This window comes from Stomoxys calcitrans, chromosome 4, assembly GCF_963082655.1.
Source record: "Stomoxys calcitrans chromosome 4, idStoCalc2.1, whole genome shotgun sequence".
Lineage (NCBI taxonomy): Eukaryota > Metazoa > Arthropoda > Insecta > Diptera > Muscidae > Stomoxys > Stomoxys calcitrans.
This window is the reverse complement of record NC_081555.1, coordinates 125,339,577-125,627,934: the sequence shown is the minus strand read 5'-3', so window position 1 is coordinate 125,627,934 and position 288,358 is coordinate 125,339,577. Positions and strand designations below refer to the sequence as shown.

At 39.1% G+C, this 288,358-nt stretch overlaps 2 protein-coding genes across 2 annotated transcripts; one reads left to right on the top strand and one right to left on the bottom strand.

The window, feature by feature from the left end:
• Positions 1-74,256: 74,256 nt before the first annotated feature.
• Positions 74,257-282,524, bottom strand: LOC106081994 (transcription factor Sp9). Its single transcript, XM_013244285.2, has 3 exons — positions 280,610-282,524; positions 76,703-77,118; positions 74,257-76,605 (listed from the first exon to the last, which is right to left on the bottom strand). The coding sequence occupies exons 1-3, from the start codon at positions 280,721-280,723 to the stop codon at positions 75,156-75,158; spliced, it is 1,980 nt and encodes a 659-aa protein (XP_013099739.2). The 5' UTR covers positions 280,724-282,524; the 3' UTR covers positions 74,257-75,155.
• LOC106081995 (cytochrome c oxidase subunit 5B, mitochondrial-like) lies at positions 142,282-143,064 on the top strand. The gene is made up of 3 exons (XM_013244288.2): positions 142,282-142,449; positions 142,513-142,686; positions 142,752-143,064. The coding sequence occupies exons 1-3, from the start codon at positions 142,368-142,370 to the stop codon at positions 142,856-142,858; spliced, it is 363 nt and encodes a 120-aa protein (XP_013099742.2). The 5' UTR covers positions 142,282-142,367; the 3' UTR covers positions 142,859-143,064.
• Positions 282,525-288,358: the final 5,834 nt, after the last annotated feature.

Here is a 288,358-nt window from a genome sequence, read left to right as displayed (position 1 = left end):
CGTATACAAGATACTCTCGAACGTACTGTGTAAAAGATTAAAACCTTAAGTCATCGAAATAATTGAGCCCTATCAGTTTGGCTCTAGAACAGATATTTACACTACGCCTAATCCTGGAAAAGACCCGACAAGGACAGGTCAACTCCTACCTTCTTTTCGTTGACTACAAAGCCGCCTTCGACAGCCCTATACGTTCAAAGCCATGTCTGAGTTTGGTGTTCCTTCAAAACTAATACGACATTGCGGGATGACGCTTGCAGATACACGTTGCTCAGTTAAAATAGGAAAGAACTTTTCCGTGAGGTTCAATACCAAACGAGGTTTCAGATACGGAGACAGCCTATAGTGTCATCTCTTTAATATTTGCTGGAGAAGATTATAAGAGATGCAGATGTGGAAAGGCATGGCACACTAATCACAAGAGAACGCATGCTACTTCTCTTCGCCCGCGACATCGATGTCATGGGTCGGTCACCGAAAATAGTAACTGCAGCATTTGAACGAATTGAACGGGAATCAGTGAAAATGGGTCAAGCAGGAAATGCAGATAAAACGAAATGAATGGTATCAACTCCCACAACGTATTGTACACTCGAGCAGTTAAAGAAAATGGAGAATGTTGGGAACTACAATTTCGATAGTCAGCAACTTTATCTATCTCGGCACTGCCATAACCGAAACGAATGACACCAGTTTTGAAATAAAGAGAAAAATAATACTGGCAAACAGATGATACTTTGGATTAAGTTGTCAGTTTAGAAACAAGGCCATCTCTCGACAGAAGAAGATTACCATGTACAAGACACTGATATTGCCCGTGTTGTTATATGGTTCTGAGGCATGGGTACTTGTGAAAGCAGATGAGGCAGTGGAGTATTTGAGAGATAGATTCTTTGTAAAATATATGGACCAGTTTGCGTTAATGGAGAATATAGGCGACATATGAACCACGAGCTGTATGAGCTGTGTGACGACGATAGCATAGTTACACGCATCAAAATACAACAGCTGCGTTGGCTAGGTCATGTTGTCAGAATGAATGAAGAAGCTCCAGGAAAGAAGTCTTTTGAAGGGAAACACGGTGGTACACGCAAACCGGAAAGACCAAAAGCCCGATGGAAAGATCAAGTTGTGGGAGACACCCCGAAACTTGGTGTCAGAGATTTTAGAATGAGCGCAGAAGATTGAGGCGCTTGGAACGCTATTCTACGTTCGGCTAGTGGAACAAATATTCTGTTATAGCCAATTAAAATAAGTAAAATAATGGCCAACAAAAGTAAAGTATATCTTCTTCCCAAAACACTAGTGTTTGCCTTAGTGTCTTTTGGATGACTGCGGTCTCGGACCGAGTCATATATAACTTCCACCATAGATCGCATTTCCCAAGTTCTTTACTGGCAAACAAAGGATAACGGATAAAAATTGTTATGCTATTGGAGCCTTATAAGCTTGGAGCTTGTTTGGATGACGGAAACCATAGTAGATGTCATTGTGCAAACCTTCAGCTAAGTCGGATAAGAACTGCGCCACGTAGGGGTTCAAGAAGTAACAAATAAAAGCGTCACGGCCGAACGGGCCGAATCTTATATACCCTTCACCATGGATCGCATTTGTCAAGAAGTTCTTTAAATAACTTTTTTCAAAATAGAAAAATACCAGTCATAGAAAAACGCCACCTCCAAAATTTCAGGCAAATCGAGTAATAATCGCGCCCTTCAGTGGCTTAAAAAGTCAAACTAGGAAGTCGGTTTATATGGCAGCTATATCAGGCTATATACCGATTTAGACCACACTTGGAACAATTGTTGGAAGTCATACCAAAACGACATATGCAAAATTTTAACCATATTGAATAAGAATTGCGCCCTCTAGAAGCCCATGAAGTCTAATCGGGAGATCGGTTTATATGGCGGCTATATCAGTATATGGACTGATTTAAACCATACTCGACAAAGTTGTTGTAAATCAAAATAAAACACTTCATGCAAAATTTCGGCCAAATCGGATAAGAATTACGCCTTCTAGAAGTTTAAGAAGTTAAGACCCAAGATCGGTTTATATGGCAGCTATTTGAGGTTATCAACCGATGTCAACCATATTTAGCACAGCTGTTGAAAGTCATAATGATAGAAATTACGCCCTCTAGGGGCTTAAGAATTCTAATCGGGAGATCGGTTTATATGGCGGCTATATCAGAATATATACTGATTGAGACTATACTTGGCACAGTTGTTGGGAGTCATACCAGAACACTTCATGCTAAATTTCAGCCAAATCGGATAGGAACTTCTCCCTCTATAAGCTCTAGAAGTCAAGACCTAAGGCCAGTTTATATGACAGCTTTATCAGGTTATCAACCGATTTAGGCCATACTTGGCACAGTTGTCCAAAGTGATACCAAAACACCGCGTGCAAAATTTCAGAATCCAAATCGGATTAGAATTGCGCCCTCTAGAGACTCAAAAAATCAAGACCCAAGCTCGGTTTATATGGCAGCTATATCAAGACATGGACCGATTTGGCCCATTTACAATCCTAACCGACCTACAGTAATAAAAAATATTTGTGCAAAATTTCAAGCGCCTAAATTTATTCCTTCGAAAGTTGGCGTGCTTTCGACAGACGGACGGACGGGCATGGCTAGATCAACTTAAAATGTCGTGACCATCAAGAAACAAGTAAAAGCGTGCTAAGTTCGGCCGGGCCGAATCTTATATACCCTCCACCATGGACCGCATTTGTCGAGTTCTTTTCCCGGCATCTCTTCTTAGGCAAAAAAGGATATAAGAAAATATTTGCTCTGCTATTAGAGCGATATCAAGATATGGACCGGTTTGGACCACAATTAAAGTATATGTTGGAGACCTGTGTAAAATGTCAGCCAATTCGAATAAGAATTGCGCTCTTTGGAGGCTCAAGAAGTAAAATACAGAGATCGATTTATATGGGTGCTGTATCAGGCTATAGACCGATTCAGACCATAATAAACATGTATGTTGGCGATCATGAGAGGATCCGTCGTACAAAATTTCAGGCAAATCGGATAATAATTGCGACCTCTGGAGGCTCAAGAAGTCAATATCCCAGATCGGTTTATATGGCAGCTATATCAGTTTGATAACCGATTTGAACCTTATTTGACACAGTTGTTCAAAGCCATAATAAAATACGCCACGCAAAATTTCAACTTAATCGGATAGGAATTGCGCCCTCTAGAAGCTCAAGAAGTCAAGTCCCCAGATCAGTTTATATGACAGCTATATCAGGTTATGGACCGATTTGAACCATACTTGGCACAGTTGTTGGATATCAAAAAAAACACGTCCTGCAAAATTCCATTCCAATCGGCTAAGAATTGCGCACTCTAGAGAGTCAAGAAGTCAAGACCCAAGATCGATGTATATGGCAGCTATATCAGGTCATGGACCGATTTGAACCATACTTGGCACAGTTGTTGGATATCAAAAAAAAAACACGTCGTGCAAAATTGCATTCCAATCGGCTAAGAATTGCGCACTCTAGAGGGTCAAGAAGTCAAGACCCAAGATCGGTTTATATGGCAGCTATATCAAAACTTGGACCGATTTGGCCCATTTACAATACCAACCGACCTACACTAATAAGAAGTATTTGTGCAAAATTTTAAGCGGCTAGCTTAAAACGGGCGGACGGACGTACAGACAGACAGACGGACGGACATGGCTAGATCGACATAAAATGTCGCGACGATCAAGAAGGTGAAGGGTATAATAAAATCGGTAGCCAAATCGGATAAGAATGCGCCATCTGGAGGCTCAAAAAGTCAAAAACCAACATCGGTTTATATCGGAGCTACATCGGAACATAACCGATTTGGACTTTCTACAATCCCAACAAAAATGCAAAACTTCAAGCGCTTAGCTTTATTCCTTCGAAAGTTAGAATGCGTTCGACAGATGGACAGATGGGCTAAATCGACACAGAATGTCAAGACGATCGTGAATATAAAGGGTGATTTTTTTGAGGTTAGGATTTTCATGCATTAGTATTTGACAGATCACGTGGGATTTCAGACATGGTGTCAAAGAGAAAGATGCTCAGTATGCTTTGACATTTCATCATGAATAGACTTACTAACGAGCAACGCTTGCAAATCATTGAATTTTATTACCAAAATCAGTGTTCGGTTCGAAATGTGTTCAAATTTTGACAAATTTTGTTCAGCGATGAGGCTCATTTCTGGTTGAATGGCTACGTAAATAAGCAAAATTGCCGCATTTGGAGTGAAGAGCAACCAGAAGCCGTTCAAGAACTACCCATGCATCCCGAAAAATGCACTGTTTGGTGTGGTTTGTACGCTGGTGGAATCATTGGACCGTATTTTTTCAAAGATGCTGTTGGACGCAACGTTACGGTGAATGAACACATTTCGAACCGAACACTGATTTTGGTAATAAAATTCAATGATTTGCAAGCGTTGCTCGTTAGTAAGTCTATTCATGATGAAATGTCAAAGCATACTGAGCATCTTTCTCTTTGACACCATGTCTGAAATCCCACGTGATCTGTCAAATACTAATGCATGAAAATCCTAACCTCAAAAAAATCACCCTTTATATACCCTCAGATCAATATTTCGATGTATTACGAATGAAATGACAAAAGCTGATCCCGCAGTATGACAATAAGCTACTAGGGGTATAAATTTGGTATGTGGTTTATGGGTATACTGTTAGAATGTCAAAGTATGCTTTTCATTTGGTTGCATTGAGTTTTTGAGTTCCACATCTGTAGTCTAATAAATCCACATAAGGAATTTCTTAAATTTTACCTTAATTAATAAATTAATTGAAGCCTAGCTGCTGGACACTTATCGGCTCTCATTTACGCAATCAGTGGGATATATGTGAGATATCTTTTGAAATTGATATAGGCCTAACTGATGTATAGAAGTGTGTATGCAAAAACCTCACAATTCATAATTCCTTATTGTTCAATGAAACTGACAAATTGATCCCTTCGTCAGAAATGAAAACAAAACAAAGAAACACATTCGCACAATCATATGGATGCGAATCGTTTAACATTGGCAGATATCGATGGCAAAAGTTATTATCAAAGTCATCATCCCTTTTGGGAATTTCCTATACAGCCGTCTCTCGGTCTGTCTGTCTGTTCGAGGCTTGGTTGTGTGCCTTACCATATGATGTTGATGATGGTAATTCTGCCTTGCCTCACCGAATGAATGCTGGCTGTGAGTTTGATTTCTGTTGACTTTTGTTTGTATTTAAATGTAAATGATTAATGCTTAATGGATTATGTCAAATTGCGTAAATGTCAATTTTTGTGTGATCCCTTTGTTTGCTATTCGGGCCTTGTTCGTTCTCTTGCTCTCTGGGGTATTGTTGACTTGCTTCATGGTTGGCACATTCATACGTAGCACATTCAATGCGGTACGTACGACAAATTACCTCAAGAGAGCATTACAAATAAAACAACAAAATCCGCTTTGATGAAATTTGATTTGTTTGTTTGTCACTTCACAAACGGTGGTTGGGATGAGAGCGAGATACAGAGCGGCGACTGAGTTTTTCTTTGTTTGTGAACAAACCGTAGCGAATGAATGAATGAATGTAGTGAGGAACAGGAAACAGCAGGAAATAACCAAAAATGTGTTGACGAATGTCCTCAAAGTGATTCGGGTCTCTAAAAGGTAGACGATGAATGTGAACAATAAAACTAAATCAATTATCATAATTTTGCATAAGAGTGTTAAATACCTAACAGCAAGATCTTTGTGCAGATATGGAAGAATTGATGTTGTTGTTGCTAGGGAAGATTTTGTGAAAGTAGATGAGGAATATTTTAAAAGGTAGTTTGGGAATTGGGGCAATTTAAAAAACAGAAAATATACATCTGAAGGAATGTTTCTTCAGAGCAAATATATTTTTTTTATAGAAGACTAGATGATCCAGGCCCGCTCCGCTGCGCCTTCTTTTACTTTATATGAAACAAAATTAAATTTATTTTTTTTTAATTATTTTCATATTTATTTTCAACAATTAAAGAGCTTTTAGTGAAATATTATGCTCCGAAAATAGTATTTGTATGTACAGCGGTCAAAAAAAGTATTCATCATTAGGAAAATTGATAATAAATTCACTTATTTTGGGTAATTGAAGAAAATTTAAAGTAAACAAATAATGCAGTTTTATGCAATAGTTTATTTTTCGTAATATGTTTTAAAATAAATTCAAAAAATAAATTTAATTAGCGCAAAAAATGCAATTTTATATAATAACACCAAAAACAGAACAAAAAAAGTATTCATCATTGATGTGCTATCATCAAAGTCAAATTCAAATATTATTTGGGAATCCCCCTTTTCTGTTTTATTTAGTAAAGGAGGCTTTGCCCTTGACAGCAAATATTTAATTTCATTGAAAATATAGTTTTTGTCAAAATGGGTCGTAAGCAAAACGAGGTTTCTGATGAGGTAAAAGTTTTGATAATAAAACACCACAGGAATGGTTTAACTCAAAAAACTATCAGTGAAATATTAAATAGACCACGATCTACTATACAATCCATCATCAGAAAGTGGACAGAAACGAAAACTGTTGACAATAAACCAAGATCTGGTCGACCAAAAGCACTTTCAGTTGAAGATGTGCGTTGGCTAGTGCGGCAAGTTCAGAAAACTCCGAAGACAAATGCGACCATTCTTCGTAAAAACACTATGGAATATTTAGGGAAGGAAGTTACTACACAAACAATTCGAAATACACTCAAAAGGCATAGTTACAGAGGAAGAACTGCACGTAAGAAGCCCTTTATAAATAAAATAAACCGAGTGAAAAGGCAAAACTTCGCAAAAATGTATGTAAAACAGCCCGAATCATTTTGGAAAACAGTCATTTTTGCAGACGAGAGCAAGTTTAATCTTTTTGGGTGCGATGGAAAGGTCATAGTGTACAGAAAACCAAATACAGAGCTTGAAGAACGAAACACAGTTGCTACTGTAAAACATGGTGGAGGTGGTTTAATGGTTTGGGGGTGTATGGCGGCTTCAGGAGCGGGAAATCTTGAAATTATTAATGGAGTAATGGATCATAAGTATTACATTGACATTTTAAAGAGGAATTTAAAAGATAGTGCTGTAAAACTTGGGCTTGGTAATAACTTTCAATATTATCAAGATAATGACGCCAAACATTCTGCTTTAAATACCAAGATGTGGATGCTGTATAACTGCCCCAAAGTCATTAAAACTCCTCCTCAAAGTCCCGACTTGAACCCAATTGAACATCTTTGGGAACATCTCGAACGCAAATTGAGAACGCGCAATTTTTCGAGCAAGAGTCAAATGCAACAGGTGATAATGGAGGAATGGACTAATATAGACCAAAATATAACCGCTAAATTAGTCCAATCGATGTCAAACCGTTTAAAAGAAGTTATAAGACGCGGTGGTCGAATAACAAAGTATTAATTTTTTTAAATTATGTTATTTATTTTTTTGTTTTTTTGCAATGATGAATACTTTTTTTGTTTAATTTTTTGTGTTCAGCTGTAAAATGGCCCTTTTTGTTCCAATAAATACTATTTTTTTCTTTAAAAACAATGAAATTGTGTACATATATATCACACAAGCACTACTGCATCATTAGTTTAATATGTTTTTATTCCAATTGTCTTTTGTAGACTTATTAAAAAAAAAACATTGAATGATGAATACTTTTTTTGACCGCTGTATATCGCTTGGCCAAGAGTAAACCAATTTAAATGCCTTTATCTGAATCCCATATGGTCTTTACTGATTTATGAATTCTCGCAAAGGGTTTAGGGTCATTTGAGTTTGGATGTTATATGTACTCCATTCCTAAGAGACTTTGTTTTAGCCCGATATTCTCATGGGGATTTTGGGAGTAAGAAGTCTTCCAGGGTGGCGGTTGGTGGGTTTTAGTGGGTGGTGTGCACTCCTAGAAATGTGGTCCCCAAAGTGGCTATGAATTTCGTGATCTACTCCCAAAAACCTTTCATTTGAGTACCATATTACCCGGAACCGTAAATTTGTATATCCGATTTATGGGTGTTTTTGGGGTGAGTTTGTCTCCAGACACTTGGCCCTGAAAAAAATATCCGCATCGTGCTCTTCTCTCAAATACCATTTATTTTAACCCCATAGCGATTGGTTAGACCGAAGTTTATGGGATGAGGCGTACCCCAAACACTTGGCCCCAAAATTGGTTATCATATTCGTTTTCTAGTCTCAAATACCTTGCATTTGGTAGGTAAATTTGTACCCTTGGGGAAGGGGTGGGGGACCAAATACATGGTCCCACATTTGGATATCAGATTCGTATTCAACTCTCAAATACCTTTATGTGAGCCCCATATTACGATGGTCAATAAATAATTGCTGTTTGTGGGGTGTTTTTGGGAAGGGGTTGACCTCCAGAAAAATATGTTCGCTTTGTGGAAAGCTTCACTCTCTTTATGGGCCAAATTGCCATGGTGAGCAAATACGTCCTATTTGGGGGTTGTTATGGGGGTGGACCGTCCTCTAGACAGTTGGTCTCGAATGTTGATAACAGATTCGTGCCCCATATTACTATGCCCATTTGAGCCCCATATTACTATGCTCTTAAATTTGTGCTCTTGTATTGGGGGTGTATTTGGCGAGGGGCGGCCCCCAAAACACTTGGTTCCACAGTTGGATATCATATTCGTATTCTACTCGCAAATACCTTCTATTTGAGCCCCATATTGCGATGGTCAGTAAATAAGTCCTGTTTGGGGGTGATTTTAGGGAGGAGCGCTCCGCCCCCCAACACTTGGTCGCACATTTTGATATCAGATTCGTATTCTACTCGCAAATACCTTTCAGTTGAGTCCCATATTGCCATGGTCGGTAAATATGTTCGATGTAGGGATGTTTTGGGGGTTGGGGTAGTCCCCCAAACACTTGGTCCCACATTTGGGTACCAGATTCGTTTTCTATTCTTAAATGCCTTTCATTTGAGTCCCATATTGTTGTGATTGGTCTATATATATATTTGGTCAGTTTTAGGGTGGGGCGTCCCCCCTAGGTACCCCATCGGAAATTTGTATACCAAATTTTTTGTTATTAGGTTACTATAAGAGAGCACACAAAATTTCGCTTAAATCGCACCACCTATCTCCGAGATCTGGAGTATCTGAAAACAAGGGTAAGAGGGTGGGTCCGTTCCCCCTTTGGATATCAAAAAATGTAGTACCCTATTTTCACCATGGGATCATCATTTTTGAGTCTATACGGAACAGACAAACCAACAAACAAATACAAATTGATTTTTATATCCTCCACCATAGGATGGGGGTATACTTATTTCGTCATTCTCTTTGTAACACCTTGAAATATGCGTCTAAGACCCCATAGAGTATATATATTCTTGATCGTTGTGACATTTTAAGTTGAACTAGTCATGTCCGTCCGTCTGTCTGTCGAAAGCACGCTAACTTTTGAAGGAGTAGAGCTAGCCGCTTGAAATTTTGCGCAAATACTTCTTATTGGTGCAGGTCGGTTGGGGTTGTAAATGGGCAAAATCGGTCCATGTTTTGATATAGCTGTTATCCGATTTGGCTGTAATTTTGCACGTGGCGTTTTGGTATCACTTCCAACATTTGTGCGAAGTATGGTCCAAATCGGACCATACCCTGATATAGCTGCCATATAAACCGATCTTTGATCTAGAGTTCTTGAGCCTCTAGGGAGCGCAATCCTCGTCCGATTTGGCACAGACGGCTACTCCCATGGCCTTCAACATACGTGTGCAATATGGTCTCAATCGATCTATAGCTTGACACAGCTCCTATATAAACCGATCTCCCGATTTTGCTTCTTGAGCCCCGAATCGGACTAAAACTTGATATAGCTCCTCCTCCTCCTCCGTCCAAATTAATTATTCTTTGATTGCCTAAAAAGAGATACTGCGCAAAGAACTCGACAGATGGGATCCATGTTGGAGGATCGCATCTGTCGGCCCGGCCGAACTTAGCACGCTCAAATCGGATGAAAACTGAGGCTTTAAGGGGCTAAGAAGTCAAATCCGGGGATCGGTCTGTGCGGAAGCCATATCAGTTTATAGATCGATTCGGATTATATTGGACACTGATATCTAAATTCAGAACCCAAGTGCCAAATTCCAGCCAAATAGGATGAAAATTGAGGTCTCCAGGTGCTCAAGAAGTCAAAACCTTAACCGATGTGACCCAGTTGCAAACCCCAACGATTGGAAGTCTCTGTGCAAAATTGCAAGTGAATATCTCTATTTTTTCGACCACTATCATGATTTCGACAAACGGAGAGACGGAAGACATAGCTAGATAGACTCAGAATGTCAAGACGATCAAAATATATGTACATAGTTTAAAGAGTCTCAGTTCAAAATTTCGAGGTATTATAAACAGAATGACTAGATTACTATACCGCCCATCCTATGGTGGTGGGTATAAAAATGCATTAAGTTTGGTTCAGCCTATCCTATGATAACCATCACTTCGGGTATATAGGTATTTACAACATTTCGGTAAAATCCGATGAAAAATGTACGATTTTGAGTTTATAGCAGCTATATCTGTAGTCTAATGTCGCCACAATTTAATGTTAAAAATTTCAGCATAATTTGATAAAAAAAAAGAGTCTTATATGGGTTCAATACCATTAATCGGGAGATCGATATATTGAGCAGCTATTTCCAAATATGATCCGACCTGCACCATATGCACCAAATAGTCTGCTCTTCCATTTCCCCTTACTTTGCTATGGCTCGAAATCCAAACGATGCGGATCGTGCCATCCTCGGAGAATGCGTTAATCTCCTTCTTGCATGCGAAGAATGTTTGCGATCTTATCGTCCGGGTTGTTTTTGCCCAGATGACCAATTTACTGTCCGTAAAGATGTTTACACTGAACGTCCTCGCGTTAACACCTCAGCACCTCTCGGATTCTGTGATCGCTCGGATCTTACCTTCAGTACCGTATTATGGTACGATTGCGTCAAGTTCAGTTTTACCGAAAAAAGGCGATCATTTGCTTGGAAGTGCTTCGTGTGCGAGCAACTTTTGTTGGATTTGGCTGATCTTAAACACCGATACAGTTGACTGCTGTTTACTTTCAGGCTCATACGCGTAAATCCACGATTCATCACGATGTCATAGACTTGTTTCGAAGCACCGCGATCGTATTTTTGGCGCATTTTTTTCGATTGACAAATTGGGTGGGATCCAACGCGAAAAAATTTTTTTGACGGCTCAATGTTCATGCAATATTCAATGTATGCTGGTGCCACTGACGCCTAAGATTGTCTCAATCTTTCAATAGGTGACAAGACGATCTTACAATATCAGTTGGCTCCCAAGATCAATGGTTTTTGGAACAACAACTGATTTTGGAGGACCTTCAAGAAAATTCATTTTGGAGTGAACTACGACCTCGGTTGAATTCACCATACCATCGATAAACACAGGTCCTTATGGAGATTCATCGCCAAAAATGGAATTAAGTTCATCGATGCACTGTTGTTGAGTTAATCCACGTCGAAAGTTGTAAAACATAATCGCACGAAAATGTTCACAATTTAATTAGACTCTGGCGAAATTAATCTTTTAAGTTACTGTAAACAACACAAATAGCGCTCGTATGTCAAAACGTTCTGAGTGCGTATAAACTCAAAAATGTCAAACTTTACGAAAGAGTTGTCAGTTGGCAGATTGCAATACAAGGGTTGTCCAATCCCAAAATATAAAAGGCAACCCTCGAACTAGTTTTTTTCGATTTTCTCCCACTGTGCGTCTCCTCGATTATAGCGCGATTGCATGAACTGCTCCTTTCCCCTATCCATTCTCATAGGCGCAGTGCCTCACATTTAATCGTTATGTCTATGGGCCGGATATCTAGAATAGCCTCCAGTGCCCTTGTGGGCGTGATATGGTCTCTGGACCTTTTATGTTATCCTTACGTTGTACGCACTATTAAGGCATTAGCAAGTATTGGTGTAATCATGCTCCTGTAGAGCCAGTGAACTGTCCTCGTATTCAGGCCTGATTTCGAGTTCACGGCCCTTTTTCATAGTGCTTCCGATTCAGTTTCTTGTACAAGATCATTCCTAAGTATTTGACCTTGTCAGACCTCCATTTTAGGAAACGTGGTGCGTCAAATTGGCCCATCTTCATGTTCCTCGTCAACAGGCAGATTTCAGTGTTCTCTGGGTTAACATTCAGACACCTAAGTCTAGTCCAGTCGTATACCATCTTCCAGACCCTTTAGTCCTTCGGCATAGCTGATTCGGATCCTAACTCCCAAAACCGGTGCATTATTGCTTCCGAATTTGCTTAAAATTGGAACAGTGAGTTGAATATCTTTTCTCAGCAGCTAAACCCCGTATAATCCAAATTGATCCGTATTTGAATATGAATACGTATTTGAATATGGCACGGGATAGCGGTGCTTCATACGGAGTAGCTGCATCGGCAGTCGCGGACAATAAGCGGTCTCAAGCGGAGAGTCTCAGTGCGAGTCCGGGCGGCAACGGCTCTTGCACAAATACTGAGTGCCTATGATGCTCGATATGACAAGGCGAGTTATTGGTGCCTTCAAATAACCAATAGCCACTATGTTCCCGCGGCGATCTGTTCTTTGGAGCGGAACGAGCTTTCTCACCTACAGGAGCTTGACGAGGATCGCCACCTCCACATGAATATGTGGCTACAACAACAACAACCAAGGATATAGTGAAGTTATATTTCAATGGAATATTCTATTTATTCTTAGTGGTAGGTATTCAAAGTTCGCGATGGCCAAACTTATTGCGTTTTTACTTTTTTCACCAATTCACACCATTTTGTCTGAGCTATGCAGTAGAAAAAATGTTGACAGGCGGAGGAAACATTGAACATTGCCAGGCATTACGCTTTTTCACCATTTTCTTTCTTTTCATCATCGTTTTCGGCGTTGGGAACAAACGCATTTTCCCATCATTGCTATGACCTATAATTTGCTAAACAAAGCAAAAAAAATCAGCTTTGACTCGAGACTGGGGCAATAATTTTCTACTACAATGGACTCAAAATTTTTTTTCGCACACTCTCTCACAGACACACTCTCCACCACCCTCACGCACAATGGTTGGCAAATTTTTGGATTTTAGAATTCACCCAAGCATACAATCATAATCAAGTCAATTATGTTTTTGTTAACAATCTTAACAAGGATGTTTATAAGGGTGTAGAGGAAGTGAATCCTAAAATCTTATGGCCTAATTGTGTACCATGGCCCATAATAAAAGTAAGATTTAAAAAAACTTTTAGTAGGCCACAGTTTTTTTTTAATGAATGTTAAATTCTGTTCAACTTTCTATGAAAATCAAATTAAACAAACTTTTTTGATGAAATTTTCAATGCATTAAAAAATCTAATTTCGACGAAAACCCCTCACAAAATCTAATTTGAAAAAATGTTCTACACTCAGAGAAATTTGTTGGTAAAAAGAGAAAAAATGTTTGCTGAAACAGCAGAAAAACTGCTCTAAAATTTTTAATTTGATATTTTTTTTATACACTCAGAGTAATTTGTTAGTAAAAACAGCAAAATGTGTGCTGAAACAGCAGGCAGCCTGCTGAAAATGGTACTGCAGCAATTTTTTTGCTAAAACAGCAAACATTTTCTGTTGTTTTCAAACGGTAAAAATTTCAAAAAGCTCAAAAATCTCATAAGTATTACAAATATTTTTATATCCTATCTAAAATTTCCATTTTACAAGCCTATGGATAAATTTTTTTCGAATTTGCTACAATTTGCTAATTTTTTAACGAATTTCAATATCAGCAGACAAAATACCTACTACTATTATACTTATGGTTTTAAGGAATAATTAACTCCTAAAATTGGGAAATTTTTTATTCATATATAACAAATGCCTCTATTGTAGTTTAGAAGTTCAAACATTTGGTATGGATTTGTTCAAAAGTTTAAAATTTTTAATTTAATATCAGCAGACGATGTTTGCTGATATCAGCAGACTTATTTCTCTGGGTGCAGTAAATCATGTTTCAGGGAATTTCAACACTATTTTCGTAAAAAATCAAATTTTACCCATTTTTCTATTACTTCAAAATCTTAAATGAAATTTCTTTTAAAATCAAGTTTTTTATGAAAATTATTTTAGAAAAACAATTTTAATAGCACCACCCTACTGTACAATCAAATTTTGCTTGGGCGTTTATTGTTATTAGACAATTTTATGCATGGCCTTGTTAGACACCCTTCTCTTAACGAACATATTCGCACTGTCACACTTAGCTTACTATAACCTAATACGTATCTTTCGATTTGTCTAATCTAGTCCTGATTTTAAGGGAGTTTTTTTTCGATATGGGGTGGAGTTTTTTTTTTTCTTTGGCTGGGAAACAGGGTTGGTCATATTCATATTTCTGTAAAACTATATGATTATAATAACAATTTGCCAAAAATTACTAGGGAAGTTCCAATGATTGCAAGTATCGTCAAACCGTGGAAAATTGTGATTCGCTTTTGAGGAAGGAATATTTAGGGCAGAGTTGTGGGTTGTGCGAAAAATGTTTAGTTCGAGCTTGAAAAATTTTGTTGACCCAAGCTGAAAAGTAACAAAAATTCACATGTAGAAGAAATTTGGTTTAAGCAAGTAAAAAAGTTGCTGGTTGAAGCCGCTTCTGCAGGAAAAAAAGCCTCAGTGAAGGAAGTGATGCTAATGCACATCACCAGATATGAGGAAGTTCGGATGTCAGCGAAAGGGGTGAGGAGCTTATCGAAAATATTATAAATTGCAATCTGGCGATTTGTAATAAAGAAGATAAACCGACCTTTATTACTATGAACAGGCAAGAGGTACTAGATATTACCTTTGTATCGGAAGATATAAGCGCAAGAATATGCGACTGGGAAGTGTTGGATATCCACAGTTTCTCTGATCATCATCATTATCTGACTTTTAACTTTGGAGAAGTTGTTCTTGGGCTAAACAGAAGAAAGGCGGATTGGGATAAATTTACTGCAGAAGTGGTCCTTCGGCTAAACAGATGAATTCGGATTGGGATAAATTTCGGCACAAATTCTGCACGTCTATCCCATCTAGGCCAGAAAAAGAAGTGGAAACTACGGAGGATTAAGACATAATGGTCAAATGTCCTACTGAGAAGCCCAGGGGTAAACACCGACCGCCATGGTGGACCCCAGAGCTAGTTGGTCTAAGGAAGGATTGCAGAAAACTCTTCAACAGAGCAAAAGCTACAAGAGCACCACACATTTGGGACATCTATAAGACTGAGCTAAGAAAAATAAGGGCGAGCTGAGAAAGGCTCAGAACAAATCCTGGGTGGAATTCTGCAGCTCCGTGGAGGATACATATGAGGTCTCTAGGCTAAGGAAGACTCTGTCCTCGAGACCTATTACGATGGGGTATATTCAAAAGTCAGAATATGTATGGATAATGTCTAGTGAGGAATCACTACAACTACTCGTTGACACCCATTTCGCTGACAACGTTAATGGGTAACGGACAACATAGCGCCAGAAGAGGTTGTTACTGGTATGCATTGGTCGGAGATTAATGGGGAAATTGTGTCTGAGCCGAAAATCCTTTGGCGATAAGAAGTTTTGACTCGTTTAAGTCGCCAGGCCCTGATGATGTATTACCGGTTACAAGCTGTGCCTGATAGACTGGTTCCTAGGCTTAGGGACTCTTCTTGTATCGGCATGTCATATATACCTGTGAGATGGAGGGCCACAAAGGTCATTTTCATTCCAAAAGCAGAAAATCTTACCACACGAAGGCGAAAGATTTTCGTCCTATTAGTCTGTCATCCTTTATGTTGAAGACTCTTGACATATCTTAGGGCAGAGATCCAAGGAGATCGCATATAGTAAAGGCAAATCCACTGAAAAGCCTTCACTGGTCGGCTATAAAGAGGGTTCTCTCTCTGTCTAGAAATGTTACCATTGTTTTTTTTTGTTGATATTGAAGGTGCTTTCAATAATGTAAAACCGACGCCAAACATGAAGGAGTTGGAGTTTCTAGGCATCAACTCTACCGTAAGAAAGTTTATTAATAACTTACTTACTAAAAAATGCATTACGGCAAGCTTGGGATCTGTGGATCTAAAAAGATAGGTTAGCAGAGGGACACCTCAAAGAGGTGTACTGTCTCCTCTACTTTGGAATATAGTCATTAATTTTTTCTCGGGAAGAAAAAAGGTTTAAAAATGGTCGCATACGCTGATGATGTGACAATTGCGGTTAGGGGAAAGTCTACCAGCACTCTTAGAGATATACTTCAGAAAGCTCTACGTGCAGCATCCACGCGGGCTACCGAAAGTGGTCTGGGTGTAAATCCTATCAATACAGAAGTAGTTCTTTTCAGCAGGAGATACTTGTTACCTACAGTGGCACCTGTCTGCTTGGGAGGAGAGAACGTTCTATTCACAGACAGCGAAAAATACCTGAGTGTTTTGCTGGACAGGAAATTGAACTTCAAATCCAATATTTTGAAAAGAGCAAGAAAGGCAACTCTTGCCCTGTACACCGGCAGGAAAGCCATTGGCAAAAGTTGGGGGCTTAGACCGCGCTTTATGCACTAGGTACAGACCTATAATGCTGTATGGTGTTGTGGTCTGGTGGACGGCGCTTCAAAATTCCACCCACTGTTCAATAGTCAACCGGATTCTAATGATGACTTGTTTGTGTATCACATCCGCACTGAGGTTGACACTATCTGAAGCATTGAATTCAATGCTACATCAAATGCCCCTGGACGTTGTGGCTAGAAAAATTACTGCGACGTCTGCCGTGGGGCTAAGGGAGCTTTCTCTTTGATCATGTGGCGGCTACGGACATTGTGTTATCCTTGATTCAATGTCCGATGTTCCAGGCAGTGTGGATTACTACCTTACTGAGCCGTTTTTTGATAAAAATACTGTAAGATTATTCCTGATAGAACCGATTGAAACTTCGATATCTCTGGTGAAAGAATATCGCCCGTACTAGACGACCATGTGGGTTATAATGTCATAACGACGATTGGCATATATATCTGCTCAGACACCCAAGCAGCGATTAAATCCCTGGAGAACGTATTTCTGGACACAAACCGCCCTTGACTGTCGCAGATCTCTCAACGAGATGGCTGAACAGTTCAAAATTCACCTGTTCTGGGTGCAGGGCCACAGAGATATCCCAAGGAATTGTCAAGCGACATGTAAGCTAAGTTTTCAGGACCAGGCCCGAAGCACAACTAATAATAGATGATCACAAAGAATGGGCTGTGAGCATTCCAAAACTATGTGGCCTAATCTAGACTTGAGAGATTTACCGCTTTGCTGTCACTGGCTAGAGCAGACGTCTCAGTCATTGTGTCCGTCATTACAGGTCACTCTCTTATCGGGAAACATGCTGACAGACTGAGGGTTGCCAGTAACGACTTTCGCAGAAGCTGTGAGGACATCGAAGAAGTAGAGACTATAGAACACCCTCTGTGTGTATGTCCCGCACCTGGCAGTCAGAGTTCCAAAGAGTTCCATCTTAACATTCCCAAGTTGTTGGGCTTTTTATATGATCTGGATGATCTTCCTTCTTCTGTTCCTGTGGTATCACAATGAACGATAACGTCTAAGTGAGTCTGATGGCAGAGTGCCACTTGAATCTAACCTAACCTAAAACAAATAAAAGCGTGCTAAGTTCGGTAGGGCCGAATCATAGTCAATCCAGAACATGGATTTTGCTTAAAATGTACCCATGTTAACTCAGTTTCTATTTGCATCAGTTTGGGACAGTCAAGTCGGGTCTCAAGAAGTCATATCGGCATATCGGTCTATATGGCAGCTATGTCGAAATATGATCTGATCTGGACCATATTGAAGTCGGATATCGGGAGGCTCAATACAACTGTCTGTTACAAATTTCAGCGTAATCGGGTTGTAAATGCGCCTGTTATAGGCCTAAGACCCTATACCGGGAAATCATTCTATATGGCAGCTATTGACAAAGTTGTTAGCAGTTCAGCCAAGTCGGATAATAAACACACCTTTTATGGGCTCAAGTCCCTTTATCTGTAAATCGGTCTATATGGCAGCTATATCAAAATATAGTCCGATCTGAACCATATTGAAGTTGGATATTGGGAGGGTAAATAAAACTATAAATTAAAAATGACCTATTGACGCACGACATCGATTACTGTTCAATACAATTTTTCTCCCGACATCGATTACTGTTCAATACAATTTTTCTCCCGTAATCAGTGCAGTACATATTTTCAGTAATTAATATGTTGGTAATTAATGGATTGGAAAAACTTACCAAAAATTGAGGCCAAACAATTTTTGTAGGAACCTACCAAAAACGGCAACACTGATCATGAGTTCAATACTCTGCGAAAACAAAGTTATTAATATTTGTTTTTAGGGGTGATAGTAGAAAGAGTGACAGAGAAAAACTCGGAGGCAGCAGTAAAACGAACGACCCGACCAAAGAAAATAAAAAAAACACCACCACCCATCACACCAAAACACATGTTTTGGCCGGTTAGATGTTTTGTTGCTTGCTTATGGATATATTGTTGTTGTTGTTATATGTTCGCTTGCAAAGAGTGCCTTTCCACAACAAATTTGTACTTGGGGTCGTTGAAATTCAAAACAAATTGTTGCGGAAAAATTAACAACTTTCATAGTCGTTTTTTCGACCAAAGTTGTTGTCTTTCAACATTATTTTTATCTGTGCGGCTATTGTCGAACGGTTTACAGGTCGGTTACTGGGATTTTCCGAGAGTGAAGGGAAAAACAGATTCTAGGACTCAAGTTTTATCGTTAAATTCGTATTGGTCTCAAATACCTTCGTTTGAATCCCATATTGCTCTGATTCGTCTACATGTACGCTCGATGGTATTTGGGATAAGGGGCTTTCCTCCTCAGTTACTTGACTTAACTTTTGGAATCAGATTGATGGTTTTGTATAATTTTAAGGATGCAGACAAAAAATCGCTTAACACGTTGCAATCATATCCGATGCGTAGCGTATACAAAAATGTAAGGCCAGCTGTTTTCGAGTTAATGCGCGGCATACAATCAAACATGTGAAGAAGTAAAATTATGAATCACATTTGTCAAGTGCTTTGCAAAAATCGAGGATCGATTTGGGGTCATTCATCCGAGATGAAGTCGAAAATCTCTACCAATTACGCATTATGTTAGAATTGCACCTTCTAGGGGCTCAAGAAGTTTAATTGGTAGTTTGTATATAGGGTCAATGCCTAAAGATTAATTTGGTTCATTACAATCCTAACTGGTCACCGTTGCTCTGAGCTTTCAGCAGAGGGACAGATGAATGAACGAATAAATGTTGATGATTACAAGTATGTCATACTGGTATGACTTATCAAACCATGTTTTGGATATGACTTGGTAAATACAGACACCAATTGTCGAGATAGGGCCCTGTATCATCTCTTAACGTGACATTTACAGTCTGGGAGCCTCACTTTTATACATTTTACCCTTAATATTCAAAAGAAATGACCATAGTAGGCTCTTAGATATCTCGTAAACTAAATTTCCTGATTTCACTTCTTAAGCTCCTAGAAGGCTTATTAATTTCACATTTTAATTCTTTCAGCATAAATATTTTCTTGTAGAATCCTTAGTCGGATCCCTCCACATTTATTAAATCATTTATTAAAATTTTCTTTCAAAATTGGTATTTAGATTTATTCTTTTTATTTACTGTAAAAAATTTTTTTTCGCTTTTCTTTGCAGTGTACTCATGTTTCCTGCAAATGTTTCATAAGGTAAGTTTTGCATTTTTTTGATATTCTTGTGTTGAATTTTGAGCAAATAAATATTAAAATCATTAAATGGTTTAAATCTTAAGAAAGCTCAATTTCTGGAACTACAAATTGATTCCATTTAAAATCAATGTAGGTTGGGTTCAAAAGAGGGTGCGGATATTAATCCGCCCCATGCCCCTATAGACATACACTTTAGCCAGTAATTGGCTTGTTTTGCGTTCTAAATAATAAAAAGTAACCTCGAAAATGAAAATTTAAGTCAGGAATTCCGTGCTGCTTACAAAATCCCTATTTGTTTCCATAAAACTCCCCTTATTTGGTTTATGTCTGATATTGTTCCGGTGTCTGTTAGTCACGAACCACGGGCAATGACATAGGAAATGCTCCAATATCTCATCATATTCTCCATATGCAGTCACTTGTCGCACCGAATTCGCATAGATGAGAGCGTAGTCCTATGTGTTCTGTTGTGATACCGAAAGCTCTACTGACCTCCTGCTTCCTTTCTTTCAGTAATAGCCTCGTCTTCTCACGCCCCGAATCTCCCCATAGGATTTCCGTCGTCCTACCGACCGTTTCGCTATTTCACGTGTTACATGTGCGTTTGTAGTCCACGCTCTTAACTCGGACTGCGTCGACGCTTAGTCTATGGAGATTGCGATTTTGAAGCTGACCAAGGCTTCATCATTAGTTTTCGCTTCAACATACCAGACGTTTGCCATAAACGTAGCATTAGCGAGGATATCTAACTTCGTTTATTGTAAAACCTTCAGCAGCTTTAACTACGTAAAAGGACCTTTTCTTTATTGTAAAACCAATAGCTCTTTATGGTAAAAGTGTTTCCATAGTCGCAATCGATTATTCCATTACCGGGCCAATAATTATTCTCCAGTATATACTACTAGAGAATATCTACTACTAGAGACGTGTTTTGTGTATATGAGGGTATAGACCTGAGATAGGCACAAATACTCACACTATTGCACATTACTGTGTACGTATACAAAAAAATGATCCCAAGCAAGCCCATAGGCTTACAAATAATTGCTATTGTGTACTCATCACTTGTTGAGACACATGTCTGAGCAAAAAGCAGTCAGTTTGTTGAGCAGCTCGATCAGGTGCGGATGATAAACGTGAAAAGTGGCAATTGTTAAAGTTTGGCCTAAGGTACAAAAATGCTGGCATGTCCAATGACAAAAATCATTAGAGCAACAAAGAAATGGCATCCAGGTACAGGAAAATACAACAAGTATTTCTATGGAACATACAGTGTTTACGCGATAAAAAAATATTCATCCCATAATAGGTATTTAAATGTGCAAAATAGCAATATAAATGATCCACGGATTTGACTTCTTGAGCCCTTAGAAGCTTCAATTTTCATCCAATTTGGCTAAAATTAGGGACAAAGACTTGAGTAATGACTTTCAACATCCATGCCATGTATGATCCGAATCGGCCTATAAACAGACATAGCCCCCATATGAACCGATACCCAAAAAGGACTTCTTGAGCCCTTAGAAGCTTAAATTTTCATCCAATTTGGCTTAAATTTGGAACAAACACTTGTCTTACGATATTCAACATCCATGCCAATCGATCTATAAACAGATATAGCCCCTATATAAACCGATTCCCGGATTTGACTTATCGAGCCTTTAGAAGCCAAACGTTTCTCCTGATTTGGATGAAATTTGGCCCAAAACCCCTGTCTTATGATTTACAACATCAATGCCAAGTTTTATCCGATTCGGACCATAAGTGAAATGAATGTTGGAGACCATAGTAGAAGTCATTGGGTAATATTTGAGTTCATTCGCTAAGTCAGGCTCTAGATCGATTAAGACCATATTCGTCACATATGTTTAAGGTCATGGGAGAGGCTGCTGTACAAAATTTCAGCAAAATCGGATAAGAATTGCGTCCTCTAGAGTCTAAGGAAATAAAGATCGTAGTTCGGTTTATATGACATCTATATTGTTGAAAGTCACAACAAAATACTCCATGTTAAATTTCAGCCAAAGTCATAGCAAAACACTTCGTGCAAAATTTCAGCCAATTCGGATAAGAGTTGCGCTCTCTAGTGGCTCAAGAAGTCAAGACCCAAGATCGGTTTATATGGCAGCTTGATCAGGTTAAGGACCGATTTAAATCATACTTAGCGCAGTTGTTGGAAGTCATAACAAAACACATCGTGCTAAGTTTCAGCCAAATCGGATAAGAATTGCGCCTTCTAGATCCTGAAGAAGTCAAGATCCCATTTACAGTCCCGATCTACACTTATATGAAGTATTTGTTCAAGAGTCTAGCTTTACTCCATCGAAAGTTAGCGTGCTTTTAACAGGTGGACGGACGGGCAGACGGACGGACATGGCTAGATCGACTTCGTGACGATCACGGATATATATACTTTATATACTTAGACGCATATTTGGAAGTGTTACAAACGGAATGACAAAATTTGTATACCCCCCATCCTATGGGGGAGGGTATAACAAACTCAAAAATGGTTGAAAAAAATTGTTTTAAATTTTTATTCGCTATAGAGAACAATTCGTAATAGAGAAGGGTATATACACTATATGGACGAAAATGGATATTTCGATGTGTTGCAAACGGATCCCTCCACTAACTCCTTCGGTGGAGTGCATAACTCATCATTATGTAGAATACGAATACTGATTGACGAATATGACATTGGAATGACTATTCAATCCCTCACATATCCCCTTGTTTTTTTAACCATCTTTCTTCCCGCAAGTCGAATGAGGGTGAATTTTCACCATATTTGATAGTCCCTTAAACTATTTTTAATTTTTTTTTTTCACTTGCGGAAATAATGATTATGCAATCATGATACTCTTGCATTGCAGTTTTGTTTTCATTGGCTCCTTTTGTCGGTCATTATGGTGTTCTAAACAAAGTTACTGACATGCATGAAAGTCATCAGCTTTCATGGAAAATTTCATATTATATTCCCGTACTTTGGCGAAACGAAGTATTTTTCTTTGGAGTTCTTTAGCACGCAATGGCATCAGAGTTAGTCTAAGTTTCAGATATTAGTGTGAGGTTTTGTTAGTGTATTTTCCTTCTATTGACTTAAGTTAATTGCTTAATTGACTTAAGCTGTTGAAAGCTTGTGTATGTGTCAGGCTATTAGGAATTGGGGGAGGCTTTTGGGCAACAAAAGTTGTCATTTTATTCTGAACACAGTTTGTACACATGTGTATAAGCTTATCAATACCGGCTTACAGATTGAGTGAAAATTCCACAAGAAACAATGTGGAAAATACTTACTTTACTGACTTTAATTGGCTATGACAGAAAATTTGTTCCACTAGCCGAACGTATTGTAGAATAGCGTTCCAAGCGCCTCGATCTTCTGCGCTCATTCTAAAATCTCCGACAACAAGTTTCGAGGTGTCTCCCACCACTTGATCTTTCCATCGGACTTTTGGTCTTCCCGGTTTGCGTGTACTACCGTGTTTGCCTCCAAAAGACTTCTTCTTTATCCATTCTGACAACATGACCTAGCCAACACAGCTGTTGTATTTTGATACGCATAACTATTCTATCGTCGTCATACAGCTCATACAGCTCGTGGTTCATACGGCGCCTATATTCGCCATTAACGCAAACAGGTCCATATATTTTACGAAGAATCTTTCTCTCAAATACTCCAAGCACTGCCTCATCTGCTTCCACAAGTACTTAGTCCAAAGTAGCATCTGTTTGCCAGTATTTTTCTTCGCTTAATCTCAAAACTGGTGTCATTCGTTTCGGTTACGGCGATGCCGAGGTAGATAAAGTTACTGACTATCTCAAAGTTGTGGTTCCCAGGTTTACTCACAGATCCACTTTCACTGACTTTCTTTCGATTCTTCCAAAGGCAGCAGTTACTACTTCCGGTGACCGACCTATGATGTCGATGTCGTCGGCATAGGCGAGTAGCATGTGTTCTCTTATGATTAGTGTGCCATATTTATTCCCATCTGCATCTCGTATAATCTTCTCCAACAGGATAATAAAGAGATGGCACCATAGGATGTCTCCTTGTCTGAAACTTCCTTTGGTGTTGAATGGTTCGGAGAGATTCTTTCCTATTCTTACTGAGGAATCCGTATCAACAAGTGTCATCCTGCAGAGTCTTATTAATTTTGCAGAGATACAAAACTCAGACATGGCTTTAAATACCGTTGAACGTAAAGGGTAAAGGGGTACCAAAAGCGGCTTTGTAGTCAAAAAAGAGATGGTAGGTATTGATTTGTCTTTTTGGGTCTTTTCCAGGATTTGGCGCAGTGTGAATATCTGGTCCAGGGTGGATTAACCAGGTCTTAAGCCGCATTGATAGGTCCCAATTATCTCATTGACTTTAGGTTTTAATCTTCCACACAGTACGCTCGAGAGTATCTTGTATGCGATGGGGAGGAGACTTATTCCTCTGTGGTTGGCACATTCCGTTTTGTCTCCTTTCTTCTGTACAGGACATAGTATGCCAGATTGCGCAGATAAGTTGATGCATACGCCTTATCAGCGTGTCCTGATTAGCTCTTAATTAGCTCAACGGGTAACCCGTCGGCTCCTGCTGCCTTGTTGTTCTTTAGTCGGGTCACTGCTACTTGGACCTCATTCTGACTAGGAGGTTAACATTCTATACCATCATCAGGGATTGGTTCTGCGGTATCCTCTTCGCCGCCAACGTCGTACACAGCAGCTGGGTAAAATGTTCTTTCCATATCCTCATCACGCTATCTGTGTCAGTTACCAGATTTCCTACTTTGTCTCTGCAAGAGGATGTGCCTGCACCGAAGCCATCGGTTTGATGTATAATTCTTTGGTAGAGTTTCCGGACTTCATTCTGACTCCTGTACAACTCAATTCTAACACACTCACGCCTTTCCATATATAGAGGATAGGGATAGGAGAAGGAATAGTATAAGGATAGGATAGAGATAGGATAAGGATAGGAAAAGGATAGGATAGGAATAGAGAAAGGTATAGAAAAAGGTATAGGTATAGGTATTGGTATATATAATTCTTTGGTAGAGTTTCCGGACTTCATTCTGACTCCTGTACAACTCAATTCTAACACACTCACGGCTTTCCATATAAAGAGGATAGGATAGGGATAGGAGAAGGAATAGTATAAGGATAGGATAGAGATAGGATAAGGATAGGAAAAGGATAGGATAGGGATAGAGAAAGGTATAGAGAAAGGTATAGAGAAAGGTATAGGTATAGGTATAGGTATAGGTATTGGTATAGGTATTGGTATAGGTATAGGTATAGGTATAGGTATAGGTATAGGTATAGGTATAGGTATAGGTATAGGCAAAGGCATAGGTATAGGTATAGGTATAGGTATTGGTATAGGTATAGGTATAGGTATAGGTATAGGTATAGGTATAGGTATAGGTATAGGTATAGGTATAGGTATAGGTATAGGTATAGGTATAGGTATAGGTATAGGTATAGGTATAGGTATAGGTATAGGTATAGGTATAGGTATAGGTAGAGGTAAAGGTAGAGGTAGAGGTAGAGGTAGAGGTAGATGTATATGGATGGGGATAGGAATAGGAATAGGGATAGGGATAGGGATAGGGATAGGGTTAGGGATAGGGATAGGGATAGGGTTAGGGATAGGGATAGGGATAGGGATAGGGATAGGGATAGGGATAGGGATAGGGATAGGGATAGGGATAGGGATAGGGATAGGGATAGGGATAGGGATAGGGATAGGGATAGGGATAGGGATAGGGATAGGGATAGGGATAGGGATAGGGATAGGGATAGGGATAGGGATAGGGATAGGGATAGGGATAGGGATAGGGATAGGGAAAGGGATAGGGATAGGCATAGGGATAGGGATAGGGATAGGGATAGGGATAGGGATAGGGATAGGGATATGAATATGAATATGAATATGAATATGAATATGAATATGAATATGAATATGAATATGAATATGAATATGAATATGAATATGAGTATGGATATGGATATCGATATGGATATGGATATTGATATTGATATCCACTTCCATTTTCTTTCCGCGGAATAGACATTTGAGACTTTCCATAAAATTAAGCTTAAAAAACAACATTTCATGGAAATTTTTTTTCAGAGAAATTTCATGGAAAGTTTGTCTTTAGAGAAAATTTCATGGAAATTTTGTCTTTAGAGAAAATTTCATGGAAATTTTGTCTTTAGAGAAAATTTAATGGAAATTTTGTCGTTAGAGAAAATTTCATGGAAATTTTGTCTTTAGAGAAAATTTCATGGAAATTTTGTCTTTAGAGAAAATTTCATGGAAATTTTGTCTTTAGAGAAATATTTCATGGAAATTTTGTCTTTAGAGAAAATTTCATGGAAATTTTGTCTTTAGAGAAAATTTCATGGAAATTTTGTCTTTAGAGGAAATTTCATGAAACTTTTGTCTTTAGAGGAAATTTCATGAAACTTTTGTCTTTAGAGAAAATTTCATGGAAATTTTGTCTTAAAAAAAATTTCATGGAAATTTTGTCTTTAGAAAAATTTCATGGAAATTTTGTCTTTAGAAAAATTTCATGGAAATTTTGTCTTTAAAAAAATTTCATGGAAATTTTGTCTTTAGAGAAAATTTCATCGAAATTTTGTCTTTAGAGAAAATTTCATGGAAATTTTGTCTATAGAGAAAATTTCATGGAGATTTTGTCTTTTGAGAAAATTTCACTGAAATTTTGTCTTTAGAGAAAATTTCATGGAAATTTTGTCTTTAGAGAAAATTTCATGGAAATTTTGTCTTTAGAGAAAATTTTATGGAAATTTTGTCTTTAGAGAAAATTTCATGGAAATGTTGTCTTTAGACAAAAATTTGATGGAAATGTTGTCGTTAGAGAAAATTTCATGGAAATTTTGTCTTTAGAGAAAATTTCATGGAAATTTTGTCTTTAGAGAAAATTTCATGGAAATTTTGTCTTTAGAGAAAATTTCATGGAAATTTTGTCTTTAGAGAAAATTTCATGGAAATTTTGTCTTTAGAGAAAATTTCATGGAAATTTTGTCTTTAGAGAAAATTTCATGGAAATTTTGTCTTTAGAGAAAATTTCATGGAAATTTTGTCTTTAGAGAAAATTTCATGGAAATTTTGTCTTTAGAGAAAATTTCATGGAAATTTTGTCTTTAGAGAAAATTTCATGGAAATTTTGTCTTTAGAGAAAATTTCATGGAAATTTTGTCTTTAGAGAAAATTTCATGGAAATTTTATCTTTAGAGAAAATGGACATTTTGTCTTTAGAGAAAATTTCTTGGGAACTTTTTCTAAACAGAAAATTTGCTGCTTATGGAGAACATCATGTGAAAATTACCACTGAACTGTGGTTTTAAAATACGCTATTTATATCGATGCAATTACAATTAAAGTTATAAAAACATTTTCTGTTTGCCTCTCAAACCACTGAAATGGTACTCTTCTACAGTTTTCATAGCCTTGTTAACATGTGTTGGTTGAGTCTTCTTTCCATTTTTCCTTTTTGCTGTTAATAATAGATGTCCTTTGCATGTCATTCCGTCAACAAGCAACTCCAACAAAGCAAACACCAACCAACAAATGAGGAAAACCGCAAAAACTTTTTCCGATTCTCTTTTTAGTTTTTTGTTCTTATTTTCTTAAAATAAAATTTGTCCTTGTTATTTCGAATTAAATGGGGGAAGGGAGGGTGATAGAGAGAAAAAACAAACAACTATTGGTGCTGAAATTTGTTAATTATAGACTTTGCACCTTGTTAGTCATGTTTTTTTTGTTGTATTTATTTTTTGTTCTTTTCGAAGCAATTACCCATGCCTCTGACTTGGAACATATTCACAAATATTTTGGTAAAAAATTTTGTTATATTAAATTACAGTGCTTATCGATAGGTGGTCTTTGAAAAGTTGACTTTGTGGTTTCATTTCAAATTCAAATTAATTTACTGGGACATATTATCAAGTAGCAAACTGTTGTTGAGTGAGGGAACATCTGTTGTAGAGGATGTTTTTCTCATTGAATTGAAATCTTATTGAAAAAAATAGACAAAGTTTTACCTCAATTTTCGAATAATACTAAAATTCTTTGAAATTTTCTTATAAGACTAAAATTCTTTGAAATTTTCTCTAAAGACAACATTTCCATGAAATGTTCTCTAATTCCAATAAGTAGGCTACGAATGCATATTTAACACTGTGGAACAGCGAAACGGTCTGTAGGACAACGAAAATCCTATGTGGGTATCCAGATTGTGAGAAGATAAGGCTATTGCTTAAAGGAACCAAGCAGCAGGTCAGTATAGCTTTCGGTATAATGACAGGACACATAGAACTACGAGCTCACTTATGCAAAATCGGTGCGGCAAGTGTAGGCCATGTGGGGAAGATGGCGAGACGTTGAAACATTTCCTATGTCATTTCCCGGCTTTCGCAGCTAACAGACATCCGTACTTAGGTGGGAACACAAAACCAGACATGTACCAACTGAGGGACGTAGTTTGGAAAACAATTAGGGATTTTGTAAGTAGCACGGAATTCCTAACTAAGTTTTTTTTAGTACTTTAAGCACACAACAAGCCGATTATTAGCTTAGGTGTATGTCCATAGTGGCATGAGGGGGATTAATATCCACACCCTCTTTTCAATCTAACCTAATCTAACCTATTAACCCACCATTTAAAATAAAAAAATCTTTTATATCAGAGAAACTACACTCAAAAAAATAAAACGCTTGGGAAATTTTTAAGACAAACAAAATACTTTTACCACAAAGTTTTGCTTATATTGTAACCTTGTAACGTTTCGCTTCAACATATCAAACCCTAGTCATAACCATGGTATTATTGAACGTAGCTAACTTTGTTTATTGTAAAACTTTCAGCAGCTTCGTCTACAGTAAAAGAATCTTCCCTCTGTTGTAAAATCAAAAACTCTTAAATTGCAAAAGTTTGCGAAAAAGTTCGATAGCCGCAAACAATGATTCGTGTACTGGACCAATAATTATTCTCTTGTGTCTCTCCTACTAAAGAGAAAGGATGAGTAGTATTTGAGCGTATAGACCAGTTGTTGTCGAAAATATTCACTCTAATGCATGTTACTTTGTACGTACAAAGAAAATAGTCCCAAGCAGACCCATAGGCTTGCAAATAATTGCAATTGTGTGCTCGTCACTGCTAAACGCACATTCTCACACACAATATTTTTCTCTTTTATGATTAGACTAGGCAAAGAGCAGTCAATATAATGAGTAGCTCAGATGAGTGCGGATGGTAAACTCGTAAAGTGGCAATTTTTAAAGTTTCGGTACAAAAAAGCTGGTATGTCCAATGACAAAAATCATTAGAGCTACATACAAAAGGCTGCCAGGTACAAGAAAACAACAACAAGAATTTCAAAAGCACATACATTGTTTGATAACATTTACTAGAAAAAAGAAATATTTTATATAGGGTTGCCCAAAAAAGAAAGTTTTTTAAAAGAAAGTAAATGCATTTTTATGAAAAATCCGCAATTGCTTTTTGGGCAACCCAATATATAAAATTCAATTTGTGTTTGTTTGTTTGTTTGTTTGTTTCGTATAGACTCAAAAGCGGCTGAACCGATTACCTTGAAATTTTCACAGATTGTGTAGGTTGGTCTGGAAGGAAACATAGGCTATATAATTTTTTGATATCAGGAGGGGGGCGGATCCTCCCCCTTACCCCAAAAGTACTATCCAAAAAGTAAAGTGGACCGATCGAGACAATATTGGATGCAAATGAAAGCAAATATAGGTTGGGTCCAAGTACCTGGGGGGCCGCCCCAGCCCAAAAACCTCTTAATATAGGTTTATTTGACGATCATCACAATATGGAACTTAAATGAAAGGTATTCGGGAGTAGATAACGAATATGGTCAGGAAGTAGGAATAGGCTTTATAATTTATTGAAAACGGAAGGGAGCGGACCCTCCGCCGTTACCACAAAAACACCACCCAAAATCAAAAGTGGACCGATAAGGACAATATGGGTACCAAATGAAAAGAATGCGGGAGTATATGACGAATCTGGCATATAAATTCATGTCGAAGTATAGGGGGTCGCCCGAACCCCATAAAAATGCTCAAAATGGGCACATTAACCAATCACGGTTATATGGGACTCGGTTTGTTTGTCCCGTGTAGACTGGAAAAGAGGAGAACCGATTTTCTCGAAATTTTCGCATATTCTGTAGGTTGGTCCGGAAGCAAACATAGGCTATATAATTTTACGGCATCGGAAGGGGGACGGACCCTCCCCCTTATGCAAAAAATACAACCCAACCACTCGGGACATTATAGGTATCAAATGAAAGGTATTGGAGAGTAGAATACGAATATGGTATTAAAATTTGAGTCTAAGTACCCATCGGGACGCCCCAACCCCAAAACTCCCCCAAACAGACATATTGAACGTACATTCCAATATGGGGCTTAAATGAAAGGTATTCGGGAGTAGATTTTGAATCGGGATTACAAAATCAGATCGAAGTGTAATGGGTCACGCCACCTCTTAAAAACGCCATTAGACCCATTATGACTATATGATACTTGGCTGAACCGATTTTCTTAAATTTTCACAGATTGTGTACGTTTGTCTGGAAGCAAACATAGGCTTTATAATTTTTAGATATCGGGTAGAGGCGGACCCTTTCCCTTAGCCCAAGAGTGCCACCCGTATCCGGAAGTGGACCGACGGGCACAATAAGGGTATCAAATGAAAGGTTTTGGAGACCAGAAAACGAATGTGATATTAAAATTTGAGTCCCAGAACCCAGTAACTAGTTGAAACCCGAATACCATGTTCTATTGGGTTGCCCAAAAAGTAATTTCTGATTTTTTAAAAGAAAGTAAATGCATTTTTAATAGAGCTTAGAATGAACTTTAATCAAATAAACTTTTTTTACACTTTTTTTCTAAAGCAAGCTAAAAGTAACAGCTGATAACTGACAGAAGAAAGAATGCAATTACAGAGTCACAAGCTGTGAAAAAATTTGTCAACGCCGACTATATGGAAAATCCGCAATTACTTTTTGGCCAACCCAATATATAAGATGAATGAAAGGTATTGTCAGGATAAAGAAAAACATTACATTTATCACAAATTCTTGCAAGGATTTATAGCCAAAAAAGTGTACTTTCATCGTAAACAAGGTTTAACGAAAAGAAGTTTACTTGCTTAAATTCCCTTTATGACAAACCAATTATTTTTTTACATGTATCTTTCACCAAAAAACTGTTTTCTTAAAAAGATTGAAAATTGATCATTAAATATGCTAATATTTGGCTCGAACCTTTGAAATATGGGCAAAAATATTTTCAGTGTGGTCATATAAAAATTTCTAAAAAGTTTTCGATGAAGGACGTGTTAGGTCTATGTTACTAAGGGAGTTCACCAGGGCACAGAAGTTCAAATGCCCGCCTTTGACGCCCAACGCCTGGGTTCAAATCCCTGCATGATCATCCGAAAATTTATCAGCTGTGGTTATCTTTTTACTAATGTTGGCTATATTTGTGAGGTATCCTGCCATGTTAAAACTCCTCTACCATTTCATGCGGCACTTTCATTGAGCTTTAACTTAAATCGGACTGCATTTATTGATATGAGACAATTTCGATTACAAATTTTTCGTCCTTTTTTTTGTGGATAGTTTCATTAAAAAAGTCTTAAATGCCCAAAAAGAACCGAATAAAATGCATTCGCATGCATTATGAAACTAATCCTTTCCTCTTTTGTTAAGGATATGACCATCCTCTTTTGTGGCACAAAAACACATGCAACTATTTCCTGTTGTCTGTCGAGTCCGGACACAACAACTGCAACCAACTCACGTAACACGCAAACTAGTCACCAACAAAGGCAGAGCATAAGATAAGGAAAAAAAGGACAAGCACCCAAATGTGCAGCAAAGAGCAAAAAAAAAAAAAGAGTTAAGAACAAGGAGCAAATGTTTGAAAATATCCCATAACAGATAAGATGGGACGAGACAGGACGACAAATCATAGGTTCCTTAACCTCAACTCAAGGTGAAATTGCACCTTAGGTTTATGACAGGTCATGTTACACACGCACTCTCATACAGACAGACACACATCAAACACACCTAATATTACATGAGCCGAAATGTATGAACGTATGAATGAATTTAGAATCAATGGGAAACTCCTTATGGCTGTGAAAGGATAACATTATCCTTTTGGTTTTTCAAAAAGCGTCAAATATTTGACAGACAATTACTTTAGGACAACCAACTGCTGTTTGATCGCTTTCTGTTTTTTTCTTCAGTCAGTTGTTATTTTTCTCTATTTTTTATCCTCTTATTAGGAGACGATGATTATCTAGAGTTAGACGTTGAATTTGATCTTTCCTCTATTAGCTGCCTTATTTTGGGCTTTGTTCTTTGTAAAACTCACTGCTGCAATGTCAGTCATTTGAAGTGGTATCATATATCACATATTGTCAGTATTCATCTCAGCCTTTTGGTGTACTCATCAAAGTAATTGCGCACCCAAATACCTGTTCCTGTGTTTTGTTGTCCCGCCAACAAGGATGGAAATAGATTGAAGTTTCTTTCTCCCACGTTTCTTGGTTTGGCAAAAATAAGGAAACAAAAGATATTAGCCAAATTGTCTCTGTGATGCTCACCCAAAGATTTTATTTCATTTCATTTGAGTTTATTTTGTATGCTCTGCCTTTCATTGATGAATTCCTTGGGTTTGGTTATTCGATACCAAGGACCTCGATTTTGATTTAGGAGATTTCATATATACAGACTTTATTTGTTTTACTTTTCTTGAGACACAAGAAAAAAGCCTGCAGGAAGTGTGAGAATTTTTGTGTTTTTTTATCCCATTTGAAAGGGAAATAGCAATCGGTTCCTTGTGTCTTCAGGACTCATCTTCTCTATCAATTGTTGCTAATCAGCTAATATGGGTCTAAGGTTTCCTAAATGACAGATTGCAGATCTTAAGTAGCTCATTTGAAGATCAATTTACAGTCATCTGAGTTTTTTTTGGGGAACAAGTGCACTATCAAAGAATGTTCGAATGAGAAGATTTCTATCAAGTGTTTTATTTCCAAAGAAAATTAGAACATTTCCAAATGTGTTGAAAACTGCAGTTTTGTGAAAATTTTATTTATATAGGAATCTAGCTGAAGGCTCGCTCCGCTGCGCCTTCTTTTACTATTTATTTTCGACAATTAAAGAGCTTTCAGTGAAATGCAATGCTACGGAGTGGTGTATGTATGTATAAACCGATCTTGGGTCTTGACTTCTTAAGCCTTTTTCGATTTGACTGAAATTTCAACTGATTTGACTGAAATTTTGCACGTGGTGTTTTGGCATCACTACCACCAACTGTATTAAGTATGATTCAAATCGGTCCATGTTTTGATAAAGCTGCCATATAAACCGATCTTGGGTCTTGACTTCTTGAGCCTCTAGAGGGCGCAATTCTAGTCCGATTTGACTGAAATTTTGCACGTAGTGTTTTGATATCCAACAATTGTGCTAAGTATCATTTAAATCGGTTCATAATCTGGTATAGCTGTCATATAAACCGATCTTGGATCTTGACTTCATGAGCGAATAGAGCGCGCAATTCTCATCCGATTTGGCAGAAATTTTGTAAAGGGTGATTTTTTTGAGGTTAGGATTTTCATGCATTAGTATTTGACAGATCACGTGGGATTTCAGACATGGTGTCAAAGAGAAAGATGCTCAGTATGCTTTGACATTTCATCATGAATAGACTTACTAACGAGTAACGCTTGCAAATAATTGAATTTTATTACCAAAATCAGTGTTCGGTTCGATATGTGTTCATTCACCGTTCAGCGATGAGGCTCATTTCTGGTTGAATGGCTACGTAAATAAGCAAAATTGCCGCATTTGGAGTGAAGAGCAACCAGAAGCCGTTCAAGAACTGCCCATGCATCCCGAAAAATGCACTGTTTGGTGTGGTTTGTACGCTGGTGGAATCATTGGACCGTATTTTTTCTAAGATGCTGTTGGACGCAACGTTACGGTGAATGAACACATTTCGAACCGAACACTGATTTTGGTAATAAAATTCAATGATTTGCAAGCGTTGCTCGTTAGTAAGTCTATTCATGATGAAATGTCAAAGCATACTGAGCATCTCATCATCAACGGCTTCTCTCATGACCTTCAACATACGTGTCTTATATAGTCTGAATCGATCAATAGCTTATTACAGCTCCCATATAAACCGATCTCCCGATTTTGCTTCTTGAGCCACAACAAGGCGCAATTCTTATCCGAATGAACTGAAATATTACACAATGACTTCTACAATGTTCAGCATTCATTTGTGGCCCGAGTCGGACTATAAATTGATATAGCTCCAATAGCATAACAGTTCTTATCCAATATTCTCTGTTTGCCTTAAAAGAGATACTGCACATGGAATTCGACAAATGCGATCCATGGTGGAGGGTATATAAGATTCGGCCCGGCCGAACTTAGCACGCTCTTACTTGTTTGGATGTATTTCGATGGTATGATACATATTTATCAGTTTCACACAACTCCATTATGATTTTGTAATATGATCTGCTGTATTCGTCATGCAATTAATAAAACAAAAAAACTACTTATGGGAGTTGTTGTTTTCGCACATTGAAATGCCTACTTTGGGATGGATACTTCTTTACTGCGTAAACATTACCAAGCAATGTTTGTGTCTTAGAAATTCTTGCTGTTGCTGTGAACCTGGCAGCAATTTGTGTGTTGCTCTAATGATTTTTATCACTGGACATGCCAGTATGTGTGTATCTAAGACAAAACTTTTAAAATTTTCACTTTCCTTGTTTACTAAGCTGCTCAATATACTAACTGATGTTTGCTCAATCAAAACAAGAAAGAAAAAATTTTGTGTGAGGGAATGTGTCTATATATTGTAAAATTATTTGGAAGCCCATGGGCTTCGTGGGATTATTTTCTTGTGCACGTACACAGTAATGTGCAACAGTGTGAGTATTTTTGCCCATCACTGGTCTTTATGCTGAAATACTCATCCTTTTTCTACAGTAAGATAGACACACAGAAAATAATTGATCCGGTTTACAAATAATTGTTTGCGGCTCTCGACTCACTTTTGCAATTAAAGAGTTTTTGGTATTACAACAAAAGAAAGATCTTTTTACTGTAGCTGCTAAAAGGTTTACAAAAAACAAAACAGCTCCCATATAAACCGATCTCCCTATTTAGTTTCTTGAGCCCCTAAAAGACGCAATTCTTACTCGAATTGGCTGAAACAATGACTTCTACTATGGTCACCAACATTCAGTTCGATTATGGTCCTAATCGGACCATAACTTGTTATAGATCCGAAAGCATAGCAATTATTTTCTTTATCCTTTGTTAGTTTGAAAAAAGATACCTGGAAAAGAACTCGACAAATGCGACCCATGGTGGAGGGTATAAAAGATTCGCCCCGGTCTATACTACTATAAGATACTAGCTGAATAGGGACCGCTGCGCTGCGCCTTTTTTCACTCTCTTAGTTTATCTGAGCTCTATACTGGGACGGTCAGGAAATGTGTCATGTGTGTGGATGCGGGTCTTACAGATATTTTGTCCCAATGTGTATAACATTTTGGTGCTCTGCTCCCAAATACAATATATTTCATTTGAGCCTTATATTGCTATGATCGGTAAATATATCCAGTATTTTTGGGTGTGAGGCGGACCCTCATGTATCAGATTCGTGCTCTAATCTCAAATACGTTCCATTTGAGTCCTATATTGTCACTATTGATCTATATTTCCATTTGGTGGGCGTTGGAGGTCCCCCTAGATATCCCACCCTAAATAAAGATTCCAAATTTTTGCTTTTGAGTTGTTTTCAACAAACCAAATTGCTCGTTAATCTCCAAACTCCGAATTCTGGCGTTTTTGAAAACAACGGTAAGGGGAGGGTCCACCCATTAAAGTTTGTATATTAGATCTAATTCATTCTCTTGGTTTTGGTGGTGGATTGGTGTATCCAATCCCTTTGCCCCGAAAATGGATATCAGATTCATACTTTACTCCCAAAAACCACATTTGATCTATATATTGGTATAGTCGGTATATATGTGTGAGGTGAGGCGTCCCTGAAACACTTGGCCATAAAACAGATATCAGATTTGAGCCCCTTTTTGCCGTAGTCCACAAATATGTCCAGTTTGAGGTGTATGTATGGCGGGGCGGCCACCTACACAGGTATCCCTGAAAAAGTACAAGCATCGTGCCCCACTCTCAAATTTCTTTTATTTGAGCCCCAATTACCATTAGTTACGGGGGGTTTATGGGGTTAGAAGACCTCCAAACAAAATTGGATATCAAATTCGTTTTCTGCTCTAAAATATCTATTATTTGAGCACCTTATTGCTTTTGTAGGAAAACCCGGCGGTTTTGGAGGGGTTCTCCCGACGCTAAGACCTGTATGACAATTTATTTGAGTCCTTTAATGTTGAGATCTACATATCCTCTGAACGCAAGACGTAATCCACTTTTGATTTTGGGCGGTACTTTTGGTGCGGTTTTGGGCTTGGGGTGACGCCCTAGGTACTTGTATTAAATTTTTGACATCATATTCGAATTCTACTTCCGAATAAATTTCATCTAAGTCCCCTATAAGTCGCGATCGGTTAACTTTGATTTTGGGCGGAACTTTTGGGGCGGTTTTTGGCTTGGGACGACTGTGTAGATACTTTACTCCCGAATATCTTTCATTGCAATCCCATATTATCGCGATAAGTCCATACGCCTTTTTTGACCCTATATTCGTATTTTATTCCCGAGAACTCTTGACTTGAGTCCCATGTTGTCCCGATTGGTTCACTTGGATTTTTGGCTGTTCTTTTGGCGCGGTTTTGTACTTGGGACGGCTCTCTAGGTACTTGAACGCAATTTTAAATATCGTATTCATACTCTACTTACGGCCTCCTAGGTACTTGGATCCACTTTTTAATACCATATTTGTATTTAAATGCTAGATACCTTCCATTTGAGTCCTATACTGTCCCAATCGGTAAATATGTCCTGTTGGAGAGGTTTGGGGGTGGGGGGGGGGTACCTCAGACACCATGGAATACATTTTTATGTCAGATTTGTACTCTACTTTTAAATACCTTTAATTTGATACCCATATTGCTCAAAGCGATGAAAATGTCCTGTTGGGTGGTGTTTTTTGGGTAGGGGGACCCCCCGATACTTAGGGTGACATTTTTATGCCAAGTTCGTACTGTACTCTTAAATACCTTTCATTTGATACCCATATTGTCCCAGTCGGTTAACATGTTCATTCGGGTGGATTTTGAGATGGGGCTTCCCCCCAGGTTATTTGACCTTAAAATTTTATGCAAATTTTATGTTTTGATGCAAAATTTCTCTTAAATCGGTGCACCCATCTCCGAGATCCGGCGTTTCCGCCCCAATTTTGATATCGATCTCTATCATCTGTGAACATTTGATGAATATCGGTTTAGCCGTTTTCGATTCTATACGTAACAGACAAACAAACAAACAAAACGCAAAAATTTTTTTATGTAATAGACTAGCTGACCCGGGCCCGCTCCTCTGCTCCTTCTTTTACTTTATATGGAACAAAAGTTTCCTTGGAATATTTATTTTCGACAATTAAAGATCTTTTAGTGAAATACCATGCTAACTTGACTAACAGTTTAACAATATAAGTGCCTTCATCTGAATGCCATATGATCTATTGGTCTACGAATTTAAGTTTGGATGTAAAGTGTACTCCATTCTTAAAATACCTAATTTCACCCCGATATTCTCATGATGTCTGATATAGGGGTGCTTTCGGGGGTGAGGTGGCCCCCCAGACACTTGGCCCTGAAAAAATATCAGCATCGTGCTCTGCTCTCAAATACCATTTATTTAAACCCAATATTGCCATTGGCTTAAGAGGAGTTTACAGGATGAGGTGTCCCCCAAACACATGACCCTAAAATAGATTATCAAATTATTTTTCTAATCTCAAATACCTTTCATTGGAGCCACATATTGGTCGAAAAAATTTGTTCCCTTTGGGGGTGTTTTGGGAAAGGAGCGATGCCTTAAATTCATGGTCCTACATTTAGATATCAAACTCATATTCTACTCCCAAATACCCATATTGTGATGGTCACTAAAAAATTGCTGTTTGTATGGGTAGACCCCCAGAAAATTGGTCCCGAAAATTGGTATCAATTCTTGCTCTACCCCCCAATACCTTTCATTTAAGCTCCACATTGATATGGTCGGTAAATATGCCCGATTGAGGGGATGTTTTGGGTCTTGGGGTGGTCCCCCTAAACACTAAGCCCGGAAAATATATCAGCAACGTGCTCTATTCTCATATATCTATATATCATTTATTTTTACCCCACGTTTCGTTTCGTTTTCTAATCTCATTTAAACACCTTATTGCAAAAGTCAGCAAATATGTCCGGTTTGGGGTATTGGCCCTAAAAACTATGAATATTAAGTTCCACTCTCTTTAAGACTCAAATTATCTTGGTGAGCAAATACGTCCTATTTGGGGGTTGTTATGGTGGTGGGACGTACGCTAGACAGTTGGCGCCTAATGTTGATATCAAATACGTGGTCTACTCCCACATAACTTTAATTTGATACCCATATTTCCATAGTCGGCAAACATGGCCGGCTTGGGGGTGTTTTGTGGGATGCGCGGCCACTCAATGAGTAGGCCTTGAAAACATATATCGGATTCGTGTTCCACTTTAAAAACCCTCTTATTTGAGCCTCATATTGCAATAGTCAGAAAATACTTACTATTGTGTTGTGGGGGTGTGGACACTTTTCCTGAATATTGATATCAAATTCGTGCGTTACTCCCAAAGACCTTTCATCTGAGCCCCATATTGCTAGGGTCGTAAATTTGTCCCCTTTGGGGAATGTTTTTGGGGAGTGGCGGCCCACCAAACACTTGGTCCCATATTTGGATATCAGATTCGTATGCTACATTCAAATACCTTTTATTTAAGCCCCATATTCCCATGGTCAGTAAATAAGTTCTGTTTGGGTGGTGTTTTGGGGAAGGGGTGGACCCTTAGAAACGTGGTCCGACATTTGGATATCAGATTCGTTTTCTTATTCTAAATACCTTTCAATTGAGTCCCATATTGTCGTGATTGGTCTAAATATATGTTTGGTAGGTTTTAGGGTGGGGTAGGTCCCCTAGGTACCCCATCCGAAATTTGGATACCAAATTTTTTTTAGGGTACTATATGAGAGTACACAAAATTTCGCTTAGATCTGGCGTTTCTGAAAATTGTGGTAAGGTGGAGGGTCCGCCCCCCCTTCAGATATCAAAAAATTTAGTACCCTATTTTCACCACGGGATCATTATGCACCATTTGTGAAAAGAAAAAAAAATCGGTTCAACCGTTTCTGAGTCTAAAGGGAACACACAAACATACAAACAAACAAACAAACACAAATTGATTTTTATATATAAGACTAAAATAAATATTTTAACAAAAAATTTTAATTCAATTAAAAATTTATCAAATATTTAGTACCACAAAAATTTTATTTCTTTTGAAAATTTTGTTAAAATTTTATTTTTTCAGAATTTTTTTTTTCTAAATTTTATTTAAAAAAAAAATTTCCAAATTTTTTTTTCTATTGCAAATTTTATTAAAGTTATTGTTTTAATACATTTTTGTTCCATTTTAGTTCTATAGAAAATTTTTTCTTACTCGTAGTGTTATAGAAAATATTGTCAAAGTTTAATTTTAAAAGTTAATTTTGTCAACATTTTAATTCTATTAATGTCTTCCACAAAAATAACCCTTAACTCCTCCAGGTTTTATGTGTCTGTTAAGAAAGACGTCTATTGCAAGTAAAAATTTTTCCCACACTTCTTCTTTCGCCCTATCCACCTCGTCATTAAAATCCTTTGACACATTTCAAACTTTCCATAGTTAAATTTAAAACTTTATGGCGGGCAACATAAGCCTAAGCCCTTTACATGACCTAGAATCAAACGCACGCACACCACCCCGCTCGCCTTAACCCTTTCACGAGTTTCTTTGTCACTCTTTGTCTCATGTCGCTAATGATTATATTTAAAGAGTAATTACTTTATTACAATTGAAAAATTCTATATTAATTAACGCATTGTTCTACGACTGACCAAACAAATATAAAATGGGAAAAACAACTTTTTCCCTATAATCTCTAATAAGGTCGTTTACAACTTTCAAAAATGGAGACACAAACAATTCAAACAAAACGAAATGGCCTAAACCTATAATTTCATACAATTAAAGTTTAAAAACGAAACAAAATACTTTTGTTCCACTCTGAGGCTTCATGTTTCGACAAAAGGGTTAGATTTAAATGGCATTCATTGTGAACAATGGAGAAATAATTTGTAAAAATGCTAGTGACAATGCTACAGTCATTTATTCGTATTTTTGAAGAGTATATATGGTTGGCTGGCTACAGAAAGTAGAAATTGTTGTGTTATATTGAAACCCCAGTTAGCAATTGGAGAACACAACAAAAATGTCGACTCAATACAAATAGAAACTACATTCAAACTTATTTTAAAGACAATTGTTTGGAACACGGAATATTTTCACTAAAAGTACCTCACCAGTTTTCAAAGGAACAGTAACCAATGGTGGAGCTCCTTCTTATTGCTATTTCGGACATAACAGATGTTCTATAGTGTTCAGTTCCTCGATGTCCTTACTGCTTTTGCACAAAATCGAAATCCAATCCCACGGTGATTTGCCGATTGCCAACACACTATGGCGCGGACAGAGGAAACAGGTGGCAAAAATCAAAATTTTCATGTGCGCCTAGCAAGTTTTGAAAGAACCTATCTTTAACATTCTAACGATTTCAAACATGGTACCCACAAAAATGTCAGATTTTTAGTTTAGCAGATTCGGCGGTTCACAGCTGACCTATTTTTGAGTTTTCAAAAAAACACATTTTGTAGGTATTTTGCTCCAGTTTCAAGTGTTATATCTTGAAAACTAAAGGGTGATTTTTTAGAATAGCATGGAATAGCGTTCCAAGCGCCTCGAACCTCTGACACCAAGTTTCGAAGTGTCTCCCACCATTTGATCTTTCCATCAGCCTTTTGATAGTCTCGGTTTGCGTGTACCGCGGTATTTGCCTTCAAAAGACTTCTTTGCTGGCGCATCTTCATCCATTCTGACAACATAACCCAGCCAACGCAGTCGTTGTATTTTGATGCGTGTCACTACGCTATCGTCGTTTTACAGCTCATACAGCTTGTGTACCGGAAACCCTCTCCAAGAAACCCATGGTACGACCGAGAGTGTCGAAATGCTACTTTAGCCAAGAATGGCCATACAGAGCAACCCTGCAATCAGTGGCAACGCACCAGATGAAGGAGAGGTATCGGGAGAAAAGGAGTGAGGAGAAACATCTATTCCAAAGAATAAAAAAGAATATAGAAAGACGTGAGTGTGAGTGAATTGAGATTTACAGGAGTCAGAATGAAGTGAAGAAATTCCACCAAAGAATTAAACATCAAATCGATGGGTTTGGTATAGGAAAATCCTCCTACAGAGACAAAAAAGGAAATCTAGTAAGTGATATAGATAGTGTGCTGAGGATATGGAAAGAACATTTTATCAAGCTGTTTGTGTCCGACGATGGTGACGAAGAGGATACCGCAGAATCAAACCCTGATGATGGTATAGAATGTTTACCTCCAAGTCAGAATGAGGTCCAAGTAGCTGTGCCCCGACTGAAGAACTACAAGGCATCAGGAGCCGATGGGTTGCCCGTTGAACTATTTAAGACCGGAGGCGACACGCTGATAAGGCGCTTAAGAAATAAAGGCGGTGGGTTGGCCATAAATAAATATCATAGCGATGGCTTTGGTACAGGCACATTCTCCTGCAGAGGCAAAGAAGGATATAGAAAGAACATTTTTCTCAACAGGTAGTGTCCGACGTTATCAGCGAAGAAGATACCGCAGAACCAATCCCTAGTGATGGTATAGAATGTCAGAATGAGATCCATGTAGCTGTGACCCGACTGAAGAACAACAAGACAGCAGGAACCGACGGGTTGCCTGCTCAATTATTTAAGACCGGAGGCGACACGCTGATAAGGCGCTTAAGAAATGGAGGCGGTGGGTTGGCTTTAAATAAACATCATACCGATGGCTTTGGTACAGGCACACTCCTGCAGGGGCAAAGAAGGATATAGATAAAACATTTTGCTCAACTGATAGTGTCCGACGTTATCAGCGAAGAAGATACCGCAGAACCAATCCCTAGTGATGGTATAGATTGTTTACCTCCTAGTCAGAATGAGATCCAAGTAGCTGTGACCCGACTGAAGAATAGCAAGACAGCAGGAACCGACGGGTTGCCTACTAAACTATTTAAGATCGGAGGCGACATGTTGATAAGGCGTATGCATCAGCTTGTCTGCGCAAATTGGAACCTCAGCGTACTTTGTTCCGTACACAAGAAGGGAGGCAAGATGTTATGTGCCAACTACAGTGGAATAAGCCTTCTCCCCATTTAATACAAGATACTCTCGAGCGTACTGTGTGAGAGACTAAAACCTAAAGTCAATACGATAATTGGGCCCCTTTCAATGCGGCTTTAGATCTAGTAAATCCACCCCAGATCAGATATTTACACTGCGCTAAATCCTGGAAAAGACCCGAGAAGGACATATCAATACCTACCATCTCTTTGTTGACTAAAAAGCCGCTTTCGATAGCCCTATACGTTTAAAGGTATTTCAGGCAATGCCTTAGTTTGGTATCCCTGCAAAAATAATAAGATTCTGCAGGATGACCCTTGCTGATACGCGCTCCTCCGTAAGAATAGGAGAGAATCTCTCCGAACCATTTAATGCCAAACGAGGTTTTAGACAAGGAAACAGCCTATCGTGTGATCTCTTTAATATTCTGCTGGAGAAGATTATACGAGATGCAGATCTGAATAGATATGGCACACTAATCACAAGAGAACACATGCTACTCGCCTATGCCGACGACATCGATATCTCGGGTCAGTCACCGAAAGAAGTAACTTCAGCCTTTGAAAGAATCGAAAGAGCATCAGTGACAATGGGTCTGGCAGTAAATGGAGATAAGACGAAATGGATGGTTTCAACTCCCAAAAAGCCTTGCAAGGCCAACCAGATATAGAAAATGGAGAAAGTTGGGAACCACAACTTTGAGACAGTCTTTATCTACCTCGGAACCGCCGTAACCGAAACGAATAACACCAGTTTTGAGATTAGGTGAAGAATAATACTGGCAAACATATGCTACTTTGGACTAAGTAAGCAGTTTAGAAACAAGGCCACCTAACGACAGACGAAGATTACACTATACAAGACACTAATACTACCCGTGCTGTTATATGGTTCTGAAGCATGGGTACTTGTGAAAGCAGACGAGGCAGTGCTTGGAGTATTTGAGAGAAAGATTCTTCGTAAAATATATGGACCAGTTTGCGTTAATGGAGAATATAGGCGACGTATGAACCACGAGCTGTATGACGACGATAGCATAGTTACACGCATCAAAATACAACGGCTGCGTTGGCTAGGTCATGTTGTCAGAATGAATGAAGAAGCTCCAGCAAAGAAGTCAAACACGCAAACCGGGAAGACCAAAAGCCCGATGGAAAGGTCAAGTGTTGAGAGACTCCTTGAAACTTGGTGTCAGAGAGTGTAGAAGAAACGGAGAAGATCGAGGCGCTTGGAACCCAATTCTGCATTCGGCTTACGGGACATATGTTCTGACATAGCCAATTAAAGTAAAGTAAGCAGTATATCCGGTCTTGCCGCGGCTATTTGTTTCGGCACTTGTGTTGGTTTTTCATCAGGACTTGGTGCTTTCCTACTTTTCAGTTTTGCAGCTGCCAAATTGAGTTCCTCCACTGTAAAAGTGGCAAATTTCGAATCCTCATTAGCAGTATTCCTTGCATCGTGTCTGGGAATCGCCGTGTTTACAATTTTATCCATGGCCTCGCCGTCTAGCTCGCTTGTTGGGCTCTACCCGCAGAGTTTTTTCATAACAACTTTGTAGCCAAGACCACACTTGGTTTAGATCAATATATTGCTCCCTGTACTGACTTCGACTTTTCGCCCATCAACTTTCAAAGCGCATTAGAAGATCGATTAATTAATGGGTTAGCAAAGGCCTTAAAAGTGAAAATCGGGAGTTGCATATATATGGGAGCTATATTTAAACTGAAAAAATTTCTATGAAATTCATCGGTCATCAGAAGAGTTATAAGAGAAACCTTCGTGCCAAATTTTGTTAAGATCTATTAATAATTTACTAATTTATTGAATATTATTCAAAATCGGACGAAAATATATGTAAAAGCTATATCTAAATCTGAACCGATTTCTATTAAATTAAATAGCAATACCGGGAGTCATAAGGGTATCCTTTGTGCTAATTTTAGAGTAAATTGGTTAACAAAAGACCAAATTATTGCAATACTTGTCCAAATCGGACGAAGCATTATATGGGAGCTATATTTAAATCTGAACCGATTTCTATGAAATTCTGCAATAATGTCGAGACTTATAAAAAAATCTCTCGTGCGAAATTTCGTGAGAATCGGTTTACAAATGACGATATAATTGCAATGTTAGTCAAATCGGGCGAACATATATATGGGAGCTATATCTTAATCTGAGCCGATTTCTATAAAATTTACTTATAATGTCAAGACTTATAAAAGAATCATTCGTGCAAAATTTAGTAAGAATCGGTTTACAAATGACGATAAAATTGCAATTTTAGTCCCAATCGGACGAACATATATCTGCGAGCTATATCCAAATCTGAACCGATTTTTTCAAATTTCAATAGGCTTAGTCTCCAGGCCCAAGAAAATGCTTGTGCCAAATTTGAAGACGATCGGGTGAATATTGCTCCCTGCACTTTGTACACAAATTAACTTGGACAGACGGGCAGACTAACAGACAGAGGGACAGACAGACAGACAGCCAGCCGGACATACAGACAGACGGATGGACAGACAGACGGACATAGCGTAATCGAAAGTGATTCTGAGTCGACCGGTATCTCTCTTCCTTTTGGGAGTTACAAACCAATTCCTTAAGTTATAATACCCTGCACCACAGGAGTGCGTCGAAGAAAATGCAAACACATTCCGCTCAAGTTGTGTGGATTAATTTATTACCAATGTAATTAAATGGGCACCAATCAACTCTGTTTCAATGATGTTGTTTGCTGCAAATGAAGTACTGACTTCATAAAACATAAAAACTATACATAAAACAAGTAAAAGCGTGCTACGCTCGGACCGAATCTTGGGAATCCACCGCTGTGGATTTTACTAAAATATGGTAGCTATATCTGGTTATAGACCTATTTGGACCGTACTTGGCACAGCTGTTGAAAATCATACATCATATGTAAAATTTCAGCCAAATCGGATAAAAATGGCGGCTTCCAGGGGCTCAAGAAGTCAAATCGGGAGATCGATTTATATGGGAGCTATATCAAGTTCTTGACCGATTTAGACCGTACTTGGCACAGTTGTTGGAAGACATAACAGGACACTGTATGCTCAATTTCAGCCAAATTGGAAAAAATTGCGGCTTCCAGGGGCTCAATAAGTCAAATCGGGAAATCGGTTTATATGGGAGCTATATCAGGTTCATGACCGTTTTATACAGTACTCCTAGAAATCATAACAGAACACTACATGCTAAATTTTAGCCAAATCAGACAAAAAGTGCGGCTTAAAGGGGCTCCAAAAGGCAAATCGGGGGCTCAAGATGTCAAATCGGAAGATCGCTTAATATGGGAGCAATATCAGGTTATAAACCGATTTAAACCGTACCTGGCACAGTTGTTGGAAGTCATAACAAAACACTACATGCGAAATTTCAGTGAAATCGGAAAAAAATTGCGGCTTCCAGAGGCTCAAGAAGTCAAATCAGGTCAGGTTATAGACCGATTTGGATCGTACTTGGTACAGTTGTTGGAACAGAACACTACATGCAAAATTTCGGCAAAATCCGAAAAAAATTGCTACTTCCAAAGGCTCAAGAAGTCAAATCGAGAGATCCGTTTATATGGGAACTATATCAGGTTCTTGACCAATTTGGATCTTACTTGAAACAGTTATTGGAAGTCATTACAAACACTACATGCAAAATTTCAGCCAAATCGGAGGAAAAATGCTGCTTCCAGAGGCTCAAGAAGCCATATCGGGAGATCGCTTTATATGGGAACTATATATAAATCTGAACCGATATGGCCCATTTGAAAGCCCCGTCGACCTACATCAATTTTAAGTAATTGTGCAAAATTTCAACCGACAATCTTTACGCGTTCAACCGCTGTCGTGATTTTGACAGACGGACGGATGACATTGCTAGTTTCACTAAGAGACGATCAAGAATTTATAAACTTTTTGGGGTCTTAGATCGATATTTCGAGATGTTACAAACAGAATGACTGGATAAGTATACGCCCATCCTATGGTGGGGGGTGTAAAAATATCCTATTTAGACCAACAAAGCTGTAGTTGATACAATTTTGAACAGATTTGCTAGAAATTTGGTAGGATTTGTTCTATCACTCTTTTGAAAACTCCTGCCGAAGTCCATCAAAATCGGTTCAGAGTTAGTTATAGCGTCTATATGATAATATTGCCCATTTTCCACCTGTAAAGTAGGTAGAGGGTTTCATTAAGTCAGCATTGCCCGACATTTTCCTCTCCTTACTTATTTCCGACAACTTTCACCAAATTGAATATTAAAGACATATTAATTAAAATCGCAACATCCCAAAAACTCATATGCAAATAACACTCACTACATACTTAGATGATTTATGAATGAAATCTTCATAAAATATTTCACACAATTAAGAGTCCTCCCAGGAACAGATTTAATTTTGTGATCTCTTGTTCAAATATTGTTGTCTTCCTTTCGGAACATGACAACTTCCCGCAAATCCCAGAAGTCGTCGTCATTAAGCGACCTAAGAGTTTAGTATTTTAAAACTAAACATAATTTATAATACTTGAAGTTGGCGCCATACTGTTCCTGCCTTTGGTTATTGGGGGTCGTCTCACATACGGTAGCTGGAATTTCACACCATTTGAATGTGCCGGCGGCTATAGCGGCAACACATTTGTGGATATTTCGTTGGCGACAAAGCCATCGTCAGCAGCGCTAAAGAAATTAAATAATTAACAAAAAATATGACAAAAGAACCATAAAAACGACATCACACAAAAAGTGTCAGCAACAGCAAAGATTAAAATCTAAAACATTTGTTATCCCAAGTGTCTCTTTGGAGTTGGGGAATCCCAGAAGATAAAGTTTAACCCAAAAGAACAATAACCACAAAACAACATCAAAAACAAGATTCTGGTAAAAACAAGTGATTTACAATCGTTTTTGAAAATATCTCTACAACGAAACCCTTGCGTTGGAAAACGAGTTGAACATATGCAGCGCACTACACCGCACTGCACCTTGCGATGTCGTTTGCCCTTATCACTTTCAGCCATTGAGAGTCAGCAGTTCTCTAATGATGGCGCTTAAGAATGTCCACAATTCCAATGGTTAGTGTTGTTTATGGTGGCGAAAGAATTTCAAGGAATATTGGATATAAATTTTCACCCAAAAGGAAGAGCACAGAAATTTTCAATAAGGCACAGTGATTAAGGTCATTAAGAATAGAAGTAAGATCCTAAATCGATGAATGGGTCTATATGGCAGGGTCAGATATAACCGTCTATTCTATTCATATTTGGTTGCCTATTCTCCTCATATTTGGTTCGGTCATTGGGGGCCTAATGAAACTTACTATTCCTTATTTGAGCGCAATTCGCAATTTTGGAGTTTGTTCGCTTAAGACCCTAAAATAGCATATCGATCTATACGGTAGCTATATCAAAGCATGGTACGATATAGACCATATTCCGTTTGCATATCGCATGCCTAGTGCAACTCATTGTTCCAAATTTCAGCGTAATCCGGTAGTCTTTCCCTAGTTTTAGAATCTACTAGCTGAACCTGGTCTACTCAAAAACCCATGTCCAAACTGAAACTTTAGTAGACGATATGGGAGTGAGAGCAGAGACAACGGAGCACATGTTGAGGCTTTTGATGCAAATCCATTTTCCACAGGATACGGCGGCACTCACGGAGTCACCGGAATCTTGGAATAATGACGTTGATCGAAGGTTTATAATAACAGAATTTATGGTGAAGGAATCCTTGAGGAGTTTCAAACCATTTAAGTCACCCGGACCTGATGGGATATTTCCGGCGTTACTATAGAAAAAGGCAGACTATCTGGCGCCTCGTCTGGCCAAAATTTTCACAGCGTACCTAGGACTTTCATATACTCTGAAAGCCTGGCAGGGGTGAGGGTGGTATCAAGGGAAGGTCGGTGGTTGTGCAAAAAATAGAAGAATCCTTCGATGCCCAAACTTACACACTGGCGGTATGAATTGACATCGAGGGGGCTTTTAACAATGTGCGGAGTGACACACTGATTCAATCCTTAGACCAGTACCGGGTGGACCCGGTCCTTAGAGACTGGATAAACCATATGCTAAGGAACAGGTGAATAAATTGTGTGTCCAATGGCATAAAAATCAGGGAGGAAGTGGCATAGGGTACGCCACAGGGCGGCATTTTATCGCCACTCCTATGGGTGACCAAAATAAATGACCTATTACGGATGCTGACTGAGGAGGGATTTGAACCCAATTGCTACGCAGACGATGTTATAATACTTCTAAGAGGTAAGGATCCGAACGAGCTATGCAGAAGGGCCGAAAGGGACTTGCATATGGCATATGACTGGGCTAGACCCAGAGGTCTCAATGTTAACCCAGAGAAGATTGAAATATGCCTGTTCACGAGGAAAACGAAGGTGGGCCAATTTAAGGCACCTCGTTTCCTTAACGAAACAATTTCGATATCTGATAAGGTCAAATACTTAGGTGTGATCTTGGACATTAAACTGAATTGGAAGTGTCACATACAGGAGCGTACTGAGAAGGCTCGCAGGTGTTGGGCACTATGTAGACGGGCCGTAGGCTCGATATGGGGCCTGAATCCTAGGATAGTCCACTGGTTCTATAGGAGCGTGATTAGACCAATACTTGTGTACGCCTCAGTAGTTTGGTGGACTGCTATGGAGAGAAAGTGCAACATAAGGACCATACAACAGGTTCAGAGAATATGTTGTCCTGGCATAGGCGGAGCGATGAGGACCACGCCCACTAGGGCACTCGAGACTATTCTATATATCCGACACATTGACATACAGATTAAGTGTGAGGCAGCCACTACGGCTATGAGACTTAAGGCGATGGGAGAATGGATTGAGGATGGGTATAATCGGGGCAACGATAGGAAACCTGGAAGGAAGGGAAGAGGCTTCCGATCGGATACCTGAGTGGAACCTTGAGGTCGAGTGCGAGGCACTACTGCCAGCGGCATAGTCTTGGATTGACGGAACCCTAGTATTGCCTTCTAGGAGATCATGTTACACGGATCTATCAAAGCTAGAGGACAGAGTGGGCCTGGGGGTTTACATTGAAAACCCAGGGACTGACATCTGTTTTAGACAGCCTGACCATAATACGGTCCTGCAGGCGGAGATCCGGGCGAACACGGAATGCGTGAAGTGGTGTGGTGCTAACGCGAGGACGTCGAGTCTGAACATTTTTACCAACAGTAAAATTGCCAAAAGGCAATAACAACCAGGACGGTAAGGTCACGAACAGTCTTGCAGTGTAAGAAGGAGATTAACGCCTTCTCTGAGGATGGGAAAATCCGCATCGTTTGGGTGCCATGCCATAACGGAGTAAAGGGAAATTAAAGGACAGACGATTTGACTGTGAAGGCCAGAGGACTGCCGTCAATAAACTCGGTTAACCCGAAGCCTTTCGGGTCGACGCGGTCCGAGTTAAGGGATTGGGCAACGAATACGTGTGCAACATTGTGGAACAGCGAAACGGTCGGTAGGATGGCGAAAATCCTATGGGGGGATCCAGATCGTGAGAAGACGAGGTTTTTACTGAAATAAAGCAAGAAGTAGGTCAGTATAGCTATTGGTATCATAACGAGACACATAGGACTACGAGCTCACTTATGTAAAATCGGTGCGGCAAGTGATAGCATGTGTAGGGCATGCGTGGAAGATGATGAGACGTTGGAGCATTTCCTTTGTCATTGTCCGGCTTTCGCGTCCAACAGATACCGGTACTTAGGTGGAGACACAATAGATGGAATTCCTAACATAAAGTTTTCTTGTTCAAGGTTACTTTATAGTTTTTAGAGCGCACCATAAGCCGATAGGTGTATGTCTATAGTGGCATGGGGCAGATTAATATCTGCACTCTCTTTTTTACCTAACATAACCACAAATTCACAGCCAAATTCATGCCTCGTGTTATGGCAGCTATAGCATAGTTCGTCACCATTTGATGTTGTCGTGAGGTCATTCCCGGTCCATCGCGTTTCCTGTAAGGCGTTAAGATCTATCTTGTACTTCTCCAGTACATCCGCCAGTTCGTCTACTGCACCTTCTCTATAAAAAATCCGGACATTCGAGGTGCAGATCTGCAAATCATGGTCCTTTTACGTGCGTCGTCAACGTTAGGTGGTCGGTTCTTTCTATTCTTTTGTTTCTCAAAGTAATTCTTATAATTTTCCGGGAGCGGTCACTGGCCTTTCGCCCCAAACGCATGGGTTTTGTGGGATAGCACATGTATCCTACGATGTCGCGAGCCGCATGCTCCAAGATCCGACGCTTGCCCCTAACCTAGGAACAGACGATGATGTTGACCATTGATTATTTAAAGGCGCCAATAACTCGCCTTGTCATCTCGAGTATCATTGTCACTCGGTATTTAAGAAAAAATCGGTGCCATCTCACTGTGACTGAAGAAACTATGTATCTAAAATAAAGTCCTTAAGTGTAGAATTTATGCTTTGCAATCATGGTACAGGTTGCATTTGTTAACCAATCATCACGAAATTTTACCTATTCCACTTTTTTGGGGATAAACGCTATGAATTTTGGTGAAAGTCGGTTCAGTTTTAGCCATAGCTCCCATAATTATCGCCCGCTTTTCACTGACATTGTCGCAGTTGGCCCAATTTTTAACCGATTGGCACGAAATTTGGTATGGAGTGGTATCCTCTTGTAAATGAAAACCTCTTGTAAATTTCATCCAAATCGGTTCAGATTTACATATAGCTCCAATGGTTTCTTTGGAGAATTTTCTTAAAATGTTATGCAGTTCACGTTTTTGCAATACGATTTAAAGAAAAATCCACCCGCCCTTATAAACAGGATCCCATATTACCGAACCATATTACAGCATATTTCGTATTAAAGGAATATATAAATTGAGTTCTTTCTAAAATTTATTATTTTCTGGAATTGAACTGAGCTTGTTGTACTATTTTCACCACTGTGCCACAATTTTATTTCTTCATAATCTCCAACCTTCTTCCTGATATTATGTCAGTTTTTATGAAATCGTTTCCAACTAAAGTTGACTCCTTTGACTTCAACCAAACCAAAACAGACTAGGGAAAGAAGGAACAAGAGCAAAACATACTCCAAACAATTTATTTGTCTCATTTAGTTGAAAATTATGTTCTACTCAGTCCAAGACGGCCAAGGGTAAGAATACAAAAAATACCCTCATCATCTCCAACTTTATTGGATATTTAAATTATGTTCACACATTGTTTTCATTAAGATTCTTTGGGTGCAGAGCATAATTTCTTTCTCTTTTCTGCTCGTATGGAGTAATATTTGATTTAATATTTATGTCATCTGTCCCACATTTTTGTTAAGTATTAACTCGGGGGGGAAAAATACCTTTGAAATCGTTTAAATGTCATCGTTGTTGAGATTTGTGATAATTTTTGGAATTTTTTCTCCTCCTTCATTGGGTAGTGATTGGAATATTGGTGTCAGTGGTTTCTGGGAGAAATATGTCGTAATATTTACATCTGCTGAAAATGGCTTTCGACATTGCCACTGACATAATTAATTATGTGTAATGTGTATTTAGTGAATGCTTAAGAATGTGTTAATTGAGAATATTAGGTAATTTATTATATACGCAGAGAAAACTTTCTATGTTGTTGAAAAATGAAGACTTATTTAGAAGAATATTTTAAATTATTGCATCATTATAAGACTTCATTTAAGATTGAATTTTAGTTTTATAGGAAACTTTGTAGAATTTGATTATGAAGTTTTCTATGTTAGTGATTTCCCCAAGAAGTAGCAACTTTGCTATTCGAAAATATCAATGGCTTGTGACGTCTTATTGCTGAAAACCACAACCACAATGGAGGACTTGTAAACCATACTCATTGCTCATCTACCATTATTGGTATATTGCTTCTGTTCTGTTTGCAGACAAATAAAAAAAGAATGTCGTAAAGAACAACAAAAGTTAATGAGATTAAAAACATCACAGTGGGGCGTTATTTATGGCAATACACAACCATGTACAAAAAAATCTACGTTCGTGGCAATATTCATCGGCATCGTTTTTATCCTTGTTATGGCATACAATAAAGTGAACAGCAGGATATCATACATAACACGCGTTTTTGTATTACAAATGCAAGACAATCAAAGAGATAACAACAAACCGATATTGAATTGAAACCTTGTTCACACATACGATGGGAACATTTGATATGCACTTGGTGTTTAGAATTGCTTTAAGAATGATTCCACCATGTAGCTTTACTTTAAAAGAAACTTTGAGTTCAATTTGTATACCCACCACCACAGTATTGGGGTATATTCATTTAGTCATTCCTTTTGCAATACATCGAAATATCAATTTCCGAACCTACAAAGCTTATACAGCTATGTGCGAAAAAGACGGCGGCTAGACACACAACAAAAAGATTCGAAAGCGCGTAAAATGAGAGCGACATCGATGATTTGTACCAATTTTTTTATTGCATATACACTACAAAAACAATTCCGGTTATGAAAATGTCAAACATGAACGGATTTTTCGCAAGAAAGCGCTATAGCTACAATTCCAATTGCTACAAGTCCAATTTTAGGTTGTGTGAAATAATAGGGACAGTATGCCAATTCGTTTAAAATATTTAGAAAATTCACTAAATGCTGTTGTTCAAACTGAATAAAAAGAAGTTTTTTAATCGAAGTAATGTTAAAATAAGAGTTTAGCTCCAACATTTTATTTTGATTGAAGTTTTTCTACTCGTAACCTAGGCAGATGTAGGCAAATCGACGCATTGTGACCCTGTTACAAGAAACAAGTAAAAAGGCGTTAAGTTCGCCTGGCCGAACTTTGGATACCCACCACCTCCGGTAAAAAATGCATACCTTATGCCCCATAGCAGCTATAATGAAATATTTTCCGATTTGGCCCAAATACTAATATGTACAAGTCATTATTCAATTGTGTATAACAAAATATTGATCTTTTTAGTAGCTGTATCTAAAAATAAACCAATCTGAACCATATACGACACGAATGTCGAAAAGCCTAACATAAGTCACTGTGTCAAATTTCAGTGAAATTGGATTATAAATGCACCTTTTATGGGACCAAGACTTTAAATCGAGATATTGGTCTATATGGCAGCTATATCCAAGTCTGGACCGATTTGGGCCAAGTTGCAGAAAAATATCGAAGAGCCTAACACAACTCACTGTCCCAAATTTCGGCGAAATCGGACAATAAATGCGCCTTTCATGGGGCCAAAACCTTAAATCAACTATATGCAAATCTGGACCGATTTGAGCCAATTTGAAGAAAAATTTCGAAGGGCCCAACAGAACCCACTGTCCCAGATTTTGGTGACATCGGACAATAAATGCGCCTTTTATGGGCCCAAAATCTTAAATCGAGAGATCTGTCTATATGGCAGCTAAATGCAAATCTTGATCGATCTTGACCAAATTACAGAAATATGTTGAGGGGCTTAACTTAACTCACTGTCCCAAATTTCGGCGACATCGGACAATAAGTGCGCCTTTTATAGCCCCAAAACCTTAAATCGAGAGATAGGTCTATATGGCAGCTATATGCAAATCCGGACCGATCTGGTCCAAATTACAGAAGGATATAGAAGGGCCTAGCACAACTCACTGTCCCAGATTTCGGCGACATCGGACAATAAATGCGCATTTTATGGGATCACAACCTTAAATCGAGAGATCGGTCTATATGGCAGCTATATCCAAATCTAGACCGATCTGTGCCATATTGCAGAAGTATGTCAAGGGGCTTAACTTAACTCACTATCCCAAATTTCGGCGACATCGGACAATAAATGCGCCTTTTATGGGCCCAAAGCCTTAACTCGAGAGATCGATCTATACGATTATATCTAAATCTGAACCGATCTGAACCAATTTAAAGAGGGATATCGAATGGCCTAACACAACTCACTGTCCCAAATTTTGGCAAAATCGGACTATAAATGCGCCTTTTATGGGCGCAAGACCTTTAATCGAGAGATCGGTTTATATGGCAGCTATTTCCAAATCTGGACCGATCTGGGCCAAATTGAAGAAAGATGTCGAGTGGCCTAACACAACTCACTGCCCCTTAATTTCAGCAAAATCGGATAATAAATGTGTCTTTTATGGGCCTAAGGCCCAAAATCGTCGGATCGGTCTATATGGGATATAGTCCGATATAGCCCATCTTCGAACTTCTCCTGCCTGTGACCAAAAAAGAGAATCTGTGCAAAGTTTCAGCACAATATCTATATTTTTGAAGACTGTAGCATGATTTCAACAGATAGAAGGACGGACATGGCTAGATCGTCTTAAAATTTTTCGGAGATCGAGGATATATATACTTTATAGGTTCGGAAATGGATATATCCCCTTTCTTCGGAGGTGGGTATAAAAGCTGCTGGTGGTTTATAAAAATTTGTGGTTGATCTAAAAACATCTGTATGTTGATTCACTTTTATAAAGGAATGTGGTCACATTGTCAACGCTGTGCTTGATTTTTTGTATACATGTGCTGTGTGGCTTGTGGAACCATCCTGTTGAAACCACATGTCGCCCAGCGCGTGAGTGAGCATAGAGCTATAGCGTTGTCCATTCACGGTGACGTGACGAATTGGTATCATCGACGAAGAAGTATGTCCCAATGACGCCGGCATGCACATCAAACGGTTAATTGTTGTGGATCAAGTGTTCATTCTTGAAGCACATGGGGAATTTCATCTGACCAATAACGCATATTTGGCTTATTGACGAACCCATTAAACCATACAGAAAAAAAAATTGAAAAAAATTTTTTTAATTAAAAATTTAATTGAAAATAAAAATAGAATTAATTTATTTTTTTGAAAATTTCCTAAATTTCAATCAAGATCGTAATTGAAATTTAGGAAATTTTCAATAAAAAATAAATTGATTCAATTAATTTTATATCCTCCACCATAGGATGGAGGTCTACTAATTTCGTCATTCCTCGAAATATTCGTCTAAGACCTCATATATTCTTGATCGTCATGTCATTTAAAGTCGATCTAGCCCTGTCCGTCCGTCCATCGCTCTGTTGAAAGCACGCTAACTTTCGAAGGATTAGAGCTAAGCGCTTGAAATTTTGCATAATTATTTTTTATTATTGTGGAGGCCACCGTGGAGCTGAGGTTAGCATGTCCGCCTATAACGCCGAGCGTCATCAGCGGTGGTTATCCCCAGCTTCATTTGTTAGGTATCCTGCCATGTTGAAACTTCTCTACCAAGTGGTGTCGCTATGTGGCACTCCGTTGAGCTTAAACATTAATAGGTCTGCACTCATTGAATGGAACGGAGTGTTCATAGGAAAATTTAGTACTTCTTGTTAATGTAGGTCGGTTGGGATTGAAAACAGGCAAATTGGTTAACGTATCTCTCATATAACCCAATCTGCCGAATATACCTCTTGAGGCACTAGAGGGCGCAATTCTTATTCAATTTGGATGAAATTTTGCAGGATGACTTTGCCTATGACTCCCATATTAACCATTTTTCCGAATAATTTCTTGAGCCACCAGAGGGAGCAATTTTTATCCGATTTTACTGAAATTTCGCACAATGACTTTGACCACCAATAGATATAACAAGTATGGTTTCAATCAGTTCAAAATCTGATATAGCTCCCATATAAACCAATTTTCTTGAGCCACTAGTGGTCGCAATTCTTATCTGATTTTGCTGAAATATTGCACGACAACCTTTTCTATGACCTCCAACAGATGTAAAGAATATGGTTCTAATCGGTCCAAAACCTGATATAGCTCTCATATAAACCGATCTCCGTTATATACTTCTTGAGCCACAAGAGAGTGCAATTCCTACAAAATCCATGGGCCTAATCTTATATACTCTCCACCATGGATCGAATTTGTCATGTTCTTTGGATGGTTTCTGCTTTTAAAGAGATACCGGTAGCTTGCTTTTACCTGTTATTATTACGATTGCGATTGAAATTTTTGTTATTTTCAATTAAAAAATTAATTGATTCAATCATTTTTTTAATTGACTGAAAACTTTTTTCAGTTGCGATTGTGATTGAAAGTTTTGTCATTTTCAATTAAAAGTTAATTGCTTCAACATTTTTTTTAATTGACTCTGAACTTTTTTTTAACTACGATTGTGATTGAAAATTAGTCATTTTCAATTAAAAAATTCATTGATACAATCATTTTTTTAAATGAATTTAAAAAAAAATTGTATATAAATGTGATTGAAAATTGTGTCTTTTTTTCAATCAAAAAACAACGGTCTAAACCACTAACTTCGCTTTTTTTCTTTTTGTCATTCGATTTGTTTGCCAATTAATTGAAAACAGCTGATTTAAGAAAGAGAAAACAGCTGCTGGCGAACGAACCGAGGGATAAAAAGAAAAATAGTCTAGGCAGCAAGCTCCTTCAATCTTTAGGTCTGTTCGGGTACTTTTCCAGTAAAAATTTGCCAATAAAAATTTGAAGAAAAGTAAGAATTGCCCTTAATGTCATTTGCTATTTATTTGAATTAAATAGCTGGCTTTCAAAAATAGCTCTTAGATGCTGTAAACTTCTGCTGGGGAAAAACCCTCCTGTAGAAATTTGCAAGCTCTCGATTACCAACTCTCCCGCATTCTTCTGCTGGCAAATAAAGTACGCGAACGACTTCCAGTAAAACATTGTGCACATTTGCAGAAATTTTACACAAACACACTTATTATTTAATTGAATTGGGAACTTTTTTAGACTTAACAGCACTTAACAGACAGAGGCACAGTCTTGGATTGAGGGAAATCTGGTATTGCCATCTGGGAGATCATGTTATACAGTTGGATCAAAGCTAGAAACCAGAGTGGGCCTGGGGTTCTACATTTAGAATTCAGGGACTGATCACAATACGATCCTGCAGACAGAGATAGGCGCGATCACGGAATGCGTCAGGTGGTGTGGTGTTCATACCAGTATGTTGAGTATGAATATCTTTACGGACAGTAAACTGGGCATCAGGGCAATAACAAGCAGGCCGGTAAGGTCGCGAATTGCTTTGGAGTATAAGAAAGACATTAACGACTCATTCGAGGAAAGCACAATCCGCATCGGTTGGGTGCCGGTGAATAGTGGAGTAAGGGGCAATGAGAGAGTAAACGTTTTGGCAGTGAAGGTCAGACTGACGCGTCATGACGTCAATAAACTTGGTTAACCCGAAGCCTTTCGGGTTGCCGCAGTCCGAGTCAAGGTCGTGGTCGACGAACGCGCACTGTGGAACAGCGAAACGGTCGGGAGGATGGCGAAAAACCTATGGGGGGAATAAATTTAAATATAGCTGCCATGTAGATCGATCTGCCGCTTTGGGATCTTCAGCCCATTAAAGGAGTATTTATTTTCTGATATCGCTGAAATTTGGAACAGTAAATTGCACTAAGTCATCCGATATCCGAATCAAATATAAATATTTATTTGGATATAGGTGCCATATAGACAGATCTGATAGTTTAAGATCTTAAGCCCATAAAAACCGCATTTGTTACCGGATTTTGCTTAAATTTGGAACAAGGCTTCTCGGTAGCTAAGTATGCATTTGATAAGTTATTTTATTTTACTTTATTTTATTTTACTTTATTTTATTTTATTTTATTTTTTGTTTGTTTTGTTTTTTTTTATTGTTTGTTTGTTTTATTTTATTTGATTTTATTTTATTTTATTTTATTTTATTTTATTTTATTTTATTTTATTTTATTTTATTTTATTATATTTTATTTTCCTTATTTTCTCTTGACTTTTTGAACGTTATTTTATTTTCTCTAAATTTGACCAATTTAGTCATTTAAGTTAACAATTCAATTAATTACAATGCTAGCCCAAGATAACGAATTCAAAATCCATTTGAATTCTCAATTAATTTCAATCACTTTTCAATGATGCTTGAAACAAATAATGGCCGTCAATTCATTCGTCCGTTTTTCTTCAGCCAAAAGAACTGCAAAAAATGCGTTTAATCTGTGGACCAGCCCAAAAGGGAAGTTCCCAAAATGTTAAGTGCGCTTAATAAAGCAGGACGGTAGACATGAAGTCAGCCAGACAGAGGGTCAGCAGGCAAAAAGGCCAGTACCAACAACTACATAAAATAAACCACCCACTTTACCACCCACGATTATGGCTCAATAAAAATAAATTTGCTTTTTTTCTTTCCAAAAATCGCTTTTTATAAAAGCACAGATGTTTGTGGTGTACGGCTTTCGAAAATGATTGGGGATAGAGTATGACTGAGTTGTAGAATGCACATAAAGCGATTTTCTTTATATAACAAATGAAGGGAAATTTTTTTCCTTCATTGACGAGGGGGCTAAAAGACAGTGTTGCCATTGTTTTTTCAGAGAATTTTGATAAAATTTCACCGAAATATTCTAAACGGAATTTTTCATGAGAAATTTTCTGAGGAAATCAAATATCGACAATATTTTCAATGTACATGAAATTTGGACAACATTTTCTATGGAAATCTATTATTTCTGATTTCTTAGGGTTATATGCGTCAGTTATTGCGAAAATCTTTTAAATAAAAATCAATTTACATAGGTTGGTTTTTTATTTGTTTATGTTTTCCATATTAACTCAGCTGAATCGTTTTTTTTATGGTGCTGTGGTGAAAATATGATACTTAATTTTTCGATACCTGAAAACAATTTTCAAAAAGGCTAGATTACAGATTTTGTGCGATTTAATCGGTTTTTGTTTGGATTTATTTTAACAAAAAAAAAAAACACGACATCCAAATTTGGGGTGGGATATCCGGGGGCACCTCCCCAACCTGAAGCCTACCCAAACGGGTGCATTAACCTATCAGCGCAATATGGGACTCAAATGAAACATATTTAAGAGTAGAGTACGAAACTGATATTCACTTTCTGGTCTAAGCGTTTCGTGGGGACGCTCCTCCCTCAAAACACCTACCAAACCAGACAATCATATGTAACAACTATAGCAATAAAGAGCTCAAACGAAAGATTTTTCTATGAAAATCAAATTTCGACGGTTTGTTTGTTTGTGTGTTAAACTCTGACATCGGCAATATGGGGCTCAAGTAAAAGGTATTTGGGTGTAGAGCACAAATTTTATATCCACATTCGAGGCGAAATGTCAGAGGGGCTGACCCACCTCCAAAACCTCCCCAAATGTATAGTGCTCAAAAGAATGAGCAGCGGATGAAGCCGGTTAGGTCTAGCTCGTGTTCTATAAAAATCACATTTCGAATAATTTGTTATCAAAGTCGAAATTTTCTATGAACATCCAATTTTACGGAGCTTTCTTTGAAAATCAAATTTCGACAAAATTCTGTATTTTATTCCAATTTCAACTAAATTTTCTATTAAAATAAAATTTCGATTTCGTTTTCTATGGATCTGAATATTGGGCTCAAATGAAATTTCGGGACCAAGTTTCTGGGGTTGACCCCACCCCCAAAACAGCCCCCAAGCAGGACTTGTTTAATGACCATGGCAATATGAGGCTCAGATAAGGATTTTGTAATCCAATTATGAGGCCAAATCTTTGGAGACGCCTAAACCCATAAAATCATGGCAACATGGGGGTGAACCCTTCCTCTTACCCTAATTTTCAAAAACGTCAGATCTCGGAGATGAGTGGGGTGATTCATTTTGTTGCATTCTTATAGTAACCTAAAAACAAAAATTTGGTATCCAAATTTGGGGTGGGATAGCTAAGGGGACCACCTCACCTCCATAGCCCGCCAAATTGATATATAAACCAATCATGACAATATGGGGCTCAAATAAAAGTTATTTGAGTGTAGAAAACGAATCTGATATTCAAATGAGGGACAGAGTGATTGGAGGGCCGCTCCCCCCCAAAACACTTCCTAAAACGGATATATTTACAAACTTTGGTATTATGGGGCTCAAATGAAAGGTCTTTCGGAGTAGAGCACGGAATCTGTTATCAAATTTCGGGACCAAATGTCTGGCGGGCTGCCCAACCCTTACAAAACCCCAAAATAGGACGTATTTTCTGATCTCACAATATGGGGCAAGATCAAAAGATATTATACGGTGGAACACGAAGCTGATAGTTTTCCATGGTCCACCCCTAAAAACCTCTCAAGTCCGACATATTGGCCGACTACGGCAATAAAGCACTGTAATGAATTTTCTATAAAAATTAAAAAAAAAATTAATTTGACAACTTAATTTGGCAACCCTTCCTAGGAATTTTTTCCGACACAGATGAAGATGGTGAAGGTAACAATCAAAACAGCAATTGCTGCGGCAATATTTCCTCCTTCAATAAGGTACGAATTCTAGTTGGAGTGGGATTTTTGGACAGGGAGGTCTAACTAACTGAATGACTTGACTGCCTGACTCAAAACACCAAAAAATGTTAATGGCTGCAAAAAGTCAACAATTCATAACCATAAAATATGCTTCAAGTCTTTTACGCACCCACACAAAAACACACCAAGAAGGGGAGAAGAGAAAAGCTTTTGCTATCGATAAGGTGCTGCTTTTCCCCCTGTAACGTCAAAGAAGGAAACAACCAGGACCCAGGGCTCAGTGAATTATGAGGGTGAATTTACCATGAGATTTCAAGTATGACGGCGATTATGGTGGCATTGGCGGCGGCAATGAGAAACACTGTTGATGAGGCCCATCTATAAATTGGATGAGTCGTTAAACACGGCGGATGTTGTTATCCGTAAAGACATTCAAAAGCCGGAACAACACCGTAACAGTAGCTTTGGTGTACAGCAATCCACACGTCCATTAAATATTTGCAACCCCATGTTGACAGTTTGAGAGGCAACAACATCATTGCCACAGCTACCGTCTCTTTGAAGGGGGGCAGATAAAGCAAATGTGAAATAAACCCAGTCAAGTTAAGGGGGGAGATGGCAACAGTTTCAATATTTATTTATCCTCATGTTGTCTCCATAAAACGAATGCCCTCTTCGTTTGCGTTTTTTTTTTTGGGGTTCTTGTGTGGAGTGATTTAAATTTCATTACTGCAAGATTTGTATGGAATTTTAATGATGCAGTGATAAGGACAACGACAACAACGATGACTACGAGGATGATGGCAAAAAATGTCTCAATGGTGTTTAGTGATTTAGTGGCTTAAAATCTTTGCCTTGATTTGGTTTTTGGGGTTGCAATTGTCACACATGTTGTTGATGGCGGGGGGGACTACTGACAATGTGTCATGTGTCGTCCACACATTAGTGCAGAGGATTGCTTTTCTCAATTTTCCAATTAATTATCTTTCATTTAGTCTGTTCGAGAGTGTGGTGTCTGTTGTCACCATCAATGTCCCATATGAGCTCACATATCAGCACTTTGATGTCTCATGCTTTGTTTGGTTGTTTTTGGCATCATATATCAAACCTGGTTGCTGGCCGACCCTTGGTAATGATTGATTGTAAAGTGATGTCTCTATTTGCCATGGCCACTATTAAATTTCAAAGGATTGTGAAGAAAATTTAACTTAAACTGGCTTTAAATTAAATCAAGTCTAGTGAAGTGGGTGGAGTTATGACTTTCAACTTGGTCCATAGGCGTCCACGTCTAGATTCGGAAACGGCACCGCAGTCAGCCAAAAGCCTGCGGTCACCCGGAGTGGATTCCGTGCCCAATATAATTAGGGCGAACAATAGCAACATGGGTCCAAGAATCTTTAATAATGTCGCTAAGGACAGCTCCTTGATGGTAGTGTCAACAAGGGAGAAGAACACGGCCTAAGAACAATTGGAGTGGCATAGTCATTGGACTGTGATCTGTATACTCCGATATCCTTGTGGAGGTGTCCTGGCCTCCCACACTTTGTGCCGATGCAGGCTGGTATCGGGGCCGTTACAAACTGATTGATTTGGGGGTTCAACGTTCAATTGAAAAGTGGTATCGTTACACTCTAAAATAGGGTGGCAAAATCTGGCCAGATGCAGCACTTGATTAAGTCAAAAAGGATATCTTCCTTCTCAACCAAAGGCACAAGCTTGGATAACAAGGATACCCTCAGAACCTGAATTCATACTTGACAGGCTAAGGGGCTTTAATCCCAGTCTTTCGACTGGAGGATGGCAATAGCTGATGGCGACCAGGTGCATGTATTATTCGACTGTCTCTGTCTGCGAGACACTTTGAAAGAGTTGTACTCCATGAAACTGAAGATCTATAGATGCGATGGGTTTAGGGAATCAGGAGACGACTCTTTAGTTGTTGCTGAACACTTGTCGGAGCACATTTCTAAATTCTGGCGGATTGAGTCTGTCACGATCGAGACAGCGGGAAGGCGTCCAATCGGAATCCGACGTGCTCTGTGTGGTTGGCTCATCTATTGGGTTGCCCAAAAAGTAATTGCGGATTTTTCATATAGTTGGCGTTGACAAATTTTTTCACAGCTTGTGACTCTGTAATTGCATTCTTTCTTCTGTCAGTTATGAGCTGTCACTTTTAGCTTGCTTTAGAAAAAAAGTGTAAAAACAGTATATTTGATTAAAGTTCATTCTAAGTTTTATTAAAAATACATTTACTTTCTTTTAAAAAATCCGCAATTACTTTTTGGGCAACCCAATAGTTGGATTGGGCTCTAGGGGTGCGCCGCTGGTGGAACTCGAAAGGTATTTTGACAGCAGCGGCTAGTGAAGCAACTAAGGCCCAATCGTTCTCCCCGCAAGTGTCCAGTGTCCTGACGAAGAGTGCTTCTACTGCCTTCTCAACTGCCCCTGAATGCGTAAGGAAACTTATCATGACAAGATCGAAGGAATCTTAGGACAATGAACTCCTGGCCGACTCAGAAGACGAGATCATCTCCACCATTGTCTCTAAATAGGAGAGAAGCTTTTACATGGCTTCCATGCCAATTTTTCAAATGGCATAGTTCCTTACAAATGTCGCCAGCATCAGGAGGGGATAACCACCAATGAAAAACTTTTTTTGATGTTCTTGCCAGAACTTGAACCCAGGGGTTTCAGCGTCATAGGCGGACATGCTAACCTCTGCTCTGCGGTGGCCTCCACGGTAGTATAAACCCATTCTCTCACACAACATTTTTCCTTTAATTTTTTTGGGTGAACTAGCAGCTCGGCCGACTGCGGATGGTGAACTCGGAAAGTGAAATTTTTCACAATTTCGCCTTATGGCTGGTACTATGTTCGTTTTTCACCGTTGAAACCCCATGTTTTTGTGATTACTTTCTGAAACACTTCACATATAACAATGATAAAATAACAATTTATTAAAATTTTAACATAAATAATGAGGGAATATCCTACTGAATGACATCAGCAAGTTTTATTACTTTAAAATCTATTATTTAAAAAAAAAGTAACCGGAGAAAAATAGAAAATAGATACAAATGTTATTGCACCAGGATGAAAGAAGGGAAACATGTTCACGACTCCAAAAAAGGATGTTCTCAAAACGTTATCCCTCTCCAGTGTAAAAACTGGAGAAACAGGACCACGGAGATATCCCAGCGAAATGGCGGACGAGCTTGCGACACTAGGAACTACCCTACACATTCCAGGGATACTGGAATCTGTGGGTATGCCTGTAGCGACATGTAAGATAAGTTTTCAGGACCAGGCCCGAAGGACAACGAATGATAGATGGTCGCAAAGAGGGGGCTGTGAGCCTTCCATAACTATGTGGCCTTATCTCGACTTGAAGAGGTCTACTGCTTTGCTGTCATTGGCTAGAACAGAAGTCTCAGTCGTTGGGTTCTTCATAACAAGTCACTGTCTAATCGGAAAGCATGCTGACAGGCTGAAGGTTGCCAGTTACGATTTTTGCAGAAGCTGTGGGAACATCGAAGAGGAAGAGACTATAGAATACCTTCTGAATAACATAAGCTCTTCTGCCAGGAATAGCGGATAATATTGGTGCAGAGACAGTGAAGTTGAATGTCACATCGCCCATTATCCATCCTCATGATGGACGGTCTTCTTAGGCGATTCGAAAAGTTGAATGTAAGAGTTTGTGCGTTCGCGGACTATCTGGTTATTCTCGCCACAGAGAAGTTTTTGGATACGGTTTCGGAGGTTTTGGATGGTGCTTTTGGCTGCACTGTTACATGGCCAACGGGTTGGGGTCTGGGATGTGAATGCGTGAAATGTGAAGTTGATCCTGTTTACGCGGCGGCTCACGTCTGGTGGCCGGTGACGGATTTTGTGTCACATGTCCGTAATCTTAACAGGGTGAATAGGGTCCCACTATGATTTGTGTGTGGGGCTATGGAAACCACTGCGACTGGGTCATTAGAGATTGTGTTGGGAATTCAGCCTATGGACTTGTTTATAAATGAAACAGCGGAGAGGACTCTTCTCAGAGTTTCGCAGCTTGAGTTGGTTCGTATGTCACCAGTGTGATATATATGTATAATGAGATATATACGGACTTCGAGATTGGGATGAACGTTGTGGATAAAGGACTGCGGATAAAGTTACCTACCCTGGCAGAGTGGCAGAAAGGGTTGATCAGATTTTAGGCATTAGCATCATATATTTAGCGACAGTCAAGCAACGTTGAAAGCGTTAAACAGTACGTGTATGAGATTCAAGGTCCTGGCCCGCTGACGGCATTTACTGATGCGTCTACAGGAATAACATAAATTGACCCTATGCTGGGTGCCGGGACACAAATATATAGAGGGAAATGAAAAAGCGGATATGGTTGCTGCTGGCGTCACGATAAAGAGCTACAGAGAACATATTTATTTCCCTATGTCAGTGTCCTGCACTATCCCAAAGTAGAAATAGGATACTTGAGAGGCGTTAACGTAATCAAATACAAGGCCTTAATCGAAGCGGCAAAGTCCGTCCGTCTATTCGTCTGTCCGTCTATCTGTTGAAATCATGCTACAGTCTTTAAAAATAGAGATATTGAGCTGAAATTTTGCACAACTTCTTTTTATACCATCCACATTGGAATGGAGATATAGTAATTTCGTCATTCTGTTTGTAACACCTCGAAATATACGTCTAAGACCCCATATTTCATTCTTGATCGTCATGTCATTTCAAGTCGATCTAGCCATGTCCGTCCGTCTGTCTGTCGAAAGCACGCTAACTTTCAAAGGAGTAAAGCCAGCCGCCGGTTGGTATTGTAAATGGGCCAAATCGGTTCATGTTTTGATATATCTGCCATATAAAACGATCTTGGGTCTAGACTTCTTGAGCCTCTAGAAGGCGCAATTCTTATCGGATTTTATTGAAATTTTGCACGTAGTGTTTTAGTATCACTTCCAACAACTACGCTAAGTATGGTTTATATCGATCCATGTTTTGATATAGCTGCCATATAAACCGATCTTGGGTCTTGACTTCTTGAGCCTCTAGACCTTTAGCATACGTGTCTGATATAGTCTGAATCGATCAATAGCGTGATACAGCTCCCATATAAACCTATCTCCCGATTTTGGTTCTTGAGCCCCTACAAGCCGCAATTCTTATCCGAATGAACTGAAATATAACACAATAACTTCTACAATGTTCAGCATTCATTTATGTTTCGAATCGGACTATAACTTCATAGCATAACAGTTCTTATTCAATATTCTATGTTTGTCCGAAAAAAGATACCGCGCATAGAACTCGTCCAATGCGATCAGTGGTGGAGGGTATATAAGGTTCGGCCCGGCCGAACTTAGCACGCTCTTATTTGTTTTGTCTAAGAAGAGATGCCGGGGAAAAAACTCGACAAATGCGACCCATGGTGAAGGGTTTGTTTGTCCATAAGCAGGTTGATTTCGAAGATAGGCTATATCGGACTATGTATTGATATAGCCCCCATATAGACCGATTCGCCGATTTAGGGTCTTAGGCCTATACAAGCCACATTTATTATCCGATTTTGCTGAAATTTGATACAGTGAGTTGTGTTAAGCCCTTTGATGTCTTTCTTTAATTTGGCCTAGATCGGTCCAGATTTGGATATAGCTGCCATATAGACCGATATCTCGATTCAAGGTCTTGCTCCCATAAAAGGCGCATTTATTGTCAAACATTTGGTTAAGAAAGTTGTGTTAGGCCCTTCGACATTTTTCTTCAATTTGGCCCAGATCGGTCCAGATTTGGATATAGCTGCCATATAGACCGATCCCTCGATTTATGGTTTTGGGCCCATAAAAGACGAATTTATTATCCGATGTCGCCGAAATTTGGGACAGTGAGTAAAGTTAAGCCCCTCGACATACTTTTGCAATAGGCACAGATCGGTCCAGATATGGATATAGCTGCCATATAGACCGATCTCTCGATTTAAGGTTTTGAGCCCATAATGGGCTCGATTATTGGCTGATGTCGCCGAATTTTGGGGCAAATTGTCCTTCTTCAATTTGGCCCAGATCGGTCCAGATTTGGATATAGCTGTCATATAAAGTGATCACTCGATTTAAGGTTTTGAGCCCATAATGGGCGCATTTATTGTCCAATTTCACTGAAATTTGACACAGTGTCTTATGTTTTGCTTTTGAATATTCGTGCCTTTTCAAATAAAGTCATCTCACAATTTCTTAATTATTTTAATTCACATTTATTTGTAATAAATTTCGTATTTTTCAAATATTAAAAAATAAAACTAAAATGTAAATATAAATTTTACATATTTGCAAAACTAATTTCAGTAGTTTAAATAGCATTAAAATACGAATTATTCTTACAGGATTAAATCTAACACTTTTTCGCATTAAGTTATTTTATTTATTTATTTTTTTTTATTAAATTCAATTTTGTTTTACTTTACACTTAAGCTTACTTTAAGGTTTTCCCTTCTATTTTCTTTAATAAAATATTTTAGTATTTAGAATATTTTTTGTTTGTTTGTTTTTAAAGGTTAAGTCACAATTCTGTAAGTGGATATTTTCTGCTAATTCTTCCCAGGAGCGCGATTCGTAAGTACAACAAAATGTTTACAATATTAAGCTAAACTAATAACAAATATTAAGCTATTCCTTTGTGTTAGAAGCACAATCAAAATAAGGATTTCATATGTTACATTATTTTTTTTAAAAGAATAATTTATCTTTCAATTGTAAATGAAGATTAAATGGAGAAGTTTTTTTTAACATTTACATTGATTTCTTTAAGACGACTAGAGATATGTTTTTTTGTTAATAATTTTACTGCTATTTTTTTTATTTCATTACTCTATTCATGCTTAAAAGAATGCCAAAGCTCGTAGTTGTTGTTTTAAGCGACTGATTATTGATTGTTTTGCGGGCGAGAATATTTTTTTGTGGAGAATAGATTTTCTAACGTTTTTCTAAGGCAAAAACCAAAGACGATAATAGTTTGGTATATTCTACAGCAATTTTACATAACTTCTGCGGGCCGATTAACTCTTTCTTTACCAATTTCTTGTGTTCAAAAAAGTGAATTTTAAATTTCTTACAGAAATTCAAATGTCAAGTCCAAAGTAAAAATATAAAAGCCATCAATTGCACCAATATAGAAAGACATATTCCAGAAATCACTTTTAAAAATCGTCAGAAATTTTTGGTTTGAAATTTTTGTAAAATTTGTAAAATTTACGACTTCATGACAAGCCAGATTTACTCCAAAACATGACCTAATAGACGAGAACAAAGTATTTAACTAGTATCAGCCGTCCACTTTAAACCAATCGAACCCACATTGGGATGCAAATAGAAATTTCCCATGAATATTCCGTTAAAAAATAACTTCTCTCATATCTAGGGGTGCTGCCCGTTTCAAGTTTCAGCTCAAAAATAAGGGATCTTCTTTTTATAGCCGAACTCGAACGACGTGCCGACACCTCTTTGGTGGGCGACATCTCTTTGGTGAGCGACACCTCTTTGGTGAGAGACACCTCTTGGTGAGAGACACCTCTTGGTGAGAGACACTTCTTTGGTGAGCGACACCTCTTTGGTGAGCGACACCTCTTTGGTGAGCGACACCTCTTTGGTGAGAAGTTTTTCTATGGCTTCTTTGCATGGCATAGTACCTCACCAAAGTCGCCAACATTAAGAGCGGATAACCAACGCTGAAATTTTTATGATGTTCTTGCCAGAATTCGAACCCAGGCAATCAGCGTCATTGGAGGACATGGTAACCTCTGCGTTGCAGTGGCCGGTGTGAAGCCACCTTACAGCCACCCAATTGTAGCATTGCTGCCATTCTATATTTGGTCAGTCCATGCTCTGCGATTCAAAGTGTGAGAGCAGTGCAAATACCGAGTGGAGAGTTAGTTTCACGCTCACACCGGCTTATTTGAACCGCAGATCATGGGCAGATCAAATATAGAGTGGGAGCAATGGTGCAATGGGGTGGTTGAGCGGTGTGTGCCATTAACTTATATGATTCCCAAAAGCTACGCCAAGTGCAACCCTAAAGGGTCCTTGAGTACATGGAGGCTCCATTCAAACCAATTTGGTTCTTTGAGCTTCTAGAAACCCCGATGTTTGTCAGCTGAAAATTCATGCATGAAGTACATTTATGACCTCCAATCAAGTACACAGAGAGGTTAAGAATATGATATTGCCCTTATGCAAACCCATCGCTAGATTTGTCTTTTTGAGCCTTTAGAAGCAGTAGATAAACCCCTTAATTGTTGATAAGTTTTCAGATCAAACTTTTTTATGTCTTTTTTATATCCCCACCGTGGGATGGGGGTATACCAATTTCGTCATTCTGTTAGTAATACATCAAAATATTAATTTGAGACCCATGAAACTTTATATACAACCTTGATCTTCTTGACAGTCGATGTCGATTTGTCCTTCCGTCTGTCTGTCTGCAGAAAGCACGCAAACTTTCGAAGGAATGAAACTAGTCAATTGAAATTTTGCACAAGTACTTCCTATTGGTGTAGGTTGGTTGGGTTTGTTAATGGGCCATATTGGTCCTTGTTTTGGTATAGCTTATATGGTAGCTATACCAAAACAAGGTAAACCAATCTCGGATTTTGACTTCTCAATTTTTATCAGAATTGTTCGACAGTTCGCATGACTTCTTTGGTTTTGATCTGTGACAAGAATGGCCAAAATTGGTTCATAACTTGATATAGCTGCCATATAAACCGATCTTGAATCTTGACTTCTTGCGCCTCTAAAGGGCGCAATTCTTATCCTATTTGCATAAGGTGTTTTTTTATACCCACTACCATAAGATAGGAGGTATACTCATTTAGTCATACGACTTGACGATGTAGGTGTGTCTCCCTGTCTGTTCTTTCTCTACAGTCTTTAAAACTGTTGGATATTGAGTCGAAATTTTGCACAGACTCGTATTTCTTCTATATGCAGATTAAGTTCTTGAATGGGCAAAATCGGACTATATTTGGATATAGCTGCTATATAGACCGATCTGGCGATTTAGGGTCTTAAGCCCGTAAAGCCGCGTTTTTTATTCGATTTTTCTGAAATTTTAAACATTAAGTTGTACTAGGGGCCTGATTTTCAAGTTGCTTATAAAAGCATATTGCCTGATTTCGCTGAAATTTAAAACTATGACTCTTTAAGCCTCCCCTCTTCCGACCCGAATATGGATCATATTTGGGTTTAATTACCATATAGACCGATCCTCCAATTTAGGATCTTGATCCCATAAAAAGGGGATTTATTGCTCGATCTCACTGTAACTGGGACTTGTATGAGAGATCTTGGGACCTGAATCAAATATTATCCAGATCCATCCACTTTTGGATATGACTAAGGTTGTGGTAGTGGAGTTATAATAAAATAGGATGAATAATATATCCATGGTGGTGGGTATTCAAATTTCGGCACGGCCAAACTTAAAACGTTTTTATCCTCCACCATAAGATGGGGTAAACTTATTTCGTTATTCCGTATGTAACTCATCGAAATATTGATCTGAGACATAACAAAGTGAATAAATTCTTGATCACCTTGAAGTTCTAAGTCGTGTTCAGACAGACAGACAGACAGACGAAAGCACGCTAACTTTCGAAGGAGTAAAGCTATTTTTAATAAAAGCAGGTCAATTGGGATTGCAAATGGGCCAAATCGGTCCATATTTTGGCATATAAAGCGATCTCGGGTCTTGACTTCTTGTGCTTTCACTGTGCGCAACTCTATAATCGATGTGAACAAAATTTTGCACCAGGTGTTTTTTATGACTTCCAACAACTGTGCCAAGATTGGTTTAAATCGGGTTATAACTTGATATAGCTGCCATATAAACCCGAATCGGTCCATAACCTGATATAGCTTTAATAGCATGGCAAATTTTTTCCATTATTATTCGTTTGCCTTTAAAGTGATGCCGGGGAAAGAACTTGACAAATGCAATCCATGGCGAAGGGTTTACAAGAATCGGCCCGGTCGAACATAGCACCCTTTTACTTGTTACTTTTTATACCTACCACCATTGGATGAGGGTATACTAATCGAATCATTCCGTTTGTAACACCTCGAAATATTCGTCAAAAAACCCCATAAAGTATATATATTCTTGATAATATCGACATTTTGAGTCGATCTAGCCATGTCCGTCCGTACGTCTGTCGAAATCACGATAGCTGTTGAACGCGTAAAGCTAGCCGCATGAAATTTTGCAGAGCTACCTAATATTGATGTAGGTCGTTGGGGATTGCAAACGGGCCCTATCGGTTCAGATTTAGATATAGCTCCCATATAAACCGATCTCCCGATTTCACTTCTTGAGCCTCTTGAAGCAGCAATTTTCGTCTGATTTGAATGCAATTTTGCACATAGTGTTCTGCTAAGACTTCCAACAACTAAGCCAAGTACGGTTCAAATCGATCTATAACCGGATATAGCTCCCATATAAACCGATCCTCCGATATAATTTTTTGAGCCCTTACAAGTCGCAATTTTTATCCGATTTTGTTGAAATTTTGCACAACTGTGCCAAGTGCAGTCCGAATCAGTCTATAACCTGATATAGCTCCCATATAGACCAATCTCCCGATTTGACTTCTTGTGTCTTTACAATCCGCAATTTTTGTCTGATTTGGCTGAAATTTGGATGTAGTGTTCTGTTATGACTTTCAACAACTGTGTTTAGTATGGTTCAAATCGGTATATAACCTGATATAGCTCTCATATAAACCGATCTCCCAATTTGACTTCTTGAGTCCTTACAAGCCACAATTTTTGTCCGATTTGACAGAAATTTTGCCTTCGGTGTTCTGTTAAAACTGTTCCTAGAAGCTTTAATTTTTGCTGGTATGACAGAAGTTTGGTATGTAGAATAAAATATGACCTTCAACTAAATTTATTTTGTACAAATTTCCAAGATTCGACTCGGTTTGTTATATTTGATCCCTACTCCACCTTTAAAGACCTTTTTGAGTCTCACATTGTCCCAATCCGCCTCCCCTATCTCCCTAACGCCAAAAGCGGTCCCATTTCAAAAGACACCCCCGAATATGAAACCTATTTGGAAGTAAAACACGAATTTGGTATCCGCTTCTGAGGCCATATGCCTGGGTGTCCGCCATACCCCTAAACAAGACATACTTACTGAACATGGCAATATGGGGTTGGGACAGGCTCTCAGACTCTTGGCACCAGAATTGAATACCAAGTCCGTGTTCTACTTCCAAATACTTATCTATCAGCCCAATATTGCCAAGATCGATATGTATTTCGGAATTGTGGGGTGTTTTGGGGTAAATATAAATCAGTTTCAATCTCGAAATTAATTGATGCAATTAATTTTTTAATTGAAACTGCTTCAATCACAAAAATGATAATATCCATCACCGTTTTTGAAAATTAATTTTTTAGTTGAAACGCATATTCAACTAAAAAATTTATGAAATTTTTTAATTGATACAATTAAAAAGAAAAAAAAAAGATAAAAATCAGTTTCAATTGTGAAATTAAATGATCCAATTAAATTTTTAATTGAAACTGCATTAATCACAAAATGATAATATCAATCACCATTTTCGAAAAATAAATTGAAAATGTTTTCAATTAAAAATATTGCATATCCAATTCAAAAATTATTAAAATTTTTTTAATTGATCCAATTACAATATATTGAAATTTTTTGAAAATTCCAATTAATTTCTATATTAGGTACACGGATGGTTACCTCCTGGAACATAAACTCGAAACTGTCCCACAGGGGTTCTTCAAATAATTTCGGGTGTTGAGTGGTGGTGCCGTATAGATTTGTTGTTGCTGTCTCAGCAGTGTGTTGTGTACTGAGGCGGCAGCCCTTGGCCGATGAAGGACTCCATAGGGTTATTCCGACACATAAAATCGGCTGCCATGGTGTTGCTATATCTTTGTGAGAATGTAGGACGTAGGGCCTTGAAATCTCTTTCCCTTTATATTGTAGGGAACAAAATAGCTTTTATTTGTATTTACTTAAGCACTATATTAGAAAATATTTGAAGGTTCGATTAAAAAAATTATTTAATCAGTCAATTTATTAATTGAAAATTACAACATTTTCAAGCATGACATATTCTATTAAAAAATGATTGAATCAATTAATTTTGTAATTGCAAAAAATTTTATTTTCAAGTAAATTTCTAATTGAAAATTTTTTGGCGATTTTTTTTTCTGTGCGCGCAGAAAAAATAAAAATCGGCTTCAATCACGCAGTTAATTAAATTAAATTAAAACTGCTTCAATCATAAAAATGATAATATCACTCTGTGTTTTTGAAAAAGGTGTTTGAAAAAATTTTCAATTAAAAAATTGCATATTCAATTAAAAAAATGATTAAATCTTTTTGAAATTTCCAATTAGAACAAGAAAAAACGAATAATTAGAATTGCGCCTTCTAGAAGCTCAAGAAGTTAAGATCCATGATCGGTATATATGGCATCTATATCAGGTTATAACCCGATTAAGACCATACTTAAAACTGTTGTTGGAAGTCATACCAAAACGACGTATGCAAAATTTTTACCATATTGAATAAGAATTGCGCCCTATAGAAGCTCAAGAAGTCGAATCGGGAGATCGGTTAATTTTGTAGCTAAGTCAGATTATGCTTCGCACAATTGTCGGGTGTCACACCAAAACAATGTATGCAAATTTTCAGCCACATCCTATAAGAATTGCGCCTTCTGGAAGCTCAAGACCCAAGATGGGTTTATATGTCAGCTATATCAGGTTGTCACCCGATAAGACCATACTAGAGACAGTTGTTGGAAGTGATACAAAAAATCACAAAAGGCAAAATTTCTGCCAAACAGGATAAGAACTGCGCACTCTAGAAGCTCAAGAAGTCAAGACCCAAGATCGGTTTATATGGCCGCTATATCAAGTTATGAACCGATTTTGACCATACTCAGCACAATTGTTTTTTTTAGCAAAATCGGATAAGAATTGCACCTTGTAGAAGCTTAATCCCAGCCGATCTACGCTAATAGAAAGTATTTGCGCAAAATTTCAAGCGCCTCCTTCGAAAGTTAGCATGATTTGCACAGCAGACAGACATGGCTAAATCGACTTCGATCAAGAATATGTATACTTTATGGGGTCTCAAATCAATAGACATTTTTTACGAAGGGCCTCATGGGCAATCAAAATGGCATTCAAACCGTTCTCTGGCTTAGATCGGTCTATATTTAGATATAGCTGCCATATTTGTCGATCTCCCGATTTAATCTTTGGGCCCCTAAAATCAGAGTTTGTTTCCCGATTTCTCTGAAATTTGGCGCAGGCCGCTGCGTTAAGCTCTTCGATATCCGTGTTCAATATGGACCCGATCTTTCTATATTTGGATATAGGTCCCATGTAGAACGATCGCCCGATTTAAGGTCTTGAGCTTATAAAAGGCGCATTTATTACTAGATTTCACTGAAATTTACCACAGTGAGCTATGCTGGGCTCTACAACATCCGCGTACGATACGCCTCCGACCGGTCTATATTTGGATATGACTGTCATATAAACTGATCTCCCGATTTAAGGTTTAAGGCTCATAAAAGGCCTGAAACCTTATCCAATTTGCCGTATGGACAGATCTCCCAATTTAAGGTCATGGGTTCATAAACCCGTCCTTGACAGAATTTGGAATAGTGAGTAGTTTTGGAATCTCGACATCCATGGCCGGTTTGGTCGAGAACGGTGATATGATAACTCTTAAGACGAAAAGTTTCTTAACATATTTTCTACCACTTGCTATTTTCTTTCCGCTACTTTCCTCGCCATAACCCTTGTCGGTTTGACCCTATAAATTTCACCTCTGACCTTAGCGAATTAAATATCGTCATACTATTCTCTCCACAAATAAATTTTGAATCTATTTTGGATACAATAATTTCAAAATTTCATAGTTTTTTTTTAAATTTATTTTTTATTTCTAGTTTTTCTTGCTTTTTCGACTACACTTAATTTAGTTAAGGGTGATTGTTTTTGGAAATATTTACAAAATTATCAAGTTTTATTGTTTTTTTTTTTTGCATATTTAAATTACTAATTAAATATAAATAATTCGGCATCTTTTATGCTCTTAATTATGATTGCAATGCTGCAACTCGTGTGTTTCTGAATGCTTCTTAAGATTAGCTCTATTTTGTGTTATTATAACTCTTATAGCTCTCTTTCCTCCAATTCATCATCTTTTATACACAAAAAGCCCTTTGCGGTCTTCACCTATCTATGTCTATAGAGATGCCTATCATACCATTTCCATACGCTGTTCGTCGCTGCACTGGCCTTGCTTTGCTTACAGGCTACTATCATATCCCTCAAATAATGCTAAAGTTTTTATAAAATCCTTGAGATAGGACCCAGCTTCTGCTCAGTTACTGAACAGAAAGGGTCCCAGTGAGCCTCAAACCATTGGGGGCTTAATATCCACAAGAGTGCTGTGATGATCCAGCACTGGACTGGAGGCGGCCGAGTTCGAACCCAACAAATGATGGTGGTGATGGTGAGTGTGCGCATGCATGTGGGCGTGGGGGTGCGACTGTTGTTGTTGCTGCTGTTGTTGCTGTTGCAAATGATGTTGTTGCTGCTGCTGTTGCTGATGGTGTTGTTGTTGCTGCTGCTGTTGTTGTTGTTGTTGTTGATGCTGTTGTTGCTGTTGCTGCAACTGCTGATGCTGTTGATGACTCAACATGACAGGCGAACCACTGGACATATGATGATGTGGTGACATATGCAATCCTGCACCCTGACCATGACTCTGCGAATTACTTGCCGTCTGATGGGAATTGGGCGTTCCAGGATGACTATTGCTACCCGAGTTGCCATTGCCCGATGAGTTGAGGCCATTTGAATCTCCCGATTGGTTATTGGGCTCTTCGGAGTCACTGCACGACTCAGAGGAACCCTTTTTGATGCCCGTTCCAGTGCCATTATGGGTCTTCACATGCTTGGCCAGATGATCGCTGCGCATAAAGCGTTTATTGCATACAGGGCAAGCGAAACGCTTCTCGCCTGTATGGGTTCTCAGGTGTCTTTGCAACTCATCGGAACGGGTAAAACGTTTACCACAAAATAGCCAATTGCACACAAATGGCCTTTCACCGGTGTGCCATCTCAGATGGGCCTTTAGATGCGAAGTTTTGCCATAGACTTTACCACAACCCGGTATGTGGCAGGAGTGAATGTTCTTTTTTCTTAGATGCACTCCAGCAGGACCCAGCCTTTCGGCCTCCTGGCAATTGGGACAATCACAGGTGGCTCTTCCAGCATAGCGTCTTTGCGATCTAGACGAAGGTGTGGTGGGCGATGATGACTGTGGTGCTGAGGCGCTGGAGCCTGCCGAGGGCGAACTGTGGGGCAGAGAGAAACCTCCCACCCCCTGACTGGGCAGCATACTCTTGTAGGTGTCCTGCAGCAAATGCTGGCCCGAGCCCAACAAATGGGCAGTATTCGAAAGTGAATGACTTAAGGCTGAGGAATAGTCTGAGCTGGCCGTGGCATAATTAGCCATGGTCGAGTGCATGCCAGCGGCACCGCCCATATCCAACCAGCTGCCAGCAGCTGCTGCACTATGCATATCCCACCAGCCACTATTGACGCTGGCTGCCTCCGCCGCCTTATGGGCTTGAGCGGTTACCGCATTGAAAGGCCAGTCATAGGGATGACGCGAATACACCGAACCAAAGGTGGCTCCCTCCACTTTGCCCAGCAGGCCTTGATGCATATGATGATTGTCGGCCACCATGCCGCCAGTGCTTGTTGACGAATTGGGATAGAATAAATCACTGCCATAAGCCGAGGGGGTGGTGACGGCAGCACAGGATGATGTTATCGGTCGACTGTAAGGATAAATGCTGAAATTATTTTCTCGATCAATGAAAAATGCTCAATAAGGAGAGGTATAACAGGGATTGAATTTAAATTGAATGGAAATTTGAAACGGAAACCTACCTTGCGGTTATATTGACCATGGTGTTGATGCCACTGCCTGCCAGACTCCTTGATGTTAGGGAATTGCCTGCCGCCGAGGAACCTCCTATGCTGGAATGGTTGCTACTTGTACCACCCACCGCTGATGAGTTGGTCGAGGAGGCCGTCGATGATATAGCACATGGTGAATGTTGTCCCACTGAGGCATTTGAACTGCTCGAACCTGTTGAAGTGTTGTTGTTGTTATTATTATTGTTATTAGATGTGGTAGAATTGTTCGTTTGCGAGTGATGCGTAGGTGAGGTGGGGCTTTTCTTCCACGGATGAAATCCCTTGCCCACAGCAGCATCCGCTAATGGTGGTGGAGACTTACTGCTCAATTTATTGCACTGGGCGGCCAACATAGCCAATGGGGTGCCCCTTAAACTGGGATGATCCTTAAATGAGAAGAGAGGCGAAAACAGAATGAGGTTAGTTGTTGGGTTCAAAAAGTTTGTAGAAGAAAAATGTAGTTGTAATTAAAAAGGAAGTGATAAGCTGTTAATGGGGTCATAACAAAGTACTCCGTTTGAACCTTATATTCAACAGGACAAGCAAATACGCGAAATTCTTGCTATTCCCACAGAAAACGAGAATGAAAGACAAAAATCAATACCGATAAATTTTCTTAAATTTAACGCCACTTCGCTGTCTTACCAACCATTTCGCTGTTCCCCACGCCCGTTCGTCGTCCACGCCCTTAACTCGGCAGTCCTCTGGCCTTCACTTCCAAATCGTCTGCTCTTTCATTCCCTCTTTGCTCCGGTATGGCCCGGTTCCCAGAGGCATTATCCTCTTCATACACCCCAAAACTGTTCGTGGTGTTTGTTCTTGCTCTGATGGCCAGTTTACAGCTTTAGCTTTTTCACGTAAATACCACACCACCTCACGCATTCCGTGATCGCCCGGATCTCTGCCTCTAGGATTGCATTTTGATCAGGCAGTCGAAAACAGATGTCAGTCCCTGGGTTCTCAATGTAGACCCCCAGGCCCACTTTGTCCTCTAGCTTTGATCCATCCGTGTAACATGATCTTCTAGGTGGCAATATTAGGATTCCGTCAATCCAAAACTGTGTCGCTGGCAGCAGAGCCTCGCACTCCACCTCAAGTTTCATCTCAGGTATGCGATCGGAAGCCTCTTCCCATCCTTCCAGGTTTCCTATCGTTGCCACCATTATACCGCGATGGGATGAGCTGCTCCCATCCTCAATCCATTCTCCCATCGCCTTAAGTCTCATAGCAGCAGTGGCTGCCTCACACTTAATCTGTATGTCAATGGGTCGGATATCTAGGATAGTCTCCAGTACCCTAGTGGGAGTGGTCTCCATCGCTCCGCTTCTAATCCATGCGGTTTTTCTATCGTTTCCTCGACTATGCCGCGATGGAATGAGTTGCTCGCATCCTCTATCCATTCTCCCATCGCCCTAAGTCTCATAGCCGCAGTTGCTGCCTCACACTTAATCTGTATGTCAATGCGTCGGACATCTAGAATAGTCTCCAGTGCCCTATTGGGCGTGGTCCTCATCGCTCCGCCTATGCCTAAACAACATGTTCTCTGAACCTGATGTTTTATTCTCATGTTGCACTTTTTCTCCATCGCAGTCAACCAAACCACTGAGTCGTAAGTAAGTAATGTTCTAACCACGCTCCTGTAGAGCCAGTGGACTATCCTCCGATTCAAGCCCCATTTCGTGCCTACGACCCGTCTACATTGTGCCCAACATCTGTAAGCCTTCTCGGTACGCTCCTGAATGTGACATTTCCAATTCAGTTTCCTGTCCAAGATCACTCCTAAGTATTTGACCTTGTCATATATCAAAATCGTTCTTTTGAGAAAGCGTGTTGTGGTGGTGGTGGCGTGAAATTGACCCACCTTTGACTTTCTCGTGAACGGGCAAATTTCAAATTTCTCTGTTTTAACATTGGGATCCCTAGGTCTAGGCCGGTCGTATGCCATCTGCAAGATCCTTTCGGCCCTTCTGCATAGCTGGTTTGGATTCTAAACCCTTAAAAGTTTTATAACATCGTTTGCGTAGGAGACAGCTTCTAATTCCTACTCAGTCAGCATCCGTAATAGGTTATTTAGGGTGGTCACCCTTAAATGCTCCATGTGGCGTGTCCTGTGCCCCTTTTCTCGCTTATATTTATGTCATGAGATGCTCAGTTTATCCAGCTGTTCTTTGGCATATGGTATATCCCGTGTCTAAGAAACCGGACCACCCCGTACAGGTCTAAGGATTGGATCAGTGTGTCGGTCCGTACATTGTAAAAGACCCCTCGATGTCATACCATACCGTCTTGAGTTAATGTGTACGTCTTGGCATCGAAGGATTCTTCTATTTTATGCACAACCTCGTGCAGGGCAGTCTCCACCGACATTCCCTTGGCATAGGCATGTTGTTTGTATTTGAACAGTTCTCTGGATGTCCTTCTCTTTATCATGGTGTTGACAATACGTTCCATGGTTTTGAGTAGAAAGGACGTAAGGCTTATAGGTCTGCAGGCCTTTGGTGTCGCATGATTTGCCTAGCCGGGTTTTGGTATAAATACCACCCATGCCTCCTGCCAGGCTTTCGAAGTATATGCAAGTCCTAGGCACGCTGTGAAATTAGAGGCCAGATGGGGCGCCAGATAGTTGGGCTCCTTCTGTAGTACGGTCGGATGTATTCTATCAGGTCCTGGTGACTTAAATGGTTTGAAACTTCCCAAGGCTCCCTTTACCATAAATTCTGTAATGATAAGTCTCCAATCGACATCATTATTCCAAGATTTCGGTGTCTCCGTGAGTCCCATTGTATCCTGGGGAAAATGCGTTTTCACCAAAAGCCTCAACATATCCTCCGTTGTCTTTGCTCTCACTTCCATGTCATCTATTAACGTTTATGTTTGGGTATGAGTTTTTCAGAGAAACTTTTTCATCTTTGCTAACGCTATTGACCTGTTCGCAGAAAAGCTTCCAGGAGGCATGTTTTGCCGCTCTGATAATCTTATTGTATGGCTTGAGTCGTGTGTATACACATACCAATAAACTTCGGCTTTTTTACGACGTGCTCTGTTAAAAAGTCTTCGGACCTCTTTCCCAATGTAGCGAATCTGCCCGGTTGCGAATCTCCCCGGTCATCCAGGGTTTTTCTTGGGCTGATATCCTTTCTTGAAGAGGACGACTATCTTCCAAAGACCCTACTAGTGCAGTCGTAATCCTGTTGACATTGTCGTCAATGTCTTCTATGATTGGACCATTTAATTTATCTTGCCCAAGCCTTCCTCTGAGTAGTCTTCCGAATCTTGTCCAGTTAGGTTTCTACTTATAACGGAAGCTTATCGGATTCGACACTGGTTGTGGTATTCTAAAGCTAATGTAGCGATGCTCAGAGAGGGAATGCTCCATGGAGACCCTCCAATCATTGTTTAGATTTTCCGAATATATTGTCACATCTTTAACCTCCCCCCTAGTCCTATTAACAAAGGTAGTGGTGTTACCAATATTAAGAGTTATTAGGTTCTTAGTATTCAAGAATTCTGCCAGGGTTTGACCCCGCTTATTAATGTTGGTACTATTTTAGGGCGCCCCGGTAGCCGAGTTGGTAGCGTTCTTGAATTACCTGTGCAGGGGTCGTGGGTTCGATTCCCGCCAAAAGCCTTGGTCTGTCGCTACTGTGTTATCACAATGGACTTAAAATTGTCTAAGGAGTCTGTAAAGGACTGCCACTCGTACCTAACCTATCCCACGAAATGTGGTGAGAGTTCGCATCACACCCTACTACTACCTCGTTTCTTGTCGGTTTTGCCTTTCTCATCAGCCCTCGCAGCTCCGACGTGGGTGGCGGTGTCGGAGAGTCAAAAGGCAGATAAGCTGATGCCAGGTATGCTCCACCATCTCCCTGCGACATCGCTGTTGCATCCGACGTTGAGAACTCCGGGAAAAATATATATTGGCTTGTCCAAAAAGTAATTGCGGATTTTTCAAATAGTCGGCGTTGACAAATTTTTTCACAGCTTGTGACTCTGTAATTGCATTCTTTCTTCTGTCAGTTAAAAAAAAAGTGTAAAAAAGTATATTTGATTAAAGTTCATTCTAAATTTTATTAAAAATGCATTTACTTTCTTTTAAAAAATCCGCAATTACTTTTTGGGCAACCCAATATAATTTAAATTTTTATGGCAAATAACACAGGTCCTGGGCGGAGTACCTGTGTTGGCATAGAATAACTGATAGTTGATATGGTTCAGCCCAGAAACTTGTGTTTCGGGTTGTCCATGGCTCCTGAATTAAGGCAATATGAATTTTGCTCTTACTGATTTTCTCCATCAGAGCATGTGTAGCGATCTCGCTCCGGTGGAGGTTTATCTGGATGACCTCAGTCTTTGGTCCTTCAGTAAATGGACTTTTTGGGAGTGGGTTATGGACTCAACGTCGGTTTCTTGTTCGTCAAGCTTTATTGAGTATCCCGTCCCTGCACTGCCTGATGTTCCAATATTAGGATCTTTGCCTACCCTAGTCTTCCAAATCTAAAGTAAATGGACTTCTTGCGAGTAGGTAATGGTCTCATCGTAGGCTCCCTGTTTGTTAGGCAGCACTGAGATTCCTGTCACTGCACTGCCTGATGTTTCAATATTAAGATCTTTGCATATCCTAGTCCTCCGAATCTGATAAAAGTCGGTAATGGTTCCATCGTTGGGTCCCTGTTCGTTAGGAGTCTCTCGCCCCTGCACTGCCTGATGTTTTAATATTAGGATCTTCGTTTGTCCTAGTCTTCCAATTGGGATATTCGGAGATGGTCTCGGCGTCAGTCCCCTGTTTGTTAGGCGGTATTTAGTCATCTGCCACTGCACGGCATGATGTCTCAATATGAGGATTTTTGTCCATCCTAGCCTTCCCAATCTTGAAAAAGACAACCTTGGACGCGTAGTGCGCCATGCCTTAAGTCTTAGCCAAACTTGGCACGGTGAGTTGATCAATGCCAACCACAGGAAGAGTTTCTTTCTCCTTTTCCTCCCTGTGGAAAAAAGCCTTAGTTATCCTTCCACTTAAGCTGTATTTTTAAAGAGCAAAATTAAATTCCTACTAAAACCAATGTTTTAATTTTTGGGCGATGGTCTTTGTTTCTGAAAGCCGATGGTAGTTGCAGTCAAGAGTTTGATTTTAATGTTATGTGTTCTATTGGTTGCCCAAAAAGTAATTGCGGATTTTTTAAAAGAAAGTAAATACATTTTTAATTAAACTTAGAATGAACTTTAATCAAATATGCTTTTTTACACCTTTTTTCTAAAGCAAGCTAAAAGTAACAGCTGATAACTGACAGAAGAAAGAATGCAATTACAGAGTCACAAGCTGTGAACAAATTTGTCAACGCCGACTATATGAAAAATCCGCAATTACTTTTTGGGCAACCCAATAAATATTTTAAATTATTATATTAAAAGCCTGGATCTATAAGTAGTTTAAAATCTTAAAAAAAAATTAAAAAAATCGTTTAAATTAATACTTGAACATTATATGGACCAAAAATTTTTAAAAGTAGGCTTTTTTAGAAATTTTCTTAATTTTTTTATTTTTAAATAAAATTCTATGATTTCCTTTCATTAGGAAACTGTCTGTTCATTGATTGATGACTTAATGGCTTATTATCCAAAAATATTTTACTTTGCACTTCTCATCGACTTCCACACAAAGAAGAGAGTTCAGAGGACTCCATTAGTCTTGGATTTCAATATTGATTTCTTTGCTTTGCAGAAATTTGCACACAAACACCTCACTACAAACACATATACACTCATACAGACACAAACTTTCAAATTAATTTTTTGCACCACTTTTGAAAAGAAAAAATCCCCCAAATCAATTTCAATTAATTTGATTTATTTAATATTGTTCACATTTTCTTCAAATCGTTTTTTTTTTGTTGTTGTTTTTATAAATGTTCTGAATTTCTTTTATCACTGGGGGTAGAAGAGAAATAATGTCCGATAGTTGGTTGGTTGATGATTTGTATCTTTTTTCGTTATTCTTTACCTCTGATGATGTTGATTGAAGCACAACCATTCTCGTTCACAACTCTTTTGTTTCTGTTCTCAATAAGTCCCGCAAAGGAAGTTATTAGAACACAACAAAGCACCCTCTCCACCAGCCAAGTTCCCCTCTGAGCAATGTCTTCAATTCTTTTCATTCAAGGGTGAATGGTGGTGGTGGTGCTGCTGCTTTTGTTATCTGTCTGTCTGTCAGTCGGTGGTATATATTTGGGAGAGCTATAGGGTGTGTATGGTGGAGGTTGTTTAGCCTCTACACGGGCCACTGCGCATGCGTATAAGTACGATGTGGTGTAGGAAATGAATACGGTAGAAAATGAAACAAAAACACAATGCACAGGCAGGAGTTCTCTTTCTTTTTTCTCGTGTGTTAAACCGACTTGAGAGACTTCATGGTGAGAGCACCATCACAACCACCATCACCATCACCACGAACACATGCATCAAAGTCGCTCATCCTACAAGGGGAAGGGGCGGAGTATTCTTTTGGGAGAGCGGAAGCAATCTTAATCCGGTAAGCACTTGTCTAAGGTGTTGTTTTTACCATTCGCCGGTGAGAAGTTTGATTTTATTGTAAAATTTTAATGTAGCATTTCATTTGAAAAAGGCAACAAACCTCATGTGGTGCACTGCTTCATTCATTTAGGTCTTTTTTATACAGCCGCACATTGCCCTACATAGTTTATTGGCCATCTTTTAATATGCTTTGAGCTACATAGCCTTTTGTCTTTTGGTTTTTTTCCGTTTTGGCCAAAAAACCCAAAATCGGCTAATTTGAGCAATGATGTTTTCCTCGCTCCTTTTTTGAGATGTTATTTCCTTTTATTTTCTTCCTGTGATTTCTTCTCTGCCACGCTCACTCACTCACACAAATGCTTGCCATAAACCTGGCCAAGACCTTCAAACATTGTTGGCCTTCAATATTCTGTTGCTTATGTATCCTTATCAAAAACCCATCCGACATAATCATTGCTTCATCATATCCTTTGTTTGTTTGTGTGTGAGATTGTGACGTGATGTAGCGCCAGATTTGTGATTGGATTATAGGCTTCGTCTTTTTTCTCCTTCTTCTTCCTTGTTTTCTGGTTGTGGTTAGAATTTCAAAGAATCCATAAGGTTTTAATGATTTCTGTCAAACATTTGATTTGTTTCCGTTGCATTCTGTTTAATGGCCTATGAATTTGTTTAATAACAAGTGATTGAATTTGTGAAGGATTACAGGAAATAGGGAAATCGATCATAATTATTAACGATAATGAGACTGTTTTTTTTTCTGGGGCCACCGTGGCGTAGTGGTTACCATGTCCGGCTATGACGCTGAATGACTGGGTTCGAATTTTGGCGAGAATACTTTTCCCTAGGGCTGCCGACTTTTGGAGGTACTGTACCATATGGTATGGCATCCATGTAAAAACTTCTCCACAAAGAGGTGTCTTACTGCGGCGCGCCACATGGGCTTGCCTATAAAAAGTGGGCCCCTTATCATTGAGCTTAAGCTTGAATCTCACAGCACTCATGTGTGAGAAGTTTATCACTCTTGCTTAATGGAATGTTCATGGGCAAATTTGAAAGTTCCAATGAGACTGTTTTAGGGGGTATGTTCTGGTTCGGCTGGGCCGAAACTTGGATGCCTACCACCATGAATTCCGCTAAAAATTTGCCTTCATTAACTCAGTTCGTATTTGAATTAGTTTATAATTATCAAATGGGGAATTGGTAGCGGATACTGTGGTCTCAATCTATATATGTAAAAGAATATCGTGACTGACTGACTGATCATCGCCCAGCCCAAACGTCTAAATCTAGAATCATGCAATTTTGCTTGAATGTTGGTCTTGGGTCGTAAGCACGAAATAAGGCTGATTTTTAGAATATTCGTACGTATGCAAATTCAAATTTTGCCCCTGAACATTCTACTAAATAACAGGGGCAAATTTTTCACATATCAATAAATGCAGTCCAATTCAAGTTTAAGCTCGTGATAAGGGGTCTCCTTTTTATAGCCTAGTCCGAATGGCGTGCCGCAGTGTGACATATTTTGTAGAGAAGTTTTACATGGCATAGTACCTTACAAATGTTGCCAGTATCAGGAGGGGAAAACCACCGCTGGACATTTTTTCTGATGGTCTCGCCAGGATTCGAACCCAGGCGTTCACCGTCATAGGTGGACATGATAACCTCTGCGCTACGGTGGCCTTCATATGTACAGGTATTAAAAAGTACCCAGACGTACGAAATGATATATATTTGCCCAGCGCGAATGGAAAATGCTAGAATTATGTTCTTGGGCCCAAACTAAAGAGCATCTCGAAAAAAATAAAGTATGGTAAAAAAGCTTTTTAGAAAATCGTACCGGCAGTAGGAGAAATAGTACGTTTAGTACAGCAATTGGTACTATTTTGGTACTTTCTTTGTTAATTGAGCTAGAACTTTTTTTGGAACTTACGTACACTTTGACAACCATAATTGGGTGACTATAAGAAGACTTTGGAAATATTTACTTTTAAGTACTAAAAATATACCAAAAAAGTACGAAATGGGTGAACTTTGTACAGGGCGGATGGATAGAGGTAGAATTTTGAAATTTGACTTAAAAGACATCTGGTGCAAAAGGATGAGGATAAAAAGAAAAAAAAAAAATGGAAAAATAGCACTGGTGACGGGAGCAAACGTACGTTTAGTACCACGATTGGTACCATTTAGTACTTTCATTACAGATGGAGCTAGAGTTCTAAAATTTGGATTGTAGGTGCAACCAGGAAATATATGATGGGTGTCTATGATCTATTCAAAATTCGTACATTTTGGTACCAAAATTGGTACCATTTGGCACTTTCTGTTCATATATAGCTAGAAGTCTAAATGATCTATTCACCATTCGAACGTTTGGTACCATTTGCTACTTTCTTCATGGATGGAGCCAGGGGTTTGAAATTTGGCACGTAGTTACGACTAAGGAATAATTGATAGGTGACTAAATGATCGATTAAAATTTCATACATTTTGATACCAATATTGGTACCATTTGGTACTTTCTTTACATATGGAGCTGGAGGTTTTAAATTTGGCATGTAGGTACAAGAAGAAAATATATGATGGGGAACTGAATGGTCCATTCAAAATTAGTACATTTTGTTACCAAAAAGTGCGAAATAGTACGAAATAGTTTAAGTTCGCATACAGCGAACGATTACTGATAAAATTAAGCATTTTGACAAACATTTTCCCAGTCTTGACAAAAATAAAACGTACAAAATGGTGCGTTCTTAACGAATTGGGCTAAAGCACTCAAAATTACGGTACGATTACACAGTAAATATTGGGCGGTAGAAAGATTTGTTTTCAATTCGTGCATTTAGGTACTAAAACATAAAATGGTACTTTCTTTACAAAGTGATCTTAAGCTCTTAAAATTGAGATGCCACACTTTGACTATAAATTTTGGGCGACTAGACGATTTTTGTTTCCAAAATCGTACATTTATTTACTTAAACATACAAAATCGTTCTTTCTTTACAAATTGCGCAAAAGCTCTCAAAATTCGGATTCATTTATACCCCGACTGTGATTGTGCGACCTAATGATTTTTCCGATGTATTGTTATTCTTGGTACTATTTGGTACTTTCTTAACAAAAGAGTACAGATTTCTGAAATTTTATACGCAATTAATACAAAACCTCAAAGTCTTATACATCGAGTGACTACCTAGGTTTTTGTAAGTCTTACACTATAAAGGGGGTATCAAAAACGGGATCAGCGAAGCGGGCCACCAAGATGTTAGTTTGTCTATAAAACTTTATTCTCATGAGTCTCTTGGCCATCCCTATGAATCTGGTATAAATATTTGGGATAAAATTGTTGGTGGTTGCCCCCCAATATCTTGCGCTCAAAATACTAAAAGTAGCACCGGAAAAGAAAATCAAAGCCAGGAATGCCGTACTACTTACAAAACTCCTATTTGTTTTCCATACCACGCCCCTTAGTTGGTTCATGTCTGGTATATTGTCCCCATCTAAGTGCCGTTGTCTTTAAGCCGCGAAAGCCGGGCAGTGACAGGAAATGCTCCAACGCACAGTGGGATGGAGAAAAAATAAGTTGAAATAAGTCTGCCATTTTGGAACGGATAGAGATATTTTCATGGATATAGCTGAGGTGTTATCCATTTTATATGCAAAATTTCAGGGCCCTTAAAGTCCCAGGGGCTCATTGGTGGGCCTTCAAAGTTGGTCACCTCGGCCCTACAAAATTTTGTTCGGACTGTCAAAAGCGCATTTATGGTCCGATTATTTAAATTTTTTTGCTGGAAAGTGCTTAAAAAGCCCATACAAAAAACAGGCTTAAATGTGTGGGATGCCAAATATCGACTTTTTTAGATATTTTGAGTTATAACTCGAATAACTTTTGACCAAATAGTAAATTTTATTAGCTTTTCAAATCAGTTAAAAAATTTGAAATCGGATCAGAAATGCTTTCACAAGCATTAAAATAAGACACCAGCCTCTGCAAAAATTTTAAAAAAATAAAATGTTTGTCAAATTTCTTGGACACTATAAAGGAGCAGGACTTTTTGAGCACTTTCCAGCAAAAAAATTGAAAATCGGATCATAAATGCGCTTTTGACAGCCCGAACAAAATTTTGTAGGGCCGAGATGACCAACTTTAAAGGCCCACGAATTTGCCCCTGGGACTTTTAGGACCCTGAAATTTTGCATATAAACTGGATAACACCTCAGCAATGTAAAATTTCATGAAGATATCTCTATCCGTTCCGAAATGGCTGACTAATATTCCCTCATTTTTATCCTAATCCCACTGTGCAACGTCTCATCATCCTCCTCACAGCAGAAAACGTGCTATCATTTGCCGCACCAATTATGCATAATTGAGCTCTTAGTCCTATATGTCCCATTATGACAACGTAAGCTACACTGACCTCCTTCTTACTTCCTTTCAGTAATAGCCTTAAACTTTTCCGATCCGAATTTCCTCATGGCATTTTCCTCGTCCTAGCGACCCTTACGCTGTTCCACAGTGCTATGTGCGCCTTCGTAGCCAACGCCCTTTACTCGGACTGTGTCGAACCGAAAGACTTCGGCTTAACCAAGCATTTTGATGACAGTCCTCTGGCCTTCACTTCCAAATCGTCTACTGTTTCATTCCTCCCTTCTCTGCTATGGCCCGTTATCAAAACAATGCGGATCGTGCCATCCTCGGAGTAGCCATTATCCCCTTCTTACACTCCAAGACTGTTTATGATCTTGCCGTGCTGGTTGGTATTCCCCCAATGACCTTTTTACTGTCTGCAAAGATGTTCACAATAGATGTCCTCGCGTTAACACCACACCACCTCACGCATTCCGTGATGGAACGGATCTCCGCCTGCAGGACCGTATTATGCTCAGGCAGTCGAAAACAAATCGCAGTCCCTGGTTTCTCAATGTAGACCCTGAGGTTTGCTCTGTCCTCTAGATTTGATCCATCTGTGTAGCTTGATTTTCCAGATGCCAATACCAGCGAACTGTCAATACCAGTCTGTGCCGCTGGCAGCAGTGCCTCCTACTCGATCTCAAATGTCGTCTCAGGTATCCAATCGGAAACCTATTCCATTCGTTTCTGGTTTTTTTATCGTCACACCAATTATGCCGCGATGGTATGGCCTGCTCCTATCCTCTATCAATTCTCCCATCATCTTAAGTCACATAGCGCAGTGGCTACTTCACACTTATAGCCTGTTTGTCGATGTCGGACGGTAGGTTTTCGTTCGTCTGGGCTTGTTTTTCCGATCTATATTTTCATCTATATAGACGGTTTTTAGTATTTATTTTTGATAAGTTATAAGCACTTTTGACTTTGATGTATCTGTTCATGCATCGAAATTCTTCCCTTTTTGCTAGAATTGCAATTTAAATAAACTCTTGAGTGAAGCAAAAAATTCGTTTCGAGATAGACAAACAGGCTATTAATCTGTATGTCTATGGGTCAGAAATCGAGAATAGTCTCCAGTGCCCTAGTGGGTATGGTCCTCATCACTCCGACTATACCAAGTTAGCATGTTATCTGAACCTGTTGTACGATGCTTGCAGCCTGCCAAACTACTGGCATTGGTCTTATTACGCTTCTGTAGAGCCAATAGACTATCCTCCGATTCAGACCCCCTTTCGACCCTACGGCCTATTGACATAGTGCCCAACATCTGTGAGCCTTTCCGGTAAGCTCCTGAATGTGACACTTCCAATTCAGATTTCAACATCATTCCTAAGTATTTTACCTTGTCCGGTATCGAAATCGTTCTACTGGGGAAACTTAATGTGTTATATTGGTCCACCTTCGTCTTCCCCGTGAACAGGCAAATTTCGACATTGTTTGGGTTAACATTGACCCCTAGGTTTAGCCCATTCGAATGCCTTCCCTAAGACCCTTTGGTCCTTCTGCCATTTAATTCAATCTAATCAAGCTATGTTCGTCCGTCCGATCCTGTTATAATGTAGAACAGAATATGCCAAATACAGTTCAAATGGGTCGACATTTCGCCTACTGCCAAAGAATCTACCGACCAGATTTCTTGGCCCTATAAAAGGCTGTATTTTGGAACGATTGCTTTTAAAAAGGAAACTGTGAGTAGAGTAAACTTCCAAACACCTTTGCCTAATACGGTCCATATTTTGGACTAAATTTGCATATAGGCCGTATTTTTGATCCTACTGAAATTTTAAATAAAGGCTGCACCTCCAATCTGATTTTTTTTATTAATTTTATTTTGAAATTTTTAATTACTCAAGAAAAAAGGATGCTTTCAAATAATGTTTCTTAAATAAAACGGTTACGGTATTTAAACTCTATACCTACCTCAACAGCACCCGGTCATTAAACAGAAGTATTTCTGACTATTTTTACGGTATTGCTGGTAACGTGGGTTTTGAAACAACAAAAGCCTTTAAGTCTGCCAAGCCAATTTCTGTTGGCATTTTTTTTTTCTCTTGTGAACCCAACTCATGTTAAAATAACACATAATTCGTTACGCTGCACTTGCAAAAACTCGGCCACTCTCTCCATATGCCAGGTAACGGGCCTCATATGAAATGCTATGATGCACTTGTTTAAATTTGCCACAGTTCTTAATGCAGATTCAACAAGTGAATATTGGCAATAGCACAAAAGAAAGAAGACCTTAAGGCGTTCCTTTCTTTTTGATGTAAGCCTTGTGCCCAGCCTAGAAGAGTTTGAACAAAAGGCCAAACGAAATCAAGGTCCATTACCAACAATTGCCACCAGAGTGACTACCGGTGCCCAGTGGGTCATTTTAACGGTGTGGATTTGTTGAGGTCTTGCTGTGATGGCTGTCTTTTACTGGTTGGATGGATAGATGAGGCACAGCTAACACCATTGACGACGACGACAACGTCGACCTCCATGTTGATTTTATTGCCCGCCACTGGACAACACCACACAATGCGATATGAAAGATATGATGGTGGGATGCCGACGAAATGCTAGGCAGTGCCATATAATGTCGTATCGGTGGTGTTACTTGGCAGGTTGAGAACACCTTTGGGTTAAGATAGCGGCAACAGGTTGCAAAGAAACATCAATAGGCGGTCTCATAATTTTCACAGCAGGTGTCATTGTTAATGATTTCATATACAAATTTCTTAAACACACACACTCACACACACACACAAAGGCAATCCAAGTCATAGGCATAGGATTTGTTTGTCTGTCCACAGCTCAAATTGGAGTGAAGTGAAAATGTTAAACAAAAAGTCAATCGTTTTTGACAGCTCGTTGAGATGAGCTCTTGACTTAGACAAATTAACATGGGAATGAAGAACAACAACAGCAACAACATCATTTTTATTTTAATGAGACCATAAAAATCACAACGAGACAATGAGAGAAAACTGCCTGGCTGTTGCAGTAAAATCTATGAATGTTGGTATGGTAATACATTCGAGTTATTTTTTTATTTCATTTATTTTCATCACACTGAGCTGAAAACATGGGGCGCTCGTGTTAACCTTTGATGTTAGCGGGTGACTTAGTTGCAGAGTGGCACTCACTACGTTATACTGGACTCACAAATGATGGTGTATGGATTAAGCCACCGGAGTAGCACAGTGGTATTACGATAAATTAGAATAAAAAAAAAAAACATGTAAGAACGTGTTCGGCCGGGCCGAATCTTACATACCCTCCACCATTGATCGCATATGACGAGTTCTATGCGCGGTATCTCTTTTTAGACAAACATTGGAGCTATATCAAGTTATAGTCCGATTCGGGCCATAAATGAATGCTGAACATTGTAGAAGTCATTGTGTAATATTTCAGTTCATTCGGATAAGAATTGCGCCTTGTAAGGGCTGAAGAAGCAAAACTATATGTGAGCTGTATCAAGCTATTGATCGATTCAGACCATATTAGACACGCATGTTGAAGGTTGCACGTTGTACAAAATTGCAAGACCTGCCAAATCGGATGAGAATTGCGCCCTCTAGAGGTTAAAGAAGTCTAGATCCCAGATCGGTTTATATGGCAGCTATATCAGGTTCTATACCGATTTACGCCATACTTAGCACAGTTATTGGAAGTCATAGCAAAACCCCTCATGCAGCTATATCAAAACATGGACCGATTTAAACCATACTAGGTTTAGTTGTTGGAAGTGCTACCAAAACACTACGTGCCCAAATTTCAATAAATTCGGATAAGAATTGCGCCCTCTAGAGGCTCAAGAAGTCAAGACCCAAGATCAGTTTATATGGCAGCTATATCTAAACATGAACCGATTTGGCCCATATATAATCCCAACCGACCTACACTAATAAAAAGTACTATTAGTATTAGTATGAGCTATATCAGGTAATGAACCGACTTGAATCATACTTGGCATAGTTGCAGATGGTTAAACCAAAACACCCCGTGCAAATTGCGCCCTTTTTAGGCTCAAGAAGTCAATATCCGAAATCGGTTTATATGGGAGCTATATCAGGTCGTGAACCAATTTGAACCATACTTGGCACAGTTGTTGAAACTTGGTGCAAAATTTCAGCTAAATCGAATAAGAATTGCGCCCTCTAGAGGCTCAAAAAATTAAGATCCACGATCGGTTTATATGGCCACTATATTAAGATATGGGCCGATATAGCCCATTTACAATCCCAAGCGGCTCACACCAAATAGGAACTATTCGTGCAAAATTTCAAGCGCTTTGCTTTACACCTTCGAAATGTAGGGTGCTTTCGACAGACAAACGGACAGACGGATGAACATGGCTAAATCGATTTAGAATGTCAAGATCAATATTTCAATGTGTTACAAATCGAATGACGCAATTGGTATACCACCATTACTATGATGGAGGTTACAACAAAATAAAATAAAATAAGACAAGTAAAAAGGCATTAAGTTTGGCCGAGCCGAACTTTGGCCGTTTTGTCAGTTATATCTGAATATCGACCGATCTGTACCATATAGAACACGGATGCCGAAAGGCCTGGCATAGGTCGCTGTGTCAAATTTAACCGAATTTGAATAATAAACACGCCTTTTATGGGGCCAAGATTTTAAATCGAGAGATCGGTCCATATGGCAGCTATATCCAAATCTAGGATGATCTAAAACGTCTTCAAGAATGACATCGAAGGACCTAGCACATCTCTCTGCCCTAAATTTCAGCGAAATTGAAAAAAAATGCTCCTTTTATGTGCTCAAGACCATAAATCGAGAAATCGGACCATATGGCAGCTATATCCAAATCTGGACCGATCTGGGCTAAATTAAAAAAAAAATTGTCGAACGGCCTAACGCAACTCACAGTCCCAAATTTCAGCAAAATCGGATAATAAATACGCCTACTATGGGGCCAAGACATTAAATCGAGAGATCGGACTATATGGCAGCTATATCCAAATCTGGTCCGATCTGGCCATCTCCAAGAAGGATAACGGGGAGCCTTACACAACTCCCTGCTCTAAATCGGACAAAACATGCGCCTTTTATTTGCCCAAGACCTTAAATCGAGTGATCTGGGCTAAATTGAAAAAAAAGATGGCGGAGGGTCTAACGCAACTCACTGTCCCGAATTTCAGCGAATTCGGACAATAAATGCGCTTTTTATGGGCCTAAACCCTTAAGTAGAGAGGTTGGCCCATATGGTGGCTATATACAAATCTGGACCGATCTGGACCGATCTGGACCGTCTTCAGGAAGGATATCGAGGGATAGCACAACTCACTGTCCTACTTTTCAATGAAATTGCAAAAAAATGCGCCTTTTATGTGCCCAAGACCTTAAATCGAGAGATGGGACTATATGGCAGCTATATCCAAACCTAAACCGATCTCACTATCCTAAATTTCAGCAAACAACTCACTATCCTAAATTTCAGCAAATTGGGACAAAAAATTAACCTTTTATGGGGCCTGCAGGACCGTATTATGGTCAGGCAGTCTACAACAGATCTCAGTCCCAGCGAAGATAAAAAAAAATTCTATTGGGTTGCCCAAAAAGTAATTGCAGATTTTTTAAAAGAAAGTAAATGCATTTTTAATAAAACTTAGAATGAACTTTAATCAAATATACTTTCCTTACACTTTTTTCAAGCAAGCTTAAAGTAACAGCTGATAAATGACAGAAGAAAGAATGCAATTACAGAGTCACAAGCTGTGAAAGAATTTGAATCTGAACCCAACGACCTACGTTGATAAAAAGTATCTGTGCAAAATTTCAAGCTGATAACTTTGTTTGTTCGACCGCTATCGTGATTTCAACAGACAGTTAGATGGACGGACGGATATGACCGGATCGACTTAGAATGTCAAGACGATCAAGAATTCATATACTTCAGATCAATATGCCGAGGTGTCGGAGATCAATATGCCGAGGTGTCGCAGATCAATATTCCGCGGTGTCGCTGATCAATATTCCGGAATGATTAGATTAGTATACCCCCATCGTATAAATGCATATTTTTATCCTATACATCAACAGTATTCATTCCAAAAAACCACTGTTGTCTCCTACTGTTCACACTAGAAAAGGTGCGAGAGATTTATCACAAGGCGGTGTGGTCAATGATTACGGTAGTTTTTACTACGCTGCATGGATGGCATTTTGGTAGTAGTTACCAATCTGTAGCATTGTTTAATTTCTGTAACAGCCCATGAAGCCCAGGTCCATGACTATGATGATGACGACGGCCCTCTATGGAGTAAACCGACTGTGTGTGTGTGTAGTATGTTGCCGAGTTGAGGCTATTGTTTCGCTGCAATATTTTCAAATCTATTGTTTTTTGATTGGATCTTTACAAATGTACCGCCACAAATTGGAAAACAATTCATTATTCATATTCGAAAGACTAAAGAGCAACCTGGGCTTGTCGCTACTTTACAGGCAGACCCAAAAAAAGGTAGTAGTAGTAGATGTAGAAGAAGAAAGCCAGAGAAATTAACCAACCAGACTCGGTCAATCAAAATGAAATGTCAAACTGGCGCCAGTCATGGCCATGGGAACAAAATCAGCACTACCATTGTAAGAGAAGACTGGTATAACGCCGCCATTGCCATAGCCACCATCACCTTCGATGAACACAATACAAAGAAGGTGGTGATGGTGGCGGCATTTCAAGGCAATACAAAAGAAAGTAGTGCCGCATCATGCCCTAATGATCATCCATTGCTACACTTGTCTAAAGTCAATCTCCATTGTCCTTTTGTTCAAACGGCCTCTCATTCGCTTGCTCGCTCGCTCCCTCTCTTTAAGGGTTTTTATTTAATTTGTGGAGATTCCGTAACAAATTTGTATTTTGTTACTCCGATGTTTACATATCGTCATTAATGCTGTGCTTTAGATGCACACCTTAATCGATGATGGACATTTTTAAGGCGTTTTAGTTTGGCGTTCTCTTTGTTTAGAGAAACGATTAATCATACGAGCCAAATACTATAAAATTTACTTTTATTTTGGAGCCACTTATGATGACTTCTTCTGTTTTTTACCTGGACATTCTTTTTGTGGGGGCCTTCATATGTTGTGGAGTCATTTGCATAAAAGACTTGATGGAAGTCCCCCTTGTGAAACTGGTCACATTTAACAGCCGTCATCAAGTCGTGACAACATTATGATTTTTTCTTAATTTCTTAAGGAAAAATTTGAGAAAATGCCATAAAAAGTTTTACATTTGAATATTTTACTATTATTTTAGTTTATTTAAGATCTTTATTGAATTGAACAAGTGAAAAGGCTTTAAGTTCGGCCGGGCCGAACTTTGGATACCCACCACCTCGGGTATATATGTAAACCACCTTTCATCATAATCCGATGAAAAATGCATAATTTATGCCCCCATAGCAGCTTTATGGGAATATGGTCCGATTTGGACCAAATTCGACACGGATATTGAGTGGTCTAATAAGTCCAAGTAATTGTTCAATTTTGTAGAACAAAATATTGGTCCTTTTGGTAGCCATATCCAAATATAGACGGATCTGAACCATATACGACACAAATGTGGAAAAGCCTAACATAAGTCACGGTGTCAAATTTCGGCGAAATCGGATTATAAATGTGCCTTTTATGGGACCAAGACTTTAAATCGAGAGATGGGTCTATATGGCAGCTATATCCAAATCTGAACCGATCTGGTCCAAATTGAAGAGAGCTGTCGCAGGGCCTAACACAAGTCACTGTCCCAAATTTTGGCGAAATCGGATTACAAATGCGCCTTTTATGGGCCCAAAACCTTAAATCGAGAAATCGGTCTATATGGCAGCTTTATCCAAATCTGGACTGATCTGAGCCAAATTGAAGAAGAATGTTGAAGGGCCTAACACAACTCACTGTCCCAAATTTCGGACAATAAATACGCCTTTTATGGGCCCAAAACCTTTAATCGAGAGATCGGTTTATATGGCAGCTATATCCAAATCTGGACCGCTCTGGGCCAAATTGAGGAAGGATGTCGAAGAACCTAATACAACTCACTGTCCCAAATTTTGGCAAAATCGGATAATAAAAGTGGCTTTAATGGGCTTCAGACCCTAAATCCGTAAATCGGTAAATCGGGACCGAATGCTCTAAGGCAACTCACTGTCCCAAATTTCGACGAAATCGTCCAATAAATGTGCCTTTTATGGGCCTATGACCCTAAATCGGCGGATCGGTCTATATGACAGCTACATCCAAATGTGGACTGATCTAGGCCAAATTGAATAAGGATGTCGAATGCCCTGAGGCAACTCACTGTCCCAAATTTGGACGAAATCGGACAATAAGTGCGCCTTTTATGGGCCTAAGACCTTAAATCGGCGGATCGTTCTGTATGGGGGCTGTATCAAGATATACTCCGATGTAGCCCATCTTCGAACTTAACCTGCTTATGGACAAAACAAGAATCTGTGCAAAGTTTCAGCTCAATATCTCTATTTTTAAAGACGGACCCTCCCCCTTATCCCAAAAGTACTACCCAAAAATAAAAGTGGGCCGATCGGGACAATATGGGTTTCAAATGGAAGGTATTGAAGAGTAGAGTACGATTTTCATAATAAAAGTTGGGACCGCCTCAGCCCCAAAACCCCTTAAAATAGGTTTATTTGACGATCATGACAATATGGGTATCAAATGAAAAGTATGCGGGAATAGATAACGAATCTGGCATACAAATTCATGTCGAAGTAAAGGGGGTCACCCCACCCCACAAAAACGCACAAAATGGGCACATTATATATATCAATGGGAACTATATCCTATTCATAGGAAGTATTCAGATTCATAAGTACATAAATTTGGTTTCACTTATCCCTTATTTTCAGTTAAGCGTAGTTTGGATAAGTGAAATTAATTTTCATTGAAGCGATATTAGCATAAGTGAAAGAAAAATTTTTACGTCGATATACCAGTATGTTCGAAAGTTGAAAAAGAGCAATGACCAGTAGAACTATTTTAAAATCAGAGACAATCACTAGCGAAATATCAAAATATCATTTTGAGAATTTTGTTGATGATGCGAATTTTTCTAATTCCAGATAATTTCCCACAGTAAAAACTTTCAACTTATAAAGAGTTCAGTTTTTTTGCAAAGAAAATTGCCGTTCATTGAGCTCTTCTCGAAAGAGAAACAAAAAAATTGAAATTTAATGATCTTTGCCCTGACAGGCAAAAAATTTAAAAAGCAAAAATTTGGCAGTGCCCGGCCGGGATTCGAACCTGGGCCCACGGAGCAACAGCGAGAACCGTTGCCGCTGTCTAGCGTTCGAAGCCATTAATATAACTTCCAACAGATGCACAGAATCATGTGCACCGTGGAAGTTGTGTAATTGTCGCAGACAAAAAAACTGTCATTACACAAAAACACATGCATACAGGTATGTCAAGCGTGGTTTATGTGGTATTCGTATCATAGAGGCATTTTCGCAATAAATGCGATACAAACGCAACATACCAAGGTACGGCCCTAATATGGTTGAAAGGTCGTTCTCTGGCTTTCCTTTTCTTGCAAAGAAAATCTCCGATCATTGAGGTCCTCTCGAAATAGAAACAAACAGAAATTGTGAAATTTAATGATCTTCGCCCTAACAAAATGAAAATGAAAATTTTTTTATTTTTTAAACAAGCAAATATTTTAACTTCAACATGCCCGTGACACTTTTTGTTTAAAGAGCCAGTAAAATTATGATAGCAATTCGCACATTTTCTAGTCATCAATAAAACTCGGTTACCTTTTACAGCTTGCCAACATCCTCTTCACTCACAAGAAAAAAAAAAAAAAAATAACTAAAAAATGAACTTAGTTGGTAGCAAATTACAGCATCAATTAGAGGATAGAAAGCAAAACTCCCGAATAACTGTTAATGCATTTGAACTCCTTTCATGGCAGAGAGAAAATTATAGCTTTGTTCATAGCATCTATTTTACAACGGTTATCCGCCTTGATATTGGCCTTAAAACTGCAGACTGCAGACTGCAATTGCAATAGCAATTGATGTAGTAAGACCTTGCCAAAAGAAAGCATTCACAGCCAGTGAGTGAAACTATAACAAAATAAATAGTTCACCAATGATCATAGTACTATTAATTTGCTCAAGTTTGCTGCAGTGCTTCGTAGATCTGTAGCAAGAGTAACAAAAAAGGAACGAAAAAAATTGCGGAAGCAATTCATTCTTTCATTCAGAGTTGCTACCAGTTGATCTGGTTACAGTGCCCATATAATTGCAGCAAGTAACCCAAGCCACAAATAATGTTTCATGAACTTGAATTTTAATGCACAACAAGAAATTTTTTTTTTTGGAAAGTAAACTCATTTTTTTGCCCTTCTGCATATTTGCCTGTTTTACTTTTTATGTTTTTTTATACCCACCAACCCAGGATAGGGGATATATTTATTTAGTCATTCCGTTTGCAACACATCGAAATATCCATTACTGAACCTACAAAGTATATATATTTCGGATCTTCGAAATTTTCTAAGGTGATTTAACGACGTCGGTGTGTCTGTCCATCCGTGTGTTCGTCAGTTTTAATAAAGCTACAGCCTTTAAAAATTGAGATATTGAGCTGAAATTTTGCACAGACTCGTACGCAGGTTAAGTGGGTCTTCTATACGCAGGTTAAGTTCTTGAATGGGCGAAATCGGACTATATTTGGATATAGCTGCCATATAGACCCATCTGGCGATTAAGGGTCTTAAAGCCCGTACAAACGCATTTTGTCCGATTTCGTTGAAGTTTTAAACAGGGACCCGATGTTCAAACCGAATTTGGCCCGTATCGGACCATATTTACATATGGTTGCCATATAGACCGATATACCGGTTAAGGGTCTTAAGTCCTCAACATTCGCATTTATTATCCGATTTCGATGAAATTGGAAACTGTGCATTGTTTTAAGTCTCCCGACATTCGACTCAAATATGATTAAGATCGAACCATATTTAGATATAGCTGGCATATAGACGATCTGCTGATTTGGGGTCTTAAGCCCATAAAAGCTGCATTTATAACCCGATTTTGCTGGAATTCGACAAGGTGTCTTGTATTAAGCCTCACGTTATCCGACCAGCATATGGTCCAGGCTTTTAATCCCATAAAAAGTGGATTTGGTGCCCAATTTCGCTGAAACTTTGACTTGTATAAGATTTTTCGGGACATGAGTCAAATATGATCCAGACAGCCCCATTTGCAGATTACTATCAAATGCAACAAGACACTAAAACAGTTTCCAAAAATCTCACTGCTTAGCATTTCAAGACAGTGGGTATTAATTTCGTGCTCTACTTCCCAATGCCTTTCATTTGAACTCCACATTGACATGTCGGTAAAAATGTCCTATTTAGGGGGCGTTTTGGGGAGTGGAGTTGTCCCCCCAACACTTAGCCCTGAAAACAAATCAGCATTGTGCTCTACTCTCAAATATGATATTTGAACCACATATTGCCATTGGTCTCGAAAGTAGATATCAAATTAGTTTTCTAATCTCAATACCTTTCATTTGAACCACTTGTTGCAAAGGTCAGCAAATATGTCCTGTTTGGGGCATATGCCCTAAAAACTATCAATATCGAGATCCACTCTTTTTATGGCCCAAATTGTCATAATGAGCAAATACGTCCTATTTGGGGATTGTTAGGGGAATGGACGTCCCCTCGACAGTTGGTCCGAATGTTGATATCAGATTGTGGTCTACTCCCAAATACCCATATTTCCATAGTGGACAAACATGTCCGGTTTGGGGGGTGCTTTGGGGATGTATTGGGTTGCCCAAAAGTAATTGCGGATTTTTTAAAAGAAAGTAAATGCATTTTTAATAAATCTTAGAATGAACTCAAATTTAATTTTTTTACACTTTTTTTCTAAAGCAAGCTAAAAGTAACAGCTGATAACTGACAGAAGAAAGAATGCAATTACAGAGTCACAATCTGTGAAAAAATTTGTCAACGCCGACTATATGAAAAATCCGCAATTACTTTTTGGCAACCCCAATTTCAGGGCCAAGTCACTCAGTGGCCGCCCCACTCAGTGACTTGGCCCTGAAAATATATGTCATATTCGTGTTCTTCTCTAAAATACCACTTATTTCAGCTCCATAGTGTAATGATCAGCAAATATGTCCATTTGGGGTGGTGTTATTGGGGTATTGAATATTGATTCGTGCTTTACTCACAAATACCTTTCATTTGAGTCTCATATTGCTGTGGTCGTTAATTTATCGCTTTTGGGGGCCGCTTTTGGTTAGGGGCGGCTTTCCCCAAAAACTTGGTCCCACATTTGGATATCAGATTCGTATTCTACACTCAAATACCTTTTATTTGAGCCCCATATTGGCATGGTCAGTAAAAAAGTCCTGTTTGGGGATGTTTTGGGGGAAGGGGTTGACCCCCATAAACTTAGTCCCACATTTGTTATCAGATTGGTATTCTACTCGCAAATATCTTTCGTATGAGTCCAATATTGCCATGGTTTTAAATATGTCCGATATTGGGGTGTTTTGGGGGTTGGGGTGGTCCCCCAAACATTTGGTCCCTTAATCGGATAGCAGCCACGTTTTTTTGACTTAAATATCTTTCATTTGAGTCCCATATTGTCGAGATTGGTCTATATTAATGTTTGTGTAGGTGTTGGGGGTCGGACGACCCCCCTAGGTACCCCATCCGAAATTTGGATACAAAATTTTTGTTTTTAGTCTACAATAAGAGAGCACACAAAATTTCGCTTAAATCGCACCACCTATCTCCGAGATCTAGCGTTTCTGAAAATTAGAGAAAGGGGGAGGGTCCGATATCAATATCCAATATCAAAAAATGCAGTACCCTATTTTTACCATGGGATCATATGCACCATGCGTGAAAATTTCAAGAAAATCTGTTAAGCCGTTTTTGAGTCTATAAGGAACAGGCAAACAAACAAACCCACAAACACAAATTGATTTTTCTACCCTCCACCATAGGATAGCGGTACACTAATTTCGTCATTCTGTTTGTAACACGTCGAAATGTGCGTCTTAGACCCCATAAAGTATATTCTTAATCGTTGTGATATTTTAAGTCGAACTAGCCATGCCCGTCCGTCTGTCCGTCCGTCTGTCTGTCGAAATCACGCTAATGGGCCAAATCGGTCCATGTTTTGAAAAAGCTGTCATATAAACAGATCTTGGGTCTTGACTTCTTGAGCCTCTAGAGGGCGCAATTCTCGTCCGATTTGACTGAAATTTTGCACATAGTGTTTTGATGTTACTTCCAACAACTGTTCTGAGTATGGCTGAAATCGGTTCATAACCTAAAATAGCTGCCATATAACCGATCTTGGGTCTTGACTTCTTGAGCCGCTAGAAGGCTCAATTCTTATCCGATTTTACTGAAATTTTTCATATAGTGTTTTAATACCACTTCCAATAACTGTGCGAAGTATGGTCCAAATCAGTTCATAACCTGATATTGCTGCCATATAGACCGATGTGGGATCTTGATTTCTTGAGCCTCTAGAGGGCGCAATTCTAATCCGATTTGGCACAAATTTTGTACAACGGCTCCTTCCATGGCCTTCACCTTGCGAATTGATCTATAGCTTGATACAGCTCCCATATAACCGATCTTCCGATTCGACTTCTTGAGTTTCTACAGCACGCAATGCATCCGAGATGGCAAAATATTGCACATTGACATTTGCTACAACCTCCAATATCTACATCTAGTAAGACCATATCCATACTAATTATGGCCGTGCACTTGACCAGATCCAGATATAGAAAAAAATCAATGGATATTGTTACGGTCTTCCACTCTCTTAGGGTGGAGGGTATATAAAGATCGCGGGGACTAATATTTCCTTTTTTTCAAAAATTTATTTTTATAGAAAATTTTATCAAAATTTAATTTTTATTGAGAGCCACTTATTTTTCTCAGTGCTCACATTCATTCCTGATTATTATGGTAATTATGCCATAATACTCGTATCGTATTGCATTGCCATACGACTTCTTGTTGCTCACGATCGCAGTTGTTCTCTAAAAATGAAACTGGAACTTTCTTGCCTTGCATTTAATTTCGATTAGATTTGAATTCTTTCTATGGATGTTGTTTCTACCTACGTTATTGAATGATTGCAGCGGCAAAGAAGGGAAATCTTTTTGCAAAGATCTCTAGACTTGCGATTGCTTTCCCCATAAGGAGAAACGCATAACTATTTTTAACAATTCGTACAATAAAAATGTTGCTATTATACGGTTGTTAGCAAATTTAACTGATCGCAACTTTTTAATGGCAGAAATTCTTGTAATTCTCAGAAAAAGTTATGTTTAGCAAGGTGGATGGTGTTGGTCATAGCGATAGGATACTGACCCTATTTTATTAAAGAACAAATTTTTATATTCCGATTATGTCTGCAAATATTATATGGAAATAAAATTTTGACAAAATTTTCTATAGAAAGAAAATTTTTACATAATCTTCTTTCATATAAAAATCATTTTGTGTTTGTCGGTTTGTTCCATATAGACTCGAAACGGCTGAACCGATTACCTTGAAATTTTCAGAGGTTGTGAGTGTTGGTCTGGAAGGAAACATGAGTTATATAATTTTTTGATATCAGAATGGGGGCGCACCGATATCAAAAAATTATATAGCCTATCTTTCCTTCCAGACCAACCTACACAATCTGTACAAATTCAAGGTAATCGGTTCAGCACCCAAACTCAAAATTGGACCGATCGGGATAATATGGGACTCAAATGAAAAGTATTCAGGAATAGAGTACGAATTAAAAAAAAAAACATATTAAAAATTGGGTCTAAGTACCTGGGCGGCCGCCCAAACCCCTAAACCCCCTAAACTAGGTTAATTGGACAATCATGACAATATGGACTTAAATGAAGGCAATCGGCAGAAAATTGGTTGGTTGAAAATGGTTAGAAAGGAGGAATAGGCTTTATAATTTGTTGATATCGGAAGGGGCGGACCCTTCCCCGTTACCCAAAAACTCCACCCAACATCAAAAGTGGACCGAGAAGGACAATATGGGTATCAAATGAAAGGTATTGAAGAGTAGAATACCAATATGGTATTAAAAATTGAAGAGTAGAATACAAATATGGTATTTGAGTCCAAGTACCCAATTGGGCGCCCCAAACCCAAAACTCCCAAACAGAAATAAAGGACGTTTATGTCAATATGGGACCGAAATCAAAGGTATTCGGGAGTTGATTACGAATATGGCAAAAAATTAAACCATATAATGGGAGTTGTACCCAACCCCAAAAATTGCCATATTAGCCGATCATGGTTATATGGGACTCAAATGAAAGCAATCTAGGAGTAGATTAGGAAAATGACATACAAATTTCCTTAAAACACCTCAAATAGGTGATTACACCCATCATGACAATATGGGACTCAAATGAAAGGTATTTGAGAGTAGAAAAGGAATCCAGTTTTGTGGCCAAGTGTTTGTGGGTAGGCCCCAAAACAAAGGGTTTTTGGAGTTCAAAATCGAATTTGATGCCTATTTTTAGAGCAAAGTGACGGAGTGCCAGACGCAGCCCCAAAACGCCCTGCAATCTGTACTTATATATTGACCATGGCAATTTTGATCTTAAATGAAAGGTATTTAGGAGTATACCACGAATTTGACATCCATATTTGGGCGGAATGTCTGAAGTACAATTCCAGCTCCAAAAAGAACTCTCCGTCAAATGGATATATAGATTAATCAAGACAATATAGGGCAGAAAGGAAACAGGACATTTCTATCGACTTTGGTAATATGGGGCTCATATGAAAAGTATTTTAGAGTATAGCACGGAGTTTATATTTACTTTAAGTGCCAAGTGTTTGGGTGGCTACATCACCCCCAAAATACACCCCAAACTGGACATATTTTTTACCCACTACAATATGGGAGTCCAAAGAAAGATATAAGGGAGTAGAGCACACATTTGTAAAGAGCAGGGACCAACTTCAACATATCAAGAGTCCTGCCCGATTCAAGTTTAAGGTCAATGATAAAGGACCTCCTTTTTACATAACTTCTATACATGGCATAGTAGCTCACAAATGTTGCCAACATAAGGAGTGGATAATCACCACTTAAAATTTTTTCAATGTTGTCGTCAGGATTTGAATTGACGCGTTTAGCAATAAAATTTTGACATTTTCTATAGAAGTTAAATTTTGACAACACTTTCTTTAGAAATATAATTTTGACAACATTTTCTTTAAAAAACACACGACCAGGACACTTTTACGCCTTTGGGCAATATGGGTAGGTATTTATGAAAGGTATTTAAAAGTAGAGTACAAATCTGGTATAAAAATTAATTCCTAGGTGTTTGAAGGGCATGTGATGTAAAAAATTTAATCCAAGTACCTTGGGCGTAGCCCCAAATCCAACACCGCACCAATAGTACTGTCCAAAACCAAAGGTGGACCGGTCAGGACGATATGGGACTCCAATAAAAGGTATTCGAGAGTAGAGTATGATGTGATTATCGAATACGAAAAAATGGGTTTAATTACCAAGGGGGCCAACCGAAAACTAAAACCGTCCCAAGTGGTCATATTAGACGATATTTATTATATGGGACTCAAATAAAAGGCATTCGGGAGTAGATTACGAATATGTTACTAAAATGAGCTTCAAGTGATAGGAGGTTGCCTACCCCTCAAAACACCTAAATGTGAATATTTGTTAATCATGGCTAAATGGGATTCAATTAAAGTATTTGATAGAAGAAAAACAAATTCAACTGGGTATGCAAGTTATTCTTTGCATAGTGCTAATGAAGGCCCAACAGAGCGGACGATGTCACGCAGATGATTTTTCTTGGTCGAAAATGAAATCGCGATACGGATAGTCAGTCAAATGCTTCTAGCAGTAACACACTATTGCTGACTTTTAAATGTTTGTTGCTGTGCTATTCATTGCATAGAAAGTCTTGAACAATTGTCTAAAGCCGGGCAATATTCTGCAATGGAATCTCTTTAAAAAGAAGAAAAAAAAAATAGAAAACATTTTTGTTATGATTTTTCCAACTTATTCCAGCTCGAGATCATATTCAATGTTCTCGAATCATATAATAGCGTAACGAGGAACTTATAAAAGTTAGGCAAAACGCTTTGACTGGCATGGTGGATCGCGTTTTTTGTTACGCCATGCCTTAAATTTTTTTGTGATTTTTCGAACATATTCCAGCTTGAGGTCTTACTCAGCGCTTTCTTACCAAAGAATGGCATAGCAAAAACCTCATAAAAGTTAGGCAAATGTGTGCTGTTGTTAAAACAGATTGACTGGCATGGTGAATCGCGATTTCTGATACGCCACGTATATTCATCAACACCTTTGTCAAATTGGTTAAGGTGCTCTACACACCCAACAACTATAGAGCACAGTGTAGAGCACGCTTTTGTTTTAAAACAGGTGCTCTAACTCTTCTTAATGTATTTAGATAGAAGAGAGCCTTACTTTCCAAACCAATACAAACTAATCATCAACGCTTAAAACAAGGAACACATCAACATTGCCAAACTCTTTTTGCTGTGCACTTGAACATTAATTGAAAGCCACTGCATTTGCTTAGGCCTTATTGACCTACCGCTATGTAGAGTTAGATGAGTTTTTGAGACCTGTTTCAAACAAAAAGCGTGCTCTAGACGGTACTCAATACTCGTTGTGTTTGTATAGCACATTAATCAATTTGAAAAAAGTGTTGATGGAGATACATGGCGTATCAGAAATCGCGATCCACCATGCCAGTCAAAGTGTTTTACAAAATCACACTCTTGCCTAACTTTTATAAGTTTTGTGCTATGCTAGTTGGAGTAAGAGAACTTAATGAGCCCTGTTTCAAAACAAAAGCGTGCTCTACACTGTACTCAATAGTCGTTGGGTATGTACAGCTCCTTATTCAGTTTGACAAAAGTGTTTATAAAATACAAGTCGTATCAGAAATCCTGATCCACCATGCCAGTTAAAGTGTTTTGACAACAGCACACACTTGCCTTACCTTTACGCGTTCGGCCGCTATCGTGATTTCGACAGACAGAAGGACATGGCTAGATCGACTTAGGATGTCGAGACGATCAAGTATATATATATACTTTATGGAGTCTTAGATCAATATTTCGAGGTGTTACAAACGGAATGACTTGACTATCAAAATCTTGTTGAACTTATAATTCTTTCCTTTTCATTCTGTTAATGTAGGGTGTTTCATTTCTTTCAGTTTGGTCCCCCTTATACACTGTGAAAATTAAAAGCAGCTCCATCATATTTCATTATCAAGAACTTGCTGTCCACATATTTGTTCTGCGCCTCGTCTAAGATTTATTATCCCCCAATGCATGGTATTTTATTATTTTCCATTGATCAATTTTTTTCTTGTTTTGCTGTAGTGCAATTATTAATTAACAATTTATTTTACAATTCTTGATTAGCATCTCTCATATTTCTTAACCAGTTTTCTCAATCAGCGAAGTTTGCAGCTGGTTTTATTTCAGTGTAAATCAAACTCAAGTTGGATGATAGTTGTTATCGTGTAGCTGGTGCTGGAGCTCGTGTTTGAGATTGCGGTGTTGGCGGACCATCGCGTTTTTATTATAAATACTAACGATTTGGTGCCTGAATCATGACTTAAACTTGAAATTAATTGCTGCAATTATAGTGTCGACTTGGGGTTTTTCTGTGCTTCGTTCTTTTGGAGAGTCTCTTGAGTACGATTGTGATTCAGTTGAAGGAAAATAGTTAAAGAAAATATTGCCAACTATCAAGAGTGGAGGTTTTTGGCTTGGGTCGAGATAGTGATGCATGTAGAATGCCACTGATTTTTATACTGACTCTGCCACTATGCATGGTTAATGAACTTTTTCAAGAAACAGTTTTTATACCCTACACCACTACGGTGGTACAGGGTATTATAAGTTTGTGAATTTGTTTGTAACACCCAAAAGGTAGAGAGATAGACCCATTGAAAAGTATACCGATCGACTCTGAATCACTTTCTGATTTGATTTAGCTATGCCCGTCGGTCTGTCTGTCTGTGCCATGTTAATTTTTGTACAAACTACAGGTAGAAATTTTCATCCGTCTCATCGTCTTCAAATTTGGTATGGGCAAGTATTTCGGCCTGGAGGCCACCGTAGCGCAGAGGTTAGCATGTCCGCCTATGACGCTGAACGCCTGGGTTCGAATCCTGGCGAGACCATCAGAAAAAATGTTCAGCGGTGGTTTTCCCCTCCTAATACTGGCAACATTTGTGAGGTACTATGACATGTAAAACTTCTCTCCTCAGAGGTGTCGCAGTGCGGCACGCCTTTCGGATTCGGCTATAAAAAGAAGACGCCTTATCATTGAACTTAAACTTGAATCGGACTGCACTCATTAATATGTGAAGAGTTTGCTTCTGTTCCTTAGTGGAATATTCATGGGCAAATTTGCATTTGCAATTTGCATGTTTTTCGGCCTAGAGACGAAGCCTATTGAAATGGGAAAAAATCAGTCCAGATTTGGATATAGTTCCCATATATATGTTCGTCCGATTTGCAGTAGTAATGCAATAAAATGTTCATTTGTTAACCAATTCTCTCGAAATTTTGCAGGAAACATTTTCATATAACTCCCGACATTACAGCTGAATTTTATAGAAATCGGTTTAGAGTTGGATATAGCTCCCTTATAAAGGGTGATTTTTTTGAGGTTAAGATTTTCATGCATTAGTATTTGACAGATCACGTGGGATTTCAGACATGGTGTCAAAGAGAAAGATGCTCAGTATGCTTTGACATTTCATCATGAATAGACTTACTAACGAGCAACGCTTGCAAATCATTGAATTTTATTACCAAAATCAGTGTTCGGTTCGAAATGTGTTCAAATTTTGACAAATTTTGTTCAGCGATGAGGCTCATTTCTGGTTGAATGGCTACGTAAATAAGCAAAATTGCCGCATTTGGAGTGAAGAGCAACCAGAAGCCGTTCAAGAACTGCCCATGCATCCCGAAAAATGCACTGTTTGGTGTGGTTTGTACGCTGGTGGAATCATTGGACCGTATTTTTTCAAAGATGCTGTTGGACGCAACGTTACGGTGAATGAACACATTTCGAACCGAACACTGATTTTGGTAATAAAATTCAATGATTTGCAAGCGTTGCTCGTTAGTAAGTCTATTCATGATGAAATGTCAAAGCATACTGAGCATCTTTCTCTTTGACACCATGTCTGAAATCCCACGTGATCTGTCAAATACTAATGCATGAAAATCCTAACCTCAAAAAAATCACCCTTTATATATGTTCGTCCGATTTTCGGTAATAATGCAATAAAATGGTCATTTGTTAACCGATTCTCTCGAATTTCGGCAGAAAAGATTTTCTTGTGACTCTCGACATTATTGGTGAATTTCGTAGAAATCGGTTCAGATTACGATATGGTTCCCATATATATGTTTATCCGATTTTCGGTAATAATGCAATTAAATGGTCATTTGTTAACCGATTCTCTCGAATTTCGGAAGGAAGGATTTTCTTGTGACTCCCGACATTACAGCTGAATTTTATAGAAATCGTTTCAGATTTTGATATAGCTCCCATATATATGTTCGTCCGATTTGCAGTAATACTGCAATAAAATGGTAATTTATTAACCAATTCTCTCGAATTTCGGCAGGAAGGATTTTCTTGTGACTCTCGACATTATTGGCGAATTTCGTAGAAATCGGTTCAGATTTAGATATAGCTGTCATATGTATATCGCCCAATTTTGTCTCTTGGAGCCACTGCAAGCGGATTTGTTGACCAATCTTCCCAAAACTATGCACAACGCGTTTCTCGACGACTTCCACAATGTCTATAGAGTGTAGTCAAAATCGGTTCAGATTTTGTTATAGCTCCCATATATATATTCGTCCGATTTGCAGTAATACTGCAATAAAATGGTCATTGGTTAACCGATTCTCTCGAATTTCGGCATGAAGGATTTTCTTATGACTCTCGACATTAGTAGTGAATTTCGTAGAAATCGGTTCAGATTTAGATATAGCTGTCATATATGTATATCACCCGATTTACACTTCTTCATATGACTCCCGATATTACAGCTGAATTTTATAAAAATCGGTTCAGAGTTGGATATAGCTCTCATATATATGTTCGTCCGATTTTCGGTAATAATGCAATAAAATGGTCATTTGTTAACCGATTCTCTCGAATTTCGGCAGGAAGAATTTTCTTATGACTCTCGACATTAATGGTGAATTTCGTAGAAATCGGTTCAGATTTAGATATAGCTGTCATATATGTATATCACCCGATTTACACTTCTAGAGCCACTGTAAGCGCATTTTTTGATCAATCTTGCCAAAATTTTTGCACAACGACGAGTACCACATTATCGGAGAAGTTTGCTTGAAGTCGGTTAAGAATCAGATATAGCTCCCATCTATACATAATCGTCAAATTTTGGGTAATTTGCAATAATGTTGTCATTTGTGAACCGTAGTTATTACACTTTGAATATATTTGCTCGTTTTTTATATAAAAAATGGTGAATTAAATCAAGAAGTTTTAAGGGGGGAAAATGTCCATGGAAAAATAACGACAATCCTTATAAACTTGGAGTATGTCTTAATAAAATTAATTCTTCTTCCTTCAAAAGGCGCCTTGTCTCTTTTCTTATGCACAGGTCGTCTTCGTATCCAATTTGTAGGCGATAAGTAGTGCGATGGTCGTGGGTTCGATTCCCACCATAGGCCTTGGTCTGTCGCTACTGTGGTATCCCAATGCACTAAAATTATCTAAGTGAGTCTTTTAAAAACTGCCACTCTTACCTTACCTAACCTATCCAATTTATTGGGTTGCCCAAAAAGTAATTGCGGATTTTTCATATAGTCGGCGTTGACAAATTTTTTCACAGCTTTCTCTTCTTTCTTCTGTCAGTTATCAGCTGTTACTTTTAGCTTGCTTTAGAAAAAAAAGTGTAAAAAAAATATATTTGATTAAAGTTCATTCTAAGTTTTATTAAAAATGCATTTACTTTCTTTTAAAAAATCCGCAATTACTTTTTGGGCAACCCAATATATCACCTTGAAATCTGTCACACGCACTCACTCTCCATTCACTTTCTATTTTAAAAGCAAAATATCTCGAAAATTATTTTTGCCTAAATATTTATGAATTTAATTAAAATATAAAATTTATGTCAATGCATATTCGCCAATTGGTGCTGCATTCTTTTTGGTTGGTGTTGATGTTTGCCGTTGCATGGGCGAGACAAGTATTCATACATTTTCTTTGTTGGTTTTACATTTTGCATAACTTATGCAAAATAATTTTTTTTTTTCACTTTTCTGTCATAACAAATTGTAGTACTCACGCACTTGAATGATGTAAAGCGCATTTTTATGTGTCATATTGTTACATGACACTTTTTGACACCTACTTTTATGATTTATGTAAACCAAGTATGGTATGAGTACGTGAGTGAGCTTAACCTAGTTTACCAGTCTAATGAAATAGGTAAGGTTCGGTTAGGTTGAAGAGAGGGTGCGGATATTAATCCGCCCCATGCCACTATGGATATACACCTAAGCCTGTAGACGGCTTGTTGTGCGCTCTTAAAACTAAAAAGTAACCTCGAAAAAAAGTCTAGGTCTGGAATTTCGTGCTACTCAAAAAATCCCTTATTGCTTTCTAAATCACACCCCTAATTTGATTGGGTCTGGTATTGTGTCCCCACCTAAGTATCTGTTTGGCGCAAAACCCAGGCAATGACATAGGAAATGCTTCAACGTCTCATCATCTTCCCTGCATGCCCTACACATGGTACCACTTGCCGCACCGATCCTATGTGTCCCGTTACGATACTAATAGCTGTACTGACCTCCTTCTTACTTCCTTTCAGTAATAGCCTCGTCTTCTCACGATCTGAATCTCCCCATAGAATTTTCACCGTCCTACCGACCGTATCAATGTTCCACAGTGTCACATACGTGTTCGTCGCCCACGCCCTTAAGTGTGACTGCGTTGACCCGAAAAGCTTCCGGTTAACCAAGTTTATTGATGGCAGTTCTCTGGCGTGCACTGCCAAATCGTCTGCTTTCTCATTTCCAGTTATTCCGCTATGGCCCGGCAACCGATCAATGCGGATTTTGCCGTCCTCAGAAAAGGCAATAATATCCTTCTTACATTCCAAGACTGTTCGTGATCTTGCCGTCCTAGCATGTCTAGTATGAACATCTTCAGAGAGTAAACAGACCATAAGGGCAATACCTTTTGGGCTGTTTATTGTCCATAATGATGTTCATACTCGATGTCCTCATGTTAGCACCACACCAACTCACGCATTCCGTGATCGCCCGACGGGACGCACGATATTTAAGTATTAGGATCTTTGCTTAAGATCTTTGCTTCCCATTATTAAGAGAGGCGGTGATTGTCTCCTCGTCAGCCTTCTGTTTGTTGGGTGATATTGAGTCACCTGCCACTGCACGGCCTTATATCTCAATATGAGGATTTCCCAATTCCCTATCTTGAAAAAGACAGCCTTACTCCCGTAGTGTGCCATGCCTCTAGTCTAAGCCAAACTCGTCACGGAGACATGAGCAATGCCAACCACAAGGAGAGTTTCTTCTTTCTTCTCCTCTCTGTGGAAGACCTCCCACTACTCTGCGACCAATCCTTGGTTTTGCTTGTTTGAGAATCCCAACATGCATTCCGTCGCAAATTTATTGTCACATCCCTTTATGAAGACCGTCGCCTTTGTGAGCTGGTGGTTGTCTATCTTTCTCACTAGGTCGAGCTTTGCGCCCTCCCAGGGAGCGTGTATACCGCTGACGAGCTGTTTGACGGTGTCAAGACATTCTAGTGATGCAAAACGCAGCGTAAGATGTCCCCTCTTTGCTCGCAGCTCTTAATTTGTATGGGTGGACCCACTATAGAGTTTCACAATCAATTGGACCGCTTGCCCGTTTGTTGGAGTATTGGGATGGGGCGCTCCTCCTTGTTATTTGACCTCGTAATTTTATATCAACTTCATGATTTTAGTATAAAGATGTAAAACGAAAAATCTTTTTCATATTGACCCGATTAGAATACATGTGGCTGAATCCGTGAATAGAGGTTACCTTCTAGTCACGAGGGCCTGGAAAATGTTCTTGTTGCTTTTTTGTATGAAATCTTAATATTGGACTAAGGGGTTTCATGGAGGGACTCGGGATTTTAGGCTGGGACACTTCCCCCAGTTATTGGAACTCAAATCTTCATATTCGCTGATATTTTTGCAGTCATCTTCGATATTTGGCATTTTTGAAAACTATGGGAGGTGGATCCGCTCCTTTAAGATATGTTAGGGAAGAAAAATGTGATTTTAAATTTATTGCCACATTCATACTTTACTCTCATATAACTTTTATTGTAGGCCCTTTTGTATACCCATCACCATAGGATGGCGGTATACTTATCTAGCCATTCCGTTTGTAACATCTCGAAATATTTCTCTAAGACCCCATAAAGTTTAAATATTCTTGATCGTCTCGACGTCCTGAGTCGATCTGGCTTTGTCCGTCCGTCCGTCCGTCAGACTGTCGAAATCACGATAGCGGTCGAATTCGTAAAGCTAACCGCTTGAAATTTTGCACAGATACTTAAGACCATAGAAGCCCCCATCAATGTCGGATTTGATATTTTCCAAATAATTCAAATACAAATGAATTAACAAGCCAAATTTTTTAGAAGAATTCAAGATAGTGGGTACCCAAGATTCGGCCCTGAAGAACTTAGGACGCTTTTACTTGATTTCGGTAAAACTTCATTTCCATACATTTGGGGGAAACTTCGAACTTAAATCCAGAATTTGAATCCCATATTGGCCCAACTTGACCGCATGCCCATTTTGTGGGGTTTTGGGATGGGACGCTTCTCCTTGGTATTCGACCTCTTATTTTTGTATCAGCTTCATGTTAATAGCATAAAGGTGCAAAACGAAAAATCTCTCCTAATTGACTCGATTAGAATACATGTGACTGAGTGAGTGAATAGAGGTTGCCTGATTCTTGATCGTCTCGAGGACCTGAATATGCCCTTGGTGTTTTTTTGGATGAAATCTTAATATTGGAGTATGTGCCCGCTCGATTGGGGTTTTAGGGTGGGACGCTCCCCCCATTTTTAGGGAGGGACGCTTCCCCAAGTTATTCGTACTCAAATCTTCATATTCGACAAAATTGTTGCAGTCATCCTCGATAATTGGCATTTTGGAAAACTGCGCGTGGAGGATCCGCTCCTTTTAGATATGTTAGGCAAGAAAAAAATTGATTGCCACATTCATACTGTACTCTCACATACTTTTTTGTAGACCCATTTTTTTTCTTGTATTTTCTTTCTTCCTTTATATTGACCCTCTTGTATTTATCACATGTAAGCCTAACTTTCCTTATGCCACCATAAAGGCATATTTCATTTTATTACATAAAACTGATGGTTAACAGGCGGTCCGGTAAAATACGTAACAAACTTAGCTTTTAAATTGCAATTAATTTCAATAACAACTTTTATCCTGGCACGCTGAGTAAAAGTTGTCTCGCCAACTTCTTTCAATGTAGCATAATAGAGGCGCTCATACTTTGTCTTGCATTAATTAACTACAAATTTATGATGGCAATAAAATCCAGGTAATTAATGTGCACAAAAAATGTGGTAGGCACTTGTCACTCTAAAGATGAAATAATAAATAAAAACACTGTTTCATAGTTGCATGTAAATAACCATTTATTGAGTTGACATTAAGGCAAAATAAAGAGAAAAAAACACTGAAATGAAAAGGTAGAGTTTTAGGAAAGTCCTTTGTTTATAAACATAAAGGGGTTACTTTCGAGAAAAATGTTATTGAAATGTTGTCTTTGGAGAAAATTTTGTCTTTAGAGAAAATTTCATGGAAATTTTGTCTTTAAAGAAAATTTCATGGAAATTTTGTCTTTAGAGAAAATTTCATGGAAATTTTGTCTTTAGAGAAAATTTCATGGAAATTTTGGTTTTTAGAGAAAATTTCATGCTTCGCTTCACCTCAAGTGTTTGCGGCCCCATTTTGGGCATAGTCCAAATTTGAAAATAATTTATATTCATATTTAACTCTCAAATACCTCTCGCTTGAGTCCATATTGTTTCGCTCGGTGTACACGTCCATTTGGTGCAAAATTTTACGGTTAGGGCGGAGTAGACTCCAACTGGGGGATGGTATTGACGCGTGGTGCCATGCTATATACGGCGCGACTGATTATAAATCAAGTCCTTCCTTGTTGATAGTTTGGAAGTCGTTATCTCGAAAGGGGATCTCTGGGTTGGGGGCACTGGATCTGGAGTCTTCATTGAATTACTTTGAATCAGGGTATCTTATAAGCTTCTGGTTTGGTGAAGGGTCTTTCAGGTGGAGCTCTTCGCGATCCTGAAGGCACTAGAGACGATGTTGATGTGTGAGGTGCGGCCCGACCAGAACGTTGCAATATACGTGGACAGTCAGATGGCGTTGAAGGATCTGACATCGGGCCACGTAAGGTCAAAACTGATTAGAAAATGCAAAGAGCTTCCCTCGAACCATGAGAAAGGCTGTCAGGATCTGCTGCATCCCAGGCCTTCAAGATTTGGTGGGGTAAGAAGTGGCAGACGAACTGGCTAGAAATGGATCGCTGATTACAGCAGATCTCACTATGGAATCAGTGAGACCTTCACTGTACGAGCTTCTTGGTAGGGTGGACGACTTCCACCATAATGACGCTTATAAGGCGTGGGGTATTGCTGTAGAATTTTGGGAAACAGGACGTCGCTTATCCTAAGGCTAAGAAAGCATAACTTAACTAAGTCCTCACTAGTCATTGCAACGTCAGGTCTTTGACGTCGTGCTGGGTGCAGGGAGAGGCCAACTTCTGTGGGATGTGTGATGACGAAGAGAAGTTAGAGACGGTCGATCACCCGTTGTGTAACTGCCGCGCAATGTCGAGGAGCAGACACAGGATAATGGGTGAACACCTCTTTCCTATCCTGGATTCGCTACATGCTGTTAGATAGCCTCCATGTTATTCTTGAGTTCTGTAGAGGCCTGAATTGGCTGACTGGATCATAATCTTGATAGTGAGCTTTTTCTTCCTGTCTTATGCGTTAGATTGTTCTTCCCATCCTTATTTGCTGGGTTGGAGACCACCGTAGCGCACAGGTAAGCATGCCAGCCTATGAAGCTGAATGCCTGGGTTCGAATCCTGGCATGAACATCAAAAAAAATTTTCAACGATGGTTATCCCCTTCTAATGCTGGCGACATTTGTGGGGAACTATGCCATTTGAAAGAATGGTATGGCAGGTAAAAACTTCTTCCCCAAGGTGTAGGATTGTGGTACGCACTTCAGACTTGGCAATTAAAAGGAGGACCCTTATCATTGAGCTTAAACTTGAAGCGGACAGCACTCATTGATATGTGAGAAGTTTGCCCCTGTACCTCATGGAATGATCATGGGCAAATTTGCTGTTTTGCATCTAACCTAACCTTGGGTGGATTTTGAGATAGGGCATCACCGGGATATGGCCTTTTGGAAAATAGGGGTAACAGGAAGAGTCCACCCCTTCGTGAATATCAACAAATGGAGTAACATATTTTTACCGTGGGCAAAGCTCTATCGTCTGTGAAAATTTCATGAAAATCGGTTAAGCTGTTTTTGAGTCAACTCGGAACAAACAAACATAGGGCAACACTTTTATATAATAGATATCAAGGAAATTTGTCTTTGGAGAAAATTTCGTGAAAATTTTTTCTTAAGAAAAGATTTCATGGATATTTTATCTTTAGAGAAAATTTTATGGAAGTTTTTTCTTTACGGAAAATTTATGGAAATTTTCTCGTTAGAGAAAATTTTATGGAAATTTTGTCTTTATAGAAAATTTTATCGAAATTTTGTCTTTAGAGAAAATTTTATCGAAATTTTGTCTTTAGAGAAAATTTCATCGACATTTTTTCTTTAGAGAAAATGTCATCGAAATTTTGTCTTTAGAAAAATTTTATCGAAATTTTAGAGAAAATTTCATGGAAATTTTGTCTGTAGAGAAAATTTCATTGAAATTTTGTCTGTAGAGAAAATTTCATGAAAATTTTGTCTTTAGAGAAAATTTCATGAAAATTTTGTCTTTAGAGAAAATTTCTTCTCTCCCACTTCTCATGCCTTAAATGTTGACTACAGCAACATAATCCACATTACAATGCGTTACTCACTACTGGTCACATTAACCAACTCGTTACTCAGGGCTCTCCAATTAAAATATCAAAACAAGAAAATTAACTCCTCTATATTCAGACACCCTCAAATACAGGCACGTTTTAATTAACTTTTTATTTTAATTAATTTCACTTTCAACCGTATCAAAATACGTTCATGCTTTAATGTGAGCTTTTGTGTCATTAATTTTTTCCCCGAAACAGATGGGGCTGTCCGACATAGTGCATTCAACAAAATGGCCAATTAAAAATGACCCATTCATGAGACAAAGAGTAGTATGGAAAAATGTAAAAATGAAACAAAGTACAAATAATAAGGCTCTAATGACAATGACATTTTGACCATAAATGACTATCGCCATATGGATAGAATTAGCCAGCTCTCCCGCTCCTCCACCAAAATCTAACCAAAACCCAAAGTCATATAAAACTTACATACGTACTCCCAAAAAACTGTATAAACAAAAGCTTTTAATAAGTGACCAGTTAATCACGGACATTGTTGTCACCATCATCATCATCAACATCGTAACGATCCTTGGCCTTTTCATGCTTGTCTGTCCGAGAGACACTGGGGGCTATGTGCATTGTGGAAATTTAACTTAACGCAGTCATTTGCAGGCCATACATTTCACATTTTACAAACACACCCCACTTTTGCAGACCGTTTGTCCGTCTGTCAATGAGTGCGACACACTTCAAATTACAGGGCCATAGCTTACAACCAAAGCGATGACTAAAATGTCCAAAAATTAAAGTAATTATCAATAAAAGGGGGCTCAAACTGCCTCCTTTGTCTTTTGCCAGGCATTTGGCCATGGCAAAATTGAAATGTGAAGAGTGCATAGAGTGGTAGAATGAAAGGAGAGCTCTTTCGGTAAACAGTGTTGCCAAAATTTGAATTCTATTTAAACAAAAAAAAAAAAACTAAGCTTTTAGACCCCCAAAGACAAAATTTTAGTGAAATTTTCTCTAAAGACAAAATTTCAGTGAAATTTTCTCTAAAGACAAAATTTCAGTGAAATTTTCTCTAAAGACAAAATTTCTGTGAAATTTTCTCTAAAGACAAAATTTCCATGAAATTTTCTCTAAAGACAAAATTTCCATGAAATTTTCTCTAAAGACAAAATTTCCATGAAATTTTCTCTAAGGACAAAATTTGCATGAAATTTTCTCTAAAGACAAAATTTTTTCTAAAGACAAAATGTCCATGAAATTTTCTCAAAAGACAAAATGTTCATGAAATTTTCTCTAAAGACAAAATTTCCATGAAATTTTCTCTAAAGACAAAATTTCCATGAAATTTTCTCTAAAGACAAAATTTCCATGAAATTTTCTCTAAAGACAAAATTTCCATGAAATTTTCTCTAAAGGAAAAATTTCTATGAAATTTTCTCTAAAGGAAAAATTTCTATGAAATTTTCTCTAAAGGAAAAATTTCTATGAAATTTTCTCTAAAGACAAAATTTCTATGAAATTTTCTCTAAAGACAAAATTTCCATGAAATTTTTTTCGACCAAATTTCCATGATATCTTTTATTGCGCTTTATTTGTTTGTTTGTTCCCAGTAGACTCTAAAACAGCTTAACCAATTTTCATGAAATTTTCACAGATTATAGCGCTTGGCCCACGGTCAAAATAAGGTACTTCAATTTGTTATATCCACGAAGGGGCGGACCCTTCCTATAACCCCCATTTTCAAAAGCGCCAAATCTCGGAAATGCGTGCATCGATTTAAGCGATGTATGTTCCCTTATGGTAGGCCAAAAACTCAAAATTGGTATAAAACTTTGTGGTAAAATAGCCGTTGGGGTGCCCAACGAAAAAAAAACCCACCCAAAGTTAGGTTAGATGCAACACAACAAATACGCAAATTTTCCCCTTAACATTCCATTAAGGAACAGGGGCAAACTTATCACATATCAATGAGTGCTGTCAGATTCAAGTTGAGGGTCAATGATAAGGGCCCTCCTTTTTATAGCCAAGTCCGAACGGGAAAATTTTTTTACATTCCATGCCATTCTTTCAAATGGCATAGTTCCCCACAAATGTCGCCAGCATTATCATATAAAGAAATACCTCGCAAAGAAATTGAAAAATGCTATCCATGGTCGAGGGTATTAAGGATGAGGCCCGGACGATTTTATCACGATTTTTTTTCGATCATTTGGGCACTACTTGGCTAAAATTTCATTCGAGTGCTTTATAAATAAGACACCAAATTTGGAAATTAAATAAAGCCCCATACGAAATTTTTGGGGGTTGATTTTATTTTGCTAAAATGTTTAGTAAAAAAAATAACAACCAATTAGTCAAAGAAATTTCATAATAAAATTGGGGCTTCATATCATAAGAAAGATTAGCCCAAATTTTGGGACCATATTTCATTTAAGTTTGGGGTGTTTCATCATTTTGTTGCGGCCATTTCATTTTTTAATTTTGGGATCTTTTTACATTATGAAATAAAGCCCCAATTTTTGGAAATTTATTTCATTCTACGCTTTTTGCGTTATTGCATTGGGGCCTTTTTTCATAGCGCTATCCGCTCACTGAAGTGTGTTTCAAGCGGTGGACTTGCTGTTAAAGAAATTATGGAATGGCTTAGATAACGACGATTGGGTTTTCTTTAAAAAATGCTTTAAAGCGTGGTGACTTAGAAGTTATGTCGAAATGTTATCTTTGTCAAGCGTTGGCAACTCTAATTGTGCCTTTAAACCCCATTTTTGTGTGGTGGTAATATGATGAAAACACATTAAAGACACGTTTAAGCATTAAAGTAAGTCCTTCCATCCTTATATTTTCCATGGTTATTGTTGTTGTTTTACTTTCATATACAATTTATGGGGGTAATTATCTGTTAACATTTTTCAACAGATTTCATAAAGTTAAGAACGTCTTTGTGTGTGTGTAGTAATTTTTATTTTAATGAAATTTATTTCTTATGCCAAAGACAGAAACTCTCAAAGTTATTCCTCAAAGTTTTCCCTCGTCGTCTCAGAAAGCCCCCATAAGTTTTGGAGGATTTCATATTTTTAAAATTTGTTTGATAGTCGTTTTAGGTCTTTGTCTGGTCAGCCTTGGCCTTCTGTGTGCTTAATGAGTTTTTCTGCATCGATGTTCTTTCAAACGTAGTGCGTAAACGTTCCTTTGCTCAGAAAATTAACTTCTTGCAGAGACTTCATCTGGCAATGGCTTTTGTTTTAGGAACTCTCTGGCGTTAATAAGAAATTAAATGAAAAGGGAAAACGTGCTGGGGGGAACAACCTAAGGGGCTTATTTATAAGGGTTGTAAGAGATTTAAAAAAAAGTAAAATTTCAGAAGCCTATTTCAAAGAATTCAGGGTTTCAGTTTCGTGGGTTTAAAGACTTTAGGGTTAAATCGACGATTTCCTTTTTATATGTCTGCGAAGCCCAATGCATGCGCTGAAAATTAGGGCCACACTTGAGGAATTTTATCAGCAGTACATAGCGAGCAGCTACTGTGTTAATGTCTCAGAATTTTTTCTGCAACACGTACATCCGAGAGGGTTTGTAGTTGGTCGAGACCGAAATGCAAGTGTGTCCAGGAACATTCCATTAAGGAACAGGGGCCAATTTCTTACATATCAATTAGTGCTGTCCGACTCAAGTTTAAGGTCAATGATGGCGTGCCGCAGTGCGGCACCTCTTTGGAAAGAAGATGTAACATGGCGTAGTAACTCATAAATGTCGCCAGCATTAAGAGCGGTAACTCACCGCTGAAACTTCTTTTTGACGGTCTCGCCAAAATTCGAACTCAGACGTTTAGCGTCATAGGCGGACATGTATACCTCTGCGCCAGAATTTGTTAATTAACATTCCATTATGTAACAGGACTAAACTTTCTACATATCAATGAGTGCTGTCAGATTTTACATGGCTGCCATACCATTTTTGCAATTTGTATAGTTCCGCACAAATGTCGATAGCATTAGGAGGTGATATCTACCGCGAAAATTTTTTCTGATATACTCGTCAGGATTCCAACCAAGGCGTTCATAGGCGGATATGCTAACCTCTGCGCTACGATGGCTTGAAGCAATACCAATCGACTGTTTTCTGACTGTTTTTCATGAACATTTCATTATAAACAGGTGCCAACTTCTTAAATATCAATGAATGCTGTCCGACTCAAATTTAAGGTCAATGATAAGGGACCTCCTTTTTATAGCAGAGTTCGAACGGCGTGCCGCAGTGCGACACTTCTTTGGGGAGAAGTTTTTACATGACATAGGAACTCAAAAATGTCGTCAGCATTGCGAGGGGATAACCATCGCCGAAAATTTGTTCTGATATTCTCTCCAGGATTCAAACCCAGTCGTTAAGCGTTATAGGCAGACATGCTAACCTCTACGCTACGATGGGTTGAAACAATACCAATTGACTGTTATGTGATTGATTAACGACCGGCGCTTAGAGGTTATGAAGTGGAATGATAGAATTATGGTGCAACTGATTTGTCCCAATGAAATGACGGATTGCCAGAATCGATACTTCTCTGATTGGGTGCGGATAGTAATCCGCTCCCTGCCAATATGTACATACACCTAAGCCAGTATTCGACTTGTTGTAGACTCTAATTAATAACAAGGAACCTCGAAAAAGAAAGTCTTAGTTAGGAATTCCGTTCTACTTACAAACTCCTGAATTGTTTTACTACCACTCCCCTAAGTTGTTTCATGTCTGGTATTGTGCCCCACCTTGGTGCCTGTGTCCGTTAGCCGCAAAAGCCGGGCAATGACATAGGAAATGTTCCAACGTCTCATTATCTTCATCGCATGGCCTAGATTTTGCATAAGTGTGCTCGTAGTCCCATGTTTCCCCTTTATGATACCGAAAGCTATACTGACTTCCTTATACGAAAAGACTGTTCGTTACCTTACCCTCCTTGTTGTTATTGCCCTTATGGTCATTTTACTGTCCGTAAAGATGAACCACCTCATATTTTCCGCATTCGCCTGGATCTCCGTTTGTAGAACCATAGTTGTTGTTGTACCCGCATTGCTTGTGTAGCGATCCTCGTCATGCTCCTGTAGATGAGCCAGCTACTTCCGGTCCCTCCTACCCTCCTAGTTGTTGTTGCCCTTATGACCATTTTACTGTCCGTAAAGATGTACCACCTCACATTTTCCGCATTCGCCTGGATCTCCGTTTGTAGAACCATAGTTGTTGTTGTACCCGCATTGCTTGTGAAGGTAGCGATCCTCGTCATGCTCCTGTAGATGAAGCGCCAATAACTCGCCTTGTCATATCGAGCATCATAGGTACTCAGTATTTGTGCAAGAGCCGGTGCCGCCCGACCTCTCAATGAGACTTTCCGCTCTATTCCGCTGATTGTCGGCCACTGCCGTTGCAGCTACTCCTTATGGAGCATTCCACCATCCACAACCTGTGGGCGCGCCCGGTGGCTCGCAACTAAGCAACAGTGAACACCACACAGCCTGTGTGTTTCTCACTGCTATCCCGTGCCGGGTGTAGGACCGAATTATGGACAGGCAGTCGAAAACAGATCTCAGTCCCTGGGTTCTTAATGTAGACCGCCAGGACCCCTCTACCCTATGGCTTTGATCCATCTATGTAGCATGTTCTTCCAGATGGCAATTCCAGAGTTCCGTTAATCCAGGACTATGCCTCTGGCAGCAATGTCTCACACTCGACCTCAAGTGTCATCTCAAGTATCCGATGGAAAACCACTTCTAATCCATCCGGATTTTCTATCGTTGCCTCGATTATACCGCGATTATGACCTGCTCCTATTCTCTATCCATTCTTCCATTCGCCTGAAGTCTCATAGCCGCAGTGGCTGCCTCACGCTTCATCTGTATGTCTATGGGTCGTTTTTTCTCCATCGCAGTCCACCAAACTACCAAACTTTCGAGCCTACGGCCCGTCCACATAGTGGCCAACATCTGTGAGCCTTCTCAGTACCCTCCTGAATGTGACACCTCTAATTCAGTTTACTGTCCCAGATCAGACCTAAGTATTTGACCTTGTTAGATATCGAAATTGTTCTACTGAGGAAACGTGGTGCATCAAGTTGACTCAACTTTGTCTTCTTCGTGAACAGGCAGATTGTCTTCTTTGGGTTAACAGGTCTAAACCAGTCGTATGTCATCTGCATAGCTGGTTCGGATCCTTACCCCTTAGAGGTATTATAACATCGTCTGCATAGCAGACGAGTTCAAATCCCTCCTCAGTCAGAATCCGTTATAGGTCCAAAGGAGTGGCTATAAAATGCCCACCTGTGGCGTGCGCTGTGCCACTTTCTCCCTTATATTTATGTCATGGGACCCACAATTCATTCACCTATTCCTTAGAATTATGTAAGAACCCGGTCCGGAGTAGAAAGGACGTAAAGCTTATGGGCTAGTGAGTCTTTGGTGTCGCATAACTTGCCTTGCCGGGCATGGGTGAAAACACCACCCTTGCCTCCGGAGTATATACAAGTCCTAGGTACGCTGAGAAAATAGTGGCCAGATGAGGCGCCAGATAGTCGGCCTCCTTTTGTAGTAACACCGCTAATATTCCATCAGTTCCGAGTGATTTAATGGTTGGAAGCTCCTCAAAACTTCCTTGAACATAAATTCCGTTATGATAAGCCTTCCATCAATCTCATTGTTCCAAGACTCCGGTGTCTGCATGAATCTTGTCGTATCCTGTGGAAAACGCGTTTTCATCAAAAGCCTCAACATGTCCTCCGTTGTTTCTGCTCTCACTCTCATACTAACGTTTCAGTTTTGACATGGGTTTTTGGGAGAAACGCTATCGAGGGAGAGGATGTAGCGTTTATTAATATTTGTCTTAAATCTCCAGATGTCATAGTGGGTGGGAAAAACATTAGCCAGAAGTCGATTCCACATACGAACGGTTCGGGCGAAATAAAAATTTTCTCTATAATGCATTATCCGGTCGGCTGGCCAATCAATTACAAACGGGTGTGAGTTCCTGGAATGTCTAGTATCCCTGACAAATATCCTTACATCAAAAATAAGAAGACGAATATCACATGAATACACACCATGAAAGTACCGATAGAACAGCACCGAACAACCAACATTGCGACGATGTTCGAGAAAGGCAATTGAGTTGGATACACTGTCCCCAATCAATGCCATCGCTCTGCTTTGTACACAGTACACAGCTCCAGCCCATACATGTGAGTTGTACTCCATATTCGGCTTTATGAAAGTGGTATAGATGTTAAGAAGATCAGTAGGAGTGATGTAATTCTTATACCGTTTAAGGAAGCCTAAACACTTGAATGCTTCATTAGACACTTCGAATACGTGTTTAGCCCAAAGGACATCACTTTGTATTGTCATGGCCTGAACATCAAGAGCTTCTGAGTGCTCAACATCTATACTGTTGATAGACGAAGATGATCATAATGGGTCAGCGGATCATTTGTATGACAACAAACAGCACTGAGTCTTCCGTGCATTCAAATCCACTCAATTCATTCGGCACCACTCAGTAATGGCCAGCAAATCCTGGCAGAGTGTATCATCCATAACCTCTCGTCCTCAATCTCTCGAAGACTCGGCCTATGATCGAATGAGTGTGAATGATAGAGATTATTGTCATGCCCAAATGAGTAGATCGGATTCGATGTCTGACTCAACAAATCGTTGGTAAATATAAGAAAAAGAGATGGAGAAAGAATAGAGCCCTGAGCTACACCTGCGGTCAATTTATGCTCATTGGATGGGAACCCATCTGTAACGACTCGTATAGTGCGATCTCTGAGAAAGCTCAAAATTAATCGAACGAAGCCATTGCCGATACCAAATCCGACAAGCTTTGATAAAAATGCACCGTACCAGACCCACACAGCCACAACCTTACTCTCACCCAACTGGTGGATTGAGCGACCGAATCCAACAATTCGACAGAAATGCCATGAGGTCGGCCGTAGAGCATTTTCTGCGGAACCCATACTGTTGGTCGCTAAGAAGGCCATTAGACTCTAAATGCCTCATAAGATGGTGATTAACCATGCTCTCCATAACCTTGGTGAGAGCGGAACATATCGCAATTGTCCAGGAATTCGCAGGGTTATTCGCCTCACCCTTCTTGGGTATTAGCTGAACGTTCGCAACCTTCCAACGCCGGTAAGACTCCCGCATGGAAGGTAAGGTTGAAAAAGTTGCGTAATGGACGAGCGAGCGTCGAAGAACACCTGTGTAAGACAAGACAAGACTCACCCTTATGAACCATAGCATACAGGTTGGCCATTTCTGTCCCTACTTCTTTCTCACTCTCCTAAAAGTTTTTACATCAAAATTGAAGGCAAAATTAAATTTTTCAACTGATTTTTTATATTAAACTCTAATCTTGTAGCACCTTTTTTTGAAAACTTTAAAGATTTTTTTTATTGTATGTTCACATTTTCTTTTAACGAAATTAAGTTAATTTTTATTCTTTTCTTTCACTACAATCAATGAAAAAGGGCTTCCAACAAGCCTTACCTTTATGTACCATACATTCACAGCCACTAACTCAAAGCTTATTGTAGCATGTGTTTGGCCCAAAGGATCTTCCTCTACAGCTACTGGCGCATTAATGAAAAAGATGGCAAAAAAAAAAAAAAAAAACTTCAGTCATCCCAGCACAGCCATTTGGGCATAGCTTTATGAGGCTGCTGCATGACTTGTGACTTGCCATTCAATTTATTTTCGAAAATGCAACAGCCTCAGTCAGCATCTGCATCTGAGGCTGCCCAAACGTCCGACAGACATACACTGACCACTCAACGATGTACAATGAAAACATTTATTCCCACGCTTCTACTTTTTTTTTGTCTTGTCGAAGCTCTTCTTCCTTCACATTTAATTTCATTTCATAACTTGGTCAAAAAGAAGCAGCCAACCACAAATGCTTTATGGTTGTTTGTGTTATTGGTTGTCTGTGCTTCCAGAATTCTAAGGAACTAAATTAAATGGCTTGCGTATATTGGCTATGAGTCTCTGATGGCCGGTCCAAGCAACGCACATCCATATTTGGCGGATAAATTAAAAAATAGTCTTAGTGCTTGGAAAGAAAAGAAAAGCAACCAAAAATTGAAAGTAAAACGCATTCGCGTTTAAATTGAAAGCGTTGAGTTCAACATGGCCTTTGGAGAAGAAAAACTTGAAGTTTACTTCAGTGAATGCTTGTATAGAGAGGCTATTGAAGCTCTATTGGAAAGGTAGTACATGTTGAAAAAATCGCCCCTGTAGCATAGAAAGAAAAAATATAGCCCCATGTTAGCCCAGATTGACCTGATGGAGTCCTCATCAACAATGGGTGGCCGACTAAGTGTGCTTGTTACACCCACCACCGAAGGATGGGGGTACATTCATTTTGTCATTCTGTTTGCAACACTTCGAAATATCCATTTCCGAACCTATAGAGTATAAATATTCTTGATCAGCGTAAAAATCTAAGACGATCCAGCCATGCCCGTCCGTCTGTCTGTCCGTCTTTCTATTGAAATCACGCTACATTCTTTAAAAATAGAGATATTGAGCTGAAACTTTGCACAGAATCTTTTTTTGTCCATAAACAAGTTGATATAGCCCCCATATAGACCGATCCACCGATTTAGGTTCTTAGGCCCATAAAAACCACATTTATTATCCGATTTTGTTGGGTTTGGGAGTGTGAGTTGTGCTAGGCCCTTCGACATCCTTCTTCAATTTGGCCCAGATCGGTCGATATTTGGATATAGCTGCCATATAGACCGATCCGCCGATTTAAGGTCTTGGGCCCATAAAAGGCGCATTTATTGTCCCATGTCGCCAAACTTTGGGACAGTGAGTTGAGTTAAGCGCCTCGACATCCTTCTTCCATTTGGCCCAGATCGGTGCAGATTTGGATATAGCTGTCATATAGACCGATATTTCGATTTAAGCTTTTGGACCCATAAAAGGCGCATTTATTGTCCGATGTCGCCGAAATTTAGGACAGTATGTTGTGTTAGGACATTCGCCACCATTCTTCAATTTGGCCTAGATCCGTCCAGATTTGAATATAGCTGCAATATAGACCTATCTCACGATTTAAAATTTTGGGGCCATAAAAGGCGCATTGTTGTCCGATTTCGCCGAAATTTGGGACAGTGAGTTGTGTTAGGTTCTCCGATATTTTTTCTGCAACTTGGACCAAATCGGTCTAGATTTGGATATAGCTGCCACATAGACCGATCTGCCGATTTAAAGTCTTGGGCCCTTAAAAGGCGCATTTATTGTCCGATGTCGCCGAATTTCGGGACAATGAGTTAAGTTAAGCCCCTCGACATACTTCTGCAATATGGCACAGATCTGTCCAAATTTGGATATAGCTGTCATATAGGCCGATCTCTCGATTTAAGGTTTTGGACCCATAAAAGGCGCATTTATTGTCCGATGTCGCCGAAATTTAGGACAGTATGTTATGTTACGACATTCGCCACCCTTCTTCAATTTGGCCCAGATTCGTCCAGATTTGAATATAGCTGCAATATAGACCTATCTCATGATTTAAAATTTTGGGGCCATAAAGGCGCATTGTTGTCCGATTTCGCCGAAATTTGGAACAGTGAGTTGTGTCAGGTTCTTCGATATTTTTTCTGCAACTTGGACCAAATCGGTCTAGATTTGGATATAGCTACCATATAGACCGATATCTCGATATAAAGTCTTGGTCCCATAAAAGGCGCATTTATTGTTTGATGTCGCCGAATTTTGGGACAGTGAGTTGTGTTAGGACATTCGCCATCCTTCTTCAATTTGGCACAGATCTGTTCATATTTGAATAAGCTGCCATATAGACCAATCTCTCGAATTAGGGTTTTGGGCCCATAAAAGGCACATTTATTATCCGATGTCGCCGAAATTTGGGACAGTGAGTTGTGTTAGGACATTTGCCATCCTTCTTCAATTTGGCTGAGATCGGTCAAGATTTGAATAAAGCTGCCATATAGACCTATCTCTCGATGTAAGGTTTTGGGGTCATAAAAGGCACATTTATTATCCGATGTCGCCAAAATTTGGGACAGTGAGATGTGTTAGGTCATTCGCCATCCATCTTCAATTTGGCCGAGATCGGTCAGGATTTGGATATAGCTGCCATATAGACCTATCTCTCGATTTAAGGTCTTGGGCCCATAAAAGGCGCATTTATTGTCCAATTTCGCTGAAATTTGACACTGTGACTTATAGTAGACTTCTCGACATCCCTGTCGTATATGGTTCAGATCGGTTTGTTTGTATATAGCCACTTACAAGGCCAATATTTTGTTATACACAATTGAACAATTTTTTTCCAATCCGGAACATATTTCAATATAGCTGCTATGGGGCATAAGGTATGCATGTATCACCGGATTTTGACGAACGGTGGTTTACATATATACTCTAGGTGGTGGGTATCCAAATTTCCGCCCGGCCGAACTTAACGTCTTTTTCCTTTTTTTTTTCTTTCTTTTTTCCTGGGAGAGGCACCAACCGGAGTATCTGCCAGAGCTGAAAAGTAAAAATCAAGAGATCGATTTCTATATAAATGCTATATCAATGCACAGACCGAATAAACCCCAATTTAATAAAGTCAGTTGAAAGTCGTGAGATAAATCATTTTACAAAATTTAAGCCCACCGGATGAAAATGGCACCTATCGCAAAAAATAAATTTTTTGCAAAACTAAACAAAAATAAGCAATCCGACACTGAATAAATCCTTTAAGATATATTGCGCCTATAGAGGGCGTAATTTTCATCCGATTAGGCTAACATTTTGAACAATGATTTGTCTGATGACTTTCCACTGACTTTATTAAACTTGATTTTATTTGGCCTATGCATTGGTATTGCTTCTATATAAATCGATCTCCTGATTTTAATTTCCCAATTTCGTTTGAAATATATGTGATGGAAAATTAACGATAGTATCGATACTATCGATATTTTGTATTAAAACTATCGAAAATATCGAATGTTGCGATTATCGATAGTTTGCCAGCTCTACCGCATACATCATCGGTCGATGTCAACGAGCTGTAACCTGCCCTGGAATGGATGCAAAGTATTGACTACGTTGCAATGTCCTGTACCAATATAGTCAGCCTCTCAGAAGACTAATTTGACTAACATTTGCAGGTTGTACAATTGTGACCTATACTACCAGGCATTCACCTGACGCTAGTTACTCAAAGCTTGAATAAATGAGGTATAGTCAAGTCGGAACGTTCGACATAGATTGCGTGTATACCTCCAGTTGATGTTGTTGTAATCACATTTGCATGTAGAGCCGGCGATCCTCGTTGTGCTCCTGCAGATGAGCAAGCTCGTTCCGGTCCAAAGGACCGATCGCCGCGGGAACAGTTTGGCCATTGGTTATTTAAAGAGGTCCATAGCCGGCCCCGTCATATCGAGCGTCATAGGCACTCAGTATATGTGCAAGAGCCGGTGCCGCCCGGTCTCTCACTGAAACTCTCCGCTCGATACCGCTGAGTGTTCAGGACTGCCGTTGCAGCTACTTCGTATGAAGCATTCCATTATCCGCAATCTGTGGACGCGCACGGTAGCTCGCAGCTAAGCTTCTCGTAGCAGCAATGAACACCACACATATCGGACCTCAATGTTCCAGACAGACCAGGTGCTCACAGCTATTCCGTGCCGGGCCTCCTGTTGATAGTTGCGCACATCCATAATCAGACGGGGCCACCGTATCGCAGAGGTTTGCATGTCCACCTATGACGTTTAACGCAAGGGTTCGAATCCTGGCGAGAACATCAGAAAAAAATATGAACGGGTGTTTTCCCCTCTGAATGCTGTCGACATTTGTGAGCTACTGTACCATTTAGTATGGCAGCCATGTAAAAATTTCTCACCAAAGAGGCACGCCGTTTGGACTCGGCTATAAAAAGGAGGTCCCTTATAATTGAGCTTAAAACTTGAATCAGACAACACCTATTGATATGTCAGAAGTTTGCCTCTGTTCCTTTGTGGAATGTTCATGGGAAATGTAGTTTTGGTTCTTTGGCTCGTTTTTATTGCAAAATCCCTTCGAATAAGGAAAACTCCTTAATTTTGGTCCAACTTTTTTTCAGTGTACGAAAGACTAATAGTGTTTTTTGAACTGTTGCATGTTATATGACATTAATCGAAAAATCCATTTTAAAGTGTTGCAAACTTTCTTTTTTGCAAGAAATAATAGCCACATTTACTTTTGTATGGTCCTGAAAACTATTTTTATTTTTATTTTTTTTTTCAGTGCATAGGTCAACAGCAAGAAAAAATCTACATGGTGTTACCTGATTTGCTTGCCTTCTAGACAACGTTAACTAGTTTTTTTGCTCCTTGTTTAGTGTTTTTAAATGGCCTAAGGTAATTTTTCATACCTCTGCATTTTGTTCAGCTTTTTAGTTCCTTATTTAGATTTTTTTTTGCTATTGTTTTGTATTTTTTTGTTGTTGAGGGTTTAATTTAATTGCTTGAAAATGTATTTGCCTAAATGAAGGAGGGTTTTACATTGAGACTTAGGAAATTTTGCTCGCCCTGAATTAAGAACAGTAGCTTAGTTTACCCTTTGATTATTGTAAAAGGTGGTTTCGCCTCAGCAACATTTTTAGCTGAGGCATATTCCCAAAGGCTGTTAATATTTATTTACATAAAGGCGCCATGATTAAAAGGATATTTTATGAGCAGTAAACTCTAAGTTTTTATTAGCTTTAAAATTAAATTATTTTAATATATTTATTTTGTTTTTGGGGTTTCTTTTCAGATGTTTGCCGTGTTTCTGTGGTAAGTTTCAAATAAGAAATTTTACCTTCCATTATATATGTGTGTGTGAATATGATGTCAATTAGATGACTGTGCTTGTACAGAAAATATTTTTTCTAAAGAAAATGTTGTCAAAATTTAATTTTTCTAGAAAATTTTGAAATATTTTATTTGATACAATCAGATATTGTCTGGCTGCAGACCGTTGGGTTCTCTGTTTTTCTTACAAAAAGAAAAAAACCATATTTTTAAAGATTAAAGGCGGAAAATGTCTTGCTGTAATAGCACTGATTGGTTTCCTAGATAGCGATTTCGTCAGCCACCACTTCGAACTAATCAGTAGGATCTGTCAATTTGTATCTGTCAGTGGGATTTGATTATAGAATTTTTTTATTTAAATATTTTATAGATGTTTCATTTTTAGTTATTTGTATACCCACCATCATAGATGGCGGGAATACTAATCTAGTCGTTACGTTTTTAAAACCTCGAAATATTGATCTGAAACCTCATAAAGCAAACGAGTATTTATTCTTGTCATTCTGAGTAGATCCTGGCATGTCCGCCCATCCGTCCGTCTGTAAAAATCAAGAAAGCATTCGAAGGAATAAATTTATCGGCTTGAAAACTTGCACAGAGACTTCTTATTGATGTAGGTCGTTGGGGATCACAAATGGGCTATATCGGTTCAAATTTAGATATGGCTCCCATATAAACCTATCTCCAGTTTTGCCTTCTTGAGCCCCTAGAGACCTCAATTTTCATCCGATTTGGATGGAATTTTGCATGAAGTGTTATGTTTCGACTTCCATTAACTTTGCTAAGTACGCTCCAAATGGGTCTATAACCTGACGTAGCTCCTATGTAAGCCGAAATCTCGATTTGACTCTTGTAATGTTCTGTTATGGCTTCCAACAACTGTGCTTAGTATGGACGAAAACAGTCTATAACCTGATATAGCTCCCATATAAACCGATCTCCGAATTTTATGTCTGGAGACCCTCGAAGCTGCAATTTTTGTCCGATTTATCTAAAATTTTGCATTAAGTGTAACGTGAAGACTTTCAACAACAGTTGCAAATACGTTCTATAATCCCTCTATAGCCTGATATAGCATCATTATAAACCGATTTTCCAATTAGATCTCCCGAGCCCCTAGAAGCCGCAGTTGTTTTCCGATGGCGCTGAATCTTCTCACGGAGTATGTTTTTTGATTTCCAACAACTGTGTCAAGTACGGTCCATATCGGTCTTTAACCTGATATAGCTCCCTAATAAACCGATCGCTCGATTATCTTTATTGTATTCCTGGAAGCTATAATTATTGTTTGGTTTTGCAGAAATTAATTACCTAGAGTAAAATTGTGCCGTTCAACTAAATTTATTTTGTGTAAATTTTTAGCACAATCCATGGTGGTGGGTTCGCAACGGTTACTTGTTTCACATTAACAAATCCTTAACTTTACTTTAATTGGCTATGACAGAACATTTTTCCCATGGCCCAAACGTAGAGTTGCGTTACAAGCGCCTCGATCTTCTGCGCTTCTTCTAAAATATCTGACACCAAGTTTCGATCCTTCCATCGGGCTTTTAGAAGTGATACTCTCCATCATTGCAAACTGGTCCATAAATTTTACGAAGAATTTTTCTCGCAAACACACCAAGTACTGCCTCAGGGTATCAAAGAGATCAAACGATAAGCAGTCTTCTAGTCTGAAACGTCGTTTGGTATTGAATGGTTCGGAGAGATTCTTTCCCATTCTTACTTAGGAACGTGTATCCGCAGGTGTCATCCTGCAGAGTCTGATTAATTTTGCAGCGATACTGTAATCCCTTTGATGGTATGGGGCCGTGGAAAAATGCTTTGTAGTCAACGAGGAGACGGCCAGAGTTGACCTTCAGTTCTTTAATCCTTCATACAGTACGCTCGAGAGTATCTTGTATGCGATGGGGAGGACACTTATTCTTCTGTAGTTAGCACATTCCGTCTTGTTTCATTTTTTTTGTGCTCGGGACATACTATGCCGAGGTTCCAATTATGGGGTATGCGTTTTACTAGTCAGATCGTACGGAAGAACTAATATATATGCCTTATAAGCGCGTTGCCTCCGGTCTTAAAAGTTTAGCTGACCACCCATCGGCCCCTGCTGCCTTGTTGTTCTTCAGTAGGATCTATACCTTTTGGACCTCATTCTGACTAGGATATCGCGCGGAAGAACTAATATATATGCCTTATAAGCGCGTTGCCTCCGGTCTTAAAAGTTTAGCTGACAACCCATCGGCCCCTGCGGCCTTGTTGTTCTTCAGTAATATCAATGCCCTGATTCCTGATTCTCACTAGGTGATAAACGTTCTATACCATCATCAAGGATTAATTCGGCGGCATTCTCTTCGCCCCCATCGTCGAACACTAGCAGCTAGTGAAATTGTTCCCTTCATGGCCCATGACACTTTCTGTATTTGTGCCTGCAACAAATCCATCGATTTGATGTTTGATTCTTTGGTAAAATTTCCGGACTTCATTCTGACTCCTGCACATCTCAATTCGCTCACACTCACGAATTTCCATTTCCTTTTTTTCTTCCTACGGAATAGACGTTTCTCCTCTCTCCTTTTCTCCGGATACCTCTCCTTAATCTGACACTGATTGCAGAGTTGCTCTATATGCCGCATTCTTGGCTTCAGTAGCATTTCGACACTCTTGGTCGTACCATGGGTTTCTTGGGGGAGGGTTCTGGTACCAAAGTACGGATTTCGCAGCATTTTTCATGGAGTGGGCATTGGATTGCCAATGCGCTCATCGGGACAAAAAGTGCTTACATCTAGCAGTTGGGTTAGTCGAGTGAAATATACCGTTGCCATCTGTTGTGTTTTCAGCTTACGCGCAGTGTCAGATCGTACTTTTCTCGCCATGCTGCAACAAGGTAATGACCCGTTTCTACGCTCGCTCCACGGATCGATCGTGCATCTAACACGTTGGATGAATGCCTTCTATCTTCCACAACGAGATTAATTTGGTTCACTACTTTGTGATCTGGGGACAACCGATATGGCTTTGTAAATTTTTTTTATGTTGAAATCTAGTGCTGCTAACTCCATGTTTTTGGATCGCAGAACCATTTTAATCTCATGAGCAGAGCCACGATCGTATTGTCTCTCCAGGAGCTCGTAGAAACAATGCTTAGTTTGCTCGTCCTTGTTTTCCTTCGGCGCATGGGCACAAATAAGGCTGATGTTGAAAAAGTTAGCTTTTATGAGGATTGTGGCTAGCCTCTCATCCACCGGAGTAAAACTGGAGACAAGGTGTTTCAGTCTCCAATCACAAATCCACGGCCAAATTCATGCCTCTTGTCCTGGTGGCGATCGTACAGTTCGTTACCGTTTCGTGTTGTCATTCCATTACCAGTCCATCGGACTTCCTGTAAGGCGATATTAACCGCCTTCTACTTCTCCATTACTTCTCTAAACAAATTTGGACATTCTAGTTACAGATCCGCGGATCATGGTCCTTTTTTCGTTCGCATCGGTTGTCAACGGTAGGGGAGTCCTGTTTACTATTTTGTTTCTCAGATTAATTCTTATGGTTTTCCTAACCCCATGGATTATTTGGGATCGCACATGTATCCCTCGATGTTGCGAGCCGTTTGCTTCAAAATCCGACGCTCACCTCCAACCGCCCCTTGCCTGGGAACTTATGTTGATGTTGGGCATTGGTTGTTTAAATGTGCCATCTGACCCCCCACTAAGACTCTCCTCTCGAAATCGCCAAAGACCTATGCCAAATGCAGTCCATAATTTGGACTATACTTGATCCTTTTCCTTTGTTTCTCGGAGTAATCCTTAAAATATTCCGGTTGCGGGTTACTGACCCAGCGCCCCTATCGCATGGGTTATATGGGACCGCATGTGCATCCCTCGATGTCACGAGCCGCTTGCTTCAAGATTCAACGCTCTGCTCCAACTACCTCTCACTTGGGACAGGCGCTGATGTTGGCAATTGGTTATTTGAAGGCCGCCTTGTCATTTCGAGTATCATTGGAAGCGAGTTGGAAGCGTGCCCAAATTACCAGTGCGGGCGTCGTGGGTTCGATTCCCACCAGAGGCCTGGTCTGTCGCTACTGTGACACCACAACAGACTTGAATAATCTAAATGAGTGTGCCTAGAAAATAGACTGCCACTCGAACCTAGCCAAACCAGTGCCACCTGAGCCCTCATTGAGTATCTCCTCTCGAAATCACTGACTGCCCGCGGCCGCATTTGCAGCTACAAAGCATAAATATGTGCAACCTATGGACACGCCCGATAGCTTTCAGCCAAGCTTTCCGTGATAATTATATTTGAGCCCGTGTGGAGCTCACAATTACTCCGTGGGGGGTTACTTTGAATATTTGGTTTTCCTTTTAAAACAGAAATCCAAATCGCTTTATGCCGAAATATGATTTGAAAAAAAAAAATATTTTTATACCCTCCACCCTAGGGTGGGGGTAAACTAATTTCGTCATTCTGTTTGTAACACCTCGAAATATGCGTCTGAGACCCCATCCATGCCCAGCCATGTCCGTCCGTCTGTCTGTCTGTTGAAAGCACGCTAACTTTCGAAGGAATAAAGCTAGCCGCTTGAAATTTTGCACGACTACTTTTTATTGGTGTAGGTCGGTTGGGATTGTAAATGGGCCAAATCGGTCGATGTTTTGATATAGCTGCCATATAAACCGATCTTGGGTCTTGACTTCATGAGCCTCTAGAGGGCGCAATTCTCGTCCGATTTGACACAAATTTTGCACGTGGTGTTTTGGTATCACATCCAATCGGTCCATGTTTTGATATAGCTGCCATATAAACCGATCTTGGGTCTTGACTTCTTGAGCCTTTAGAGGTCGCAATTCTCGTTCCATTTGACTTAAATTTTACTTCCAACAACTGCGTTAAGTATGGTTCAAATCGGTTCATGTTTTGATATATCTGCCATATAAACCGATCTTGGGTCTTGACTTATTGAGCCTCTAGAGGGCGCAATTCTCGCAATTCTTGATCGTCATGTCATTTTAAGTCGATCTAGCCATGTCCGTCCGTCTGTCCGTCCTTCTGTTTGTTGAAAGCACGCTAACTTTCCAAGGAGCAAAGCTAGCCGCTTGAAATTTTGCACAAATACTTTTAATTAGTGTATTTCGGTTGGGATTGTAAATGGGCCAAATCGGTCCATGTTTTGATATAGCTGCCATATAAACCGATCTTGGGTCTTGACTTATTGAGCCTCTAGAGGGCGCAATTATCGTTCGATTTGACTCAAATTTGACTTCCAACAACTGCGTTAAGTACGGTTCAAATCGGTCCATGTTTTGATATAGCTGCCATATAAACCGATCTTGGATCTTGACGTCTTGAGCCAATAGAGGGCGCAATTCTCATTCGATTTGACTCAAATTTTACTTCCAACAACTGCGTTAATTATGGTTCAAATCGGTCCATGTTTTGATATAGCTGCCATATAAACCGATCTTGGATCTTGACGTCTTGAGCCAATAGAGGACGCAATTCTCGTTCGATTTGATTCAAATTTATTGAGCCTCTAGAGGGCGCAAATTTATTGAGCCTCTAGAGGGCGCAATTCTCGTTTGATTTGACTCAAATTTTATTTCCAACAACTGCGTTAAGTATGGTTCAAATCGGTCCATGTTTTGATATAGCTGCCATATAAACCGATCTTGGGTCTTGACTTCTTGAGCCTCTAGATGGGGCAATTCTCGTTCGATTTGACTTAAATTTTACTTCCAACAACTGCGTTAAGTATGGTTCAAATCGGTCCATGTTTTGATATAGCTGTCATATAAACCGATCTTGGGTCTTGACTCATTAAGCCTCTAGAGGGCGCAAATTTCGTTCGATTTGACAAAAATTTTACTTCCAACAACTGCGTTAAGTATGGTTCAAATCGGTCCATGTTTTGATATAGCTGCCATATAAACCGATCTTGGGTCTTGACTTCTTGAGCCTCTAGATGGGGCAATTCTCGTTCGATTTGACTCAAATTTTACTTCCAACAACTGCGTTAAGTATGGTTCAAATCGGTCCATGTTTTGATATAGCTGCCATATAAACCGATCTTGGGTCTTGACTTCTTGAGCCTCTAGAGGGTGCAATTCTCATCCGATTTGGCTGAAATTTTGTACAACCGCTTCTCTCATGACCTTCAACACACGTGCCCAATATGTTCTAAATCGATCAATAGCTTGATACAGCTCCCAAATAAACCTATCTCCCGATTTTGCTTCTTGAGCCCCTACAAGACACAATTCTTGTCCGAATGAACTGAAAAATTACACAATGACTTCTACAATGTTCAGCATTCACTTATGGTCCGAATCGGACTATAACTTCATACGGTTCCAATAGCATAACAGTTCTTATTCAATATTCTTTGTTTGCCTAAAAAGAGATACCGCATACATAGAACTCGACAAATGTGATCCCTGGTGGAGGGTATATAAAATTCGGCCCGGCCGAACTAAGCACGCTCTTACCTGTTCTTTCTAAAATCCTGGAGTTGACGAAAAATCTCTATAGCTTAGGCAGTGTTTACAAAACAATGACCTATAATCTGGAGTATTGCTAAAAGAATGGGAACAAAGGCCAGCCACTTGAATTCTTCATAGAGAAAACACCGTAAAGTTTGTTTATATTTCTGTGTATTAAGCAACCGCTTAAAATGCAGAATTCTTTAAAAATTTTAAGAACTCTACAAATCCAAATCATCTAACACAGTTCGATTATAAATCCCACTGTCATATTTCTAGGATTTGTTTACAGCAAAACAAGGCTAACAAAATATTTGTTTAGTTTTTGCCAACACACAACTCTTAATCAGGGGACATTGTCAAACTCAAGTACTTGAGGCTTTGTTCCATAGAAGGGGATCAACATTGTCATCGACTACTACAACGGCAAAGTCGAGTGCCGTCTAGCGCATGTGCCAAATACTTGACTGAGATGCCTTAGCAATATGTGTTATCCCCTCATTCAGGATAATCATGACAACTTAGAGTGAAGTGTCTTTAATGACGATTTTACACGAATGTACCATCGTTTGGTTGGTCGTTGCCATTGTTTCCAATTAAATCCGCTTTTGGTTGATGCTGTTGTCTTTAGAGCTTAAGTGCAAAAAAAAAACTGCAAAAAAACATGCTTAATATTAATCTGTGCGCATGCGTTCTTTCGCCTGCTTGCTGTGCGAGAAGGATTTCGAGAAAGATTATGATTTTTAACAGGCAAGCAGCTCACTTTGGTGGTGATGGTGATGGTGATGAAGAGGAACACACATTTTATAGCCCGTGGTGATAATTACCCGGTGTAGCAATAACTGAACTTTGTATACACAATGTTTCGTTTCCATTCAGATAGTTTTATGTTCGGCCCGAATACTGTGGATGCCGCTTTTGCTCTTTTTTTTGGATTTTTTTCGTTTGATCCTAATGTGGTGGCCCCGTTGCTCTATAATAGCACCCCTAAATAATTTTTATTTTGATTTTATGCTCTAATTTGTTTATTGTTGTTGGCCACTGGTGGTGGTGTGGGTCTGCTGCTAGTGCTGCTTGATGGTGCCATTTGGACGGATCTTTATAAACAGCGCTTCATCATTAATTTGATGAAATGCAACCAAAACTCCACGAGCAGCGCCTGTGCACACAAAAACGAAAATGAGCATCCATTTGCACTGATTTCATTCATTTTACACATAACGATTCATGCAGTGCCATTTGCGGCATTTAGATCCTTTGACCTTGTTTCCCTTTTCGCTTTTGCTCCTGTCTAGAAACATCCCTAGTTATCCTAATCCAACAACATCGCCATTGCGGCCTCTCTATGTGAACAGAGAGTCATTAATATTTTGAAAATGGTAACAAAACCATTAGAATGAGTAACATTTCGTTACATTACAAAAACTGGGCATTATCACAGCAGGATATATGTTTTAAGGTATTCTCATATGGGATTTGTTTCATAGGGGAAAAATTAGATCAATATTTACTTTATATGGAGTGTGGTAAGAATGTTTTGAAATGTATTTTGTTTTAATATTTGAAAAAAAAAACTTTGTCTTAGTTTAACTAAAAAACAAAATTGTGATGAAACTTGCAAATTTACAAATATTTAATTGCTAGCTTGCCGGTGGTCCGTTTCGCTAGCATCGTTTTTGATACCCTCTTTTTAGTGTAGAACTTCCGAAAACGAAGGTAGTCACTCAGCTTATAATGTTATGAAGTTTTGTAATAACTGCATATAAAATTTAAGGAATCTGTCCTCTTTCGTAAAGAAAATACCAAAAAGGACCAAGTATATCGGAAAAATCATTTAGTCGCCTAAGGTGTCACTGTTTCTCAATCTCCCTACCTAAAGAATGTACCATTTTATACGTTTGAGCATATAAATGTACGAGTAAAAACAATTTTCTAGTCGCCTATTATATACTTCCAAAGTATGTACAAATGCGCCACAATTAGTACGTTTTCTTCCAAAAGTCGTATTTTTGTCAAGCCTGCGATAATGTTTGTAAAATTACTTAATTCTAGCTGTTGCTGTAGGTGAAGATAAGCTATTTCGTACTATTTTGCACTTTTTAGTACCACAAGGTACGAATTTTGGATAGATAGACAATTAAGTCTCCCATTATATATTTCCTTCGTGTATCTACATGCCAAATTTCAGATCTCTAATTCTAAATGTTACCAATTTTTGTACCAAAATATACATATTAGGAATAGATAATTAATTAACCCATCATATTTTCCCCGTTATACCTACATGCCAAATTTTAGTCCTCTAGCTTCATCTGAACAGAAAATACCAAATGGTACCAAAATGTACGAATTTTAAATAGATTATTAAGTCACCCAAAATATTTTTAAGTTGTACCTACATATCAAATTTCAGACCTGTAGCTCCATCTTTAAAGATATTACCAAATGGTACCAATTTGGTACCAAAATGTACGAATTTTAAAGAGATCATTTAGTCACCCAACATATTTTGCCTTCTTGTTTAGTCATCCAACATTCATTTCTTAGTTGCACCTACACGCCAAATTTCAGGCCTGTATCTCCATCTATAAAGAAAGTACCAAATAGTACAAGTTTTGGTACTAAAATGAACGAATTTCAAAGAGATCATTTAGTCACCCAATATATTTTGCCTACTTACACCTATATGCTAAATTTCAGACCCTTATCTCCATCTGCACGTAAAGTACCAAATTGTACCAATTATTGTATCAAAATGTACGTATTGTGAATAGATCATTTATTTACCCATCATATATTTGTTTGTTGTACCTGCATGCAAAATTTAGACCTCTAGCTCCATCTGAAGAGAAAGTACCAAATGGTACTAATTTGGTACTAAAATGTACAAGTAGGGAATAAATCATTTGGTCATCCCTCATATATTTCTTAGATGTACCTACATTCAAAATTTCAGACCACTTTTGGTACCAAAATATACGAATTTTGAACAGATTATTTAGTCATCCATCATATATTTCCTAGTTGTACCTGCATATAAAATTTCAAACTCTAGGTCCATCTGTAGAGAAAGTACCAAATGGTACCAATTGCGGTACGAAACGTACCTTTTCTCCCGTTACCAGTACTATTTTCCCTTTTTTCTTTTCACCCTCATCCGTTTGCACCAGATACCTTTTGGTACTTTTTTTAGTACCTAAATGTAAAAATTTCCAAAAAGCTTAAAAATTCAGAGCTTAAATTTTCAAAGACAGTTCCAAATTGTACCAATAGCGGTACTAAACATTCTACTTGTCCTTCCGGTACGATTTTCCAAAATTATTTCAACCTCATTTTTTGAGACGCTCTTTTATTTGAGCCCATGAACATAATTCTAGCCCTTTCTGTTCGCGCTGGGCAAATATGTGTCATTTCATATTTTTTGGTACTTTTTAGTAACTATTGATACCATAATGTACGAATTTTGAATATATCATTTAATCAACCTTCATATATTTCCTTTTTGTACCTGCATGCAAAATTTCAGACCTCTATCTTCATCTGTTAAGAAAGAACCAAATGGTACCGGTTGCTGTACTAAACGTACTTCGAACGCAAGTCAAAATTCTACATCTATCCATCCACCCTATTTAAATTTCACCCATTTCTTACCTTTTTGGAAATTTTTTAGTACCTAAATGTACAAATTTCCAAAAACTCTAATAATCACCCAATTAGGGTTGCTATAGTGTACCTAAGTTCCAAAATTCAGAGCTCTGGTTCATTTTTCAAATAAAGTACCAAATAGTACCAATTGCGGTACTAAACGTACTTTTTCTCCCGTTATTAGTAGTATTTTCCGTTTATTCTTTTCACCCTCATGCGTTCGCACCAGATGTCTTTTAAGTCAAATTTCCAAATTCTACCTCTATCCATCCGCCCTACATAAAGTTCCGGTGCGATTTTCCAAAAAAATGTTTACCAAACCTTACATTTGACACGCTCTTTTATTTCAGCCTAAGAACGTAATTCTAGTCATTTCTGTTCTAGTTGGTCAAATATGTACAATTTCGTACGTTTTAGTACCTAATGGTACCTAAATGTGCCAATTTTGAATAGATCATTTAGTCATCCTTCGTATATTTTCTAGTTGTACATGCACGCAACATTTCAGACCTCTATCTCCATCTGTAAAGAAAGTACTAAATGGTACCAATTGCTGTACTAAACGTACTTTTTCTCCCGTTACTAGTACTATTTTTCCATTTTGCCTTTTAAGTGAAGTTTCACCCATTTTGTACCTTTTTGGTATTTTTTTAGTACGTAAATGAAAAAATTTCCAAAAACTCTAACTACTAACTTTTAAAATTCAGAGCTCTATTTTAATATTCAAAGACAGTACCTAATTGTACCAATTGCGGTACTAAACGTACTTTTTGTCCTTCCAGTACGATTTTCCAAAATTATTTTTAACCTTATTTTTTGAGACACTCTTTTATTTGAGCCCAATAACATAATTCTAGCCTTTTCTGTTCGAGCTGGTCAAATATGTACCATTTCGTACGTTTTAGTACCTAATTGTACCAAAATGTAACAATTTTGAATAGATCATCTAGTCATCCTTCTCATATTTTCTAGTTGTACCTGCATGCGAAATTTCAGACCTCTAGCTCCATCTGTAAATAAAGTACCAAATGGTGCCAATTGCGGTACTAAACGTACTTTTTCTCCCGTTATTAGTAGTATTTTCCGTTTATTCTTTTCACCCTCATACGTTTGCACCAGATGTCTTTTAAGTCAAATTTCCAAATTCTACCTCTATCCATCCGCCCTACATAAAGTTCAACCATTTCATAACGTTTTGGTACTTTTTTTAATACCTAAATGTACAAATTTTCAATAACTCTAACAGTCACTCAATTAAGGTTGCCATACTGTACCTAAGTTCCAAAATTCGTAGCTTTAGATCAATTTTCAAAGAATGTTCCTTATAGTGTCAATTGCCGTACTAAATGTACAAATTTCCAAAAATCCCATTAAGGTTGCCATATTGTACCTTTGTTTCAAAATTCAGAGCTCCAGATAAAATTTCAAAGAAAGTTCCTTATAGTGTCAATTTGTCCCACTTCCGGCTCGATTTTCCAAAATTTTTTTACCAAACAATTTTTTTCGAGACGTTCTTTAATTTGAGCCCAAGAATACAATTCCAGTCCTTTCTGTTCGAGCTGGGCAAATTTGTACCATTTCGTACTTTATGGTACTTTTTACTACCTACACCCAGAGAAAAGTTGATACCAAACGTGCTCATTTCAGTACCATACGGCATTGATAGTAAAGCAATACCGTATGGTACAAAACAATAACGGATGGTATGGATGAAACACAAAATGATTAGTACTGTTCGGTACTAGCCTTATTACCGAACTGGTATTGGTTTTAGTATCAATCTGTTATTGGTTTTAGCACCAGGCCATTATTAGTTTTAGTACCAAACCGATATTGATATTATACCCCTAATGAACCAAAAAACAAAAAATTTTGAAAATAATTCTAATCCATTTTTTTTAATTAACCCGTGACCAACCCCATGTTCTAACTTCTCTCCAAAGCGATGTCGCACTGCATCACGTCATTCGGATTCGGCTATAAAAAGAAGGCATTATTGAGCTTGAACTTGAATCGTACAGCACTGATTGATATATGAGAAGTTTGTCCCTGTTCCTTAATATTGGGTTGCCCAAAAAGTAATTGCGGATTTTTCATATAGTCGGCGTTGACAATTTTTTTCACAGCTTGTGACTCTGTAATTGCATTCTTTCTTCTGTCAGTTATCAGCTGTTACTTTTAGCTTGCTTTAGAAAAAAAGTGTAAAAAAGTATATTTGATTAAAGTTCATTCTAAGTTTTATTAAAAATGCATTTACTTTCTTTTAAAAATCCGCAACTACTTTTTGGGCAACCCAATAGAATTTTCAGGGGCAAATATGCATTTACATTTGTTTGTGCTATCGTAATATTTCAATTGAGGTTCCAATAGATTTATGATTTTTTGTTGCTATTAGTAGACATATTTCGGTAAAGTTGTCTGTCAGAATTAATTTTCTTATCGACAATTGGAGTTTTAGTTGAAATATTTTCCTCATAAAATGGCTTTGTATTTTCGTAAGATTTTGCTTGAAATACCTGCGCTCAAAAGATGTATATCTGCAAGTCAAAAACTCTTTAAGAGTAAGTATATTAAGGCGTGCATACAAATTTCCAAAATTATACCATTTATGGTGTTGTTTCCAGAACTTCCAGATCCTCTTGAGCTCTGTACGGGACAACAAAAGAAGGAAATTTTAGCTTTTATGGAAGGAAATTGTGATCCTTATCACATGGCGGTTATAAAAAGGGGTAGTGGTACTAAGGATAATCCCACTTTAATTCCATCAGCATTCAATGGACGCATTGTTGGTTGTATTTGTAAGTCTTATTATTGGAAGTGAAGAGGGATTCAGTTACCGATACCAAAGTTTTTTAATTTCAAGGCAATGACAATCGTTTCGTCAATTACATGTGGCTGGAAAAAGATTGTCCCAAGCGCTGTGAATGTGGTCACTGGTTTAAACTAAAGGAAGTTAAAGCTTTTTCGTAAATGTGGCCAATAATTTGATGAAAGAATAATTGTTGAAGGAATTTCCTCAAATGTCCATGGTCACAAGTCAGCTGTAACATTATTGTCTAATTTACCTTTGTATGTGTAAATTTTTGATGAAATTTTCTATAAAATAAAATTTCGACTAAAATTTTTCTAAAATATAACAAATAAAAGTTCGACCGGGTCGAATCTTGGGAACCCCATACCGGATTCTGCTAAAATATGGGAGCTACATCTGGTTATAGACCTACTAGGTACAGTTGTTGGAAGTCATAGCATAACATATGTGCGAAATTTTAGCCTAATCGGAAAAAAATTGTGGCTCAACAAGTCAAAACGGGAGATCGGTTTATATGGGAGCTATATCAGGTTCTTGACCGAAGCGGTTAGCTTTATGCGTTCGACCGCTTTTGTGATTTCGACAGATGGACGGACGGCGTGGCTCGACTCAGGATGTCAAGACGACCAAGAATATATAGGTGTTACAAACGGAATGACTGGATTAGTTTACCCCCATCCTTTGGTTTGGGGTATAAAAATTAATTTATGTTTGTTTGTGTGTTCCTTATAGACTCCAATACTTCCGAACCGATTTTTTTGAAATTTTCACTGATGATTCATAATGATCCCGTGGTGAAAATAGTGTACTACATTTTTTGATATCTGAAGGGGGACGGATCCTCCCCCTTTCCCTAATTTCCAAAAACGCTAGATCTCGGGGATGGGTGGTGCGATTTAAGCGAAATTCTGTGTGATTTCTTATAGTAACCTAGAAACAAAAATTGGGTATCCAAATTTCGGATGGGATACCTAAGGGGGCTCCCCATCCCCAAAACCTACCAAACATATATATACCCCAATCACATCAATATGAGACTCAAATGAAAGATATTTAAGATTAGAAAACGTATCTGATATCCAATTGTCGGACCAAGTGTTAGGGGGACCACCCCAAGCCCCAAACGGACATATTTACCGACCTTGGTAATATGGGACTCAAATGAAAGGTATTTGCGAGTAGAATACGATTCTGATATTAAAATGTGCGACCAAATGTTGGGGCGCCGCCCTTCTCTAAAAACACCCCCAAACAGGACTTATTTACTGACCATGCCAATGTGGGGCTCAAATAAAAGGTATTGGGGAGTAGAGCAACAAACTGATAACCGCTTTCGGGACCAATTTTCTGGGGTCTACCCCAAAACACTCCAGAAACAGCAATTATTTGCGAACAAAAGCAATTATTTGGGAGTATAATACGAATCCGATATCCAAATGTGGTCCATGTATTTGGGGCACCGCCCCTTTCCCAAAACACCCCCGAAATAGTGCAAATTTACCGACTATGGCACTATGTGGGGCAAATGAATGGTATTTGATCGTAGAAAACGAATCTGATATCCAATTTTGAGGCTAAGTGTTTTGGGCTACGCCCTAAAGCACACCCTAAACGGAAATTCATTTCCATTTTTTTTTTAAGGTAAAGTGCCGGTGGCCGCCCCAGCATCAAAACACCCTCCAAAACAATTCATATTTACCGACCATGGCAATATGGGGCTCACATTAAACGGATTTGAGAGTGCAGCATGAATTTGATATCTATATTTGAGTCGAAATGTCTGAGGTGCCATCCATGCATGTCATGCTACTTCGTAAATCTCGCCTGCATGAAGAGGGGAAAACAACCGCTTTAATGTTCTTTCGATTTCTAGCCAAGATTCGAACACAGGCGTTCAGCGTTGTAGGCGGTCATAGGATACAGTGGCACAAATTCGATATCCACATTCAGAGCGAAGTGTCCCCACACAAAAGAGATATAAGAGATTTAAAGAAGATAGGTTATTAGGTTATGTAATAACTACGGTTGACGAATGACAACAAATTACCCCAAATCTTATGAACATATACATGGGAGCTATATCTTAATCTGAACCGATTCCGACCAAACTTTATGGATATTGTGGAAGTCGTCGAGTAAAGGGTTGTACAAAATTTTAGGAAGATTGGTCAATAAGTGCGCTTGCAATGGGTATGGGAGTGAAAATCGGGCGAACATATATATGGGAGCTATATCCAAATCTGAACTGATTTCTATGAAATTCACCAGTAACATCGAGAGTCATAAGAAAATCCTTCCTGCCGAAGTTGACCATTTTATTGCTGTATTTCTTCAAATCGGACGAACATATAGATGGAACCGATTTCTATGATATTCACCAATATTATTGAGAGTCACAGGGAAATCTTTCCTGCCACATTTCGAGAGAATCGGTTAACAAATTACCATTTTATTGCTGTATTAATGCAAATCGGGAGAACATATATATGTGAGCTATATCCAAATAGGAACGGATTTTTATGAAATTCACAAATATTATTGAGAGTCACAAGGAAATCTTTCCTGCTAAATTTCAAGAAAATCGGTGAACAAATTACTATTACTGCAAATCGGACGAACATATATATGGGAGCTAATTACCCAGTAATGTCGAGATTCATGAAAAACCCCTTCTTGCCAAATTCGGAGAGAATCGGTTAACAAATGACCATTTTATTGCTGCTGTATTACTGCAAATCGGACGAACATATATTGGGTTGCCCAAAAAGTAATTGCGGATTTTTCATATAGTCGGCGTTGACAAATTTTTTCACAGCTTGTGACTATAATTGCATTCTTTCTTCTGTCAGTTATCAGCTGTTACTTTTATCTTGCTTCAGAAAAAAAGTGTAAAAAAAAGTATATTTGATTAAAGTTCATTCTAAGTCTTGTTAAAAATGCATTTACTTTCTTTTAAAAAATCCGCAATTACTTTTTGGGCAACCCAATATATGGCAGCTATATCCAAATCTGAACAGATATTTTTCAATTTCAATAGACTTCGTCGCTAGGCCGAAAAAATGCCCATACCAAATTTGAAGACTATCGGATGAAAATTGTGGCCTATAGTTTGTACACAAATTAACATGGACAGACGGACAGACAGACGGACAGACAGACGGACAGACAGACAGACCGACAGACAGACAGACGGACAGACAGACAGATGGACAGACAGACAGCCAGACGGACAGACATAGGTAAATCGAATCAGAAAGTTATTCTGAGTCGATCGGTATACTTATCAATGGGTAATAATACCCTGTACTACGATAGTGGTGTAGTGTATAACAAAATATCGACGAAATTTTATATAAAAATAAAACATCGACGAAATTTTCTTCGCAAATAAAAACTTGGAAAAGATTTGGTCTAATATTAAAAAATCTATGAAATTTTCTATAAAAATCATATTTATTTAATATCTTTTATTTTGTGAGCTACAAAAAATTAACTATGCCGTGAAACTATTTCGTGAGAAACTGCTATTAAATCACAAAAAATTTTCTGAATGTTAAATGCAACAAATCCACCACACGCCAAATTAAGAATCTACATAAAAAAAGTGAGTGCATTAAATGCACCTTACAAACCTAAAACAGACAATAAACGCATTTAACTTTTCACCAAACACAATAATAGCAACTAAACAATTAAAATGCCTAATTGCACTCAACACACACACACACAAAACAAGAGTCGACCGACTAAGCTGATAGTCAGTCTGTAGGTCGGTTGTTTTCCCCCATAGACTCAGCTGCCCAGCAGAAGTCATGAATGCATTTAATAAACAATTATTCATGGTGTACTTAAGGCTCCAACACACCAAAGGGACGAACCCCTAGGCTGTGTAACACCATGACATACACAAAGATATGAGCCATGGTGGCCACCATTGCCAGCTATTGTGTGGCCACATTGGTGATAGGTTCATGTTGTGTTATTGTGGTGTTATTCTAATGTAAGCCATCAGTTTCAATTAATGTCGAAAGCGGAAAATGGGAAAAGCCACAACCTATTTGGGTCTCCACTACAAATAGAAGATAGCGCACCATAAGCTTCGGTTTGCTTTAACGACCACCATTGCGGTAGTTGGTGCTAGTGGGGTTAGCGTCTATGCGTGTCAAAAAACATCCTTTGTAGGTTTTTCGCCCACTCTGCTAGCTGGTGGATTCAACCAGCCTTGCCGGTATTTAAGCACTGCAAGTTGAATAATCGCTAAAATTACTTTTGCACTGTCGGTTGGTTGGTTTGCATTCTATGGCCCTTTAGCCCAATGCAGTGGAAGTTGGAAAAAGTTGTTTTTTTTTTTTCTTTGAACCAAACGTTTTACTTACTGCACCAAATAGAAGTGTTGATATCTATGAATTGTTAAGTGCTTGTCTAGTAACTTGCTCACACATTGTCTCTATGGCACATATGTTGGGGGGTTTTAAGTGCATTTTGCCAAGGTGTCTTGTTAAAGTACCTTACCCTTGGCAAAAGTTGGCTTAATTGGTTTTACTATCGACCACTTTTGTTTATTCTAATAAAGTTCTTAAAACTACAACGAAGACTGTGTTGTGAAAAAAACAAAACAAACAATGAAACTTTTCCTACAAAATTAAAAACACAAACTTTTGTTTTAGCAACTTACCACCAGTTTTCCATTAAATATTAAAAAGCGGCAACTTACCTGAAAATAAGAAAAACAAAAAGAAAAACATAATTAAAATTAAAAAAAAATATATATATTTGATAGAGCAATTAATTTAGAAGGCGAAATCTATAGATCTGATATCATTTGCTATTTTTCCTTTTGATACCCTACACCATTACATGTACATGTATAACTTAGTGCATTTGCTTGTAACACCCAGAAGGAAGAGTGCTTGACCCATTGATAAGTATATCGATAGACCCAGAGGAACTTTCTGCCTCGATTCCGTCTGTCTGTCCATGTTAATTTGTGTACAAAGTACAGTTCGCAGTTTTCCTCCGATCCTTCCTTCCTTCAAATTTGACACAGTCATCTTCGGTCTAGAGAAAGAGCCAATAAAAATTGGAAGAAATCAGTTCAGATTTGAATATAGCTGCCATATACATTTTAGATGTTTTCTTAACTGATTTGCTCAAAATTTGACAAGAAGTAAACTCTGCTGACTGCGGAGGATATAGACATAATGACCAAGCGGAAGGCCCTGAATAACTTGCTTGTGTCAGCATGTCCCAGTGCAAAGGCAAATAGCAACCGCCATGGTGCGCCCTAGAACTGCTTGGTCTAAGGAAGGACTGCAGAAAACTTTTCAACAGAGCGAAAGCCACAAGGGCACCACAAGAGTGGAACGTCTATAAGGCTGAGTTAAGAAAATAGAAGGGCGAGCTGAGAGAGGCTCAGAAGAAATCCTGGGTTTAAATCTGCAGCTCCGTGAAGGATCAATCTGAGGCCCTTAGGCTATGGAAGATCCCATCCTCGAGACTTATTGTGGTATATTCAGAAGTCAGAGAATGCATGGACAATGTCTAATAAGGAACAACTCGTTGACACACAATTCCTGGGAAACTCTCCAACGAATAACGTTGTCACAGGTATGCATTCGTCGGACGCAAATTGCAAATTTTGCCCATGAACATTCCACTAAGGAACAGGGGCAAGCTTCTCACATATCAATGAGTGCAGTCCGATTCTGAAGGTTTGAGCTCAATCTCAATCATCTTCTGCAAATGCAAATTTTGCCCATGAACATTCCACTAAGGAACAGGGGCAAGCTTCTCACATATCAATGAGTGCAGTCCGATTCTGAAGTTTTGAGCTCAATGATAAGGGGCCTCCTTTTTATAGCCGAGTCCGAACGGCGTGCCGCAGTGCGACACCTCTTTGGAGAGAAGTTTTACATGGCATAGTACCTAACAAATGTTGCCAACATTAGGAGGGGAAAACCCCCGCTAAAAATTTTTTCTGATGGTCTCGCCAGGATTCGAACCCAGGCGTTCAGCGTCATAGGTGGACATGCTAACCTCTGTGCTACGGTGGCTTCCGCATTCGTTGGAGGTTATTAGAGAAATTGTGTCGGAGCCGAAAATCCTTTGGGCGATAAAAAGTTTCGACTCCTTTATGTCGCTAGGCCCTGATGATGTATCACCGGTTGAATTACAGGCTGTGTCTGATAGACTGGTTCCCTAGCTAAGGGAGATATACTCTGCTTGTATCAGCATGTCATATATACCTGTGGGATGCAGGGACACGAAGGTCATTTTCATTCCAAAAGCAGGAAAACCATGACATACGAAAGCGAAAGATTGAAAGATTTTCGCCCTATTTGTTTGATATCCTTCATGCTGAAGACTCATCAGATAGAAACATATCTTAGGGCAAAGATCCCTGGAGATCGCTGTCGTGGCAGCAGCATGCACATAGTAAGGGCAAGTCCACAGAAACGGCCCTACACGACCTAGTCGGCTACATGGAGGGTTCTCTCGCTGTCAAGGAATATATAATGGTAGCATTTCTTGGCATTGAAGATGATTTCAATACTGTACAACAGATATCAATCATGCAGGAGTTGTAATTTCTAGGCATCAACCTACCTCGAGCGCAAAAAATGCATTACGACAGGCTAGGGATCTCTGGATCTAAAAATATGGCTCAGCAGAGGAACTCCTCAAGGAGGTGTACTGTCTCCTCTATTTTGAAATATAGCAATTAACAAAATATTATTGTCTCTGGAAGAAGAAGGTGTAAGAGTTGTCGGGTATGCTGATGACGTGGAAATTGCGGTTAGGGGAAAGTTTCTACGTGCCACAGCAAAGTGTCTACCGAAAGTGGTCTAGGCGTAAATCCGTGCAAGACAGAAGTAGTTATTTTCAGCAGGAGATACAAGTTACCTACAATAGCACCAGTCTCCTTAGGAGAAGAGAATATTCCATTTACTGAAAGCTTAAAATATCTGGCAAAAGATGGGGGTTTAAACCGCGTGTCATATTCTGGACATATACTGCAGTTGGCAGACCTATAATGCTATATGGTATTGTGGTCTGGTGGACGGCGCTTCAAATGTCCTCCTACTGTTCAATACTTAACCGCATCCACAGGATGGCTTTTTTGTGTATGACAGCCGCACTGACTACGACACCAACTTCTGCACTGAATATCATGCTACAGCTAATGCCTCTGGATATTGTGGCAAGACAAATTTCTGCGAGCACTGTTGTGAGGGTAAGGTAGCATTCTCTTGTGTGTTAATCTTGATACAATGTCCGATATTCTAGGTAATGTGGCTGATACCTTCCTGAGCCGCTTCTTAATAAAAAGTACTGTATCACTATTCCTGATAAAACCGATTGGAACTATGATAGAAGTTACAAAGTCTTCTATACGGATGGTTCCACACAAGACGACCAGGTGGGCTTTGGAAGAAACTAGAACTGATCATATCGAGGAGGAAATTAAACCTGACCACAGCGGTGTATATCAAGTGGAGATCTTTGCATTTAAAGAAGTGGTTGTGAACACCTGTTCAGGGTACGGGGCCACAGACATTTCCCAGGCAATTGCAAAGCAGACGAGCGCCAGTCTAGGAACTACCTTTCCCATTCCAAGGGATATGCCTCTAGCGACATATAAGCTAATTCTTCATTATCAGTTCCGGAGGCAACGAATGACAGATGAAGTGCGGGGTGTGAACGCTCCAATATTGTGTGGCAAAATCTATTCTCGAAGAGGTCTACCGCTTTACGGTCGTTAGAACAGAACAGAAGTCTCTGTCATTATGTCCGTTATGACAGGTTATTGTCTGATCGGAAGACGTGATGACAGACTGAACGTTGCAAGTAACGACTTCTGTTGCAGCTGTGAGGACGACGAGGAAGAGAAGACTGTAGAAGATCTGCTATGAATGTGTCGCAAACATAAGGAGTTTAACCTAAGGTTCTCGTTTTGTGAGGACTTTGCAAAATAAGTGGATGCGAACATTTGCAAGTTATTGGGATTTTAAAAGCATTTTGGATGATTCAATTATGGGAAGTATAAAGGATCCTCCTTCTCCTGTTCTATGAAATTTTCTCTAAAGACAAAGTTTCTATGAAATTTTCTATAAAGACGAAATTTGTAGAAAGTTTTCTCTAAAGACAAAATTTTTATATAACTTTCTATAAGGATAGAATTTCCATGAAATTTTCTCTAATGACAAAATTTCTATGAAATTTTGTCTAAAAACAAAATTTCTATAAAATTTTTTTAAAGACAAAATTTCTATCAAATTTTCTCTAAAGACAAAATTTTTATTAAATTTTCTCTAAGACTTTGAAATTCTTTGAAATTTTCTCAAATTATTCCAATGAAATTTTCTAAATATAAAGAAAAAATTTCTATGAAATTTTCTATAAAGAAAAAATTTCTATGAAATTTCCTCTAAACCACTATCAAAGGTTAGCTCACTCGGATGCCAGTCTGGCGCATTGTGGTACTCAGAAAGAACGGGAAGAAACAGAAAAGGAGTAGACATTATACACCTTTAAAAAAAAAAGGAGGAATGGGGAACCCGAGCGGAGGATGAAGAAACGCAAATCCCCACACAAGCACGGATGTACCTGTGTCGGAGCTTATGGCGTCCCCCGTCGGAACCATCCTGTACCTTCTATAAATCTCAGGCGATCTACCTGATGTATGCTCCCAAGTTCACCCAGATCACAGAAGACACGGCTCCCCTGAAAGGAGAGCCTACGTCCCTGCAGACTCGGACATGAACACAGTAAGTGCTCAATAGTCTCCTCTTCATCCTCATCGAGGCAACTGCTGCAGAACTCATTGTGCAATATTCCCATGCGCGCCGCCATGTGGCCTATGGCACAGTGCCCGGTTATGACCTCTGTTAAGGTACTCATCGACCTCTTACCGAATGCCAGCAACTCCCTCGTCCTCCTCTGGTTGATGACTGTCCATTGCGCCTTTGCAATAGAGTCCCATCTCGCCACCGACGCCGCCTGGGCATCCTCTCTACTGTGCACGGCGCAGACGAACCTTTTCTGGCGCATTCGTTCAACCCCTCATTTCCTGCAATCCTGTCATGTCCGAGAATCCATATCAGCATCACATCGTGGACTCCAAACAATCCTCCAAGCACCTAAATCCCTTATCAGAATTGCTTTTGTGCCTACTGGATTGGCATAGACCGCTGTCTGAAAGATCGTATACCGATATTGAGTGAGTCGGAGTAGAACCCCAACTCAGTCTCTGACTTCATTTTGTAGTCGTGAAGATCAAGGTCTCATCCTCCATAAACACAGCATTCGCTCTTCGTTCATCGCTCCTTTATCCTAGTCGATACCGGTGCCAGGTAGTCGGAGATCCTTATAAGTGTACCCTCCGCATCCATAGCATCCAGAATTGAACAGTGGCCACAAATGTCCTCCTTTGGATGTCGAGCTTGTTCAGCCTTAGCGCGACCTTGGCTGGATATTCAGACACAATGGGTTGCATATCCAGCATTGCCTCCAGGCCTGCCTGCGGTCCACAACCTGATATAGCTGCCATATAAACCGATATGGGATCTTGTTTTTTTTACATTTTATTTCACAAAAAAAATGTTTTCTTCACCCCTTCTGGAGCATTTAATTAAAAAATATCAAGTAAAAAGGCATTAAGTTCGACCGGGCCGAACCTTGGATACCCACCACCTCGGATAGTCTTTATGGCAGATATATCCAATTATAAACCGATCTGAACCATATTAAGATCGGATATCGTGAGGCTCAGAAATACTCACTGTTTCAAATTTCAGCGAAATCGGGTAATAAATAAAGCTTTCATGGGCTTCAGTCACCTTATCGGCATATCGGTCGATATGGCAGCTATGTCTAAATATAGTCCGATCAGAACCATATTTAGGTCGAATGTTGGGAGGCCTAAAATAACCCACTGTTTTAAATTTCAGCGAAATCGGGTAATAAACAAAGCTTTTATGGCCTTCAGACCCTTTATCTGGAGATCGGTCTATATGAGAGCTATATCTAACTATAGTCCGATCTGAACCATATTTACATCAGATGTCGGGATGCTTAAAACAACCCACTGTTTTAAATTTCACCGAAATCGGGTAATAAACAAAGCTTTTATGGCCTTCAGATCCTTTATCTGGACATCGGTCTATATGACAGCTATATCTAAATATGGGCCGATCTAATCCATATTTAGGAGAGATGTCGGGAGGCTTAAAATAACCCACTGTTCCAAATTCCAGCTAAATCGAGTAATAAATAAAGTTTTTATTGTCTTCAGACTCCTTATCAGCAGATCGGTCTATATGGCAGCTATATCTAAATATAGTCCGATCTGAACCATATTTAGATCGGGTATCAGGTGGCTAAAAATAAGTCACTGTTTCAAATTTTAGCGAAATCGGATAAAAATTAAAGCTTTTTTTGGCCTTCAGACCCTTTATCTCGAGATCGGTCTATGTGGCAGCTGTATCTAAGTATGAGCATCTAATCCACATTTAGGTGAGATGTCCGGAGGCTTAAAATAACCCAAATTCCAGCGAAATCGTGTAATAAATAAAGCCTTTATGACCCTCAGACTCTTTATCAGGAGATCAGTCTATATGGCAGCTATATCTTAATATAGTCCGATCTGAACCATATTTAGATCCGATGTCGGGATGCTTTAAATTCCAGCGAAATCGGGTAATTAACAAAGCTTTAATGGTCTTCAGACCCTTTATCGGGAGATTGGTCTATATTGTAGCTATATCTAAATATGTGCCGATCTAATCCATATTTAGGTGAGATGTCCGGCTTAAGGCTTAAAATAACCCACTGTTGCAAATTCCAGCGAAATTGGGTAATAAATAAAGCTTTTATGGTCTTCAGGCCCTTTATCGGGAGATTGGTCTATATGGTAGTTATATCTACAATAAATATAGTCCGATCTGAACCATATTTGGGTCAGTTGTCGGAAAGCCTTATACTACTCACTGTTTCAAATTTCAGCGAAATCGGCTTAAAAATAAAGGGCATGGGCATTAGACCCTTTATCGGGAGATCGGTCTATATAGCAGCTATATCCAAATATGGTCCGATTTGGCCCGTTCAAGAACTTAACCAGCGAGCATTAAAAAGACGTATCTGTGCCAAATTTCAGCTCAATATCTCAATTTTTGAAGGCTCTAGAGTGATAACAACAGACGGACGGACAGACGGATAGACGGACAGGCAGACAGACATCGTTAAATCGTCTTAGAATTGAAGGCTCTAGAGTGATTACAACAGACGGACGGACAGATGGACAGACACACGGACATCGTAAAATCGTCTTAGAATTTTACGACGATCCGAAATATGTACACTTGTAGGTTCGGAAATTGATATTTCGATTTGTTGCAAACGGGATGACTAAATGAATATACCCCCTATCCTACGGTGGTGGGCATAAAAATTGTAACATTAGCACAAATGTCATTAAACAAATGTATTTTCATGTAAAAACACCATGTTATCGTGCAAAATGGCTTAGCGTTTTTTTGATAGCCATTGCTTTGCTTGCCTGCTCATTGATTCAAATATGCCATGTGTTCAGAGCGCTTTGCTAGACACAATTAAACAAAAAAAAAAAACAAACATGCAAGAAAAATTTATAATAATTATGGCAAAACTCAAATCTGTTTACAGCTCTGATGAATTGTCAGAGATTAATAACGGCCAAATTGACTGCGGCTAAATTATAAAAAAAAAATAATAAAAACCAAAACAATAAAAAACATTTAAAGGCTACAAGGGAATAAGCCACCAAACACACAACAATAATGATAATGATAGGGAAATAAATAAAAACGATTAGTAAATTTAATTCGAAACACACAAAAAAAACACCCAACCCAACATATCACAAATTGAGCCAGCCAGCCTTCAACCGGTGTTGATTCTAGCCCATCTCTTTACAGCCACAATTAAATTAGCCGAGACGTTAACCATTTAAATCAATCCATGGCAGAGGCGGCATCAGATACCAACTACCAGCCTAGAGTTAAAAACGCCCCATATTCTCTGCCATGCCATAATCAAATGTTGGGAAAAAGTGGGTTTAAGCTCTGACACCATCGGCCTATTGATAAATTTACCACAACAAACCATCAGACAGAAAGGATAGAGACAGACATGCCACTCATAGACTGACTGCCAGACACAGTCGGGCATTTAAACAATTCCAACTATTCATTAATCTTAACCACATTAGAATCATCATCACCATCATCAACGTCATAGGCAATTTCCACTCATCATCGTCGCCGTTGTCAGCAATACCACCAAGCACTATCTCACTATCATCGTAATCAACATCCCCACCGCCATCATCATCGACATCGTCAATGACTGCAGATAGTGCACTAGTCTGGTATCACCTATCCCTACTTCTGCTACTCGACAAGTTTTATGGGCAATTTGTAGTCTGCTCAAGATCTGTCTATCTCTCTCTCCCTCTGTAGGCGCCCATTTTCCCAAATATTGCGGCTAACCGCACAATTTTCATATTTATACGTTTCTTGGCATTCCATCAACGTTTCCCTGCATAGTTGTCCCCAGTGACGAGGATGGGGGGTCAATCATATCGTCATCATTATCATTGAATGATGTAAAGATGATTTTATTATCATTATGATCCGAGTTGTTGCTTCTTTTTTTTTCTTTATATATGAAATTATTGTAGTTGTTGTTGGTTGGTTTAATGCCATCACTTAAATCAACGTCTCTTCAGTTGTCAGCAGAGATGTAAAGGATGAGGAGAATCTCCAATTGCTTTACTGGCAATGAGGCATATATAAGCCGCCATATAAATGCATTTTTTTCTCGGTCTCATCTCTTACATCAGAATTGATTGATACTTGCTCATCGTGATTTACACTCTGTGGTGGGGAAATCGTGGCACGTCTTAGTTAAGCAAATCGCCGAGAAAACTGAATTATTAACACGTAACAATTAAAAGGGTGCTAAGTTCTGGCCGGGGCCAACTTTGGATACCCATCACATCGGATATATATATTTGCCAGCTTTACTCATAATTCGGTGAAAAATGCATCATTTATGGACCCATAGCAGCTATACTTACATAAAAACCGATCTCCAGCATATTCAGCGAAGTCGAGAAATAAACATGCTTTTATTGTTCCAAGAACTTAAATTGGGAGACCGGTATCTACGGCAGATATATATATCGATCCTGACCATACTCGATACGAAGGGCCTAAAATAACCCATTGTACTAAATTTTAGCGAAATCGGCTGATAATTTCACCTTTTATGGGCTTAAAACCTTAAATCGGGAAATCGGTATATATGGCAGCTATATCCAAATCTGGACCCATTCGGGCCTTCTTGAACGGGGATGTTGAAGGGCCTAATACAACTAACTGTCTTAAGTTTTAGCGAAATCGGACAATAGGTGCACCTTTTACGGACACAAGACCTTAAATCGGGCGATCGGTTTATATGACAGTTATACCTAAACCGATCTGGTCCAAATTCAACTATGATGTCGAGTGACTCAATACAACTAACTGTCTCAAATTTCAGCCAAATCGGACAATAGGTGAGCCTTATATGGACCCATAACCTAAAATCGAGAGATCGGTCCATCTGGCAGCTATATCTTAATCTGAGCCGACCTACGTCAAGTTAAACATGGTTGTCAGCAAATTAGACAATAAATGCGACTTTTATGGGCCTAAGACCTTGAAAGGAGAGATCGGTCTATATATCAACTGTATCAAAATCTAGACCGATCTGCGCCAAATTAAACAGGGATGTCGAAAGGTCTAACATAACTCACTGTCCCAAAATTCATCGAAATCGAACAATAAATGCGCCTTTTATAGCCCTCAAACCTTAATTCGAGAGATCGGTTTATATGGCAGCTATATCCAAATCTAGACCTATCTGGGCCAAATCAAAAAAAGGGTATCAAGGGGCCGATTTCTCTATTAAGAGTCTAATAGAGAAATCGATCTATATAACAGCTATATCTAAATTTGGTCTGACCTACAAACATGGATGTCGAAAGGCCTAACATAAAAATTTCAGCGAATTTGAACAATAAATTCGACTAAATCTTTAAATCGAGAGATCGGTCTATATGTCACCTATATCCAAATCTAGACCGATCTGGGCCTAATTAATCAAGGATGTCGAGGACCCAATACTTTAAATCGGGATATCAGTATATATGGCAGCTATATCCACATCTAAATCGATCTAGGTCAAACTAGACAATTAATGCGCCTTTTATATGTCAGCCATATCTAAATCTTGAGCGATCTAGGCCGTATTGAAAAAGGATGTCGAGAAGCCTAAAGCAATAGACGGTTCCAATTTTCAGCGAAATCGGAAGATTAATGTGGCTTTAATGGGCCTTAGACCTTATATCGGCAGATAGGTCTATATGAAGATATAGTCCAATATAGCCCATCTTCGAACTTAACCTACCTATGAGAAAAAAATATCACTGCAAAGCTTCAGCTCAATATCTCTATTTTTAAAGACTGTAGCGTGATCTCAACACATAGAGGGACGGACCAACGGACAGTTGTCAGTTCCAATACTGAACATACCAGCGGGCCTAGTAAACCTCACTGTATTGTTCTAGAAACCATCCATGGTACTAGGAACCATCCATCCATGGTTCTGGAAACCATCCATGGTTCTGGGAACCATCCATGGTTCTAGGAACCATACATGGTTCTGGGAACCATCCATGGTTCTAGGAACCATCCATGGTTCTAGGAACCATCCATGGTTCTAGGAACCATCCATCGTTCTAGGAACCATCCATGGTTCTAGGAACCATCCATGGTTCTAGGAACCATCCATGGTTCTAGGAACCATCCATGGTTCTAGGAACCATCCATGGTTCTAGGAACCATCCATGGTTCTAGGAACCATCCATGGTTCTAGGAACCATCCATGGTTCTAGGAACCATCCATAGTTCTAGGAACCATCCATGGTTCTAGGAACCATCCATGGTTCTAGGAACCATCCATGGTTCTAGCAACCATCCATGGTTCTAGGAACCATCCATGGTTCTAGGAACCATCCATGGTTCTAGGAACCATCCATGGTTCTAGGAACCATCCATGGTTCTAGGAACCATCCATGGTTCTAGGAACCATCCATGGTTCTAGTTACCATCCATGGTTCTGGGAACCATCCATGGTTCTGGGAACCATCCATGGTTCTTGGAAACATCCATTGTTTTGGGAACCATCCATGGTTCTAGGAACCATCCATTGTTCTAGGAACCATCCATTGTTCTAGGAACCATCCATGGTTCTAGGAACCATCCATGGTTCTAGGAACCATCCATGGTTCTAGGAACCATCCATGGTTCTAGGAACCATCCATGGTTCTAGGAACCATCCATGGTTCTAGGAACCATCCATGGTTCTAGGAACCATCCATGGTTCTAGGAACCATCCATGGTTCTAGGAACCATCCATGGTTCTAGGAACCATCCATGGTTCTAGGAACCATCCATGGTTCTAGGAACCATCCATGGTTCTAGGAACCATCCATGGTTCTAGGAACCATCCATGGTTCTAGGAACCATCCATGGTTCTAGGAACCATCCATGGTTCTAGGAACCATCCATGGTTCTAGGAACCATCCATGGTTCTAGGAACCATCCATGGTTCTAGGAACCATCCATGGTTCTAGGAACCATCCATGGTTCTAGGAACCATCCATGGTTCTAGGAACCATCCATGGTTCTAGGAACCATCCATGGTTCTAGGAACCATCCATGGTTCTAGGAACCATCCATGGTTCTAGGAACCATCCATGGTTCTAGGAACCATCCATGGTTCTAGGAACCATCCATGGTTCTAGGAACCATCCATGGTTCTAGGAACCATCCATGGTTCTAGGAACCATCCATGGTTCTAGGAACCATCCATGGTTCTATGAACCATCCATGGTTCTAGGAACCATCCATGGTTCTAGGAACCATCCATGGTTCTAGGAACCATCCATGGTTCTAGGAACCATCCATGGTTCTAGGAACCATCCATGGTTCTAGGAACCATCCATGGTTCTAGGAACCATCCATGGTTCTAGGAACCATCCATGGTTCTAGGAACCATCCATGGTTCTAGGAACCATCCATGGTTCTAGGAACCATCCATGGTTCTAGGAACCATCCATGGTTCTAGGAACCATCCATGGTTCTAGGAACCATCCATGGTTCTAGGAACCATCCATGGTTCTAGGAACCATCCATGGTTCTAGGAACCATCCATGGTTCTAGGAACCATCCATGGTTCTAGGAACCATCCATGGTTCTAGGAACCATCCATGGTTCTAGGAACCATCCATGGTTCTAGGAACCATCCATGGTTCTAGGAACCATCCATGGTTCTAGGAACCATCCATGGTTCTAGGAACCATCCATGGTTCTAGGAACCATCCATGGTTCTAGGATGGTTCTGGGAACCATGTATGATGGTTCTGGGAATCATGTATGATGGTTCTGGGAACCATGTAGGATTGTTCTGGGAACCATATATGATGGTTCTGGGAACCATGTATGATTCTTGGAACCGTATATGTTTTATGGTTCAAGGATGGTTCCAGCATCTCTAGTTCCAGGATTCAATTATGATTCTTGGAACCAACTATAGTTTAAGGAATCTATGGTACAAGCAACTACTTATGAATCAATTAATGGTTCTCAGAACTATATTCGATTCTCGGAACCATATATGGTTCCCAGAACCATTATGGTTCTCGAAACCATTCGTGGTATTAGGAACCATCTATAGGTTTTGTAGCCTTCTATGTGTCTAGAAATCTTCTATAGGTTTAGGAACATTCTATGGTTCTAGGAACCATATATGGCTCTTGATACCATGCATGGTGTTAGGAGCCAATCATAGTTCTAGGAACCATGCATTGTTCAAAGACCAGTTATGTTTCTGGGTTCCACGTAAGTGATTCTAGGAATCCTTTCTCTACATGGTTCCAGAAACTATCTTTGGTTCTTAAATCCATTTATGGTTCTAGACACTGTCAATAGTTTTAGGAACCATATTTGGTTCTAGACAGCATCTGTCAATGCCACTAATGTAGGATCCATCCTTGGTCCAATTTGGACATACCCGGCACGGAAGTGTGCAATACATTTAGCCAATGTACCAATTTTCACCGTGATCGGATTACAAATGCCCCTATTATTGGCTTTTGGCCTTAAATCTTTAAATCGGTCTACATCAAAATACACTCCAATACAGCCCATATTTGCCAGTGGTTAAAAAAATTCTCCGTGCAAATTTTCTTCAGAAAAATGTCCATCGCTGGTTATCCCCTTACTAATGCTGGCTACATTTGTGAGGTATCCCACCGCGATAGAACTTCTCTACAAAGTGATGGCGCTATACTGATAGAAAAATGACGATATTTTGCCAATACCGCCTGGTATTATTTTGATTGCCAAAGATATTTAATACCATTTGGTATCAATTCAATACCAGACAAATGAGGCTATTAAGAATTGACGGCGTCATATTTATATTCTTATCCTCGCCAGAAGCGTTGTTGATCTTTGTACTTAAAATATTGTCGTCATTATAAATTGTTGGTTAAAGAAATAAATAGAGTGCGTAAAAACCTGTTCAAATACTCGAAAGTGGTGAAAATCGAAATTGTATAATTCTAAGGACATTCTACATTCAAAACATGATAGTCCATTGTGTGCAAAACGATGATGTGGTGTATTCCTATGAAAACCACTTGTGGGGATCGATGAAGAATAGAGGTTTGCCACAGTGTAAGATTGCTTTTTGTAAATATTAACGTAAATAATCGAAATGAAATTGGATTAAAATTATTTTCTATGTTTTTTTTTTGGTTCATTAGGGGGCGGAATAATCAATAACGGTTTGGTACTAAAACCAATAACGGTCTGGTGCTAAAACCAATAACAGATTGGTATTAAAACCAATACCTGTTCTGTAATAAGGCTAGTATCAAACGATACTAATCATTTTGTGTTTCATCCATACCATCCGGTATTGTTTTTGTACCATACGGTGATGCTTTACTATCAATACCGTATGGTACCGAAATGATCACATTTGGCTCAACTTTTCTCTGGGTGTATGCGACACGCCGTTCGGTCTCGGCATCACTGAGCTTAAAATCTAATCGGACTGCACTCATTGATATGAGAGAAGTATCCCTTGTTGCCTAATGAAATGTTTATGGGATAGTTAGTACTAGTTGTAGCATGCTTTGTACAGTGAGACGCACGGTCATGGCTAGATCAGCTTATAAATTTAGAACTATCGAGAGGATATTTACTTTTTATTTGTCTTTTTTGGCCCCATACGTTTTAAAAAATGAATTCAAGCTAATATAGCACACCTCCGTATGACCCAGCCACCCAACTATACCTGCTTGAGCTTACATTGGATTACATCAGGAGGAATCTATTTAGAAACCAAAGGTGATCACTTAAATCTTCCAACACGTTTTGTTTATCATCATTATTGTCGTGTTGTTACATTGTGGTTACCGTTGTTGTTGTTGTTGCTATTGCAGCTAAAACCTCAAGCGAGATTTATCTTCCAGCCATTTCATTCATTTTACTCCTAAGGTTATTATAGTTGCTGTTAATGTCAGATACTTTATTAGCTGGCAATACCTCAATATAAAGGGATTCCTCAAACCGATCATCACCATGGCCCAAGACTGCGATGAAGGAACCCCGTTTAACGATGATGCTGTGCTATTGATTGCAATCGCTCACATTTAGGCAGAGACTTCAACTCGTCATTATATAAATTCCCACATTCGTCACGAAAACGTATTTTTTTGTTTTCTTGTGGTTTGTCTCTTGACTCAACGCCAACCATGGGCAACCTTGTCGTTAGTTTGAATTGTCAGTGTGCGAGCAGTCGCTGGAAATTGGCCCAAAGCTACAGTGATAGATTATAGAAATGTTATTTTCATAAAGTACCCTAAACTCTTGCCAGTTTGCTGAAATGTAGCCAAAAGAGATGAGGGAAATAAAATCAATATTTTTTTTTTTTTGAAGGCGACTTACGGTGGTATTGAAGTGAAGACATTGGATTAAAGAGTTTGAAATTGGATTACATAGTTTGTTGATAAGGAGGAGACCCTACTGAAGCAGATATTAGCATGTCGGTTTATGATGCAAAACGATAAAGGTGCCGGTCTGCGGCACTGCCCGACTTGGGTATAAATACCATCCAAGCCCAGCAAGGAAAAGTAAAAATATGTCATAACTAGAGATGGGTTTCTACCGGGTAAATACCCAAAGCTTGGGTATTTATTGGGTAAATAGCCAATAAATACCTTCTTTGGGTATTTATAAATGTGCAGATATCTTGGGTATAAAAACATTTTGCAAAACATTTTTGATGATTTAAAATTCTTTATCTATAAACCTGATCTTCTGATCTCATAAAATCGGATTTTAGTTATATATAGCCACTATAGAGACCAATCTCCAGACTTAAAGTCTTGAGGCATTAAATTGGTAATTTTTCATCCGATGTCGATGAAATTTGGCACAATGAGTTTTGGTAGACCTCCACCCATTTCTGTTAAGTGTGGATAAGATCGGACTATATTTGGATATAGCTGTCCAATAGATCGACCGCTCTACAAAAGCGTGATTGAATCGATACTTACTTACGCCTCAGTAGTTTGGTGGACTGTAATGAAGAAAAAGTGCAGCGTAAGGACAATACAAAAGTTTCAAAGGACATGTTGACTTGGCACAGGATGAACGATGGAGACCACGCCCACTGGGGCACTGGAGACTATTCTAGATATCCGACTCTTAGACATACAGATAAAAAGCGAGGCATCCACTGCGGCTATGAGACTGAAGGCGATGGGAGAATGTATAGAGGATAGGAGCAGGTCATATCATCGCGTTGTACTCGAGTGCTAGGCACTGCTGCCATCGGCACAGTCTTGGATTGACGGAACCCTAGTACTGCCATCTGGAAGATTATGTTACGCGGATGGATCAAACCTAGAGGACAGAGTGTGCCTGGGGGTTTACATTGAGAACCCAGTGACTCTGAGAATGGGAAAATCCGCATCGTTTGAGTGCCGGCCATAACGGAGTAAGGAGAAATGAAAGGGCAGACGATTTGGCGGTGAAGGCCAGAAGACAGCCAACTTGGTTAACCCGAAGCCTTTCGTGTCGACGCAGTCCGAGTTAAGGGAGCGGGCGACGAATGCGCATGCAACATTGTGGAACAGCGAAACGGTCGGTAGGAAGGCGAAAATCCTATGGGGGGATCCAGATTGTGACAAGACGAGGCTATTACTGAAAGAAAGCAAGAAGGAGGTCAGTATAGCTATTGGTATCATAACGGGATACATAGGACTACGAGCTCACATATGTAAAATCGGTGCAGCAAGTGATAGCATGTGTAGGGCATGCAAGGAAGATGATGAGACGTTGGGGTATTTCCCATGTCATTGTCCGGCTTAAGCTTCCAACAGATACCCGTACTTAGGTGGAGACACAATACCAGACTTGAAGCAACTTGGGGAAGTGATATTGAAAAGAAGTAAGGAGTTTGTAAGTAGCACCGAATTTTCTTTTTAGAGGTTACTTTATAGTTTTTAGTGCGCACAACACGCCAATTACTGGCTTAGGTGTATGTCCATTGTGGCATGGGGCGGATTAATATCTGCCCCCTCTTTTCAATGTAACCTAAGCTAACCTATCACTACAGATTTGGATATAGCCCTATATGACAGAAGAAAGAATGCAATTACAGAGTCACAAGCCGTTGAAAAAATTTGTCAACGCCGACTATATGAAAAATCCGCAATTACTTTTTGGGCAACCCAATAGCTTGCTTTAGAAAAAAAGTGTAAAAAAAGTATATTTGATTAAAGTTCATTCTAAGTTTCATTAAAAATGCATTTACTTTCTTTTAAAAAATCCGCAATTACTTTTTGGGCAACCCAATATATTCTTGATCGTCATGACATTTTAAGTTTATCTGTCATGTCCGTCTGTCTGTCCGTCCGTCCATCTTTCTGTCGAAAGCACGCTAACTTTCGAAGAAGTGAAGCCAGTCCCTTGAAACTTTGCACAAATACTTTTTTTAATGTAGGTCGGTTGGGAGTGTAAATGGGCCATATTGGTCCATGTTTTCATATAGCTTCCATATAAACCGATCTTGGGTCTTGACTTCTTGAGACTCTAGAGGGCGCAATTCTCGTCCGATTTGACTGAAATTTTGCACGTGGTGGTTTTGCTATCACTTCCTATAACTGTAGTATATATGGTTTAAATCGGTTCATAACCTGATATAGCTGCCAAAGAAACCGATCTTGAGTCTTGACTTCTTGAGCCTCTAGAAGGCGCAATTCTTATCCGATTTGGCTGAAATTTTTCATGAGGCGTTTCGTTTCGTCCAACAACTGTGCCAAGTACGGTGTAAATCGGTTCATAACCTGATGTAGCTGCCATATAAACCGGAAATCTTGGATCTTGACTTCTTGAACCTCTAGATGGCGCAATTCCTATCCGATTTGGCTGAAATTTTGCGTGAGGAGTTCTGTTATCACTTCCAACAACTGTGCCAAATATGGTTCAAGTCGGTTCATAACCTGATATAACTGCCATATAAACCGATCTGCGATCTTGACTTCTTGAGCCTCAAGAGGGCGTAATTATTATCCGATTTGGCTGAACAACGGCTTCTCCCATGACCTTTAATATCCGTGTCAAATATGGTCTGAATCGGTCTGCAGCCTGATACAGCTCCCCTATAAACCGATCTCCCTATTTTACTTTTTGAGCCCCTAAAAGCCCAATTCTTATTCGATTTCGTTGAAATTTTACATATAGACTTCTACTATGGTCTTCAATACTCAATTCAACTAGCATAGCAATTCTATTCTTTTTTCCTTAGTTTGCCTTAGTTACCGCGCAAAGAACTCGCCAAATGCGATCCATGGTAGAGGATATGTAAGATTCTGCCCGGCCGAACTTAGCACGGTTTTACCTGTTTTTTTTTAAATGTTTGTTATAAGAAAATTTGTTTTAACCACAGTACCAACGATATCAAACAAAAAGGTCGTTTGGCTTCAACTACGTGAAGTACTTAAAGTGTTTGCCCTAAACCATTGGCGTGGAGTTTCGATAGAGGTGGCAGCGCATTTTGAGGGTGAAAAAAAACTCAATATTTTTAACCTGTAGTGTTAACCTACTCATGGATATGTTTTTTCTGGCTAACCACTATTGTTTCCTATTCCTTAGTTTAGATGGTTGCCTTGGCTAAAGTCAAGCTTTCTGTATTAGGATATGATAGTACTATAATTTTCTCCTTTGCGCCTTGTTGTAAACCTTACGTGTGATGTGGAAGGCTTTACCACATGAGATGAAATACCTCAAGACAGTGGTCTCATATTGTTTACATGATCATGGAGATATGAGTTTTGGTGTTTTTTGAGCAAACGTTTTTTTGGGCCTAGGTTTTTTTTTGTGATTGCTGCTGCTGCTGCTCATTAAAGCTAGGAAGAAATCCAAAGTCTAGTGAAGGTTTATCGCAAAGTCCAATAGTTTTCCACGTATGTTTATGTTGTTATATTGATAGCCAAAGTTGTGCTTAACACTTGGCTTTTTGTGTCGTGTTTGGTTTTTGTTCTTTTATCTGTGTGGTGTGTGTGTTTTTTTGGTATTTTAGCCAATGACTGACATGCTGTTTGATGACCGACTGACGACTGACTGTTTAAGCTGGCTAGCAGCTAGCTTCCAGCATGGATGAGTGATTAGCTAGCTAGCTGGCTAGCCATGCTAGTTGGTCTTAACATAGGAGTTGGCTAATCATGACGGAACTTGTTAAATGATCATAAATTGTTTTAAATTAAATATTTCTATTATTAGCTGTGTTGGTATTTTCTTACTTCAATGCTGAAAAGTCCCGCTCTAGTGTTTCGGAGCCGTTGGCTTGCGTTTCATTATGAAATATTTTCGTTGATAGCGTTCAGAGAGTTTTTTTCTTGTCAGATATTAATAAGAGAAACAATCACGATTTTGAAATTATAATTATTATTGCGATTCGTCTTTTACATTTTACTTAATGGTGATCTTTAACATTTGCCATTTTTAATTTCATAAATCTGAAGGCCCAGCAAATAAGAACATTAAAGAGGGGAAGAATTTTTAGAAACATTTTTTGATGAAATTAAAATTACGACTTGTTTTTAAAGAAACTAACAAACGGTGATTGTTATTCTAATAAACGATATATGAAAACTTCCTAACCAAAATTCCTGAATGGGGTCCCATAATAAGGGATATTTCTTGATTCGTAGCTGTTATGACAGAGATATATAGGGGTATGAAGGCACTGTAAGCCTTTTAATCATGCAGTAGAAAATTCGATAGTCTGTGGATAGTAAGCCCGATTATGTGTGCTGTAGATTCGCAGAAGGTCCACCCAATCTGCCTTCTTCTGATTGATGAACGCCCGGCGCTCAGAGGTCATGAAGTCGGATGGTCGGAGGTGGTCTGATCCCAAAATATGACGGCTTGGCAGAACACCTCTTTCAGGAGATGCTGCTGCACCTTCTCGTAATCCTAGTGGGGGCACCTTCTCGTAATCCTAGTGGGGCAAAACGGGGAGATGCTCTTTCAGGAGATGCTGCTGCACCTTCTCGTAATCCTAGTGGGGGCACCTTCTCGTAATCCTAGTGGGGCAAAACGGGGAGCGTTCAATCTGCTTTGCCAAAGCTATGCTCCGCTGCTCCTTACCTAGAGAGAATGCCATGAAACGTGATGCTCATTTAAGTCTCCTAGAAGCAGACGATTATGGCCAGACAGTAGCCCACTGATGTTGGGCTTTTAAGTTTCGCCATTATCTGGGTCACAACTACCAAACGCAGGTATGTACACGTTGTATAGCTCCATCTCGGCAGTACCGGCGAGATGGGTCTATACTGCAGGGAATGGTGTATCACGAAGCCTAATTTCCCACGTCTATTCCTTAATCGATCCTTATGTAGCACATTGTATCCGTGATAACTGTGCAGGCTACAGGTGTAGGTCAGATTTTTTTCTCCTGGATCGCTACAACCATTATGTTCTTCCGACTTATAAAATTCACTCTCTCGTCGATCATGCCCCGCTTACCATTACAATTTAATTGCACAAAGGTACACTTTCCGGCACTGGCCGGCAATATTAGAGTTGAGGTGTTACTGACGCATAAATTGCCAGTCACATAGTTGGACGACGTGGACGTAGAAGGCGACGACGAAGACGACGCTTGTGACCCACTGCTGTCTATGTTTGCACAGCACCTTGCAACATATTCAGTGTGACCATACTTCCGTAGTGACGTAAGGCCAGAGCAAGATGGCAAAGTACCCACTCCATGCACCAGTTACACCTCACCGGTTTTGGCAAACCAACCAGAATGAGGGTCGTACACTTAGGCGGCAGCCCAGCCAATGAGGACTCCATGGGGTCAATCCGCTGCGCACAATCGGCTGCCATGGGATGGCATATATACAGTATATGTGATGATGGATTGTTTTCCTTTGTTTGATGCAAAGCACTATATGATGGCAAATCGCTAACCCCTTTTAGTTGTCAATGCTTTCCTCAGTGTTAGGTACGAATTTCGGTTGAGTCCAAATTGCAATATAAGAGCAATAGTTTCTCGTTTGTAAACGCTGATGAAGCAATTATGGTCGGTGTCCTCTTAGCAATTCTTCTGAGGCGTTTGAGTGATGCAGAAGGGAACGGTAATTTTCATTAATTTCATTTGGAAGTTTATAAGGCAACATTTAAAGGTTTGGCAGACCTATAAATGTTTCGAAAGGTCGAGGCGACCAACTTAAAAAGCCTACCAAGAGTCCGCGGACTAGAGCCGTAGAGCCGTGAATTCACAATTCTTATCAGATTTGGCTGAAATTTTGTACTGTGGCGTTTTCTATGACATTTAACAGGTGCGTCAAGTATAGTGCGAAACGTTCTAAAACCTGATATAGCTCCCATTTAAACCGATCTCCCGATTTGACTTCTTGGACCTCTAGAGGGCGCAATTCTCATCCGAACTGGCTGAAATTTTGCACAATGACTTGTTCTATGACTTCTAACCAAATATGGTCTGAATCGGTTCATCGCCTGATATAGCTCCCATATAAACCAATCTCCGGATTTTACTTCTTCAGCCTCTAGAGGGCATAACTTTAATCCGATTTTTCTGAAATTTTGCACAGTGACTGTATCTATGACCTTTAACATATGTGTCAAAATTGGTCTGAATCGGTCCATAACCTAATATAGCTTCTATATAATCCTATCTACCGATTTTACTTTTTCAACCTCTAGAGAGAGCGTATGTGTTATTCTATTTTTCTGGTACAGTTACTGTATCTATGTCTTCTAACATACGATCCGAATATAGACTGAATCGGTTCATAACTTGATATAGCTACCATATAAACCGTAATTCTTATCCGATTTTGCTGAAATTTTGGACAGTCGCTGTATCTATGACTCCTGAAAAACGCTCCAAATATGATCGGTTCATAACCTGATATCTCCCATATAAACCGTTTTCCGATTTTACCTTAAAGCTTATAAAATGCGTATTTTTTATCCGATTTGGCTGAAATTTGGAATATGGAGTTTAGACATATCTACAACTGTGTTGAATATGGTTCAAATCAGTCCAATTTTAGGTGACGGTCACATACAAACGTACCCCCGATTTTTTGTGTTTCTGCTCTGGTAGCCGCGTATTTGCCCGAATTTTTCTAGCAAGCGGCATTTTCTCGGCGTGAAAAAAGTATATTCGAACCCATGGACGAATCGATCAATATTTTCCCTTACATTTCAAAAATGGAGATTTTTACGCTTGGTTTTGATGAAGTCTAAAATTAACTACGAGTAAGTCGAATACGGATTGGGAAATGTTTTATATATCGTTGAAAAGGTATGGAAATTTCCTTTAAATGTAAAGTATATAGCGTAAGAAAGAAGAGTCGGTTTCCATGGCTAGTGAAAACAAATGCAAATTTGCCCATGAACATTCCATTAAATCAATGAGTACTGTCCGATTCAATTTTAAGCTCAATGACTGGTTAGGTTAGTTTAGGTTTAAGTGGCAGTCTGTTATCAGACTCACTTAGACGTTTTCGTCCATTGTGATACCATAGGAACAGAAAAAGGTTATGCCTTCTAGTTCTAGAACCATCCAGAACGCTTTAAAAAGCCCAACAACTTGCGAATGTTCAAATCCGCCAAATGAGACCCTAAAGTGGAACTCCTACTGACTGTCAGTGCGGGACACATACACAGAAGGTATTCTATAGTCTCTCCTTCTTCGATGTCCTCACAGCTTCTGCAAAAGCCGTTACTGGCAACCTTCAGTCTGTCAGCATGTTTTCCGATTAAACAGTGACCTGTTTGTTCTAGCCAATGACAGCATAACGACAGACCTCATAGTTTTGGAGTGCTTACAGCCCCCTCTTTGTAACCATCAAGCATGCGTTGCCTTTCGGGCCTGCTCCTGAAAACTTAGCTTACATGTCGCTAGAGTCATAACCACAGATTCCAGTTTCCCTGGAATGTGTAGGGTAATTCCTAGTCTCGCAAGCTCGTCTGCCTTACAATTCCCTGGGATATCTCTGTGGCCCGGCACCTAAAACAGGTGCATTTTGAATTGAGATATTTGCGACGGTTCAGAGCGGTTCTTGTGTTCAGAAATACCTTCTCCATGGATTTAATGGCTTTCTAGCTGTCTGAGAAGATATTTATGCCAATCGTCGTTATGACACTACATCTTAGTCTTCTTCTTCTTTCATAGAAAGGATCTCTGCTTGATAGACACTGCTGTAGTCCCGTAACCTTTTCGATATGCCCAGTTCTAGATCTTTAGAGTACACCCCAAAGCCCGCCTGGTCGTGTAGTTTGGAACCATCCATAAAGAAGTCAATGTAACTTCTATTGCCATTCATATCGTAGTTTCAATTGGTTCTATCAGGAACAGTGGTACAGTACCTTCTATAAAAAAGCGGCTCAGGTAGGGTGTACCCCACACTGCCTGAAACATCGAACATTGTATCAAGGATAACACAGTATCCGTACCCGCCGCATGATCTAAGAGAAAGCTCCCTTAGCTTCACGGCAGCGGTCGCTGCAATTTGTCTAGCCACAATGTCAAGAGACATCATATGTATTGGGAAGCCCAAAAAGTAATTGCGGATTTTTCATATAGTTGGCGTTGACAAATTTTTTCACAGCTTGTGACTCTGTAATTGCATTCTTTCTTCTGCCAGTTATCAGCTGTTACTTTTAGCTTGCTTTAGAAAAAAAGGTGTAAAAAAGTATATTTGATTAAAGTTCGTTCTAAGTTTTATTAAAAATGCATTTACTTTCTTTTAAAAAATCCGCAATTACTTTTTGGGCAACCCAATATCGTTTAATTCTGTACATCAGATGGTGTCGTCCTCAGTTCGACTGTAATGCACAAACAAGACATCCTATGGATTCGGTAAGCTATTGAACAGTAGGTGGATTTTTGATGCGCCGTCCACCAGACCACAACACCATATAGCATTATAGGTCTGACAACTGCAGCATATAGACAGTGCATGATGCGCCGTCTTACTCCCCAACTTTTGCCAATGGCTCTCTTGCAGGTGCATATGGCAAGAGTAGCCTTTTTTGCCCTTTCCAAAATGTTAGATTTAAAGTACAATTTCCTTTCCAGCAAAACACTCAGTAAATGGAACATTCTCTCCTCTCAAGGTGTCGCAGCAATTTGTCTACCTGCAATGTTCAGAGACATTTGATGTAACATTAAATTAAGTGCATCAGATGGGGTCGTCCTCAGTCAGTGCGGCTATGATGCACAAACAAGCCATCCTTTATATCCGGTTGAGTATTGAACAGTAGGTGGATTTTTGAAGTGCCGTCCACCAGACCACAACACCATATAGCATTATAGGTCTGACATCTGCAGTATTTACCCAGTGCATGACTCGCGGTCTAATCCCCCAACTTTTGCCAATGGCTCTCTCGCAGGTGTATAGGGAAGTTGAATTTGTTGTCCAGTAAAACATCCGGGTATTTTGCGCTTTCTGTTAATGGAACATGCTCGTCCCTAGGAGACGGGTGCCACTGTAAATAACTTGTACCTCCTGCTGAAGAGAACTATTTCTGTCTTGAACAGTAGCCTACTTGGCTGTTGCACGTAGAGCTACCTGAAGTATACCCTAAGAGAGCTGGGAAACTTTCCCCTAATCGCAATAGCCACGTCATCAGCATACGCGTCCACTTTTTCACTGGCAATAGACATTGGCCATATTGCTCTTCAGATAACGGGGTGTTCTGTTATCTAAATGAGTAATATTAGCACTTACAACTTTTTTCAATACCTCCAAAGTTTTCGAAGAAAATGGGAGTATCTTTTTTTGAAACATTTTGCAAATTTTTGACAAAAAAATTTTTTTAAGATTGAAAACGAGGCTTCTTTTAAACTCAAAAGTTATGGCCCCCAGATAGCAAAAGTGGTAAATTTTGACCCTGTATTTCACCCTGTATTAAAGATATGGACCTACAGCAACACTTTCCTGAAAGCCCATATCCCCCTTTGCAATTGTCTAGAACATTTTGTACCGCTAAGATCCACTCATAAAAAGTTGTAGACTTATTTCAAATTTTTTGCCGTTTGGACCACTGTGCAACGATAGCATAGTTAAACCTTTCAAAATACAAAGGTTGCCTTGGTGAGGTCATGTTGTCAGAATGTATGAAGAAGCTCCAGCAAAGTAGCGCTTTGAAGGCAACCGCGGTGGTACACGCAAACCGGGACGACCAAAAGCCCGATGTAAAGATCAAGTGCTGGGAGATACCACGAAACTTGGTGTCCGCGATTTTAGAATGAGTGCAGAAGATCAAGGCACTTGGAACGCTATTCAACGTTCGGCTAATGGGACAAATTTTCTGTCATAGCCAATTAAAGTCAAGTAAGTTATTCCCATGTGTCCAGTTTCACAAATTTTTTTATCAATTTCGTATTGAGACATTAAAGAAAGCTTAGACTTGCTAACCATATATTTGCTGTTGTTAAAATCCCGTTTATGTCAAAAGAAACCCCAAAGAAATATGGCTAAAATAAACTTATAGCGTTTCTTGTTTTTCGCTTTGCCTTTAAAACTGCTTACAAAGAAAAACCAGCCCATCAATAATCGACTGGCTAAGCTGTCACTCAAAGCAAAGCTTCCAATATTTATCTTTCAACAGTAGCATACACATGTCGTAATAACCATTTTCCCAGAATAGTGCAAGGGGCCTACAAAAAAACAAATTTCCATATGACCAAAAATGCCAAACAGGCAAAGAGGTAAAGAAAACCTTTGCATCCATCCCCATACATACACGTCAAAATAAATGGTCCATAGCTATTGGCACCAATCAACTATTGCCATGGCTACTGTAAATCTCTGGGCAATGAACAGTGTTTTTTTCTCAACCCACCAACACCATCACTTTATTTAAATTGACTTTTTCCTTAGCTTGGCATTTACTTGCTGGCTATGGTTTTAGCCGATAGCAGATAGCAAAACTTAAATCGATAGTAAAATTTAAGGCAATATTTATTATTTGGCTGCTGTTGTTAGGGCTTAAAGCTAGACCATGTCTTGAATTTCTGTGTGCCTCATCAAAAAATGGGTAACAGTGTTAAATTGTCAAGAGCAAAGCTACTGGTATTTTAGTTGATGAGGCAACAAAAGTGGAGCAAGCGAAAAGTAACAAGGAGATTAAAAAAATAATTTAACTTTAACCTAAGCATAAGGTATGGGAAGTAGTTCAACCAGTGTTGCCATTGTAATCAATTTTGTAAAATAAACAACTAAAAGCGTGCTAAGTTTGGCCGGCCCGAATCTTATATAACCCTCACCATGGATCGCATTGTCAAATTCTTTGGCCGATATCTCTTTATAGGCAAACAAAGGATAATGGTAGGAATTTCTATGCTATTGGAGCTATATCAGGTTATCGACCGATTCGGACCATACATGGTTTGGATCTTGGACACCAAACTGGAATTCATTATGCAAAACTTCAGCCAAATTGGATAAGAAATTCATCCTTAAATGGCTCAAGAAAAAATTTGGGAGATCCGTTTATATGGTAGCTACATCAGGTTATAGACCGATTCAGGCCATAATTAAGACCAATTCGGGCCATATATTGAAGGTCATACAAGAAGTCTTTGTGAAAAATTTCGGACTTGTCGAGTTAAAATTGCTCTCTATAGAGGCTCAAGAGGCCATACTAGACGCAGTGGCCAAACCAAAACACTTTATGCAAATTTTAGCCAAATCGGATAATAATTGCTCAAGCCGTGCTCAATAACGGCTCAAGAAATCAAGATCCGAGATCGGATTATATAGGTGCTATATTAGATTATGAGCCGATTTAGACCATAATTGGCGCAGTAGTTAGAACAAAACATTTCGTGCAAAATTTCAACCAAAACGGCTTACAATTGCGCCCTTTAGCGGCTCAAGAAGTCAAGATCCAAAATTGGATTATATGGAAGCTATATCAGGTTATTAACCGATTTAGACCATGCCTGGCACAGTGGTTGGTAGTCAAACCAAAATACTTCATGTCAAATTTCAGTCAAATCGGATAATAATTGCGCCCTCTAGCGGCTCAAGAAGGCAAGATCCAAAATTGGATTATATGGGAGCTATATCAGGATGTGAACAGATTTAGACCATACCTGGCACAGTGGTTGGTGGTCAAACCAAAACACTTTGTGCAAAATTTCAGCCAAGTGGAAAAATAATTGCGACTTCTAGCGGCTCACTTAGGCAAGATCTGAGATCGGTTTATATGGGAGCTGTATCAGGTTATGAACCGATTTAGACCATACTTGGCACAGTTGTTCGAAGTCATAACAAAACAATTCATTCAAAATTTCACCCAAATCGAAATACAATTGCGCTCTCTAGCGGCTCATGAAGTCAAGGTCCGAGATCGGTTTATATAGGAGCTATATCAGTGGTCACGGTGGTCGGAGGCCACCTTAGCGCTGAAGTTATCATGTCCGCCTATGACGCTGAATGCCTGGGTTCGAATCCTGGCGAGACCATCAGAAAAAAATTCTCAGCGGTGGTTTTCTCTCTTAATACTGGCAACATTTGTGAGGTACTATGCCATGTAAAACTTCTCTCCAAAAAGGTGTCGCACTGTGGCACACCGTTTGGCCTCGGCTATAAAAAGGAAGCCCCTTATCATTGAGTTTAAACTTGAATCGGACTGCACTCATTGATATGTGAGAAGTTTGCCCCTGTTCCTTTATGGAATGTTCATAAGCAAAATTTGCATTTGCAATATCAGGTTATAAACCATTTTGGGCCATACTTAGCACAGTAGTTTAAAGTCAATAGAACATTTGGTGCAAAATTTCAGCCAAATCGGATAATAATTGTGCTCTTCTGAGGCTTACGAAGTCAAGAACCGATATGGGTTCATATGGCAGCTATACCAAAACCGATTTGTCCCATTTGCAATTCCAACCGACCTAAGTAGTATTAATGCAAACTTTCAAGCAGCTATCTTTACTCTTCCGAAAGTTAGAGTGCTCTCGACGAGCAGACAGACGGACATGGCATAATCTACTAAGAATGTCAAGACGATCAAGAATATATATTCTTTGTTGGGTATCAGATCAATATTTCGATGTGTTAAAAACGGAATGTCGAAATTAGTATACCCCCTATGGTAGAGGGTATAAAAATTCCATTTTTGTTTTATTTTAATGTTTTTTTAAGAAGAACCTTTTTCTCAAAATATGATAGAAAATGTTCTCTAACATAAGTTAGGAATTCCGTGCGACTTACAAAATCCTTAATTTTTTTCTATTTCAATTCCCTAAATTGGTCCATGTTTGGTATAGTGTCCCCACCTATGTGCCGGTATCTGTTAGACGCAAAAGTCTGGCAATGACAAAGGAAATACTCCAACATCTCATCATCTTCCCCGCATGCCCTACACATGCCATCACTTTTCGCACCGATTTTACATAAGTGAGCTCGTATTCCAATGTGTCCCGTTATGATGCCAATAGCTATGCTGACCTCCTTCTTGCCTCCTTTTAGTAATAGCCTCGTCTTCTCACGATCTGAATCCCCCATAGGAGTTTTGCCTTACTACCGACGGTTTCGCTGTTCCAGAGGGTTACATGCGTATTCGTCGACCACTCCCTTACATCGGACTGCTTCGACCCGAAAGGCTTCTGGTTAACCCGAAAGTTTATTGACGGCATTCCTCTGGCCTTCACCGCCAAATCAACTGCCCTTTCATTCCCCCTTACTCCGTTATGGCCCAGCAGCCAAACGATGCGGATTTTGCCATCCTCAGAGAAGGCGTTAATCGGCTTCTTACATACCAAGACTGTTTGTGACCTTACCGTCCTGGTTGTTATAGCCCTTATGGCAATTTTACTGTCGGCAAAGATGTTCATACTCGACGTCCTCGCGTTAGGACCACACCCCCTCAAGCATTGCGTGTTCGCCCGAATCTCCGGCTGCAGGACCGTATTGTGGTAAGGCAGTCTAAAACAGATCTCAGTCCCTGGATTCTCAATGTAGACTCCCAGGCCCACTCTGTCCTCTAGCTTTGATCCATCCGTGTAACATGATCCTCCAGATGGCAATGCTAGAGTTCCGTCAATAAAAGAGTGTGCTGCTGGCAGCAGTGCCTCGCCCTCGACTTCAAGGTTCATCTCAGGTATTCGATCGGAAACATCTTCCCTTCCTACCAGGTTTCCTATCGTCGCCTCAATTATATTGCGATGGTTTAAGCTGTTTCCATCCTCAATCCATTCTCCCATCGCCTTAAGTCTCATTGCCGCAGTGGCTGCTTCACAATTTATCTGTATGTCAATGGGTCGGATATCTGGAATAGAGTCCAGTGCCCTAGTGAACGTGGTTCTCATCGCTCAGCCTATACCAAGACAACATGTTCTCTGAACCTGTTGTATGGTCGTTATCTTGCACTTTTTCTCCATAGCAGTCCACCAAACTACTGAGGCGTAAGTAAGTATTGGTCTAATCACGCTCCTGTAGAGCCAGTTGACACCCCATTTCGAGCCTACTGCCCGTTAACAATAGTGCGCTCATGAATGTGACACGCTCATGAATGTGACACTTCCACTTCACTTTCCTGTCCAAGATCATACCCGTTTCGAGCCTACTGCCCGTTTACATTAGTGCCCAACATTTGTGAGCCTTCTGAGTACGCTCCTGAATGTGACACTTCCAATTCAGTTTCCTGTCCAAGATCACACCTAAGTATTTGACCTTGCCGGATATCGAAATTGTCTCATTGAAGAAACGTCGTGAGTTTAATTGGCCCACCTTCGTCTTCCTCGTGAACAGGCATATTTCAGTCTTCTCTGGGTTAACATTGAGACCTCTGGGTCTAACCCACTCATATGCCATATGCAAGACCCTTTCGGCCCTTCTGCATAGCTCATTCGGATCCTTACCCCATAGAAGTATTATAATTTCGTCTGCGTAGCAGACGGGTTCAAATCCCTCCTCAGTCAGCATCCGTAATAGGTCATTTATGGTGGTCACCCATAGGAGTGGCGATAAAATGCCTCCTGTGGCTTGCCCTGTGCCACTTTCTCCCTTATATTTATGCCATGGGACACACAATTTATCCACCTGTTCCTTAGCATATGGTTTATCCAGTCTCTAAGGACCGGGTCCACCCGGTACGGGTCTGCGGATTGGATGTGTGTGTCCGTCCGCACATTTTTAAAAGCCCCCTCGATGTCAATGCATACCGCCAGGGTGTACGTTTTGTCATCGAAGGATTCTTCTATTTTATGCACAACCTCGTGCAGGGGAGTCTCCCCCGACCTTCCCTTGACATAGGCATGCTGTTTGTATTTGAGCAGTTCGCTGGATGTCACAATACGTTCCATGGTTTTGAGTAGAAAGGCTTATGGGTCTGTAGGCCTTTGGTGTCGCTTAACTTGCTTTGCCGGGCTAGGGTATAAACACCACCTTTGCCTCCTGCCAGGCTTTCGAAGTATATGCAAGTCCTAGGCACGCTGTGAAAATATTGGCCAGAAGAGGCTCCAGATAGTCTGCCTCTTCCTGTAGTAACAACGGAAATATTCCATCAGGTCCGAGTGACTTAAATGGTTTCAAGCTTTTATAATGTTTCATTATTAACTTCGGAAGTATCTTTCCGTAGGGCGTTCCCCTTAGTCAATTGTTTTCTTTATGGCTTACTGTTTAGGTTAAAAAAAAGCTTGGATCAGTTCCAAAATATCGCATTTTTTTTAAATCGAAGCGAGCGTCCGTTCCTGCATAGACTTTTACCCATTATTGTCTTTGGAAGTATCTTAGGGTAGGGCGTTCCCCTTGGTCAATTGACTTGTCGCTGGACTACTGTATTAGTTAAGAAAAATGCTTAGATCAGTTTCGACATATCCTATTTTTTTTAAAATTGGGAAGAGCGTCCGCCCACTGCTTAGATTTTTAACTATAATTTGCTTTGGAAGTTTCATAGGGTAGGGCGCTCCCCTTTGTCGATTGATTTGTGTCTGGGTTACTTTGTGGGTTAGAAAAAATTGCTTGAACAGTTCATAAGATTCCGACATAACGCATTTCTTAAAATCGTGGTGAGCCTCTATGGAGGGCGCCATCTATGGAGGGCGCCATCTATGGAGGGCGCCAATGATTTTCCTAAAATTTTTGTCGTAATGTAATTTTCATGGAATTTTTTTGACATATGGCAACTCTCTTATAAAATTGCAATACCTGGCCTTAAATAGCTTTTTGCTCAATTAATTTAAGAAAGAGATATAAAAGACAAAAAAAAATAAATTAACTTTTTTTTAAACGTCCCGGCCATGGCTTGCTTGGCAGTTGAAAATAACCCAAAACGACATCGATGCAATTTAAATCGAAATGAAACCGCATCAAGTAGCCATGGACGGTAGCTAAACAACGATATCAAGACTATAACCAGAAGTTAGGGTTAACCCACTTGCGGTTGGAGTGAGAGAGAAACAGCCGGACATTTAAAATGCACAAATGTGAGTTTAATTTTAAACTGCCAACTGTTAAATGAATGTGAAACGACTGTGAATGGGGATAGAGCTCAAACACCAATTGCCTCACTGCAATGCAATCCCAAGTGACCAAGGTGTCGGTAGCAACTGTGTGTGCCAGCGAGCCATAAATGAATATGCAAAAATCAAATCATTGCTCAAAAGAGCCAAGCAAGCCAACCGCTATGGAAGGCTTTATACGTTCCAATTTAACCACCATCCATCCATATGGGCCAAGTAAAGAAGACGACGTCGAGATGACCAACCGCTGTTTACGGCGAAAGCTCTGCGGGATATGCAGAGCCACATAACGCCGCCACATTCTCACATATGGCCGACCGACAGACAGACCACAAGCATGACTACAGCGCGATGGGCAACAAACCATTTAATTTGTCCCCTCCGCCCAATGGCCACGCCGCCACCTAAGAAATATTACTTTTCAGGATATAAACGCTCTCAACTCAACTCTTCCGTTGCCTGCTGTGCAATTTTCACAGGCAACAAATCGTAAATGATTATAAATACGTTACGTTTCGTTTGGTTTCTGCGTTTTTTTTTTTTGTTTTTGGAAATAATCGCCAGAACCCCATAAGTCAATATACACAAATCAAGTGAATATGCTGCCACGCCAGTGCAATATGGAGCTTGTTGTCCACATATCCAAAATAAGCCAAGAGAAATTATTTTTCTCAACTCTAGACCGCAAAAATTTTATGGTCATTTGCATGTTGGTTACGACTCTTTGGAAATCACAGCAATTTATCAACGCATTTGCTGTAGTCAGAAACACAAAAATAAAAAAAAACAAAGGGAGAGAAAAAAGGATTAAGGCTAAAAATTCTGGACAGGGACGGGGCAGTTTTTCGATGAAAATCAATTTTTGACAAAATAAAATTTTGAAAAAAATTCTCTATGAAAATAAAATTTTGACCAAACTTTCTATGAAAATAAAATTTTGACCAAATGGCAGTAATTTTTAACTTTTTTCATTCGCCCAATTTACGCCAATCCAAACTGCATACCCCTTTTCCTACTCAAGCTAGAATTTTTCTAAGACATGTGTTTTTCTACCCATTCGGCATTAAATGGGCATCTTGGGAGACAGTCTCATCGTCGGCTCCCTGTTTGTAAGGCTGTATTGAGTCTCCTGCCTTTCAAATGCGCTATGATTCTGTATAACATTTTTTGGCCTATCAAAGTCTTACCAATCTTTAGAAAGTCGGAGATGGTCTTCTGTAACTGCCCTGGTTGATGTGTCAGTATGAGGATCCTTGTCTAGCCTAGTCTTCGGAATCTTGAAAAAGGTAGTCTATACATACAGCAAAGATTCAGTAATATCGGATAAGAATTTCGCCCTGCAGAGGCTCAAGAAGTCAAGACCGAAGATCGATCTATATGACAGCTATATCGTTTACAATCCCAATCGACCTACACGAATACTACTTCGAAAGTTACAGTGCTTTCGACAAACAGACGGACGGACGGATGGACATAGCTAAATCGACTTCAAATGTCATGTCGAGCTGGTGGATACCCACCACCTCGGGTTTATATGTTAACCACCTTTCGTCATAATACGATGAAAAAAACGTAAGTTATGCACCCATAGCCGCTATATCGAAATATGGCCCGATTTGTACCAAAGTCGGCACGGACATTGAGTGGTCTAATAAATACAAGTCACTATTCAATTTTGTAGAACAAAATATTGGCTTTTTTTGGGAGATATATCCAAATATAGACCGATCTGAACCCTATAGGACACAGATGTCGAAAAGCGTAACATAAGTCACTGTATTAAATTTCAGCGAAATCGGGTAATAAATAAGTCTTTTATGGGGCTAAGTCCTTAAATCGAGAGATCGGTCTATTTGGCAACTATATCCATATCTGAACCGATCTGGGTCAAGTTAAAGATGGGATGGTGAAGAGCCTCACAACTCACTGTCCCAAATTTCGGCAAAATCGGACAATAAATGCGCCTTTTATGGGCCCAAAACATTAAATGGAGAGAACGGCAGCTATATCTAAATCTGAACCGATCTGGTCCAACTTGCCGAAAGTTGGTCCATATGGCAGCTATATCCAAATCTGGACCGATCTGGAGCAAATTAAAAATGGATGTCGATGGGCTTAACGCAACTCTCTGTTCCAAATTTCAGCGAAATCGGACAATAAACGCACCTTTTATGTGCCCAAGACCTTAAATCGAGAGATCGGTCTATATGGCAGCTATATCCAAATCTGGCCAGATCAGGGACAAACTGAAGTAATATGTCGAGAGGCCTAACACAACTTCATGTCTCAAATGTCAGCATATTCGGATAATAATATAATAATATAGACCTTAAATTGGCTAATCGGTCTACATGGGGGCTATATCAAGATTTAGTTCGATAGAACCCATCTTAGAACTTAACCTGCCAATGGACAAAAATACAATCTGTGGAAAGTTTCAGCTCAATATATCTATTTTAGAATACTATATAGTGATTTTAACAGACAGACAGACGGCCGGACTGCGGACGGGCAGATTTTTACGACGATCAAAAATATATATACTTTATAGGGTCGGAAATGGTGGGTCGTATAAAAATCCCGAAGAGGAGACAGGAGGATGAAGTGATGGGAGAAGTACAAGAAATATAGAAATAGAATATGAAGCAAGCGCCCATCCATCACGCCCCCACGCGAGTGCTTCCACGGAGCGTAAGCTCACACTCACTCAAGTTTTCACTCGCCAAGTGCCAAGCATTGGTCCTCTGCGTCTGCGCAAGCTTGACATCATGATGAAGATCTCATCGCGTCTCTCGTTGTATCTAACTCGTCTTATCAACGTATCTCAAGAGACTCCCCAGAGGCACATCTGCAAGATAGCCGAGATTGCAGAAGAACCGCCTCCCTAGGATGGAAAGCAAATGTCTGACCCGGCCATGAGCAGAACAGGTGTTCGTTCGTCTCCTCCTCATCCTCATCAAGACATCGTCCTCAGTAGTCGTTGTGCGGCACTCCAATTTGCGCGGTCATATCGCACAGTATCCGGTTATGACTTCTGTAATCGTACCCAGTGAGCCCAAATCGGTGGCCAGCAACTCCCTCCCTCGATTCGCATCATATTTGAAGAAGTACGGTCCAATGTTGCCAACTGCCCATAAACCGCAGCAAATGGTAACTTTTTCTGGATGCATTGGTAGCTCTTACAATACTTCTGGCTGAGCTTTAGTTCAAAATCGACCATTCTGTTTATTTACGTACCCATTGAGTCAAAACTCAAAAATCGAATCAAACTTGTCTTATCAACGTATCTCAGTGTACTCTCCAGAGACACATCTACAAGATCGCCGAGATCGGTGAAGAAGCGCCTCTCTAGGATGGAAAGCAAATGTCTGACCCAGCCATGAGCAGAATAGGTGTTCGTTCATCTCCTCCTCATCCTCATCAAGACATCGTCCACAGTAGTCGTTGTGTAGGAAATCCATTTGCGTAGTCATATAACCTTTCGCACAGTATCCGGTTATGACTCCTGTAAACGTACTCAGTTACTAATTATCAAGGGCCAACAACAGAGTGTACAGCAAATCCAACAATGGTCCACAGACTCCCACCTAACTACAGCCTCAGCACTTGACATCTCCTCTACTGTGTACAGTAGTTCGACAAAATGCACGTGTGCACGACTGGTCATAGGTCTGCTTGTCATTTCTTAGGACACCAATGTGCTCGGGAACCCAGGCCAACACATAGTTATGTGCTAGGAGCCCCAGAGACACATCTGCAAGATCACTGAGATTGGAGAAGAACCGCCTCCCTAGTATGGAAAGCAAATGCCTGACATGGGCATGAACAGAGCAGGTGTTCGTTCGTCTCCTCCTCCTCCTTATCCTCATCAAGATATCTTCCACAATAGTCGTTGTACGGGACCATTAGCGCGGTCATAGGGTCTATCGCACAGTGTTCGGTTATAACTTCTGTAATCGTACCCAGTAAGCCCAAATTGGGGCCCCGCAACTCCCTCCCTCGATTGGCATCATCTTTGAAGAAGTACGGTCCAATGTTGCCACCTTCCCATAAACCGCAGCAAACGGTGACTTTTTCTGGATGCATTGGTAGCTCTTGCAAAGCTTCTGGCTGAGCTTCACTTCAAAATCGACCATTTTGTTTATTTACGTACCCATTGAGTCAAAAATGGGCTTGGTCGCTCAATGGAAGAGGCGCGCGATGAACGCAGAGTACGCAGCTTGGAAATAAAATTCAATAATTTTCAAGCATTGTTCATTTGTAAGACGCTTCATGGTTAAATTATAGACCAAGCTGAAGATGTTCGACAGTGAAACAAAACACGAAACGTGCGTGAGCTGTTTAAACCAGTGCTGCCAAAAAGATAATAGCTAAAAAATTACCCTTATAGGCAGTAGTTGGGCGAAAGGCACGTGTGTGAGATCGGCCGTAGGTATGCTTGTCGTTCAGGATCCTTCCCATTTCTCAAGACACCCATGGTCGACACAAAGTCATGAGTCAGAAGGCCATTCAAGGCCTCCAAACACTCCGCTTCACACTTTGACCGCATCGTCCTTGAATTAAATTCTTCGAGGGCCACCATACTGTCCACATACTCCTATATCCTGAGTTTCGAAGGTGGCATGTCCATCCTTCAGATCTGCTTTGTCGCCAACGTTATGGCACAGACCTCTGCCTGAAAGATCGTGCACTCGTGCGGTAATCTAGCTGATATACCGATGTCGTGTGTCTTAGAGTAAACCCCAAGTCCCGTCCCTGTCTCCAGCCGTGAAAACCGAGGTCTCATTCAAATTAAACATAGCTTCCGCCCCAAAAGCTACCTTTCGGGAAATCGAAACTGGAACAAACTCTTCCAAATTGGTCTTGAAGACAGGTAGTCTAAGGTCCTCCTCTGCCTACCTCCTGCATCCATGGCCTCCAGAATAGCTACCTTCCGGGAAATCGAAACCGGAACAACCTCTTCCAAATCGGTGTTGGAGACAGGTAGTCTGAGGCCCTCCTCAGCCTACCTCCTGCATCCATGGCTTACAGAATAGAACTGTAGCCGTGTCCGCCTTCTCCCACCATTCCATTCCCTCAGCCTAAGCGGTGCAGCCCTAAATGCATAACAAACAGGTTATTAATTTAGCATTACCCCGAGACCCGTGTAGATCTTAACGCCCCCTAGAACCCGACGCAAGTCAGTCTCAGTACTGCCCTCATATAGCATGAGTTTCGAAGGTGTCATTCAACTTAAACATAGCTTCCGTCTCCAGGCCTACCTCTCCCGAATCGGTCTTGCAGACAGGTAGCCTGAGACCTTCCTCAGCCTACCTTCTGCTTCCATCTCTAGACTGGAACAGTGGCCGTGTCCGCCTTCTCTCAGCAAGCCAAGTATCTCTTCCTAAGCATCACAGCCACAAATATATGTACCTCAATAGGTTGTAAATTCGGTAGAGCCTCCTGCTGTGTGGATCTTAAGGCCCACTTGATCCCGACGCAGGCCAGTCTCTGTAACTTTCGAAGTTCCTTGGTCCGTTCACTCTTCTTCACAGACTTCAACCAAACCGGTTCTCCACACGTCATCAATGGATAACCCCGAACATGTCCACTTCCTTCCAAACATGCTTCTGCAAGAGTACGAGGAACACACCGCCTTTCGGCACCTTTCCTCTGTATTTCTTATACAGGAGGGTTTCGAATCAAGGACTAGACATAGATATTTCGACTTCCTGGACAAGTGCAGAGTGGTACCGTCCAAAGACGGGAGTCTGAAGTCTGGTATCTTATATCTCCCACTGATGAGCACCAACTCCGGCCACTTCGCCAAAATTTTCATGGAGACTGGATCAAGGCCCTTCATAAGAGTTCCTTCCTTCTACCCTCCCTCCAACCTGTAGAAAACCTTCCATTTTTCCGCAAGGAAACCTTGGTTTTTCATGCTTAAGACTCTCATTATGTTTTCCGTTGCGAATTTACCCCCCCACCGCTCGACCAATGCTTTCGCCTTTGTGAGCTGGGGGATGTCTAGCTTTCTCACCAGTTTGGAGAGGGGATACTTTCAAAGAGCTTTGTGACAGTGTCAATACATCCTGCTTTCGCAAAACGCAGCATCAAGATGGCCCCTCGCACTCTTACACTCGCAGCTTATATTTTGTATGGGTGAACCTTCTCCATTCTTTGTTAGAGGGTATACAAATTTTTAAGAAAATCCAAATTTTCTAAGAAATTTATTTAAAAAAAAAATTGCTATGAATATTTATTTTCCAAAGTTTTCCATGAATAAAATTTTTTATAATTTTTTGAATTGAAAATTTCTTTTAGAAATCAGGAATCTTATGTTTTGCTACGCCCCTGTTTTGTTAAGAATTCACAACTTTTATTGAAACGCTAACTTCTCATTGAATTTGCATTTCCAATTATAAGTTTAACAAAGCACACATTCTGGGTTATCCATTCCACATTACTACATGGCTAAAAATGGCAATTTTTCACAAAAACGAAACAAACAAAACTCAAAGCGTAGAACAAAAAATATGCTGTGCTGCTGTGTCGTGGTGATTTTCAAAGTCAGCATAAGGCAAGAAATGCAAAGTAAAAAAAAAAAAAACATTCCTCATGATACAAAACGGTGCGAAGTGAATGGTAAGTGGGTTGTCTCAGTAGGTTGGCCAAGTTAACAACATTTGGACAATGGATTTAAGCTGCTGTATTCGCTACTGGTTTTCATTGTGGCTTTGAAATAAGCAAAAATAGCCACCACAGCAAGAGAGACTCAAAGTTTGCCTTTGTCATTGGGTTTTGTATTCACCACCATTTTTTTTTTTTTTTTGGAATGATGACAAATTCGGGCTAAGATCTGCATAAAATGGAGTTGACAAGATGGCTAAAGTCCCCTCATCAATCATGATCCGTATGGCAGGGGAGTTGAAGCAAAAGTAGAAAGGCTAACGTTTACAATAATTTCTCTGTTATGTCATGCGGAGGCAAGAAGAGGTCATTGCTTTTTTGAAATTTCTCTAATTGAAAAATGTTGTGATGTTTGATTTTCCTTAACTTCAAGCTCTTCATTGATTGTTGATTTCTTTTGTTATGTCTTGCAGACATAGGGCACATGCAAGAAAATATTTATGTCAAACCTCACCATAATCAAATCGTTTCTTATCTGTCTGTCAGTCTGTCTGTCCGTTCTAACACATGGCCATTCATCCATCCAACCATCCATCTAGTTGGTCGTCCACATAAAACGCTCAACAAGTTTTTGGCGAACACAAGTGATTAGCATGATTAATTGCCATATTGACATCTTATCTGAATCTTAATCAAACACTGTGATAATCTTGATTATATTTTTATCGTTTATAAATCAGCTAGCAAATCGCCAAGCTGGGATAATCAATCTTTTAAAGGCAGCAAAACACACACACAAAAATGCCAAAACAAGAAAAATATTTTACAGTACGTGCGTCTAACCAGAGGCCACAAAGTAATTAAGATCTGATTAAAGAGTCACACAAATTATTGCCAAGCCTAAAGTTAAAAAATATTTTTCTTTTCTAAATTGGGGTCCCATAATTACACTAAACAAGAAAACAGACTTGGCACGATTTATGTGAGAAATCAAAAAGATTTTTGTCTAAATATGTTAATTTTGCGGTTGACGCACGTAACCGTTTGTGAATATCAATTTTACAAAATTTGAAGAACCATAAACTGTATATAAGAGGAAACCTTAACCCCTTGGGAACTGAAAGATTGTTTAATTTTAAGGATTTAGAGAATCTACAGCTCATAATTGTGAGGAAGTATTGGAAGAAAGTAGGATACTTAGCATTTGCTTTTTAATGGATTTTATATATTCTTGGATCTTAGAAACTTTACTCCATTATGTTGTATTTTTTGCTAACATCTTCAATTTGGTTGGCGCTGGGGATGTTGCATGCCAAGTTACTGCTTTAAGCGGATGAAGGCCTCCGCAGAGGTTAGCATCCCCGTATATGATACCCAACGCCTTGCTTCAAATCTCGGCGTAAACATCAGAACAATTTTCAGCGGTGGTTATCACCTCACTACATTTGTGAGTTATCCTGCCGAGTTAAAACTTCTCTACCAAGTGGCGGCAAGCCGCACAGTGGGAAAAAATAAAAACAACATATATAGTAAAAAAATGCCGTGTATGTATTGTAAATTTTGTCACGAATCAAAATCATTTATAAAAATGAAGATCGAACCACAAATGTCTTTGAAAATTGCAAAATACGAAGTCTATCTCGGCACAAATTTGGATTGCAAATGAAGATTTGGCTACCCGAACAATTTTTCGAAATACCGTAGTTTTCAAATTTAGGGGCCTGTCAAGAGGCGCCCGGACCATCTATGTCCTAAAAATTTTGCACATTATCTCGCTAACACCCCAGCTCTAACCATTCCAAATTGTAAAGTGATATCTCCTCCCGCTCTCACAAGACATATTTTTTACTATTTTTTTTTTCGATTTTCACCCACTGTGCGCCTTTGAACTCGGCATAAAAAATGAGGCCCCTTATCATTGAGCTTAAATTTAATAGAACTGCACTCATTGCAAATAAGTTTACCCTGTTCCTTAATGGGAAATTCAGTTAGTTAGTTTAAACGGCAACAACCTGGCAAAAACCAAAGCAATCTGGGTCCCTCCTTCCACCAACATCCTCTCAGCATTCCAACCAGCTTTGCAGAATGGCCGAAAGGGTCTTGCATATGGCATATGACTGGTCTAAACCCCGTGGTTAAACCAGAGAAGACAGAAGTATGTCTGTTCACGAGGAAGACGAAGGTGGGCCAGTTGAACGCACCACGTTTCCTCAATTAGACGATTTCCATATCTACCAAGGTCAAATACTTAGGTGCGATCTTGGACAGGAAACTGAATTGGAAGTGTCACATTCAGGGCGTACTGAGAAAGCTCGCAGATGTTGGGAACTATGTAGACGGGCCGTAGGTTCGAAATGGGACCTGAATCCGAGGATAGTCTACTGGCTCTACAGGAGCGTGATTAAACCAATACTTACTTACGCCTCAGTAGTTTGGTGGACTGCTATGGAGAAAAAGTGCAACATAAGGACCATAAAACAGGTTCAGAGAACGTGTTTTCTTGGCATAGGGGGAGCGATGAGAACCACGCCCACCAGGGCACTGGATACTATTCTAGATATTCGACCCATTGACATGCAGATTAAGTGTGAGGCAGCCACTACGGCTATGAGACTTAAGGCGATGGGAGAGTGGATTGAGGATGGGAGCAGCTCATAACATCGTGTAATAATCGAGGCGTCGATAGGAAACCTGGTAGGAAGGGAGGAGGTTTCCGATCGGATACCTGAGATGGACCTTGAGGTCGAGTGCGAGGCACTGCTGCCAGCAGCACACTCTTGGATTAACGGAACTCTAGTATTGCCATCGCGAAGATCATGGAGACTACTCTAGATATCCGACCCAGTGTAAGGCAGTCACTGCGATTTTGAGACTTTAGGCAATGGGAGATTGGATTGAGGATGGGAGCTGCTCATACCATCGCGGTATAATCGAGGCGACGACAGGAAACCTGGAAGGAAGGGAAAAGGTTTCCGATCGGATACCTCAGACGAACCTTGAGGTCGAATGCGAGGCACTGCTGCCAGCAGCACAGTCTTGGATTGACGGACGATCATGTTACACGGATGGAAGATCATGTTACATGGATGGATCACTGCTAGAGAACACTGCTAAATTGAGAACCTTGTGACTTAGATCTGTTATAGACTGCCTGACCATAATACGGTCTTGCAGACGGAGATCCGGGCGATCACGGAATGTATGAAGTGGTGTGGTGCTAACGCGAGAACGTCGAGTGTGAACATCTTTACGGACAGTAAAATTGCCATAAGGGTATTAAAAACCAAGACGGTAAGATCACGAACAGTCTTGGAATTGTAGAAGGAGATTTACGCCTTCTCGAGAATGGGAAAATCCGCATCGTTTGGATGCCGGGCCATAGCGGAGTAACTGACAATGAGAAAGCAGATGATTTGGTCAGAGAACTGCCGTGAATAAACCTGATTAATCCAAAGGCGTTTGGGTCTACGCAATGCGAGCTAAGGACGTGGGCGACGAATGCGAAAATCCTATGGGAAGGCCCATATCATGAGCAGATGAGGCACCGAATGACTTCTATTTATTCTGGACGTTATAGTCCGATGTGGACCATATTAGGTTCAAACATCGGGCCAGGGCCATAACGGAGTAAGGAAGAATGAAAGAGCAGACGATTTGGCGGTGAAGGCCAGAGAACTACCGTCAATAAACTTGGTTAACCAGAAGCCTTTTTGGTTGACGCAGTCCAATTTAAGGCGTGACCAACAAACGCTAAGCACTGTGGAACAGCGCACTTGCGTAACACTGTGGAACAGCAAACTTGTCGGTAGGACGGCGAAAATCCTAATGGGGTGATTTGGATCGTGAGAGGACGTGTCTATTATTGAAAGAAAATAAGAAGGAGGTCAGTATAGCTCTCGGCGTCATAACGGGACACATAGGACTTAAGCCCACTTGTGTGTCATGTAAAATCGGCGCGGTAAGTAATGGCATGTGTAGGGCATGCAGGAAAGATGATGAGACTTTAGATTAGTTCCTTTATCATTGACCGGCTTTCGCGTCTAACATATACCGGCACTTAGGTGGGGTCATTATACCTGTCATGAACCAACTTAGGGGCCGAAGCATGGAGAACAATAAAGGATTTTGTAAGTAGCACCGAATTCCTAACTTGGATTTGCTTTTTCGAGTTTACTTTTTTAGTATATAGAGCGCACAACAAGCCGATTACTGGCTTAGGTGTATGTCCATAGTGGCATGGGGCGGATAAATAAGCGCTCCCTCTTTCCAACCTAACCCAAACATCCTCTCAACTGTGTGCATTAAATTTTCTTGACTTCATCCCTGCTGGCGGTTATGTGTCAATCTGTCATCAGACTCACTTAGACGTTTACGTCCATTGTGATACCTCAGGAACAGGAGAAGGAAGATATCTTCTTGGTCCGACCGTTGAACCATCCAGATCGCTTTACAAAGCTCAACAACTTGCGAATATTCACATCCGCCAAATCGGACAAGTCACCGAAGAAATGAGAACCTAAAGTGGAACTCCTTCTGACTGCTAGTGCGGGACACACACACAGAAGGTATTCTACGGTCTCTTTTTTCCTCGAATTCCCCACAGCTTATGAAAATGTGGTTACTTACAAACTTCAGTATTTCAGCATGTTTACCGCTCAAACAGTGACCTTTCGAATCGTTAGACCTCTTCAAGTCAAGATCGGCCCACATAATTTTAGAGTGTTCACAACCCCTTCTTTGTGACCATGTATCATTCGTTGCCCTTCGGGCCTGATCTTAAAGACTTAGTTTACATGTCGCTAGAGGCATACCCACAGATTCCAGTTTTCCTGGGATGTGAATAGTAGCTCCATGTCTAACAAGCTCGTCTGCTCTGCAATCCCCTGGGATATCTTTGTGGTCCGGCACCCAGAATAGGTGAATGTTAAACTGTTCATAGATGAAACATTCCAAATCACTGATCGCTGATGGCCTCTTGGTTTGGCTCTTTACAGTATGTGTTCAATATTTTCTACATTCCTTTGCCACAAAGGTTCTAGACGGCTGATTGTTTCTGATGTCTTTTTAGGGAATTGCTGATCCATTCCTATTTTGTAAAGTTTTGTATATTTTTTGGTGATGGCCAAAAAGTGTTACTGGTCACAAACAGGTTAAGAAATGATTTCGCATGCATATTTTATTCCTTCTATACGAAATAAAATTTTTATAAAAATCACCTTTAACTTCCAGAGATCTGGAAGATAAACAATTCCTTAAAAAAAACCTTTTTTTATTTCTCTAAATTATTTCTTAAATTTTTTTCTTTTCTTGCATAACATTTAAGGTCATCGCAATCTCTGCCATGAGCTATTTTGATGTCATAGCTTTAAGCTTTTTTTTTTTTTGTTTTGCCACACCATTGAATCACTGATGCTGTGGCCATTTTCTCCTCACTCTCCCCCTAGTCACTTCCATCAACTCTATGCTGCTGCAATGTTGCTGCAATCACTGCTGGCACTCTGATCTAGTGTTGCATTATTCATGAAACAACCGCCACCACCAACATCACTATCGCCGCTTGATGCCATAACAAGAAAAAGAAAAAATGTAGGCTCTGGGCAAGTACCTATTATGCATTTCATAGTTCGCATTGATACGTATACTCTACTCGGTAGTATTTGTTGACGAACGAGTCAAAAAAAAAAAGTGGTTTACCTACAACAAAAGAAAAAACGTCATTGTACGGCATCGAAATATACCTTGAAGGCGTACAGCGAGCGTGGTGAGCGCCAAACGCAAGCTTTCGAGTTAACATAATCAAGTGCTTTCAAAAGCAAAGGATAGGGTGTTTTACGTCAGGTGTGATGAGTTGTGATTGCTCACACAACTATGCAGATGTAAATGGAGTGGAATTGGCAAGCTAGAAACTCCAGCTTGGGGTTGATGAATAATCTATAAAGTTTGTTTCTTAAGTCTTTTGTTTTGAAGACATGGACATGCTTGTACTGCAGAATCATTTAGTCCATTTTTAATCCATTGTGATGCTATAGTAGCCTGTTCTGGCAATCAAATCAATGATTCTCACATTGGTACGCCGAGCTTGCTACCTACTTTGGTACTTAAAATATTGATTGCTGAAACATTATAATAATTGCGACTTAGTTGGGGTCTTAGGTGAAAATTTCGTCATGCTATAGAGGAGGGTGGTGGATGGTTGGAGGCCACCGTGGCGCAGAGGTTAGCATGTTCTAGGTTATAATCCCAGCGTGAACATCGGACAAATTTTCAGCAGTGGTTATCTTCTTACTAATGCTGGATACATTTGTGAGGTATCATACATTTGTGAGGTATCCTGCCATGTTTAAACTTCTCTACTAAGTGATGTCGCTATGTGGCACGCCGTTTGGACTCGGAATAAAAACGGAGGCCCTTTATCATTGGGCTTTAACTTTAATCGGACTGCACTCATTGATATGAGAGAAGTAACCCTGTTCCTTAGTGGAATGTTCATGAGAAATTTAGTTAATGGAGGAGGATATAAAAACGTCAACATTAATAGAACACCAACAGAAAACCTTTCTACTGGGAATCAACATCTACCAACCTCGCACGGGTAAGCCCAAGGGTTTCTTGGGTGCATATATGTTCATAAACACGAAATAAACTGTCTTTGGGAGAGGACTACGGGATAAAATTGTAATTGAATGAAAAGTCTTTGACAGTAGAATATATATTTCAGATCAATATTAGGCACCAAGCGCTTTAACAGGATATTTATATCGCGACAATTAGAGACTCGAAGAAAGTCTTTGACAAATGTCTGAAGAACTGACTACCAAACGTTAATGTTGGCAGGCCGGAGTAGAATTTGATATCCAAATTAAGGAAAATATACTGACGACAGCCCAACCCAAGAAAGGCGACCGGGACAAAAACAAACCATCAACCGAACATATATGCCGTTCGGGACAAAGAAGACCGTAATAAAAGTTCCGCGCTAAGTTCGGCCAGGGCGAATCTTTGAAACCCACCGCCATGGATTCTGCTAAAATATGGGAGCTGTATCAGGTTATAGGCCGATTTGTACCGTACTTGGGGCAGTTGCTGGAAGTCATAACAGAACATCATGTGCAAAATTTCAGCCAAGTCGGACAAAAATTGCGGCTTTTATGGGCTCAAGAAGTCAAATCGGGAGATCGGTTTATATGGGAGCTATATCAGGTTCTTGTCCGATTTACACTGTATTTTGCACAGTTGTTAGAAGTCATAGCAGAACACTTTGTGCAAAATTTCAGCCAAATCGGAAAAAATTGAAGCTTACAGAGACTCAAGAAGTCAAATTGGGAGATCGGTTTATATGGGATCTATATCCAAATCTGAACCGATATGGCCCATTTGCAATCCCCAATGACCTACATCAATAGGAAGTATCTATGCAAAATTTCATGCGTCTAGCTTTACGCGTTCCACTGGACGGACGGACGGAAACGGCTAGATCGACTCAGTATGTCGAGACGATCAAGAACATCTATACTTAATGGGATCGTAGATCAATGTATCGAAGTGTTACATACAGAATGACTAGATAAGTATACCCCCATCCTATGGTGGTGGGTATAAAACCAATTTTAAATTGTAGCGAAGCGCACCAGGCCAGCTAGTTTAACATTAAATCCCACTTAAACTATACAGGTTTGTTGCTTAAGTCTTTTGTTTTAGAAATATACTCTCAGTACTTAGTTTACAACTCAATAGTGAAAGATCAGTTTTATTTGACATATGAAACTAACGCAAACTATTTGTTCGGTTGGCTTAAACCTATATCCCCTTGAAATATATCTCCATAAAAATAAATTTTCTATGGGTTGCCCAAAAAGTAATTGCGGATTTTTCATATAGTCGGCGTTTACAAATTTTTTCACAGCTTGTGACTCTGTAATTGCATTCTTTCTTCTGGCAGTTATCAGCTATTACTTTTAGCTTGCTTTAGAAAAAAGTGTAAAAAAAGTATATTTGATTAAAGTTCACTCTAAGTTTTATTAAAAATGCATTTACTTTCTTTTAAAAAATACGCAATTACTTTTTGGGCAACCCAATATTTTGGAAACAAATTTTTTCCAACAGCAAGCAGTAGAGGGCATGGTGATTATTTGGCTATTTAGCATGTTTGCCTCCCATTTTATTTGTCTCAGATTGATTTATAGAATTAAAAATCTAAAATGTTATGCCAAAATATCTGGATGATGATGATGTGTTCCTGGGAATTTGTTTAATTTGTCTTCAGCCATGATTCTTTCATCTTCCCCTCCTTTGAGGTCCTGTATACATTTTTACATCTTTTTAAAGTGTATTCATGCCGCTTTCATAATTATTAATAAGCTTTTGGCAGTTTTTATAAAGTCGTCCTTGTTGTACACCGCTGCATGCATGCAGGCTTTCCGCTAAGATGGTGGTGATCATGTCTTTCCGAACACATTCTCTTTATGATGATTTAGCAGTTGTGTTGATCATTGCCGCCTGATCTACGTTTTAAGGCTTCATTCGAAAAAGAAAAAAGTGAAACAGACTTGTCGGTTGTTGATGTTTTCAACGTTTATTTGATGTCTGCGTTGGTTAGCCTTTGCAAACTTTCTGACCAGACTGATGAAGCGTAAGATCCATTCGATGATTATCCCAAAGCCAAAACAATAACAATGAACACAACAGCACAGGCAGCAAAGACAGCCACAACGGACATCAAGCGTCACTGGACTTATGGGATACGATGATGGCCAAGAGATGAGGGCAAACAAAATCAACACAAAAATTGATTGATTTGCTACACCACAACCTCCGCAACGAAAAGATAACATAAAAGCTTGCAACAGCAACATCAAACAATGCCTTTAGCAAATCGCCAAGTGGAACAAGTGGCTAAAGGTTCAGTTGAAGACAGCGGCGGGTGGCGATAGACATGCTGAAAGTATTTAAGGAAGCCGGGGCATAGTTGGATGCCCGGTTTTTGGTGTTATAACATTTCGCCACATTTGAAATGGGAAAAAAAGCTGGAAAACAAGTTGGTTAGTAAGAAAAAAGTTGAAATTGTTGAAAAAAAAACGCTGCAATATTTTTGCAATATTTTTTGATATCAAAATCGCTTTGGTTTTTGGATTTTTTTTTAATTAAAAGTGGCTTACTCTTAACCATTTGGTAGAAACAACTTTTCAGTATTTAAGAAATTAATGAGATTTTTTGTGTTTTTTTTCTTTTTATGGTTAACAACGAATGTGTTGATCATATTAGCAGCTACAATCATATTTTCTGGCCATATTTTACGGGCTTAAGAAAAGTTAAATGTCTTTTTCCCACCATAGCTTTATTTAAAATGTTGCACAAGAGTTATAAGTCACTAAAAAAAACAAACAAGCAAAAACAGTTTCAGATTTTTATGACTTTGAAACATTCAGTTCCTGTTGTCTTCTCATGTCATCGTCCTTCGCTGGCATACATAAACATTTCTGATGTATTTAGACATTTTTTACAACACTTGTGAGTCTTGTTAGGTCTGTAAGGATGAAGGTTGATTTGAAAGTTCAAAGCCAGAGATACCATTTGAAACAAAATTCATCCCATATTTAGTTTTACATTTAAAGTTTATATCAACGAACAAGGAAAACGAGCGAAACTTGGCCCATATTGATATCCATAACTTTGAACTGGTAAAAATCTTCAAAATCAGCTCGGCTGATTATTTAAAAGAAAGAAAAACAGCAAATGAATGAGATTTGTTTGATCTCAAGCAGTTAGACTAGAGAAACTATTGGGTTGCCCAAAAAGTAATTGCGGATTTTTTATAAGAAAGTAAATGCATTTTTAATAAAACTTAGAATGAACTCTAATCAAATATACTTTTTTACACTTTTTTTCTAAAGAAAGCTAAAAGTAACAGCTGATAACTAACAGAAGAATGAATGCAATTACAGAGTCACAAGCTGTTGAAAAATTTGTCAACGCCAACTGTATGAAAAATCCGCAATTACTTTTGGGGCAACCCAATATTTTATGGACCTACATACACTGAAACAGGTAAAAGGTTAATAAGTTCAACCGGACCTTTGGCAATCCACCACCTCGTGTATATAAACTAATTAATCCACCCACAGACATTAAGTGGTCTAATAAATACAAGTCACTGTTCAATTTTGGTTCAATATTATTCTCTTTGGCAGCTATATCCATATATATAGGCCGATCTGAACCATATAGGACACGGATGTCGAAAAGCCTATCTTAAGTCACTTTAAAATTTCAGCGAAATCGGATAATAAATGCGCCTATATGGCAGCTATATCCAAATTTGGACCGATGTGGACCAAATCAAAAAAGTATGTCGAATGACTTAACATAACTAACTGTTGCAAATTTCAGCGAAACCGGACAATAAAAGCGCCATTTATAGGCCCATAACCTTAAATCGGCAGATTGGTATACATCGCAGCTATATGCAAATCTGGACCCATCTGAACCAAATTGAAAAAAGATGTCGAAGGTCTTACACAACTCACTATCCCAAATGTCGGCAAAATCGGACAATAAATGCACCTTTTATAGGCCCAAGACCTTAAATCGAGAAATCGGTCTCGATGACAGCTACATCCTAATCTTTACTGATCTCAGCCAAATTGACAAAGGGTGTCAAAGGGCGTAACTCACTGTTCCGAATTTCGGTGATATCGGCCAATAAATTCGTCTTTTTTGTTCCCAAAACCTTAAATCGAGAGATCGGGATTTGGGCAAGATTGGTCAACAAATGCCCTTGCAGTGGCTCTAGGAGTGAAAATGGGGCGGTATCTTAATCTTAACTGATTTCTATTTCAACAGTGATGTCGGGAGTCGGACCGTAGGCTCGAAATGGGGCCTGAATCCTAGGATAGTCCACTGACTCTATAGGATCGTGATTAGACCAATACTTACTTACGCCTCAGTAGTTTGGTGGACTGCTATGGAGAAAAAGTGCAAGATAAAGTCCATGCTACAGGTTCAGAGAACATGTTGTCTTGGCATAGGCGGAGCGATGAGGACAACGCCCACTAGGGCACTGGAGACTATTCTAGATATCCGACCCATTGACATACAAATTAAGTGTGAGGCAGCCACTGCGGCTATGAGACTTAAGGCGATGGGATAATAGATTGAGGATGGGAGCAGCTCATACCATCGCGGTATAATCGAGGCGACGATAGGAAACCTGGAAGGAAGGGAAGAGGTTTCCGATCGGATACCTGAGATAAACCTTGAAGTCGAGTTCCAGGCACTGCTGCCATCGGCACAGTCTTGGATTGACGGAACTATAGTATTGCCATCTGGAAGATCATGTGACACGGATGGATTAAAGTTAGAGGACAGAAAGGCCCGGGGGTTTAAATTGAAAACCCAGGGTGCCTGACCATAAAACGGTCCTGTAGGCGGAGATCCGGGCGATCGTGGAATTACCGACAGTAAAATTGTCATTAGGGCAATAAGAACCAGGACGATAAGGTCACGAACAGTCTTGCAGTGTAAGAAGAAGATTAACGCCTTCTCTGAGGATAGCAATTGTACGCATCGTTTGGATGCTGGGCCATAACGGAGTAAGGTGAAATGAAAAGGCACACGATTTGGCGGTGAAGGCCAGAGGACTGCCGCAATAAACTTGGTTAACCCGAAACCTTTCGGGTCCCCGCTGTTAAGGGAGTGGGCGACGAAAGCCCATGCAACATTGTGGAACAGCGAAACGGTCGATAGGATGGTGAAAATCCTATAGAGGGCGATCCAGATCGTGAGAAGGCGAGGCTATTACTGAAAGGAAGCAAGAAACAGGTCAGTATAGCTATTGGTATCATAACGGGACACATAGGACTACGAGCTCACTTATGTAGGGCGAAGATCATTAAATTTTACAATTTTTGTTTGTTTCTCCTTCGAGACGAGCTCAATGATGGGAGATGCAAATGGAAAAGGAAAGCCAAAGATTGCAACACACAGCAACCACTATGGGACGCGTTTCGTCTTTGGTTCGAAGACTTTTCAACCGTATTAGGTGTGATGGCTTCAAAGGCCGTGCGTTGGTATGTTGTATTTGAATCGTATTAATACCACATGAACCACCCTCGACAATCCTATCTATTAGCTGTATTTTTTCCCAATGCATGTATTTTTGTGTAATGACAGACATTCTTTCTGTGACCAATTACACTTCTGCCGTACTACACATGATTTTGTGCATCCGTTGGAAGTTGTATTGATGGCTTGGAACTCTAAGACAACGGCAAGGGCTCTCGCTGTTGCTGGCTCTGGCCAGGATTCCCCCTAACAGACAAAAAACTTGAAAAATAATAAATTCGGCAGAGCCCGGCCAGGATTCGAACAAAATTTCATCGAAATTTGGTTTTATAGAAAATTTTCAAGGTTTTATTTTATAGATAATTTAGTCGAAATTTTATTTCATACAAAATTTGGTGGACATTTTTTGTATAATGCGAATTTCGTCGATATTTTATTTTATAAAAAATTCGTCGAAATTTCATTTTGTAGAAAACTAGCAGAACCGGGCCTGCTGCGCATCGCCTTCTTAAACGCTCTTATATATTTTATTTGAGCCCTTTGCTGAAATGTTTGAAAGTCCTGTTTTGGTAGAGTTTTAAGATGTGGACATTGCGCCCTGAATGTGGATATCGATCCATGTCTTTGAAGCGCAGAGGTAAGCATTGAAGTGCAGAGGCAAGCAAGTCCGATTTGAACTCTAAACGCGTGAGTTTAAATCCTGGCGAGAACATTGGAAACATTCTTAGTGGTTATCACCTCCTAATGTTGGCGACATTTGTGAGATACCATGCCATGCAAAGAAGTCATGTAAAAAGGAGGTCCTTCGTCATTGAGCTTAAGCTTGAATCGGACAGGACTCATTGATATGTGAGAAGTTGGCCCCTGGTCTGTAATGAAATGTTTAAAGGAAAATTTTTGCTCTATTCCCTTATACCTTTCTTTGGACTCCTATGTTTGACGGCTGGGGCTGGCACTCCGTCACTTTGCCCTAAAAAATTGATGAAATTCTTTCTTTATTCCTAAAAACTTTTAATTTGAGCCCATATTGATATGTCCGGGAAATGATTTTAGTTTAGGGGATGCTGTGGCGCTTACCCACAATCACTTGGCTCCAAAACTCGATTCCTTTTCTACTCTCAAATACATTCTATATGAGTCCCATATTGTCATGAAGGGTCAAATAACCTATTTGAGGTGTTTTAAGGAGGTTGAGCTCCACCCAGACACTTGAACACAAAATTTAATGTCATTTTACTAATCTACTCCCAAATTGCATTAATTGAATGCCATATATTCATGATCGGCTAATATGCTCATTTAGAGGGTTTATGGGGGTGGGGACACCTCCCATAACATGGAGTCACAAATATCTTTGATTTGAATCCCATATGAACGTCCAATATGTCTGTTTGGGTGAGTTTTGGGGTTGGGGCGCCCTACTATATACTTAGACTGAAATTTTATTACCATATTCGTGTTCTAATCTCCCAATACCTTTCATTTGATACCCTTATTGTTCCGATCGGTCTACTTTTGATTTTGGGTGGGATTTTGGTGGTAAGGGGGAGGGTGCGCCCTGCTTCAGGTAGCGAAAAATTATCAAGTCCTTCCTTCCAGACCACCTTATACAATCTACGAAAATTTCGAGAAATTTCGAAATGCCCTTTTTTGAGTCTATTAAATTTTATTTTAATAGACAAAATTCACCAAAAATTTTTTATTTGAAAATTTTCTGAACATTTTGGGTTTTAAACCAAATGTTGTCAAATTTTTTTTATAAAAATTGTATTCTTCTAGAAATTTTATTTTTGTGCAAAAAGTCCGTCAAAGATTTATTTTAAAGAATACTTTTCTAAAAATTATATTTGTATAGAATTTTTTCTAAATTATATTTCAATGAAAAATATTTTTTTTTTAGTCTTCGAGAACATTTTTATAGCGTTTTTAAAAGCCCCCAGTATGGCAACCTTCTTTTTCTTTCATTTCATGTTTTTTTACCCATTAACTGAAATGGATCTGTTTCAAAAAAAAAGCAAAAAAATAAAACCCTTTTTGCTATTGTCTACACATGCCGTTGTTGATAAGTTGCATGTTGCAAATATGACACTAAGCGCCGGCTTGTAAATTTTTAAATTTTATTATTTGTTGGTCACTCACTCTCGCCAAGTGTAAGTAGCCCCTGCGTGTGTGCAACTCAACAAAAAGCCACTTAATTCTTGTTTTCTCCATCATGAGTCCGCAACATGCCAATTTTGACCATTAATGTTGGTTGGGCTTTTTATTTTTCATTCTTTTTTCGTTGGTCCGGCGTTCCTCAACAGTTTTAAGGAAATAACTCATAAACAGATTTAAGTTAATATTCTTTTTTGCAGAAAAAAATGCAACACTTCAATGACCACTTGGGAAATGGAACAATGTTGCAAAGACACTTAACCAACCGAAAGTCTTTGGCAAATTTGAAACGCACATAAAAATGCACAAATCTCTATCGAACCAAGACAAAGGGGTATCTGTTCTTTTGAATGAATGAAGTACCAGGCTGGATGGATGGGCCAATGATTTAAAAAGCCCATAAAAATAAAAATGTCCATGAAAATATGCAAAACTCAGAGGAGCAGATTCATTCACACTTCGCTCTGGGCCATGGGCGTTAAAAAGGGAGAACTTTTAAATCTAGAAAAAAAATTTTTTTTTTTTTTAATTTTTCTAAAAAACTAAATTTTGACGAAACAAAACTTTGATATCAACCAAAATTTCGACTAAATTTTCTATAAAAATTAAATTTTGTCAAAATTTTCAATAAAAACTAAATAACGGAAAGCACTCATGGGTATGAGATAATTTTGCCCGCAGCTTCTTAATAGCATTTTTATCAGTACCAAGGTTATAATAATGATTTTTTCTATTATAAAAAATAAGTGCTTATTTTTGAGCTTCATCCAAGGTTGTATGTAATGAGATTTGTACTACCGATTACTCAGATGGTATTCCTGTTGATAACTCGTTATATTGTAGCAGCTAGTAAATCTAGGGAAAATGAGTAGTGATGGATTTCTACCGGGTAAATACCCAACGCTTGGGTATTTATTGGGTAAATACCCAACGCTTGGGCTGCTACCGGGTAAATACCCAACGCTTGGGTATTAATTGGGTAAATACCCAATAAATAACTTTTTTAGGTATTTATAATTTTGACGATATCTTGCACATAAAAACATTTTCCAAACAATGCTTAATCTTCTGATCTCATAAAATAGGTTTTAGTTATATATAGCCGCTATATAGACCGATCTCCAGATTTAAAGTCTTGAGGCAATAAATTGGTAATTTTTCATTCGATTTCGATGAAATTTCGCACAGTGAGTTCTGGTAGATCTCTTTACATTTCCATGTGAAGTGTGGTTCAGATCGGACTATATTTGGATATAGTTGCCCTTAGACCGACCGCCCGATCTCCCGATATATGGCATTGAGGCCATAAAAGATCCATTTCGTACACGAATTTGATGAAGTTTGGCTCAGTGTGTTCAGGTAGACCCTTACATATTCCTGTTAGATGTGGTCCAGTTCGGACCACATTTGGATATAACTGCCTATAGACCGAGCTCCTATAAAAGGAGCATTTTTCATCCGATTTCAATGAAATTTGCCACAGCGAGTTCTGGTACCCCTCTAAACCTTTACGTTGAATATCGTCAAGTTCAGGCCATATTTGGATATAGCTGCTATATAGACCGATCTTCCGATATAGTGTAATGAGCCTATAAAAGGAACATTTTTCATCCGATTTCAATGAAATTTAGCACAGCGAGTTCTGGTACCAAGTTTTTGTTTGGTTTGTTAGTTTGTTTGTCTGTTCCGTATAGACTCAAAAATGGCTGAACCGATTTTTGTGAAATTTTCACGGATGGTAGAGTTTGAAACCCTAGAGAAAATAAGGCACTACATTTTTTGATATCTGAAGGGGGGCGGACCCTCCCCCATACCCCCATTCTCAAAAACGCCAGATTTCGGAGATGGGTGCACATATTTAAATTAAATTTTGAATGCCATTTTATGGTAACCCAAAACCACAAAAATGGTATAAAATTTTGTGAAAAAATAATCTGGGGGGGGGACGTCCCATCACAAAACTCACCCGAACGGCCATGTTTACCGACTGGGACAATATGGGTATCAAAAGAAAGGTATTTAAGAGTAGAGTACGAACTTGGCTTACAAATAGGACTTTAAGAGCCGGGGGGGTTCACCACCCTCAAAAACACCACTCAACAGGACGCTTTTACAGCTTTGGCAATATGGGTATCAAATGAGAGGTATTTAAAAGCAGAGTACAAATCTGACATAAAAATGTATTCCATGGTGTCTGAGAGTCCCCCCACCCCCAAAACCTCTCCAGCAGGACATATTTACCGATTGGGACAATATGGATATCAAATGAAAGATATTTCAAAGTATAGTATAATGCTGATGGAAAAGTGTATTCCTTGGTGTCTGAAGCGCCCATCCCACCCAACCCCCCAGAACTACTGAACAGGACTTATCGATTGGGCCAATATGGGTATCAAATGAAAGTTGTTTGGAAGTTGAGTACACATCTGTTAGAAGACTTTGGTCTAAGGTGTCTACTAGGCTTCCCCAACCCCAAAATGGGCATGAATGCCCAACATCACAAAATGGGTATCAAATGAAAAGTCTTTGGGAGTTGACTACAAATGTGGTAAACACATTTGGGACAGAGTTTGAGACCGCCACCCGCTCTCTAAATACCCTTCGATAGGACGTATAGTTTGATCGGAATAAAGGCCTATGACAATAGAGCTCGAATCTTTTGTTGCTATATGGATTGAAGTAAATGGGTCTCTTCCTACTGTTCGGCAGAATATGTAGATCGCGACAGAAAGGACTCAAATGAATTGTCTTTTGGGTCTTAACGTCGGGGGGACCGACCCTCTCCTCCCAATAAAACCATAAATTGTGTTTTTATAAAAAATTTTAAAGAAATTCATGATAAAAATTTAAAAAAAGAAATTTTTCCAAATTTGAACCGAACTAGCCCATATTGCAGGAGGATGTCGAGGGGCCTAACTTAACTCACTGTCCCCAATTTCGGCGACATTAAGAGAGATCGGTCTATAGGCAGCTATATCCAAATCTGGACCGATCGGGGCCAAATTGGAGAAGGATGTCGAAGGATCTAACACAACTCACTTTCAATTCAATTTCAACAAAATCGGATAATAAATGCCAATGGACAATAAATGGATAATAAACAATGACAAATAAATCGAGAGATCGGTCTATATGACAGCTATATTCAAATCTGGATCGATCGGGGCCAAATTGAAGAATGATTTCAAAGGGCCTATCACAAATCACTGTCCTAAATATCAGCAAAATTGGATAGTAAATGTGGCTTTTATGGGCCTAAGACCCTAAATCGGCGGATCGGTCTATATGGGGGCTACGTCAATATATAGTCCGATATAGCCTACTTGAACAGACGACGATCAAGAATATATATACTTTATTATTTATAGGGTCGGAAAAGGATATTTCGATGTGTTGCAAACGGAATATGAAAATGAATATACCCCCATCCTTCGGCGGTGGTGATAAAATCGAAAATTTTTTATTTGCATTGCCTGCATCCCCCTCCTGAATCTGTTTTATCTACGCCCATGTTTCTGAAAACAGATATCAAATCAGCTAATAGGACAATGAGGATTGCTTAAAGCAGCAATGGGTCGACAAAGAACCTCGAGTGGAGTGTGTTATGTGGTGTCAAACAAATTTGTCATGTCAGCATGTTGTCAATGCAACTCGACGGGCCCTTAGCCTTTCCACAGTCGCCATTTGATATACAGCTATGGGGATCAAAGGTTTTCAGAAATGTGTGGCATAGAGTTTTTACGATGACAATGACGAGAGCGTATTTCCTTAAACTTAAACTTGATTTAATGAATGAAATGGTGTTTCATTCTTAAAGCGAAACGTTTATTTGGTGATTTCGTTTTACAATCAGCAAGAAATTTTAAAATAATTTGCATGCAAGCAATGCGTTCTCTCGAGAAAGAGTTGCTATGGTCTGTTTTTTATCAAAAGAATAGTAAGAAATTATTTTAAGATTTTTTTTTTTTTTGTAAACTCTTCAATTGTGTCGCACGTTTCGTTTTGCTCGAAAAGGGGGCGTTGCTGCATTTTTTCCATTTTTTTCTTTTTTCTCTTTTATTTTCTTAAGTTTCCCAATTTTTTTTTGTCATCTCTTTACGTTTCGTTTGATTTAAATTTTGTGATGTCTATTTCACGTTTTGCGGTTGGTTTTGTTTTTCTTCTTCGGTTAATGCGGAAATTCGCGTGGCAAAAAATGTAAATTTATTCATGCATTTTTACATTCATCTTTGGTATGCATACGACAGCATGAAATAAAAATAAAAATAGCTTTTTTTATATTTTTATGTAGAGGTCGCGTATGTCTGTCCGTCCGCCTTATTCTCTTGCCTTTGTATTTCATTGCCTTTATTTGGCATTTGTCCGCATAGTCAAGCACTGGGAATTGACATAAACATTTACATATTACCGCCCCCTTTTTTATTTTCGATTTTGATATGCATTTTGCCATTTGGTTTTTGGATGATTGCCATTGTCATTGAAGTTTGATAAACATCTAAAAAAATGGATTGAATTAAAAACACGCAAGAAAAAACTCTTTCAGAGGATGTATCAAAGGATTAAATGCAAAGTCGTTTTTCATAATTCATTTATCCATTCAATTTACGTCAATAGAAATGAATTTTCCTCAAAAGGTTTCTAAGTTTCCATAGGAGCTAACAATACTTTAAGTTCCTGTGGACTGTATTTGGAGTGTTTTTTGGGTTTGTTGGGTGTCATCAGGTACAAAATTGCAACATAATTGGGTAAAAATTAACGCATCGGCCGGGCCGAACTTCGGATACCCACCACCTTGGGTAAATATGTAATTTTCATACTCCGGTGAAAATTCGACAACTTAAGCACCCAAATTCGGCACGGACATTGAGTGGTCTAATATATATGTCACTATTAAATTTTGTAGAACAAAATATTGGTCCTCGTGGCAGATATATTCAATTATAAACCGATCTAAACCATAGCTCAGAGCTCTATCTCGGCAGTACCGGACTTGATTGTTATACCCATATATGAGGGAGCACTAGTGTCTGGCACAGGCGAGACAGGTCTACACTGCACGGAATGGTGTATCACGAAGGCCAATATCCCACCTCCACTCCTTAAGCGATCCCTACAATGAGCTACATTGTAACCGTGACAACTGTGCAGGCTGCAGGTGTTGGTCAGCTCTCGACTCATTAAATCAATTAACCCGTCGATTTTTCCTCGGAGTCCGTTGCAATTCAATTGCAAGAATGATGCACTTCTCGGCACTGGCCCGGTAGTATTGGGGCTGGGTTGCTGCTGTCGCGTATATTGTCGCAAGGGAGAGGTCGGAGGGGTTTCATAGTCCGACGGCGACGTCGGCGATGCTTATGACCCACTGTTGTCTATGTTCGCACAGCACATATTCAGTGTGCTTATACTACCGCTGTGACCTAAGGCCAAGTTAAGATCAAAAATGCAGCCACTTTACGCACCGGTTACACCTTACCGACACCGAACGAAGGTCGGATATCGTGAGGCTCAAAAAAACTCACTGTTTCAAATTTCAGCGAAATTGGGTAATAATTAAAGCTTTTACGGGCTTCAGACCCCTTATCGGCAGATCTATAGTCCAATCTGGCGATGGCGGCTATATCTAAATATATTCCGATCTGAACCATATTTAGGTCAGATGTCGGAAGGCTTAAAATAACCCACTGTTGCAAATTTCAGCGAAATCGGTTAAAAAAATAAAGCTTTTATGGGCTTCAGACCCTTTATCGCCAGATCGGTCTATATGGCAGCTATATCTAAATATAGTCCGATCTGTACCATATTTCAGTCGGATGTTGGGAGGTCTTAACCTACTCACTGTTTTAAGTTTTAGCGAAATCGGGTATTAAATAAAGCTTTTATGGCCTTCAGACCCTTTATCGGGAGATCGGTCTATATGGCAGCTATAGTCCGATCTAAATATAGTCCGATCTGAACCATATTTAGGTCGGGTGTCAGGAGGCTAAAAATAACTCACGGTTTCAAATTTTAGCGAAATCGGGTAATGAATAAAGCTTTTATGGTCTTCAGACCCTTTATCGGCAGATCGGTCTATATGGCAGATATATCTAATTATAGTCCCATCTGTACCATATTTCAGTCGGATGTTGGGAGGCTTAAAACTGCGCACTATTCCCAATTTCAGCGCAATCGGATGAAAAATAAAGCTTTTTATGGGCTTCAGACCCTTTATCGGCAGATCGGTCTATATGGCAGCTATATCTAAATATAGTCCGATCTCAACCATATTTAGGTCAGATGTCTGGGGGCTTAAATATAGTCCGATCTGAACCATATTTGGGTCGGATGTTGGGAGGCTTTAAACTGCGCACTATTCAAAATTTCAGCAAAATTGGATGAAAAATAAAGTTTTTATGGGCTTCAGAACCTTTATCGACAGATCGGTCTATATGGCAGCTATATCTAAATATGGGCCGATCTAATCCATATTTAGGTGAGATTTCGAGAGGCTTAGAGGGGAGAGGCAAATTTCAGCAAAATCGGATGAAAAATAAAGTTTTTTTGGACATTAGACCCTCTATCGGAAAATCGGTCTATATAGCAGCTTAATCCAAATACGGTCCGATTTGACCCGTTCAAGAACTTAACCAGCGTGCACCAGAAAGACTTACCTGTACCATATTTCAGCTCAATATCTCTATTTTTGAAGGCTCTACAGTGATTACAACTGACGGACGGACAGACTCACGGACATCGTTAAATCGTCTTAGAATTTTACGACGATCCGAAACATATATACTTTGTAGGGTCGGAAATTTATATTTCGTTGTGTTGCAAACGGAATGACTAAATGAATATACCCCCTATCTTACGGTGGTGGGTATAAAAATGATTGATTCAATCAATGTTTTAATTGAAAACATTTTATTTTCAATTAAATGTTTGTTAAAAAAAAAAATTTGTGATATTTTGTTCTGTGGTAGCAAAGAACTTTTGAACTTTTTTATTCCCTCCACCATAGGATGGGGGTATACAAATTTCGTCATTTTGTTTGTAACACCTCGAAATATGCGTCTAAGACCCCATAAAGTATATTCTTGATTGTGATGTCATTTTAAGTCGATCTAGCCATGTTCGTCCGTCCGTCCGCCCGTCTGTCTGTCGAAAAAACGCTAACTTTCGAAGCAGTAAAGCTAGCCACTTGAAATTTTGCACAAATACTTTTTATTAGTCTAGGTCGGTTGGTATTGTAAATGGACCAAATCGGTCCATGTTTTGATATCGCTGCCATATAAACCGATCTTGGGTCTTGACTTCTTGAGCCTCTACAGGGCGCAATTCTTATCCAATTTTATTGAAATTTTGCACGTAGTGTTTTGGTAACACTTCCAACAACTACCCTTGGTATGGTTTAAATCGGTCCATGTTTTGATATAGCTGCCATATAAACCGATCTTGGGTCTTGACTTGTTGAGCCTCTAGAGGGCGCAATTCTCTTCCGATTTAACTGAAATTTTGAACGTAGTGTTTTGGCATCACGTCCAACAATTGTGCTAAGTATGATTCAAATCGGTTCATAATCTGGTATAGCTGTCATATAAACCGATCTTGGGTCTTGACTTCTTAAGCCTCCGGAGGGCGCAATTCTCGTCCGATTTAACTGAAATTTTGCATGAGGTGTTTTGTTATGACTTCCAATAACTGTGCTAAGTATGGCGTAAATCGGTTCATAATCTGATATAGCTGCCATATTAACCGAAATGGGATTTTGACTTCATGAGCCTCTAGGGGGCGGAATTCTCATCCGATTTGGAAGAAATTTTGTACAACGGCTTCTCTCATGACTTTCAACATACGTGTCTAATATGGTCGAAATCGATCAATAGCTTGATACAGCTCCCATATAAACTTAACTCTAGATTTTGCTTCTTGAGCCCCTACAAGGCGCAATTCTTATCCGAATTGACTTCTACAATGTTCAGCATTCATCTGTGGTCCGAATCGGATTACAATTTGATATAGCTCCAATAGCATAACAGTTCTTATTCTATATTCCACGCAAATTTTCCCCATGAATATTCCACTAAGGAACGGGGGCAAACTTCTCACATATCAATGAGTGCAGTCCGATTCAAGTTTCAGCTCAATGATAAGGGGCTTCCTTTTTATAGTCGAGTTCGAACGACGTGCCGCAGTGCAACACCTCTATGAAGTAAAGTTTTACATGGCATAGTACCCCACAAATGTTGTCAGCATAAGGAGGTGAAAACCACCGCTGAAAATTTTTTCTGATTGTCTCGCCAGGATTCGAACCCAGACGTTCAGCGTCATAGGCGGACATACTAACCTCTGCGCTACGGCGGCCTCCAATGTCTATTCTATGTTTGTCTAAAAAGAGATACCGCGCATAGAACTCGACAAATGCGATCAATGGTGGAGGGTATATAAGAACTTAGCACGCTCCTACTTGTTAGTTTTGAGAGAGCACAAAACTCCGATTACCGGTGTAGGTGAATGTCCATAGTAGCATGGGGGAGATTATTATCCACACCTCTCAACCTAACCTAGTAATACCAACTTACTTGCTTTTACAAACCACATTTTGTTTATATGTCGGTTGAACTTACCTGAAAAGAAAAAAAAAAGGTTTTATTAAAATTGAACGGTTGTTGGATATGATTTAGCAACATGAAGACAAAATTGTTTTCAGTGTAGAGCAAAAGATGCATGAAATCATACAAGGTCACTTCATTCTCAACATCAATATTTCATAGACATTTTATTTCCCATCAAAATTTGTAGCATCTCATATAAAGTTAATAGTCCAAATTTACAACTTTGAAGAAATTACCAACTCCTAGTTAAGTATAATTTGTAATACAGCACATAATGAATTATCTTCAATACAAAGTATTTAATTCTGTTTTCTGGTTGGTTTTTCTTTTGCAATGCTTCTAAAATCCCATCTTGTGTTCTCTTAATGCTAATACTTAGCCACTTAACAGTGCGATGCGTTATAATTATTGCATGCCTGGCATTTGAAATGGCAAACACAATTAAATAATTGCCTTGGTTGTGAATTGCTCTCAATTAATAAGCATAATTTCAATTTGTATTAACATAATGCATAATTATTAGCAAGAGTAGATTCACCACATTGTTTTAGATGCTCTTTAAAATGTTGATGGGAAGAAAGTCGTGGTTGTTGTTGTTGAATTTACATCTCCATGTGATGATAGTGTCACAAACAACTCATAAAACTTTACACCACTACTGCACCACAGTAGTGGTGTAGGGTATAAAAATGAATTTGTGTTTGTTTGTGTTTTCCGTATAGACTCAAAAATGGCTGAACCGATTACTTTGAAATTTACACAGTAAGTTGTGCTAGAAAGAAACATAGCCAATATAATTTTTCGATATCGGAAGGGGGGAGGGTCCCCTTACCCTAAAACCACTACCCAAAAATAAAAGTGTACGGATCGGGACAATATGGGACTCAAATAAAAGGTATTTAGGAGTAGAGTACGAATTTCATATCAAAAATTGGGTTCAGGCAACTTGGGGGCCGCCCCAACCCCAAAACACCTTAAAATAGGTTTATTGGACGAGCATAACAATATGGCCCTCAATTGGAAGGTATTTGGTAGTAGATAACGAATATAGTCAGAAAGAGGGAATAGGCTGTATAATTTGTTGATATCGGAAGGGGCGGACCCTCTATAAGGACAATATGGATATCAAATGAAAAATATTGAAGAACGTGGTATTAAAAATTGGGTCCAAGTAACATGAGGGCCGTCCCGACCCCTAAACACCCTAAAATAGGTTTATTGCACGAGCAAGATAATATGGGACTTAAATGAAAGGTATTTGGGAGTAGATTACGAATGTAGTCAGGAAGAAGGAATATGCTTTATAATTTGATGATATCGGAAGGGGCGGACCCTCCTCTGTTACTCCAAAAACACCGCCCAAAAACAAAAGTGAACCGATAAGGACAATATGGATATCAAATAAAAAGCAGAATACCAACGTGGTATTAAAAATTGGGTCCAAATACCCAGGAAGTCGCCCTAACCCCAAAAATTCTAATTTTGAACGTTCATATGGATATCAAATGAAAAGTCTTAAAGAGTAGAATACAAACGTGGTATACAAATTGGGTCCAAGTACCCAGGAAGTCGCCCTAACACCAAAACTTCTAAAGTTCAACGTTCATATCAATATGGGGCTCAAATGAAAGGTATTCGGCATACAAAATCAGATTGGATTGTGGGGGGTCACCCTACCCCCCAAAACGCTTTAAATGGGAATATGACCCAACATGACTGCATGAGACTCGGACCGATTTTCATAAAATTTTCACTGATTGTGTAGGTTTTTGTGGAAGGAAACATAGACTATATAATTTTTAGATATCGGATGAGGACGGACCCTACCCCTTACCCTAAAAACGACACCCAAAACCAAAAATGGACTGATGGGCACAATATGGGTATCATATGGAAGCTATTGGAGACTAGAAAACGAATATCGTAATACATTTTGGATACAAGTACCCAGCGGGCTGCCCCAACCCCAAAACTTCTCTAAACAGATATATTCGACGTTCCTATCAATATGGGTCTCAACTGAATTCGAGAGTAAATTAAATATATGGCATAAAAATTTAGGTCCAAGTAATGGAAGGTCGCCCCACCCCTAAGTACCCTCAAATCGGCATATCAGCCAATCATTGCTAAATGGGACTCAAATGAAGATATTAGGGAGTAGATTACGAATATGACATTAAAAGATATTAGAGATTTAAAGAAGGTGCAGCGGAGCGGGCACGGTTCGGCTATGGTACATATATGGAAGAAAACTTGTGAATCTGTACATTGGTGGTGACCATGATTTTATGATTCCAAACACATGTGCTATATATTACGATTATGTACAGTGATGATTGCATTTTCCTTACACAAGATAATGAAAAATGCCAGATTTTTTCCTGCATGTCTTCAAGAATTTGCGAAAATAAAAATCACTTCTTTATTAGTTTTTTTTTTTTTAAACAATGAACATTAAAACCTTAATCCAGTATATCTTCTTTTCTAGAACTGAGCAAAAAAACAACAACCAAAACCTTTCTACATTTATTATTGCACTTTTTTTTTTTTTGCTGTTGGCACTAATCTCAAGTGTTTCATTATTTTGTTTGCTTGGTGAACCATTTCATCACCAGATTTTCTTATTTCACCGGCTCTGTATGTGCCAAATCCTATCTTAGCCATGGCGCAAACAAAGTCTGGGTCACCTCACTAGCTGGCCATTGTGTACATACATTACCCATAGCTCTGACTGTCATTGTTTAGCAAGACCAAGAACAGAATTTCGCACAACCACTTTTGTTTTTGGAATTGTGCTGCACACCACTTCCTTAGTTTCTGGCATCTTTTGTTTACTAAACCCAGCAGGATGTCTCTCAGGGGAATACTACAAGATTTTTGCCTGTAGTGTTGTTGTTGTTGTTGCACAGATTATTATTTATTGTTCCATTGTATTGTTGAGTAAAAGAACAACAAAACACAATGAAATTATTATTATTATTACGGCCACTTAGTGTCATGATGTGTGATGATTAGTAGAGTAACACTGTGTCCTTTTAGCTATATCGGATTGGTGTCTTGGCCATTGTTGTTTGTATAAATGGTAAGCTGACATATTTGTGAGGGGTTGAGATTATAGCAGTGCCCAAAATGCAGCTCATTTTTGGAAACACATACTGTGCGCCATAAGTGCCCATGGTTTATTTACTTAAAAGATTACAATGTTGTAGGTTTTTTTTTTGGTGATGTCGTTCTGTGTTTTATGATGCACTTTGTACTCTTAAATAGAGGCAACATTTTGAAATTGTAATTCGGAAACAGAAAACATTTTGAGAAATTGTAAAAACTTGGGTTGCGGATTCGAGCAATTTTGACTCGACTCCGACTCAGGGAAGATTGTTTGAATCCGATTCCGAAGTCGATCCCGAGCACTTGCAAATTTTGCCCATAAACATTCCATTAAGGAACAGGGGCAAACTTCTCACATATCAATGAGTGCAGTCCGATTCAAGTTTCAGCTCAATGATAAGGGGCCTTCTTTTTATAGCCGAGTCCGAATAGCGTGCCGCAGTGCGACACCTCTTTGGAGAGCAGTTTTACATGGCATAGTACCTCACAAATGTTGCCAGCATTAGGAGGGGAAAACCAACACTGAAAATTTTTTCTGATGGTCTCACCAGGATTCGAACCCAGGCGTTCAGCGTCATAGGCGGACATGCTAACCTCTGCGCTACGGTGGCCTCCAAGCACTTACATTTTTTAAATTTTTTTCTTCAAAATTTTTAAAAATATCAAAAAAAAGGATATTAATGACTGGCATAAAAATGGACAGATAATAATAACTTTGGCATAAAACCATACTTGCACCCCTACGAATTTTGAGACTATTTTTTGAGTTATTAATAATGGCGGATTTTCGACAAGACCTTATACGAAAGCAAAAATTGTTTTAATTTATTTTATTCGTCCCCTTTAACCCTATCTGAATATCATGAAGCCGCTCGATAAAGTTATGACTTTTTGCATATTCGTTCTTAGAATACTCCTAATGGTAAAATTTTTTTCACTTCTATGAGGAAAAACGTGGGACATATATGTCCCATTCGCCCCCAAAGGCAAATATTTGGGTAGAAAAATGTTTTCGAATATTGCTTGGAATTCACAAGAGGTTAATGTGGGCTCCCAGAAAGGTGGTTCCGAAAGTGGATATGAATTTCGGGCTCTAATCCCAAATACCTTTCATTTGAACTCCATGTTGCCATGATCGGTAAATATGTATGTCCAATATAAGAGTGTTTTCGCGGTTTTTTCAGACACATAGCCCAAAAGAAAGAAATATCAGCATCGTGCTATATTCTCAAAAACCTTTTTTAAACCCCATATTGCCATTGGTCTAAGGAAAGACATATCGACATATCGTGCCCTAAACACTTGGCCCCAAAATTGGTTATCAACTGCGTTTTCTAATCTCAAATACCTTTCATTTGAGCCACATATTGCCATGGTCGGAAAATGTGTACTATTTGGGGGGTGTTTTGGAAAGGAGTGGTGCCCCAAACACAGGGTCCAACATTTGAACATCAGATTCGTATTCTACTCTCAAATACCTTTATTTGAGTACCATTTTGCGGTCAGTAAATAATTGCTGTTGGTCGGTTGTTTTGGAGAAAACACCCAGAAAATTGGTCCGGAAAGTGCGTATCAACTTTGTACTCTGGTTGTGGTCGGTAAATATGCCCGATTTAGGAGTGTTTTGGGTAGTGGTATGGTCCCCCAAACACTTAGTCCTGAAAATCTATCAGCATCGTGCTCTACTCTCAAAAATCATTTATTTGAACCCCATACTGCCACATGCCTCAAAATTAGGTATTAAAAGCGTTTTCTAATCTCAGACACCTTTCATTTAAATCCCTTATTGCAAAAGTCAGCAAATATGTCCGTCTAGGGGTATGGGCCCTTAAAACTACCAATATCCATGCCCATATTGCTATGGTCGTAAATTTTTCCTCATTGGGGGATGTTTTTGGGAGGGGCGGTCCCCCCATACTAGGGCCCACATTTGGATAACAGATTGGTATTCTTCACTTAAATACCTTTTATTATTACCATGGTCAGTAAATAAGTCCTGTTGGGAGGGTGTTTGAGGTTTAGATATCTGTTTAGATATCAGATTCGTTTTCGACTCCCAAATACCTTTTATTTGAGTCCCATATTGCCATGGTCGGTAAATATGTCCGATTTAGGGGTGTTTGGGGGTTGGGGTGGTCCCCCTAACACTTGGTCCGACAATTGGATATCACATACCTCTTATTACCCTAAGTACCTTTCATTTGAGTCCCATATTGTTGTGATTGGTCTAAAGATATATTTGGTAGGTTTTGGGGCGGGGCGGTCCCCCTAGGTACCCCATCCGAAATTTGGAAACCAAATTTTATTATAACCTCCACCATAAGATAGGGGTATACTAATTTCGTCATTATGTTTGTAACTACTCGAAATATTCATCTGAGACCCCATAAAGTATTGTATTGTATATATATTCTTGATCATCGTGACGTTTTATGTCGATCTAGCCATGTCCGTACGTCTGTCCGTCCGTCTGCCTGTCTAAGGCACGCTAACTTTCGAAGAAGTAAAGCTACCCGCTTGAAATTTTGCACAAATACTTTTTATTAGCGTAGGTCAGTTGGGATTGTAAATGGACCATATGGGTCCATGTTTTGATATAGCTGCCATATAAACCGATCATGGGTCTTGACTTCTTGAGCCTCTAGAGGGCGCAATTCTCGTCCGATTTGACTGAAATTTTGCACATAGTGTTTTGTTATCACTTCCAACAACTGTGTTCAGTATGGTTCAAATCGATTCATAATCTGGTATAGCTGTCATATAAATCGATCTAGGATCTTGACTTCTTGAGCTTTTAGAGGGCGCAATTCCCATCCGATTTCGCAGAAATTTTGTATAACGGCTTCTCTCATGACCTTCAACGTACGTGTTTAATATGGTCTGAATCGATCAATAGCTTGATACAGCTCCCATATAAACCGATCTCCCGATTTTGCTTTGCTTTGAGCCCCTACAAGGCGCAATTCTTATCCGAATGAACTGAAATATTACACAATCACTCTGTTTGCCTAAAAAGAGATACCGCGCATAGAATTCGACAAATGCGATCCATAGTGGAGGGTATATAAGATGCGGCCCGGCCGAACTTAGCACGCTCTTACTTGTTTTTAGTTAACTATAAGAGAGCTTACAAAATTTTGCCTAAATCGCACCACCCATCACCGAAAGCTGGATTTTCTGAAAATTAAGGTAAGGGGGAGTGTAGCCCCTCCATTAGATATCAAAAAATGTAGTACCCTATTTTCACCATGGGATCATTATGCAGCATCAGTGAAAATTTCATGACAATCGGTTCTGCCGTTTTTGAGTCTGTAAGGAACACACAAACCAACAAACTAACACATATTGATTTTTATATTGGGTTGCCCAAAAGTAATTGCGGATTTTTTAAAAGAAAGTAAATGCATTTTTAATAAGACTTACTTTAATCAAATATACTTTTTTTACACTTTTTTTCTAAAGCAAGCTAAAAGTAACAGCTGATAACTGACAGAAGAAAGAATGCAATTACAGAGTCACAAGCTGTGAAAAAATTTGTCAACGCCGACTATATGAAAAATCCGCAATTACTTTTTGGGCAACCCAATATATAAGATAGCCCCCGAATAAGCCGATCCCTGAATTTGACTTCTGGAGCCCTTAGAAGTTTCAATTTTCACCAGAATTGGCTGAAACTTGGAACAAGGACTTGAGTTATGACTTCCAACATCCATGCCACGTACGATCCGAATTGGAACCGATCTCCGGATTTGACTTCTTGAGCTCTTATAGCCCTCAATTTTCACCAAGTTTTACTGAAATTTGACACAAACACTTTTGCTATGACTTAAAGCGTCCGTACCAAGTATGATCCGAATCTGTCTATATACTCATATTGGCCCATTAAATACCGATTCCCCGATATGACCACTTGAGATCTCAGATGCCGCAGCCAATTCCCGATTTTAAATACGCACTGAGTTAATGAAAGCAAATATTTAACGGAATCCTTGAGGGAATGTTTCCAAGATTCGGGCCGGCCGAATTCAGCACGTGTTTACTTGTTTAGTGTATAACATTACATCCATCATCACAGCGGAAGTATGCTTTTCGTGTGGCTACAATAAAATTTATTAATAAAACAAATACCAGGCGACACAAATAGCCAACATAAATGTCCAAGATACTGTCACCATAACAATCATTAAAAGGACTTTTATTATTCGCCATTTACATATGTCAACCGACAATAGTCGTTTACATCCATAAGGCAAAGCACGACATCCAAAGGGACCGTAAGACTAAGGCCACATAGCAGCTCCAACAACCATACCGTAGCCTTTCTCCTGATATAATGCAAATGTCTTAAGTCAATACGTGCAAGGAAAAAAAAAAGAAAAAAGTTTTTTTTTTATATATGAGGTTTTGAGGAACATAAAATGATTTACACATAGAGCTCATTTACGCCATTTACCGCTATGATTTATCACTCACTGGCACCAGTAAAGCGTGCAAATGCAAAAAGTTCTTACGCCAGCCAAGAAACCACAACGCCGTCAGTATCAGTGACTGAGTGTGTTGTACGTAATTTAAGTACTAGTCTATGAGGAAGGGAGGACTTAACAATATCATCGCATGGATACTTACTACTCAAGCAAGGAGACATTCATACAAGGATGAAAATGAAAATGAATTGCATTGGAGCATGCATGCATATCATCAACAGTATTGTGCCGCGGCGACATAATTTTTATGATAATTATGATTATGTTTGGTGGTGATGATCGCCATTAGTCTTATCATTGGAAGCAAATGGGGTACTGTACACTTTATAAAATTTTTCAAAAAATATAGCACCGGTATTGCACGACACAAACAGACTTGAAGATAATGAAATCCAAACAACGGTTCTGATTGGTTTTAACTTGGCAAAATCTAAGCCTATCTTGGTCTTCCTACATCCTCCATCCATCTTCATGCGTTAAAGGTAGTGAACTAAAATGTGTCACGATTTCACCCATCAAACGATAAGAAGGTGCGTTGGGTCGTCGGCATAGTAGCCTATCACCCGAAAAACTTTAAGAAATTACTTTGAAAAAAAAAAATGAAGAAGTTTACAAACGTATGCCACCTATTTTGACGACCGCCGCAACGTTTTAGGGACTATGATTTGCGTATCTGCACCTGGAATGTCCGAACTCTTTACAGAATGAGTGCAGCACACGCACTGGCTAATGTATTGGAGAAGTACAGGGCGGACTTTACGGCTACACAAGAAGCGCAATGACTCGGGAAAGACTGCAAAACAACACCGAGAGATATTATAGCTGCCATGTGCTGTGGATTTGTAGTAAGTCGGGAACCAATTGCTTGAAGAAAGCTCTCCCTCTCTCGATAGTATAGCAGCATAATGGCGAACCATTGCCCACTCTATGGAAAGAGCCGCAACATCCGTACATGGGTACCAAAAACCTCTCTGCGATCAAACCTTGGTTTTTGCATGCTCAAGAATCCCAACATGTATTCCCTTGCGAATTTCCTGTCATATCCCTTAATGAAGACCGTCGCCTTTGTGAGCTGGAGGTTGTTAATCTTTCTCATCATGTCGAGCTTTGCGCTCTTCCAGGAAGCGTGGATACCTCCGATGATCTTTTTGACGGTATAACTACATTCCGCCTGCGTAAAACGCAGCGTAAAGATGACCCCTCTATACTCGCAGCTCATAATTTGGTAGACCCTCTACAGAGTTCCAAACATGTTCGAAAATCCGCACGTTAATCAGATCCTCCAGTTAAGCCTATGATCTGGTGGAATCCTATCGAATGCACTGCCGATATGAATGACTGTATAAATTGCCTCATCTCTCTGTTGTACTTCCTTGCTACTCTGGCGTAAAAGGGCGGCTCCTTAGCTTTTCAGCAACCATTTTCTCCTTATGTGATGGCTGTGTCGTTCTTTTGATATAGACTCGGGGCTGTGCGCGCTTCCTTCGTTCTAGTTCCAATTTTGTCTTTCCTCCAGGACACTGTCTGGAGTCTCTGTTGCGGGGGTGCTGGCTCGGTCTTCTCAGTGTACTTGAAATCGCGAAGCTCTTTTTCAGCTTTTTTGCAGTGTTATGCTCTTCGGGAGAACTGATTCTCTTCCCACTTTCCGTAGAAGTGACTGGATTGTCAGTTCTATACCTTTCAACCGCTTCTCGTTCCTCGTTTCAGCTACAGTATTCTCATGAGTTTTATTCTCTTGTAGAGCTGAATTTTTCATTCTAGATCATGGCGATCAAACTAAACATCTCTGGGCGGTGGTGATGGATTTGGAAGACTTTATTCAAAACCAGGATCTCTACAACTTTGGAAGAATGGGTCATGAGGTATCTGGTGGAAAGTTGAATAGATGAATGGGTGGCGAGTGCTGTGTCGTCCGCCTAAGGTTAAAATCGGGACTCACATTCAGCAGATTAAGATCAATAATAGCCCGTAGAGGTGCCAGGAGTGTCAGTTCTATCCCTTCCAGTGACCTGCACTTTCACCCGCTCCTCGTTCCTCGTGAAGCGCTGAACCCCTCGTCCTAGATCATGACGATCAAACTAAATATCTCTGATCGGTGGTGATGGATTTGGATGAACGCTACTAAAATAGACCAGTAGACACTTCTTTTATTCGTTTGTTAAGTTCGGCTATATATTCCAGGAACCCTAAAACTTCTGTAGGATGCGTCTTGAGGGATCTGGCTGTAATTCGAGTAGATGAGTAGGTAGAGACTGCTGTGTCGTCCGCCTAAGATTGCAGTCGGGACGAACATTCAACAAATTAACATCAATAATAGCCCAGCAACAATTGGAGCAGCGCATTTGCCAGTACGTACTTGATCCAGAACTACTTTGCTTTGCCGAGGGAGTTTAACCTCTTTATGTGCTATGTGTGGCGGATGATCTCCAAGAATGTCATTCACTTGGTAGCTGTTAATCGTTTCGACTACCGTTTTCTCATGAATGTTAGAGGATATGCTTCTATATAAATTCCCTCTTGAAGCACTGATACTCTCATTCTATGTCATAGCGATCCAACTAAAGGTCTCTGGGCTCTGTATTAGAGCTGAAAAAATAACGATGGCACTATCGATTTTATCGATATTTTATTTTCTGTCTGAATATGGATTGATATTTTTATACCCTCCACCATAAGATGGGGGGTATACTAATATCGTCATTCTGTTTGTAACTACTCGAAATATTCGTCTGAGACCCCATAAAGTATATATATTCTTGATCGTCGCGACATTTTATGTCGATCTAGCCATGTCCGTCCGTCTGTCTGTCGAAAGCACGCTAACTTCCGAAGTAGTAAAGCTAGCCGCTTGAAATTTTGCACAAATACTTCTTATTAGTGTAGGTCGGTTGGTATTGTAAATGGGCCATATCGGTCCATGTTTTGATATAGCTGCCATATAAACCATAACCTGATATAGCTGTGATATAAACCGATCTTGGGTCTTGACTTCTTGAGCCTCTAGAGGTCGCAATTATTATCCGATTTGCCTGAAATTATGTACTACGGATCCTCTCATGACCATCAACATACGTGTTTATTATGATCTGAATCGGTCTATAGCCCGATACAGCTCCCATATAAATCGATCTCTCTATTTTACTTCTTGAGCCCCCAAAGGGCGCAATTCTTATTCGAATTGGCTGACATTTTACACAGGTCTCCAACATGTAATAATAGCAGAGCAAATCTTTTCTTATATTCTTTTTTGCTTAAGAAGAGATGCCGGGAGAAGAACTCGGCTAATGCGATCCATGGTGGAGGGTATGTAAGATTCGGCCCGGCCGAACTTAGCACGCTTTTGCTTGTTCCTATCGATACTATCGCCAATGTTAATTTTTTTCAAAATTTAACAAAAATAAGATATCCCTCACTTAATGTGCCCTTTAACATTTATTGCACCTATAGAGGGCGCACATAGGAAATAAACGATAGTATCGATATTAATTATTAGAAACATCGAAAATATTGAATGTTGCGATTATCGATAGTTTACCAGCTTTACTGCGGATGGAAAGATCGATTACGTGTGGGTGATATTTTGAAACTTGGTATAGGGAAATGGGATCTCTGCTGCATCCGAAACATCAAAAGAGACACTAATGTTTCAGATCGAATATGACTTTTATTACGACTTGTATCATCAGTGTCTCTGCACCCATGCTTGAAGACAAAATATCAACATTTTATTTTTGTTGTTGATTTAGTGGAATCCTCATTCACAGCATCAGTGTTCTTAGGGATGCGCCAGGTAAAATGTTAATCCCCTACATAAAGCTAGGACCACTGATCCTACAGCAGAACTTTTTCATATTAGAGAAGTTTCTTAAAAATTGTACTAATCTCCTTAAGTCATCCAATATTTTTGTGGGCGAGAGGCGTTGCCGTTGTCTGGCTTTTGAAGCCATCAATACAACTTCCAAAAGATGCACACAAATGACGTGTATATGCCATGGAAGCTAAGTAGTCTTATAGAAAAATGTCTATCACTACAAAGAAAATTAGAACAGCTAGTGTGAAAAGTGTGAGACTTGTGTTAGTGTCGAGCTTACATCGTAGACGCGTTTTTGCGGTATATTCGATATAAGCACGACCTACCAATATATAGTCTTGAAGCCTCCACACCTAATATGGTCGACAAGTTATTCTTACCAAATGACGAAACGCGTGGTTGGTATGTATTGTAATCTGGCTCTCCTTTGCCACTGCAACAATCTCCGATCATTGAGCTCGTCTCGAAAGAGAAACAAACGAAAGTTTTTTATTCCATTTCAGTTTGTGTTCCCTGCTTGACTCTTTTACTTCTTCAAATCTTGAAAATTATTCCAATAATTTTTATGTGGAAAGACCCATATCATTCCATTAAAGTGTATCTGGGTGGCTCTATATAGTTTGTTAGCTTTTCGTTTTTTATGTCAACACTCTATAAAAACGTTGTAAAAAAATCATCTTCTACAATTTCGATTCAAACAAATCTCTTCAGCCTGTAATAAAAACATTGCTTTTTGATGATGCGTTAGAGATCATTTTCAATTCCCCATATAAAGCAGTGCAAATGGGTATTCGTTCGTGTCTCTGACTGAAGTGCAAATAAAATCGCATTGTGTGACGATGCTTCGCTGTAAAATATTAAATGAAGTCGTTAAATTTGCTCTTGTGCAGTTTTTTTTTGCGATGTATTTTGTCGTCAGCGTTGTCAGTGCCATTTAGACATGTTAATGATGGCCTTGTTAAGATGTATTTCTTTACATGTGTGTATGAAATAAATAAAGTTGAAACATAAGAGATCACAATTTATTGAAGACTTAAGAGGGGTTTTCAATAAATGGGGAAAATTCTAAATATATTTTAAATGGGGGAGTTCGTTATATTGCCTGATACATATACTATATTTCCCTTATAAGGGTTGCAATTAGCATCTGAGTAGGGTTCTAAACCAGATGCATATTTTGTCTTAAATCTGCAATAGTTCCTAATTGTTTTCTGTATTAAACTTTATAAGGTTAAACGTTAGCACTTCACATAAAAACAGGTAAAATCGTGCTAATGTTGGCCGGCCCGAATCTTGGTAGCCCACCACCATTATTTTATTCTACATACCAAACTTCTGTCAAACTAGGAAAAAATAAAGCTTTTTAGAACCGAACAAGAATAGTTGAGAGACCGGTTTATATAGAAGCTATATCAAGTTATAGACTGATTTTGACAGTATTTTGCACGGTTGTTGAAAATCACAACAAAACACTGCACGCTCAAATTCAGCCAAATCGGAAAAAAATTGCGGCTTCCAGCGGCTAAAGAAGTCAATTAGGGAGATCGGTTTTTTTGGGAGCTATATTAGGTTATAGACCGCTTTGGACTATACTTTGCACCGTTGTTGAAAGTCAGAACGCATGCAAAATTTCAGGCAAATCTCACACAAATTGCGGTTTGTAAGGACTCAAGAAGTCAAATCGGGAGTTCAGTTTATATGGGAGCTTTATCAGGTTATGGACCGATTTGGACCGTATTAGGCACAGTTGTTGGAAGTTATAACGGAACATCACATGCAAAATTTCATCTCGTGAAGTAAAATCGGGAGATTGGTTTATATGACAGCTATATCTAAATCTGAACCGATATGGCCCATTTGCCAACTCCAAAGACTTAAATCAATACTTGGTATCTGTACAAAATTTTAAGCGGCTAGCTTTACTCGTTCGACCGCAATCGTGATTTCGACAGACGCGCGGACGGACATGGCTAATTCGACTCAGAACGTTGAGACATACTTTATGAGCTCTTAGACGAATATTTCGAGGTTTTACAGATGGAATGACTAGATTAGTATGCCCCCATCCTAGGGTGTTGGTGATAAAAAACAAGTAAAATGGCATTAATTTGGCCAAGACGAACTTTGGATAACCACTACCCCGGATAAATATATATTGGGTTGCCAAAAAAGTAATTGCGGATTTTTCATATAGTCGGCGTTGACAAATTTTTTCACAGCTTGTGACACTGTAATTGCATTCTTTCTTCTGTCAGTTATCAGCTGTTACTTTTAGCTTGCTTTGGAAAAAGAGTGTAAAAAAAGTATATTTGATTAAAGTTCATTCTAAGTTTTATTAAAAATGCATTTACCTTCTTTTAAAAAATCCGGAATTACTTTTTGGGCAACCCAATATTAACCACCTTTGGTTCCAATACGGTGAAAAATGCATCATTTATGAACCCACAGCAGCTATTTCTAAATATAGTCTTCTCCACCATATTCAGGAAGACTATGTAAAGGTCCAACACAACTCATTGTATCAAATTCATCGGTTAACAAAAGTACCTTTTATGGGCCTTAGAACTTAAATCGGTAGATCGATATATGTTTATAGCAGCTATATAGACTGATCTGAACAATATGGGACACGGATGTCGAAGTGCTTAACAGGACACAATGTTCAAAATTTCAGCAAAACCAGACATTAAATGCGCCTTTTATAGATTCAAGATCTTAAATCAGGAGATCGGCCTATATGGCAGCTATATCTAAATATAGACCGACCTGGCCATATTTTACACGAATGTCGTGGAGCCTTACGCGATTTGAGCCAAAGAATGTCGGGGGACCTAACATAACTCACTGTCCCAAATTTCAACGAAATAAGGCAGTAAATCCCCGTTTTATGGGCCCGAGGCCTTAAATCGTGGGATCGGTCTATATCCAAATCTGGACCGATCTGGGCTGTATTGCTCAGGAATGTAGCTCGCTATACCGAATTTCAGCGAAATTGGACAATAAATGCACCTATTATGGGTCCAAGACCTTAAATCGAGAGATCGGTCTAAATGTCAGCTATATCCAAATCTGGACCGATCTGAGCCGTATTACACAGGAATGTCGGGGAGTATAACACCACTCGCTATATCAAATTTCAGCGAAATCGGACAATAAATGCGCCTATTATGGGGCCAAGACCTTAAATCGAGAGATCAGTATATATGACAACTATATCCAAATCTGGACCTATCTGGGCCGTATTGCACAGGGATGTCGAGGAGCTTAACACCACTCGCTATACCGAATTTCAGCGAAATCGGATAATAATTGCGCCTATTACAGGGCCATGACCTTAAATCGAGAGATCAGCATATGTGTCAGTTATATCCAAATCTGGACCGATCTGTGCCGTATTGCTCAGGAATGTTGAGGAGTATAACACCACTCGCTGTGCCAAATTTCAGCGAAATTGGACCAAGGCCAAGACCTTTAATCAGGAGATCGCTATATATGACAGTTATATGCAAATCTGGACCGATCTGTGCCGTATTGCTCAGGAATGTCGAGTAGTATAACACCACTTGCTATACCGAATTTCAGCGAAATCGGACAATAAATGCGCCTATTATAGGGCCAAGACCTTAAATCGAGAAATCGGTATATATGGTAGCTAAATCCAAATCTAGACCGATCTGGGCCGTACTGAACAAGGATGTTGAGAGACCTTACGTAACTTACGGTCCAAAATTTCACCAAAATCGGATAATAAATGTGGCTTTAATGGGCTTAAAACCTGAAATCGGGAGATCGGTATATGCCGATCTGTGCCGTATTGAAAAGAGATATCGAGGAGCTTAGCACAACTCGCTATACCGAGTTTCAGCAAAATCGGACAATCAATGTAATAAATGGATCCAAGGCCTTAAATCAAGGGATCGGTTTATATGATAGTTATATCGGAATAAAGACCGATCTTGGTCATACTCTGTACGAATGTCGAGGGTCCTAATGAAACTCACTGTACGTAATTGTAGCAAAATCGGCTAATAAATACACCTTTTATGGGACAAAAACCTTAAATCGGGGAATCGGTACATATGACGGCTATATCAAAATCTGGATCAATTTCCGTCATATTAAACGGGGATATGGAGGAGCCTAACACAACTCGATATTCAAAATTTCAGCGAAATCGGACCATTAATGTACCTATTATGAGCCCAAGACCTTAAATCGATAGATCGGTCTATACGGCTTTGGACGCCGTCCTGTTGGAATCACATGTCCTCCAACTGCATATCATCCAATTGGGGCCAAAAATATACTATTATCGTTGCGGTAGCGATTCCCATTCACATTAACGTGCTGGTGTTGATCATCTCGAAAGAAGTACGGCCCAATGACGCCGCCGGCCAATAAATCCCACCAAACCGTAATTTTTCCCGGATGAAATGATGACTCATAGAGTCTTCATTGGATTGTTGTCTGACCTATAACGCATAGTTTGATTATTAACGAAGCCATTCAACCAGAAATGAGCCTCATCACTGAAGATGATTTTTCGATGAAAACGATGAGGCCATTGACTTCGAATTTCGGTAGTAAATTTTAATAATTTCGACTCGTTGTGGGCTCGTATATCATTCCATCATGAAATGGCAAACCTTAAGAAATTTGATAAATTTCTCCTGTTCTTTGGTTCTGTTAAGTATTTACAGAGCTCTGCTAACAGCTCATTGAATCGCTATTAATACTTATGTTACCGATCTAAACCAAATTTGCCACAGATATCAAGGAACATAATACAACAGGTGCGAAATCGAAAAAAATGCGACTTTTATTCTATTAATCGGGAGATTGGTTTATATGGAGGCTATATTAAGATATAGACCGAGCTGAACCATATTCGCCACAGATATCAAGAAACTTAATATAACGGGTTGTGCCAAATTTCAGCTAAATTGGATAAAAAATGCGGCTTTTATTGGCCTTATTCTATTAATCGGTAGAACGGTCTATATGGGGGCTATCTAAATATACACCTATCTGTGCCATATTGAACACAAATATCGAAGAGTAATAAACGTGATTTTATGGTCCCAAGAACCTAAATCGAAAGATCAGTATATATAGCAGCTGTATTCAAATATAGCCCGGTTTTGATTATATTTGGTACGAATGTCAAAAAATCTAACAGAACTCATTGTGCGAAATTACAGCGAAATCGGTTTATAAATTACCTCTTAATGGGTCTAAATCCTGAAGATGATTTTTCGATAAAAACGATGAGGCCACTGACTCCGAATTTTTGTTGGCTCGTATATCTTTCCATCATGACATGGCAAACCTTACTGAAAAGAAATGTCAAAGGAGCGGCAAAAAATTTGGCGTCTTTTGATGTCCCTGTTGGTCTACTTTAGTTACGTCCCTGAAAAAACCCTGTATATTCTTTATAGGGTCGGAAATGAATAATTCGATATGTTGCAAACGGGATGACAAAATGAATATAAACCCATCCTTTGGTGGTGGATATAATAATAAGTTGAGATCTGTATTTCCCCGAAACATATTTTGCCTATTTAGTTATATGGGACATGATTTAAGTATGCTGAAATTTCAATTATCCACTATTTTTCCAGTCAGATAGTACAACCAAGCTGATGGGTTTTGGGTTACCAGCAAATCGCCTTACCAGCGAATCGCCTTACCAGCGAATCGCTTTACCAGCGAATCGCTTTATCAGCTCATCGCCTTCAGCCTTTAATAGTTTAGCGAGCAACCCATAGGTTCCTGCTGTCTTATTAAATTTTAGCCGGGTTACTGTTATTAAGACGCGTAGCTTTCTGAATGTCTGTCTGCCTGTCTGATATACACTCAATAACTTCGTCAGAGATTAATAGTGAGAAACCTCATCACTGCTACGATTGGATACCATTGACCTACAGCCGAAACCATGTGTTTAGATAAATAAAAAAATATAAAAGTTTAATAAAATAGATAATAAGCTAAATTTTCTGTGCGTATTATGCTGTGAAATACTTTTCTCGCCTTTATTTTCCACTCGATTAATATAAGAATACAAAACTGTCGTGTTTTTTTCCCCCCAAAAGGATGTTTGATGATATGCTAAATTGACAAATGCATGCAAAGCACTTGGGCTTCATTTAATGTCGTTCTTCTCTGTTGCAAGTTGCGTTTTGTGTTTCTATAGTTTTTATAAAAATATTTCAAAACATACCTTATTCACTGCTAAAAGGGAGCCTTTGGTTTCGCAATACTTTTTTGGCATACATCATTATTCATTGCGTGTTTGTGTGGTATATATTTTTTTCAATTCTAACATCTTTTCTCATTTGATTTGTTTGATGAAAAACCACCTTACCGAAGTCTTGGAGAAAAACAAAACACACCAAACGGTACTTTTAATTTTAAGCATACATTAGCTAGCTGGCTTGATTGAACTCATAAGCAAAAACTATGTTGTTGTTGATTTTTTTTAATTTCTTCAAATAAAAACTTGTTTGTATTGAAAACGCAATCTGGTTTAGAGAATTGTGTTGAAATTCCATTGGTAACCATTACTGACACGTTCTGATTTCCTTTTTTTGGTTTTTGTATTTTCTCTTTCATTTTTTTTAAGGACGACCAAATGATTATCACAATTATCTGTAATTCAAACGATAAATCATTGTGTATTGTATCTTGAGATTGTTGTTGCTTTTTTAGTTTCTTGTTCTTGTGTCCTTTTTGTTTTTTTATGCTGCTGCTGCTGCCCGTTTGTAGTCTACAAAAATACTTTAATTTGTGTTGAAAATAAATTGCTTCAAAATTACTTTTAAATTTCTTTACGAACTTCGGGTTATGGAGAAACCATACATGTGTTAACTGCTGTTAACATTAGGTCGTATCAACGTTATACAGCTTGGCTTATATAAAATTCGTTAAACACTACAAATTCTACTTTGGCAGTTTGAAACTAGTTTTAGAATCTACAATTTAATCATAATTTGAGTTTCATAGATAAACAAATTTTCTTTTTTTTTTCAAATGCTTACAAAATTCGGTCATAATTTTATGTTAGCAAAAATTTCCGCTAAACGATGTGTTAAATTTTTTTTTGAGATGAGCTTAATGAAAGCTCCACACCACACCTACTATGATTTGACGCCTTTCGACCCCTTGTTATGGGGGGCCATCATCAGAAATCTTTAGGTGTGGCTGGCTTCAAAGGTTCAACACAGGTAGGTTGTATATAACTGCAAAAAATCGCGAAAGTACCTCTAGGAAAATTCATTAAAAACACTCCTATTAACTGACTCTTTTCCAATGCATATGTTTTTCGTCGAGATGGATTTCTTGTCCACATACCTACAATTGCTTTCCGTGTATACACAAAGTTTTGTGCGTCGTTTGCAAGTTAATTTTATGGCTTTAAACGCTAGATCGGTAGACAATGGTAACAAATCATAGCTGTCCGATCGTCCCGGGTTCAAATCTCAGCCTGGTTCAGCTGGATTTTTATACCCACCACCATAGGATACCCACCACCATAAGGATACCCACCATCATTAGGATACTCACCAACATAACCCAGTCATTTCGTTTGTAACACCTCGAAATATAGATCTGCGAGCCAATAAAACATATATATTCTAGTACGTTTTGACATTTTAAGTCGATCTAGCCATGTCCGACCATCCGTCCGTCTGTCCGTCCGTCCGTCTATATGTCTGTAGGACGCACGCTAACCTTCGAAAGAGTTAGGCTAAGCTTTTTAAGTACTACACTTGCTATTAGTGTAGGTCAGTTAGGATTGTAAATGGACCATATATGTTTATGTTTTTATTGAGTTGCCCAAAAAGTAATTGCGGATTTTTTAAAAGAAAGTAAATGCATTTTTAATAAAACTTAAAATGAACTTTAATCAAATATACTTTTTTACACTTTTTTTCTAAAGCAAGCTAAAAGTAACAGCCGATGACTGACAGAAGAAAGAATGCAATTACAGAGTCACAAACTGTTGAAAAATTTGTCAACGCCGACTATATGAAAAATCCGCAATTACTTTTTGGGCAACCCAATATATAGCTCCTATATAAACCGATGTGTAATCGGGATAACATCTTGAACCTTATCCAATTTGGCTGAAATTTTGAACAACAACTAACGAGGCTACTAACCAAGCTTGACATGTTATCTGAATCTGTTGTATATTCCTATGCCGGAAGGGGGCATACTAATCTAGTCATTCCGTTTGTAACACCTCGAAATATTCGTCGACGTTCTGAGTCGATCTAGCAATGTCCGTCCGTCCATCTGTCGAATTCACGATAGCTGTCGAACGCGTAAAGCTAGCCGTTTGAAATTTTGCACAGATACTTACTATAAATGTGCCGGGCCATAACGGAGTAAGGGAAAATTAAATAGCAGACGATCTGGCAGTGAAGACCAGAGAACTGCCGTTGACAAACGTGGTTAACCCGAAGTCTTTCGGGTCGACGCAGTCCGATTTCAGGGCGTGGGCGACGAACGCATGTAACACAGCGAAACAGTCGGTAGGACAGTGAAAATCCAATGGGGTGACCCGGATCATGAGAGGACTATGGTATTACTGTAAGGAAGTAAGAAGGAGGTCAGTCAGTATAGTTTTTGGTGTCATAACGGGGCACATAGGACTACGAGCTCACTTATGCCAAATCGGTGCGGTAAGTGATATCATGTGTAGGGCATGCAGGGAAGATGATGAGCCGTATGAGCATTTCATGCATGTCATTGCCCGGCTTTCGCGGCTAACAGACACCGGTACATAGGTGGGTACACGACACCATGAGCCACGATACCATGAACCAACTTAGGGGAGTGGTATGGCAAACAATTATGGATTTTGTAAGTAGGACGGAATTCTTAACTTAAAATGTTCTTTTTCGAGGTTACTTTTTATACCCAGCACCATAGGATGGGGAGTATACTAATCAAGTCATTCCGTTTATAACACCTCGAAATATTAATCTAGGACCCCATAAAGTATATATGGTATATATATTTGATCGTCTCGAAATATTTTTGATCGTCTCGAAATTCTGATTCGAATTAGCCATGTCCATCCGTCCGTCCGTCTGTCGAAATCACGATATCGGTCGAACGCGTGGATCTAGCCGCTTAAAATCTCGCACAGATACTTAACATTGATGTAGGTCATTGGGGATTGCAAATGGGCCATATCGGTTCAGATTTAAATATAGCTTCCATATAAACCGATCTCCCGATTTGACTTCTTGAGCCCATAGAAGCCACAATTTTTCTCCGATTTGGCTGAAATTTTACACATAGTGTTCTGTTATAACTTCCAAAAACTGTGCCAAGTACGGTCCAAATCGGTCAAGATATATTGGGTTGCCCAAAAAGTAATTGCGGATTTTTTAAAAGAAAGTAAATGCATTTTCAATAAAACTGAGAATGAACTTTAATCAAATATACTTTTTTACACTTTTTTTCGAAAGCAAGCTAAAAGTAACAGCTGATAACTGACAGAAGAAAGAATGCAATAACAGAGTCACAAGCTGTGAAAAAAGTTGTCAACGCCGACTATATGAAAAATCCGCAATTACTTTTTGGGCAAACCAATAGCTCCCATATAAGCCGATCTCCTGATTTGACTTCTTGAGCCCCTGGCTTGGCTGAAATTTTACACAAAGTATTCTGTTTTGACTTCCAACAACGGACTCAAGTACGGTCTTAATCGGTGTATAACCTGATATAGCTCCCATATGAACCGAACTCCCTACCCCGATCTTCTCTCTGAAAGCCGCAAGTTTTATCCGATTTCTCTCAAATTTTGCCCATAATGTTCTATTTTGACTTTCAACAACTGTGCTAAGTACGGTTTTAGTCGGTCTATAACCGGACATAGATCCCATATAAACCGATCTCCCGATTTGACTTCTTGAGCCCCTGGAAGCCGAAATTTTCATTCAATAACTGTGCCAATTACGGTTCAAATCGGTCAAGAACATGATATGGCTCCCATATATACCGATCTACCGATTTGACTTCTTGAGCCGTTACAGGCCTCGGTATATATCCGATTTGGCTGCTATTTTGCATATAGTGTTATATTATAACTCTCAACTACTGCAGCAAGTACGGTCCAATTCGGTCTATATCTAGATATAGCTCCCATAGTTTAGCAGAATCCATGGTGGTGGTTTTCCAAGATTCGGCCCGGCCGAACTTAGCACGTTTTTACTTGTTAGTTTTTAGAGCGCATAACAAACCGATTACTGGCTTAGGTACCATCATAGTGGCATGGGGCGGCTTAATATCTGCACTCTCTTTTCAATCTAAGCGTACCAAACCTACTATTCATGTAGGTCGTTGGGGAATTGCAAATGGGCCATATCGGTTGACCCGATATGACTTTGTGAACCCCTGTATCCAAATTTTTTTTCCGATTTGGCTAAAATTTTGCACAGATAGTTCTGTTATGACTTTCAACAACTGTGCCATACATGGTTTAAATCGGCTCATAACCTGATATAGCCCCTTTTAAACCGATCTCCCTATTAGACTTCTTAAGCCTCTAGAGGGCGCAATTATCCGCTTTGGCTGAAACTTTGTACATTTCATTTTGGTATGACTTCCAACAACTGTGCCAAGTATGGTCTAAATCAGCCTAAATCCTAAGTATAGCTGCCATATAAACCGATCTCCCAATAAGACTTTGTAAGCCTCTAGAGGGCGCAATTCTTATCCGATTTGGATGCAATTTTAAAAGTGGTGTTTTAGTATCACTTTAAACAACTGTGCCAAGTATGGTCTCAATCGGTTGATAACCTGATATAGCTGGCATATAAATCGATCTCCCAATTTGACAATCTGAGCCACAGAAGGACGCAATTTTTACTCTATTTACCTGAATTTTTGGAGTTGGTGTTTTTCTATGACTTCTAACAGCCATGACAAGTTCAGCCAATATCGGTTAATAAGTTGCTCATATGAACTTGACAAATGTGATCCATGGTTGTTGTGGTTGTACACCGAGGCGGCAGCCCTTGCCGATGAAAGATTCCATCGGATCAATCCGGTACGTATAACCGGCTGCCATGTCCGCTTTTACTTGTTTTTTTTTTTCGATTCTATCCCATTCTGCGACGCGAAGTTCAGATTACGAAACATATGCTGATATAAGGCAGCAGTCGGAGTTGCCTAAAAGTCCAGGGACATTATCCTTCTAATTTTCAGAATGAGGGGTTAGGAACAGATCAAGAATGTTTTGCTGGCGCTCTTGGAAGCAGGAAAAATGTGTCGATTCATATACTAGTGGCCTCAAGTAAGTTTGCATGGCGAAGAGCTCGGCGTAGATCAAGATAATTTTTTTGTTGCCCTTGTACACACGAAATATGTGTCGATTTAGTAACTAGTTGTTTTAAGTCATTTTGCGCGGCATAGATCCCACTGTAGTATGGGAAGTTCTATGCCTCGACGAAGAAAGCCAGCATAAAATTTTAGATTAGCTCTCGTGCAAGCTCAGATTATTCGAGATGGGCGGCCTCCCAACACTTTTGCCCATACTAGGATATCAAAGTCGAAATACCTATCAGTTGAGTAAAGTATTGCCCTAGCTGGTTCACATGTCCGTAAGAAGGGTTTTTGGGGTGAGGAGTTCCCACAAGTTGCTATAGGCGTTCCAGAAAGTTATGTTTAGAAAATAAGGAATGTTTCGCTCTTTTTTTTTTGATATAGCTGCCATATACACCGATCTGGGATCTTGACTTCTTGAGCCTCTAGAAGGCGCAATTCCTATCCAATTTGACTGAAATTCGAAAAATGGTTCAAATCGGTCTACAACCTGATATAGCTGCCATAGAAACCGATCTTGAATCTCGACTTCTTGATGCTCTAGAGTAGAGCTGGCAAACTATCGATAATCGCAACATTCGATATTTTCGATAGTTTTAATAATAAATATCGATAGTAACGATACTATCGTTAATTTCTCATCACCTATATTTCAGACGAAAATGAGAATTTAACATTAGAAGATCGATTTATATTGAATCTATGTCAATGCACTGACCAAATAAAACCAAGATTAACAAAGTCAGTTGGAAGTCATAAGAGAAATCATTGTACAAAATGTTAGCCTAATCGAATGAAAATTGAGCCCTCTATAGGCGCAATGTATCTTAAAGGATGCATTCAGTGTCGGATTGCTTATTTTTGTTTAATTTTGCAAAAAATTGAACTTTTGCTATAGTATCCAACGGAAAAATATCTATCGATATTCTGTAAAAAAAATTTAATATCGAAATTATCGATTGTGCCATCGATATTTTGCCAGCTCTACTCTAGAGGGCGTAATTCTTATCCGATTTAGCTGAAATTTTGCATGACGTGTTTTGTTATGACTTTATAGGCGCAACATATCTTAAAGAATGCATTCAGTGTGGGATTTTTTAATTTTGTTTAATTTTGCAAAAAATTTTACTTTTGCGGTAGTATTCATCGGAAAAATATAAATCGATATTCAGTCAAAAAATTCTATATCGAAAGTATCGATAGTGCCATCGATATTTTGCCAGCACAGCTCTAGAGGGCGCAATTCTTATCCGATTTAGCTGAAATTTTGCATGACATGTTTTATTATGATTTCCAACAACTGTGCTGAGTATGGTTTAAATCCGTCCATAACCTAATATAGCTGTCATATAAACCGATCTGGCATCTTGACTTCTTGAGTCTCTAGAGGGCGCAATTATTGTCCAATTTGGCTGAAATTTTGTACAACGGCTTCTCCCATGACCTTCAAATATGGTCTTAATCGGTTTATAGCCTGATACAGCTTCCATACAAACTGATCTCCCTGTTTTACTTCTTGAGCCCCTAAAGGGCGCAATTCTCATTCGAATTGGCTGAATTTTACACAATGGCTTCTGCTATGATCGCCAACATACAATATAATTATGGTCCGAATCGGACATTAACTTGATATAGCTCCAATTCTTTTTCTTTTATTTTATCCTTGTAACGGCCGTATTTATTTACCTTGATTTTTATGAATGTTGATTATTATAATTATATGTTTGACAATTTGAACTTAATTTATATTTTCCTTAACTGTCCCAACTACCCTCATAAATTGTAATTTTTGTTGAGAGAAAATATGTTTTACTTTTGTATTTCATTGTTTCAAATTGTTCCATTTTAATTCCATTGGATACTAGATTGTTTTCATGATTTTACTTGTCCCTTTATAAGTCAATACATTTAGCTATAAGTTGTCATTCTTTACCGTATCTTGACAAATAAAGAGACTGCAAACCTAAGTCTTCATCGTCTTGTTTTCCTTTTTATAAAATCATATTAAACATAAAAATAAAATTAATACCAAGACACTAGCTGACCTTCGGGACTCCAGTGGCTGGTAATAATCTGAGGACAAATACTGATTATTATCTTATTTGAACCAGATTAATAAATAATAATACTCCTCTAAATAATCATTTATTACAATTGGCGCCCACCGTAAAATTTTTAAATATTTTGCTGAAAATTCTACAACAGTTTTGCATAAAATATTTAAATTTTTGCAAAACATAATTTTCGCAAAATAAAAGAAGAAACGTGTTTCGCAGTTATTCAATTGCCGTCCACTTATGCTGCTGTTGCCGTCGCTATCATCAGGTTGAGTTGTTTGTTGTTGTTACAAAAAGGGAATCACCATACGTGAGTCATCGCCCACGGTTGGTTGTTGTTGTTGTGACTCCCGCATGTTTTAACTCCACATCTCATTGCTGTTGCTTCAGCTCCAGTCTATCAACAGTCTAGGCAAAGGGTTTTGTTGTTGCGAAAACATTTCTTCTTCCCAGCATTTCGTTTTACCAGTGTGTTGTTGCTTTGCTGTGATCATCACATCAAGAGATATACACATTGCCTACCAAGCCGCTGTTCCAATATCACTTCGTAACTTGTGCTTGTGCATATGTTGGTTTCGCTCATCACACACAAGTTGTTGTTGGAGTAAGTCTTGCTTAAAGCTTTAGCTGTTTCTCCCATTGGTGTCGATTAAATTCTCTTGCTCTCACTGGAATTCGAAGTGTTTTACGTTCCATCAATCTTTAAGATTCGAACATACATACATACTCTTCTGGAGAAAGATATTCTCTTAGATAGACTCAACAGGGTTACCATCAAGCCTTAATAAAGAAAATTCTTGCAATGAAGAAAACGCCAAGAACAACCATGAATTCTTTAAGCGCAGGTATTGTGGATAGCCAAAACCCAAATAACACCATGAATTCTAATGGAAATAATGCAGTTTCTACGGTAAATAACGATCAGAATTCGAACATGGGTCAAGTGGCAATTGATCAGTCTGCTAATACCGAAACTAGTAGGACTATGCCATCGACCAGTTCACATCAAAATAATTTCCAATTTCAAGGCTCAGCCCCAGCAAATATGCATCAATCGTCATCTAATATTCCAAATGCTAGTACGGCTTATTCAGCACTGAACGCAGATTTTTCCGATCGGAATAGCCAGAGTTCGTCAAATAATAACAACTTAAACGAGCAGTTAATTGCATCATTGTTAAGTAATGTCCAAGTAAGACCGCAAATTAGCGCCACATTTAGTACTTGCAGCGCACGTTTTAACGGCTCAAGTGATAAGGAAAATGTGGAGGATTTTATTGCAACAATCCTGGTCTACAAGGAATCGACACACATTTCTGATCGTTTGGCTCTTATTAGTATGCCCCTTTTGTTAGAAGGATATGCATCATCATGGTGGCAAGGAGTTAAAGATGAGGCTAGCACATTCGAGGATGCTATTAATCTGTTAAGAAGTGCATTTGCGCCCATCAAATCTGATTGGAGAATTTACTCCGAAATTTTTAAGGACAAGCAGAAACCGACTGAAAGCACTGACAGTTTTATCTGCAGAAAACGGCGGTTATTTGCATTGTTAAAAGAAAAAGTTTCCGAGCGTGCTATTATTGATATGATCTACTATCAAATCAATGTCAACATTCGGGAGAAAGTGCCAAGAGAAGCTGTGAAAACGTTTCAGGACCTTCTCAGTAGCGCTCGAGAAATAGAGCTATTCATGACTGAAAATAAGACAGAAATTGTCATTAAACCCCAACTTTCTCGAGAAAAGACAAATGTTCGTTGTTCATACTGCCGTAAAAAGAACCACACAGCCGATGTATGTTACAAGCGAATAGAGGTCGAAAAGAGGGGAAAGACCAAAGATGAAGTAAAATTGAACTGCTATGGCTGCGGTGCTGCAGGATTTTACAGGTCAAACTGTCCAAAATGCAACTACAAAGAGATAATGGAAAGCCCAAAGGAACTAAACTTAAATAGTATTCAAACCACAATTGTTGGTAGAAATGTTCCAACCATAAATATAAATGTCAATGGATCGGACCAAGAAGCTTATCTGGACACAGCTGCCAGGACAAGCATAGCTGGTTACGAACTTTTTATGTTATTGAAGAAAAAGGAGGTCCCATTTCAAGAAGTATTTGCAGAGGTGACATTGGCTGACGGAAGTTCGAGAAAAGAAATGGTCTTATCGACCATAGCCTGTATTCTTATAGGCAAACGTTTTAAACGAATTCGTTTTGTTTGCTTGCCAAAGGCAAGAAACAATCGAACCCTAATTGGTATAGATTTTCTGGAGCAATGTGGAATGGTTATGGATTTAGCACAAAGGACTTGGCATTTTGTTGACGAACCATCCAAAATCTTTGAATTTAAATGTACGCCATCTAAGGCTATTGAAAAACGTAGTCAAATGAATGCTAGTACAACAAAAACCGAAAGGGAGAAAGAAAACGTTCAAGATTTTTTATCATGGTTTGTAGCATATGGCGAAGAAGACCCAACACATCCAAATAATGTTGCTGAATTTCCCGCCAACGACTACTCTCCAGGAGGTATCACAAAAATATTTGCTGATGCTATACCACAGGATTTTGAAATCCCAAATGAAAATAATTTATTCCCTCCATTGAAGAAAATGAAAAAACAAGCGGAAACTGAAGTTTTACCGCAAGCGGTTACATTAAACGCGATCGATTTTGAATTTCGAGAAAACGAAGCTGAACATTTGACTGAAAGTCAAAAAGATTTATTGAAAAGCGTTATCAATAAGCATAACGACATATTTGAAAATATTGTTGCTCCAATAGCCAACATTGAGCACAAAATTAATACCGGAAATCATCTGCCAATAGCCAATCCACCATACCGGATCTCACCAGCTATGAAAGTGAAGTTGAAGGCAGAATTGGATAAAATGTTGCAAGATGGAATCATAGAAGAAAAGGAATCTCCCTGGGCATTTCCAGTGGTACTTATACCTAAAAAGGATAATGAAATTCGACTGTGCGTAGACTATCGCAAATTAAATGCTATTGTGAAAGAATTGAGGACCACTTCAATTGGCTGTTGTTCTTAAATTGAATTTTATTTAAACAAAATATTTCTAAGCTAGCTTAAGCCTAGCCAGCATGTTCCCATGCTGTTGGGTTGCTCACCTGTGTGAATATGCAACGTATGTATATTCACACGGCAACGCGGATGGGTGTCCATATGCGCGAATCAGATTACCTAAGCCAGACAATGAACATGACCAAGGCCAGACAATTGTCTCACACATATACACACTACATCTCCCTTTTCACAAAAAAATGATTACTTGCTAATCATTTTTTAATATGTACAAAATTACTTAATAGATAATTATTTCTTATGGAAAATATAAACGTTTTTAATAAAATCTTAAAGTTAAAAAAAACAATAATTATTAATTCTACAATTTAATTAAATGTTATGTGTTAGTTATATTAATTTTCTTAAAATGACAGGATATACATTTAACAAAATTACAAAAAAAAAATTAATAATAAATGCTAAAATTAACTTAATTAAGGTACACGAATTTGAATATATTTAAAAAGAAATACCAAAAAAAAAACTATGAAAATAATTTGGTGAACAGGCCTGTCTCTAATCTATTTTCTAAATATTTTTAATCTATCGCTATGAACAGTAATAGTCTTTTTGCCCTTTATAACGTAATTACCATTTTTCATCACGTCAATTATGTTATAAGGGCCTAAATATTTACTATCTAATTTGTGACCAGTTTCATTACGAAGAAGCACAGTATCACCTATATTGAAAATTGGTTCGATTTTTCCTTTATCATGCCTTTCTTTACGCTCTATTTTTGCCGTTTCCAGCAATTGCCTTGCCCTTTTATACGCCATTTCCATCCTGTATCTTACTTCCTTGGAGTAATCCTCAGGATTATACAATGGTTGAATATCCTTAATTTGATTAAATACCTGAAACATGTTCGGAACCCTGCCGAATAACAGTTCATAAGGGCAATATCCGTGAGAAACTGAAGGTGTCGTATTGTAACAATACGTGAAGTACCTTAACCACACATCCCAATCGTCCTTGTCAATGGATATGTAAGACCTTACATATTCGTTGAAAGTCCGATGGCTCCTCTCTACTGTCCCAAGAGTTTGATGATGGTAGGCTGTGGAAGTAATGTTTTTCACTTTCAAATATTTGCACAAGTGTTCAATCAAACTGTTTTTATATTCAGTACCCATGTCAGTAACTATAGTTCTCATAGGCCCATAAGTCAATATATGAGACTCAAAGATTGCTTTAGCTACTGTTTTGGAATTTTTGTCCGGTATTGGCAAAGCAACTAAGTATTTTGTGAAATCACAAATAAGTGTTACTGCATACTCATTGCCTGTTTCGGATTTCGGGAAGGGTCCAATGGTGTCAATCAACACAATATCAAAGGGCTGTGCTGGCGTATGTGTCAATGTCATCGGAGTTTTGGTATGTCGGGTTACCTTTGAGAGTTGACATTTCTTGCATGCCTTAACATATCTGGTAATATCCCGAACCATACCTTTCCAATAATAGTGTCTTTTAATCTTCCCGTAAGTACGTGTAATACCAGCATGACCTCCTTCAGCGGCATCATCATGGTATCTTGTCAAAATAGTCTTTTTTTCTTTCTCATTATTTCCGTTTATAATGGTCACCATAGGTAGTAGCGCTACTTTTACCCTATTTAATATCTTCTTGCCCGTTTTCTTGAATAAATCAAGTGGAACAAATTTAAATATTTGTTCGCTTGGTGCCATCTGAAGTTGGGATATTTTCAGTGAGCCAGCTTCTCTATTAAGCCTGTGGAAAAATTGATCTAAATCAAAATTCCCATTAGCACACAAATCCACAACATGAATTCGTTTTAAAATCACTTTGCCATGTTTTAAGCAACACTGGTTTAAAGATAACTTTAATTTTACGAATTTTTTAACATCATTAAAATTAATGACGTCATAAACGTTGGGCTCTTCGATTGAAATATTTCCACGAGTATCGTCATAAACGTGGTTTGGACTATTTCGACGAGTTTCAGATCTTGTCACGACCTTATATACTCCAACTGTCCGTTCATATTGCTCTTTTAGCTCATTAAGAGTGATGCGGGAAAGAGCATCCGCTACAACATTTTGTTTTCCCTTGAGAAATTCCACGGTAAAATCATATTCCTCCAAATCCAATCTTATTCTCGTCAACTTGGAACTTGGATTTTTGAGCGAAAATAAATATGATAAGGGCTTGTGATCCGTTTTCACTAAAAAATGTGTTCCGTAAATGTACGGCCGGAAATATTGTATTGCCCAATGAATTGCAATTAACTCTTGTTCGGTTGTTGATTTATTACTTTCGCCGTTTGTAAACGTTTTGGATGCAAATGCAACAGGAAGCTCTTTTCCATTATACTCTTGGCTGAGCACAGCTCCACATGCATATTTGCTTGCATCCGTTGTAATACAAAATTGCTTTTCAAAATTCGGGTACTGCAGAAGTGTAGGTTTCAACAATTGTTTCTTGAGGTACTCGAATGCCTCATTGCATTGTAATGTCCATTCAAATTTTACATTTTTCTTGCAAAGTCGAGTTATATGCCGAGAATAGAATGAAAAATTTCTGACAAACCTTCGATAATAATTGCAAAAAGCAATAAATCTTCTAGCACTATCGCTATCGGTTGGAACAGGATACTTTTCAATTATGTCGTATTTGCTCTTATCAGGTAGAATACCATTATCCGTACATAAATGACCAAGAAAATTAACTTCACATCGAAAAAATGAACACTTGTCAGGATGAAGCTTGAGGTTATATTTACGGCATTGTTCGAAAACATTCTTTAAATTCTTTAACATATGATTCGAACTACATCCGATAACAATCAAGTCATCCATGTAGACAAAAGCTTTTGTGGGTTCTAGTCCCGAAAACGCAAGTGTCATCATACGCTGGAAGGAATTCGGAGCAATTTTTAATCCGTATGGTAATCGAGTGAACCTATACGAACCATTGTCCGTGGAGAATGATGTTATGTCTCGTGATTTTTTCTCCAGTTCTATCTGATGAAAGCCAGACATCAAATCTAAACATGAAAAATATTTAGCTCGACCGAGTTGATCCAAAATATCTTCGATTCTCGGGAGGGGAAATTTGTCTGCTATTACCTTTTTATTAATTTGGCGATAATCAACAACTAAACGCCAACGCTTTTGTTCAGAATTTGGAAGCGCCTTTTTCGGAACAAGAAGTAGTGGGCTATTAAATTCTGATACGGACGGTTCAACTATACCATCAGACACAAGTTTATTTACTTGTTCGTTTATTTCTGCTCTATGTGTATGTGGAATCCTATAGTTTTTTATATATACCGGGTCAGAGTCCTTGAGTTTTATCTTTTGTTTATAAAAATTATTAGCTGTGATTGGTTCTGTTTCTAAACCAAAAACATCCGTGTAATCAGAACACAATTTGTGAAGTTGATCCTTAAACTCCTTGGGACAATTCTTTTCCAACCTTGAAAGAATTTCCTCTTTTCTGTCATTTTGTAGAAATTTTTGTTCAATCAAGTCATAATTTTTCAAACTCTCAGTCGCAATACTCTTGGTGTTTAGTATAACATTTTGTGAAGTTGTATTCAAAATTCGAACAAATGTGTTTTTAGCATTTACTATAGAGCTAGCGACTAAAACACCAGGTTGAAGTTCCTGATTCATCACTAAAAACTCTTTTTCGTTTGTTGTTATATGTACTTTTCTAATTACTTCAGAACGAGCAGGTAACAAAACGTTATGGTTAACGTCAGAAAATATAATAGGGACTTGAATATTACAATGAAAGTTGTTAGGTCTTAGAATCAACCAATCATGGTGCTCATTGAAATCCAAAATACAGTTGTATTTCTTAATGAAATCCATGCCAAGAATACCATCACAAGGTATACGGAAATTCCTATCCACCACCTGAAAATCATGGGGGATTAAGAATTTATCAATTTGGAGATCCAAATCAATTGATCCAAATGACTTGGTTGTTCCTTCACCTATACCACTTATTATTGTGGTATTAGACTTGATTAATTGACTATATTCTTTATTAAATTGCTTTAATAAGGATATGTCCGCTCCTGTATCTACTAATAATGTGAGAATGTTATTAGAAAAATTGTTTTTTGCCTTCACAAATATGCTCTGACTTAGATTTATATGATGTATAGTTGGATTTTGGACTATTGTTCTCCCAAGGGAAGATTCAGGTTTCCCGAATCATTATTTTCTTCGGTAAGGATACGCACGTTGCGGTTCCTATTACCTTTATTGTTTCGACTGTCGAAATTGTGGTTATTGGAGCCACGTCCTCGATTGTTTCTATAGTAACGACCTCGTCCTCTATAGTGGCCATTACCCCGTCCACGACTATTTCCGCGTCCATACCATTTCGAATTGTAGTATCTTACATCAAAGGTGGACATGCCCTCGGTGCAAGATGATACAAATTTCGACACCGCATCATTCATCGTGCTAAAGTTCCCAGACTCCATTATAAGCCGAACTCTATCGCTGGATGCGTTTTTCGACATCGTTTTGACGGCTACTTGAGTTGAGTACTTCTGTGCTAATTCTACAGGTAGTCCGTCAGAAATGTAGGCGTTAGACAGTGCTTTCGTAAGCTCCTCAATTTCACTCACAAACGAGTTTGCCGTCTTATTTCCTTGTCTAATATTTAAAATTTTTGCTGTGATAACTTCAGTTGATTCGCCTTTGACAGATTTTCTCAATGTTATTATTATGTCCTTGATGGTCCCTTCTGAGCTGATAAGGTTTCTCGCCGTCCCTTTCAATTTTGTCTTAATGACTCTCACTGCAATCTGTTCATGAGTTTCTTTTACTGAATCTATAAGGTCCAGTGCATCAAGAAAACTCTGCAGATTTTCGGAGCTTCCGTTAAAATCCGGTATGACCCTTGTGGCCAAACCCAGAAAGTCCGTAACCGATTGTGTCATGTTTCCTGCCTCGTTTGCAATGTCAAAGAGTTTGGTAAGTGATTCACAATCACTGTCTTCGCCAACTTCCTCTAATTTAATGTAGAAAACGACCTCGTCATGGAAACTCACTGACAATCTATTTTCTATGCCCTTAGATTCCAATAAATTTGCTAGTTTATTTCGTACATCCAAAAAATATGCTTCTGCTGCTATTTTGTGGGAGGGGGTAAGATTATCGTAGTACCCTTTTAAAAATGTCCGAATTTTTTCCAGGGCTTCAAATAATATTTTGAGGTGTCGACCTAATGTCCCATTTCCTATCGGTCTGTCTACTTTCAGACTTTTGTATGACCTATCAAAGTTCTGCTCTTTGATTATTCTGGCTACACCGATTATGTCGATCCAGTCCATGTGAGTTCTAAAATTTAAAGATTTTCATTTATTTTTTGTGCCAGTATGGCTGGTCAAGATTTTTTTTTTTTAAGTTATTTTTTTTGACATATTGATTCCTATACCTTTTCAAGATCGTTTGCAACAGAAGCGGCCCTTATATAATTCTTCCGTAGAGCCCTCTTATGCAGTTGGTAAAGAGTTACCAATAGCTGGGTTGCCAATAAACTAATTATGATTAGGAAGTAGTTGGTAGGACTTTCTACCTTTACAACAATGTCGTTAATCACATTGGCATTGGGATCCTCTATCTTTGATTCCGTACTACCCATGATTACTATACTCTTAAATGATTACGCCGATTAAAGTCTAAATATGTTGAACGAATCACTTGTGCAGCGTCAACAACCAAAGGCGGTAAGAAGAGGCTTAATAAAGTATATGGTGTCTCTTTTAACTCGTTCCTTAAGATACGCTTGTTGCAAATGATCCACAAGATAATTTATACCAATGAACCGTCATATCTGGCTTCTGTTTTGCGTTTTGCTAACTCTACAAGAGGTAAACAAGTAATACAAATACGTCATCAATATCGTGTATCTGAACAACAGTTCTTTGTTAATGCTATACGTCTCTGGAATAATCTTCCCAATAGTATTCAAATTATAAGTAATGAACGTCAGTTCAAATCTTTGATTTATAATCATTTTAATTAATTATTTGTTTTGTTTTTTTTATAACTATTTTTTTTTTTAAATTTATTTTATTAGTAACTTTGATTAAATTGTTAAATTTTCTTTAAAGTTTCTTTTTCTTCTTTTTTTTTTTGTTTTGTTTAAACCTTTTTTAACTTAAATATTGTATCAGTAACTTTGCTTAAATTGTTAAATATTTTGTACCAATTATTGTTCTATTTAAATGAAAACTTGTTGAACTCATTGTATTTATCAATTTACTAACCCATGCTTTATATAAGACACTGTCTTTTGTATGGGTTTTATCATAATAAAATACAAATACAAATACAAAATAAACTGTGTCCACAAATACATAAACTGAAACATGGTCTTTTCTTATTTTGTACATAATATAAATTAAAATTTTTACTTTTTTTTCGAGACAAAAATAGTCTTTCTCCTTAAAAAAAAAATCTATACATATATGTATATTTAATATATGGATTTTACTTAACTTTTGAATGCGTTATTGTTGTTGTTGTCCTGCGAAACTCTTTGCGATGGAAGCAGTTAAACTATTTTTAACAATTGGAATTAGCATATGCTGGAACATCTTTACGTTTCTGGTTGTGGTGGTGGTGGAAGTTGTAGATGCGGTCCCTCTATTTGTATTGTTGTTGCTGCTACTTGTTGTTGGTAATAATAAAGGATTGGAAAAGATGCAATTAACTGATTGTTGGTTTAGCAACAAATGATGGTTGTTGTTGTTGGTGCAGTGTTTCATTTTATAATTGCTGCTTGATTTTGCTTAAAAAGATCCTTTTTTATTGTGCTTCAGTTCTTATCTTTTTTGGTGTTGCTGTTGTGTTTTAATGTTTTCTTCTTGTTTAATTCTTTTTGTTTGCTTTTTTTCAGTTTTTTTTATGGAGTTTTTTGTATTTCATTTATGTTTATTTTCTATGTGTTGTTTTTGCCGTTGAATAATTAAAAAAATCGTTTTTAGTTTTTTTTTCACTGTGCTCTAAATGGCGGCGAGTAGGGTTTATTTTTTTTTTATTTTCACGGTCGCCATGTGAAAGAATTGAGGACCACTTCAATTGGCTGTTGTTCTTAAATTGAATTTTATTTAAACAAAATATTTCTAAGCTAGCTTAAGCCTAGCCAGCATGTTCCCATGCTGTTGGGTTGCTCACCTGTGTGAATATGCAACGTATGTATATTCACACGGCAACGCGGATGGGTGTCCATATGCGCGAATCAGATTACCTAAGCCAGACAATGAACATGACCAAGGCCAGACAATTGTCTCACACATATACACACTACACTATAACTGTCACCGACACATATCCATTACCTCGAATTGATGACCTACTTCATGCAGCTAAAGCAACACCGTATATGTCGACATTAGACTTAAAATCTGGGTACTGGCAAATAAAACTTGCAGAAGAAGATAAGCTTAAAACAGCTTTCACCACACCATTCGGTATATTCGTATTTAACCGAATGCCATTTGGACTCAAGAACGCTCCGGCCACTTTTCAAAGAATAATTGACAAGTTTCGCTCAAGTCTGCCAAAGCTCTTAATACTGGCTTATCTTGACGATATTATTATTTGCTCTCCAAATTTTGAGACCCATTTGTCTGATTTAGATCAAACCTTCGAGAAGCTTAAAAAGTTTGGTTTTCATTTGAATGACAGAAAATGTTTTTTCTGCAGATCAGAGGTCAAATACTTGGGACATATTTTGACTACAAGCGGTATTAAAATTGACCCAGAGAAATCTGCAGCCATAATTAATCGGCCAAAACCGAAGAATTTGAAACAGCTCATGTCTTTTCTTCAAACATGCTCTTGGTTTAGGCGATTTATTCCCGATTTTTCCAAAGTTGCCAGACCCCTATCGAATTTGACAAAGAAGAAAGCTACATGGAACTGGGGGAACGAAGAAAACCAGGCATTTAATAAATTAAAGCAGCTGTTAAGTTCTCCTCCAGTATTGCAACAAGTTCAAGAATCGGCACCATTCCTTCTTAGAACAGACGCGAGCAACTACGCGATCGGGGCTGTACTATTGCAGGGGGAGAAAGATAAAGAACACCCTATAGAGTACGCCAGCCGTCTGCTTATACCCGCAGAACGCAATTACTCAACAACTGAACGTGAAGCTCTAGCCGTTGTTTGGGCTATACAGAAATTTAGAGGCTATGTAGAAGGTTCGGAAATCACCATTTTAACTGATCATCAGCCGCTGAAATGGCTCTTTGCTTTAAAATCTCCAACAGGAAGACTAGCACGATGGTCTTTATTTCTACAAAGCTATAATCTACGCTTCGAATATACCCCTGGAAGGCAAAACGTCGTAGCAGATACTCTTTCTCGTCCACCATGCGAAAGCGAACAATGTTGCATTTCATGCGAATGTAACTCGATTGATATCGATTTTCCTAGAAAAGGATCCGAAGAATTTCGCAAATCCCAGCTTGACGATCCCGAGCTCAAGAAAATCATTGACTCATTTGAACAAAATGATGAAAATTCATACAGACACGCAAGTCGTGGCTACATAATAGTCGACGGAATTCTGTATCGTTATTGCTCTGAACAAGACTCGGAAAACGGCCAGCTTGTCATACCAAACTCTTTACGAGAAGAAATCTTACAAAAATACCACAAAGACGCCACAGCAGGACATTATGGCATAGACAAAACTATTGCTCGTATTGCCCCATTGTTTTATTGGTCTGGAATTAGATCGGATATCACGAAATATGTGAAAGCATGCGACGAATGCAAAAAGTACAAGCCGAGTAATATGAAACCAGCTGGATTGTTGCAAACCGTCAGTAGTAGACAGCGATTTGAAATTATAGCCGTTGACTTATTTGGACCATTACCACGAACTAGCAATGGACATCAATGGATCCTCGCCGTCGAAGACATCTGCAGCAGATGGATGGAATTGTTTGCCCTTAAAGAAGCATCGGCAGAAAATTGTGCTTTAATCTTACTGAACGAAATCATACTTCGATATGGCGTTCCACGCAGAATTCATACTGATAACGGATCTCAATTTATATCTGCCTTGATGCAAAAATTGACTTTTTGTTTGGGAATCCAGCAGACTTTCACTCCAGTGTATCACCCAGAAGCGAATCCTGTGGAAAGAAAGAACAGGGATCTTAAAACCCAACTGTCAATTTGTGTTGGCAAGGATCATACCCAATGGAATTTAATGTTGCCATCAATTCGTTTCGCAATGAACACTGCAAAATGTGATAGTACAAAGCACACTGCGGCATATCTTACGTTTGGAAGAGAATTGAGATCTCCTACCGAAGTGCACTATGACTTCAAAGCCATAATCAAAAGTGAGAACTTTATACCGCAAATCACACCACACTTATTGAGATTAGCAGATACCCTTGAAATCGCTAATGAAACACAAGAGAAAATGCAAGACAAAAATAAAGAAAACGTTGATCGAAAACGCAAATCTCAAAATGATTATCAAATTGGCGACAAAGTATTGGTCTCAACGCATGTCTTAAGCAAAGCAAGTCAAAATTTAACTTCAAAGTTTACACCACGACGTGATGGGCCATATCTTATTATTGGGAAAAAAGGATCAGCTTGTTACACAATAGCTAAGACTGATGACCCAAACACACCAATATCAACACATCATGTTTCAGCGCTCACACCATATGAAGGCGATGCTTCTGCACCAATCTACCCGATTCGGAAAAGAGGTCGTCCGAAAACAACAACCAATACAAACGCACATCAGCAACGGCTGCACACACCAGCAACCCAACACAACAATCAACCGAATGCGGGCACTACTGGAAGAAGCAACCAACACAACACTCACACTTCTACACCCAGAAGGTCCACACGATTGACGAACAAGACTAACCATTAAAGTCCTGGTGACATCATCGAGGCGATTAATGCACCAGAGGGGGAGGATGTAACGGCCGTATTTATTTACCTTGATTTTTATGAATGTTGATTATTATAATTATATGTTTGACAATTTGAACTTAATTTATATTTTCCTTAACTGTCCCAACTACCCTCATAAATTGTAATTTTTGTTGAGAGAAAATATGTTTTACTTTTGTATTTCATTGTTTCAAATTGTTCCATTTTAATTCCATTGGATACTAGATTGTTTTCATGATTTTACTTGTCCCTTTATAAGTCAATACATTTAGCTATAAGTTGTCATTCTTTACCGTATCTTGACAAATAAAGAGACTGCAAACCTAAGTCTTCATCGTCTTGTTTTCCTTTTTATAAAATCATATTAAACATAAAAATAAAATTAATACCAAGACACTAGCTGACCTTCGGGACTCCAGTGGCTGGTAATAATCTGAGGACAAATACTGATTATTATCTTATTTGAACCAGATTAATAAATAATAATACTCCTCTAAATAATCATTTATTACATCCTTTATTTGTCTAAACAGAGATACCGGGAAAAGAACTCGACAAATACAATCCATGATGTTGGGTATATAAGATTTGGCCCGGCCAAACTTAGCTCGCTTTTACTCACCCCCAACTCCATATGTTTGAGTTAGGGGTGATTCTATGAGTATCGTGTTTTTGAGAATTGAGATAAGAGATTAAGGAATAGTTTTCCTACTTTCACTGCATGGCAAATTTTTTACCAAAATCCTTTTGGAGACCGACGCACAGTGGGATAGAATCGCAAAAAAAACTAGAGAACTGTTAGATGTAACTCTTTGAAATTTTAAATGGCAAAAGCTGAGGTATGAGGCAAAATTTCAAAGGCTTTGGTGGTCCGGGCGCATTTTGCCAAGCCCCTAAATTTGGTCATCTCAGCATTTCGATAATTTGTTCGGGCTGCCAAATCTTTATTTAAAAAAATATCTTTACTCGCTCTCTAACGGCAGATTTTTTACTATTTTTTTAATTTTATCCCACTGTGTGGCATTTATTTATAAAATAACGAAAAGTAAATTCCATAAAAAAATTTCTTTGTTTTTTTTGTTCGTCTTCGGCAATAAGAAAGTTGTTCCTTGACATCAAACTAAAACTTTGATCGAGCACTGAAGGGATTGTCATTTCTAAAACTGCCGAAGTCATTATAGCCAACAATTTTCAACTTTAAAAATTATTTTTAGTGTTTTCCTAATTTCTTAATTCAAACTCTAATATTTGTAATTAAACCCAAAAAATTCGAAACCTTTATCATTATTCATTTAGATTTAGATCAAGTAACAACTAGCCTGTAATTTTTCCATAAGCGCTTAAAGATCGTTAAATTTAATTTCTCTCTTAAGAGTTCCAAAAATGTTGAATGTTAGCTAAACCATACTTAAAAATTCATCATGCAAATTGCAGAGCTCATGGGAACCATTAACCAACACCAAGGCCACCCAACTGTTTGCAGTTACAGTTGAAGAAGACTACAACTAACCTCTAATTTTCGGCATGCCTCACTCATATCATTTCTAACAATTTTCTCCTCTCTCTATCTTTAAATTAAGCAATTCACTTATGATAATAATCGTAATTAAAATTTGTTAAAAAATGATAATTTCCCAAAACTCAAATGTAAGTAGACAGACCACCATGCCATGGATGCTGTGCATATTCGTATTGGCCTTCCCAGTTGCCCTTGCCAAAAAATTTGCTTGGACGAAAGTTTCTCACGATTATTAAAACTTCAAAGAAAGAAAAATCGATTTTTGCTCTGGTAATAAATCTCCTTGGCTTTATGTTGGTTGCTTGCCGCTTTAGTCGATGAGTTCGATTCATAACTTAAAATGACACCTTTTCACTTGGTGTTCCATTTGTTTGGCCGAGTGGTGAAGGCAGCGGCAGTGGCGACAACGGCGGCGGGCCTATTAATGAAGACAAATTGTTTTGCATTTGAATAGAATTTGAACAACAAACACATCAACCACCTACCAACGATTACAGCTATTAAAGCAATAACGTTATTAAGCAAATTAACCATTTTGTTGTTTGTGAGCCGAGCGATGAACACCGCACACAGCACCGCTTTGTTAATTAATTATTTTGTGGAAAATACAGCTAGGGTTACGCTGGTGATTGGTAGTATAGCGGAAGACGGAACAACAATCTGGCCAATGCAAGCTGAGAATTTCGGCTATTGTCGCTCGGCTTTTGTATTGCCAGTATCATAGAAACAAAACGATGAAAAATAAACGCTTCAGGGAAAAAAGGGCACAGTGTTATCAGAGGCCAGCATTTCAAATTTCGAAAAAAATCTCTCTTACTGATGATAGCCCAGCCCAAACGGCTGAAGCTAAAATCTTAAAACTTTGCTGGAATGTTGGCCTATTGTCATAGGGACAATATTAAATGATATTCGTACGTTTAGGTACTAAAACATACGAAATGATACAGATTTGTCCATCGCGAACGAAAAGGGCTAGAATAAAGCTCTTCAGCTCAAACTAAAGCTGAAAAATTTTGGAAAATCGTACCGGAAGTGGGAGAAATAGTACGTTTAGTACAGCTATTGGTAGTATTTGGTAATTTTTTTGTCAATTGAACTAGAGCTCTGAATTTTAGGAATTTAGGAACTTTATTGCACTATGACAACCTTAATTAGCCGACTATAAGAGTTTTTGGAAATTTGTACATTTAGGTACTAAAAATAGTACCAAAAAGGTACGGTATTAGGTGATATTTGTACTGTTCGGACGTATAGAGGTAAAATATTGAAATTGGTCTTAAAAGGCATCTGGTGCAAAATGATGAAGGTGAAAAGAAAAAAATGGAGAACTAGTACTGATAACGGCAGAAAGCGTACGTTAAGTACCGCAATTGGCATCATTTGGTACTTTCTTTACAAAAGGAGCTAAAGGTCTGAAATACAAAAAAGAATAAATAATGGATGACTTAATGATCTATTCAAAATTCGTACATTTTGTAATTACTTTACAGCTAGGGCTAGAGGTCTGAAATATGGCATGAAGGTACAATTAGGAAAAATATGAAGGATGACTAAATGATCTATTCAAAATTCGTTTATTTTGTTACCAAAATTGGTACCATTTGGTACTTTCTTTATATATGGAACGGGAGGCCTATATATAAGGCATGCAGGTACAACCAGGAAAAAGTATAGTGGCTGCCTAAATGATCTCTAAACAAGTAAAAGCGTGCTAAGTTCGACCGGGGCGAATCTTGGGAAGCCACCACCATGGATTCTGCTAAATAATGGGAGCTATATCTGGTTATAGACTGATTTGGACCGTACTTGGCACAGTTGTTGGAAGACATAACACAACGAATGTCCAACATTTTAACGAAATCGGATGAAAATTGTGACTTTCAGGGGCTAAAGATGTCAAATCGGAAGATCGGTTTATATGGCAGCTATATCAGGTTATAGACTGATTTGGACTGTATTTGACACAGTTGTTGAAAGCTGTAATAGAACACCGCATGGAAAATTTCAGCCTAATCGGACAAAAATTGCAGCTTGTTAGGACCCAAGAAACCAAATCACAAGATCGGTTTATATGGCAGCTATATCAGGTTATATACCGATTAGCACCGTACTTGGCACAGCTGTTGGAAGTCATAACAGAACACTATGTACAAAATTTCAGCCAAATCGGACAAAAAGTACGGCTTCCAGTGGCTTAATAATTCAAATCGGGGATCGGTTTATATGGGAGCTATATCAGGTTATACACCGATTTGGATCGTTTTTGACACCGTTTTTGGAAGTCATAATAAAACACCGCGTGCTTAATTTCAGCCCAATCGGACGAAAATTGCGCTTTCAGGGGCTCAAAAAGTCAAATCGGGAGATCGGTTCATATGGGAGCTATATCTAAATCTGATCCGATATGGCTTATTTGCAATACCCAATGATCTACATCAATATTAAGTATCTGTGCAAAATTTCAAGCGGCTAGCTTGACGCGCTATCAACCGCTATCGTGATTTCGACAGACGGACGTACGGACATGGCTATTTCGAAACTGAACGTCGAGACGATCGTTTACTTTATGGGGTCTTAGACGAATATTTCGAGGTGTTACAAATAGAATGATTAGATTAGTATATGCCCATCCTATGGTGTTGGGTACAGAAAAATACGTACATTTTGGTACCAAAAAGTGCAAAATAGCTTATTTTCTCCTACAGCGAACGGGGACAACTAGAATTATGAACCAACACGCAGGGGATGTCCCCTATATATGCAGTGCATTGCGTTGGACAGGATAGTTAAGGATCGGAGGGGGAAAGAGGAAGTAGTGTTCATTGCTATTTGCTTTGAATTTCTGGATGTCGTAAGTAACGGGAAAAACATCCGCCGGAAGTCGATTCCACATACGAACCGTCCCTGCGAAAAAAAGAATTTTCTCGCGCGGTGCGCTCTTCTAGAAAATCTTGTACTTCTGACAAACATCCTCAAGTCAGGAATCAGAAGACTGATTTTCGAAGAACACACACCGTGGAAGAATTGATACAACAGCGCCATACAACCCACATTTCGGTGATGTTAAAGGGAAACATTCGAGTTGAGTGGGACACGCTCAAACAGCTCCAAGGATGATTTTGGAGTTCCGGCTAGTGCTAGTTTTATAACATCTTTGGCCTTAAGTACACAGTGAAGAATGAGTGAAATATTTCTTACACCGCTTAAGAACTTGAATGCATCCACCGACACTTTGAATACATGTTTTGACCAAGGGAAATCGCATGATTCTTCATGCCCAGAACATCAGGAGATATTGATAGATATTGACGATTGTAAAGTGTCAGTGAATCGTTTAGGGGACAACAAACAGCACTGCGTTTTAGTTTTGGTTAGGTTAGGTTTAAGTGGCAGTCTGCCATCAGACTCACTTAGACGTTTTCGTCCATAGTGATACCACAGGAACACGAATGCCGTGTTTAACGCAGATGCCTGCCATCACGGCCCAAACCTACGAGGTCCAGGGCCCAAGGGTGAATACAATGCGTCTGCCAACGCCCCCACATGTGGTAACCCACATGAGTACCAATTTGATCCCACGTATTTGGAGCGGAGCACCACCTAAAACTCCTTCCGATCTATGGGTCACGGCACCCGGTTGAAAACCCAACTCCACACCGAGCTTATGCTCTACCCGCGATTTGGGTACAAACCACAGCCACCACGTTGCTCCTCTCTGGGACCTCACCATTGTCAGGCTGGAACCGAAGTTCAAGGGGCTCCTGACACCCGTGGTACCAGATTAAAGTCTTCGGTCAGACTTCGTAGCCTTAAAAGACTACTTCCAGTTGAAACCCAAACGGTTCCAGACTGGTCACCTGGAAGAAATGGATCGCCCTATGCCGATCTCAAGCCAGCATACAAACCTGGTTCCTTGGTTAGGAGCGGAGCAACACCTCAAACTCCTGCCGATCTATGGGTCACGGCACCCGTTTGAAAACCCAACTCCAGCTTATGCTCTACCCGCGATTTGGGTGTAAAACCACCGCCACCACGTTGCTCCTCACTGGGACCTCACCATTGTCAGGCTGGAACCGAAGTTCTAGGGGCTCCTTACACCCGTGGTACCAGATTAAAGTCTCCGGTCAGACTTCGTAGCCTTCAAAGACTACTTCCAGTTGAACCCCAAACAGTTTCGGACTGGTCACGTGGAAGAAATGAATTACCCTAAGCCGACCTCAAGCCAGCATACAAACCTGGCTCCTTGGTTAGGAGCGGAGCACCACCTAAAACTCCTTCCGATCTATGGGTCACGGCACCCGGTTGAAAACGCAACTCCACGCCGAACCCCAAACAGTTCCGGACTAGGTGACCAGACCGGGAAAAAATGAATCGCCCTAACCCAACCTCAAGCCAACATATAAAAGTATGCATCAAACATACAACAGGACGATATACACAAACAGGACACGGAAGCCCTCACGGGCTACGCCACACATATTTTCATCAACATGGAACTCGCAATCAGCACGGCCACCCTCACGGATGACCGAACACAACCACAACAGCTACGGGAACCAACGATAGGCAAACGCCGCTGCATCAACCTATGCAAGGCAGGTGCTAGGCTATATCATGCGCAGCACCAAATCACTCGGTCGCACCAGTACAGCAACACCTCGTTATGGATAACTAACGTGTCCGCCTATGACGCTGAACGCCTGGGTTCGAATCCTGGCGAGACCGTCAGAAAAAATTTTCAGCTGTGGTTTTCCGCTCCTAATGCTGGCAACATTTGTGAGGTACTATGCCATGTACAACTTTTCTCCAAAGAGGTGTCGCACTGTGGCACGCCGTTCGGACTCGACTATAAAAAGGAGGCCCCTTATCATTGAGCTTAAAACTGAAATCAGACTGCACTCATTGATATGAGAGAAGTTTGCCCATGTTCCTTGGTGGAATGTTCATGGGCAAAATTTGTATTAGCGCCCCGGTAGCCAATTTGTGAATGTGCTCGGATTGCCAGAGCGGGGTAGTGGGTTCGATTCTCACCAGAGGCCTTGGTCTGCAACTTTTATGGTATCGCAAGGACTTAAATTTTACCAAAAGAGTATGTAAAGGACTTAACCTACTATAAATGTGAGTATGTAACTGGAGGGAACCCCCTAATACTCGTACCTCCACTGGGAGGACATTTGTATAACTAGGGTTCAAACCCTCTAGACATTAAAACAACACATTCGCTCTCAATGTCTCTATCCACTGTGTCTACCTTCTTTCTGCATTGAAACAGGAGGACAAAGCTTTAAATTTCTATGTTTAATGGAGAACATGGGTTTCAAATTTCCCTGCCTTATCAAAAAGTTCGGTTAGGAAGTTTGAGGTAATGAGCCTAATTACGTGAAATTTCTTTGAACATTGCTGTTGATGATTACCCACCTTCCCCCTTAGCTTAACTTACGAACCGAGCGTCTGGTTGCTAAATTAAGGTCTTTTGTTTTGTCTTTGCTCTCTTTCTCGATGGCAATTTCTTGGTGTTGTTGAAGATTGTTGTTGTGGTGGTGGGGTGAATGTTGTCAAAATAATTTGCTTTGACTTTAAGTAATACAAGGTGACAACTGACGACAATCAGTCAGTCAGTCAATGCTCGTTTGCATTGTTCGGCTTTGTTGGATATCAATGGGAAAAATTGGAGGCAATTCTCTCTCATTCAATGTTTTTTTTTTTGGCGAGAGACAGGGTTGCCAACCATTTTTGGGTATGAGTTTGGCTGTTTTTTTTTTTGTAGAGAATTTAAAATTTCCTTCAATGTGGTTGGAGTATGCCATTGTTTGCAACTTTGTGAGATGGTGGTGGCAGTCAATGCCTTTATTTAAATTCCCCAACTCATAATTGTGGTATAACCTGCCAACTGCTGGCTGTTAGCATTGCCGTAGCTAAAATTGCCACCACCACTCTTTATGGGCAAATGTTTTGCATCCCCCGGTTTGCGATTTTATGCGGGCATAATTTGCAACTTGTTGTATGTTAATGAAATTTTTTTGTTATACGTTTTTTCCTCTGTAATCGTATCGCAATCCATTTTACTCGCTGGCAATTACCACCAACTCTGTGGTTGGAATTAACAAACAAATTTAATGCATATGTTTGGTGTCTTGTTGTCGATACTGGTATTTTCATAATTTTATTGAAATAAATTCTATATAAAGTAAAAATTCAACAACATGTTGCCTTGTTCATTCTGAGTTTGGGCTTTTAAAGTAATTGGATAAATTTCATTTGTAGGTCATGGTTCAGTGGCAAGAACGTGGTGGAGCTTAGCCATATTTGGTCATTGTGGTTAAAAAATGATTTGTCAGAAGAATTTATATGGTCTACAGATATGGTTTACAGATATGTGGAAGCTGCACGAACAAAATATTTAAGATTCAATGAAATTTTATCTAAGGTTCAACAAAATACACTCCAAAGCGGCAATCAAATGGCTAAAAATTTGAAAATCCCGTGAAAGTATGCAACATATGTTAAAAACCGAGCTCAAGGTAAAGCCTTACAACTTTCAAAAGACTTACGTTTTTACACTAAAGCTAAACAATTAAAAGCGTGCTTAGTTTGGCCGGGCTGAATCTTGTTTACCCAGCACCATGGATTCCGCTCCAAATGTCCCTTATTAACTGAGTTTGTATATGAATTATTTTGGTCTCAAGAAGTCATAGTAGGATATTAGTACTTTGGGGGGCCTATATCACCATATTGACCGATTCAGATAAAACTTGGCACTGATGTTGTAAGTCATAAGACAGAGCCCAATTTAGCTGAAATCAGGTGAAAATTTAAGCATCTAAGGTCTGAAAAAGTCAAATCCGGGAATCGGTTTATATGGAGGCTATATCTGTTTATAGATCGATGCGGATCATACTTGGCATGGATGTTGAAAGTCATAACGCAAATTTCAGCCAAATCGGATGAAAATTGGGACTTCTAAGGTCTCAAGAAGTCAAATCCGGGGATCGGTTTATATGGGGGCTATATCTGTTTATGGACCGATTTAAATCATACTAAACATGGATGTTGAAAGTCATAACGCAAGACTTTGTTCCAAACTTCAGCCAAATCGGATGAAAATAAGGTTGTCTTAGGGCTCAAGAAGTCAAATCCGGGGATAGGTTTATATGGGGGCTATATCTGTTTATGGACCGATTTGGATCATACTAAACATGGATGTTTCAAGTCATAACTCAAGACTTCGTTCCAAATTTCAGCCAAATCGGATGAAAAGTGAGGCTTCTAAGGGCTCAAGAAGTCAAATCCGGGAAACGGTTTATATGGGGGCTATATCTGTTTATGGACCGATTTGGATCATACTAAACATGGACGTTTCAAGTCATAACTCAAGACTTCGTTCCAAATTTCAGCCAAATCGGATAAAAATTGAGGCCTCTAAAGCCTCAAGAAGTTTATATGGGGGCTATATCTGTTTATGAACCGATTCGGATCATACTAAGAATAGGTGTTGTAAATCGTAACTCAAGTCTTTGATCCAAATTTCAGCGAAATCGCATGAAAAGTAAGGCTTCTAAAGGCTGAAGAGGTCAAATGCGGGGATCGATTTATATGGGGCCTATATCTGCTTATAAGCTGATTTTGATCATACTTTGCATTGGTGTTGAAAGCCGTAACTCAAGTCTTTGATCCGAAATTCAGCCAAATCGGATGAAAATTGAGGTTTCTAAGGACTCAAGAAGTCAAATCCGGGGATCGGTTTATATAGGGATTTTGTTTTGTGTCACGGAACCAAACATAAACCTCAAATTCGTGTTCCAGGAGCTTAAAATATATGTATCAAGTTGCTTCGAAATTGAAGGTGCAACCTATACAGCGCACTTTTCGCAAAAATTTTAATATAACAGCGTATTTTTTAATGTTTTCAATTAATTTTTTAATTGATCCAATTAAGAAATTAATTGGAAATTTAAAGCATTTCAATAAGTTTTTCACTTGGACCAATTAAAAAATTAATTCAATATTTAAAAAAACTTCTAATCATTTTTTTCCATTAGAACAATTAAAAAATTAATTGAAAACTCAAAAAATTTCAATAATTTTTTGATTGAATATACAAATTTTTTAATTAAAAAATATTTCAATCACCTTTTTAAATACTCATGATTGATATTATCATTTTCGTGATTGAAGCAGTTTCAATTAAATAAATTAATGGGATCAATTAATTTCGTAATTGAAACCGAGTTCAATTTTTTTCTGTGTATGATAAAATTAAAAACTATACGCAACGTGGAAGTTGTTTATGGTCATTTTATTACAAAATATTAACACAATGTTGTATTTTCCTTTTTTTTTGTGTTTTCCTTTGCTGAAAAGCTATGTGCGTCACATTAATAATGATAAGGAAAAAAAAATATTTAATTATGCATTATTTAATAAAAACGCATAAAAACCCCACCTAGAAGGATCGGACCAGCGATATTAAAAAAAAAACCTTCGCAACAACAAAAAAAAAAAGAACAAATGCCACCGAACATTTTTTCAATTAACTTTTAATTTACCACCGGTATTCAAATTCTGCCAATTCATGTTCGGTAATTATGGACAATTGCCAGTCTATGGCAAATGGTAGTTTGACTTGGTACTAACACTCTGCGCCAGAGTTGGCCCAGAGTTAACCCTAATCACAGGCTTGCCATGCTGGAAAACGTTTGGCCCGAAAGACTGTCTGGCCAATGTCTAACTTGAATGGGAAAATGACGACGTACAATTTTCAAGTATTCCATGGTGTAGTTTTTTTTTTTAGAGTGCAACACATTTGCTTGGATCGAAATCATTAGAAGCTATGGGGTCGAAAAGCCGCAATAATTACAAATATTTTAATATTAATTTTATATGAAATGAAAAGAAAAAAAAAAATTATAATTAATACCGCTTAGATGTTTGTGCCGCTTAAGCTGTTGCTGTTGCTGCCTTTTATGTCAGTGGCAGTAATGCTGATGAAGAGGAGTAATATCAAAAGATTCAACAATCAGCTCCTGCTGAGAGCGGCGCTTAAAGAAACCTTGTTTTCAAACTTCTGCTGAGGATTTTAACTCGGCTGGATATGACCTAGCAGTCTAGGTTTTGGTATATGAGACGGACCACGCCGTGTGTGCGCGCAGTAGTCGCTTTCAGTTCAGTTTTCTGGGCGCGTCAATGGCTTCTAAACTAAAGCACAAAAACGCTTTGGTGGGCTTTTATTAATATTGTTTTCTAAATAGCATAGATGTGTTTTTTTTTTCTCTCTCTCCCCATGCCTTTCAATGGTTATTTCTACTGCCTTGGATGTGTTTTGCCTGCCGCTTAATATGGAAATGTGCCCGGCTGGTGTGTTCATTGTGTTAATCACAAAATTAGTAAATGACACGGCGGTTTTTTTCCAAACTCTGAAAAAAGTGTTTTTTTTTTTCTTAAAAAAAAAAGAGCAGCAGTTACAAATTTAAGCAAAGCAGAAAAGGTGAATGGGCAACAAATATGATTTCGTCTGTTTTTGTGGCAACATTATGTGTTAACGCATTAATGGCCAGTATTTTGATGTGCTGCTATTGCTGCTTCTGCTGCTGATGACCATCATCCATGCTGATAATCATGATCATTATTTTATTTCTTAATTTCTTTTGTTATGCTGATTAAATGGCCGAAAATACCACAGCCACCACCACCACCGCCGTCAATGCTCTCCTCGTCTTCTACCTTTCGGGGCAATGCCTAAGAGAACATATCCCAAACTACACCACACCAAAACGCATTACAAATTATGAAAGATGATCATGGGAAAATTATTTATGAATATTTATAATTTTATTGGGGGTTCAACTCAACTTTTCCATCAATCGGGCTTCAATGACATTTGAAAAAATAAAAAAAAAATGTATGAGATTCAAAATTCTCCCTCGGAAAAATATGGAACTGCATTTAAATGACTTTTTAAATGCAGTTCCATATTTTTCCGATCGGTGTATATGTCTCCCGGTTCATTTAGGGAGGTGAGGCGGTCCCAAAAGACTTTCCATTTAAGTCTCATATTGTCCCGGTAGATCTACACGTCCTCCTGGGGGATTTCTGGGGGGTGAAGTGGTCTTTCAGATAGGTTAGGTTAGGTTGAATGGGTTGCCCACCAAAGGTGAGTTCACTCGGAGGCCAGTTTGGCCCATTGTGGTACCCTAGAGAGAGAAAGGGAAGTGAAAGAAGATGTGAGACCTCGGACTAAAGGTTATACACGAATACAAGAAAGACAGGAGGAATGGAGAATCATGCGGGGGGTGAAGAAACACCCGTCGCCAAGTAAGCACGGATGTACCTACCATTCTGTTCCTTCAAAAAAGCTTAGTAGACATACCAGAGGTACGTTGGCAAGTTCACCCAGATCACAGAAATAACGGCTCTCCAGAAAAGAGAGCCCACGTCTTTGGAGACCCAGACAGGGTCTACGCAAGCACAGATCTACATACCCCGGAGCTTGTGGCACCCCCGTCGAAACCATACTGTTCCCTCAACAAACCTCTGGAGACATACCAGAGATACGTTCGCAAGTTCACCCAGATCACAGAAGAAACGGCTCCCCAGAAAGGAGAGACTACGTCTCTGCAGACTCGGAGAAGAACATAGCAAGTACTCAGTAGTCTCCTCCTCATCCTCATCGAGGCAACTATCCCCATGCGCGGCGCCATACTGCATAGTGTTCGATTATGACCCCTGTCAAGGTACTCATCGACCTCTTATCGAACACCAGCAACTCCCTTGTCCTCCTCTGGTGTCGATGACTGGCCATAGCGCCTTTGCAGTCCATGCAACCATCCACCGAGTCCCGCCTCACCACCGACGCCGCCCTGGACATTCCCTCTACCGTGTTCAGTAGTTCGGCAAATGACCGATGACTGGTCCGCCCAGCGCATACGAGCCCCTCTTGGCGCACTCGTCCGCCATCTCATTCCCTGAAATCCCCTCATGCCCAGAATCCCATGTCAAAGTCACATTGAGGGCCCGGAACCTAACCTGGTACTCCAAACAATCCGCCACGCATCTCGACCTCACTATCCTCGACCCGGAGGCCTTGAGCGCCGCCATACTACAAATAACAAATTTTGGCCATTAACATTCCACTAAGGAACAGGGGCAAACTTCTCACTTATCAATGAGTGCAGTCCGATTCAAGTTTAAAGCTCAATGATAAGGGGCCCCCTTTTTATAGCTGAGTCCGAACGGCGCGCCACACCTCTTTGTTTAGAGAAGTTTTACATGGCATAGAACCTCACAAATGTAGCCAGCATTAGGAGGGGGAAACCACCGCTGAAAATTTTTTCTGATGGTCTCGGCTGGATTCGAACCCAGGCGTTCAGCGTCATAGAAGGACATGCTAACCTCTGCGCTACGGTGGCCGCCATACTGTCCACATAAATTCTGAGTTTCGAGGGCGGTAAGTCTCTTACCAGAATTTCTCTTGCGGACTTTGCCTGAAAGGCCGTACACACGTCCGGCAGTCTCAGAGACATACTGATATTGAGTGCATCAGAGTAGACCACCAATCCAGTCCCTGACTCCATCTTGGAGACATCTGTGTAGATCGAGGTCTCTTCCGCCTCAAATGCATCATTTCGTTCGTCCCGCTCAGGAAATCGAATCACGTATGCCCTCACTCCAGTCGGCACTGGTGCCATGTAGTCGGTGATCGTCCCCAGTCTACCCTCCGCATCCATAACACCCAGAATCGAATCGTAACCATCCTTCTTCAGCATGCCGAGCTCCCTCAACCTAAGCGGGACCCTGACGACGCAGTTCCAAATATAGCCCCCAATGGGTTGCATATCCAACATGGCCTCCAGGCCTGCCTGCGGTGCGGATCTCACTGCCCCTGTGATTCCGAAGCAGGCCAGTCTCTGGACCTTCTCGAAATCCCTCGCACGCGTCCTCTTCCCTACGGCTTTCCACTATACTCCATAGGCCAGTACTGGTCCCACGATGGACGTATACATCAATAAATCATCTTGCGAGTTACCCCCCACTTCCTTCCTGCAGGAGTAAAAAGCACACAGTGCCTTACGGCTTCTTTCCTTGGTGTTCCTCTTCCAGGACAGTTTCGAATCAAGGACTATGCCTAGGTACTTCGCCTCCTTCGACACCAGCAGGGTGACCCCGTTCAAAGACAGGAGTCTGACAGCTCTGTCTTCCCTGGGTTGAGGACCCTCAACCCATTTCTGGTAGCCCATCGCAACAACCTTCTCAGTGACCTCTCCATGATCTCTCCGATCGTCGACAGAAACCTGCCTCGGACCACCAGCACGACGTCGTCCGCATAAGCGATAATCCTCGTGCCGTCCTACCAAGATCCATCAGGATTTCATTATCTTTCTGTAATTTGGCCTAGATCGGTTCGGATTTGGATATAGCTGCCATATAGACCGATCTCTCGATTTAAGGTTTTGGGCCCATAAAAGGCGCATTTATTGTTCGATGTCGCCGAAAATTGGGACAGTGAGTAATGTAAAGCCCTCCGATATACATCTGCAATATGTCACAGATCGCTCCAGAATAAGATATAGCTGCCATATAGACCGAACTCTCGATATCAGGTTTTGGGCCCATAGAAAGCGCATTTATTGTCCGACGTCGCCGAAATTTGGAACAGTGATATATGTTAGGCCCTTCGCTCCGTCTTCCCTGGGTTGGTCCTTAACCCATTTATGGTAGCCCATCGCGACAACCTCCTCTGTGATCCTTCCATGATCTCACCGATCGCCGACAGAAACCTGCCTCGGACCTCCAGCACGACGCCGTCCGCATAAGCGATAATCCTCGTACCGTCCCCTCCGATATCCATCAGGATTTCATTAATCACGAGGTTCCATAGAATCGGCGAGAACACCCTCCATGCCCTCGGTATGTTAAGCTAGGGCAGGGTGACTCCAAGGGACTCCTGCAGCAGTGCCGGGATAATTCCATCAGGTCCGGACGACTAAAATGGCGAGAAGTGCGGACCGCCCACGATATCTTCTCCTCGTCAACGATGTCTCTGATGAGGTTATCCGTTAAGGCCACATGTGTAGGTTGCGATGTCTTGATCGCCGACCTCTTTCTGGCCACCTGGGAATTGAGCCTCTATAAAAAATTTCACCGTCTCCTGCACACTGTCAGTGTAAGTCCCGTTCCGTATTGTGTCTTCTTCTTCTTCGTTTACTCTCAACCAGTAAACGGCATGAGACCCAAAATTTGACACTCAATAGCCAATTTGGCCAAAGCAATTGCCTGTATCGCATGGCACATAAAAACAAAGTTAGCCAGCTTAAGCGTCAACAACGATTGTACCCTTGACCCTAATTGACCGATTTCCCGAGTTAGGGTCTTGATCCCATAAAATGTTGAAATTTGAAACAGTGAGTTGCACTATGCCCACCGATGTCCAATCCTAGTATAATCTATTTAGGACTTTTTAGAATAGATAGCCAATTTAACTGAAATTTGTAAATGAATTGCTAAAGGGTGCCCGAACTTCGGGCCCCGAAGTCCGAACCGGACGTGGCACATATCTAACCATATTAAGATATAGCTGCCATAAAGACTGATCAGCGGCTTAAGGGTCTTAAGATATGGAACATTGGACCTGCTTTAAGCCCATAAAATGCGCATTTATAAATCGATTTTGCTGCCCTTTGTTATTCGACCCCTTTGTTATTCGACCCAAATATGATCCAGATCGGATCATATTTGGCGATAACTGCCAAATTGACGGTTCTGCCGATTTAGGGTCTTAAGCCAATACCAGCCACATTTTGTACACGATTTCGCTGAAATTTGAAACAGAGAGTAGTTGTAAGCCTTCCGCTATCCAACCAGGTTATAGTCCAGATTGGACCAAATTTTCATATGACTGCCATATAGACCGATCTGCCAATTAGTGTCCTAAGCCTATAACTGCCTCAATTATAAACCGATTCCGCTGAAATTGCGAACAGTGAGTTGAATAAAGACTTCCGAGCTCCTTACTGAAAATGATCCAGATCGGACCATATTTTGATACGGCTGTCATATAAACCGAACCGCTGATTTAGGGTCTTAAACCTATAAAAGCCTTATTTGCTTGAAATTTTAAACAGTGAGTTGCTTTAAGACTTCTGTCAACTGACCAGAATATGGTCCAGATTGAACCATATTTAGATATAGCTGCCATATAGAGCGATCTTACGATTTAATGTCTAAATCCTATAAAAATCGGATTTATTAACCGATTTCGCTGAAACTTTGACTTCTATAAGAGTTCCTAGCACCTGAATGCAAAAGGATCCAGCCCAGCCCATATTTGGATATATGTAGCTATGGATATGGTAGTGTTTTTGTATTAAAATAGAATGATGTATATATCCATAGGGGTGGGTATTCAAAGTTCGGCACAGTTCAGTTTTACTTGTCTATTTAGATTTTTATTCCCTCCACCATAGGATGGGGGTGCACTAATTTCGTCATTCTGTTTGAAACATCCGAAATATGCGTCTCAGACGCATCGTCGTGTCATTTTAAGTCGATAGATAGCCATGTCCGTCCGTCTGTCTGTCGAAGCACGCTAACTTTCGAAGGAGTAAAGCTAGGCGCTTGAAATTTTGCACAAATACTTTTTATTAGTGTAGATCGGTTGGGGTTGCAAATGGGCCAAATCGGTTTATATTTTGATACAGCTGTCATATACACCGATCTTGGGTCTTGACTTCTTGAGCCACTAGAGGGCGCAGATCTTATCCAATTTGGCTGAAATTTAACATGAGGTGTTTGGTTATGACATCCAACAACTCTGCTCAGTATGATTAAAATCGGTTCAAAATCTGGTATAGCTGCCATTTGAACCGATCTTGGATCTTGACTTCTTGACCCGCTGGAGGACGCAATTCTCATCCGATTTGGCTGATATTTTGCACCATGTGTTTTGTTATGACTTCCAATAACTGTGCTAGGTATGATGCAAATCGGTCCATAACCTGATATAGCGGTCATATAACCCGATCTTGGGTCTTGACTTCTTGAGCCACTAGAGGGCGCAGTTCTTATCCGATTTGGCTGAAATTTAATATGAGGTGTTTGGTTATGACATCCAACAACTCTGCTAAGTATGATTAAAATCGGCTCAAAATCTGGTATAGCTGCCATATGACCCGATATTGGATCTTGATTTCTTGAGCCGCTGGAGGGCGCAATTCTCATCCGTTTAGGCTGATATTTTGCACCATGTGTTTTGTTATGACTTCCAATAACTGTGCTAAGTATGATGCAAATCGGTACGTAACCTGATATATCTGCCCTATAAACCGATCTGGGGTCTTGTCTTCTTGAGCCTCTAGAGGGCGCAATTGTCATCCGATTTGACAGAAATTTTGTACAACGGCTTCTTTCATGATTTTCAACATACGTGGCTAATATGGTCCGAATTGATCAATAGCTTGATACAGCTCCCATATAAACCGAACTCCCGATTTTGCTTCTTGTAAGTTTTTACCTGCAGTTGATATTAACGAAAGAACTTCAACCATATGACAGCTTTTTTTAACTCACCAAAAAAATTGTTTAGGGTAATTTATCATTTCAAAGCAAAAAATCGGATGGAAGCGAGCCTAAAATACTGTCACAGTCTAAATTACTGGTATTTAAAAAATTAAAGAAAAAAGTCTTTGGGCTCTAAACGTTTATTAAAAATACCAATGTTTAGTGCTTAAAGCTAAAACTAAACTTCTATGAGAGCTAGTCTGTCAGACTGAGAGTGGCCGATAAACGAACGCTTAGCTAAAAATGAGCTCTTCATTGGATTAATAGATCCTCATTGTAGTAAAATGGGAGATGATGAAACAAATGATCTGGTCCATTCAGCTGACCCTGTCTGTCCTTCCTACCATGCATCCGCGTGTCTGTTGTACAAAAACAACACTGGGAGTGTGGTGTGTAAATGGCATTTAAATCAGTTTGAAACATAAACATGGCCTAACTTTGAACTTGGCCGCTTCGATTGTTGGCTAAATGATTGATGTGTTATTAATTTTTTTCTCCAACCCTCTCCCCTCTGGCTCCCTTCTCAGCAGCAGCAGCCTAACTTGGCGGGGTTCTGCAGCATATTTAAAGTAAAGCCGCCGGTTTTTTTTTCTTGTTGTGTTTTATGTTTCATGTTTAATAGTTTCCAAGACCTTCTGCTCCTAACTAGTTTAGACCATACTAAGTTTTTTTCTTCTCTGAGACCATTTACTTGCAGGCCTTACTCTGACTGATGTATTCTGGTGGTGGTGGCTTTTTCACATAATCTGTAGCGTTTTTTTTTTTTTTTTGAAAATTCAGTTAAGAAATTTACGCTTCAAGCGTTTACATGTTTCGTAAAGCGTAAATGCCTTAAAGGCTTTTTACACACGCTCGCTCGCTTGCTGCTCGGCCAGCCGTGTTGGCGGTGGCGGCCACGGCGCTTTCCTATGAAATTGCAGCCTAGCCTGTGTTACAGCACCCCAAGAATTTGTATATAGCCCACCTTTGGTGTAAATGGGTTGGTTTGCAGTCGTTATTGACTTTATGCCTTACGCCCGGTAGTGTTGACGTTAGCCACTATTGCTGTGGCGGCATTATTTTGTTGGCTTAATTTTCCTTTCTATCGATACAGGCCAGGGCATGTTTTATTTTTTTGCCATTGTGGGGTTTTTGTGTTTGGCGACTTTTAATCACTCCACATTCAATCATTTACATAACCAGTCCAGGCGGCCTGGTCGCCACCACCCAACATGAAGGGGGTGAAGTTTAAGCAGCGTATGAATGACAAATGCCGCTCTAGTTGATCGAAGAAGGGTGGAGGCCAGGCAAGGGGTTGGCTATTGAAAGGTGTTGTTGCATGGGATTGTATTACGAGCAAAAATGTCATAACATTTAATAAATTTTACTTTATATGATTCCATACTCGTTTGGCGGCTTGCCTTGTCGCCGTGTGTATTATGAATAATAATAAAATTGTTTGAAAATTAATTTGAGATTGAGCTTCACTGGTGATTGCAGTAAATGAGTCAATTTGTAATCGATTATTTTTTAAAGTCACATAAAAAATTACTTCAAATCAGGGTGATTTGTGACAGGATTTGTCATACCATGCAAATCAAAATGCTTTTGTCGAGTTATAGCCCTTACTATGTAATGAAATAAGGTCTAAAAATTTGGAAATGGCCAGCCGACAACTTTCATGTTTTCAGGCAACCAGTGTACAAAGTGTTCCAGAGATTAGCATGTCCACCTATAACGTTCAAGGCCTGGGTACGAACCCTGGCAAAAGCATAAATGGCTATATTTAGGAGGTGAAACTTCTTTACTACTCGGCTATGAAAAGGAGGTCACCTTCGCTTTTTGCTAAGGTAAACTTTCAATCGGACAACACCCTTTGACATGAGAGAAGTATACTCCTTTGCGAAATGATCACCGGCTTGAATATGCACTGTGGTAATTAAATCGGCCCATAACATTCCATTAAGGGGCATACCTCCCACACATCAATAAGTGCTGTTCGATTCAAATTTTAGCTCAACGATACAGGACCGACCTCTTTTTTATAGCCGGGTTCGAACGTCGTGGTCCTCTTTGAAGAGAGATAAGTTTTTCCATGACTTTTATGCATGGCATAGTATTGGGTTGCCCAAAAAGTAATTGCCGATTTTTCATATAGTCGGCGTTGACAAATTTTTTCACAGCTTGTGACTTTGTAATTGCATTCTTTCTTCTGTCAGTTATCAGCCGTTACTTTTAGCTTGCTTTAGAAAAAAGTGTAAAAAAAGTATATTTGATTAAAGTTCATTCTAAGTTTTATTAAAAATGCATTAAAAAATCCGCAATTAATTTTTGGGCAACCCAATACTTCTCAAATGTCGCCAGCATAAGGAGGGGATAACCAACGCCGAAATTTGTTTTCTTGTTTTGATGTTCTCGCCAGTATTAGAACCCAGGCGTTCAACGTCAACAGCTACAGGTTAACCTCTACGCTACATTGCCCTCCTGCACATTGGCGTAGAAAACAAAACAAGTAAAAAAGCGAACACCTCGGATATATATGTAAACCACCTTTCATCATAGTCCGGAGAAAAATGCATAATTCATGCCCCCATAGCAGCTTTATCGAAATATGGTCCGATTTGGACCGAATTCGGAACGGACATTGAACTGTCTAATAAGTACAAGTCATTGTTCAATTTTGTAGAACAAAATATTGGTCTTCTTGGTAGCTATATCCAAAAGTAGACCGATTTGAACCATATACGACACGGATGTCGAAAAGCCTAACATAAGCCACTGTGGCGAATTTCTGCGAAATTGGGTTATAAATGCGCTTTTTATGGGGCCAGGTCTTTAAATCGAGGGACCGGTCTATATGACAGCTATATCAAAATCAGAATCGATATGGGCCAAATTGAAGAGGGCTATCGAAGAGCCTAACACAACTCACTGTCCCAAATTTCAACGAAATCGGGCAATAAATGCGCCTCTTATGGGTCCAAAACCTCAAATCAAGAGAGCGGTCTATATGACAGCTATATCTAAATCTGAATCGATCTGTGCCATATTGCAGAAATATGTCGAGGGGCCTAACTTAACTCACTGTCCCAAATTTGGTCGAAATCGGATAATAAATACGCCTTCTATGGGTACAAGACCTTAAATCGAGAGATCGGTCTATATAACAGGTACATCCAAATCTCGACCGATCTTTGCCATATTGCAGAAAGATGTAGAGGGGCCTAACTTAACTCACTGTCCCAAATTTCAGCGAAAACGGACAATAAATGCGGCTCTTATGGGCCCAAAACCCTAAATCGAAAGATGGGTCTTTTTGGCAGCTATATCCAAATCTGAACCGATCTGATCCAAAACAAAGAAGGATGTCGAAGGGCCTAACACAAGTCACTGTTCCAAATTTCGGCGAAATCTGACAATAAATGCGCCTTTTATGGGCCCAAGACCTTAAATCGAGAGATCGATCTATATGGCAGCTATATCCAAATCTGAACCGATCTGTGCCATATTGCATAAAGATGTGGAAGGGGCTAACTTAACTCAAATTCCCAAATTTCCGCGGCATCGGACAATAAATGCGTCTCTTATGGGCCCAAAACCCTAAATCGGAAGATCGGTCTATATGGCAACTATATCCAAATCTAGACCGATCGGTGCTAAATTGAAAAAGGATACCGATTGGCCTAACACAGCTCACTGTCCCAAATTTCATCAAAATCGGTTAATAAATGTGACTTTTATAGCCCTAATACCCTTAATCGGCGGATCGGTCTATATGGGGGCTATATCAAGATATAGTCCGATATGGCCCAACTTCTAACTTAACCTCTGTGCAAAGTTTCAGCTCAATATCTCTATTTTTAAAGACTGTAGCATGATTTCAACAGACAGACGGACGAATGTACATGGCTGTAACAATTGTGCTAAGTATGGTCCAAATCGGTTCATAACCTGATATAGCTTCCATATAAACCGATCTCCCGATTAGACTTCTTGAGGCTTTACAATCCGCAATTTTTGTCCCATCTGGCTGAAATTTTGCATGAAGTGTTTTGTAATGACTTGTGTCGGTGGATTCCCAATATTCGGCCAGGCCGAACTTGGCGAACTTTTCCTTTTTTTTCAATTTTATCCCACTGTGCCTCTGTTGCTCCCATATATATCTTACATCCGATATGGCCTTCCAATGCTGTAGTAGCAGTTTAGATTCTTTATATATTTCAATAGGTATGAAGATGTTTTTGTCGCTTAAGCTTCAGTGCATTTTGAAAAATTTTGTAATTATGGTTTGTCAGGTTCTCATTTATATAGAACGGTTTATTAGAGTCAAAACCTGCATGACTCAATACCAGGTTTGAATTAATTGATTTTCTAAACCTCGCAATATTTTTTAAGACAAAGTTTTTGTCAAATGGCGTTGCTAAATGAACCATAATTACAGAGTCTGAAGAGTTATTCTGGTTACGAACGTTGTCCAGACGGTACATAGCTCTAATCGTTGGGATCGCTATGTTAATTGTGTCACAAATATTTGCAAAAATTTGGTACAGGTTCTCCCCATTTTCGGAAGGTATGCCATTTATTCTCAGATCGCAAGCCACTTGGTTGTTTTCAAATTTTTGCTGATTTGCTTTCAGTAATTGAATTTGATTTTTCATTTCAGTCATTGTATTTTCCATACCATCAATTTTGTCCACGACTGTTGTTACTTTGTCAACCCTTTCATTGAGTTTCACATATTTTTCATTTAATTTAGATATCTCGCACTTGATGTCGGCCATACTCTTATCTATGACAGCTAAGAGACGCGACTCAGTTTCAGATAAAAGAGATTTTAAAAGATCTGTTTGCTTCTCAAATCTCTTATCGATTAACATAAGCATTCGGTGTGGAGAGTCATAATTTGAAAGCCGCGGAGTTTTGTTGACACTTTCCTCACTTATGCTCATCCCCTCTCTCATTCGTTTTGGCGCCAACAACAGAGACTCTCCAGGAGAAATATTGTTGTTGGATGAAGATATTATTTTCACTGATGGCACTTCAGACATGATGAGTTAACTTTAATGTTTCTCAGGGTTAATTGTTGTTGTTGTTGTTTTAGTTCTTCACTTTTTTCTAGTTTAGCACTTTGATATGTGGTTTTGTTTTGTTTTGAATTTGTATTTGAAGCCTGTGTTGTATTCTTTTTTGTAAATAACACGACGGTGATTTGCCAAGCAAACAGTATGAACAAAAATTAAACTTTGTCAGTTAAAAAACACTTTTAAACATTTGAAATAATTTATTTTTGAGGAGCGTTTTAAAAACACGTCTGTACGCAAAGAGAGAGTAAATTCCACAGGTGTGCTATATAATTTTACTAATTTTAATTTTTGTTTTAATTTCTTTCAGATACCATTATAATACTTTGCATACTCCCGGTAAATGTTTTAATATTTCTTTTTTAATAAAATTGTTCCCTTTTTTTAACTTTTTACATTCTATGATAATGCATTTGATTTCAAAAGTTTCAACAAAATATGCGAGTTTTAATTTTTGGACAGTTTTGAAATCCAAAATCATAAACTGTATAAAACTTTGTCTATATGGCAGATATACTCGAATGCTATGGCCTCTTTTCGAACTTTTAAGACATTTTGTAGTTCTTCAATCAATGGTTTAAAAGTTGTAAACTTATTCACAAATATTGTCAGACTTTGTGAAAGATAAACCCTACTCAAAAATTTTTGATTCGAAATCAATTGGTCATAGCGCGCTAATCCTTACATTCCAAATGCTTCCTCTCATAGCTTCAGAACTTAGGTAAGGTCAGGTTAGGTTCAAGTGGCAGTCTGCCATCAGACTCACTTAGACGTTTTAGTCCATTGTGATACCACAGGAACAGAAGAAGAAAGATGCCTTCTATTGGGTTGCCCAAAAAGTAATTGCTGATTTTTTAAAAGAAAGTAAATGCATTTTTAATAAAACTTAGAATAAACTTTAATCAAATATACTTTTTTTACAATTTTTTTCTAAAGTAAGCTAAAAGTAACAGCTGATAACTGACAGAAGAAAGAATGCAATTACAGAGTCACAAGCTGTGAAAAAATTTGTCAACGCCGACTATATGAAAAATCCGCAATTACTTTTTGGGCAACCAATAGTTCCTACCGTTGAACCATTCAAATCGTTTTAAAAAGCTCAATAACTTGCGAATGCCCACATCCGCTAAATCAGACAGGTTCTTAGGAAATGAGAACCTAAAGTGAAACTCCTTCTGGCTGCTAGTGCCGGACACACACTTCTACGATGTCCTCACAGCTTCTCCAAATGTCGTTGCTGGCAACCTTCAGTCTGTCCGCATATTTTCCGATTAGACAGTGACCTGTTATGAGGGACACAATGACTGAGACGTTAGTTCTAGCCAATGACACCCACATAGTTTTGGAATGCTCACAGCTTTTTGGCCATCTATCATTCGTTGTCCTTCGGGCCTAATCCTGAAAACTTAGCTTACATGTCGCTAGAGGCATACCCACAGATTCCAGTATCCCTGCAATGTGTAGGGTAGTTCCTAGTCATGCAAGCTCGTCCGCTTTACAATTCCCTGGGATATCTCCGTGGCCCCGCGCCCAGAACAGGTGAATTTTGAACTGTTCAGCCATCTCGTTGAGAGAACTGCGACCGTCGAAGGCGGTTTTCACGTTCAGAAATACGTTCTTCTACTCTAAAGAGTACACCCCGAAGCCCACCTGGTCCTTCAGTTTGGAATCGCCTGTTACCAGGGATATCGTTGTTGTTGTTGTAGCAGTGTGTTGTACACTGAGGCGGTAGCCCTTGCCAATGAATGATTCTATCGGGTCAATCAGGTACGTACAACCATCTGCCACGGGATTGACAAGGGATATCGTAGTTCCAATCGCTTCTATGAGGAATAGTGGCACAGTACTTTTTATCAAAAAACGTCTCAGGTAGGGTGTAATCCACATTGCCTGGAACATGGGATATTGTATCAAGGATAACACAGTGTCTGTAGCCGCCACATGACCAATGAGAAAGCTCCCTTAACCTAATGGCAGTGGTCGCTGCAATTTGGGTATCCACAATGTCTAGGGGCATTAGATGTAGCATTAAATTCAGTGCATCAGATGGTGTTGTCCTCAGTGTGATGCACACACAGGCCTTCCTTTGGATCCGGCTAAGTATTGGGCAGTAGATGGACTTTTGAAGCGCCGTCCCACAGACCACAACACCATACAGCATTATAGATCTGACAACTGCAGTATATACCCAGTGCATGATACGCGGTCTAAGCCCCCAACTTTTGCCAATGGCTTTCTTGCAGGTGTATGGGGCAAGAGCTGCCTTTCTTGCCCTTTCCAAAATGTTGAATTTGAAGTCCAATTTCCTGTCCAGCAAAACACCCACGTATTTTGCGCTTTCTGTAAATGAGACATTCTCTTCACCCAAGGAGATAGGTTTCACTGTGGGTAACTTGTATCTCCTGCTGAAAAGAACTACCTCTTCCACGGTTTTATACCTAAATCACTTTCGTTAGCCCACTTTGCTGTTGCACTTAGAGCTTCCTGAAGTATATCTCTTAGAGAGATATACTTCAGGGGGGAATCTTTCCCCTAAACGCAATTGCCACTTCATCAGCATACGCGACCACTTTTACATCTTCTTCTTCCAGAGACAATAATATATTGTTAATGGCTATACTATCAGAGCTAAAGAATCCAACAATTAAAATTTTATATATTTGAATGCAGATGCCTGCAAGAAGATTGTAAAAATCTTGGCAGTAACAGCATACCATTTTAAGTAAACATTTTGAAAATTTCTTCAAAACAAGAATGAAGAAATTCAAAATAAAATCAAACCTCCCTGTATGTATGTAGGTATGCCCCTTTTTTGGCCTTTCGTAATCAATTTGTTACACCTCATCAAGTTAATCAAGTGAAAATTGCATGCTTTGACTTGCTTAATAGATTTTCCAATATGTGTATCTTCGAACCAAAATCTTAAAATGTCCAATGAGAAAATGTTGTAACGTACATTTTTTTTTGCAAATGATTGCCTTTTCGAATGATCATATCATCTCACAGCATTATATCAGATTTGCAAGAAGGCATGATGAAGATTGGAAACCCAAATCCTCTTTAATGCCCATTGGAATCCTAGGAAATCATTGGCAAAACTATTTCAAGTCATCTTTGTTAAGTGTTTATAAAAAAAAAGATCAGTTACGCTACTTTTTCGTTTTGTCTAGCCGTCCATCACTCTTAACCAAAAACAGAAAAGGTAGAGTAGTAAGGTCTTTGAGAAGCATATCATCTATGCCTTGATAGGCTTAGGTGTGAAGTGGTTATGGCTTTACGAACAATAGAAACTACAATGGAATACCAACCAAAATCTGATATAGTTTTTGAGATTAGATTACGAGTTGTTAGTTGGATGTTGTTGTTTTTGTCTGTCTGCTGTTGTGTTTTTTTTTTTTCTTCTTTTTTGGTAAAGTGAAAATGATGAGTTTTGATGAGAGGATTAGTCTGGGGAGTAAATTATTTTCTATGCATTTGTGAGTATATGTGTGTAAAGGATAATGAAAGATTCTTTACTCTTACATCCAGATAAGGCATACCCTTTGTATGAGTAATTATCGTCGAAATGACTTTTTAACTTCTTTATGGTTTTGTTTTTCCGAACATAGTAGGATTTAGGAAGTATGGTTGGTAATGTTGTAAACATATTGAACAAATTACTTATTACAAATTAGTTGTTACATGATTTATGAATATTTTTTCTTTCCCATGGCAGTATTTGTTGGGACTTTTTTTTTAATATGATTTCATACTGTTTAAAGTCAGGTAAAGATCATATTATAGTTGCCCGTGTTTTGTTATTGTTGTATCATAAATATGTGTGGAATTTGAATTTTATGAAATGAAGAAATCTTTTGAGTATTTGATCTATATAACAGTTTTACTCATAACATAGAATTTCTGGCTTTCCACTTTATATTTGAATGATCCGAATACTTATGTATGTATATCGATTAACTAGTCAAACTGAATAGTTTCATAAGAGGTTTGAAGACTATCGGAATTTAAAAATGTTTTGTTAAAACCTATGAAACAAAGAAAAAAGTTTAAGATATGTGTATAAAATTTTAAAACTGATCATTCGCTAATTGTAACTATTGGGATGCCTAAAAAGTAATTGCAGATTTTTTAAAAGAAAGTAAATGCATTTTTAATAAAACTTAGAATGAACTTTAATCAAATATATAATTGCCATTTTGTTCGATAACCTTTTGCCATCTTCCTGGCAAATTTAGTATTCCACGCTCATAGAACTTCTGGCCTTTATCTGCAAAAAACTGAACCAAGTGCGATTTTATAGCCTCATCAATGCCGAAAGTTTTACCATTTAAGGAGTTCTGCAATCTTTGCAAATGGTAGTCTGATGGTGCAAGGTCAGGGCTATATGGTGGATGCATCAAAAGTTCCCAGCCAAGCTCACTCAGTTTTTGGCGAGTGACCAAAGATGTGTGCGGTCTAGCGTTGTCCTGGTGGAATATGACACCTTTATGATTAACCAATTCTGGTCGCTTCTCCTTGATGGCTGTATTTAATTTGTCCAATTGTTGACAGTAAACATCCGAATTAATCGTTTGGTTCCTTGGAAGCAGCTCAAAATATACCACACCCTTCCAATCCCACCAAACAGACAGCATAACCATCTTTTGGTGGATATCAGCCTTTGAAGTGGTTTGAGCTGGTTCACCATGCTTGGACCATGATCGTTTTCGACTAACGTTGTTGTAAACAATCCATTTTTCATCTCCAGTTAAGATTCGTTTTAAAAACGGATCGAATTCATTGCGTTTAAGGTGCATATCACAAGCGTTGATTCGGTTTGTTAAATGAATTTCTTTCAATACATGTGGTACCCATATTAAAATTGACGCCAAACAAACAAATGTAAACAAAATTTCGCGCACTTTTTTTCTAAAGCAAGCTAAAAGTATCAGCTGATAACTGACAGAAGAAAGAATGCAATTAGAGACTCACAAGCCGTTGAAAAAATTTGTCAACGCCGACTATATTACTATTATTGGGTTGCCCAAAAAGTAATTGCGGATTTTTCATATAGTCGGCGTTGACAAATTTTTTCACAGCTTGTGACTCTGTAATTGCATTCTTTCTTCTGTCAGTTATCAGCTGTTACTTTTAGCTTGCTTTAGAAAAAAAGTGTAAAAAAGTATATTTGATTAAAGTTCATTCTAAGTTTTATTAAAAATGCATTTACTTTCTTTTAAAAAATCCGCAATTACTTTTTGGGCAACCCAATATATTACCGATTACTTTTTGGGCAACCCAGTAGTTCGTATTCATTCTAGTATTAAATAATAAGGGTCCGGATTTTTATGCAAAATCGAAATTTTGCCATTAATTATTTGGAATATGCAACTGTATTTTGCATATATACAGGCAGAATCGAAGTTCTAAATTCATTATATGTTTTAAAAATTACATTTTAAGCATAATAACATAGCGTTTGGAAAATAATGGATGTCAACATCAGCATTTTGCATAAAAATCCGGACACAATATATGTATGTCATATCGCCAATATTTAAGATATCATTAATAAGGTTAAAAAAGATTTCTAACTTTGCTGTATAATTATGTTCGTATATAAAATTTCCCATACATCATCTAGTTCCCAAAAAAACAGCAGATATTCTATAGTCCTATCTTCCTCGACGTATTCACAGCTTCTGCAGAATTCACTACATACAACTCTCAGTTTTTCAGCATGTTTTTCGATCATACAACAATGAATGAGACATGTGTTGTAAACAACGACGGCAAAGCGGTGGACCTCTTCAATTCTAGATTTGGCCACATAATTTTGGAGTGTTCACAATCTGCAATTTCTATGATTCTTCACTTTTAAATTATCAACCAAATCGTAAACTTTTTTATCAAATAATTTTTTCATATTTTTTATAAAATTTTCATCATAATTCGTAATTTAGTGTTTTTTCGGAAAAAACTTTAAGTTTTGAAGCGTATAACTTTTAATAGGAAAGGGTAATTTTTATCAAAATTTTTTTTATTACTCGGAGAATTTTGTAACTTTCCAAAGGTGTAATCAGATTAGCAATTGCTATAGAAATAGTGCCACAATTCCACAAATACCGACGATACCTTGACTGAAATCCTAACTCCAATGTCTCCTAAAATGTTAAAGATATTCCAGAATTCTAACATGTTTATACCCTACACCACCACTGTGGTACAGGGTATTATGAGTTTGTGCATTTGTTTGCAGCGCTAAGAAGGAGAAGAGCTAGACCCATTGTTAAGTATACCGATCGGCAATAAAGAAATATCCATTCCAAAGTTGGAGTTTAAATGGGTTTAAAGCATAAGGATTACAGCAAGTCATAATACAACACTATAATAGAGTTGTGTCAAAATAGAAGAATTTAAATATAATAGTGTTTCATAACACCGAAAATATCCAAATAAACTCCAGAGTTTGAATTACCAACTGAGATCTGTTTTAATTGCAAAAAAATGTTTTATATTGTACTTTCCACAAAATCTTTCAACATATCTCGCGAAAAACACATATCATAAACAAAGTAAAACGTTTTTCACAAAAGTAGTTTACTTGGCGAAAATTTCCTTTGTGTGAAACGAATTATTTTTTTACGTGTATTAAGTAAAAAGTTGTATGATTTGGTTCTTCGGGTTGTTCATAAAGTTCATAGGGCTCAGTTAACGCTAATAACTAGTTGGTAACAGTTTCATGTAAGTACTACTCCTCAACTTAGGGGAAGGCCTGCAACTAACTTTTTTTAGCGAACATGGGAGTTATTTTCCCAAAATTCTTGTACATATTGGAATAGAAACAGGTGCCGAATTTCAACTTATTCTGCTCGCCAAACTTCCGAAAGCTCAAAGCTGTTGCCCCACTGGGCCGTAGCGGTGTGCCATCAGCTTTCCGCTGAGGGCATTGAAATTCCATGTCTGTCAGGAATGCTCAAGGCTATCTAAAAGAAAGCAACTCGGGTGGCAAATTACTTAATAAGCACGGAGAAATGGAGAATGTACTTGAAGGGGAAACTCCTTTAAAACAGCATATTAGGACTACAGAATGTGTTAGATGAGTTCAACCTGTGGGCATCAATTGTGATGATTGTTGCCGATACAACAAACGTAAATACCGGCAAAAAGGCAGGTGTTGTTGTTCGACTGTAGCCAATGTTTAATGAGAAAAGTCATCTTCCTCGCATTGTCATGGACGATGAGCTCCATGGGTTGAATAAATCAAACCAAACATCGAGTACTTCTTTGGGCAGAATTTGAAGAGCAATTATGAATAATTTATAGCAGTCTTCAGCAATGGTAAAATAGAGATTAAGGAAATAGGTGGCTGGAGAGAGGACATGAAGTTTCTTTTCCACCCCACTCGTATCTTTCGTCACTGCACTGAGTAGAGTGAGATTCCTTTAAGAAAATCGAATATATCTGCAATGCACGCTGGAACTCTAGTGCCGTTCTAGCTCTTCCTGCGTTTATTTTGAGGTCTGAAGCGCCAAATAGGTTGCGTAAAATCTGTTCATTATTTTTTTATTCATGAGCTGGTCATTAGTTGGGTAATCATTTGTTCCACACCAAGTTAAGGGTTGAAGGGGGTGAAAGAGGGAGTAGTGTTTATTGATATTCGTCTTAAGAATGACATTAGCCGGTAGTCGATTCCACATACGAATGGTTCGGGCGAAAAATGAATTTTATCGATAATGCATGGTTCGGTCGACTGACCAATCAATTACAAACGGGTTTGAGTTCCTGGCAAGTCTTGTATTCCTAGTGAACATTCTAACGTCAGGGATAAGAAGACGAATATCCCTGGAACACACGCAAATAAAAATAACGATAGAACAATAAAACGCTATCCACATTCCGACGATATTCAAGAGAAGCAATGGATTTGGGTACTCTACTGTCCCCAATTAACACCATCGCTCTTCGTTGAACCCGTTGAAGTAGCTCCAAGGATGATTTTGAAGCTCCTGTCCCTGCTCCGGCAGGATGTGGGTAGTATAGATATTGAGAAGATCAGAAGAGGTGAAATATTTCTTGCACCGCTTAAGAAAGCCCAAACACTCGAAAGCTTCTTTCGACAGTTCGAATACGTGTTTTGACCAACGGACATCACATTGTATCTTCATGCCCAGAATTAAGAGCGTCTAACTGCTCAATATTTATACTGTCGATAGATATCGACGAACAAGAAACACCACTGCGTCTTCTGTGCGTTAAAGGCTACTCTTTTCATTCTACCCCACTCGGAAATGTCCAACAAATCCTGGGAGAGCGTCTCATCCATAATTTCTTGAGGCCTATGGTGGAATGAATATGAATGACTCAGACTACTGTCATCGGCAAATGAGTAGATTGCATTCGAAGTCTGACTCAATAGATCGTTCAATGAAAATAAGAAAAAGGGAAGGGTAAAGGACAGAGCCTGGTGGCACACCTGCGGTCAATGTATACTCAGCGAATGAGAACCCATCTACAACAACTCGTATAGTGCGAACTCTGATAAAGCTCGATATAAATCGAACGAAGTTATTACCGACTCCAAAAGCGACAAGCTTTGATAAATGTGCACCGTGTCAGACCCTATCAATTGCCTTGGAGATATCCAGAGCCACGACCTTACTCTCGCCAAACTGGAGGATAGAGCGACTCCATCGTTCCGACAAAAATGCCATTAGGTCTCCCGTAGAGCGATTTCTATGGAACCCATTCTGTCTGTCGCTAAGAATGCCATTGGACTTTAAGTATATGACAAGGTGATGGTTAACCATACTCTCCATAACCTTGGAGAGAGTGGAGCATATCGCAATTGGCCGGTAATTCGCAGGCCGGTTGTCCGCCCCACCTTTATTGGGGATGGGCTGAACGATCGCAAACTTCCAACGCGCCGGGAAAACTCCCGCACGGTAAACAAGGTTGAAAAGGTTGCGTAGTGGACAAGCAAGCATCGAAGGACACTTACAAAGGACAAGTATTGATAGACCGTCCGGGCCCGGAGATTTATTTACGTCGAGATCCACAACAAAAAACCCGTGTTTTTTAAAGATAGGCAAGAAAAATGTGTTTTTTCTTTGTAATAGCATTTGACTGGTTTCCTAGGGCGCGATGTCGTTTGGAACCACCCAAACTACAACTCCTGCTGCATCAAGGACAACCTCCCACTAAGATTCATCCTCTTCAATGACAACGTAAATATTTAAGTTCCTTATGTGTTTGATAATCCTGTGAAATTTAACATATAAGGCTTGTATTCAATTATATTTATAACGGCTTACAGTGATTTCAAAAAATTGCCCAAAATCATTTTGTGCGTGAGTTTTTTTTATCGAATCTCCTTATATGTACGATTTTATCTCATTTTAAATAAAAACTCATCCAAATATGGTACAGCGATATAAGATTGATACAGCGATATTGGGTTGCATTCTTGGTAGTCTTGGCATTCTGAGTCGATCTAGCCATGTCCGTCCGTCCGCCTGTCCGTTAGTTGAAATCACGATAGCGCTCGTACGAAAAAAGATATCCGCTTGAAAGATTGCACAGATACTTCCTATCGATTAAGGTCATTGGGGATTGTAAATGGACTTTGCTGGATATAGCCACCATAAAAACCGATCCTGAGTTTTGGTTTCAAGAGCCTCTAAAGACCTCAATTTTGCCGAGTATGATACGAATCTGTCTATAAACAGATATAGCCCCTATACAAACCTATTCCTGGATTTGATTTCTTAAGCCCCTAGAAGCCTCAGTTATCATCCCATTTGACTAAAACTTGGCACAAAGACTTCTGTTCTGACTTCCAACATCATTGCCCAGTATAGTTCGAAGCGGTCAATAAACTGGTGTTTTCATCTAGTTAAGCTGAAATGTGGGACAAAGACTTCTGCCACCCATGCCAAGTATGATCCGAATCAGTTTATATACTGATATAGCCCCCCTACACGTGCTATCACTTGCTGCACCGATTTTACATAAGTGAGCACGTAGTCCTATGTGTCCCGTTATGATACCAATAGCTATACAGACCTCCTTCTTGCTTCCTTTCAGTAATAGCCTCGTCTTTTCACGATCTGGATCCCCCCATAGGATTTTCGCCGTCCTTCCGACCGTTTTGCTGTTCCACAATGTTGCATGCGGATTCGTCGCCCACTCCCTTAATTCGGACTGCGTCGACCCGAAAGGCTTCTGGTTAACCAAATTTATTGACGGCAGTCCTCTGGCCTTCACCGCCAAATCGTCTGCCCTTTCATTTCCCCTTACTCCGTTATGGCCCGGCACCCAAACGATGCTGATTTTCCCATCCTCAGAGAAGGCGTTAATCTCCTTCTAACACCGCAAGACTGTTCGTGACCTTACCGTCCTGGTTGTTATTGCCCTAATGGCAATTTTACTGTTGGTAATGATGTTCAGACTCGACGTCCTCGCGTTAGCACCACACCACTTCACGCATTCCGTGATCGCCCGGATCTCCGCCTGCAGGACCGTATTATGGTCAGGCAGTCTAAAACAGATGTCAGTCCCTGGGTTTTCGATGTAAACCCCCAGACCCATCAGGGTCCTCTAGATTTGATCCATCCGTGCAACATGATCTTCCAGATGGCAACACTAGGGTTCCGTCAATCCAAGACTATGCCGATGGCAGCAGTGCGTCGCACTCGACTTCACGGTTCATCTCAGGTATCCGAACGGAAACCTCTCCCCTTCCTTCCAGGTTTCCAATCGTCGCCTCGATTACACCGCGATGGTATGAGCTGCTCCCATCCTCAATCCATTCTCCCATCGCCTTAAGTCTCATAGCCGCAGTGGCTGCCTCACACTTAAACTGTATGTCAATGGGTCCAATATCTAGAATAGTCTCCAGTGCCCTAGTGGGAGTGGTCCTCATTGCTCCGCCTATACCAAGACAACATGTTCTCTAAACCTGTTGTATGGTCCTTATGTTGCAGTTTTTCTCCTGCAGAGCCAGTGGACTATCCTCGGATTCAGGCCCCATTTCGATCCTACGGCCCGTCTACATTGTGCCCAACATCAACTCAGTACGCTCCTGAACTTGACACTTCCAATTCAGTTTCCTGCCCAAGATCAGGAAACTGAATTGACCTTGTCAATATTTGACCTTATATATTTGATCTTGTCAGATATCGAAATCGTCTTATTGAAGAAACGTGGTGCGTTAAATTCGCCCACCTTCGTCTTCCTCGTGAACTGGCATTTTTCAGTCTTCTTTGGGTTAACATTGAGACCTCTGGGTTTAGCCCAGTCATATGCCATATGTAAGACCCTTTCGGCCATGCTGCATAGCTTGTTCGGATCCTCATCCCTTAGAAATATTATAACATCGTCTGCATAGCAGACGGGTTCAAATCCCTCCTCAGTCAGCATCCGTAATAGGTCATTTATGGTGGTCACCCATAGGAGTGGTGATAAAATGCCCCCTGTGGCGTGCCCTGTGCCTCTTTCTCCCTTATATTTATGCCATGGGGCACAAAATTTATCCACCTGTTCCTTAGCATATGGTTTATCCAGTCTTTAAGGACCGGGTCCACCCGGTACTGTTCTAAGGATTGGATCAATGTGTCGCTCCGCACATTCTTAAAAGCCTCCTCCTTTACGTTTTGACATCGATGGAATCTTCTATTTGATGCACAACCTCGTGCAGACCTTCCCTTGACATTGTCATGCTGTTTGTATTTGAGCAGTTGACTAGATGTCATACTCTTTATCATGGTGTCCACAATACGTTCCATGTTTTTGAGTAGAAAGGATGTAAGGCTTATGGAACTGTAGGCTTTGGTGTCGCATAACTTGCCTTGCCGGGCCTAGGTATAAACACCACCCTTGCCTCCTGCCAGGCTTTCGGAGTATATGAAAGTCCTAGGCATGCTGTGAATATTTTGACCATCGAGGCGCCAGATAGTCTGCCTCTTTCTGTAGTAACGCCGGAAATATTCCATCAGGTCCGGGTGACTTAAATGGTTTCAAGCTCTTCAAGGATTCCATAAATTCCGTTAACCTTCGATCAACGTCATTATTCCAAGATTCCGGTGTCTCCATGAGTCCCGTCGTATCCTGTGGAAAATTGTTTTTCATCAAAAGCCTCAACATGTCCTCTGTTGTCTCTGCTCTCACTCCCATATCGTGTACTAAAGTTTCACTTTGGACATGGGTTTTTGAGAGAAACTTTTTTATCTTGACGGCTTCATTAACGCTATCAACCTGTTCGCAGAAAAGTTTCCAGGAGGCACGTTTTGCCGCTCTGGTAATCTTATTGTATTCCTTGAGCCGTGTATAGTACACATCCCAATAAACTTCCGCTTTTTTATGACGTGCTCTGTTAAAAAGTCTGCGGACCTTTTTCCCAATATTGCGAATCTCCCCGGTCATTCAAGGTTTTTCTTGGGCTGATTTCCTTTCCCGAAGAGGACAACTATCTTCGAAGGATTCAGTGCAATCGTAATCCTGTTGACATTTTCGTCAATCTCTTCTATGCTTGGATATGCTTATACTTAGCCACCATATAAACCGGTCCCTAGTTTGAACTTTTTTCAGCTCCTTGAGACCTCAATTTGTATACCAAATGCAAATTTGCAAATTTTGCCCATGAACATTCCACTAAGGAACAAGGGCAAACTTCTCACATATCAATGAGTGCAGTACGATTCAAGTTTAAGCTCAATGATAAGGGGCCTCCTTTTTATAGCCGAGTCCGAACGGCGTGCCGCAGTGCGACACCTCTTTGGAGAGAATTTTTACATGGCATAGTACCTCACAAATGTTGCCAGCATTGGGAGGGGAAAACCACCGCTGAAAATTTTTTCTGAAGGTCTCGCCAGGATTCGAACCCAGGCGTTTAGCGTTATAGGCGGACATGCTAACCTCTGCGCTACGGTGGCCTCCAATTTGTATACCATTTGACTGAAATCTGGCAAATCTGTTCCAGATTCCAACATCATTGCCGAGTATATTCCGAATCGGTCAATAAACTGGTGTACCCGATCCTCGTATTTGACTTCTGGAGCTCCTAAAGACCCCAATTTTCATTTTATATGGGTGAAATGTGACACAAAGACTTCGGCTATGACTTTCAGCTTCCGTACCAAGTATTATCCGTATCGGTCTATATACTGATATAGGCGCCTTAAATACCGATTCCCCGGTATGACTACTTGAGACCAAAGCATCCTCAGCAAATTCCCGATTATGTTGTTGTAAAATAATTCAGATGCAAGCTGAGTTACAAGAGCACATTTCTAGCAAAATCCATGGTGGTGGGTACCCAAGATTCGGCCCAGCCGAACATAGCTTTTTTTGACTTGTTTTTCCTTAATTATCCTCTTCACACTTACCGGATTAACTGTTGGTTTCTGCAAATGTGTTGCTATGTTGGTGATATTCATACCCATTGCGGGTATTTGTGAGCCATACAGTTGGCCGGCCGTCGGTGTCATGTCAGTTAACATGTTGCTGGTCTTTTGCTTTGGTCGATGAATTATTCCGATTTTCGTTTATAATAACCACTTGTTTTAAATGAAGGATATTTTTTTACAAACGTTGTTCGTTTAAGTAAATATTTAAAATTGCTGTAGCACTTGGTTAGTTATTTTTTGTGGGGGTTTCTCTTGATTCCATATGTGAGTAAGCACGTAAGGAAAAACAAATGAATTTTTTTTTAACTTCGTGGCGTATAAATTGTATTATTTTTTTTAAATTTAGAGCATCACTTATATAATTTTATTAAATTTAATTTTTTTATACACTTTCCTTTGCTTGAGTTAAACGAATGTTGGATTCCTCTTTTTTGTGGTTCGATGATTTTTCTTTTTAATTAAAAATTTTTTTTAATTTTTTAAAATTTGTTAATATAAATATTGTTTATATAAAATAAAACACTTAATTAATACCATTTTTTAATTTCCCGAATTTTTTTATTTAAATTTAGAACATTTTTTCTTCTTTAAAGTTTAGATTTTTTAGTTTTCTAATATTTTATTTGATCCTTGTTGTTATTCTTTCTTCTTCCTTTTGTCTTATTGATCGTCTTCTTCTTCTTATTCTTTTCTTCAACACACAATAGATTTTTCTATTTTTTTTTTATTTTTTCTATATCCAGCTGGCTAGTTTTGAATGAATTGCTAGCTCAATAGCCTGGTCACTTGGCGGACTTTTCCGTATTCCTTTCGGTTTTCAGAGAGCAAAAGAGAGAGTGTGAGCCTATCTAACAAACGATCAGCTTGAGTTTTGTTGTTGTTATTGTTCCTTTTTTTTGGTAATCCGTCATATGGTAGTTGTGGAAATTTTTTGGTATTGCCGCGCGCGGCTACTACTACCGAGCAGTTAGTGAGTGAGCGAATGAGGAGTGAGTGATGACAGGTAGACTAATGTTTCACTTCTTTTGTTGCCATTATGTGGCACTGCATGGCGCCGCTGTGTGATAATTCCTCTGAATGTACATATGTATGTTTAATTGTTATAGTTTGTTGATCACTTTTTGTTGTTGTAACTGTGTAATCACAAAAAACACTATCTTTAAAAGATCACTTAAATTTTCTGAGACTTTTGCATAAATTTTAGGGGCATTTCTTTCGTTTTTCTCTTTTTTTTTCTAACATGAGGTTTTTATTTGTTTAACCGTTCTTTGCAATTGTAACGATGTTTATTTAAAGATTGTTTACGCAACACTAGTCTCCAGCACAATTCTCTAGATTCACTTTAACCCTTTTTTTGCTGCTGTTCCATGGCCATACCCTATACACATCACAGAGTAGAGGGGGGGGGGATTAGTAGTGTGTTTTTGTTTGCCGTTGATGGTGATGATTGTGATTGTGAGGATCTCTCTGGTTGGCAATAGATGAATGAAGTATTGGATTGGTGTTTTTGTTGCGCCAGATGAATGACTGGTCGATTGGTTGCTCTGAATGTCTCCTTGTGCGCTGCATTGACTTGCTGTCCTTTCATTCGCTCGTTGACGGCTTTGGTTGCATCATCGCCGGCTGCCACAATTTGCAACATAGATTTGATTGATGCGTTTTTGGAATGCGTTTTGTGTAGTTCGGCGTGGAAATTCTAGCTTGCCCTCATGGCTAAAACCCTCAGTCGCAGGCTCGTGTTTATGCTTGGTGGGGTTGTCTTATGGTCTGTGGTGTTTTTTTTCTTTTGTTTTTCGTGTATTGCTGTTTCTCTTGTGTCGGTCGTCTCGTCTGTTGGTTCTTTTTGTTTTTCTTATTCATCCGCGCAAATTTGAAAAGTCGTCGTAGCTGATCGTTTCTGTACTTGCAACTGTTTCGCATCAGACGTTGGCAAACAAAAAGCTTTCAACACAATATACCAAGCAACAACAACAACAACAGCTAGCAATACAACAAAACATCACCACACGAATACAAAAACAAACAGACAGCGCAAAAACGGCAGCAATCGTGTGGCCATTGTCGTTGTCGTCGCAGCAAAAATCAGCAGCTGAATATGATTGAGATGTTGTTGTTTTAATGCTTACCTATGTTGTTGTTGTTGTTATTATTCATTTTTCGTTTGCTACTGCAATTGTTGTTTTTGCTATCCACTATACACACACACACACAGGCATTCACGCGACGAAGAAACAGATGGTTCCGGCCAAAGAGAAGTCAGAAAAACGCACAAAAACCAGAATTATTTACAATCATGCAAAATAATCACAAATACATCAACAGCAGCAGCAGCAAAAACTCCCCAAACCCTCACAACCCAAAGACACACATACATACATCAAACTTACAAAAGCAAAAACAATATTGCATGCATAACCAACCCATCATCTCTCAGCAGCAGCAACTACCAGGGAGAGAGAGAGATTGCTTGATGGCTTTTACAAAAATTCATATTCAAGTGCTAGTGAGTGAATGTGTGTTGTTTGTATGTGGATTTGAAAAACTTGTTAAACTTGTATCAAAAGTTTGCTGTTGTTGTTTGTGGCTTGTTTTTCATTTCATTTCTTATTGTACATACATGCATACATTATTTATGGCCTCTCAATTTTCGTTTACCATCAAACCTACAACGGTGCTCTGCAAAAGCCGAATGAAGCATACGAAACAACAACAACAACCACTGCCAACACATGGCATATCACGAAATATCCCCTACTTGCACACAGCAAATACACTTTTATGCTATGCTCTCACTCTCTGAAATTTTTGATATTCTCCTCCAGAGATGAAAATGAAAAACAAAGCCAAAGGGGGCGCACCCAATTGTCATAGGGCACCCCATTTTATGCATAGCCATGTACAACAACCACAACATGCATACATACACACTCACACAGGGCATTCATTCATGAATACCAACAATAAACCAAAACTGAGCTCTCGTCCAATGTATGGGTTGCCAACATTATTTAAGTTGAGAAACTTTGTTAAATGACCAAATAAAGACAAATAATACAGGTCGCGTTTGTTGTCCAATTGTGAACCAAAGTTGATTATATTGTGGTTAAAATGTGAAAACTTAGCAAGCAAATTCCCAGTAATCATTTTTTGAGAAAACGAATGAAATTTTTTTCTAAGATCTCGAGACAACTTTGTACGTTTTACGCTCCCTATGTCTTTGTATGGTCTTGAGACAAAGACTATTAATTTTGAATAAAATCGGTTCAGATTTAGATATAGCTCCCATATATATCTTTCATCCCATGTCGACTTTTAAGGCTGTAGTAGCTACAATATTAGTCCGATCTTTACAAAATTGTGCGTGAGGTGTTTTGTTTGACGTCCCAACATGTGTGCAATATTTCATCAATTTCGGTACAGATTTAGATATAGCTCCCATATATGCCTTTCATCCGATATAGGCTTTTGAGGCCGTAGTAGCCACAATTTTGTTCGAGAGGTGTTTTATTTGACGTCCAAGGATTTCGTCAACATTGGTCATGATTTAGTTATAGCTCCCATATATATCGTTCATCCGATATGACCTTTTAAGGCTGTAGAAGCCACATTTTTGGCCCTATCTGAAAAAATTTAGCTTTAGGTGCTTTGTTTGACGTCCCAGTATGTGTAAAATATTCCATCAAAATCGGTCCAGATTTAGAAATAGCTTCTGTTTCAAAGCTTTAGTAGCCATAATTTTGATCCTACGTAAGAAAATCTTACAAGGTTCAATTCGATATTTCAATAGATATGCAAAATTAAAGTCTGACTAGATTTCGACGTAGGTTTTGAATCTAGATTAGGGTGATGACTTTTTTACAATCTCATTTTCCTATATCATATTTTGATTAAGGTGATTCGATAAAATACCTCACGCACAAAATGATTTTAAAATTTGTATTTCAGCATTGTGGGCATTTTTTGAAGTCACTGTAAGCAGTTATATAAATGAACACAAGCTTTGGAGATACAATATCAAACACTCAAGGAAGTTAAATATCCACGTTGTCGATGGTGGTGATGTTGTTGTTGTTGTAGCCACGTTTTCATGTAGAGTTGGCGATCCTCGTCAAGCTCCTGTATGTGAGCAAGCTCGTTTCGGCCAAAACGGACCGATCGCCGCGATAACGGTGTGACCATTGGTTAGTTAAAAGCGCCAATAACAATGAAGCTGCTTCCAATTCATCATAATTACTCATCAATTCCTGCACAAAGAAATACTCTATGTTTGGTGATTTAGTCGATCCATAGAGATGCAGCACATGGTGCTGGCAACTGATAAACTTGAGTATGGGGTGACCTTTCTCTTCGAACATTTGCTGCAGTCGAACTTAAACGCCTGTCTTTTTGCAGGCATTCACGCTTGTTGTATCAGCAAACAATCATCACAATCCAAATATGGTTCAAATCGACCCATAACCTGATATAGCTGCCTCCTTCTTGACTTCTTGAGCCTTTAGAAGGCGTAATAACAATCCGATTTCTCCGAAATTTTGTACAACTGCTTCTCCCTTCAAGATACGGTGTCAGGCTATAGACACCGAATCGGTCTATAGCCTAATACAGCTCCCATATATACCGATCTCTCTATTTTATTCCTTGAGCCCCTAAAGGGGGCAAGTCTTAATCAAATTGGCTGAAATTTTACACAATGACTTCTGCTATCGTCTCCAACATTCATATTTTATTTTATAATTTTTTTTTATTTAATAGTTTTATTTTAGTTCTTTTCTATTTATTCTATTTCAATTAAACTTCATTTAATATTATATACTTTTGTTTAATTTTTAGTGAAACTTTTATTACCTTATTTATTTTTATTAATTATTTGCTTGTATTTAATTATTTTATTTTATTTTATGTGAATTTATTTTATTTTGTTTTATTTGTCATTTTATGTTATTTTATTTTATTTTGTTTTATTTTATTTTATTTTATTTTATTTTATTTTATTTTATTTTATTTTATTTTATTTTATTTTATTTTATTTTATTTTATTTTATTTTATTTTATTTTATTTTATTTTATTTTATTTTATTTTATTTCATTTCATTTCATTTCATTTTATTTTATTTTTTATTTTATTCTATTTTATTTTATTTTACTTTTATTTTATTTTATTTTATTTTATTTTACTTTTATTTTATTTTATATTATTTTATTTTATTTTATATTATTTTATTTTATATTATTTTATTTTATTTTATTTTATTTTATTTTATTTTATTTTATTTTATTTTATTTTATTTTATTTTATTTTATTTTATTTTATTTTATTTTATTTTATTTTATTTTATTTTATTTTATTTTATTTTATTTTATTTTATTTTATTTTATTTTATTTTATTTTATTTTATTTTATTTTATTTTATTTTATTTTATTTTATTTTATTTTACTTTACTTTATTTTATTTTATTTTATTTTATTTTATTTTATTTTATTTTCTTTTAATTTATTTTATTTTATTTTATTTTATTTTATTTTATTTTAATTTTGTTTAATTTAATTTTATTTTATTGTAATTTATTTTATATTATTTATAATTTTGTTTTTTTTTTTTATTTTATTTTTATTTAAAACGGCAACACTGCTCCAATTTTTATTCATACAAAACACTTCCATTCTCTCATCACATCGGTTTTTAGCAAATCCACAGCCATAGCCCCTACAATAGGAGTTCAATTGTAGCAGTATTCTCTCTATCTCTCATTAAGTTATGCGCTGCTTGTATATGTACGCACATTTGTTTCCGCCCCCTGCTGTGCCATTGATAAATCAACCAATTGCAAGGCAAGCATACAACACTAAGCAAACACTAACCTATAATTATAACGATGGCCGCTTCAAGCAAAACTTGATAAACATATAGCTGACTCTCTCTAGCTTATGGGCACTCACACTTACACACATCCACTAAACAGCAAAAAGATAATAACCCCTGTTTCCGGTTAGAGTATGAGTTTTGCATAAGACATTTCTCTCAGCGCTCTCTTTCACCCTCTCTCTCTCTCAGTTGTTACAATAAGAAAAGTACAGGAGAATGAATTGCACAAGACCAGTTCGTTAAAGAAAGTCCATTTGACTTGGAGATATCCTTTATCCCCCTTCCTGCCTTTTCAACGATGACATTTAGTTTTTGGTTTTGCCTTTTATTCTATTTTTATTAAATAGTTTTTGTTGACTATCGTTTTTTCTCTATTAAATATTCCTTTTTATCTTTGGAAATTGTTTTTCTTTTGTTTCTTTTCTTGTTGTCTCTGATAGTTTGTTGTCATTGCTGTTGAAAGGCATTCTTTATTTTCTTGGCTTTCAGCGTGTGTGTGTGTTTTTTTTTCATCTCCTATTAAAATATTTATTTAGTCCACTTTCCATAATTTATGGTTGTTTGTTCTAAATGCACACACATCTATCCACACATATTCAATTACATACACATGTACTATGTAGCACATTCGTTTTCTATACTCCTTTTATGTACTCTTGCATTCATTCAATATCAATGGCCTTGTGTCCTTTATTTTGTATGGACAATGTCAAATTGTGGTATGTGGAAGTGAGGTTTTGGGTTTCTACCTCAAAAATTGTTATGGAACGTTTCATTGTCAAAGTTTATTGAATTCCAACATTGAAATGTGTATGGACAAAAGGGGAGATCTTAAATAGTATAAAATTAATTAAATTTATTATTCTTCTTCAAAAATTGCAGAACTCGTATTATACTAAGGTGCAGGAAAATGGTTTTAGAGCATAAAAGACAAATTTTAATTCTTAGGTGGTTAAAGGTAGAGGAAACTCTTACTGCACAATAAATTGACATAAGTGTTTTAAAAAAATTACATGTTCATTTGCACTCGAATATGGATGGGAGTTAGTGTCGATAGACTTCGACAGGCATTTCTATAAAATCATTAATCTAGTAAAGTATCAGATTGGTCATTTTATATGAAACTAATCACCGCCAGGTGGATTTGAATTACTTCCTTGTGACCGTTGAAATTTGGACCCAGTACGGAGGCCATCGTAGCGCAGAGGTTAGCATGTCCGCCTGCGACGCTAAAGGCTGGGGTTGAATGCAGGCGTGACCATTAAAAAAAATCTTCAGCCGTGGTTTTCTCCTCCTAATGCTGGTAAAATTTGTGAGGTACTATGCTATGTGAAAACTTCTCTCCAAAGAGGTGTCGCACTGCCCACGCCGTTCGGACTCGGTATAAAAAGGAGGCCCCTTATCATTGAGCTTAAACTCGAATCGATCTGCTCTCACTGATATTTAAACAGTTTGTTCCTATTTCTTAGTGGAATGTTCATGGGCAACATTTGCAAATTTGCATTTACGGAAGTTGACCATATGAAAGCAAAGCATTGGTAGATTTATCATTGAAGTCACGGACGGTATTGGAGTGTGAGGAAGATATTTGCGACATCTGTAATTAGTATGAGCTGCATCATTTGGATAGAAGATTCGGAATTCTTGCTTTCAAGGAGTCCATCACCATAGGATGGGGTATACTAATCATTTCGTTTGTAACACCTCATAATATTGATCTGCGGCCCCATAAAGTATACATATTCTGGATCGTCTTGACATTCCGGGTCTATCTAGCCATGTCCGTCCTTCCGTCCGTCTGTCGAAATCACGATAGCGGTGGAACGCGTAATGCTATCCGCTTGAAAATTTCCACAGATTCTTC

What these genes read in the sequence shown, in the direction of transcription:
- LOC106081994 (XM_013244285.2), bottom strand. Translation starts at nt 280,723, where the DNA reads ATGTTAACTGACATGACACCGACGGCCGGCCAACTGTATGGCTCACAA. An exon ending in AGAAACCAACAGTTAATCCG is followed by an intron (nt 77,119 to 280,609) that starts GTAAGTGTGAAG and finishes TTCTCATTTAAG; the next exon opens with GATCATCCCAGTTTAAGGGG. An exon ending in ATGGTCAATATAACCGCAAG is followed by an intron (nt 76,606 to 76,702) that starts GTAGGTTTCCGT and finishes AAATAATTTCAG; the next exon opens with CATTTATCCTTACAGTCGAC.
- LOC106081995 (XM_013244288.2), top strand. Translation starts at nt 142,368, where the DNA reads ATGGCTTTGTATTTTCGTAAGATTTTGCTTGAAATACCTGCGCTCAAA. An exon ending in AAGTCAAAAACTCTTTAAGA is followed by an intron (nt 142,450 to 142,512) that starts GTAAGTATATTA and finishes TGTTGTTTCCAG; the next exon opens with AACTTCCAGATCCTCTTGAG. An exon ending in ACGCATTGTTGGTTGTATTT is followed by an intron (nt 142,687 to 142,751) that starts GTAAGTCTTATT and finishes TTTAATTTCAAG; the next exon opens with GCAATGACAATCGTTTCGTC.